Genomic DNA, 216,021 nt, shown 5'->3' on the forward strand with positions numbered 1-216,021 from the left:
TCAAAAAAAACAAGAGTAATGAAGAGGTAACTGTGTTCTACTCTTGAGGCAGGCAGAGAGAGGGAAGACCAACGGATCAAGAGGAGCTCCAAGAAGGCTGAGTCCCTAGAGCCACAGCAGAGGCAAAGGAGAATTCAGATTTAAGGGTAGCCTAAGAGACTGGAACTGGGGCTGAGCCAAGCCCCCTGTGGATCACTGGTGAGCTCCAGGAACTGGAGTTCAGTGAGGAATAGGCCGGGAAGGCCCTTTTGGAATTCTCGGGCACTGGTGAGATCAGTTCAGGGTCTTTCTCCTCTCACTCTCTGTCTCTTCCCTTCTCTTTCAGGGAAACTAGTCAGCTTTAGCATTTTGACATTGAGAAAGAGGGAAGAATTAACCAAGGGGGTAAACCTGAAAACATCAAGGGAGTGTAGAGAAATTAACTAATGTTTATTTGCTGTACCCTAGGGCAATTTACTAGGGCTCTACATGCATTATGTCATTTAATCCTCACAATCTCACGCAGCACTTGCCAGTTCCATTTTATTATTTTGTATTTGTTTGTTTTTAGAGACAGGGTCTCAGTCTGTCACCCAGACTGGAGTGCAGTGACACAATCATAGCTCTCTGCAACCTCAAACACCTAGGCTCAAGTGATCCTCCCACCTCAGCCTAGCGAGTAGCTGGGACTACAGGCATGTGCCACCATGCCCAGCTTTGTGTTTGTGTGTATGGAGATGGGATGTTGCCATGATTGCCTGGGCTCAAGTGATCGTCCTACCTTGGCCTCCCAAAGTGCTAGGAATACAGGCATGAGCCATTATTCTGTACAGCTATACAGGAATGGGAATGCCACCATGCCCAGCCATTCCCATTTTAAAATGAAACTAGGACTGAGAAGTTGGCTCTGTTACATGCTCTTACAGCACTCTGTACTTTATTTTCTGGAGAAAGTATCTTGTTATGTTGCCCAGGGTGGTCTGAAATTCTTGGGCTCAAGCAGTCTTCCTGCCTTATCTCCCTGAGTGACTAGAACTGGAGACAAACACCACCATGCCCAGCAGCACTCTATACTTTTGTATGATTACCTGTTTAAGGTCTATCTCCCTTGCTAGTTACATCAGGGCAGCTTTCTATACTTCATCATTGGCATGTAATCCTATGTCTGGCACCAAGAAGATTTTTCAATAAATATGCATTGAATATTTATGCATATGGGAGATCTCATGTGACTAATCAAAGGCCATACCGTGTTACAACCATCCTGGTCTGTCTGTCTCCAAAACCTGTCTGTGATCTCTATTTTACCCCACCAAGTGCTTTCATGTTATCTCACTACTAAATGTCCAGGTTCAATGTCCTTGTAAGCACACATGCACACCACCTACCAAGAACTCACCCGTTCGGGAAAAGCATTCCTCCTCCTTCAAGAAGCCTTTACAGACAGCTCCACCTGTCCACCTGCTTCCCTTTCCTCTGGCCCTTCCTATGTCTGTGCCACAAAAATGTTTCCAAGTTATCTGGAGTCTGATTGTTCTACAGATATTAGTACTTTATTAAAGCGATTTAACTCTACGGATGTTTAGTGAAGGCAAATGTGTGCTCAGGCCTGCCTCTGCCAGGCCCAGAGGGTGGACACAGTAATGAATCACACACAACCTCAAAGGACTTATAGTCAGTGGGGGAGACAGACGTTAGGCACAGATGCAATTTACTAGAGCACAAAGCATGATGACCTAAATGGTATTAAAGAACTATGAGCAACATGCTGTATGCATAAACCTTAATTATTATTCTGAAGAGTGTATCACAGAAGATCAGAACTCAAAGATATCATCTAGTTCAACCTCTGTTTTCCAGTGGAAGAGTTTGAGACGCAGAGAAGGGTGGGGCATAACCTAAAATCTCAGTCTGTCTGGCTGAGCCAAGACAGACTTCAAGGTCTTTTTTTTTTTTTTAAGACAAAGTCTTGCTCTGTCAACAGGCTGGAGTGCAGTGGCACGATCTTGGCTCACTGTAACCTGTGCCTCCCAGGTTCATGTGATTCTCCTGCCTCAGCCTCCCAAGTAGCTGGGATTACAGGCATCACCACCATACCCAGATAATTCTCGTATTTTTAGTAGAGACAGGGTTTCACTATGTTGGCCAGGATGGTCTCAATCTTCTGACCTCATGATCCACCCACCTCAGCTTCCCAAAGTGCTGGGATTATAGACATGAGCCACCATCCCCGGCCAGACTTCAAGGTCTTCTAAAGCCCAGCCTTGGGCTCTTTCCTTCTCCTCTGATAGCTTCATATGCAAAGCCCTATACTCCATCAGACCATGAGATCCCTGAAGCTGGGTCAATTTCTCCCTAAACCAGGGCTAAGCAAGCCCAAGACACTTAGAGACTCAGGAAATGCAGTCTGATCCCAGGCTGCCAATACAGTCTTTTGATCTGCTGTGCCTAATGTGCTCCCTACTCTTACCACTATGTCCTTGAATTGATTTTCAAATATTTTTTGTAGGAAACTTAAAAAAAACTAAACTCTTTATCCAGAATACCAGTAAATAAATCAGATAAAAGTGAACTTTCTCTGGTTGAAGGGGATGGAGTCCACAGCTCTACTATTTTTCCTGCCCTGAAATCCTGGGAAGGGAATTCTAGGAACACATATCGAAAACATTTGTTCTGGAGCTGGATGTGGTGGTGTGTGCCTGTAGTCCTAGCAACTTGAAAGGCTGAGGTGAGAGGATGGCTTGAGCCCAGGAGTTCCAGGACAGCCTAGACAACATAGTGAGATTCCTATCTAAAAAACAACAACAAACAAACAAAAAAACCTTTTGTTCTGGGACATAATTTTTAATGGCTTCATAGAAGTTGCTTCAGTGTATGGTCTTCCTTTGAATCCTGTCATTTGTGAAGATCACAATCCTTTCTTCATTCATGAAATGCCCAGCACCCCAAAGTCAAGTGGTCCCAATGGAGTATGGATGGAAATGAGATTTTCCCCTTGTCCCTCCTGCTCTCATGTCCTCCACAGAGAGGAGTTTGTCTCAAGGGCTACAAGGGACCAAACCAAGAGGAGGAAAGAGACCCAAACACTGCCTGGGAGGTCAGGGGAGGCTTCTAGAGAAGGATCTTGGAGAAGGAATTCATCCACACAATCATTCACCAGCCCGAATCTATTAAAGCCTCTATTTTCCAGGGTGATACAAGTAGCCACCAGCTACACATGCTATTGACCACTTGAACTGTGTCCAGTCAAATTGAGACATGCCGTAAGTATAAAATATATACCACATTTCAAAGACTTGGTACCAGAAAAGAATGTAAAATATCTAGTTAATTTTTAGTTTTTGTTTTTTTTTTTGAGACAGAGTCTCGCTCTGTCACCCAGGCTGGAGTGCAATGGTGCAGTCTCAGCTCACTGCAACCTCCGCATCCTGGGCTCAAGCGATTCTCCTGCCTCAGCCTCCCGAGTAGCTGGGATTACAGGCACGTGCCACCATGCCAGGCTAATTTTTGTATTTTTAGTAGAGATGAGGTTTCACCATGTTGGTCAGTCTGGTCTTAAACTCCTGACCTTGTGATCCTGCCTATCTCGGCCTCCCAAAGTGCTGGAATTACAGGTGTGAGCCACCACACCCAGTCTCCAGTTAATTTTTATAACCAATAATTTTTATATTGATTACATGCTAAAAGATAGTATTTTGGCTATGTTGAACTAAGCCAAATATAGTTCAAATTAATTTCACTTGTTTCTTTTTACTTTTGAAATGTCATGGCTAGACAGTTTTAAATTACTTATGTGGTTCATATTAAATTCCTTTTTTAAAACATATAAGTAGGCCGGGCACAGTGGCTCATGCCTGTAATCCCAGCACTTTAGAAGGCCGAGGCGGGTGGATCACCTGAGATCAAGAGGACCTGGAAAGCTGAGGTTGCAGTGAGCCGAGATGGCGCCACTGCACTCCAGCCTGGGCAACAGAGCAAGACTCCGTCTCAAAAAAAAAAAAAAAAAAGGCCGGGCGCAGTGCTTCATGCCTGTAATCCCAGCATCTTGGGTCTTCTACACCCGCTCTCATGTTATCTTTACAACTATGGGGTGAAATATAATTATTCTATTTTAACAAAGACAGATTTGAGGCTTAGAAAGGTTAAATTATTTATTCCCGAAATCAATCCTCCTCTTTATTTGAAAAGCTTCTAGAAGACAGGGATCCTGTCTTTTTTTTTTGAGATGGAGTTTTGCTTTTGTTGCCTAGGCTGGAGTGCAACGGCAGGATCTCGGCTTACCGCAACCTCCGCCTCCCAGGCTCAAGCGATTTTCCTGCCTCAGCCTCCTGAGTAGCTGGGATTACAGGCATTCACCACCACGCCCAGCTAATTTTGTATTTTTAGTAGAGATGGGGTTTCTCCATGTTGATCAGGCTGGTCTTGAACTGACCTGAGGTGATCCGCCCACCTCAGTTTCTCAAAGTGCTGGGATTAGGCTTGAGCCACCGCGCCCGGCCTGGGAGCCTTAAACGCTGTTTTTCTTAAGAGCACCTAGCACTGAGCTCTCCACGTGGTAGAGAGCATAGAAAGTTTGTGCTGAAGGAAAGATACGGATTCTCAAGTCAAAGCTCCAAGCGCAAGGCCAAGGAGCTGAAGCACCAGATGGCGCCCACGAGCCCACCCACTCGCGGGTCCCCAGGGCCCAAGCCGGACCTCAGGCCTGGGTGCGGCCTTTTAGCCCCAAGCAGCTGGGCGCCCCAGCAGCACAGGGACGAGGGGGGCCCCCACGTCCTCCGTCCTCCCCGCCCCGCCCCCCCCAGAGCCAGGCCACGCGGAGCTGCCGGGTGCCGAACGACGACTAGACATCCTGTTTTTGGGGCCCGCGGCTCTGCCGGCGCCTCTGCTGATCTTTTCTTTCCCCTGGCTGCTGACGCCAGCTCCTCTTCCCCCGCCCCCGAGTCCCCCCACCCTCCCCAGGGGTCTGGGGCCTTCCCACTGCTGAATCACCACCACCCCGCACTCCCCCGGGGCTCGGGCAGGGGTGGGGACTGCCCCAGCCTCGGCCACCACTCGATCCCTGGGGTTGGCTGAAGGCACCAGGCCCAGGGCGCTTTTCTCAGCATCTTCCCGCGGAGGCTGGTGGGGGCGGAACAGGAGGGAAGAGGACGAACGCTGGAGTAGGGCCTCCGCTGGGGTGGGGTGGCCAGGAGGAGGCGGAGAGACCTGACCTTGGGAGGCCTGACTTGTGGACCATAGGGGTAGTGGGCTGTGTGGGGCAAAGTGGCGAGCCCGGGACTGGGCCGGGGGCGAGGCTGGGGACGGGACAGGGCTTAAAGAAGGGGAGACCGGCCCTCGGACTTCCTGGTCGGGCCCCGCCCCGGCCCGTCCCCGCCCCGCCGGCCCGCCCCCCCAACTTCCTCCGGCCTCCCGCTCTCACTTCCTTCTCGAGCCCGGAGCCGCTGCCGCCGCCCCCAGCTCCCCCGCCTCGGGGAGGGCACCAGGTGAGGCCCGGCTGGGGTTGGCGGTCGGCGGTCAGGGGTCCGGGGGAGGGGAGCCCGGCCGGCCCAGGACTCGGCGCGGGTGCCGGCCCATGAGTTAGTCGGCGGAGGCCGCGGGCGGGAGCTTCTCGGCTCAGTCCAAGTAGGGCGGGCGCGGCCGGGCGGGGCGGGGACGGGGCCACTGCGAGCCGGTTGAGGCTCGGCGAGGGTGGGTTCCCGGCGGTAGTGCCGCCTCTCGGGAGCCGAGAGGAACCCCTGAGGTCGGAGGGTCCCGGGTTCCGAGAGAAGTGTCTCTGAATTGGAAAAGCTCAGAGCTGGGAGATGGAACTCAGGTGGGGTGTCCTCAGAAGTTGGAGGGGTGTTGAGCAGTGCGTGAGGGGAGAGGGCTTCTGGGCTGGAGAAGGCGCGACCTCTGCTCCGGCAGTTGTGGCATTTGTAGGGGTAAGAGGGGGCGGTGTCTGGGGCCTCCGAAGCTCTCTCCGTAAAGATCGATGCTGATCTAGACCCACACTCGGGCTGCAGCCCGAAGGCCCTCTGCATTCAGGAGGACCGGGGTTGGGAAGGGGGGGGGGGCCCGCCGACCCCAGTCGTTCTCTGTATGTCTGTTTTCCTGAGTCCCAGCCTCACCTGGAGCCAAACAGTAGGTATTCAGTGAGCAAACATCTGCTGTTCCTAGCTGACCAGAGCCTGGCCTTGCTTTTTTGGGAGAAACTTGGTCTCCCCCTGTGACTGGAGTTTCGGAAGGACTCTCATTCAGTGGTACTGATAGTCCCTGACAAGTTTTTGTTGTGACTTTTGGGGACGATTGAGAACCATCTCCTAGTTTTCCTCTTCATTCTTAGGCCCTAAATTATATACATGCTCCTATTGTCTTCCTCCACACCTTCTTAGTTTCTACCCACAAATCCGCCATCACTCTCTTCTCATTCCTTTCAGTCTCTTCCTCCAAACATAGTCATACCTAGGCCTTGACCTCTCTTCACCTACCCTGCCCCGTGTTCATCTTGGTCCTCTGCGGCTGGCCCTATCCCATCCCTTCCCTTCCCAGCTCTGGCGCCCACACACATACACCCCCTTGCTTCTTCCATCACCCCTCATTGCTCTTGAACCCTCAGCCTGTCACCCTCTTTCCGTCTCCTTCCCTCCCACCCACTTAGCTCCAGCTTTGGGATCAGGATCTGTTGTAGAAGACTTAGTGAGTTTGAGAGTCTTTTTGAACCTCCCTATCTTTGAGAGGCAGTCTGCAGCCTTCCAGTGATAGAGATGAATTAAAGAGCTGGAAAACCTGTGTGTGTGTGTGTGTGTGTGTGTGTGTCTACATCTTTATCTCTTAGAGACAAAATAACTGCCCTCAGCCTTGAGAGGGCCCAGAGCAAGGGAAGCCAGCATAATGAAGGGAACCTGCAGTGAGTGAGGTTGTGGTTAGGCAGGAGGAAGCAGTCTGTAGCAGTCAGGGTAGGGTGACAGGAGTAAGACTGGTAAGAGAAGCTGTGGGAAATCAAAATCACCCTGACACCTGGTGTTTGACTAAGGGGACAGGCCTGGAACCTGGGAGATAGCCTGAAGTTCCGTGATTGCAGTACCTACTAGTTCCAGCATCACCTGGTGGAAAGAATGGGACCAGCTGGTGTGATGGAAATAAAGGGAGAAGGCAAAGGCAGGATTCTGGGGGGAAGACTATAGCTGGTCTAACTTCAGTCTTAACTGTTTTAGTTTTGAATTAAGCAGGTGAGGCAAAGGTGTCTGCCCCTTCTTTCCTGCTGCCTTCTGGGGCCTGCCCAGGCTGTGTACCCACATGCCCTGGTCTGCATCAAGGCCTTAGTGACCAGGAAGTCCTCTAGAGTTCTACTGACTCCTCTGCCTTCAGGCATCCTTAATATTCCCATCTCACCTAGGACCCTATTCTTTCTCAGGAATTCCTCCCAGATTTAATTTCAGTCCATCCTGGCTATGGAAGCTCTTGTTTCCACTCTAAAGCTCCTTCCTCAAGCTTTTGGGGTGCATGCTGAGGATCTTGCTTCTCTCTACCTCCTCCAGTCATCTGTATTCTTTTCTCTCCACTAGAAAAAAAGAGAAGTAGGCCCGGCACGATGGCTCATGCCTGTAATCCCAGCACTTTGGGAGGCCGTGGCGGGTGGATCACTCGAGGTTGGGAGTTTGAGACCAGCCTGACCAACATGGAGAAATCCTGTCTGTACTAAAAATACAAAATTAGCCGGGCGTGGTGGCACATGCCTGTAATTCCAGCTACTCAGGAGGCTGAGGCAGGAGAATCTCATGAACCTGGGAGGAGGAGGTTGCAGTGAGACGAGATCGCGCCATTTCACTCTAGCCTAGGCAACAAGAGTGAAACTCGATGTCTCAAAAAAAAAAAAAAAAAGGAAAAAAGAGAAGTAGAGGGGAGCAAGTGCTATAGCTAAATTTAAGGGCTCTCCTCGTTCCCCATTCTGTCATCTTCCCATGTCACAGTCGTCCCTCTCCCATGAATTGTTCCTTTTTTCAGTCCTACCCTTCCACCCACCTGTCTTTCCTCCCATTTCTTGAAGGTACAGAAGTTTGGCTTCAGGAAAAAATCCCAGGGACCTACATAAAAAGCCCAGTTCAGGGAAGGAGGTATATACAAGGCACTTTCCCAGCATCACAGCTGGCAAACCAGTACTTATTTTAGTATTCTGCATAACTGAGCAAACCCACAGGGCTCTGATGGTAAATACAAGATGGGTGAGACAGGGATTCTCCCAAGCGAGATCTGGCCCCTTTGGAAGTTTGAGCTAATTGCAGGAAAGGCATCATTGGAAAAAATGTGACCAGGGCAGGAGAGATCTTAATGGGAAAATACTGGAGGGTGAAGGGAGGTGGCAGCTTAAAGCCTAGGAGGCTGCTGCTGAGGTCTTGGCTAAATAAGTATGGTCAAGGTTGTGATGTGAAGAAGGAGGCTCAGGCCCACACTGAAGACTCCTCCCTTTTTTTTTTTTTTTTTTTTGAGACAGAGTCTAGCCCTTTTTCCCAGGCTAGAGTGCAATGGCACGATCTCGGCTCACTGCAACCTCCACCTCCAGGGTTCAAGCAATTCCCCTGCCTCAGCTTCCAAGTAGCTGGGATTACAGGCACGCACCCACCACACCCAGCTAATTTTTGTATTTTTAGTAGAGACGGGGTTTCACCATGTTGGCCAGGATGGTCTCGATCTCCTGACCTCATGATCCACCCACTTTGGCCTCCCAAAGTACTGGGATTATAGGCGTGAGCCACCGCGCCTGGCCAAGACTCCTCCTATATAGTGTAGACCCATTAGCGGTGAGGTCAGTAGGGGTCGGTGAGAAGAGCTAAGGAGGGAAACCAAAGACAAAGCCTGGGCTACCTCCCCAGATCAGACTGGTTTTCCTGTCCAGGGTCCAGCTTCCTCTTTTGTCCTCATCTCATATGGGGGAAGGGCATCTGTCCAGGAGCTAGAGGCCAGAGGAGGAGCTTCTCAGCTAGGGCACTGCCAGAGTGGCTGGTTGTTGAGTAATGTCAGTGCTAAATCATGAATGCACCAGGATAAGCTAGGCATGAGGGCCTGGGAACTTGGAAGCAAAAAAGGCCCAGATATAAGTCAACCGAACCCCTTTGGCTCATTTCCTGAAGGAATAAACTGTGGTAGGGTTGTCCTGAATGAGGTCAAAGATTGGTCCATTCTCAGGCCAGAGTTAGAATCCTCACCTTCTCGAACTTGCATAAAGATGGATGTTAGAAGACCTGGATCCTTGTCCTAGATTTGCTACTAACTCTGTATAATCCTAGTCAGCTTGGTTTCTCTTGGCTCTATTTCAGCATTAAGGAGTTGCATATCAGTACCTCCAAAAGAGACAGTGAACATAATGGCTCTGACTCTTCCTCCTCCAAGAGATTCCTCATAGCAGTGCCCCTCACCCTGGCCCTCGTGTCTTACCAACCTCAATTCGACAGGCCTCAGTAGTCTCTATGTATCTGTCCAGAGATAGAACTGTGGCTCTTTCCCCAAGCAAAAGTATTGTTAGAGGTTGAGAGATAAGAAGTCAGACAGTGTTGGGGATTTTGCCAGGGGTAGTAAGATGGGGGGAGTACCCTGTCTCCTGCTCCAGCTCTGCCTCACTGACAGTGGAAAATAGATGCCGGAGTTTCCTCCCTGATGTTATTTTCCCTTGTGGAAACCCCCTTAGGCCTTGGGCGGGGCCAAAGAGACTGGGCAGCTCTGTGTGTCTCTGGGTATTTTCAGGTGGTGGTGGCAGGATTGGAGGGATGGCACTTCTGTACAACTTCATGTGAAATTTGCAAAGGCAAAGGAAGTGCCACTTCACAGGCCTTTGGTGGGGCCCAGGGACTGCTGAGCTGCTGCTAGGCGTGGAGGAGGAAGCCAGTGTACAGCCTTCCTCTGTGCTGCGTGGTGGGGGAGGGGGCAGCTTCCTTGGCTCCCCCAGCCAGAGCTGTCCTGGTCCTGAGGCTCACCTTTTATGGAACACTTGGGGTGCTGGGACAGTGAGGGAAGAAGGTTGGGAACTAGAACTTAGTGAAAGGGTCCTAGACTGTCCCAGCCTTCCCAGCTACCACTTTCTCATTTCCTAGTGGGTGGCATCAACTCTCCTCTTTCCCTACCTGCTGCAGTGTAGGATCCTCTCCAGAGGCTGAAGGATGGAGAATATTAAGAGGTGGAGAGTCCTTCAGCATGGAGAGATATATATATATATATTTTTAGACAGAGTCTCGCTCTGTTGCCCAGGCTGGAATGCAATGGTGTGATCTCTGCTCACTGCAACCTTTGCCTCCCTGGCCCAAGTGATTCTTTTGCCTCAGCCTCCCAAGTAGCTGGGATTATAGCGCCCACCACCACACCCGGTTAATTTTCGTATTTTTAGTAGAGACGGGGTTTCACTATGTTGACCAGGCTGGTTTTGAACTCCTGATCTCAAGTGATCCTCCCGCCTCGGCCTCCCAAAGTGCTAGGATTACAGGCATTAGCCACCATGCCTGGTGGGTTTTTTTAAAGGCTGGTATCTGGACTCTCTTGGGTTCTTCCCTGCTGATGGGGAGAAAGGGAAGAAAGAGACTCAGCCCTTGGCCTGGTCCCAGCCCCACACTGACCTCATGTCTCCCCCAGCTTCCTTCTCCCAGCCCAGCTGCAACCAGCTGCAGCCCCTTTGAGCCTCTTTATATCACCTCTCCCCTAATCCTCCCTTCAAAAGAAACAAACTTGTAGAGCTTTGGAAGTCTTTCCAACAGTGCCCCTGCCCCTTGCCTTATCTTTGACCAAGGGTCCTTGGATATTCCCAGTCTGTAGCCTGTCAGGACCACTTTTCCTTCCCGTCTTCTTCATGATCTCTGAGCTAGCTCTGCCAGCTTCACCTCTCACCCTTCCAGTTGAAGACAAGACAGTAACGGTATAGCTTATGTGTTTATTACCCCAACTTTGAGGTCTTCAGGGTGAATGAGGAAGAAGTTGGTTACTTTTGTCTTGTGTCTTCTAGTCATAGAGGTTCTTCCTTGTTCCCAGCATCAGAGTCTGTAGCTGATAGGGGAGGAGGGGTATGTCATTCTACAGCTTTTGCTCAGCCCTTCACTGGGCTTCCAGAAATAAACAAGGTCAGACCACCCTCCCCCTGAAGCATCCAATTAGTTCAGCACAATGAACAGTACAGTCAGTGCTGGAAAAGGTAAGGCAGGAGAGGGGGTTGCTGTGATGTCCTGGAGAAGCCGGGTAACAGTACTTGGCCTGAAGGACAGGAAGGATCTGAAGTGGGTGAGTCGCATTCCAGGAAGAAGAACTCCCATATGCAAAGACATGATTGTATCGAGTTCATTCAGATATTTATTGACAGCTACTACATGCTGTGTTCAGCTTAGGGTGCTCAGCAAGGTCCAGTCAACCAGGACCTTGCGCTCTAGACACTCGCAGTCTAATAATGAGATAAGATTCAGATCAGCCTCTCCGTGCCTGAGAGAGAGAGAGAGGGACCAGACTTTGGATAAGATAAGTCACTTCTGACTTGGATAATTTATACTTTCCTGGAGGAGGCAGCATGGTGCATGGCTCCGTATTACTACTTGGTATATTTTAGGGAAGAGAATGTGGAGGCCCCTCTGTAGAGGATCAGGATTGGAATGGCCGGAGATGGATTATAGTTATAATGAGGTTCAGGGAGGGCGGCAGAAAGGAAGTCCCATGTTACGGAGGCAGGTAATAGAAGGCTGCCTCCATGTTAGGGAGGCAGGTTATATAAGTTCCTATCACCTCCACACTTGCATTTTTTTTTTTTTTTTTTTTTTGAGGTGGAGTCTTGCTCTGTTACCCAGGTTGGAGTCCAATGGCGAAATCTCGGCTCACTGCAGCCTCCACTTCCCAGGTTCAAGTGATTCTCCTGCCTAGCCTCCTGAGTAGCTGGGATTACAGGTGTGCGCCATCACGCCCAGCTAATTTTTGTATTTTTAGTAGAGATAGGGTTTCACCATGTTGGTCAGGCTAGTCTTGCACTCCTGACCTTGTGATCCACCTGCCTTGTCCTCCCAAAGTGCTGGGATTACAGGTGTGAGCCACCGTGCTAGGCCTTGCCTATCTCTTAAGAGCCCATTCCTCCCCTCCCCCATTCACAGTTGGGACACTTCCCCTGCTGTAACTGCCACAGAGATCTGGCAATCAGGCTGCTTCCTTTCCCTCCCCTGTTCTGGGCCTGCGTGGGCCACACCCCAAGACCAGACCCCACTGGGTGCAAGTTGGGCTCCAGGGACCCCCTGCCATGAGTTGTACTATAGGCTGTACTCCGTGGCAGAACCAGGTCAAGCTGGTACTGGGAAGAGAGATTTTTGCCTATTCAGGCTTAGCTTTTGCCTGTCATTGCTATCCAATAAGATTCAGCCATGCAGTGTTGTCTGTGAGGGGGTGGGCAGGGAGTGTCTGATACTGGGCTTCAGAGAGGTCTATCCAGATCTCAGTAATGAGGGCCAGTGCAAGCAGACCAAAAGGCCATGGTTGTACAGTCCTGTGTGCCTTGCCTTATACTTAAGAGTTTTTTTGTTATTTAGTCCAGAGAAGCCAAGTCTTCAGTACTGAAGGGGCATCCACAGCTGGGAAACTTACATATGGCTGTTGGAAAAGGAGAATCACACAGAGCCAAAGCAGGGTTAAAAGAGGTGGCCATGGGTGCAGTGGCTCATGCCTGTAATCCCAGCACTTTGGGAGGCCAAGGCAGGTGGATCACTTGAGGCCAGGTGTTTGAGACCAGCCTGGCCAACATGGTGAAACCCTGTCTCTACTAAAAACACAAAAATTAGTTGGGTGTGGTGACACGTGCCTGTAATCCCAGCTACTTGGGAGGCTGAGGCAGAAGAATCACTTGAACCTGGGAGAAGGGAGAGGGAGTGGCAGCAGAGGGAAAAACAAGAGTAAAAGTTCAGAGGCAAGAATGATCCTGGCTTGTTTGCAGAGGACATTGAAAAAATCCCTCTGTAACAGTGAACTGGGAACTCACACTTGTAAAATACCTACATTGTGCACATATTATACATTAATATACTTAGTCCTTGTAGTAACAGTGCTATGTGGTAGGCACCATATGTTGCCGCCGCATTTGAAAGACAAGGAAATTAAAGCTCAGAAAGGCAAATCATCATAAACTCAGGGTCACACAGCTGGTAAGAGGTAGAACTAGGATTCAAACCCAAATCTATATGACTCTGATACCCCTGGCCAGGCACAGTGGCTCATTCCTGTAATCCCAGCACTTTGGGAGGCTGAGGCGGCCAGATCATGAGGTCAAGAGATGGAGACCATCCTGGCCAACATGGTGAAACTGCCACCCCATCTCTACTAACAATACAAAAATTAGCTGGGCATGGTGATGTAGTCCCAGCTACTTGGGAGGCTGAGGCAGGAGAATCACTTGAACCCGGGAGGCAGAGATTGCAATGAGCCAAGATCAGGCCACTGCACTCCAGCCTGGCAACAGATTGAGACTCGCATCTCAAAAAAAAACAAAAAACTCTAAAACCCCTTATCAAATTGTAAAGAACTCTGAATGCCAAGATGAGGGATCAAGCATGATTTGAATTGGGGCTAAAAATCCAGAATAAGTCATTGTAATTTGTCTAATAACATATAGATGTGGCCAGGCATACCGTAATCCCAGCACTTTGGGAAGCCTAGTTGGGAGGATCACTTGAGACCAGGAATTCAAGACCAGCCTGGGCAACATGACAAGAGTCTCTACAAACCAAAAAATAAATTAAAAATACGAAAATTAGCCAGGTGTGGTGGTGCATGCCTGTAGTCCCAGCTACTCAGGAGGCTGAGGTAGGGGGATGCCTTGAGCCTGGGAGGTTGAGGCTCCAGTGAGCTGTGATGGCATCACTGCATTCCAGCCTGGGCAACAGAACAAGACCTTGTCTCCAAGAGAAAAAAACAAAACAGATCTGCAACCATTAATTTACTAAATAACTTTTCTTTTTTTTTTTTTTTTGAGACATGGGGTCTTGCTACGTTGCTCAGGCTGGAGTGCGGTGGCTATTCACAGAGACTACAACCTTGACTAGTGTAGCACACTACAATCCCACATTCCTGGGCTTGGCCTCCCTAGTAGCTGGGGTCGCAGGCGTACCACTGAGCTGGGCTTAATGATTCTTTTGAAAAGCCACCTAGTGAGTAAGTTATTGTTGAACCCCGCTCCAGGTAGGTCACACCTCTGTTTTGGCCTCCTGCAGCACTGATATCCCTTCTTCCTATTTGACACAGTTTAGACTACCTTTAAGCATATACCCTCCTTAAATAGGCTATGGGAACTTATTCAGCCCATTTCAGGCCAAAGGATTTCAGATAGAAGGGTTGTTTTGGGAGAGAGGATAAAGGTCTGAACTAGACCTGAGTAGGGAGAACTGGGCTGATGCCATCACAGACACAGGCATAGTCAGTGCTTCCTGCCTTCTGGGATGAAAGGCTTTGCTCCCGTCACCTCCTATGTGCACAACACTTCAGTTTACAAAGCGTCTTCATTCCCATGGTCAGGATCCTTGATGCTGCCCATGAGGCTGGGAGGGCTGCTATTAATAATTCTACTGTATGGATGAAGAAACGGAGGCTCCAGAAAGAGCAGTAACTTACCTGATCAAGATCACACAGTTAGCTGGTAGGGGGTACCTTGAAGACTGTGATATACTGAGGAAAACACAGGACTTTGGGTCACAAAACTGGGTTTGTGTTCTGGCTCCCATACTAACTAGCTGTGTGAATGCTGTTACTTTAGCTGCTCTGAGTTTGTTTCCTTATCTGTAAAATAGGAATAGTACTAACAGGTTGTTTGTTATAAAGGTCAAATGATATAATGTGATCTGTAAAGGCTTATACCTTATGAGGGCTTTTCTATCAAGGGTCAAGGTCAGCAGATAAACTCAAGACATCAGAGTCAGGTATCCAGTACTTTTGGCCCTATAACACTGCCTTTGCTCTGTTTGTTTCTGGACACTACCATACTCATAATCCTTTTCCGGTGTCAGTCCCTGTTCCCCTGCCAGCCCGGAAGCTACCCTGTCCCTCCCCTCTCCTTTGAGAGCTGATTTACTGATTGCTAGTTGATAACCACCTCCTTAGAAAGCTGTACTTTGTCTCTTGGGCTTTATGACAGCCAGCCAGAGTTCCCTCCTTGCCTTCCTGCCTGGGCCAGCCCTGTGCTGGGCTTTTCAGTCTTACTGTCAACACCCACTCCCCTGTTCTGTGTGTAACTGAAGATTACAGGCCCAGGAGTTCTGCTTTGAATGTCAGGGCTTCCCACGTAACGCATTGGGAACAAATAATGGCACATGGCTCCAAGGACCTTTAAGTCTTAGTTCATCTACCTAGTGCCCTCATAAGAAGCCTTTTAATCTCTCATTCCTGCATAGGAGAACTGAGGCCCATCTAGCGTAAATGCCTCACACTTGGTTGTATTGAGTCAGCAGAGCTGGGGTTAGAATTTAGGTCTCTCAGTTTCCACTCCGAGATCTCCTTTCGACTCTTCACTGGCCTAGAGGGTCCTTATGCCCTTCCCTGACCCACTCTCTGAGGGTCTCTGAGTGTCCTGAGGTTGCATGCACACGTGTGCGTGTGTACACATACACTCTCTTATTCATGCAAATAAGATGGTAATATTTTTTAATGTGAACCAGAGATGCAGCTTCATAGAGTGAAACCATTTCTCTCCCAGCTGATTCCAAGGAAAGGGAGCTGGGACCAAGTCCTGGGTTCTTTGCAGCCCCTATACCCGAGTTTCTTTTTTTTTTTTTTTTTTGAGACGGAGTCTCGCAGTGTCACCCGGGCTGGAGTGCAATGGTGTGATCTTGGCTCACTGCAACCTCCGCCTCCCAGGTTCAAACAGTTCTCCTGCCTCAGCCTCCTAAGTAGCTAGGATTACAGGTGTGTGCCACCACACCCAGCTAATTTTTTGTATTTTTAGTAGAGACGGGGTTTCACTATGTTGGCCAGGCTGGTCTCAAACTTCTGACCTCGTGATCTGCCTGGCTCTGCCTCCCAAAGTGCTGGGATTACAGGTATGAGCCATGGCCCACACCACAGAAGTTTCTTTTCCACTTCCCAGTGGGGATTTTCTCCTCCACTTGTCATTGATTTTTGAGGCTTCTGAACCAGTGGTGAGAGCTCAGACTCGGGGGTAAGGGGTTCCCAGACCAGGGTGCAGCCTTGCAGTATAGCAAGTGAAATGGAGAAAATGGGCTAGTGATAATGGTGCTTGGGTGGAGCCAGGGATAAGAGATACTCAGAGATTTGGTTTAAAACAGAGCTACCCCCTCTAAGGGAACAGGCTCTGGTTGTGAGAGATAGTCAGGGAAAGGAAGTCACATACTGGTAAGAAAGAGTCCCCCATGGCCAAGAGGAAGTAGCTGATGAGAGGAGGACCCTTGCCATAGCAGTGTAAATAATCACAGGGTTTCTGGAAGCTCTGTTCTATTTCAGAACTCAGAAAAGCAGTTCCTCACCCCAAGGCCCTATGACCTACAGTGGTGACCAGGTTGTTCGCTGAAGCTGGGACTCCTTATACTTACCCCACTAATAAATACAGCAGCCCATTTATTGGGCACTTCGTGTGTGCAATACTTCATACTGGACACCTTTTTTTTTTTTCCCCCACATCAAATGGAAAGTGAACTGGACACCTTCTATACATTATTAACTCTTTTTTTTTTTTTTTTGAGACGGAGTTTCACTCGTTACCCAGGCTGGAGTGCAATGGCACAATCTCGGCTCACCACAACCTCCGCCTCCTGGGTTCAGGCAATTCTCCTGCCTCAGCCTCCTGAGTAGCTGGGATTACAGGCACGTACCACCGTGCCCAGTTAATTTTTTGTATTTTTAGTAGAGACGGGGTTTCACCATGTTGACCAGGATGGTCTCAATCTCTTGACCTCGTGATCCACCCGCCTCGGCCTCCCAAAGTGCTGGGATTACAGGCGTGAGCCACCGCGCCCGGCCCTCATTATTAACTCTTACTTGTTTTTTGAGACAGGGTCTTGCTCTGTTGCACAGGCTGGAGTGCAATGGTGCAATCATAGCCCACTGCACCCTTGACCTCCCTGGGATCAGATGATGCTCCCACCTCAGCCTCCAGAGTAGCTGGGACTACAGGCATGTACCACCATCACCTGGTAATTTTTTCATTTTTTGTGGAGTCAGGGTTTTGCCATGTTGCCCAGGCTAGTCTCAAACTCCTGGACTCAAGCGATCCACCTGCCTCGCTCTCCCAAAGTGCTAGGATGACAGGTATGAGCCACTGTGCCTGGCCTTATTTTGTATTCTGAGCAATTTTAATGCAATAGGCAAGATTATCCCCATATTACAGATGAGAAAATTGAGGCTCAGGGAACTTAAATATATTGCCAAGATCACATATAACTAGTTGGTGGAGCTGTGATTAGAATCCCTGCCAGTCTTACTCTAGCATCTGTGTGTTTTTTTTTTTGAGACGGAGTCTCACTCTGTCACCCAGGCTGGAGTGCAATGGCGTGATCTTGGCTCACTGCAACCTCCACCTCCCAGGTTAGTAGCTGGGATTACAGGTGGCCATCACCACACCCGTCTAATTTTTTGCGTTGTTAGTAGAGATGGGGTTTCACCATGTTGGCCAGGCTGGTCTCAAACTCCTGACCTCATAATCCACCCACCTTGGCCTCCCAAAGTGCTGGTTTTACAGGCGTGAGCCACCACACCCGGCCGCATCTATGTTCTTAATGATGGTATTTTCTACCCAAGAGTCTAGAAGCCTCTAAAATCTTTCAGAGGCACATGCCAGGTCTCAGGAAATGGACAGAAGATTGAGGGAAAAGTCAAGTTTTTGTCTTATTCTTCACTTCATCCATCCTAGTTGGGCTTGAAAGATTTGCTCCACGCCACCAAGGACCTTGAGAGAAGATACTAACATCTGGGAGCCTCAGCCTCTACCTCATTCATTATAACATACCCAGATCCTAGTCTAAACTGAATCTCCAGTATTCCCCTGCATTGAATTGGCAACCTGAGTGTGTGTGGCCAGATAGGGTTTTTAGTACTTATATGAATGATGGCATGACCAGCCTGACCAACACGGAGAAACCCCGTCTCTACTAAAAATAATCACGTCTCTACTGGGCCTGGTGGCACATGCGTGTAATCCCAGCTACTCAGGAGACTGAGGCAGGAGAATCACTTAAACCTGGGAGGCGGAGGTTGCAGTGAGCCGAGATTGCACCATTGCACTCCAGCCTGCGAAACAAGAGCAAAACTCCATCTCAAAAAAGAAAAAAAAAAAAAAAAGAATGATGGGATGTCCGGGTATGGAGGCTCACTCCTGTAATCCCAGCACTTTGGGAGGCCGAGGCAGGTGGATAACCTGAGGTCAGGAGTTTGAGATCAGCCTGGCTAACATGGCGAAACTCCATCTCTACTAAAAATATAAAAATTAGTTGGATGCAGTGGCGTGTGTCTGTAGTCCCAGCCACTTGGGAGGCTAAGGCAGAAGAATCACTTGATCCTGAGAGGCAGAGGTTGCAGTGAGCTGAGATCGTGCCACTGCACTCCAGCCTAGGTGACAGAATGAGACTCTGTCTCAAAAAAAAAAAAAATTTTTTTCTGGTGATTTCCCCACTGCCAGAATACCCAGGATTGGGATAGGGCAGCTCTCTAAAGAATTAAGCCCTTACTCAGCACGTTTCTTACTGTGCCTTTTGGTTTGTACTCAGTAGCCAAGATACCAGGTTTGGAGAGGGCAGGGTGGACCCTGAGTTGAGAGAGGTTCTACCCATGGCTGCATTACAGAGTGACCTGGGACAGCTGTCCTGTGTCAGAATCCCTTTTCAGTTTCCTGGTGGGAAGGGTCCATATTTAATAAAGGATCTAGTAGATCCCTAAATTTGTGCGCACTCCTTTTGTGTCTGTATAGCCTGGAAAAAAAATAGCTAATCCTTATGGACGAGGCACTGTTTTAAATGCTTTACATGTATTGTATAATCCTAACAATGACCCAATGAGGTAGATACTATTTTATCCTCATTTTGCTGGTGAGAAAATTTAGGCATAGAGAATTAAGCAATTTGTTCAGGGTTACACAGCTAGGAAATCGCAAAACCAGGATTTGACCTTAGTTTGTCTGGTGCCAGAGCTTATGTGCTTTCTACCACATTATTCTGCATCTTGCTCGGTCTCAGGGCCTTTCATTGTGGGTTTTGTTTGTTTTTTTTGTGAGACGAAGTTTTGCTCGTTACCCAGGCTGGAGTATAATGGCGCGATCTCAGCTCACCACAACCTCTGCCTCCTGGATTTAAGCAGTTCTCCTGCCTCAGCCTCCCGAGTAGCTGATTACAGGCGTGCACCACCACACCTGGCTGATTTTGTATTTGTAGTAGAGATGGGGTTTCTCCATGTTGGTCAGGCTGGTCTCGAACTCCCGACCTCAGGTGATTTCCCCCCCTCCCCATGCCCCGTCTCAGCTTCCCAAAGTGCTGGGATTACAGGTGTGAGCCACCATGCCTGGCTCATTGTGTATCTTTCTGATGACTGTCTTGATGGGACTTTGGGATAGTGTCAGGTTAAGGGAACAGGAGCTGGTTTCCCTTTGTGTGCCCGCATCCTTTCTTCATGATAAGTAGAGCCCCCCCCTAACCAAGACTGTCCCCTTTCATCTGTCTACAGGTCACTGCAGCCAGAGGGGTCCAGAAGAGAGAGGAGGCACTGCCTCCACTACAGCAACTGCACCCACGATGCAGAGTATCAAGTGTGTGGTGGTGGGTGATGGGGCTGTGGGCAAGACATGCCTGCTCATCTGCTACACAACTAATGCTTTCCCCAAAGAGTACATCCCCACCGTGTTCGACAATTATAGTGCTCAGAGCGCAGTTGACGGGCGCACAGTGAACCTGAACCTGTGGGACACTGCGGGCCAGGAGGAGTATGACCGCCTCCGTACGCTCTCCTACCCTCAGACCAATGTCTTCGTCATCTGTTTCTCCATTGCCAGTCCGCCCTCCTATGAGAACGTGCGGCACAAGTGGCATCCAGAGGTGTGCCACCACTGCCCTGATGTGCCCATCCTGCTGGTGGGCACCAAGAAGGACCTGAGAGCCCAGCCTGACACCCTACGGCGCCTCAAGGAGCAGGGCCAGGCGCCCATCACACCGCAGCAGGGCCAGGCACTGGCCAAGCAGATCCACGCCGTGCGCTACCTCGAATGCTCGGCCCTGCAGCAGGATGGTGTCAAGGAAGTGTTTGCTGAGGCTGTCCGGGCTGTGCTCAACCCCACACCGATCAAGCGTGGGCGGTCCTGCGTCCTCTTGTGACCCTGGCACTCGGCTTGGAGGCTGCCCCTGCCCTCCCCCCACCAGTTGTGCCTTGGCGCCTTGTCTGCCCCAGCTGTGCCTTAAGGACTAATTCTGGCACCCCTTTCCAGGGGGCTCACTGAATGCCTTTTTCTCTGAGTGCCTTTCTCTCCTTAAAGAGGCCTGCAGAGAAAGGGGCTTTGGGCTCTGCCCGCCTCTGCTTGGGAATACCGGGTATTCTCACGAGCTCACCCAAGCCAGGGTTGGAGCCCTCCCCAAGAGGCCAACCCAGTGCCCCATCGCCTGTTTTCCGCTACTGACCAGTTCATCCAGCTTTCCACACAGTTGTTGCTGCCTATTGTGGTGCCTCCTCAGGTTAGGGGCTCTCAGCCATCTCTAACCTCTGCCCTCGCTGCTCTTGGAATTCTACCCCCAAGATGCTCTCTGCCTTCTCCGAGGAGGGAGCCACAGAATCCTGAGGTGAATGTGCCCTAACCTGTACCTCTGTGCCCAGGCCTTATGCATTTGCTGACTGACTCAGCCCCTGAGCTTCTGGGGGCCTTTCCTACCCCCATCAGCATCAATAAAACCTCCTGTCTCCAGTGGCCCCGGCTCCTCCCTGTGTGCTGGGCATTAGGGGACAGGCATGGGCTAGGGCTCCCCAGAGACTGGGAGCCTTTTGTTTCTTCTAGTAGACAATAGGCTTTATTGTGCTCCCCTCACCCCCTAATTTCTCTAACAAAGCTCTAGGCTCCCCTCACCCCCCAATTTCCCTAACAAAGCTCTAGACTCCCAGAGGGGCAGCCTTGCTCTGGTGCCTAGTCACAGATGCTGTAGTGGACTTGGACACAAAACTTGAGGAAAGACTTCTTAATCTTAGGGCTCAGAAAGTGAGAGGTTGAGAGCCATTAGCCTAACGGCTGATGCTCTTACAGTCATGCATCTGAGAGCTATATCTCACATCCCCAAGAAGACAGAGCTTTAACAAGAGTTGGGGTTTGAACTCAGGTCTCTGCCTAACTGAAGACTTCCAGGTATCCTAGCTTCCAGGCCTGGAATCATTACAGATAGATAGCTCAGTCACTCCTGGACACCAAAACAGACACTTAGACCAGCCTTAGGAGACTCCAGACCTAAGGGGGTGCTGCTAGGAATCATGCCCTGCTGTGGACTTTCCATCGTTGAGCCTGTTCTCTCTGTTAACTATCAAACAAGATGAGCCCCAAGACTAGCAAGCCTAGGCAACTGTTGGCCAAAAAATAAAATAAAAAATTTATTTTCCTTTAAAATGCACAACCAAAACTTAGGGTTTGGAGCAGTAGGGAAGACAGAAGATACCAGGGAGCCCATTTTAGGGTAAGGATCTGCATCTGACTCCTCTATGCCATACCTTTCAAAGGAGGGAAGGGATCTCTAAGCCAGAACTTTCAGAAGAGAAGAAAATACATGCTGTGCTGGTGCTTTTTCTGTAGCAGGTCATCCTTTAGGTACACACCACCACCTCCACCCAATGACATCAGAACCACAGAGTCGTATTGGAAATCATGCAGCCCACCCATCCCGCATCAGACACATGGACATGCTGATGCTTAGATAGGGAAGGGTACATACCAAATCAAAAAGTGAAGTCAGGACTAGAACACCTGAGCAGCTTTAGCAGGGACTGTGGCCACAGGCCTGGATGTGCACAGATCATGAAATATATTAGTCATGTGAATGACCCAGTGGAGAGAAATGGCTGTGGTTGTCAGGGAGCAGCCACTGCTCAGGGGCTCCTGACCTTAGTGAAAGGTAGCTATGTAAAGGCCAGATACTGGATGGTGGTCATGAACCTCAGGATTTTTTTAGCACCAAATGTTGGAGCTCTCTGCCAGCTCAGCTCAGCTTCTTGGGGCCTCTCAGGTAAAGGTGATGTTGCTTGAGGACCCCTATGCCCATATGAGGGGTGGAGAGAAGCCAGCAGCACTGGGGTGAGCCTTGGCCTATGCCCTTCTTACCCTTCCCTCATCTTCAGTAAGGCCAAGAGAGGATGTGGGGTGGAGAAGGCCAGAATGGTATCTTGTTTCTTGTTTCTGGGCAGTGGGCTGCCTCCCAAGCAGGGCTGAAGGGTTCAGAATCGCTTTTCCTCAGGCTGAGAGGTTATGAGCAGCTCCTTATTTCCGAAGTCCCACCAGGCCGTCATGTGGAATGCCATGTTGGTTAGGACAACAGTGTACTCCAGGATGGCAAAGATGGTGTACACTGTTGTGAGGACACAAGGAACAGGGCATGGTGAACTTTCTGTTACCCCCTCAGGGGCCTCTTGATAAATCACACCACCATTAGTCTGCCACTGGCAACACAATGGCAGCCAGTCACCAAGACCACTGCCCATTATCGAAAACATCACTGCTGCCCCATAGCCAGTCATGACTACTTATGGATTCTATCCTGGCCTCACCTCCAGCCTCACAGTACATGTTGTGCCGAAAGTAGACAGCCAGCGCCGAGAAGAAGGAGATGAAGTTGATGATGAAGAGCCGCTGTTTCCAGCTGTAGGACTTGCGATCCTAGGGAATCGGCTGTTTGATCACTCTGCAGTTTGCTGGGTATGAGGGTGTAGGCTCCCCTCCTAGCCCTAGCTCCTAAGGGCTGGGCCTTATCTCCCTTGGCTCCCACTAGCGGTCATGGAAGGGAGCACAGGCAGGGGCAGCCAGAATGACAAACAAGTTCACGATCCTGCCTCTGGGGCAGTGAAGGGCCAGGGAGCAGTGGTACTTTTGCCCCTCCCACTTCAGGGGGATGAAGTATGAAAGTTACATGGAGTCACCCACCAACCCAACCTCCAAATACTGTGGGGGAAAAGAAACACATGGACATGGGTGGGGTGCTGGAATTATGACAGACCACAGTCCCCAGACACTGTTCCTAACTCACTGCTGCCTAGATGCAACTCCTTATACCCCCATTTGCAGCCTCCATAGCTTCTATTCAGTCTCCCACACTACCCAAACACAGTGCTACAGTCCTAGATTCTGACCAACCACCCTCGGTTTGTCCCCAAGCCCCAGCCCAAACCCCAACACCCCTTTGCCAGGGTTCCCATTAGAACTCAGTTCCCACCTCACCATTACCCGGATCCTGAGGACAGATGTCCTTGATCTTCTTCTGGGCTGCTTGGAGCCCCGCTAGGGATAGACCGTACCTCCTGACTTACTGTGTGCTTCTTGGTCAGCCGCCAGAGAATGCAGGTGAGGAGCATGTGCCCGAGGGATGAGGCGATGAACACAATGAAAGCATTTTCGTGGATGGCTAGAGGGAAAGAGGATTGGGAGCTGCATTGCAGGGAGTGCCCACCCCACTAAGCAGGAAAGTCCCTATCGCAGGAAGTGCCCACACCACTAAGTAGGAAGGTCTGAATGTGGGAGGGGCAGGCCCGTTCCCTCAGGGAACCCTTCCCCACTCCTCCCTCATCCAGGCACCCACTGAAGTCCTCAGAGGAGGAGACGTAAGTGAGCACTAGCAACGCGAGGTTCTCCACGACATTGAGGCCGAAGTTGATGCGGCAGAGTGGGCGGTAGCAGGAACACGGGGAGGCGCAGCTGAGGTAGTGGTTCCAGTAGGCGAAGGCCACCAAGAAGCGAGGTGCTGAGTGCAGGCCGATGCAGAAACGCCACACGTAGCGCTGGGGCACCTCCCCGCCGATGGCTGAGCTCACCGAGGGCAGGTAATTGGGCACCTAGAGAGTTATGACCTGTCTGGGCATCTACCTCTGCCAGCCCCTGCCACGTGGAGAACCTTCTCTCCATCTACAAGATCACTCTGGCCTCAGAAGGCTCTGCTCCAGCCCCTCCCCTTCCAGGAAGTCCTCCTTCAGGTGTCCCCACACCTCTCCCAAGAGACCTCTCTGTCCAGGTCCTGGGCTCAATATGCTTGATTCTCATTCCCCAGCTAGCCTGGGATTTGTGCAGGGGCATGGTGGGACCTTCTCCTTCTCTCCTGCAGACTGGACCCTGTCTGTGTTTGGTCAGTGTGTAGATGGGTTCAGATGCTCCCTACACCCTTAGCTCAGAGCTGTGCCGCCGAGCTAAGACGCTGGGTGAGTTCCAAGACCTCAGATTTAGTCCAGAGGACAGAAATGAGTCACAGAACATCTGAGCTTCCTTACAATAGTGCTGGATTCATTGCTCAGCTGAGATGTTCTTCACTCTGCTCCCAGCGCCACTCATCCCTCTAGGCAGGTGTACCAAGGTGGTAGAATGGCAACCCTGCTCTGATCATGATTAAGAAAGTGGGTGTACCAGGCACGATGGCTCACACCTGTAATCCCAAGACTTCGGGAGGCGAAGGTGGGTGGATCACCTGAGGTCAGGAGTTCAAGACCAACCTGGCCAACATGGTGAAACCCCATCTCTACTACTAAAAAAAAAAAAAACTAGCCAGGCGTGGTGGTCAGCACCTGTCATCCCAGCTATTCAGGAGACTAAGGCAGGAGAATCGCTTGAACCTGGGAGGTGGAGGTTCCAGTAAGCCGAGATCACACCACTGCACTCTAGCCTTGGCAACAGAGCTAACAGAGTGAGACTCCATCTCAAAAAAGAAAAAAAAGAATGAAAAAAGAAAGTAGGTGCTCCTAACCTGGTGTAGTCTAAGGGAATGATCATATTCTTGTGCATCTCCACCATCCATCTTTCTCAATGCCTGGAACTCCTACTGAAGCCTCACTCCTTAAAGCTGAGGAAAAAAGAGGGAGGGTGTGGTGGCTCATGCCTGTAATCCCAGCACTTTGGGAGGCCTAGGTGGGTGGATCACGAGGTCAAGAGATCGAGAGCATCCTGGCCAACATGGTGAAAACCCGTCTTTACTAAAAATACAAAAATTAGTTGGGTGTGGTGGCGTGTGCCTGTAGTCCCAGCTACTCAGGAGGCTGAGGCAGCAGAATTGCTTGAACAGGGACCTGGGAGGTGGAGGTTGCAGTGAGCCAAGATTGTGCCACTGCACTCCTGTCTGGGTGACAGAGCGATTCCATCTCAAAAAAAAAAAAAAAAAGCCAAGGAGAAAGGAAGAGATAATACACAACTGCAAGGACTGATGTCTTGCTTGCATGAGAGGTGAAAGGATGGGGGATGACTGAACAATGGTTTAGACAGGGACAGGAAAGCCAGAGATGAGAAGAGGCTCTTAGACTCCAGGGCCTAGGGCAGTGCTTTATAAACTTTAATTACACATACAACTCACTGGGGAGTTGTATGAAAATACAGAAGGCAGGCCGGGCATGGTGGCTCATGCCTGTAATCCAAGCACTTTGGAGGCCAAGGCAGGCGGATCACCTGAGGTCGGGAGTTCAAGACCAGCCTGACCAACATGGTGAAACCCCGTTTTTTAAAAAAAAAAAAAAAAAGAAAGAAAAAGAAAATACAGAAGGCTTAGAACCTAAGAATGTGCATTTTTAGTTTTTTTTTTTTTTTCAGGTTCTTTTCCCCCTTTTTGAGACAGGGTCTCACTCTGCCATCCAGGCTGGGGTGCAATGGTGTGATCATGACTCACTGCAGCCTTGACCTCCTGGGCTCAGGTGATCCTCCCACCTCAGCCTCCTGAGTAGCAGGCTAATTTTTATATTTTTTGTAGAGACAGGGTTTTGTCATATGTCCCAGGTTGGTCTCGAACTCCTAGGTTTAAACTATCCATCTGCCTTGGCCTCCCAAGTGCTGGACTACAGGTGTGAGCCACCTCACCTGGCTAGAATCTGCATTTTTTTGAGACAGGGTCTCACTTCGGTTGCCCATGCTGAAGTACGGTAGCACGATCTGAGCTCACTTGCAGCCTCTACATCCTGGGCTCAAGTGATTCTCCCACCTCAGCATCCTGAGTAGCCACCACCATGCCTGGCTAATTTTTTGTAATTTTTTTTTTAAGTAGCGATAGGGTTTCACCATGTTGCCCAGGCTGATCTAGAACTCCTGGACTCAAACAATCCCCTACCTTGACCTCTCAAAGTGCTGGGATTACAGGCATGCGCCAAGCCAGAATATGCATTTTTAAGATTCCAAAACTGTAGAAATGGCCAGTCCATTGCCCACACTTTTTGTGCACTTTTGCAGACCTCCAACAAGGGCCAGTGTAGTGCCAGAGCCTAGCAATGACCTTGCTCTAACTACGGAGGGACAGTTTTTGGAAGTGGAGTTCTGAAGGACCATCATTCCTTTCTTTCAGTGGAGATGCTAGACTGCTAAGAAGGTGAGCAATGCTGCAGGCAGCTCACAGGTAGGCCTGGGGCAAGACTAGCCAGGGGGCTTCATAGCCTCCACAAAAAACAAGATGGATTCCCCCTGCGCTATCAGGGGAAGCTAAATGCAGAGCTCTGGGAGAGAAGATGCTGCTCTCAAAGCCATAGCTTGAGATGTCATAGCTTGAGACCAGGCTCAGGTATTTCACTCTGAGTAATGTGAAGGGGCAGCATGGAAGCTCATGAACTACACAAAGCTGGGTCTGCATCCCAGTTCTGCCTTTATTAGCTGGGTGACCTCGAGCATGTCACTTCACCACTCTGAGCTCCAATTTCCTCATTGGTAAAATGGGTATACCACCTACCTTGCAGGGTGTTTATGAATTCCATTTATCTATCTATCTATCTATCTATCTATCTATCTATCTATCTATCTATCTATTTGAGACAGGGTGTTGCTTTGTCACCCAGGCTGGAGTGCAGTGGCGTAATCTCGGCTCACTGCAACCTCTGCTTCTCAAGTTCAAGCAATTTTCATGCCTCAGCCTCCCAAGTAGTCGGGATTGGGGTGCACCCCACTACACCCAGCTAATTTTTGTATTTTTAGTAAAGACAGGGTTCCACCATGTTGGCCAGGCTGGTCTTGAACTTCTGACCTCAAGTGATCCACCTGCCTCGGCCTCCCAAAGTGCTGAGATTACAGGCGTGAGCCAACATGCCCAGCCACATGAATTCTAAATATAAAGTGTGTAAAACATCTGCTCTGGCATGCAGTGGGTACAATAAGTGATGACTTTCAGATAACAAAATTCTCTGTACAGAATGCAAAAAGGCTGTGAGCTACATGGCCATAGAGCATGGGAAGGTCTGCTTATGGGTGAGAGGCAGGAACCATATCTTCAACAGGCACTTTTGAGACCTCCAATTCTCCTTACTTGATTTTTCTGTCTTGCTGTTACTCTGAGTTGGATTAGTGTGAGCGTTGCCTCTGCTTCCTGGAATATTCATTCTGAAAACTCCCCAATCTCCGCTACTTTAAGGAAAACAGGACCAGCAACTAAAGCTTGACTGGGAAAGCCGAAAGGATTCAAGGGCCCTGGATCCTGACCATTGTTGGGAATGGATACTGGGGAAAAATGATACGGAGTTTGCAGAAGGCCTCAAGAGGAAGAGTTAGGGCATTGTGGCTGCTGGTCCTGTCTTCATGAGCTTCTCTCAGATTAGGGATGAGGGTGGGATTCTAAGAGCAAGGACTGTCTCTTCCATCACATACACACACAAGCACACAGACACATACACATAATCAGGTACATGTACTCCTCCCCCCAGCCCCAGACCCAGCACACAAGTTCCCTACACACCCACTACACCAGCAATAAGCAACATCAGGAGCTATGAGAAAACAGGTACACAGTTTACCTCAAACCTCCCTATGCCCAGAGTTAAGAGTACTGAGAGATGGGGAGACAAGCACTTTCTGATGGAACAGTAGATCAGAAGCTCATATGGTATAGATAGGGTTCCCCAACATCCCCTTTCACAGAGCCTCACAGGATATTCATTCCTTTGGCCTCAGGTAAAAGTCCCCCCACATTATAGACGCCTTCTCTAGCTACCCTACTGTCTCCCACCTTGTGCCAACTGCATAAAAACTCCAATTGCTGTCAATCCCATTTTCTACAACTTTCTAGACTCCATCCCTCCTCTCTATCCTCACAGTCAGTCTGCATCTTAGCTCTGGTTCCCCTAGTAGCATGAGCTACTGCACTAGCCTCCTTATACCCTACTCTTACCCCTGCCCTTAAAGCTGTTCTCTACTCTGAAGTCAGAATGGTCTTCTAAAGCACAAATCTCCAGCTGACGCAACATGGCAAAACCACATCTCTACAAAAAATACAAAAATTAGCCGGGCGTGGTGGCATGCACCTGTAGTCCCAGTTAACCGAGGCTAAGGCTGAGAAGAGGAATCACCTGAGCCCAAGAGGTCAAGGCTGCAATGAGCCAAGATCACACCACTGTACTCCAGCCTGGGCGACAGCGTGAGATCCTGTCTCTAAATAAATACATACATACATAAAGCACAAATCTGATCATGTCCCTTTCCTGCCTAAAATCTTTCCAAAGCTCTTGATAAAAATTGCCCTCTGGGCCAGGCGCGGTGGCTCACGCCTGTAATCCCAGCACTTTGGGAGGCCGAGGCGGGTGGATCACAAGGTCAAGAGATCGAGACCATCCTGGTCAACATGGTGAAACCCCGTCTCTACTAAAAATACAAAAAATTAGCTAGGCATGGTGGCGCGTGCCTGTAATCCCAGCTACTCAGGAGGCTGAGGCAGGAGAATTGCCTGAACCCAGGAGGCGGAGGTTGCGGTGAGCCGAGATCGCGCCATTACACTCCAGCCTGGGTAACAAGAGTGAAACTCCGTCTCAAAAAAAAAATTGCCCTCTGGATAAAATCAAAAGTTGTCAGCCTGGCATTCACAAAGAGACTTCTTTACCCCAGAGCAACAATGTCCCCTCCTCCAGGAAGAAAGTGATCCCCAATGTCCAAGCTGGGGGAAGCGCCTCCTCTGAGCCCCACAGTCACTGTACTCTTTTTTATCACAATAGGAATCCCAGATCACCATGTTGTGATAGTCTGTGTCTAAGGACTGATTCTTGTAGCAATGAGATATTAAGGGCAAGTCCATATCTAATTCCATGCCCCTAGCACTGGGCCCTCAGGAAAGGTCTAGTGGACTGATCCAGGTTTCTGGCTGGCAGATCCCTGAGTGGACACAGGTTGTGGGGCCTGGGGCTGCCAGTAGGAAAAACAAAGCTTGAAGATCCAGATCAGAGCTGAGAATGGATCCTCAAATGTCAGTCCCTGAGTCTGGGCCAAAGACACTTGTTACATCTCCTATATTCAGGCTTTATTTTACCTCCTCAGTCCTGGCTTCCTTTTCAATTTGCCTCCTTCCTCTTATGATCTCTCCTGCCCATTCCAATCCCTTCCTTTCCACCATCACCTCCTTCTAACCCCCCACTCCCTTGCACTGTTGTTGGTTTGTTTTTGTTTTTGTTTTTTGACGTGATCTCGGCTCACTCCAACCTCCCTCTCCCAGGTTCAAGCAATTCTCTTGTCTCAGCATCCTGAATAGCTGGGATTACAGGCACATACCACCATGACTGGCTAATTTTTTTGTATTTTTACTAGAGACGGGGTTTCGCCATGTTGGCCAGGCTGGTCTCGAACTTCTGACCTCAGGTGATCCACCTGCCTCGGCCTCCCAAAGTGCTGGGATTATAGGCGTGAGCCATAGTACCCAGCTGTAAAACAGGGTTTTACTCCTGTCACCCAGGCTGGAGTATAATGGCGTGATCTCAGCTCACTGAAATGTCCACCTCCCAGGCTCAAGCAACACTCCTGCCTTAGCCTTCCAAGTAGCTGGGACCACAGGGGCGTGCCACTGCACCCAGCTAATTTGTTTGCATTTTTTTTAGAGACGGGTTTCACCATGTTGCCGAGGCTGGTCTCAAACTGAGCTCAGGTGATCCGCTCGCTTCACCCTCCCAAGGTTCTGGGATTACAGGCGTGAGCCACCCTGCCCAGCCTATCCCTTGCATTTCTATCATCATCTTCTAACTAGGGGAGGACTGTGATTCTATTCTCTCTGAGTCTTCCCCATGAATTCTCCCCAACTCTGACTTACCGACCCTTCCCCCTTTCCCCTTGTCCCTTTACCCCTCTCTGACCCTCCACTTCCTCTCCACTCTCTAATTCTACCCTAACTGCCACCTCCTGACCTGGCCCTGACCCAGGGGCTGGGGAGCTGGCACTCACCCCACAGTCAGTGGCCACCGTGTACTCAAAGTGGAACACCAGGGACCAGATGATGCAGAAGAAGAAGCCGAACACAGGAAAAGTGATGACCCACCAGACCATAGCTGTGAAGCGAAGCCGGAACACGGTCCCATCGGGATCCAAGGGCTGGGAGGCCGCAGAGAACATCCTGTAGGGAGTGACCTAAGCAGCACGAGGGATACAAGTTGGGGCCTGGTGGGATACCTGGGCCTGGGAAAGTGGGGCCTTTTCCAGAGATGACTCCTCAGAGTATAAGGAAGAGCCAGAGCAGAAAGGGTAGAAAAGGTGTAAGGGAAAAAGGAAGACAGTGCAGAGGAGAAGGATCAGAGGGAGATGGGACAGGAGCAGCAGAGACAGGCAGGGTCAGCACTTAGGAATCCCCTTGGCACACTGATACTCCAGGTCCATCTCTTGAAAAGTCTACAGAAGAGAGGCTTCCGGTGGTTTGCACAGGGAGCTCTTTTTGTTAGAGCCCACCTCACTCTCACAACTCTCACAGCCACTCAGAAGAAGGGTCAGAGGTAGAAAGCTTATCATTTCCATTCCACAGAAGGGGAGACTGAAGCCCAGAACTATGCCAGGATCAAACACAGGACTAAGGCCTCTTGCCACCTGACAGTTTCAGGTTCTAAGTCAAGGCTTCTTTCAGGCCAACTAACAAAGGACTGTTGGCTCAGTATGACCAAAGCCCTCCCACTGACCCTATCTGACCACATTTCTGCTCCTTACCCAAGTTCAACTAGGAACAGAGGGAGTGCCCAGAACCTATTTCAATGGGCCACAGGCTGCCAGCCATCCTGCCCCCAGGCTCTGAATGATCCAAGCCTCAGGCCAACAGTACCCTGATCCTCAACATGGACCCACAGTACCAGGGTCCCTGTGGAGGCTCACACCTCCATCTGCTCCCTCTCTGAGGAGACCTCCATCTCCTCCCTCTCTGAGGAGACCAATATCACCCAATCCAAGGTTTAGGGGAATCTGAGGGTCATGGAAACCTTCTCCACTGAGCTTGAGCCTGCTGTCCTGGGCCAGACCCAGGAGGCCTCTGTCTGGGCCAGACCCAGGAGGCCTCTCTCCAGGTCAGACCCAGACACGGGAAACTGAGCTCCTTCCACTCCCTTCTCCTCCTGGCAGACAACTCCCCCCAACAACCCCCACTGCCTGACCACCATGACCCCTCAAGCTGGGCTTCCCTCTGGATCAAGCTGGGGCAGACAGATATGGCTTAATATTAAAAGACCTAGGACCCAATCTCCCCTCAGGACTCATGCTTCCCTCCACTAAGGAGACCCAGGAATGAGGTGGGGGTGGGGGCCTCACTAAGCAACACTCACACTTGGTCCTGAAGAATCCGGGACTTGGGTTGAAGGCTGTAGTCAGACTGGGACTGTTCTAACACTGGAGGGTCCCACCCCCTGCTCCTCAGGGCCTGTCCTCCCGCCCACAGTACCCAGTTCTCCATGCCTGCCCAGGCACACATCCTTCCCAGGATCAACAAGCATGTCATAAATCCTAGAACACTCTGCACAGGTAAGAAGTGATAGTGGTTGAGGTCAGCTGGCAATAGCTTCTTTGGTAGTGATGGGGGCAGGGACCTTTTTAAGAGTTGTGTCCAGGGATATAGGCAGGTTTCTAGGAAGGGAAAGAGAGAAAGCAGAAAAGGATCTGGCCCTTTTTTGTTAGAGCAGGACTGAGAGGACTTGTTGGGCCTCACTGGAGAAATGGCTAAATCCTATGAAATCCTATGATGATAGAATCAGGATCCAAAAGAGACCTAGACAAGCCTGAATATGAGGTCATCAGTGTGCATCCTGTACCTGTACAGAAACAGCTAATGGCAGCTCCAGCTGCATCAACAGAAGTCTAACAGCCAGGAATAGCTTTTGCCTGTACTGCCCAGGCCACCTGGAGTCCTATACCCAAATCAAGGCCCAGCAGACAATAGTGAACAATGGGGCCAAGTTCAAGGGCACATACAGGGTAGTGAAAAGCCTGGAGACCATGTGCTGGGAAGGTTGCCTGAAAAAACTGGAGCTATACTACCTAAGAAGATAGACTGAAGCACCCTCGTTACTGTCTCCTTGTCTCTATAGGGCTGACCTGAAGCCACGAGAAAAGAATAGTTCTATGGTTATCAAAGCAGAGCCAGGGCCAAGGCAGAGATTCACTGGAAAGTAAGTACATACTCACTATAAGAAAAAGCTTTGGGGCCGGGCGCGGTGGCTCAAGCCTGTAATCCCAGCACTTTGGGAGGCCGAGGCGGGTGGATCACGAGGTCAAGAGATCAAGACCATCCTGGTCAACATGGTGAAACCCTGTCTCTACTAATACAAAAAATTAGCTGGGCATGGTGGTGCGTGCCTGTAATCCCAGCTACTCAGGAGGCTGAGGCAGGAGAATTGCCTGAACCCAGGAGGCGGAGGTTGCGGTGAGCCGAGATCGCGCCATTGCACTCCAGCCTGGGTAACAAGAGCGAAACTTCGTCTCAAAAAAAAAAAAAAAAAAAAAAAGAAAAAGCTTTGGCCAGGCGCAGTGGCTCACGCCTGTAATCCCAGCACTTTGGGAGGCTGAGGTGGGCAGATCACAAGGTCAAGAGATCGAGACCATCCTGGCCAACATAGTGAAACTCTGTCTTTACTAAAAATACAAAACTTAGCTGGGCATGGTGGCGCGCACCTGTAGTCCCAGCTACTCGGGATGCTGACGCAGAACTGTTTGAAGCTGGGAGGCAGAGGTTGCAGTGAGTCGAGATCGTGCCACTGCACTCCAGCCTAGCACCTGGAGAAAGAGTGAGACTCTGTCTCAAAAAGAAAAAAAAAAGAGGCCAGGCATGGTGGCTCATGCCAATAATCCCAGCACTTTAGGAGGCCGAGGCAGGTGGATCATGAGGTCAAGATATCGAGACCATCCTGTCCTGGTCAACATGGTGAAACCTCGTCTCTACTAAAAATACAAAAATTAGCTGGGCATGGTGGCGCACGCCTGTAGTCCCAGCTACTCGGGAGGCTGAGGCAGGAGAACTGCTTGAACCCAGGAGGCGGAGGTTGCAGTGAGCCGAGATCGCGCCATTGCACTCCAGCCTGGGTAACAAGAGTGAAACTCCGTCTCAAAAAAAAAAAGAAAAAGAAAAAGCCGGGCACAGTGGCTCAAGCCTGTAATCCCAGCACTTTGGGAGGCCGAGGCGGGTGGATCACGAAGTCAAGAGATCGAGACCATCCTGGTCAACATGGTGAAACCCCGTCTCTACTAAACATATAAAAAATTAGCCAAGCATGGTGGTGCGTGCCTGTAATCCCAGCTACTCGGGAGGCTGAGGCAGGAGAATTGCTTGAACCCAGGAGGCAGAGGTTGCGGTGAGCCAAGATCGCGCCATTGCACTCCAGCCTGGGTAAAGAGCGAAACTCCATCTCAAAAAATAAAATAAAATAAAATAAGAAAAAGCTTCAGGCCTAGTGCAGTGGCTCACGCCTATAATCCCAACACTTTGGGAGGACGAGGAGGATGGATCACAAGGTCAGCCTGGCCAAGGCCCCATCTCTACTAAAAATATAAAAATTAGGCGAGTGCAGTGGCAGGAACCTGTAATCCCAGTTCCTCGGGAGGCCGAGGCAGGAGAATCACTTGAATCCGGGAGACGGAGGTTGCAGTGAGCTGAGACGGCACAACTGCACTCTAGCCTGAGCAACAGAGCAAGATTCCATCTAAAAAAAAAAGAAAGAAAGAAAAAGAAAAAGAAAAAGCTTCAGCCTGGCCAACATAGTGAAACTCCGTCTCTACTATAAAATGAGCCGGGAGTGGTGGCGCAAGCCTGTAATCTCAGCTACTCAGGAAACTGAGGCATGAGAATGGCTTGAACCCAGGAGGCAGAGGTTGCAGTGAGCCAAGATCGTGCCACTGCACTCCAGCCTGGGTGACAGAGCAAAACCCTGTCTCACAAAAAACAAAGAAAGGAAAAGCTTGGGCTAGGCACAGTGGCTCAAGCCTGTAATCCTAGCACTCTGACAGGCTGAAACAGGAGGATCACTTTAGCTCAGGAGTTCAAGACCAGGCTGGGAAACATAGTGACACCCCATCTCTATTTGGAAAAAAAAAAAAAAAAAAAGAGGCTGGGCACAGTGGCTCATGCCTTTAATCCTAGCACTTTGGGAGGCTGAGGCGGGTGGATCACGTGAGGTCAGGAGTTGGAGACCAGCCTGGCCAAGGTGGTGAAACCCCGTCTCTACTAAAAATATAAAAACTAGCCAGGTATGGTGGCTGGTGTCTGTAATCCCAGCTATTCGGGAGGCTGAGGCAGGTGAATTGCTTGAACCCAGGAGGCAGAGGTTACAGTGAGCCGAGATCATGCCATGGCACTCCAGCCTGGGCAATAAGAGTAAAACTCCATCTGAAAAAAAAACAGATTGGGGACGCAGGGATTGGGGACAACATACCCTCATGGTCACAAACCTAGTACTGCTCCAGAGGGACCAAGTACTCCAGCAACTACCTATATCTTAATTCTCTAACTGGTATGCCAAGAACAGATAATAGGTATGCAAGGTATGCAATAACCTAGCTAATAGGTTATTGATCCTGTTAGCCCTCGGCGTCAGCCACAAGGGGCAGAACAAATAGCCTAGTCTGTTTAACTCCATATGCCGTACAAATATTATAATATTGCTTGGACTATGATTGACTTATACCATGCCTTCCTTTCCCCAGAGTATTGGGCTAGGGAGTCCTAATCATTTATTCAACAAACACTTTCTGGCCAGGCATAGTGGCTCACGCCTATAATCCCAGTGCTTTGAGAGGCCGAGGTGGGAGGATCACTTGAGGTCAGGAGTTCAAGACCAGCCTGGGCAACAGTGTGAGACCCTGTCTCCACACATATACACAAAAATTAGCTGGGCATGGTGGTGCAAACCGATAATACTAGCTACTCAGGAGGCTGGGGAAGGAGGATCACTTGTGCCCTGGTGGTTGACGCTGCAGTGAGCTATGATCATGCCACTGTACTCCAGCCTAGGCAACATGGTGAGACCCTGTTTCCACATACAAAAAAATTTTTTAATTAAGCTGGGTGTGTTGGCTGGGCACGGTGGCTCATGCCTGTAATCCCAGCACTTCGGGAGGCCAAGGTGGGCAGATCACAAGGTTAGGAGTTCAAGCTGGGTGTGGTGGCTTACACCTGTAGTCCTAGTTACTCAGGAGGCTGAGGTTAGGAAGACTGATTGATCCCAGGAGTTTGAGACTGCAGTGAGCTGTGATCACACCATTGTACTGTGGCTTGGGCAACAGAATGAGACCCTGCCTCTAATACAAACAAAAAAACCCAAATACTTTCTCACTCAAATGCAGTGTCTCCTCAAGGAGATCCTCATCTGGTGGGAAAGACAGACACAAATATGATGTGACAGAGAGATAACACAGGGAATCTTAAGCACCCAGAGGAGGGAGTGATTAAGTTAGCCCCACGGAGGATAGCAAGACGTTCTGGAGCTAGATGGGCAGGGTTTTGCATGGTGATCAGGAGTGGCTAGGGTAACAGGTACATCTGATGCATTATCTGAGATAAACACTAGGTCAGGAAAGGGTAATCCTCCCCCTCAGATCACCTGGTCACCCCTTTCTTCCGGTTTTGTTATTTCTGATAGCTCCCAGCCCTGGGTCTCATCAGATTTGGTGTCCATACCTCAACGCCCTTGTCTACCCACTGACAAATGAGGAGGAGGGGAAACTTCCAGTCACATGAAGAAAAGAAGTGGGGCTCCACCCTTGGGCCAGGCTCTGTGGCTCACACCTGTAATCCCAATACTTTGGGAGGCTGAGGAAGGCAGATCACGAGTTCAGGAGTTTGAGACCCACCTGATAACATGGTGAAACCCATCTCTACTAAAAGTACAAAAATTAGCCGAGTGTGGTGGTGCGCGCCTATAATCCCAGCTACTCAGGAGGCTGAGGCAGGAGAATTGCTTGAACCCGGGAGGCAGAGGTTGCAGTGAGCCGAGATCACGCCACTGTACTCCAGACTGGGCGACAGAGTGTGACTCCTTCTCAAAAGAAAAAAAAAAAAAGTGGGGCTCCACCCCATATCGCAGCTAGACCCCACTGCTAGTCCTAGCCATTTCTCTGAAGCAGATGCTCTTTATGGGAAGGGAGGATTCAGCTGGCTAGGGGCCCTTCAGAATTCTGAGGGAGCCCAAGGGTCCATGTGCAGAATCTGCCTCTTCTTCACCAAGAGCACCCAGGCTAAGATCATTTCCTGCCTTCCAACCTGACAGTCTCTTCCTCCTCCTCCTCCTTCTGCTCCTCACACTTCATCTTCCCTAAACTACCTTCCCATCCTTCCTCTACCTAGAGCTCTACACTAGCCCTGGGAAGGAGCAGGACAGGAATTATCAACTCTATTTTGTTTTATTTTTTAGAGATGAGGGTCTCACTCTGTCATGAGGCTGGAGTGCAGTGGGACAACTATAGCTTACTGAAGACTCAGACTTCTAGGCTCAAGCGATCCTCCCACCTCAGGCTCCCGAGGAGCTAGGACTACAGATGCACACCACCATGCCCAGCTAATTAATTCTATTTCAGACATGAGGAAACTGAGGCTGAGTCTCTGTGTCTCAGGAAATATATAGTCAGTAAATGAATTAGGAGCACTACAGAGTTTGACACATGTCCCACCCCATTTACTCTGATATCCTAGAGAAAGTAGTCTTACATCTTTCTTCCTGGCCCAGCACCCCGTATCCCTGTCCAGAGGGTACACAGATTATCTATGGAATCTCAGAGGGCATGGGACTCACCCCAGGACATGTACACATGTACACAATCAGACCTCCATACAGACAGGCACAGATATAGCCTCTCTCACACACACACCCCACTCAAAGCCATTATATACTGCCATGCCCCTCACAATCACCCACATGTATACTGAATCACATTCCCACAGAGACAGGCACAAGTGCACAGTGCTACATTAAGAGACCCAAAATACTCTGTAGCCCAATCTTTTTCTCTCTCCACTTCCCAGAAAACCCTGGGGTTCCAGAATCTGCTCTTCTATCAAGTAAGGATTTGGCTCTAGGTCTGCCCACTTCGGTGACTCCAGCCTCCAGAAGGCAGAGGGAGACTAACCCTTGAGATATCGATTTGCAGGCATCCCCCCAGCAGCCCTGTATGTTTGATGGGCCCCAATGGAAAGCTGGCTAATCTTGTTAAAAGAGATTCAAGATCTAAAGAAGATCCAGATCGGCCTGAATATGAGGTATCAGTGTCCCCATGCCCTACCCCACAGTGTGTGGCCGTTGTCTCCTTGAAGTGGAAGAGCAGGGACCAGAGGATGCAGAAGAGGAAGGCGACAAGTGGACAGCAGACCGTGACCAGGGCCACCAGGGTGAAGCGGAGCCGTACCAGGGTCCCATCCCGGTCCAGTGGCAGTGGGACCTGGTACATCTTGTCAGACCTGGGGATGGAGTGGCATGCTGTCAGGGCCCCAGGCAGCAAGGTTGGGACTCAGTGATGAAGTCAGCCCTTGTGCTCAGTCCTAAACTCAGCTGTATGCTATGGGGTGGGGAGTCTGAGGAGGAAGTCACCTAAACTTGGATAGCTCCTGCCCTGGATGAGGAAAACTGACTCAGAATCCCAAGACAACATTCCACCTCAATTTCAGAGGGAAGACAATGAACCAAATCTGTGCTAGGATGAAGCTTGAGTAGATTGGGAGAGCTTCTCTTCACTCCTCTCTACCTAGCTTGACAGGCCTAGGACTACAGGAGCTGCTTTAACTAGTCTCTCCTTATTTCAAGAACCAACCTTAAGACAACATGGTGGCTCACTCCTGTAATCCCAGCACTTTGGGAGGCTGAGGTGGGTGGATCACCTGAGGTCGGGAATTGGAGACCAGCCTGGCCAACATGGTGAAATCCCATCTCTACTAAAAATACAAAAATTAGCTAGATGTGATGGCAGGTGCCTGTAATCTCAGCTACTTGGGAGGCCGAGGCAGGAGAATCGCTTGAACCCAGGACGGGGAGGTTGCAGTAAGCTGAGATCATGCCATTGCACTCCAGCCTGGGCAACAAGAGTGAAACTCTGTCTCAAACAAACAAACAAACAAACAAAACCAACCCTAAAACCTACCAGTGGATGAAATGGCCCATCTCCTCCCCCAGGCCTTTGAGCCTCAGGCCCAGCCTCCAGGCTGCAGGGCCTCTCAACAGCTTTTATTGCTTCCCCACTGGCCCAGGGCCCTCCTGCACCTTCAGTCCCTTCCCAGGCTGTGTGCTCTGGATGCCTACACCACAGTCCACAGCAGCAGGGATTCCATGGAAGCTGACAGAACCCTGAGCTCCCTGCTTGTCCCAGCCTGCTCCCTCACGTGCCCTGAGGGTGAAAGGCTTTGCAGAATCAGGTCTGGTGCTAGCCTGGGCTTGCTGTTTGTTGGAAAGAGCTGCTTAGTCAGCTTCTGGAGGCTTCCCAGTGCCCAGAGGGCTGTCTGCCACCCTCCTGTGAACAGATGAGGGTTCCTGAGGACTGTGATTTCTCCCTTAGATAAGGGTGACTATGGTCAGGAACTATAATAACTAAGTGTATACCAACAATCCTAGCCCAGATCCCCACAGTGTACAAAAGAGAAAGTTGGGGCAGGAATCTGCTCAGGATCACAGAGCAAACAGATACATATGTGACCCAGAAGAGTTACACCCTGCAACTCTGGCTTTCCTTGACCCCTTCCTCTCTGGATCAGAGTTCAAGACAGAAAGGTCAGGTTAGGACTGGAGTGAGAGAAGCAGAAGAGGCACCTGTTCACAGGAGGTAAAAAAAAAAGAAAAAACCAAATTCTACATAGATAAGCCAATTAGTCCTATTCCCATTGTAAAGATAGAGAAATCAAGACACTCAGTGAAAGAAAGGCTCTTCCTCAAAGCCCTATGCTGAGCCAGAGGGAAAGCCATCCTGGAACGTTGGCTTATTGTTGCTAAGCTAGGGCTAGCTCCAGACACATAAAGAACATGCCCTTCTGGGCTCAAAGGCCTTGTCAAATCAAGTCCCAGCTCTTCCTGGCCCCTCCCACAGGACTCTCCCCTTTAGTCCCACCCTCAAAAAGAGCCCTTTTCTCAGTTAGGTTGGCATCCTGGCATTCCAGAACACGCCAGGTGGCTACGCCTCTACATTCTCACCCATTTCCTTCCAGCTGCCAGGCCTGATCAGGCAGCCTACTGCAATTGCTCAAGTTCCTCTCTCCCTTTTTGGGATATCAAGGATCTCCCCAGGGAGCTGGTGACCCTCCCAGAAAAAAAAAAAAAAAAAAAAAAAAAAAAACACCTTCCCTGGATCATCCCTAAATGGACTCTTAAGTCTCTAGATGGGGAACATCTTCCTCACTCAGCCCAAACCCAGACTTTGCAGTTGCAGTAGCACTAGTGTCCCCTCCCAACATCCCATCCTGAAGGCTGCAGCTCTAGATCCCTCAGGAACCACTAGGATTCCCAAACTGAAGACTAGATCTTCAGGGAATGAAGAGGCACTGCCCAAATCAGGGGTTGATGAGGAGGTTCAAAGGACAGTCTGTTCCAATGCTTGGAAGTATGCCTGGCCTCCCATTTAGCTGTGTGACCTTGGGCAAGCCATTTAACCACTCAGGATTTGTTTCCACAGTTCTGCAACATGAGAATCACATGTTCAGATTACTTCTAAGGTCTTTTCAACTTGGTCATTCTACTCCACACCTCAGGGTGGAGCTGAAGGGCAGTTGTTCAGCCTGCAGACAGCTCTACCTTCCTCACAGGTAGTACTTAGCTGAAAATTGCTTTCTTTGGAGCTACCTAAGCTCCAAAGTCCCTAGAGATCTTCTCAGCCTTGAGTCTGAACCCACATTTACTGAGTGCCTACAGAATACTAGGCCCCCTGCCGTGTACTTGATATACATTGTCCCTTTCAATCCTCACCGTAATTCTATGAAGTAGGTGCTACACCCTGTATATTTCCATTTTACAGATGAGGAAACTGAGGCTCGGGGAGGTTCAAAACACTTACTCAAAGCCAAGGCTAATAAATGGCAGAGCTGCCATTCAAAACTAGTCGATGGGGTTCCCACTCCCGGGGTCCCATCTTCCCCACCTAGGACTCCTGATCAGGAGTCTCTGCGGAATAAAGAAAGAGATAAACCCCTGTACACCCGGCCCCAGGCTGGCGAGGGAGAAGGGGGCAAGCTCAGCCAAGTCCAAACAGCAGCAGTTCCCGGGAAACAGCGTGTAAAATAGGAGGGCAGGCACCAGGACTCCCAGAGCATGGGGCCCAGCCCTGCAGAGGCCGGACCGCGCGGCCAAGCTCCCCCGAGTGGGGCTACCCGGCGGCCCAGCACACCCACGCCCATACTCACCGAGGCGGTGGTGGCGAGATTGCCGGCGGAACCCGGGGTCCCGGGAGGGCCGGGGTCGAGGGCTGCCTCCGCGGGCTGGTCGGAGCGCGAACGGCGGGGGCGGGGCCGGCGCTCTCGGGGCGGAACTTAGAGAGGAAACAGCCCAGATCCTCCGCTGGCTCCTCCCCCGCTTCTGGAGACCCCCGACCCCCGGCTCTCCCCCTAAATCTGACGTGTCCTCCAGCCATGCTCTACAGCCTGAGTCTGCCCCCAATAATTTCGGCTGCGTGAGGGCAGCAGGAAAGGCTCTGGACACCTGGGTTTAGCATGTTGGATAGGCCACCTTGTCGCCTTACCTCTCAGCTGCGTTCCATCACCTGTTGAAAGAACACAAAATTAATTCAATAGGGGCCCGATTTCTCTTTCTCATCCGCCCGTTTCTCCCGCCCTGCACCTCCATTCTAACCGAATTATCCAGCTTCGCCCTTCTAAAACATTAAGCCAGTTTCCTCCCAGCCTTGGCGCCCTTCCCCTAGACTTTGCTTGCCAGGACAGTTGGGAACATTTCAGCAACGGGAAAGGCACCTTCGCAGGCAGTGAGACCCGATGAGGCCCATCCCAAAAACTCTGACCTAGTGCTGTTCCCGCCTTTGATCAGGAGAGGGCGCCCTGTCTGTTCCACATAAGGAAGAAAGAGGATCTCCAGCCACCAGCCTTGGGTCTCCCCACAATGAGAGGATCGATCTCCAAAAACCAGCTGCCAGAGTTCCCTCCGTACCCTGACCCTGACTGACCCATAAAACAACTAGAGGGGACCCCTGGTTCCCTTTGCAAAGACAATCCTACCCCAACAGGGAAGGAGGGTGAAGGGACCAAGAATCCCTTCTGCAGGCACACTGTGGGGTTGTCAGAGCACCTGCAGCAGGTGGAGAGCCTCTAAGCTAGCCATAGCTACCATCACACTTTCCCACTTTAATCCTCACAGCAATAACATATTCTTAGCACCCAGTATGTCCCAGGCACTGTTACTTTTCATGTTATCTCATTTATTTCATCCTCATAAAAACCCTGCAAGGTACTTTTATTTATTTATTTATTTATTTATTTATTTATTTATTTATTTATTGAGACGGAGTCTTGCTCTGTCACCCAGGCTGGAGTGCAGTGCTGTGATCTCGGCTCACTGCAACCTCGGCCTCCCGGGTTCAAGCAATTTTCCTGTCTCAGTCTCCTGAATAGCTGGGACTACTGGTGCATGCCACCATGCCCAGATAATTTTTGTATTTGTAGTACAAACAGGGTTTAACCATATTGGTCAGGCTAATCTTGAATTCGGTGATCCACCCACCTCAGCCTCCCAAAGTGCTGGGATTACAGGCATGAGCCACCGCATCCACCAGTAGATACTATTAATATCCTAATTTTACCAATGGAAAACAAGGAAACCAAGTTACCTACTTACACAGATAACAAATGTCAGAACCACGAGTCAAGTCTCATTCCTGAAATAATTCCCATAATCCACTATATGCTGTTAATGCCACTTGGTATTTGTTGATTAATTTGCCAGAGCTCTTTTTCATGCATTCACTTTTGTTCATTCACCCAGCCTAGGCCCTCTCTGTGACAGGCCTCAGGCGAAGTAATGATGGAGGACCCAGAGATACCTCAGTTGCACTCTAAGGGGCTCTGAAGTCTGGAGAGAGTGTGTACTCAGTGTGTGTCTTATTCTAAAAACGATTTTTCACCAGGCGCGGTAGCTCATGCCTGTAATCCCAGCACTTTGGGAGGCCGAGGCGGGTGGATCACGAGGTCAAGAGATCGAGACCATCCTGGTCAACATGGTGAAACCCCGCCTCTACTAAAAATACAAAAAATTAGCTGAGCATCGTGGTGTGTGCCTGTAATCCCAGCTACTCAGGAGGCTGAGGCAGGAGAATTGCCTGAACCCAAGAGGCAGAGGTGGCGGTGAGCCGAGATCGTGCCATTGCACTCCAGCCTGGGTAACAAGAGCGAAACTCTGTCTCAAAAAAAAACACTATTTTTCTTGATTTTGAATTCTCCCCTATCCTGCTCTTTAAGATCCAGGGCAAATGGATCGGTAAAACTTTGCAAAAAGAACCACTTCTCTCTAATTTTGGCAACTAGATTCAGGTTTTCTGCTTTGGGGCTTCATGTCATCCTCTTTGTCTAGCCCCAAACCAGGGGTGTCTGCTCCTGGCCATTGTTTCCTATCTTAACACCCTGTCTGTTCTGTTGGCCTTAAGTACCATTCCCTAAGGCTGGGTCCCCCTCCCTGCCTCTAGACCACCCCCAATGCCCAAATCTTGAGATGCTCTAATTATTTAGACTAATTCTTTAATTCTGTAGTCCCAGCTATTCGGGAGGCTGAGAGAGAGGAATTGCTTGAACCCAGGCAGTAGAGGTTGCAGTGAGCCGAGATTGCACCACTGTACTCCAGCTGGGCGACAGAGCAAGACACCGTCTCAAAAATAGTAATAATAAAATAAAAATACAAAATACAAAAATAAAAAGAAAATATGTGTTGGACTGATTTAATGGAACTAGGTTTTGAAGAATGGGCAGTATTTAGACAGGTAAGCAGAGATTGAGGAATTCCTAGAAAGGGGACAGAGTGAGCATGGCTAGGGTAGGTATAGAGGCAGGGACATAGACTGCTAAAGACATCCAGCTTCAGACCAAACTCTGCCACTGCCTCCTGGGAAGCTTTAGGAAAATCACTGCTTTTCCTGGGTTGAGGAGGAGTTATTCTTATTCTTCTCAAAGATCTTTTTCATGACCAAGACATCCTTCCTGGATGGTTTTAAACCACCCACCCCCAGCTCACTCATCTTGCTCTAGCACCACTCTGACTCAAATAGCAATTAAATCTTCCCCTGTTCATCTGCTTGTTTCTCCATTCATCTAGCCTGGAATGTTCGCTCTTCCTATCTCCATCTCAGAAAACTATTCTTCCTGTAAAGGTATTTATTAGCATGATACTTTGGTAAGTTAAGAATGCATGTGGCTGGCTGGGCACAGTGGCTTATCCTGTAATCCCAGCACTTTGGGAGGTCAAAGTGGGCAGATCACAAGGTCAGGAGTTCGAGATCAGCCTGGTCAACATGGTGAAACCTCGTCTCGACTAAAAAATACAAAAATTAGCTGGGCGTGGTGGTGGGTGCCTGTAGTCTGAGCTGCTAGGGAGGCTGAGGCAGGCGAATCGCTTGAACCCAGGAGATGGAGGTTGCAGTGAGCTGAGATGGCACCACTACACTCCAGTCTGGGCAATAGAGCAAGACTCTGTCTCAAAAAAAGAATAAAAAGAATGCACATGGTAATTGCTAGGGAGATCATTAAAATAATACTAATAGAAAAAGAGAATTTAACTTTCAAACTGGTATAGTAGGAAAAATGAGCCGGGTGAGGTGGCTCACGCCTGTAATCCCAGAACTTCGGGAGGCTGAGGTGGGCGGATCACCTGAGGTCTGGCGTTTGAGACCAGCCTGGCCAACATGATAAAACCTTGTTTCTACTAAATATGCAAAAGTTAGCCAGGTGTGGTGGCACACGTCTGTAGTCCCAGCTACTAGGAAGGCTGAGGCATGAGAATTGCTTGAACCCAGGAGGCGGAGGCTGCAGTGAGTCGAGATTACGCCACTGCACTCTAGCCTGGGCGACAGAGCGAGACTCCATCTCAAAAAAAAAAAAAAAAAAAAAAAAAAATCTGAATATACCAGTAAATTCATTAAATGCATTAGACTAAATGCTCTCATTAAAAGCCAAAGGTATTCTCACAGGAATTCTAAAAATCCAATTAAATGGATTTACAAACCTCACTATTCCTTACCAAGTCATAGGAAAATAAAGGAATCAACATTTACTGAGTGCTTACTATGGGCCAATCCTGTGCCCAGTCCTTTGCAAATTCCATTATCTTTTTGATCTTCACAACCACTTTACGAAATACAAAGTATTGGCTGGAAGTGGTGGCTCACATCTGTAATCCTAGCACTTTAGGAGGCTGAGGCAGACAGATCACTTAATTAATGTCAGGAGTTCAAGACCAGCCCGGCCAACATGGTGAAAACCCGTCTCTACTAAAAACACAAAAATTAGCCAGGCATGGTGGCAGAAACCTGTAATCCCAGCTACTTGGGAGGCTGAGGAAGGAGAATTGCTTGAACTCAAGAGGCAGAGATTGCAGTGAGCCAAGACTGCACCACTGCACTCTAGCCTGGGTGACAGAGTGAGACTCCATCTCAAAAAAACAAAACAAAACAAAATACAAAGTATTGTGCCCATGTCATATACAAGGAATTAGGGCACAGAAAAGTTAAATAACTTAGGCAAGATATAAAAAGTAGCAGATCTGCAACTTGAACTTAGCTCTGACTCCGACTCTGCTGCTCCTCTGGAAGGAAGTCTCATCCTTCCATGATTCTGCAGTCCTTACAGGTCTGTCTCCCCGCTAAGCACCAATCCTTCACAGCTGCATACAGTGAGTTCTCAGGTCATGTGTACAAGACTGGGGCTCCTAGGACAAAGCTGGACTTTCCTTAGCTCTGTCTTTCTTGGCCAGGATAGTGTTGAGCTGTGGACATCTCTGGGCTCATGATGTCCAGGACAAAGCTTGGCTCCAAAAGGGTTTGTAAGCATGCACTGATCTCCTTGACTTTAGAATGGAAGAAGGAAGATGATGATAACCCAAAGGAGTGTCATCAGAATTTAGACAGAGTAGGAGTGGGTGGGAAGGAACTCGGGGCTTCACAAAGATGTCGTTCCCCAGCCAGGAATCCCGGGAATGATGAGCCATGGGCCGCTTGCCTACCAAAGTACCCAACAATACATCTTTAGAAATCACAAAAGTCGCCAGGCGCGGTGGCTCACAAATGTAATCCCAACACTTTGGGAGGCCAAGGCAGGTGGATCACCTGAGCTCAGGAGTTTGAGACCAGCCTGGCCAACACAATGAAACCCCATCTCTACTAAAAATACAAAAAATTAGCTGGGTGTGGTGGCATGCACCTCTAGTCTCAGCTACTCAGGAGGTTGAGGCAGGAGAATTGCCTGAACCTGGTAGGTAGAGGTGGCAATGAGCTGAGATCATGACACTGCGCTCCAGCCTGGGCAACGGAACGAGACTCCATCTCAAAAAAAAAGAAAAAAAAGAAATCACCAAAGTTACAGGAAATTCTTCCCTAGAGCATTCCTCATTCAGTACATATTCCTCCAGTCTTTCCACAAGTATGCACTATTTTCCTGCACACCTACTTGTACTTTGGACTGAATGTACTCACTTGTTCACTCATTCAAGACATTTCTTTCAGAACCATTTTATAGCAAAAAGAAAAGAAATGAAAGAAAAAAAAGACATTTTTGAGTCCTCTTTCAGTGTCAGAATCCATGTCTTAGAATATTCAGAATGGGAAAATGGGAACTCAACATTTTTTATTTTTTATTTTTTTAAGAGACAGGGTCTTGCTATGTTGCGCAGGCTGGAGTGCAGTGGCTATTCACAGGCCACTAACACTAGTAGGTGATCCCACTACTGATCAGCATGGGAGTTTTGACCTGCTCCGTTTCCGACCTGGGCCAGTTCACCCCTCCTTAGGCAACCTGGTGGTCCCCCACTCCTGGGACGTCACCATATTGATGCCGAACTTAGTGAGGACACCAGATCAGCATATCGCAGTACAGCCCAGAACTCCTGGGCTCAAGCAATCCTCCCACCTCAGCCTTCCGAGTAGCTGAGACTACAGCCGCGTCCAGCAACATTTTTATTTTTATTTATTTATTTTGAGACAGAGTCTCCCTCTGTCACCCAGGGTGAGGCTGGAGTGCCGTGGCGCAATCTCGGCTTACTGCAACCTCCGCCTCCTGGGTTCAAGTGAGTCTCCTGCCTCAGCCTCCCTAGTAGCTGGGATTACAGGCGCGTGCCACTATACCTGGCTAATTTTTGTATTTTTCATAGAGATAGGTTTTGCCATGTTGGCCAAGCTGGTCTTGAACTCCTGATCTCTGGTGATCTGCCCATCTCAGCCTCCCAAAATGCTGGGATTACAGGGCTCAGCCACCGTACCTGTCAACATTTTTTTTTTTTTTGAGATAGAGTCTTGCTCTGTTGCCCAGGCTGGAGTGCAGTAGCATGATCTCGGCTCACCGCAACCTCCACCTCCCAGGTTCAAGGGATCCTCCTGCCTCAGCCTCCCAAGTAGCTAGAACTACAGGCACCTGCCACCACACCCAGCTAATTTTTGTATTTTTAGTAGAGATGGGGTTTCACCATATTGGCCAGGCTGGCCTCAAACTCCTGACCTTGTGATCCACCTGCCTCGGCCTCCCAAAGTGCTGGGATTACAGGTGTAAGCCACCGCGCCTGGCCCCTGGCAACATTTTTAAATAATGCAAACAATATCATTTATTGAGGCCTTATGTGTGCCTGGTTCTATGCTAAGTGGTTTACATGTATTCTCTCATTTAATTCTCACTACAACCCTGTGAGGCAAATACGGTTGTTATCTCCATTTAACACAAAAGAAAACTGAGGTTCAGAGGGGTTAGGAAATTTGCCTTTTCTTTTTTTTTTTTTTTTTGAGACAGAGTTTCACTCTTGTTACCTAGGCTGGAGTGCAATGGTGCGATCTCAGCTCACTGCAACCTCCGTCTCCTAGGTTCAAGAGATTCTCCTGCTTCAGCCTCCCAAATAGCTGGGATTACAGGCATGCGCCACCACACCTGGCTAATTTTTTGTATTTTTAGTAGAGACAGTGTTTCACCACGTTGGTCAGGCTGGTTTAGAACTCCTGACCTCAGGTGAGCCAACCGCCTCAATCTCCCAAAATGCTGGGATAGGTGTGGGCCACTGCACCTGGCCAGAAATGTGCCTATATTTCTTAATTAAATTAAATTAATACAATTGAATTAGATTAAATCCGCATCCAGATTTAAACCAGGTGGCTGATTCAAAGTCCAACACTTCTACTATTCTCCAACTGAAGAAAATAATTCACTTATTCATGCACCAAATATCTAATGTGCACCTACTGTGTACCTTGCCTTAGGGACACCAAAATAAGTCAGTCAGTACAGGTGAGTCTTAAAAATAATTGGATTTGAAGATTAAAGGGTAAGAAATCAAAGGTTCTGGAGGGCAGTGATGAAGCTACTGTAACTATCCAGGGTGAGTTAATGATTTTCTAAAGTCCAGCAAAGGCAAGGGAGAGTGGTTGTAAAGGAGGGGTGTTTTGAATGGAGGAGTTGGGGGAAGGTGGCTGCAGTCAGATGTTCAAAGTAACTTTTCTATTTGGCCAACCATATATTGATTTTTTTCTTCCTTCAAGTATCTACTGAGCGCCTACGATGTACCATGTTTCTTACACCCACTATCTTATTCCATCTTTACAACGCCCCCCTTTTTTTCCCCCGACTGGGTCTCCCTCTATTGCCCAGGGGGGAGTGGAATGGCTATAGTCACAGCTCACTGCAGGTTTAATCTCTTGGGCTCAAAGGATCCTCCTACCTCAGCCTCCCAAGTAGCTAGGACTACAGGCGTGTGCCACTGCATTTGGCCTTAGCTAATTTTTTGTATAGGTGGGGACTCACTATGTTGCCCAAGGTCTCAAACTCCTGGGTTCATGCGATCCTCCGACCTTGGACTACCAAGTGCTGGGATTACAGGCATGAGCCACCACTCCCAAACTCCCATTTTTTAAACAAATAAATCAGTTATCTCGAATCCCTTGCCATCTCCTTAAACCCAGAGGGATTTAAACTCATTTACATGTTGGGTAAAGCCCATTTCGATTTTGCATTGATGTTCCACAGAGATGGTGATGGAGGTTGTTGTTGTTTGAGATTGCTCTGGAGTCCAGTGGCAGGATCTCTGCTCACTGCAACCTCCACCTCCTGGGTTCAAGTGATTCTTGTGCCTCAGTACCCGAGTAGCTGGGATTATATGTGCCCACCATCATGCCTGGCTAATTTTTTATTTTTAGTAGAGATGAAATTTCACCCTGTTGGCCGGGCTGGTCTCGAACTCCTGGCCTCAGGTGATTTGCCCTCCTCGGCCTCTCAAAGTGCTGGGATTACAGGTGTGAGCCACCAGCCTAGCCAGTATACACTTTGTTTTCTGAGCACAGCTCCTGCTATGAGGCTCTGTCACTAAAGAGGTCTAGTTTCTAGGAAATACCCACCTACCTTTCACTCTTGTAATATTAGGCTTCTGCTCTGGGCTAGGCCCCAGGAAGACTCCAAGAACCCAAGGCACAGAAAAACCAGAGAGTAAATAATAGGATACAACGTGACAAGGCTGTAACAGAGGCCTGCCCAAGCATTAGTTCAACTCGCTGGGAAAGCTCGGCAGAGGTACAGAGAAGACCCATTCTTTAGGAATACGTGAGTTCGGCTAGGTGCGGTAGCTCATGCCTGAAATCCCAGCACTGTGGGAGGCCGAGGCGGGGAAGTGGGAGGACGATCACCTGAAATCAGGAGTTTGAGACCAGCCTGACCAATATGGTGAAACCCCGTATCTACTAAAAATACAAAAATTAGCTGGGTCCCATCTCAAAAAAAAGAATAGTTCACCGGGCGAGGTGGCTCACGCCTATAATCCCAGCACTTTGGGAGACCGAGGCAGGTGGATCACTTGAGGTCAAGACTTCAAGACCAGCCTGACCAACATGGTGAAATCCAGTCTCTACTAAAAAAACAAAAATTAACTGGGCCTGGCGGGTGCCTGTAATCCCAACTATTCGTGAGGCTGAGGCTGGAGAATTGCCGGAACCCGGGAGGCACAGGTTCCAGTGAGCCTAGATGGCACCACTGCACTCCAGCCTGGGCGACAAAGCGAGACTTCATCTCAAAAGGAAAAAAAAAAAAAAGAAGTAGGGGGTTCTCCCTTGCGCTGGGAAAGACGTTCCAACAATCCTCATTTGTACTAGGCCCTTTGGTGGAGCATTCCCTTTGGGCATCTCTAATGCTCCTAATGTCTGTTCTAGAAATTCGGGGAAGGAAAGAATGTGCTGGGGCAAGCATGGGTGAGGAAAGAATAGGGTCAGGATCTAGGCCCCTGAAGCAGCCTCAGGCAAACTCTTTGGACAGACAGATCTCCCGGGAGGGTCCTCAAACTCTGCACGTGGTCTGGCCAGGAAGTGCGGGCAGAGAGACGAGAAAGCCTTCCCAGCAGCGCCCGCGGACCGGGGCAAGGAAAGGGTCGAATAGTTACCATGCCATTCTGGGGCCGTCCCTCTCATTGGCCCGAGCTCCCGCAGCCCGAGTCTCAGCGCTCCAAGGCAGGGGGCGGAGTCTCTATGTTGCGTCACCACTCTTCCCCACATCCCGCCGGTGCTTCCCAATCTAGCCACTCACAAGCCCACTTAGAGAGGCCCTGTGTGACGTCACGACTCACTCCCGTCAACCGCGGCGGCAAGGGGGCGGGACCCCGCGGCCCTCTTACCTCTCCTCCCCTGTACCTCCCCTAACTCCTTGTGCTCCTCCCCTTCCCTCTCGCCCCTTCCACCCCCGAAGACCGCCCTCACGTTCGGTTTCAAAAGACGCGTTGCCCAATGAATAACAGGGCCGACCCAGAGTGGCGGCCACGTCCACCAATGCGCGGACGGTGAGGGCGGAGCGCCTGCAGCGAGCCTCTGACGCCGGGAGGCGTGTGACGCAGTCGGGCTCTCTGCGCGCTGCGCCGGAAGCGGTGGTCGGTAGCGGTGGCGGTGGCGGCGACGGTTTCGTGGGGGCCGCGCGCTGCTCCGTGAGCGGCGGGTGGCGGACGGGCCTGGGCCCGGATTCCTGACATTTCCCCTCCCTCACAGAACCGCGGTAAGTCGGGAGCCCGAGATGCCGCGGCCGAAACCGGCAGGCTCCTCCTCCTTTCCGGGCGGGCGGACGTGCGGGGCGTCCCAGGGCCTCTCCGCGCCGAAGTCTCGCGCCGCGGCGCACACCTTCTGGCCTGAGAGAGGGGCGGGGCCCAGGACCCTGCGTCTCGGGGGCCCGGCTCTGGAGGCCCTGGGAGGGAATAGACATCGGTGGGATCTAGGCCTGGGGGTCTCCAGTTGCAGCCCACGCGAGTGGGCGTCTGTCTGGTTGTACTCATTCATTCGTTCGGCGGTGTTAGGACCCCTCGGTGGGCTGGACTTTACGGAGTCGGCGCCTTAAGACTCTGAATATGGGCAGCCCCGCACTTCCTTGACCGTCATGTGGGGATGGGCTTTATTTGCTTTGGTTTCTCCTTAAGGGAAATGGGCACCTCGAGGATTAGGGTGAGTCTGAAGTTTGTTAGATTTTTAAGCTAATATCTAAGAATAGGAGTCGGTTCGGAGGAGCAAAAGGTTCTTTTCTGTTTTTCCACATGTTCCGTGTAAACCCAGATGAGGAGAAAAATGGAGTTTCTGGATTACTATAGCCATAAAGAACTTAAAAATTGTTTAAGTCAATCCTCCTACCTTACATCGCGGTTCTGTCGATGGGGAAACCGAGGTCCGGAATAACAGGCAGGATTAGCCAATGCCAGATCTCTGACAGTCTAAAAATTTTCCTACTTGGATGTTTCAGTCTCCCATTATTAAGAATTACCTTTAGAAAGTCGGTGCGGATGAATGTTAGGTAGCTGGACGTAGATGGAATCTTCATAACGTTTTCCATTTAGTTGCTACCAGCTCTGTTTACGGAAGGTGGAAGCTTCGTTAGTAGTATCCTAACCTAGACCTCGACAACTAAACTTAGAGGATGGTTAAAGAATGTCAGTGATGCTATGTATTGGAAATAAATCGATAAAACTACAAGCCATTGTTGGCCTTTCTAAATCTGAATTTTTTTGACTTGTGTCAGCTGCTGAGGACTCGCAGTCAGCGATTTATAACAGTACTGGAATAGAAAGCAGAAAATACTGACAGGAATACTGACAGGACTTAGAATGCTAAGCAGAAGTCCGTTTGTAGTAGTTGTATCTTGGAACTCATGGCTCCGTTCAGGTACAGAATTCATAGTGAAGTATTATAGTAGAATAAGGTGAGAAAACAAAACTCCATTTTGGAGGAAGAAGCTATCAGAAAGAAAGAAAGAGAGAGGAAGGGAGGGACGGAGAAAGGAAGGGCAGAAAGGAAGAGAGCAGTGATCATTCCCTCTGACAGTCTTAGAAATTCAGGAAGAAGCTCTGGTTAGTTAACTGGGTTACAGAATGTTTACCTGGTGGAGGAAGTTAGGGTATTTAAAAACCAAAACTAGAGATTGGACAGGATAAAGGTACTGGGAAGGCCGGGTGCAGTGGCTCATGCCTGTAATCCCATCACGTTGGGAGGCCGAGGTGGTCGGATCACGAGGTCAGGAGTTCCAGACCAGCCTGACCAACATGGTGAAACCCCGTCTCTACTAAAAATACAAAAATTAGCCCAGTGTGGTGGTGCATGCCTGTAATCCTAGCTACTCGGGAGACTGAGGCAGGAGAATCGCTTGAACCTAGGAGGCGGAGGTTGCAGGGACCCAACCAAGATCGCGCTACTGCACTCTAGCCTGGGCGACAGAGCGAGACTCCGTCTCAAAAAAAAAAGGTACTGGGAAATACTTGGGTAAAATGATTGTTTTTGACTTCTCAGATTTGATGAAATTGAATTAGTTGACACTTTCGTCTGTTCACATCATTTGCTCTTGTTTAGATGACAAAGCATAAACTCAAAACCAGTAGTTCAGGGGAGAACTGTAGTCTAAACATTTAGTAAAGCGTGAACAGGGTATGTTTTCTGTGACATTTTCTCAGTTCAAGCATCTTCTGGGAAGCTTTTCTTGGCATTCTCTCCTCTGCAAGCTTCCATGACATCTATTTGATAATTCTATTTATAGCACCTATCATTTGTATTTTAGCTGTTTTTTTTTTTTTTTAGTCTGGTAAAATGTTTTTGTCTTTGTAGTCCAATTGCCTGCCACATAGTAGGCCCTCAATAAGTGTGTTTACTTGAATGAATAGACAAATATGGAGGAGTTATACCTAACAGAAGACAATAGAGAGATCTGTTTATATGTTATGTGATAGTCCTCTGTTTATATGTTATGTGATACTTTGGTACCTGACTTTATTTATTTAATGAGATAGGTTCTCATTCTATCATCCAGGCTGGAGTGCAGTGGTACAGTCTTTCAGTTCACAGCAGCCTTGACCTGCTGGGCTCAAGCAGTCCTCCCACCTCAGCCTCCAAAGTAGCTGGGACCACATGTGTGCACCGCCATCCACAGCTAATTTTTTTTTTTTTTTTTTTTTTTGGGTAGAGACAGGGTTTTGCTATGTTGCCCAGGCTAGTCTTGAACTCCTGGGCTCAAGCCATCCACCCACCTCAGCCTCCCAAAGTGTTGGGATTACAGGCATGAGCTACTGCGACCAGCCGGTACCTGACTTTATGTCTACTACATCTTAGATAAATAAGAGCAAGTAGAATTTTTAGGGAACCAAATTTACAGCTTTGAAAAAATTAGCCATTTTTTTTTTGTAATGTGATTTATGTGGTGGTAGTTAACCTAGAAAGTAAAGGATGATGGTCCTAATGTTTAATTTGCAATAAAGAGATTATATGTAGTTGTGCGATTTGTTGAACAGTTAGGGGACTGAGAAATTCAGAGATTTAATGATAAGTATTGGCCGAGTGTGATGACTCACTCCTGTAATCCCAGCACTTCGGAAGGTTGAGGCAGGTGGATTGCTTGAGCCCAGAAATTCAAGACTAGCCTGGGCAACAAAGGGAAACCCCGTCTCTACAAAAAATACAAACATTAGCCAGGCACGGTGGTGTGCACGTGTACTCCCAGCTACTCGGGAGGATGAGATCAGAAAATCACCAGAGCCTGGGAAATTGAGGCTACAGTGCCATGATTGCACCACTGCATTCCAGCCTGGGCAACTGAGTAAGACCCTGTCTCAAAGAAAAAATGAAACAGTAAGTTTTAGAGGCAAGGTAGGTGAAACATTTCCTGAGAACTTGGTGTATTCTTTGTGTTTGAAATTGACCCTAAGTATTTGGCATGGTATGGCTCTAGAGAAAGGTTTCTCAGCTTTGGTACTTTTGACACTTTGGGCCAGATAATTATTGTGGGGGCTCTGTTGTATATTGTAGGATGTTTAGCAACATCCCCAGTCTCTGTCCATTAGATACCCATAACACTTCCTTTGCAGGTTGTAACAGTCAGGAATGTCTCAAGAAATTGTCATTACTGCCCTTGATTTAGACTACTACTCTAGTGAAAACATATAAAATATATTATTAAAGTCATACTTTGGCTTCATGTTTGTTTGCATTGCATTTTATTTTATTTTATTTTATTTTTTTTGAGACAGAGTCTCGCTCTGTCACCAGGCACCAGGCTGGAGTGCAGTGGTGCAATCTTGGCTCACTGCAATCTCCACCTCCTGGGTTCAAGCAGTTCTTCTGCCTCAGCTTCCTGAGTAGCTGGGACTACAGGCGCGTACCACCATGCCCAGCTAATTTTTGTATTTTTTAGTAGAGACAGAGTTTCACTGTGTTGGCCAGGCTGTTCTCAAACTCATGACCTTGTGATCTACCCGCCGCAGCCTCCCAAAGTGCTGGGATTACAGGTATGAGTCACTGCGCCCGACTGCATTTTTTTTATTTAATTGAGACAGAATCTTGCTCTGTTACCCAGGATGGAGTGCAGTTTCTTGATCTTGGCTTATTGCAACCTCTGTGTCCTGGGCTCAAGCAATCTCCTGCCTCAGCCTCCCAAGTAGCTAAAACTACAGGCTCACGCCACTATACCTGGCTAATTTTTTGTGTGTGTTTTTAGTAGAGATGGGGTTTCACCATATTGGTCAGGCTGGTCTTGAACTCCTTACCTTGTGAGCCACTGTCCCTGGCCTGCATTTTGTTAAAATAAATAATTGGTGAAAAACTTTTAAATTTTTTTTGCGAGGGGAGTTCACCATGTTGGTCAGGCTGGTCTTGAACTCCCAACCTCAGGTGATCCGCCTGCCTTGGCCTCCAAAGTGCTTGGATTACAGGCGTGAGCCACCATGCCCAGCCTGGAGTTTCACTCTTGTTGCCCATGCTGGAATGCAGTGATGTGATCTCAGCTCACTGCAACCTCTGCCTCCTGGGTTCAAGCAATTCTCCTGCCTCAGCCTCCCAAGTTGATGGGATTACAGGCGCATGCCACCACACCCAACTAATTTCGTATTTTTTCTTTTTGAGACGGAGTTTCGCTCTTGTTACCCAGGCCAATGGCGCAGTCTTGGCTCACTGCAACCTCTGCCTCCTGGGTTCAAGCAGTTCTCCTGCCTCAGCCTCCCGAGTAGCTGGGACTACAGGCGCACGCCACCATGCCCAGCTAATTTTTGTATTTTTAGTAGAGACGGGGTTTCACCTTGTTGACCAGGATGGTCTCGATCTCTTGACCTCGTGATCCACCCATCTCGGCCTTCCAAAGTGCTGGGATTATAGGCGTGAGCCACCGTGCCCAGCCTTAATTTTGTATTTTTAGTACAGACAGGGTTTCACCATGTTGGCCAGGCTGTTCTCGAACTCCTAACCTCAAACAATCCACCTGCTTTGGCCTCTCAAAAGTGCTGGGAATATTACAGGCGTGAGCCACCATGTCCAGCCGTAATTGCCGTATTGAAGAGTTTGTATTTAATTCAGTGTAACAGGAAACGCTTGCAGTTTTTTATTTAGTAAGGAAAGAAAAAAAAATTTTTTTTTGAGATGGAGTGTCACTCTGTTGCCACGCTGGAGTGCAGTGGCACGGTCTCACTGCAACCTCTGCCTCCCAGCTTTAAGTGATTCCCCTGCCTCAGCCTCCTGAGTAGCTGGGACTACAAAAAATTATTAATATAGAGGTAGCTCACGCCCGGCTGAGTGACAGAGTTTTAAACACAGATGTCTCACACCAAAGCTAATATATTCTTTTCACTCTAAAATGATTAGGGTGGCTGGACACGGTGGCTCATGTCTGTAATTCCAGCACTTTGGGAGGCCAAGGTGGACAGATCACGAGGTCAGGAGTTTGAGACTAGTCTGACCAACATGGTGAAACCCTGTCTCTACTAAAAATACAAAAATTAGCCGGGTGTGCTGGCAGGCACCTGTAATCCCAGCTACTCAGGAAGCTGAGGCAGGAGAATTGCTTGAACCCCGGAGGCAGAGGTTGCAGTGATCCCAGATTGCACCACCGCACTCCAGCTTGGGCAACAGGCGCGAAACTCCATCTCAAAAAAACAAAAAAATTAATAAAATGATTGGGGTTATGTTAAGGCGATTGGGGTTATGTTAAGGCGATGAGCCACCGCGCCCTGCCAGTAAAGTGTTTTTATATTGATAAGACTCTAAGGGTCTGCGGCAGTCTTGTGAAGCAGATTAGGCTTGAGCAGCAGTTTTTAGAAAGAAAAGGAGATACAATTTTTAGGGAGGATATGATGCTCTAACCAAGGGAGTGGCTTGATCAAAGATCTTTCCTAGGGAGGATACTGTAAAACAGAAGGTTGCAGATAGTTTTGTTGGGATGTGTTATTAGGGAACACTGGGCTGATTAATCTTTTCTTCCTGGAATTCCACCCAGCCTCCTTTCCCAGCTCTCTTTTCTCATTTAGGGCAACAGTTTTCGTTCAGTTTTAACTGTGGGTGATAATCCCTGCCTTTCCTAGTATTTTCGTGAAGATTAGATGAGAGAATGTATGAAAAAATGCCTTGTAAAGTGGGAAGTACTATACTAGTCCATTCATCTAACAAATATTTATTGTTTTTGCTCTTTGTTGACTTTGATACAAAGGAGCTTAATGAAGTGGAAAGGAAAAACTACCATTTGTGTAACTTTCTGGAGTTAGCAGAAAATTGGAAATGTCTTCAGAAGCTTGCATAGTCTTTCAGATAGTCTTAAAGTTGACATTTGCTTGGGGTTGTTTGTTTTCTTTTGACCACGTTTCAGGATGTCCACCACTTTTCTGAGTAGAAGACTAAATTTTTTCATTATACCTAGAGTTCACAAAGATCACAAAAAGTTAGATATCTAAAACAGGACATCAGTTTATAGAGCTTCAGTTTGGACAGTGTGGAAATATATGTCTGTCCATTGATTGGACTATGGTGTATATTATAGGCTACTTCTTGTATCTGAGATACTGAATTATTAGGAGATTTTTGAGCATAGAGTACAGAGTAAAATTAAGGGTAAAATTAAAGGTCTGTTTTTATAGAACATTATTTCATTTTTGTTTTTGCTTTTTAAATATACTAAAAAAACCCAGCAATGGGTATAAGTAAGTCCATTCACAAAAAGAGGAGAAAGGTTAATCTTTGTTGTAAATGTCATCTTTGCCATGGGTATGCGTTATAAATTATCCTTACTTCATAAAAGAGATTATTTCTGGTGACTAGAACTCCCATATTTGCCAGAGAAGTGTCTTTCCCTGATAGTGCTGGATCACTAGTGCCAAATATTGGTTTTGTAGGTTCCCCATGTATAGTGAATGCAAGGCCATTTCCCTTTATTGGCGGTGTTCTTTCTCTAGGAGCTCTAGGCTCTAGACTCCAGAAGCATTGGCTGCTGGAGTCAACAACAGCTTTGTCTTGGACAAATTGATTCTTGTGCCTCAATTTCACCCCTTGTAAAATAGAGAGAAAAATTCCTACCTCATTGGATTCTTGGGAGGTTTTCATGCGATAAGTCATAAACAGCATTTAGAACAGTGTGTGGGACATAGTAAGAACTCAAATATTATCTTGTATTTTTTGGAGTGGGGCTGTGGGAGGGTTGGTTGCAGCTTGGACCAGTTTAACATATTTGAAAGGATAAAGGCTTAAATGTTTGATATGCCTTTAAACTTGAACGGGTTTATTTCTGTCTCTTGGAATCCTTTTTTTTTTTAATGGATTTTACTACATTTTTGGAGTAAAATCCAAATGGATTGGAAAATACAGTTAATGCAAATAATCTGTATTATCTAGATCTTTTGTTATTGTTTGTTGAGGCAGAGTCTCACTCTGCTGCCCAGACTGGAGTGCAATTGCATGATCTCGGCTAACTGAAACCTCCACCTCCTGAGTTTTAGCGATTCTCATGCCTCAGACACTGAGTAGCTGGGATCACAGATGTGCACCACCACTATCAGCTGATTTTTGTATTTTTGGTAGAGATGGGGTTTTGCCATGTTGGCCAGGCTGGGCTCAAACTCCTGGCCTCCCAAAGTGCTGGGATTACAGGCATGAGCCCCCAAGTCCAGCCTTGTTGTTATTGTTAATAGAGGAAGTAAAATGTTACATGTTCTTTCTCTGATTATGTCAGTAGTCACAAATTGAAAACCTACAGGGACCAGGCAGTTGATATAAATGAATAATATTGGGTGGGTATTCTGGCACTTTGGAGAGGGCATGTTCTCACAGAAGAGAGGTCGAGAGAGGGCATTGCTACTAAACTGCAGCCTGTTACTGCCATGAAGTAATTACAGTCATAGTTTGCTTAATTATCAGGTTTTTCATGAGAAGCCAAAAATCTTCCCCCCCGCCCCCATAACCCTGTTTTAAATGTTACCTACTAGGCCAGGCGTAACCTGTAATCCCAGCACTTTGGGAGGCCAAGGCGGGTAGATCGCTTGAGGTCAGGAGTTTGAGATCTGGCCTCATGGTGAAACCGTATCTCTACTGAAAATACAAAAATTAGCCAGGCGTGGTGGTGCATGCCCGTAATCCCAGCTACTGAGGAGGCCCAGGCAGGAGAATCACTTGAACTCGGCGGGTAGAGGTTGCAGTGAGCCAAGATTGCATTACTGCACTCCAGCCTGGGAGACAGAACGAGACCATCTAAAAAAATAAAATAAGAGAAAATAAATGTTGCCAAGTAGTTTAAATGCATATGTGTGTCTGTGTACAATATACCATTTAGTGGACCAAACAAGAAAGTGCCTGCTTGTTGCATCCAGCCATTCTGTGATCTCTTCCTTTTTGCAATCTCTGAATTAGATGATAAATTCCATCAGGAATCTTCTTTTTCATGGCTTCCTTTTGTTGTGAAAATTAATCTAGCATAATTTAGAATTTAACTTGTAAAGCAATTTGATTACTCTGTATAGGAAATCCATGAGCTCCACACATTGGTGAGCAAGGATGTAGGAATCCATGAGCCCTACATTAGGCACCAGAATGTAGGGAGCCAGCCCTGTATCAGCCGTAGGTACCCCGAGTTTGGTGGTGACAAAGGAATGAGGAAAAGACAGATTAAGAGAAAAAGAGGAACTAGGGGGCTATCACTTGATTACTCTGGAGGCGACAGTGAAGGCCCCAAGCTCATCCACACTGTTTATTGATTACAATTACTTTGATCTGCAGGATAGGGGTGGAGTAATGGTGGGGAGAGGGTGATGGTGGAGTGAATCAGTGAGCTGGAAGTGAATCAGTGAACCGGAACTGGTGTGTCATCCTAAGGATTGATAACCGTGGTGGTTTGGGAATTTCACAAAACAAGAACATGTTTAGCTTATTATCTATGTATAGCTGATGGACCGAGGGCCTTACAAGGAGCCTACAAGTCTGGCTACATAGTGCTATGAAGGGGTTTTACGTACTTGAGCACAATGTTTATGGTAACAGAGCCAAAGTCACCCTGCACCAGAACATGAGGCATGAAGAGGCCTTCCTCTTCAGAGGCTTCCTGCGGCCTTCCGCAGTTTGTTGTTCCTTGTTTGTATGTTACTTATAACCAATTTAGGCACTCTGTAAGTCCTTTCTCCTTTGCTGTTTTCCCCAACAATTCTGTTTTAAAAACACATTCGTGGTGATTGTCATTAATTTAGAAAATGAATACATCCATGTTTCAGACCCTGTGATAGGTCCTGGGATAGTAAACAAATAATATTGCCCCTATCATGGTGAAGTTCATTGTGAATTGAGTGAGGGAGAGTGTTGGAGTTCAGAGATTGAGTTCCTTGGGACTGAGTCTGAATTGGAGATGATCTTGCACAACTTTTTATTTTTATCTTTTTGTAGAGATAGGGTCTTGCTATGTTGCCCAGGCCAGTCTCAAATTCCTGGGCTCAAATGATCCTCCCGCCTTGGCCTCCTAAAGTGCTGGAAGTACACGTGTGCTTGAGCCACTGTGCCTGGCCCTGTGTAAGTTTTATTAGGAAATGTTCTTGGGTTCACCACTTGTAGGAGAGAAGGAAAGGAGGAGAACAGGGCTGAGTTGTAATGTTGCCTTGAAGGTGTAGGCCAATCCTGTGGAGAGTATGAAGCTAGGGTCATCTTTTAGACTTACCCTGTATTGGAGCAAAGGGACCTGGCCTTTGGCCATGGATATGGGCTGTCCTAGGAAGGGAGTGTGACCTTGGGTGAGGTTACCCTCTTAAATGGAGTTTTGAAGAGAACTGACAGCTGATGGCTGTCTTTTGCAAACACTTTTCAGCAGCTGGTACAACAAATCCTTCAGTCTTAAAGGAAGGTCTGTGTACTATTCGTAGGTGTTTCACAGTGTTCAGTATTGGGACTCAGGGTCAACATAGATACGTACAAAGAGAGCATAATGTGCAGTACAAGCCCAGAGGAATAACTAATTGCTAGAGAGAATTAGAGAAGTAGAAAAGATGGCATTTGAACTGGGTTGTGAAGAATGAATTAGGAGGTTGTTTGACTAGAGCAAGAGTAGAGAGGGGGTCATTTTTCATTAAGTCAATGACAGTTACAAAGCAGAGTAAGGAAGGTGAATGGTTAATATTTGAAGAGCAAAGGGTTAAATGTGTAATGTATTTTAATTTTTTTTTTTGATACAAGGAGTGCAATGGTGCAATCTCAGCTCACCTCAACCTCCGTCTCCTGGATTCAAGCAGTTCTCCTGCCTCAGCCTCCTGAGTAGCTGGGATTACAGGCATGTGCTACCATGCCCAGCTAGTTTTGTATATTTAGTAGCAATGGGGTTTCTGCATGTTGGTCAGGCTGGTCTCGAACTCCCAACCTCAGGTGATCTGCCCATCTCAGCCTCCCAAAATGCTGGGATTGCCTCTGTGCCTGGTGAGCTATTTTAATTTCTAGCAACTGTGGTAAAAATCATGAGGCTGCTTCTATAATCTTGATTTGATTCATGTTGATAATTTTTGAGAAAACATCCCATTGTGATATGGCTTAGAGACTAAGCCGAACACTTCTTGCCAAAACTAAAAAGACAGGCTGAGTTTTAGTGAGAAGCTTTCTTCCATAAGTCTAAATTGGATTTGCTTCCTGCATTGTCCCTTGTTCTGAGGCCTGGAACAGATGAATTTCCTTGATACTTAAAATACACATTCTTGCTTGTTGCTTACTATAGTCCTAGGATTGAAGGTGTCCTTGGGAAGTTACAAGACAGGTTAAACTAGGACTCCACCAGTATCACTTCTTTGACCTTGGGGACACTTGCCAAATATCTGGTCCATTTTCTCATCTGTTAAATACAGATGTCTTCCAGAATATTGATTACTACCTAAAAAATCTGTTTGTGAAATATGTGTGTGATGCTAGGTTACTGTGTTAGGATAAGATTTTTTTTTTTTTTTTGAGATGGAGTTTCGCTCTTGTTACCCAGGCTGGAGTGCAATGGCGCAGTCTTGGCTCACCACAACCTCCACCTCCTGGGTTCAAGCAATTCTCCTGCCTCAGCCTCCCAAGTAGCTGGGACTACAGGTGTGCGCCACCATGCCCAGCTAATTTTTCTATTTTTAGTAGAGACGGGGTTTCACCATGTTGACCAGGATGGTCTTGATCTCTTGACCTCGTGATCCACCCGTCTCGGCCTCCCAAAGTGCTGGGATTATAGGCGTGAGCCACCGCACCCGGCCTAGGATAAGATTATTAAAAGTCAAAATTTGGGTGCAGTGGCTCATGCTTGTAATTTCAGAGCTTTGGGAGGCCAAGATGGGCGGATCACCAGATCAGGAGAGACCTTCCTGGCCAATATGGTGAAACCCCGTCTCTACTAAAAATATAAAAATTAGCTGGGCGTGGTGGCACTCACCTGTAGTCCCAGCTACTCGGGAGGCTGAGGCAGGAGAATCACTTGAACATGGGAGGTGAAGGTTGCAGTGAGCCGAGATTGTGCCATTGTACCCCAGCCTGGTGACAGAGCGAGTCTCCCATCTCAAAAAAAATAAAATCAAAATTTGGCTGTGCACGGTGGCTCATGCCTAGAATCCCAGCAATTTGGGAGGCCGAGGTGGCTGGGTCACTTGAGGTCACGAGTTTGAGACCAGCATGGCCAATGTGGTGAAACCCTGTCTACTAAAAAATATAAAAAAATTAGCTGGGCGTGGTAGTGCACACACATAAACCCAGCTACTCAGGAGGCTGAGGCAAGATAAATTTTTTTTTTTTTTTTTTTTTTTTTTTTTTTTTTGAGATGGAGTTTCGCTCGTTACCCAGGCTGGAGTGCAGTGGCGCGATCTCGGCTCACCGCGATCTCCGCCTCCTGGGTTCAAGCAATTCTTCTGCCTCAGCCTCCTAAGTGGCTGGGATTGTAGGTGTGCACCACCATGCCCGGCTAGTTTTTATATTCTTGATAGAGACTGGGTTTCACCATGTTGGCCAGACTGGTCTCAAACTCCTGAGCTCAGGTGATCCACCTGCCTCAGCCTCCCAAATTGCTGGGATTACAGGTGTGAGCCACTGTGCCTGGCCAAGGTGAGGTTTTTTTTTTTTGTTTTTGAGGCAGGACCTCACTCACCTTGGCTGGAGTGAAGTGGCATGATCATGGCTCAGTGCAACCTCCACCTCCTGGGCTCAAGTAATCCTCCCATGCCAGCTGACCAAGTAGCTAGGACTACAGTCGCATACCACAATGCCAGGCCAATTTTTTTAAATTTTTTTTGTAGAGACAGGGTTTCACCATGTTGCCCAGGTTAGTGTCAAACTTCTGGGCCTCAAGCAATCCGCCTGCCTCAGCCTCCCAAGCTGCTAGGAATACAGGTGTGAGCCACTGCACCTGGCCAGAGGTGAAGGATTTTCATCAAAGGTTTTCTGTAATCTTAGAAGATAGGTAAATGGGGGACCATAGAGAGTAATCATAGGACATAATCTTGAAGAGAATGTCAGGACACCAGAATCTCTGGGATTTAGAAATAGAAGGCGGGACATGCATAATTTGAAAAACATTTACTTTTACCATGTTTTATATCCCTTGAAGTTAGAGGAAGAAGAAACTTTATAATGCAAACTATGGAAAATAAAGCTTTGGCAGGGTGTGGCAGGTGGGATCACGCCTGTAATCCCAGCACTTTGGGAGGCCCAGGTGGGTGGATCACTTGAGATCAGGAGTTTAAGACCAGCCTGGCCAACATGATGAAACCCTGTCTCTACTAAAAATACAAAAATTAGCTGGGCGTGGTCTTGCATGCCTGTGATCCCAGCAACTCCGGAGGCTGAGGCAGGAGAATCACTTGAACCCGGGAGGTAGAGGTTGCAGTGAGCCAAGATGGCACTACTGTATTCCAGCCTGGGCAACAGAGTGAGACACTGTCTCAAAAGAAAAAGAAAAGAAAACCTGACAAAAATTTTAGCTTTTTAGGTGGTTGGGATAGCAGACTGTGGTCATAATATTTGATGGATATAATTCATAAGCTCCTAGGTGGATCATATAAACATCTGGCCTTGTAGACTTGAAATATTTATTTACTAAAAAGGAAAGGATGGGCGAGGTGGCTCATGCCTGTAATCCCAGCACTTTGGGAGACTGAGGTATATCACGAGGTCAAGATATCGAGACCAGCCTGGCCAACATGGTGAGACCCTGTCTCTACTAAAAATACAAAAATGAGCTGGGTGTGGTGGTGCGCGCCTGTAATTCCTGCTACTCAGGAGGCTGAGGCAGGAAAATTACTTGAATCAGGGAGGCGGAGGTTGCAGTGAGCCAGGATGTTGCCACTGCACTCCAGCCTGGTAACAGAGCAAGACTCTGTCTCAAAAAAAAAAAAAAAAAGAGACTTAGATTTTAAAAAAGATTGAAAACATTTATTTATTTATTTTGAGACGGAGTCTTGCTCTGTCACCCAGGCTGGAGAGCAATGGCGCGATCTCTGCTCACCACAACCCCTGCCTCCTGGGTTCAAGTGATTCTCCTGCCTCAGCCTCCTGAGTAGCTGGGATTACAGGCGTGAACCACCACGCCCAGCTAATTTTTTGTATTTTTAGTAGAGACGGGGTTTCACCATCTTGGCCAGACTGGTCTTGAACTCCTGACCTTGTGATCTGCCCGCTTTGGCCTCCCGAAGTGCTGGGACTATAGGTGTGAGTCACCACGCCCAGCCGAAAACATTGTTTTAAAGGGATGGTTATTGTTGGGATCTGAATTTTAACCTCATATTACAAAGTTTAATCTTACTGTTCACTCAGGAACAGTGTAGATTAAAGATCATTTTACAAGTTTTATACAGAGTTTGAGGATATTGAATGAGAGTATATACTGTAGTTTGAATAGGCCTAAGTTTGTGGAATTGATATATTTTCTAAAACGATACCTTCCATTTTGTGGTCATTAAGAGAGTGATAATGTTTTCTTCTTCCCAGCTTTCTGAAACAAAGACTCATTTTGAAGATGTTTAATAAATCATTTGGAACCCCCTTTGGGGGTGGAACAGGTGGCTTTGGAACAACTTCAACATTTGGACAGAGTAAGTTTTTAAAAATGACAAAAGAGGGGGAACCTTAATTAATCTCTTCTAAGAACAAGTCCACTCTGAGAGCTTTAGGTAGGAATTTTATTTGTACTTCCGTGTTTATAACAAAGTCGTCTTGAAAAAATAACTAGGATAAGATCTCTATAATAGTTTTTAAGAAAATAGAAATAAATTCTAAGTTTTCCTGACTCTCTGATCATCAGTAGAAGAGACTTAAAATATTTGTATTATTTTGGTTAAAAAAGTTTTTTCAGACCAGAAAATAATTATTTTAATGTTGAAGTCTAAAATGCGGTTCTTAAATAACTGCCCTGAAATTTTCTCTGTGAATATGATGTGACATTCAGATGTCACAGAAATGTTAAAATATGGAAGTCCCTAATCCCCACCAACCCTCCTGAGATCTACCTCCCTTCCTACCCAGTATCGTAGATGACGTTAGTTGCCTGTAGCAATCCTTATTCATATTTAAACTTGTTAAGAATTTTTTTTTTTTTTTTTTTTTTTTTTGAGATGGAGTTTCGCTCGTTACCCAGGCTGGAGTGCAATGGCGCGATCTCGGCTCACCGCAACCTCCGCCTCCCGGGTTCAGGCAATTCTCCTGCCTCAGCCTCCTGAGTAGCTGGGATTACAGGCACGCGCCACCATGCCCAGCTAATTTTTTTTTGTATTAGTAGAGACGAGGTTTCACCATGTTGACCAGGTTGGTCTCGATCTCTTGACCTCATGATCCACCCGCCTCGGCCTCCCAAAGTGCTGGGATTACAGGCTTGAGCCACTGCGCCGGCCTAAGAATTTTTTTTTTGAGGTTGTTTTTTTTTTACCGGAACCACCCCGCCTTCGGCAAAAAAAAATTTGTTTCTGGGGAAAAACCAGAAAGCCTGCTAGACAAATTCTAAAAGAGCTGTCACACTTTGTTAAACTTTTTATACTCATCTAAGACTAGAAAGAATGGTATAGTGCACTTTCATGTACTTATGTCTCAACTTTAACAACCAGCATTTTCCCAGTCTTGTTTTTATCTCTTTGTTTCTGGGGGAGGAGAGCATCTTAGCAGATAATTTAATGTAAATCCCAGAACCTTTTCTCTAATTGATGGAAAAAAATTTTTTTTGAGATAAGATCTTGCTCTGTTGCCCAGGCTGGAGTACATTGGCTCTATCATGGTTCACTACAGTCTGAACCTCCCAGACCCAAGCATCTCCCATAGCTCAGCCTCCTCAGTAGCTAGGACCGCAGTTGCACACCACCATGCCTGGCTTATTTTTCTCAACTCACTGTAACCTCTGCCTCCTGGGTTCAAGCAATTATCCTGCCTTAGCCTCCTGAGTAGCTGGGATTATAGGTACATGCCACCATGCCCGGCTGATTTTTATATTTTTGGTAGAGATGGGGTTTCACCATGTTGGCCAGGCTGGTCTTGAACTCCTGACCTCAAGCAATCTGCCTGCCCTGGCCTCCCAAATTGCCGGGATTACAGAGGTGAGCCACTGCTCCTGACCTCCTGGCTCATTAAAAAATTTTTTTTGGGCCGGGCGCGGTGGCTCAAGCCTGTAATCCCAGCACTTCGGGAGGCCGAGGCGGGTGGATCACGAGGTCAAGAGATCAAGACCATCCTGGTCAACATGGTGAAACCCCGTCTCTACTAATACAAAAAAAAAAAAATTAGCTGGGCACGGTGGCGCGTGCCTGTAATCCCAGCTACTCAGGAGGCTGAGGCAGGAGAATTGCCTGAACCCAGGAGGCGGAGGTTGCGGTGAGCCGAGATCGCGCCATTGCACTCCAGCCTGGGTATCAAGAGCGAAACTCCGTCTCAAAAAAAAAAAAAAAATTTTTTTTGTAGAGGTGGGATATCTCCATGTTGCTCAGGCTGGTCTCCCATCTTCTGAGCTCAAGCAGTCCTTCCGCCTAAGCCTCCCAAAGCACTGGGATTACAAGCATAAGCCACTGCACTGGGCTAAGGATTTTTTAAGAAGCATAACTAACAAACCTCTATCATACCTAATAAAATTAGAGGAAGTTTTCTTAAGTGGCTTCTGACCTCCTTTTTAGAGAATTCTGCATCTATGTCTGTGGTTTTTAAACAAAAGTGCCCATCACGGTCACATTTGGAAGTTTTATTCAAAATACATATTTTCCTTCAAAAACTGTAGACTTGGAATCTGGAGTTGAAACCTGAACATGTATATTTTGGAAAAGCTTCCCATATCATTCCGATGTGTTCCCCTAATGAAAGACCATTTATCTCAGTGAGCATGAAGTGCAACAATAGTAGAGATAATCTTAACACTTTAATTTAATTTAATTTAATTTAATTTTATTTTATTTTATTTTATTTTTTGAGATGGAGTTTCGCTCTTGTTACCCAGGCTGGAGTGCAATGGCGCGATCTCGACTCACTGCAACCTCCGCCTCCTGGGTTCAAGCAGTTCTCCTGCCTCAGCCTCCCGAGTAGCTGGAACTACAGGCGTGCGCCACCATGCCCAGCTAATTTTTGTATTTTTGGTAGAGATGGGGTTTCACCTTGTTGACCAGGATGGTCTCGATCTCTTGACCTCGTGATCCACCCATCTCGGCCTCCCAAAGTGCTGGGATTATAGGCGCGAGCCACCGCGCCCGGCTAATTTTATTTTTATCTGTAGCTCATAGTCACTAGTTAACTTGGCACCTTTTTTGGGACCAAGTCCTGCTCTGGAGTGCAGTGTCATGATCTTGGCTCACTGCAACCTTTGTCTCCCAGGTTCAAGCAATTCTCCTGCCTCAGCCTCCTGAGTAGCTGGGACTACAGGCATGTGCCACCACGCCCAGCTAATTCTTTTGTTTTTTTTAGTAGACATGGGGTTTCACCATGTTGGTCAGGCTGATCTTGAACTCCTGACCTCAAATGATTCGCCCTCCTCGGCCTCCCAAAGTGCTGGGGTTACAGGTGTGAGCTACCGTGCCTGGCCAGCACTTTTTTCTTTCTTTAACCTGTCAACATCTGTAACTTTTATCAAAAAGTCACTTTTTTTAACTTCAAGTTTTCATACTTCCCTTGGGAATAATGAATAAAATGTCTGTGGCTTTGTTTTTACTCTGTAATTAATACTCTGATGGGATTTTGAAAAAATGTTTTCAATTAGAGTAGTGGTTCAAATGCAGAATTTTAAGAAATATTGGGGCCTGGCGCAGTGGCTCACGCCTGTAATCCCAGCACTTTGGGAGGCCAAGGTGGGTGGATCACGAGGTCAAGAGATCGAGACCATCCTGGTCAACATGGTGAAACCCCATCTCTATTAAAAATACAAAAAATTAGCTGGGCATGGTGGTGCGTGCCTGTAATCCCAGCTACTCAGGAGGCTGAGGCAGGAGAATTGCCTGAACCCAGGAGGTGGAGGTTGCAGTGAGCCGAGATCGCGCCATTGCACTCCAGCCTGCGTAACAAGAGTGAAACTCTGTCTCAAAAAAAAAAGAAAAATATTAAAATGCCTTTTCATTTGGTCATCTTATATAGATTTTATTCTAAATTCTAATTTACTCTGGATCTTGCTTTTTCAGATACTGGCTTTGGTACTACTAGTGGAGGGGCATTTGGAACATCTGCATTTGGTTCTAGCAACAATACTGGAGGCCTGTTTGGAAATTCACAGACTAAACCAGGTAGGTGCTTTATTTGTAATATAACCGGTTTGTTTGTAGCTGATTTTGGAATTGACTTAGTGGCTCTGATCTACTTAACTTTTTCCCTCCTTCTCCGTCTCCTCAGGAGGATTATTTGGAACCAATTCATTTAGCCAGCCAGCTACCTCCACAAGCACTGGCTTTGGGTTTGGTACATCAACAGGAACATCAAATAGCTTGTTTGGAACTGCAAGCACAGGGACCAGTCTTTTCTCATCCCAAAACAATGCCTTTGCACAAAATAAACCAACTGGCTTTGGGAGTAAGTAGGACATCACTGGAGTTATGCATCTAACAATTTGGTTTGTTTATTGAATGTGTTTTCTTTTCTCCTTTTTTCTATGTTAATCTACCTCCTTTTCCCATCAAATGGCAAAAATATGGGAAGAGGACAACTTCAATTTGTATTGACAAGGTTAATAGGCTGTAAAGGAAGAGAGTATGTACATCTCTATAAGGATAGAAATTTGAAGCACTGTTATTTAAGGAATATGAAGAGGAAGAGCTTCCTGATGTAGAATGGCTATAACAAAATATAATGCAGTCTAAAGTACTCATTCAAAAGAAATGTGCTTCTTTGCTTTAAACTACGTATTAAGACATGTTTTAGAAAGAAATAATAGTTTGCCAGTGAGAAATCACAGTACTCTTAACCTGGTAATTAGGATGTTACTAATTCTAAATATTGGCAGATAAATTTCTATTGCTTAGTGACATTTCTGGCACCATATGTGTTACTTCTTCAGAAGTAATGTCTCTCGGCTGGGCACGGTGGCTCACCCCTGTCTCTACTAAAAATACAAAAATTAGCCTGGTGTGGTGGCGCGTGCCTGTAGTCCCAGCTACTCGAGAGGCTAAGGCAGGAGAATCGCTTGAACCCAGGAGGCGGAGGGTTTCAGTGATCCGAGATCACGCCACTGCCCTTCAGACTGGTGACAGAGCAAGACTGCTTCTCAAAAAAAAAAAAAAGTAGTGTCTCATACTTTCAGCAGTATATTCCTTAGCAACAGTTAAATTCATTTATATGTAATTTTTTTTCAAACTCAGCTTTTTGAAAAAGTAAAGTAATCCAAGGATTTGCTATTTCTTTATTGATATCTATAAAGTAATTTGACAGTGGCCACTAATTTTTCTGAAATTTTTGGCAGTGAAACTTTACATTAACCTATATTTAATTTTTTTAAGAGGACCACTTGTATGTTCTAAAGTTTTTGTTTATCTGTGGGTACATGTCATAATGTATGTAAATAAAATGTACTGTGACTGCTGTTGAAGTTTGTTGTGACAGGATGTTTTCAGAAAGACAAATTGATTCAGCATCTAGTTATAGGAGAAAAGGAGAAATGAGATAAAATTTATGATGAAGCAAAGTATTTCTTTTTTTTTTTGGAGGGGGAGATGGAGTCTTTGGCCAGGCTGGAGTGCAGTGGCACAATCTTGGCTCACTGCAACCTCCGTCTCCCAGATTCAAGCGATTTTCCTGCCTCAGCCTCCTGAGTAGCTGGGACTACAGGCGTGCACCACCATACTCGGCTAACTTTTTGTATTTTAATAGATATGGGGTTTCACCATGGCCAGAATGGTCTTGATCTCCTGACCTCGTGATCCGCCCGCCTTGGCTTCCCAAAGTGCTTGGGATTACAGACTTGAGCCACTGTGCCCAGGCACAAAGTATTTCTTTTAAGTTGTCTTCCCAGTGTGCCCTTAGGGCTTTATGGACACTTTGCTGACTAAAGGATTCAGACTTTGTTTCCCATGAAAGTTGTAAGCCTAGAAGTACGTATTTTTGTGTATGAAATTTCTATTTGAATATATTTGCTTGGGATACTTGAAAGGTAAAAAATTTGAGGATGTGAGACTGGGTGCAGTACCTTATACTTGTAATCATAGCACTTTAGGAGGCTAAGGTGGGAGGATTGCTTGAGCCCAGGAGTTTGAGACCAGCCTGAGCAACATGGCAAGACTCAGTCTCTACAAAAACTGAAAAAAAAAAAAAAAAAAAAAAAAATTAGGTTGGTGTAATGGCACATGCCTGTGGTCCTAGCTACTCAGGAGACTGAGGCAGGAATATTGCTTGAGCCTATGAGGTCAAGACTGCAGTGAGTTGTGATTGCGCCACTGCACTCCAGCCTAGGAGACAGCAAGACCCTGTCTCAAAACAAAACAAAACGTTGAGGATGTGAAAGTACTGTTGGCGCTAGTGCCATAGCTCAGTTCCAGGGCATCTTGTAGATTCTTAAATTTGTTATTGTTATCTCATTTTTCTTTCTTATTGATAGATTTTGGAACCAGTACTAGCAGTGGAGGACTCTTTGGAACTACAAATACCACCTCTAATCCTTTTGGCAGCACATCTGGCTCCCTCTTTGGGCCAAGTAGTTTTACAGCTGCTCCTACTGGGACTACTATTAAATTTAACGTATGTATTTTCTTCCAATCTTTGTGAAATGTTTTTCGCACATGTATTTTTTTTGCAGGATGAATTGTAAAATTGCTTCTCTTTCCAGCTTAGTTCGACACTTCCTGAACAGTGTGTTAAAAACAAATCTATAAATAGTTGTATAGTAGATAGGAAATCTTGAGACTATGATGTATATTTGAATTATGCTCATCCCAATCAAATTTGTATTTATAAGGCTTTATTATAATAAGCTGGTATAAGGTAGAATTTGAATTTACTATGTTAATTTTTTTTGAGACGGAGTTTCGCTCATTACCCAGGCTGGAGTGCAATGGTGCAATCTCGGCTCACCGCAACCTCTGCCTCCTGGGTTCAGGCAATTCTCCTGCCTCAGCCTCCTGAGTAGCTGGGATTACAGGTACGTGCCACCATGCCCAGCTAATTTTTTGTATTAGTAGAGACGGGGTTTCACCATGTTGACCAGGATGGTCTCGATCTCTTGACCTCGTGATCCACCCACCTCGGCCTCCCAAAGTGCTGGGATTACAGGCTTGAGCCACCGTGCCCAGCCTACTATGTTAAATTTACTGTGCTTCTGAATGGTCAGCTATTCTTTTTTTTTTTTGAGGGGGATGGAATTTCGCTCTTGTTGCCTAGGTTGGAGTACAATGGCATGATCTCAGCTTACTGCAACCTCCACCTCCTGGGTTCAAGCGATTCTCCTGCCTCAGCCTCTCTAGTAGTTGGGATTGCAGGCATGCACCACCACGCCCGGCTAATTTTGTATTTTTAGTAGAGACGGGGTTTCTCCATGTTGGTCAGGCTGGTCTCAAACTCCTGACCTCAGGTGACCTCCTCGGCCTCCCAGAGTGTTGGGATTACGGGTGTAAGCCACCACACCTGGTTGATCACCTATTCTTTATAGGAATGAAGAATAGGGGGCAGATTGTAGAAAAATAATTGAAAAGAGTAACTCATCAACATTCTGTACCAGTTGAAAAATACAGGTTTTGTTGATGAAATGACTAAATGGGGCCGTAAAGTTTTTTGTGTATGTGTTCTTTCTTTTTTTGAGAGGGGTTGGGTGGAGGGCTAGAATGGAAGATTTTGTTTACAGAAACATATGGAATACCACTTGATGTAAGTGATTGGGGGATTCTTAGGATATGCTGGAGGTGCAGTTAGCCTAGTGGAAATCTCTGGCAGAAATAAAACTTCTTGTTAAAATAAACTCCAGAGGCCGGGCGCGGTGGCTCACGCCTGTAATCCCAGCACTGGGAGGCCAAGGCGGGTGGATCACAAGGTCAAGAGATCGAGACCATCCTGGTCAACATGGTGAAACCTCGTCTCTATTAAAAATACAAAAAATTAGCTGGGCATGGTGGCGCGTGCCTGTAATCCCAGCTACTCAGGGGGCTGAGGCAGGAGAATTGCCTGAACCCCGGAGGCGGAGGTTGCGGTGAGCCGAGATCGCGCCATTGCACTCCAACCTGGGTAACAAGAGTGAAACTCTGTCTCAAAAAAAAAAATAAATAAATAAATAAACTCCAGAAAATGAAGAATTTCTCAGGTAAATTGGTAACCCTGAATTTAAAGTTAAAATATAAATGATGGTGAAGAATACTGTGTGATGTCCCTTGGAAAGTACAGTAGTTGAGAAAACTGGCAGTACAAGCAAGAATCTTTGGTTTTACTTATTGTGCCTTTTTTCTCATGAGGTTATAGGGGAAAAAACAGGTTTCCCTTTTTTTTGGAGACAGAGTCAGCTAGGCTGGAGTCCAGCGGTGCAATCTTGGCTCACTGCAACCTCCGCTTCCCAGGTTCAAGCGATTCTTCTGCCTCAGCCTCCCAAGTAGCTGGCATTACAGGCGTGTGCCACCACGCCCAACTAATTTTTGTATTTTTAGTAGAGGTGGGGTTTCACCATGTTGGCTAGGCTGGTCTTGTACTCCTGACCTTAAGTGATTTGCCCTCCTTGGCCTCCCAAAGTGCTAGGATTACAAAAATGAGCCACTGCGCCCAGCTGGTTTTCATATTTTTTTAATGCAACATTAAAGGGCAGAACAGAAAGGAGAATTTAGGTATAGAGGTTTAAATGTATATATTGAGTAAAGCTTTTCGTATACATAATATTACATGTATTTTAGCATATAGTTGGATGGTTTGAGTTATGGGATTAATTCCTGGGTTTGCAATTACTTTGTTACTAAGATTGATTTCTTCAGATAACCTTGATGTAGGGAGACATCAGAAATGCAGTATATTTAATCAAGCACCCTTGAAACTATCTCAGTATAAAAGACCTAGGGGGGCTAGTTTTACAGTTCAGTGGTTGAGAAATTGTATATGTGATAAAACTTGGACTTACATATTTGCCTTTATTTAACTTTGCAGCCTCCAACTGGTACAGATACTATGGTCAAAGCTGGAGTTAGCACTAACATAAGTACCAAGCACCAGTGTATTACTGCTATGAAAGAATATGAAAGCAAGTCACTAGAGGTCAGTAAAATACAATACAGAATGTCAGTCTAACCTTTTGATTCTGTTGGAATCAAAAGAATCCAATAGAATCTTGGATTCTTTTAATCCAAAAGATTTTAAAAATGGTTTTGATTATCTTTAGCGTAGAGTGGTTCAGTTTGGGTTTATGTAAAAAATTAACATTAACCAAATTGTTTTTAAAAATCAAGTATTATATTTGTAGCTATCTACTTTTTTAGCCAGAGATAATATTCGGGTGTATGTTAAGGTCTAGCATCCCTAATGGTCTTTTTTTTTTTTTGAGATGATCTCTTTTACCCAAGCTGGAATGCAGTGACACAATCACAGCTCACTGCAGTGTCCGCTTTCCAGGCTCCACATCCTCCTCTTCCCAAGTACCTGGGTCTACTAGCACGTGCCACCACACCCAGCTAACTTTAAAAATTTTTTTGTAGAAGTGAGGTCTCACTATGTTGCCCAGGCCAGTCTCAAACTCTTAGAGCTCAAGTGATCCTCTTCCTCGGCCTCCCAGTGTGCTGGGATAAAAGGCATGAGCCACTGATCCCAGTCTAATCATCTGTTCTCATCTAGATGTTGGTTCTAGTACACTGGGTAATGTATGTGCGTGCATATGAAGATGTTCTTAATTAAATTATGCAAAGTCGTATAGCTTAATAAAAGGTTTTTTTTTGTTTGTTTTTTTGTTTTTTGTTTTTTTTTAAGACAGTGTCTCACTCCATCACCTAGGCTGGCGTACAATGGCGCATCTTGGCTCACTACAAACTCTGCCTCCCAGGTTCCAGCAATTCTTACACATCAGCCTCCCTAGTAGCTTGGATTACAGGTGTGCGCCACCATGCCCAGCTATTTTTTTTTTTTTGAGATGGAGTCTTGATCTGTTGCCTAGGCTGGAGGGCAGTGGTGCGATCTCAGCTCACTACAACTTCCGCCTCCCGGGTAGCAATTCTCCTGCCTTAACCTCCCGAGTAGTTGGGATTATAGCCGCACGCCAACATGCTTGACTAATTTTTGTATTTTTAGTAGAGATGGGATTTCACTGTGTTGGCCAGGTTGTTCTCAAACACCTGGCCTCATGATCCACCCACTTAGGCCTCCCAAAGTTCTGGAATTACAGGCATGAGCTGCAGCGCCTAGCCACGTTATGTACTTTTTAATGGCTGTCTTTCAACATCGAGGTATTCATCCATGTTGTTACATGAAGTTAGTTTGTTCATTCTTACTGCTTATGTAGCAGGTTGTACATTTTGATAGTCATTCCTGATTGTAGTGATTGCTTCTTTTGACATACCAAACTATGCTTACTTTATTGGGCTGTGCCAGGAACATCCTGACTTTAGGCAAAATTGATAAACTTTACTCTTTTTCTAAATTTTTTGCCCCACAGAATCTGCATCTTTTAATTATTATTTTTATTTTTATATTGTAGGGCTAGGGAGATTTAGGGTTACTTTATGGCATTTTACCAAAAGAAGAGTGTATTGTTTGTAAAAGAAAATTGAGATTATGGTTGACCCTTTGGCTTGTAGTTCTACAATAATTATGGTATGGATTTTAGTGTCTATTGGAAATCTTTTCTTTTTTTTTTTTTTTTTTTTTTTTGAGACGGAGTCTCGCTCTTGTTACCCAGGCTGGAGTGCAATGGCGCGATCTCGGCTCACCGCAACCTCCACCTCCTGGGTTCAGGCAATTCTCCTGCCTCAGCCTCCTGAGTAGCTGGGATTACAGGCACGCGCCACCGTGCCCAGCTAATTTTTTTGTATTAGTAGAGACGGGGTTTCACAATGTTGACCAGGATGGTCTCGATCTCTCGACCTCGTGATCCACCCGCCTCGGCCTCCCAAAGTGCTGGGATTACAGGCTTGAGCCACCGCGCCCGGCCGGAAATCTTTTCTTTAACGATATAAGGTCATTCCTTAGTTTTCTCTTTTTTACTCATGATTCCTATGCGAACATAGAACTTGCATACAAAATTCAAGTCTTTAGTCTCCTAAGTAATTATTTTAAGCTGCATATTAAGATTAGAAATATGTTTTCCCTCCCTTCAGGAACTTCGCTTAGAGGATTATCAGGCTAACAGGAAAGGCCCACAGAACCAGGTGGGAGCAGGTACCACAACTGGCTTGTTTGGGTCTTCTCCAGCCACTTCCAGTGCAACAGGACTCTTCAGCTCCTCCACCACTAATTCAGGCTTTGCATATGGTCAGAACAAAACTGCCTTTGGAACTAGTAAGCACTTGATATCGTATTAGATTATATTGAGGAGAGACAGATAACTAAAACTAAAACATAATTGCCATTTTGGGATAAGGGCTATGGATAAAAATAATTTAGGGATACCATAGGAATAGGGAGGAGTGCCTGGATGTATGTGGGGAAAGGGAGAAATACAGTTTAAAATGAAGATGACTAAGGAGTGCTTCACATGAGAAGGTGATGTTTGAGCAGTGATGTATCTGAAGAAGATAAAGGAGCAAGTTGTACAGATTTCCTGGGGAAGAACATTCCAGCTAGTGGAAACTGAGTCTAAAAACTCTTGAGTTTTTGCCATTTGAAGAAGGGGCAAGGGAAAGTACTGGGGGATATAAGGGACATATTTTATATGACTTTGTAGACTGGTATCAAGAATTGAATTTTTATTTGATTTGGGAAGTCCTGAGAGTTGTTTTGAAAGACAAGTCATGTGATTGTGAGTGAAAGATGATTCTGAAGTCTATATTAAGAGTAGATTGTAAGAGTAGAAACAAATTACTTAAAAGCTATTGCTCCATCAACATGAGAAGTGTTAGTGGCTTGGACAAGGATGGAAAAGAGGCCAAGCGTGGTGGCTCTCGCCTCTAATCCCAGCACTTTGGGAGGCCGAGGCAGGGGGGTCACTTGAGGTCAGGAGTTCAAGACCAGCTTGGCCAACATGGTAAAACCCAGTGTCTACTAAAAATAAAAAAATTAGCCAGGTGTAATGGTAAGCACCTGTAATCCCAGCTACTTGGGAAGCTAAGGCAGGAGAATCAGTTGAACCTGGGAGGTGGAGGTTGCAGTGGTCCAAGATTACACCATTGCATTCCAGCCTGGGTGACAGAGTGAGACTCCATTTCAAAAAAAGAAAAAGAAAAGAAAAAAGATGAGTTTCTGAACCCAGTTTGATTATATAAGTGATGGGATTTGCTGATGGATTGATTTAATGTGGGATGTGAGAGAGGAATTCAAGATGATGACTGATTTACTTTACAAAAATACTACTTTTGCAAAAGTAATACACATATATGGTACAAAGTTCATAAAATACGAAAAACTAACCAGAGGTTATATACTTTCCTTAAACCCTACCAGTTTGCCTCTGTAGAGAAAAGCAAAAATTACAGCTTTTCATAGCCTTCTAAAGAGACGTACATACACACACAAAAATACATATTTAAGTAATGTTTGGCCTTTGTTTTGTTTGTTTGTTTGTTTTGAGGCAGCGTCTTAGAGTCTTACTCCTGTTCCCAAGACTGGAATGCAGTGGTGCGATCACGGCTCACTGCATCTCTGACTTCCTGGGCTCAGGTGATTCTTCTACCGCAACCACCCTACAGGCACCCGCCACCATGCCTCGCTAATTTTTTTTTTTTTTTTTTTTTTTTTTTAGACAGAGTCTCGCTCTGTTGCCCAGGCTGGAGTGCAGTTCAACTTCCACCTCCTGGGTTCAAGCGATTCTCCTGCCCCAGCCTCCCAAGGAGCTGGGATTACAGGTGCCCCCCACCATCCCTGGCTGATTTTTTGTACTTTTAGTAGAGTAGGGATTTCACCATGTTGGCCAAGCTGGTCTCAAACTCATGACCTCTTGTGATCCGCCCACCTTGGCCTCCCAGAGTGCTAGGATTATAGGTGTGAGCCACTGCACCCAGCATCGGCTGAGTTTTGTATTTTTAGTAGAGACAGAGTTTTGCCATGTTGGCTAGGCTGATCTTGAACTCCTGGCCTCAAGCAGTCTGCCTGCTTCGGCCTCCCAAAGTACTGAGATTGCAGGTTTGAACCACCATGTCCAGCCTAATGATTGCTTTTCAATCTTGGTATTCCATGATTTGATTTAGCATGCATTCTTTTTTTTTTCCTTAATATTTATTTATTTTTGAGACAGCGCCCCACTCTCTTGAATAGGCTGGAGTGCAGTGGAGCCATCGCAGCTTACTGCAGCCTTAAACGCTTGGGCCCGCGTGATATTTCCGCCATTCTGCCTGGCTTATGTTTCATAGTTTTGTTTTGTTTGTTTGGTGGGGGTTGGAGGACACTGTCTAGCTCTGTCACCCACGCTTTCGTGCAGTGGCTTGATCACAGCTCCCCACAGCCTCAAACTCCCACGGTCAAGCCATACTCCCATCTCAGCCTCCCAAGTAGCTAAGACTGTAGGCACAGGCCATTATGCCTGGCTAATTTTTAAAACTTTTTTGTTGAGTTAGGGTCCCACTGTATTGTCCAGGCTGTCAGGAATTCCTGGCCTCAAGTGATCCTCCTGCCTTGGTCTCTCAAAATGTTACTACAGATGTGAGCCACTGTGCCTGGTCCATATTCTTTATTGAATATTACATATCAGACTCTGGGCTGGATATATTCATATAAAGAAGAAACTTTTGTTCTCAATAACTTAGAATAGCAAGGTTAAAATACACATGCTGACTTTTAATATAGTATTTATATAATCTTTAGTATATTCCCAGTAAACTAGAAGGAAGCTGTGAGCTTATAAGGGAAGATCATTTAGCCTCGTTAGGCTTCTTGGGGTTATTACAGAAACTAAAGTTTAAATCTAGTTAGACGAAGGATGGAAAATGAAAAGGTTATCGAGAAGTGAATGAAAGATAGTAGATAACATAAGACTATTGCAATAACTGGATGATGTGAGCTTTTGTATTTTAGAGTGTTTAGATTTTTTTAATTATTACTTATTTTTTTCCTAAAAGGTACAACTGGATTTGGAACAAATCCAGGTGGTCTCTTTGGCCAGCAGAATCAGCAGACTACCAGTCTCTTCAGCAAACCATTTGGCCAGGCCACTACCACCCAGAACACTGGCTTTTCCTTTGGTAATACCAGCACCCTAGGACAGCCAAGCACCAACACCATGGTAAGAACACAGACCCTTATTTACCTCCTGGTCTTATTTGTAAAGTTAAGTAATGAGGCTTCTAATCATGTCAAACTGCCAAATTCTCCCTCTACTGCAGGTCTTAAGAGTTGAGGGTACTTAATGAAGGGAAGAGAACAAAGTCTTAGTATAATTAAGACCTAGATTCTAGCCTAGGCTCTACTCTACTCGTTGAGATGCTGTTGAGGCCTAGGAACTACCTAGTGGGCTGAACTTGGCCCTCTTGAAGCTCTACCTTGGAAAATTGACTGCAGCCATTCTGTAGGGTGTAGAAGAAAATACTCATTACTGGCTGTATTTTAGAATATAGCTAACAATGGGAAATAAGGGAACTTTCAGCTAATTCTGTTATGTAGAGTCATACAAAGAAATCTTGTTTTTGTTTTTTTCAAAGGTAGACCTAAAACTTAGAGCCATACTGTGTCCAAAGAGAAGGTCCTCATGGTTGTTACTAGGTTATTTCTAGGGACCTTTTTTAGGGAAGTGTAAAAATTAAAGGATGAAGTGATATATGAGTAATTGATCAGAACTTGGAATTTACCTAGTCTTAAAATTAGAGATACCTTTACTGATTAAAAAACAAGTAGGGGCTCGGCACGGTAGCTTGAGCCTGTAATCCCAGCACTTTGGGAGACCAAGGTGGGCAGATCACTTGAGGTCAGAAGTTCAAGACCAGCCTGGCCAACATGGTGAAACCCCATCTTTGCTAAAAATACAAAACTTAGGCAGTCACAGTAGTGAGTTCCTGTAATCCCAGCTACCTGGGAGGTTGAGGCAGAAGAATAACTCGAACCCCTGGGGAGGTGGAGGTTGCAGTAAGCCGAGATCGCTCCACTGCACTCCAACCTGGGCGACAGAGTGAGACTTCATCTCAAAAAATAAAAAAGTATAATTGTACCCAAAAATCTTCAAAATACTAAAAGACTGATTTCAGCAGCATATAAAATGTATTGGCCAAGTGCAGTGGCTCTTGCCTGTAATCCCAGCACTTTGGGAGGCTGAGATGGGCAGATCACTTGAGGTCAGGAGTTTAAGACCAGCCTGGCCAACATGGTGAAACATCGTCTCTACTAAAAATTGCTATTGGGTCTGAGATTTCTTTTGGGGGTGTTAAAAATTTAGATAGTGGGGATGGTTACACAACTCTGAACACGCAAAACATCATTGAATAGTGCACTGTAAATGAGTGAATATTATGGTGTGTGAATTATGTCTCAATAAAACTTTTAAAAATAGCACAGTGAATTCCCTATTCAGCAAGTCTATTAGCACAATATTTTTTCTTTATTAATAAGTAAAATATATTGTTAAACATTGGATGATACAGACTGCTCATTGGAAATGAGTATAGTTTCTCATTTAGAATTAAGGCTTTTGGCCGGGTGCCGTGGCTTATACCTGTAATCCCAGCATTTTAGGAGGCCGAGGTGGGTGGATCACCTGAGGTCAGGAGTTTGAGAACAACCTGGGCACATGGTGAAACCTCATTTCTACTAAAAATGCAAAATTCAGCTGGGCGTGGTGGCGTGCCCCTGTAATCCCAGCCACTTGGGAGGCTGAGGCAGAAGAGTCCTTTGAACCTGGGAGGCAAATGCTATTGTAAGCCGAGATTGTGCCCTGTACTTCAGCCTGGATGACAGAACTAAACTCTGTCTCAAAAAAAAATTAAAAAAGGAATTAAGGCATTTTAACATAACACTTCTACCTCTGTCCCTGTTGATTTATTTTCAGCTGATTATTTTTGGTTACTTGATTCTAAGTTCACTCCACAGCTTGATACTGATTAGTTTTTTTTCACCTAAATCTTTGAAAATGAAGCACCCAGTTTTACCATTTTGCTTTCAGTGTTGCAACCCTGACATCTCTTAGAGCACAGGAGTTAAAGTCTTATTATTTAATAGATACCTAAGACCTTAGAGTTCATCATCCTGGGAAGAACAGGGACTTAAATATAGGTTTGAATTTCTGGTCCTGCTACTCAGGAGCTATGGCATCTTGGGTAAGTTTTAAAATGCTCTGAGCTTTACATTCTTTCAGAAAATATACTCCCTGCTTTTCAGGGTTATTTTGAAGGAAATCATCTATATAAATTATTAGTGTCTGTCATATAAGCTTGAAAAAAAGGTAACTTTTTTATTAATCTGAGACTCTTTAAGGAAACTATCATAGAATATCTTTTAATTTGTATAATCTTTTTTGCAGGGTTTATTTGGAGTAACCCAAGCCTCACAGCCTGGAGGTCTTTTTGGGACAGCTACAAACACCAGCACTGGGACAGCATTTGGAACAGGAACAGGTCTCTTTGGGCAGACAAATACTGGATTTGGTGCTGTTGGTTCGGTAGGTTTTTACAGTTGACTGTAATTTGAAGATGAGTGTAAATTTGTTAAAGGAATTTCTTTTAAGGATTTGCCTATCTTGCAAGTATTTTTATTGGGTGTATTATTGTACCAGCCTAATATATGATTTTGAGAACAACTAAAAGCTATTTGATATAAAATGAAATTTCAGGTTAACTTCAGGTTTGTTTTCAGTTAGTAAATTCTTTACTTTTTGTGAGAGAGAGTCTTGCTTTTGTCGCCCAGGCTGGAGTGCAGTGGCTTGATCTCAGCTCACCGCAACCTTCATCTCCTGGGTTCAAGCGGTTCTCCTGCCTCAGCCTCCTGTGTAGCTGGGATTACAGGCGTGCACCACCATGCCCAGCTAATTTTTGTATTTTTAGTAGAAACAGGGTTTCTCCATGTTGGTCAAGCTGGTCTCGAGCTCCCAACCTCAGGTGATCCATCTGCCTCGGCCTCCCAAAGTGCTGGGATTACAGGCATGAGCCACTGCGCCCAGCCAGTTCTTTCCTTTTTAAAATTTCTTTGCCTCAGTGCTTATGTACATCATACTTCTGATAGCAGTTGGTTAAATTGTTGGATCTAAATTCAAATTTTTTTGCTTTGTTTGAATCAGATAATTTTTAACTCCTAGTTCTTCCCTCTGTTGTAGGTGATAGATTGGCATGCTATTTGGGAATTAAATGTTTTTAGGGTTGATCAAGTTGTTTAAATTGTTGAGGTACCCATGGTATTGTAAGAGCTTTGAACGTAAAAGGTTAAAAAGTAAAAAGGCCCGGGCATAGTGGATCACGCCTGTAATCCGAGCACTTTGGGAGACCGAGGCGGGTGGATCACTTAAGGTCAGGTGTTCGAGACCAGCCTGGCCAACATGGTGAACCCCTGTCTCTACTAAAAATACAAAAGAAAATTAGCCAGGCGTGGTAGTGGGCACCTGTAATACCAGCTACTTGAGATACTGAGGCAAGAGAACTGCTTGAACCCAGGAGGTGAAGGTTGCAGTGAGCCAAGATCGCGCCATTGCACTCTATCCTAAGCAACCAGAGCAAAACTTTGTTTCCAAAAAAAAAAAAAGGAACACAAAGTCCCTAAAACATACAGTCCTTTTTCATGGAGTTGAAATTTCTCTCTTCTTTTTTTAAACTTTGGATGGATATTTGAGGTGAGAAGTTGAGAAAATTGTATAATGCTTCAAGACAGTCTAGTACTTTTTTGTTATTTTTGAGACCAAGTGTCGTTCTGTTGCTCAGACTGTACTGCAGTGACACAGTCTTGGCTCACTGCAACTTCTGCCTCCCAGGCTCAAGCAATTCTCGTGCCTCAGCCTCCCAAGTAGCTGGGATTACAGGTGTGTGCCACCATATCCGGCTAATTTTTGTATTTTTAGTAGAGGTGGGATTTTTGCCATGTTGACCAGCTTGTTAACTCCTGGCCTCAAATGATTTTCCCTCCTCAGCCTCCCAAAGTGCTGGGATTACAGGAGTGAGTTTCTGTGTCTAGCTTCTAGTACTTTTTAGTGACAGATTTATTGATGTGTAGTCCACATGCCATACAATTTATCTCTTTAACGTGTACAGTAGTTTTTAGTATATTGACAAAATGTGCAGCTATCACCGTATTTAATTTTAGAACATACTCATTATGCCAAAAAGAAACACCATACTCATTGGCAGTTACTCCTGATTTTCCTGTAATCATCTTAAGCCTACTTTTTCTCTACGGATTTAGCTATTTTGAACACTTCATGTAAATGGAATCATAATATGTGGTCTTTTGTGACTGGTGTCTTTTATTTAGCATACTGCTTTCATAGTTCATCCATGTTGTAGCTTTTTCTTGTAATGATTTCTTCTGGCAAAGTAAATATTTGCTACATTTCTCTTAACAGGTAAAAAGATATTTGATGGCCTTGTTATTTTTTTCTTTGCCTCACTGAAATCCTGTTTCATTGGATTCATTGTGTTTCAGTGGTAATCCTGAGAGGTTACCATTAACTTTTCAGGGTAGGAGCAGTCTGTGTTTATAAAGTTAATCTTGCTCAGATTATTTTTTTGATAGCCTTTATTCACCTTTCTTCTACCTTTTTAATAAAAGTTAAGACATCTATCTCCTACCCCTTACCCAATCCAGTATACCTGAGGTAACCTGTATTTAGTTTGATGTGTATCTTAATATTATTTAAAATTTTCCTGTATTTTATTCTTTTTAGACCCTGTTTGGCAATAACAAGCTTACTACATTTGGAAGCAGCACAACCAGTGCACCTTCATTTGGTACAACCAGTGGCGGGCTCTTTGGTAACAAACCAACCCTGACTTTAGGAACCAATACAAACACTTCTAATTTTGGTACATATAAAAAGCAGGTTTGGCTCTCTTAAAGTTACACTGACCATACCACACATTATTCTCCTGATTCATATGATTGGAAATATTTAAAAATTCTCAGGTAAGCGGTGGCTTGATGTGAGGTACCAGAGGGAAAGATTTAAAGTCGTGGATATGGCTTGAGATAATTAGTAGGCATGTAAATTGCCTTTCATTTACTTTGAATTACCTCAGCAATAGCTGAGAAACCATAAAGGAAACACATTTGGTTAAGTAACACATTGCATGAGGCCAAGTTTCAAACACGTGGTGGTATACAGGAGAGATTTGGGTATTCTTATTTTTTTTTGTTGTGTTCTGTGTTTTTTGGTAGAGACAGGGTCTTTATATCATCTCAACCTCCCAGAGTGCTGAGATTACAGGTGTGAGCCCTTGCGCCTGGTGTGGTTATTCTTATTGAAAGTTGAAATGTGCCACACATCGTGGTGAGCACCTGTAGTCCCAGCTATTATTATGGAGGTTAAGTCAGGAGGATCACTTAGGAGTTCAAGGCTCTGCAATGTACTGTGATCACAGTCGTGAATTGCCACTGCATTCCAGCCTAGCACCATAGTGAAAGCAGGTCTCTAAAAAAATAATAAAATAAGAAAAATAATAGAAGAAAGTTGAAACCTTTCTGATTTAGGGGACTATTCAGTAGTTTCTTTTTGGCCGTTTCAAACATTTTGAGTGCATGTTCATTGTATGCATATTCGTTGTTAAAAATCTGGAAAATACAGAAAAGATTGAACAATAATTTTAAAAATCTTAACCTGTCTTAGAGATATGCTAGAAAAATTTAAACGAGTTTTATGGAACATGAAATAATTAATATTTTCCCTTCCCCTTCCCTCTTTTCATTTTTTGAGATGGAGTCTCTCTCTGTCATCTAGGCTGGAGTGCAGTGGCACGATCTCAGCTCACTGCAACCTCCGCCTCCTGGGTTCAAGCGATTCTCCTGCCTCAGTCTCTCGAGTAGCTGGGATTACAGGCATGCACCACTGGGCCCAGCTGATTTTTGTATTTGTAGTAGTGATGGGGTTTCCCCATGTTGGCCAGGCTGGTCTTGAATTCCTGAGCTCAAGTGATTTGCTTAGAGGTTTTTTTGGTTTGTGAATACAGTCACGTTCAGTGATACAAAAATAAAAGATGTCATCTTTATCTGAGTTTCTTCACTAACTTGTGTGCTGAATTTGAATTGTCTTTTTAATTTTAATTTGTAAAATTGAATTTTACAAGTTGATAAACTTATCAGTTAGAATCTGAGGAAATGTGTGGTATAAACAGTGTACGTTGGGATTTATTTCCCTCCTGTGGGTTTGAGGTAGTTCACAAGTATCTTGTTTTCTGCTGCTTATTGGGCTGTAAGATCTCTTTTCATTAAATTTTTATTCAGAAAGAAAAAGAATATCTCAAAGTATATTTTCTATTTTTTCATTAAGGAAAGTTGACAGTGCTTAACTAGGCAGCACTCCATTTTTGTGGCATAGTTATTAAAACAATTCAAGAAGAGGTTAAATAAATGTCTAAGTCAAATATATTGCAGTTAAGTCAGGTTACTTGCTTGGATTTTAAAATGACATGAAATATGATTGTTTTTAAACTTTTATATTCTTCAGCTTTTTCTTGACCTTTTTTATTGAGATAATAATCCAAATACTGGCATGGCATTCTATGATATTCTTAGTGATACTATCATCTGTTCCAAAATACTCTTATCTTTTGGACTGGTTTCCCTCTATGATTTTTTTGAGACGAATTTTTGCTCCATTGCCCAGGTTGGAGTACAGTGGTGTGGTCTTGGCTCACTGCAACCTATGCCTCCTGGGTTCAAGTGATCTTCCTGCCTCAGCCTCCCAAGTAATTGGGATTACAAGTGTGTACCACCACGGCTGGCTAATTTTTTTTTTTTTTTTTTTTTTGTAGAGAAGAGGTTTCACATGTTGGCAAGGTTAGTCTTTTATTTTTTTTTAAAGATGGGCTTTCACCATGATGGCCAGGCTGGTCTTGAACTCCTGAGCTCAGGTGATCCACCCACCTCGGCCTCCCAAAGTGCTAGGATTACAGGCGTGAGCCACCGCGCCCAGCCAAGGCTAGAAACTCCTGACCTCAAGTGATCCAACCGACTCTGCCTCCCAGTGTTGGGATTACAGGCATGAGCCACTGTGCCTGGTGCTCCATGATTTTTAAATGACTTCCTATGTTTTACAAACAGGGTTTTCTGGCTAACAGTTGATTTTTTTTTTTCTCTTATAAGAGATAAATGACATATTCATTAATTGTTTTGTTGATATTTAGCTCCAGAAGGAATAATGAAACTTTGTGAACATATGTGAACAAAAGAAAAGTAATGGCAGCAGTACAGAATAGGATCTTTGTTTGATACTTAGGGAATTTTTTTTTTTTTTTTTGAGATGGAGTCTCGCTGTGTTGCCTAGGCTGGAGTGCGGCGGTGTGATCTTGGCTCACTGCAGCCTCTGCCTCCTGGTTCAAGCGATTATTCTGCTTCAGCCTCCCTAGTAGTTGGGATTCTGTGTGTGTACCACCACGCCTGGCTAATTTTTGTATTTTTAGTATAGATGGGGTTTATCCATGTTGGACATGCTTGCCTTGAACTCGTGACCTCCAGTGATCTGCCCACCTTGGCCTCCCAAAGTGCTGGGATTACAGTTGTGAGCCACTGTACCTGGCTGATACCTGTGGATTTTAAAGGGGAATCATAGGACTTTGTCTAAATGGTGGATCATAGTGAAGGAAACTTCTCATGTACAGTCAGCCACACGTTACTATCCATGCCAGGTCCATCTATTCAAAATAAAAGCTACTATAGAGAGTTTTGTAGCAAATTTTTTTCTTAGCAGGGACCTTTGGGTTCAGTTGAAGTATCTTTATTGATTATTTTATTTTTATTTTTTAAACATTCTCACTCTGTTGCTCAGGCTGGAGTGCAGTGGCACGATCTTGGCTCACTGCAACCTCCATCTCCCAGGTTCAAGTGATTCTCCTGCCTCAACCTCCCAAGTAGCTGGGATTGCAGGCGTGCGTCACCACAGCTGGCTAATTTTGTATTTTTAGTAGAGATGGGGTTTTACCATGTTGGCCAGGCTGGTCTCAAACTCCTGACCTGGGGTGATCCACCTGCCTCGGCTTCCCAAAGTGCTGGGATTACAGGCATAAGCCACCACACCCAGCCAATTGTTTTATTTTTAGTGCAAGTTGGGGGGAATGAATTTTTCTTCTAAATAAACATGAAACATCCATGGAACACTTTGGGCCTTACAAAGGAAATGTTCCCAAAGCTCAAGCACATTCACTTTGCTTGGCTATTGATATTATCCTGTATTGAATTGATAGTTTTTAATTTTATTTATTTATTTTTGTTTTTGAGACAGAGTCTTGCTCTGTTGCCCAAGCTGGAGTGCAATGGCTTGATCTAGGCTTACTGCAACCTCTGCCTCCCAGGTTCAAGCCATTCTCCCACCTCAGCCTCCCGAGTAGCTGGGATTACAGGCTAATTTTTTTTTGTATTTTTGTAGAGATGGCGTTTCACCATGTTGGCTAGGCTGATCTTGTACTCCTGACCTCAGGTGATGCTGCCTCGGCCTGCCAAAGTGTTGGGATTCCAGGCATGAGCCACCACACCCAGCCTTTGAATTGATATATTAAGGCTGAAATATAATTAAGTAAATATGAAGACTTGTTTGCAGGGATGAAATTGTTTTTTAAAAAGTTAAATTAACCTACAAGTTAGGAGTCCTAAATATTAACTGAAAGGTTCACAACTTAGAGTCAGACTGCTTTATGTTAAACTCCCTTATAGAGGAAATTGAGAGTTATATTAAAAGTACAATCCACTCATTCTTTTGTCTTCCTAGGTTTTGGCACAAATACCAGTGGAAATAGTATTTTTGGAAGTAAACCAGCACCTGGTACTCTTGGAACTGGGCTTGGTGCAGGATTTGGAACAGGTAAGAAGCTGCTACCATGAGATGTAGACAGTGACACAACTTGACTTTCTAGTTGCTGGAACTTGAGAGATCTGTTTGATCATATTACTGGAATTAAGAATTCTAGCTTTTCATTTTTACAATTGTATTTGTGAAACATTCCTAGCAGTTATGGCTTTAACAGGCTTTAAAACGTTGGCACGTTTGTCTTAGAAGCTGTATGTTCCCTTTTCTACAAAATGTCCTCTAATAGTCCTGGTTTGTTTGGGATTTTTACTGTTTAATGTGAGAATTGTCATGAGGACATTAACTTTCAGTTTCCCCGTGTTACTTTTGTAACAGGGATTTAAGATCTTAAACTGTTTATCAAGTAAGCCCTAACAGAAGAGCAGAGCAATAAGAGCACATGCTGCTGAGATTAATAAATTATCATTTGCAAGGTCTTTGCATGACTATAAGTGTATTAGCATGTACAGTTAAAACAAGGTTGTTTAATTAAACATACAGTTTTGCCTACTTTTTCCAATTCATTTGATTGCAGTCGTGGTCATTTAGTTGTAGATCATTTCCATAGTCTCTGCTTCCACTGTCCAGTTATCTATTTTGTTTTTGTTTTGATTTTGCTTCTATCATCTGAGCATTCATCTGTCATATCCTTCTTTTTTTTTTTTGAGATGGAGTCTTACTCTGTTGCCCAGGCTGAAATGCATTGGTGCAATCTTGTCGGCTCACTGCAATGTCCGCCTTCCGGGTTGAAGCGCTTCTCCTGCCTCAGCCTCTCGAGTAGCTGGGATTACAGGCATGCACCACCATGCCCAGCTGGTTTTTGTATTTTTAGTAGAGACCAGGTTTCACCATATTGGTCAGGCTGGTTTCAAGTAGCTGGGATTACAGGCGTGAGCCACCGCACCTAGCTGTCATTTCCTTCTTAATGGAACCTCATTTTGTACTATGAAGAGTGTGTGTGTGTGTGTGTGTGTGTGTGTGTGTGTGTGTGTGTGTAGACTTGCCGTGTGTTTGTGTGTGTGTGTTTGTGTGTGTCTGTGTGTGTGTGTGTGTATGTGTGTATGTTGAGACAGTCTTGCTTTGTCCCCCAGGCTGGGGTGCAGTGGTGTGATCTTGGATCACAGCAGCCTCCACCTCCAAAGTTCAAGTGATTCTCCTGCCTCAGCCTCCTGATCTTGGCTCACAGCAGCCTCAGCCTCCAAAATAGCTGGGACTACAGGTGTGTGCCACCAGGCCCAGCTAATTTTTGTATTTTCAGTAGAGACAGGGTTTCACTATGTCGGCCAGGCGTCTTGAATTCATGCCTTGTGATCCCCCAACCTCGACCTCCCAAAGTGCTGGATTACAGGAGTGATTCACCACGCCTGGCCTTTAATTATCTTTTTAAGATTAAAAAATGGTTTTTTTTGTTTTGTTATGAGTCAGGATCTTGCTCTGTTGCCCAGGCTGGAGTGCAATGGTGCAATCTTGGCTCACCGTAGTCTCTGCCTCCTGGGTTCAAGCGATTCTCCTGCCTCAATCTCCCGAGTAGCTGGGATTACAGGCGCGCACTACCACGCCCAGCTAGTTTTGTGTTTTTAGTAGAGACAAGGTTTCTCCATATTGGTTACGCTGGTCTTGAACTCTCGATCTCAGATGATCTGCCCAGTTTGGCCTCCCAAAGTGCTGGGACTACAGGCGTGGGCCACTGCTCCTGGCCTAGGATTATATTTTTAAATGGAAACTATACCCTGTATGAGTGACTTTTAATCCAAAGGCTGAGGTGCATTAGTTGATGATAATATTAATGTAGTTGCCTGCAATCAGCATTTTAAGAAAATGAAGTAGAATTAAAAATCAGTAGGCTGGGCCTAGTGGCTTATGCCAGTAATCGCGGCACTTTGGGAGGCCTAGGCAGGAGGATTGCTTGAGGTCAGGAGTTTAACATCCTGAGCAACATAGTAAGACACTATCAGAAAAAAAGAAAAGAAAAAATAGATGTGCAGGGTGGCATGTGCCTATAGTCCTAGCTACTCAAGCAGCTCAGTGAGATGTGCTGTGGGAAGATCACTTGAGCCTGGGAGATAGATGCTGCAGTGGGTTATGATTGTACCACTGCATTCCAACCTGGGCAACAGAGTGAGACTCTGTCTTTTAAAAAATCGTTTTTAATATTAAGGTTAATATCCTTTTATGAAACTTTGTTTTAGTTGTGTTTATGTGTTTTGAGTCTCAGTGCTTTTATAGCATGTGCTGTAGCAAAAATGTTTGAAAGCACTATCTTACATAGTGTTCTGTAACTTGTATTTTCATTTCACATAATATTACCAGTTTTTTTTTATTTTGATCAGCACCTACAGATCGATCTCATTTTTAAAAACAAGGCAGATCAGGATAAAAATACCTATTTTTCCATTGATAGATTGCAACAATCTGTAGTCAAGTCATTTTATGATAATCCCTTTACAAACAGTCTGAACCTCACAGTGCCTTTTTTTTTAATTATTCTGTGGATTATTAAAATACAGTACAGTGATTTTAGACTGATCCATGGGTCATCATCCAGGGATGTTGTAAAGGTGAGGGCAATACATATTCAGAACAGAATTTTTCACCTATTTTATATATTTGAGTTTAACAAGTTTTTGTTTGGAGGCAAGGAGGTATTAGCCTACCAGAAAATAAAAAATTCTGTAATTTGTGCTGTAAACTATTTCCTCTGAGGAAGTAATACAATTTTAGTATTTCTTAGAGCTTGTATTACTAATAGTTTCGAACTTTAAAAGTATTATTCCTTGTCCCAAAGCTGTACTTTTTGAGGTAAAAATACTTTTATTGCTACATTGATGCCTTATTTTTAATGAAGTTGGACAGTCAGAGTAATTTCTGTTCAATAGTCATCCTTACTGATTTATATTTTGTAGATTGTCTTGGTATATAAACTTACTGTTCTTTTTTGATTGTGATTTCAAAGCAGTTCCCATACAGTACTTTTGACCTGCAAGTATTATATCTTTGAAGTGGTTTTGCTGATAAACGGTATTTGTTTCAAGATGCAGTTGATATGTTAAAAAGAATTTCAGAAGCCCTGCAAAGTGATGCATGCCTGTAGTCCCAGCTAAGGTGGGAAGATTACTTGCGCCCAGGACTTAGCCTGGGCGACATAATGAGACCCTGTCTCTCTCTCTCTCTCTTTTTTTTTCTTTTTTTTTTTTTTTTTTTTGGAGACAGAGTCTTGCTTTGTCGCCACGTGCCAGGCTGGAGTGCAGTGGCGCGATCTTGGCTCACTGCAACCTACCCCTCCCGGGTTCAGGCAATTCTCCTGCCTCAGCCTCCTGAGTAGCTGGGACTACGGGCACGCACCACCACGTCCAGCTAATTTTTGTATTTTTAGCAGAGACAGGGTTTCACCATGTTGGCCAGGGTGGTCTCGATCTCTTGACCTCATGATACGCCTGCCTTGGCCTCCCAAAGTTCCAGGATTACAGGCTTGAGCCACTGTGCCCAGCCTTCTCTCTTTTTTTTTTTTTAATAGGAACTTTAGATCTTAATAAATTGCCAGTAATTTGGGAGAAATATGGTGGGAAATGGAATAGATTTTTTTTAAAATAATGCCAATAACTTGTATTTACCATATTCTCCCCCATTTTACATTTCTAAAATCACTGCCAACAACAAGGTCCCTGAGCAAAATTCAACTATACAGGTTTCTGCAATGGATTTCTCCCTGGTGAAAACAAGTTCTTAGTCCAACCACTCTGGTTCATACTGAAATTTGAGTCTGTTTAGTAACCTCACCAGAAGACGTTGAGCTTTTTGTAAAACAAGTTTGTCTAGATAAAGTAGTTTTCATGAGATGGTATAATTGAAACTATTGTGTTAGTGAAAGAAGATATGTTGGATTTAGTTTTCTATAGTTTAGCCTGTATGTCAGTCAGAAAGATGACATGATTGTGTTAGTTGAGTATTTTGATTTACAAATATTGAATTTTAAGAATAATTAACTTTTAAAAATTGTTTGGAAATTGTTTGTACTACAGAGTAGCAGCTAAGAGCCCTGGTTGTCAAATACACCTACATTTGAACCCCATTTCTATCATTTATAACATTGTGATATCATGCTAATTTTCTAAAGCCTAAGTTTTCTCTTCTGTTAAATGGGAATAATAGTTTCTACATCAGACATAATAGCTAATTTTGATGAGCTTATAGTATGTACCTATCTCTTCTAAATGCTTTATATTTTTTATTCATTTTATTCTTAGGATAAATGTCTAAGCAGTATATTATGTCATATTATAGTTGAGGAAACTGAAGCACATAGAGATTTAAGTGTTTTACCTATGATGTGTATAATGTACTGAGCCCAACGCTTGACCTATAGTAGTATTTACCATATTCACCCCTTTGTTGAAACGAGTGGTCATTATGAAGTTTCCAAATGTATTATATTTTTAAGTAACTGACCTCTGGCACAACATTGAAAGGATCTTCTTTGGTGCTTTTTCTTTCCTCTTGTCTCCATAGCTCTTGGTGCCGGACAGGCATCTTTGTTTGGGAACAGCCAACCTAAGATTGGAGGGCCTCTTGGTACAGGAGCCTTTGGGGCCCCTGGATTTAATACTACGACAGCCACTTTGGGCTTTGGAGCCCCCCAGGTCCCAGTAGGTAAGTGTCAATCACTTTAAAAGGCTTTACTTAATTTTTTGCTAATACTTGCTGACCTGATTTTTCATCCCACCCCTGTTCCATTCCTGCCAAGGCATTGCATGCATGCATGTCATTAAACAGTTGTGTTGTAAAGAAGGGCTTATTAAGAGATCCTGACCTACTCTGGTTTCCCTGCTCCCAGGCCTTCTCTCTCAAACCACTTTTGATACTGTTTTTAATTCATCTGATATATAATGTTGTTCATATTAAATAATGTGCTTATATTGCTGTGTTTTGGTTTATTAAATCTAAGTAAATTTAACCTGTTATGGTAGATAAGAATTGAGCTCGGACTTCTTCCAATATAATTATGTTTACTAAATATACTATATTTCCTAAATTTAGTTTATCTATTGAAGTGTTTTTCATACTTCATTCATTTGAATATTCCTTCCCAGTTTTGGCAGTGTCCACCTACCACTTTTTTTATTATTTATTTTGAACCTAAGGAAATTAACTTTTTAATTTAAATAGCTTTTTAAAGAAAATTATGTTTCATGGGAAGTGAAAAACTGATTATCACCTGACATAAATAGAGTAACTGAGATAAATAGAATAGATAGATAGATAGATGGATAATATTTCTGTATCGCTAAATTAATCTCCCATATCATCATGATATATGTGTCACATTTTGAGAAATTTTGCAAATTTGAGCTACATGCTTACATATTTTTCTTATTCTGTCAAACTAGGTGATAGTGTTTCTTGAGTCTTCTTTGTTAAATGAGGATATTAGTACCCTTTCCTATGCTTCTATTAACCTTATTTCTTTTCCCACCTTTTTTCTTTCTTCCTTTTTTTTTGAGACGGAGTTTCGCTCTTGTTACCCAGGCTGGAGTGCAATGGTGCGATCTCGGCTACCGCAACCTCTGCCTCCTGGGTTCAGGCAATTCTCCTGCCTCAGCCTCCTGAGTAGCTGGGACTGCAGGCGTGCACCACCATGCCCAGCTAATTTTTGTATTTTTTAGTAGAGATGGGGTTTCACCTTGTTGACCAGGATGGTCTCGATCTCTTGACCTCGTGATCCACCCATCTCGGCCTCCCAAAGTGCTGGGATTATAGGCGTGAGCTACCGCGCTCGGCCCTTTTTTCTTTTTTTGTAGAGTTTTGCTCTGTTCCCTAGCCTAGAGTGCAGTGACTCGATCTCTGCTCACTGCAGCCTCTGCCTCCCAGGTTTAAGTAATTCTCATGCCTCAGCCTCCTAAGAAGGTGGAATTACAGGCATCTGCCACTGCACCCATTGAATTTTTGTAATTTTAGTAAAGATGGGGTTTTGCCATGTTGGCCTGGCTGACGTTGAATTCCTGACTTCAGGTGATCCATCCACCTCAGCCTCCCAAAGTGTTGGGATTACAGGTATGAGCCACTGCTCCCAGTCAGTTCTCATCTTTCTTCCTTTCTTTTTTTGTTTCCTTTTTCCTTTTGTCCCTTCCCCCTCCCCTATCCCTCTTCCCTCCTCCCTCCTCCCTCCTCCCTCCTCCCTCCTCCCTTCTCCCTTCTCCCTCCTCCCTCCTCCCTCCTCCCTTTTCCCTCCTCCCTCCTCCCTCCTCCCTTCCCCTTCCCTCCCTTCCTCCAGACTGGAGTGTAATGGTGTGATCTCAGTGTCAGCTCACTGCAACCCTCACCTCCCAGGTTCAAGTAATTCTCGTTTCTTAGCCTCCTGAGTAGCTGGGATTACAGACCCATGTCACTGTGCCTGGCTAATTTTTGTACTTTTAGTAGAGATAAGGTTTCACCATATTGGCCAGGCTGGTCTAGAACTCCTGACCTCAAGCAATCCTCCTCCTTGACCTCCCAAAGTGCTGGGATTACAGGCATGAACCACTGCACTTGGCTTAGACTTCCATTAATTCTTTCTTCTTTCTGTTTTCAATTCTACTTCAAACCTGGTATTCCCAAGTCCCTAGACTTTTGGAATCCTCCAAGGTAGATATGCTTCATTTGATCATACTAGTTGACCCTTGAACAACATGGGTGTTATGGGTGCTGACCCCCACACAGTAGTAGAAAATTTGCAAATAGTCTTTGATTCCCGAGCTTTATCGATAACACAGTCAGTTAACACACATTATGTATATTATATGTAGAACCTACTATATTCTTGCTATAAAGTAAACTGAAGAAAAGAAAATATTATTAAGAAAATAATGAGGCAGGCCGGGTACTGTGGCTCACACTGGTAATCCCAGCGCTTTGGGAGGCCTAGGTGGGCAGATCACCTGAGGTCAGGAGTTCGAGACCAGCCTGACCAACAAGGAGAAACCCTGTCTCTACTAAAAATATAAAATTAGTTGGGCATGGTGGTGCATGCCTGTAATCCCAACTACTTGGGAGGCTGAGGCAGGAGAATCGCTTGAACCCAGGAGGTGGGGGTTGCTGTAAACCGAAATTGAGTTGTTGCACTCCAGCCTAGGCAACAAGAACAAAACTCCGTCTTAAAAAAGAAAAAGAAAAAGAAAAGAATATCATGAGGAGGTTGAAGGGGTTGGTCTTGCTCTCTCTCGGGTGGCAGAGGAGGAAATTCACACATCAGTGGATCCACACAGTTCAAACTTGTGTTCAAGGGTCAGATGTAATTGCTGTTGAGTGTACTCCAAGCTGTTGTTTCCTCTATCCTGCTTGATCACTCCTCTGTTCACATCTTTCCCCTAGAAATTTGTCATATTTTCTCGTCTATTCATTTACTACCTTCCATTCTTTGTCATCGTGGGTTTATATAGATAAATTTTAATGTTTTTTAGCCATAGATTTTAATAAGGTCTTTGGAGAGAGAGGGGGTGAATTCATTCATCTCTGTGCAAACTTTATACTCAGCTTTATCATTAAAAATAGGCCAGGCAGGTGGCTAACACTTGTAATCCCAGCACTTTGGTAGGCCTAGGCGGGCAGATCACCTGAAGACAGGAGTTTGACCAGCCTTGCCAACAAAAAATAGCTGGACATAGTAGCAGGCACCTGTAATCCCAGGTGAGGCAGTAGAATTGCTTGACCCGGGGAGGTGGAGGTTGCAGTGAGTTGAAATCGAGCCACTGCACTCCAGCCTGAGCCATAGAGTGTGACTCTGTCTCAAAAAAAAAAAAAAAAAAAAAAAAATTTTTTTTTCTCATTTTTATTAACTTGGTTTTAGTAGAAGGAGGTAGCATAAATTACCATAATGTGCCATTTTTACTTGTATAGACTGCTTTTTAATAATCCATCTCTTTCTCCAAAGCGAATTAACAGTTCCTGACACAAGAATTTAGTTAATATTAAAGTTGCTTGCCTTAACGTTACTGCCCATTTAAAGGTAATTGTATTTACTAGAATGTACATCTTTGTATTATAGAATCTTAGTTTAAGGTACTTTAGAACTATGTGAGTCTACCTTGTGTTAAAAAACTTCAGTCATGGTGGCTTCTTTACAGGCAGCACAGTCTATTGTTCTGTCCTGATTGTTTACAAACCAAATCCTGCCTCCATAGAATTTCCACCCAGTGTTTCTACTTTTATCTCCTAAAGCTAAGCAAAACCAGTCTAGTATAATTTCTTTTTCTTTTTTTGAGAAGAGTCTCATTTTGTCACTCAGGCTGGAGTTCAGTGGCACAATCTTGGCTCACTGCAGCCTCCACCTCAGGCGATTCTCCTGCGTCAGTCTCCCAAGTAGCTGGGACTACAGATATATGCCACCATGTCTGGCTAATTATTATATTTCTAGTAGAGATGGGGGTTTACCATGCTGGCCAGGCTGGTCTTAAACTCCTGACCTGAAGTGAAGTGATCTGCCTGCTTCAGCCTTTCAAAGTGCTGAGATTACAGGTTTGAGCCACCATGCCTCACACTAGTAAAATTTATTTGTGGTAACCCACTGGCTTTCTTCTGGATAAAGTATCATTAGATTCTTCTGTTTCATCAGCAGACTTAGTGTTTATACTTTTCCCTATCCCTTTAATCATTTGGTCATGATTTAGTTCTTTGGAATCTTTTCTTGTGAAATTTTCTTGGGATTTAGTTCTTTGGAAAGTTTTCAAATTATTTTGACCAAGATTAAATGTAATACCAGTAGTTGCTTAAGTAGTACTTGCTTGTTTTCTTGTTTTTACTAACCTATCAAGATACTCTCTTATCTTTGTCTTTAAATACTAGATTTAACACAAAATTTATATTTATTCATACAAAAATAAAATTATGCTCATACACTTTCTTAATTGTGTTTGGATTTGTTACAGTAAGTTTTTGGGTTTTTTGAGCACACCCAGGTAGAGTGATGGGATCAACTAATACAGGTCAATTTTTTAAATGAGTCATTGCCTGTCCAGTAACAAAATGACCAGTGAAGTTTGAAATTCTAAAATTTTTCTTGAATCTCCTTCCTTGCATAGTCCCCAAAATAACAGTATGTTGTTAATCTGTAGTACTGTGTACCAAAAAAAACCTGTAGTACTGGGTGATTTTGTGTATTTTTTGCTCTTAAATTGGGTTTAGGACCTTTCTGAATGTAGATGATTTACTGTATGCTCTTTAAATTGATGTCTCTTGGTTTGAAATCCTGAGCAAATGTGTCCTGTCTGATTAAATATCAACATCAATATACGATGTTTTAGGGTTTATTGAATACATCAGTTTTAAGAAACCTTTGACTAAGGTAGCTCTACTTCTTTTTCATTAATTTAGCTATAGCAGCCTGTTCTGGTTTTTTTGTTATTACTGCTTTTGTTCTCCATACCGCCTGTCCCCCTCCACCCCCTCCCCACAACATTGTAAGAATTTTCAGAATGTTTTATGTCACGCCTTTATTGTGGATTATTATATTTTGGCTGTAACTTTATTTATAAATGTTTATAAGGGAAAAAGGTAGTATTTTTGTCTGTAAAATGACTTTAGTATGATTTGAGTTTTGATCAGTATTTTTGGAAAGAGATTTTATCTTGCAAAGAGGTTTCTTCATCAGTCAGGGTATACTGTAGTTGTTTTGCTTTTTTCTTATTTCTTACTTGGTATAATGGAAGATGGTGAATAGTTTTCATTGTTGCTTATGTCTGTTCCCTAAATTCTCTGCAGTTGACAACAAATATTCTTACACTTTGAGAGAAAATTACACTGACTTGAGTTTTTTTTCTTTCACTTTATATTATTTGAATGTTAAATGTAAATAATAAACTTATAAGGATAACCATTTTCTTCAGGAAGACACCTGGGTTTGGGGAGAAAAAAAACACCGCCTCATTTTTGTTTGTATGCTGCCTTCCTCTGTAGCCTTAGTGTACACATACTTTTATTCTGGAAATTTCATTTAATGAATCAAAAATAATTAATGAAACAAATTTATTATTATTATTTTGTTTTGTTTTGAGATAGAGTCTTGCTCTGTTGCCCAGGCTGGAGTGCAGTGGCATGATATTGGCTCACTGCAACCTCTGCCTCCTGGGTTCAAACGATTCGTTTGCCTCAGCCTCCCGAATATCTGGGACTACAGGTGCTCACCTCCACGCCCAGCTAATTTTTTTGTATTTTTAATAGATACAGGGTTTTGCCATGTTGCCCAAGCTAGTCTCCAACTCCTGAGCGTAGGCAATTTGCCTGCCTCAACCTCCCAAAGTGCTAGGATTGCAGGCATGAGCCACTGAGGCCAGCCTATAATTTTTAATAACTACATAACCGACTATGTTGATATGTCATATTTTTACAGTTTTTTTTTTTTTTTTGAGACAGAGTCTCACTCTTTTACTCAGGCTGGAGTATAGTGGCGTGATCTTGGCTCACTACAACCTCCACCTCCTGGGTTCCAGCCATTCTTCTGCCTTAGCCTTCCAAGTAGCTGGGATTATAGGTATGTTCTTCCACACCCAGCTAATTTTTTGTATTTTTAGTAGAGGTGGGATTTTACCATGTTGGCCAGGCTGGTTTTTAACTCCTGACCTCAAGTGATCCACTTGCCACAGCCTCCCAAAGTGCTGGGATTACAGGCGTGAGCCACCACTCTGGCCTACAACTGTTAACTTAATATTGGACACGTAGGTTGTTTCCGTGTATTGACTATTGTATATAATGTGTAGTGAACACTTAGGAATATTTTTTCATTTTCTTTCTAGTTTAATTAAGTCCTTGAGTTAAATTTTCATGATTAAAATTATTAGATTAAAAAATATAGGTCAATTGTGGTGGCTGACTCCTGTAATCTCAGCAGTTTGGGAGGCCAAGGTGGGCAGATAGCTCAGGCTCAGGAGTTCACGACCAACCTGGGCAACATGGCGAAACCTCATCTCTACAAAAAAAAACACACAAGAAGTCAGCCGTTGCAAGTGTGGTGGCTCGCCCTTGTAGTCCCAGCTATTTGGGAGGCTGAGGTTGGAGGATCACTTGAGCCCGGACGCAGAGGTTGCAGCAAGCCAAGATTGTGCCGCTACACTCCAGCCTGGGTGGGGGTGTGTGTGTGTGTGTATACATGCATATATGTGTGTATGTGTATATATATATTTATGCGCACGCACGCGCACACACACAAACACACACAGAGTACTTGCCCTGTATACTGTCATATTATTTCCTTTAGACAAATTAAACCAGTCTATAATGTTTTCAGAAGTCAAAGACTATGGCTTTTATGCAGCTATTGCAGTGATAGGTATGCATAAAATATTTGATCAGTGTTGTTTACATTTGCCATTCTTTGATTAGTAGTGACAGTCAACACTGTGTAAATGAATTTATGTGGGTATTGTCTCTTACAAAATGCCTCTTCCTAAGTTTGACCTATTAGCTTATTTGATTCTTAATTTTCTTCACAGTTTGCTCTATACACACCCTGCCTCAATGATACTCTTGATATGAACATTTTGAAGACCACTTCTTCAAAAGGAATACTGAGCTCTGTGCTATAAATACATCGTATCCTTGCATTTATATATATTTTTTCTTCTCTTTTTTTAAAAAAGCTTTGACAGATCCAAATGCTTCTGCTGCCCAGCAGGCTGTTCTCCAACAGCACATCAACAGTCTAACATACTCACCTTTTGGAGACTCTCCTCTCTTCCGGAATCCCATGTCAGACCCTAAGAAGAAGGAAGAGGTAAATTTAAGGATATTTCTGTAAAATATCATATCAGAGAAAGAGAAACTGAATGTGCAGAATGTATTTTTTTTTTTGTCTGTATATGTTAAGGGATTAAGTAAATCTAGGTGTAATTCATTTTTGAAGACATTATTTGACTAAGCCAAGGGGTAAATTATTTTTGCTGTGTCTGGAAGGTGTTGTGACAGTGAAATGAGTGCTAGACTGAAGATCAAGGCTGAGGGTTTTCAACAGCCCTGAAATAAGGCAGATATTAATATTCTCAGTTTTAATTTAAAAAATTTCTTTTTAAGTTTGTTTTTTATTTCTTTTTTTGAGACAAGGTCATGCTAGTAACGAACTTCTGGAAGCGATCCTCCCGCCTTGGTTTCCCAAAGTGCTGGGATTACAGGTGGAAGCCACCATGCCAGCCCTGTTCTCAGTTTTCTCAAACTTATTCTCAAACTAAGGCTTAGAGAGGCTGACTTTCCTCAAATCATAATGCTCTTAAGTGACATAACCAAAATCTTAACCTCTTGATTTTTACATAGCTCTGTCTTTAATTTTTTATAACTCTAGTGACAAAAACGTGATCTTTGGTTCACATGGTATTAAAATTATAGTCTTTGGTCCGTTTTATCCTTATTTTACCACTTATAATCTATAAGACATTAGAAAATGAGAAAGTCATTTTGCATCCCTAAATTTCTTCATCTGTAAAATGGGCATAGTAATACTGTTCAATTTTGAGGGGTAAATGAAATGATGCATACCAGGATCATAGTAAATTGCTCAGTGTACAGAAATTATTATTCAGTCAATTATGTCATCACATATATGCCTCAGCTTTTTATTTATTTTTATTTATTTTTTTCCTTCCACCTGGCAACTTTCATTTAAAGCTTTTTATTTTTTATCTCTTTTTTTTTTAAGAAATGGGATCTTACTATGTTCTTAAATTTAACTGTGTAAGCTATATATGAGAAGCAAAGTATGAGTATGAAAGTACCTTTGAAAGTGATGCGTAAATGATTAGATGAAAATTATGTTATTTATGCATCCTGATTTTAGGTGGCTATGTGCTAGGCATTGTGTTGTTAAGTGCTTAGGATACAAAATGAGAAAAAACAAGAATTTATTAAGATTGCTATCCGGTGACAGATCAGACATATGAGCACTTAAATTTATACTGGCTTGGTAGAGTGTGTACTAATAGAACAGTGTCTATCTATGACGAATAGATAAACAAAATGTTGTATATGTATGACTAAATGGAATATTATTCAGCTATAAATAGGAGTAAAGTACTGATACATGCTATAATGTGGATGAACCTTGAAAACATAAGTGAAGGCCGGGCATGGTGGCTCACGCCTGTAATCCCAACACTTTGGGAGGCTGAGGTGGGCAGATCACCTGAGGTCAGGAATTCAAGACCAGCCTAACCAACATGGTGAAACCCTATCTCTACTAAAAAAAAAATACAAAATTAGCTGGGCATGGTGGCTCATGCCTGTAATCCCAGCTACTCGGGAGGCCGAAGCAGGAGAATAGCTTGAACCTGGTCGCTGGAGGTTGCAGTGAGCTGAGTTTTCACCATTGTATTCCAGACGGGGCAACAAGAGTGAAACTGTCTCAACAAAAAAAAGAAAACAGAAGTGAAAGGAGCCAGACACAAAAAGTCACATGATTTCATTTATATGACATATCCAGAATAGGCAAATTCATAGAGAAAAAAAGCAGATTCATAGTTGCAGAGGGAAGAAATTGAGAGGAACTGAGTTTCTTTTTGAAATAATCGAAGTTTTTAGGAATTAGATAGTGGTAATGGTTGCACAACCTTGTAAATATACTAAAAACTATTGAAGTAAATGAGTTAAAATGGTGAATTCTATGTCATGTGAGTTTTATCTTAATATAAAATTTAAAATATAGTAGTGAAAAGATCATAGCTGATTGGATGAATTTGATAAGGCTTAGTTTTCGGAAGAGAAACATTAAAATTTTTTGTATCGTTATGTAGGTATTGGCAAGTCTACTGCAAGTATTCCAACCAAAAACTGAATTGTGAAAGATCACAACAATCTGGGAATAACAAAGATTCATTGTTACTAAAGTGTAAACTGGGAAGAGAAGAATAAATTGTGACAGACTCGATATGCTAGACATTTTTATTTGAAGTGGTTATATAATCTCATTTATGCTTTTAGGAAAAAACAAATGTAGAACATCCTCAGGATGCTGTAGGATGTTATAGAGGTGCCATCTGAAGCACCCTGAAATTTAGTTGTGTGTCCTCCACTAACTTGTAGTTTCCTCAGTAATCAGGGGAAGTAACTTTATTCCTAGTTCCCAGAGTTTGACTTATGGTAAGTATTAATATTTACTAAAAGGTGGATAAATGTAAGCTAATATCTGTCCTTTTTTTTCCCAGAGCAATTTTCATTGCATAGAAGTTGAATATTAATTCATGGCAGAGTCTCAGTGTTTCTTGAAATACAAGATTTTTGGTTTAATTTAAAAGCAATGCCTATGGCTTAGGATTTTTTTGGTATCGTGTTTTCATCAAATGAACATAAATACTGTTTTTCAAAGCAAAATGATTGCAAGCTAAACTCTCTTTCATAGGATGAAGAGAATTAACAAGATGTATTAATGTGTTGTGTTAGTACATTTTAATTTACAAAACTTTTTTTCAGATGTATTATCTGGTTTTTTTGGAGACAAAGTCTCACTCTGTCACCCAGGGTGGAGTGTGGTGGTGAGATCTCTGCTCACTGCAACCTCCACCGCCTGGGTTCAAGCAGTTCCTATGCCTCAGCCTCCCTAGTAACTGGGATTACAGGTGCACACCACCATTGTCCAGCTAACAGCTTCATTATCTTAATTACATTTTTTTTTTTTTTTTGAGATGGAGTTTCGCTCTTGTTACCCAGGCTGGAGTGCAATGGCGCAATCTCGGCTCACCGCAACCTCCGCCTCCTGGGTTCAGGCAATTCTCCTGCCTCAGCCTCCTGAGTACAGGCACGCGCCACCATGCCCAGCTAATTTTTTGTATTTTTAGTAGAGACGGGGTTTCACCATGTTGACCAGGATGATCTCGATCTCTTGACCTCGTGATCCACCCACCTTGGACTCCCAAAGTGCTGGGATTACAGGCGTGAGCCACCGCGCCCGACTCTTAATTACATTTTAAAAGATGTCAGACAAATCATTTTAAATGGGGGCTGGAAAAATGAGTAAAAATCAGTTTTAGAGCAATAAAGACAGTTCTGTTAGTATTCACACATACTTACATATAGAGCACCCCAAATCCAAAAATTGAAATCCAAAATGCTCCCAAATCCAAAACTTTGAGCACTGATGTGCCATTCAAAGGAAATGCTCTTTGGGACATATTGGATTTTGGATTTTCACATTTGGGGTACTCAACTGGCAAGTATAATAAAATATTTCAAAATAGAAAAATATACTTCTGGTCCCAAGCATTTTGGATCAGAAATACTCAACATGTACAAAGTTCGGTGTTAATATCCTTGTTTTATGGGAGCAGAGACTTGAACATATATCTAGCAGGGAGGATTGAAATCTGGACTTGTGATTTTTAAGGCCAGTGCCATACATTTAAAGTGATCTGAAATATTCCTTGATGCTTTTATTTTTCAGCGATTGAAACCAACAAATCCAGCAGCCCAGAAGGCTCTTACTACACCTACTCATTATAAACTGACACCCCGCCCTGCCACTAGAGTCCGGCCAAAGGCTTTACAAACAACGGGCACAGCCAAGTCACATCTCTTTGATGGGCTAGATGACGATGAACCATCCCCAGCTAATGGAGCATTCATGCCCAAGTGAGTTTATTTTTGTCAACAGAAATTAAGTATGAAATACTGATATAAATTAAATATAAAATAACATACAGTTATTTATTTAAATATATTACAGATGTAATACAGTCCACTTTTTTGTTTGTTTCTGAGGCAGTCTTACTCTGTCTCCCAGGCCCAGGCTGAAGTGCAATGGCATGATCTTGGCTTACTCCAGCCTCTGCCTCCCAGGTTCAAGTGATTCTCCTGCTTCAGCCTACTGAGTAGCTGGGATTACAGGCGTGTGCTACCATGCCTGGCTTATTTTGTATTTTTAGTAGAAGCGGGGTTTCACCATGTTGGTCAGGCTGGTCTTGAATCCCTGACCTCAAGTGATCTGCCGGCTGGCCTTCCAAAGTGCTGGGATTACAGGTGTGAGCCACTGCACCTGGCCAGTCCACTTTTTTTTTTTGAGACAGAGTCTCGCTCTGTTGCCAGTCTGGCATGCAGTGGCACGATCTCTGTTCACTGCAAACTCCACCTCCTGGGTTCAAGCGATTCTCCTGCCTCAGCCTCTCAAGTAGCTGGGACTACAGGTGCGTGCCACCATGGCCAGCTAATCTTTTGTATTTTTAGTAGAGATGCGGTTTTACCATGTTAGCCAGGATGGTCTAGATCTCCTGATCTCTGATCCACCCACCTTGGCCTCCCAAAGTGCTGAGGTTATAGGTATGAGCCACCATGCCTGGCCCACTTACTTTGTTGTTGTTGTTGTTGTTGTTGTTGAGACGGAGTCTAACTCTGTCACCCAGGCTGGAGTGTGCAATGGCAAGATCTCAGGCTCACTCCAACCTCCGCCTCCGGGGTTCAAGTGATTCTTATGCCTCAGCCTCCCGAAAAGCTGGAATTATAGGTGCCTGCCACCATGCCCAGCTAATTTTTGTATTTTTTGTAGAGATGGGATCTCCCTATGTTGCTCAGTCTGGTGTTGAACTCCTGGGCTCAAGTGATTCAACTGTCTCAGCCTACCAAAACTGCTAGAAATTAGAGGCATGAGCTACCACATCTGTCTGTGTTGTTTACTTAAGAGACAGGGTCTGTCTCTCATGCCCAGGCTGAAGTGAAGTGGTGTGATCATAGTTTGCTGTGATCTTGAGCTCCTGGGCTCCAGCAGCGCTCCCACATGAGCCTCCCAAGTAGCTAGGACTATAGGTATGTGCCACCATGCCTGGCTACTTAAAATTTTTTTTTTTTTTTTGAGACAGAGTTTCGCTCTTGTTACCTAGGCTGGAGTGCAATGGTGCGATCTCGGCTCACCGCAACCTCCGCCTCCTGGATTCAGGCAATTCTCCTGCCTCAGCATCCTGAGTAGCTGGGATTACAGGCACGCGCCACCATGCCCAGCTAATTTTTTGTATTTTTAGTAGAAACGGGGTTTCACCATGTTGACCAGGATGGTCTCGATCTCTTGACCTCGTGATCCGCCCACCTCGGCCTCCCAAAGTGCTGGGATTACAGGCGTGAGCCACTGCGCCTGGCCCAAAAAAAAATCTTTTGTAGAGATGGTGTCTTGCTGTGTTGCCCAGGCTGCTCTCAAACTGGCATCAAGCGATCCTCCCACCTTGACCTCCCAGAGTGCTGCGATTACAGGTGTGAGCCACTGTGCTTAGCCTACTTTTTTTTTTCTTAAAACTCAAAATAGTCAAATAGATTAAGAAGATTCTGTTTATTTTGCTTTGTTTTGTTTTTTTTGAGATGGAGTTTCATTCTTGTTGCCCAGCTGGAGTGCAGTGGCGTGATTTGCAACTTCCGACTTCCAGGTTTAAGTGATTCATCTGCCTCAGCCTCCCAAGTAGCTGGGATTACAGGCATGCATCACCACACCTGGCTAATTTTTTTTTGTATTTTTAGTAGAAACGGAGTTTTTCCGTGTTGGTCAGGTTGGTCTCAAACTCCCGACCTCAGGTGATCTGCCTACCTCAGCCTCCCAAATTACAGGTGTGAGCTACCATGCCCAGCCTATTTTTTAAAAATACATTATAATTTTATACAAATATAGAACCAAAAATAAAATAATTACACAGAAAAGAAAATACAGGAAAGTATGTGGAAAAGTTGTTAATAAGCATAGAATACTACACTGAAATGATGCTTTAGAGCAAATAAAACCCAGAGTGTTGATATATGCATGGAACAAAAACCTGAGAAAAATTAAACACCAAACTGTTAACATTGTTTAACTTCAGGAAAGGGAATGTTAACGGCATTTTATTTCTTGGTTGTTTATTTTTCTAGATATGTGTCTTGATGGCTAGACACACAAACACACAGGCTTTTTCAACAAGTACTTTTCTAGTCAGAAGAAAAGAGTGGTGTTTTGGGGGGGAATCTTTTGTAAGTGTTGGAGAACAAACAAATTTTATCACTCCTAATTCTTTCTCTATGAGTATTAATAAGTTAAAAACATCACATGCAACTTTCTTTCCTTAAAAATACAGTAATCTACATCACAAAAGATGGAAAGTCTAATTTTGCATGTTTCTTAGAATATCAGTAAATTATTTTGAAGCCAGGGACTGTGTATTATTTGTGTCTGTCCTAGCATTTTATTTTATTTATTTTATTTTATTTTTTGAGACAGAATCTTGCTCTGTCGCCAAGCTGGAGTGCAGTGGTGTGATCTTGGCTCACTGCAATCTCTGCCTCATGCGTTCAAGCGATTCCCCTGCCTCAGCCTCCAGAGTAGCTGGGATTACAGGCGGGCGCCACCACACCTGGCTAATTTTTTGTATTTTAGTAGTGACAGGTTTTCACCACATTGACCAGGATGATCTCGATCTCCTGAATGCGTGATGTGCCCGCCTGGACCTCCCAAACAAGGGTGAGCCACCGTGCCCGGCCCTAGCATTTTGTTTATGTGTTCGTTTATTTAAGGCAGAGTCTTGCTCTGTCACCAAGGCTGGAGTGCAGTGGCGCGATCTTGGCTCACTGCAACCTCCGCCTCCTGGGTTCAAGCGATTCTCCTGCGTTCAAGCGATTCTCCTGCCTCAGCCTCCTTCATAGCTGTGACTACAGGTGCGTGCCACCACACCCGGCTAATTTTTGTGTAAAGACAAGGTTTCACCATGTTGGCCAGGCTGGTCTCAAACTCCTGACCTCAGGTAATCCACCCTCCTCAGCATCCCAAAGTGCTATGATTACAGGCATGAGCCACCATGCCCGGCCTTGTCCTGGCATTTTATACACTGCTTTTGAATAGAGAAGGTAAAAGGGTTTGCACTGGTCCAATCATCAGGTCAGTAGCTCAGAGGTCAGTTTCACCAGGGCTTAGGATTTTCAAATATACAAATAGAAAGGATTAAGGTGGGAAGGCATATATTTTGCTGTTAATACCATCTGACCTCATTGGATTCACTTCTGTGATGTTGCTGTCAAATGTCGTTTTTTTTGTTACAACAGTCTCATGCCATTGCTCAGGCTGGAGTGCAGTGATGCAATCATACCTCACTGCAGCTTTGACCTCTGGGCTCAAGCGATCCTCCCACCTCAGCCTTCCAAGTAGCTGAGACCACAGGCCAACACCAACATGCTCCGTTAATTTTTTTTTTCCTTAGTTTTTGTAGCTATGAGTTCTTTCTGTGTTGCCCAGGCTCGTCTCAAAACTCCTAGGCTCAACCCTCAACCTCCCAAAGTGTTATTAGGATTACAGGCATGAGCTACCGTGCCCAGCCACCTATCAACAGTCTTAATATACCAGAAGCATTTTACATAGTTGATCTTGTCCCTCCTCCTTGATTCACTTTAATAATTGTCTTCCAGGACCCCACAATTTCCTGGTTTTCTTCCTGCCTCACTGGTTGCTGCTTCTTAGTCCCCTTTACTTGTTCCTCTTCATTCAGTCTTCTGTAAATTAGAGTGCCCTTGGCTCAGTTATTGATCACATTTTATGTATGCTTAATTTCCAAAGTGCTTCAATTTATTCTTATGGCTTTAAATGTCATCTATAGTCTGATGATTCCCAAATTTTTATCTCCAGCCCAGACCTCTCTCCCATACTCAGGATTCTTATATATATTCTTATATCTCTATGTCTTCACTTCAATGTCTGAAAGACATTTATTTGAAAAATCAACATGTCCATTACTGTAGTCTTGCTCTTTTTTCTCAAACCTGTTCCACCCAAAACCTATCTCAGATGATTGCATTTCTGTCATTCTGGTTGCTCAGGTTAGAAATTTCGGAATTTTCCTTGACTTTGTCTCACATTTCTCATCTAAGATATCAGCAAATGATCTTGATTCTACCATGTATATTAGAATCTAAATAGTTATCACTGCATTCATTGCTATTAGCCTGATACAAGCCACCACTATCTCTTGCCTGAATTACCACAATACACTGTTTGTTACCGTGTTCCATGTGTACTTGAAAAGAACGTGTACTCTGTAGCGAATGAGTACAGTGCTCTTACATTAGGTTAAGTTAGAACAGCCTGGGCAACCTGGCGAAAAACCTTGTTTCTTTCGCTTTGGACAAACCAAAGAAAGAAAGAAAACACTTTTTTTTTTTGAGATGGAGTCTCGCTCTCTCGCCCAGGCAGGAGTGCAGTGGTGGCAATCTCAGCGATTCTCCTGCCTCATCCTCCTGAGGAGCTGGAATGACAGGCACACACCACCATGCCCGGCTCCTGACCTCGTGATCCGCCTGCCTCAGCCTCCCAAAGTGCTGGGATTACGGGATTGAACCACTGCACCTGGCTGAAAAAGAACTTTTTAGTCAGCAAATGTCTACCTTTTTCGTTTAAGACAGCACAATGAACTCTGTGGTGAAACAGCCATATATTCATACTGCCAAAAGAGAGAGAAAGCATTTAGAGAGATGATGTGTATACTGATGATTGAAATACAAACATAATGTGATGAGTGAACAAAGTGTCTGGATAAAGTGCTCAGGGGGTTGGGAGGAGGATAGTTTGAAGGGGATATTCCCCTTTGACTTGAAGGTGATATTCCCCTTTGACTTGAAGGTGTTTAGCTTTATTCTTATAAACACTGGAGTGCAATGTATTTGATGCCTTGTGTTTTGGCTATACGGTCCTAGGAAGCGTTTTTGAAATTTGTTAGGTTATTATTAAGTGTACAAGAGTTGAGCAAACATGCATCGTTGGACTCCAGTTTTTAAGATAATGTCTGGGACATAGCTGTATGCCTGAGTAATTTTTTCTTTTTTTCTTTGGTTCCTTGTTTATAGGAAGAGCATTAAGAAGTTGGTTTTGAAGAACCTTAATAATAGCAGTCTCTTTTCTCCTGTTAATCGAGATTCAGAAAATCTAGCTTCACCATCTGAATATCCAGAAAATGGAGAGAGGTACACTGAATTCTGTTTTGAGTTATTCTGAATAGAGTCATAGTCTCATTTTGAAAACATTCTTAGGAATTTATGAAAATTTAGTAAGTTTGGTGAATGTTGCATAGAAGTATTACAGCTTATGAGCACTAATGAGAAATTAAATTCATTTAACCTTAAAATTATTGGAGTTCTGATTTGGTGTTTCAGAACATTTTGTTGTTTTTGTATCTTGTTTTGGACAGGGTTAGCATGCATTTGACACCCCTTAGCCCTTTAAAATAAGGGATATTTTGTCTGTGACGATTTTCTTTTTTTTTCTTTGAGACGGAGTCTGGCGCTGTTGCCTAGGCTGGAGAGCAGTGGCATTAGCCAGGATCGCCTCTCGTGCTCAGGCGATTCTTCTGCCTCAGCCTCCTGCCTGCCACCAGGCCTGGTTAATTTTTTTTTCTTTCACTGGGGATTACATTTCAAATTTTTGTATTTTTAGTAGAGACGGAGTTTCACCATTTTAGCTAAGGATGGTCTCCTGACCTCAAGTGATCCGCCTGTCTCAGCCTCCCAAAGTGCTTATATTCTTTCATTTTAGAAATTTCTTTTTTTTTTTTCTTTCTTTTTTTGAGACAGAGTTTTGCTCTTGTTGCTCAGGCTGGAGTGCGATGGCAAGATCTCAGCTCACTTCAACCTCTTCTCCTGGGTTCAAGCGATTCTTCTGCCTCAGCCTCCTGAGTAGCTGGGACTACAGGCATGCACCACTACACCTGGCTAATTTTTGTATTTTTAGTAGAAATGGGGTTTTGCCATGTTAGTCAGGCTGGTCTCGAACTCCTGACCTCAGGTGATCGGCCCACCTTGGCCTCCCAAAGTTCTGGGATTTCAAGTGTAAGCTACCACACCCAGCCAAAATTTATTTATGAATATGTTTTATAATATAAACATTATGCATGAATGATATATTCTGTAACCTGCTTATTTCCATTTATTTTGTTAGAAATGCCTTTCCATTGTCTGTATGAATATATTTGTCTCTTCTTTTTTAATGATTACGTAAGTCATTACTGTGAATGTAAGATAACGACTAGTTCTTTGTTAGCGGAGATTTAGATTATCTGGTATTCCTCTACTCAAAACAGTCCTTCAGTAAAAATCCTTATGTAGTTGTACATGTTCTGAGGGCCTCCTGAGGGCTATATCAGGAAAAAGAAGAAAAAAAAAGAAACCCCTTGTATAGACACCTTTGCACTCCTGTTTTTTTCTTTTGGACAAAACTCTAGTGTGATTTTTCTTTTTTTTTATTTAACAAAGTGTTTTTCTAACATTTTGTTGATTGTAATCTTAAAAATTAACTTTTTTTCAGTTTTTTATCTTAAAATTAACCACCAATTATTTGATCTCACATAGGAGCGTATACAATAGAGACAGTAATTATCTGTTTTACAGTACTGCTGTAAGTATTAACTGAATTTTTAATACATGTAACTATCTAGAACATTGCCAGGCACCCCTTAGTAAAAGCTCAGTATGAGTTACTTATTATCATTGTTATTACTACTACAGGAGGCTAAGGTATTACTTCTTTTTTTCCTTTTCAGATTTAGTTTCCTGAGCAAACCTGTTGATGAGAATCACCAGCAGGATGGAGATGAAGATTCCCTTGTGTCACGTTTTTATACTAACCCTATTGCCAAACCTATTCCTCAAACCCCAGAAAGTGCTGGAAATAAACACAACAGCAGCAGTGTGGATGATACCATTGTTGCATTAAACATGCGTGCTGCTTTGCGAAATGGGCTGGAAGGAAGCAGTGAAGAAACGTCTTTTCATGATGAGTCACTTCAGGATGACCGAGAAGAAATAGAAAATAATTCTTACCATATGCATCCGGCAGGTCAGGTTCAGATTGGTACATATTTAATCTCTTACCAGTCATTTAAGATGACTTGCTTGTTGCAAGTATTCAACATATGGAAGTCAGCTGTTTGACATTTTAAGTATTATTTTATATGATCTCACATAGGAGAGTTTAATATTTAAACAATTTTAACTCATGCTTTAGTTGATTCCAAGTTTCCATATTCTTTGGACCTTTAGAGTATTAAAATTATACATCTTTAATTGTCCTGGTATAGTCTGAAGAACCCAAATTTTATAGCCAGAGTCTATCCTGATATTTTCCCTAGCTTTGTAAACTAGGGTAGATTGCTTATTGTTGTTGGTTTTTTGTTTTTTGTTTTTGCAATAGAGTCTCACTCTGTTGCCCAGGCTGGAGTGCAGTGGCACAATCTTGGTTCACTGCAACGTCAACCTCCAGGGATTAGGTAATCCTCTCACCTCAGCCACGCAAGTACCTGGGACTATAGGCATGTAATATCACACCCAGTTAATTTTTGCATCTTTTTTTTTTTTCCGCCTTGTTGCCCAGGCTGATCTCAAATTCCTGGGTTCAAGCAATCCTCCTACCTTGGCCCCCCAAAGTGCTAGGATTACAGGTATGAGCCACCATGCCAAGCCCATTTTGGGTGTTTTACAGTATTCTTGAAGTGTTGGCAAAATTTATATTTAGTTTTCTTATTGCCTTCACGTATATATTTGGTCACTTGGTATCCTAAGGAAAGAACTTTGTACTTTGACATTAAGAATCCCAGGTAGCCTGGGTATGGTGGTTCAGCATTCTGGAAGGCTGAGGTGGGAGGATTGTTTGAATCCAGAAGTTTGAAACCAGTATGGGCAACATAGCAAGACCTGATCTCTACAAAAAACTTAAAAATAAAAGTAATTAGCCAGGTGTGGTGGCACGTACCTGTTGTCAAGCTACTACAGAAGCTGAGGTGGGAGGATCACTTGAGCTCAGGAATTCAAGGTTGCAGTGAGCTATCATCATGCCACTGCACTCTAGCCTGGGTAACAGAGCAAGATCCTGTCTCCTAAAAAATTAAAAAGAATTCCAGGTGTTTAATCTGTATTTTTGTATGTATAGCTACATGAATTTATCATGCTACTAAATATCTTTTTAATAGGAAGTATTATATTATTTCTAATTTACCTTGTTTGCTGCCACCCAATTTAGAGTTCCCTTCCCAAGAAGCAAGTATACAAGTGGGTGTTTGCTGGAGGCTGGAGTTTGATTTGATGTGGGCCTGAAATACTTTTCTCTTAGAGAGCAAGTTAGCCTTATATCTAACTACAAATGGGACAAGGAGTGAATAGAATAAGCAAGCATACCAGTGTTCTACTACTTCCCTCGAGTTTTTCACCTCTCTTCTTTTTTTATTTTGGTCTTTTTTTTTCTATTTTAATAATTTTTTTTTGTTGTTTGTTTGTTTGGTTGGTTTTGTTTGAGGCAGAGTTTCACTCTGTTGCCCAGGCTGGAGTGCAGTGGTGCAATCTCGGCTCACTTCAACCTCCATCTCCCTGGTTCAAGAAATTCTCCTGTCTCAGCCTCCTGAGTAGCTGGAATTACAGGCACCCACCACCATGCCTGGCTAAGTTTTCTATTTTTATTACAGATGGGGTTTCACCATATTGGCCAGGCTGGTCTCAGACTTACCTCAGGTGATCTGCCCGTCTCGGCCTCCCAAAGTGCTGGGATTACAGACATGAGCCACTGTGCCTGGCCTAGTATTTCTTGTCCTTTGGCCATCAAATATCAGTTACTTTTTTGAGACAGAGTCTTGCTCTGTTGCTCAGTCTTTAGTGCAGTGGCGCAATCTCAGTTCACTGCAACCTCTGCCTCCTCTGTTTAGCAATTTTTGTGCCTCAGTCTCCTGAGTAGCTGGGGGACTACAGCCATGTGCCACCACACCCAGCTAATTTTTGTATATTTGATAGATAATGAAGTTTTGCCATGTTGGCCAGGCTGGTCTTGAACTCCTGGCCTCAAGTGATCTGTTCACCTTGGCCTCCCAAAGTGGTCAGGTTACAAGTGTGAACCACCTTGCCTGGCCTGATTTTTTATCTTCCTTTTAGCTCTATTTGGGGGTGTAAATTTGAAAGATGCAAGAGGTGTATGGGAAACAAGCTATAAAACAAGAAGTATTGGGTTTGGAGTTTTATATCTACTTTGGGTTTTGGTATCCTTGTAGGTAAAATAAAAGGAAAAGCTGATTAAGCCTTTCTCAGATTATTTTATGGGATGCCTTTTATAGTCCAGGATGTTAATGGGTGTTCTTTGAAAAGAATGTTCTGTGGTTAAGTCTGGAAAAACACGAGGTTAAGCAGAGTTTAATAGATAGACTGCTTATTGCAAGTTTTTAGCGTCTCTGATATATCATATGTATGTTCTTCAAACCTATTTGACCATGAAGCTTTTTTAAAACAAATACACACCTCATTTGACCATGAAGCTTTTTTTTTTTTTCTGAGACTGAGTCTTGCTCTGTTGCCAGGCTAGAGTATAGTAGCATGATCATGGCTCACTGCAACCTCTGTCTGGGTTCAAGCAATTCTCCTGCTTCAATCTCCAGAGTAGCTGGGACTACAGGCGCATGCCACCACGCCCAGCTAATTTTTGTATTTTTAGTAGAGATGGAATTTCACCATGTTGGCCAGGATGGTCTCAATCTCTTGACCTAATGATCCCCCAACCTTGGCCTCCGAAGTGCTGGGGTTACAGACATGAGCCACTGCACTCGGCCCCATGAAGCTTTTTGTAACACACACACACACACACAAACACACACACACGGCTTCTCCTAGGAATCGTGCTGGGATTACAGGCATGAACCACTGCACCCAGCCCCATGAAGCTTTTTGTAACACACACACGCGCACACACACACACACACACACACACACACACACACACAGCTTCTCCTAGGAATCATGTGCTGGGATTACAGGCATCAGCCACTGCACCAGGCCCCATGAAGCTTTTTGTAACACACACACACGCACATACACACAGCTTCTCCTAGGAATCATGTTTGGTAGAAAAGCAGTTTGGAAAAATTCTTCATTCCTATATATTTTCTCTTTATATGATGATTTAGTTGCTGATTATTTCAGGGTTTTTTTTTTCTGTGTTTTTTTCTTTGCTTGTTTGTTTTTGGTTACAGGTATTGTTCTCACTAAGGTTGGTTACTATACTATTCCATCTATGGATGACCTTGCTAAAATTACCAATGAAAAAGGAGAGTGCATTGTCTCTGACTTCACTATTGGTCGGAAAGGTAAGTGTGAGTTTAGCACTTAGTGATTAAACCCGAGAGCTGCACCTTGTTTTTGTAATTCGGGGAAGCTCTCGATAGCTGCATCTGTGGTTTTTCTACATTTCGGCCCACTTTGGCCTGAATCTTAGATACTTTGATAAGTAATAAAACAAGAAAGACTGCAACTGTGTAGATTTTTTTTTTTTTTGTCTGTTGAGACGGAGTCTTGCTACGTTGCCTGGCAGGTCTCAACTCCTGGGCTCAAACATTCCTCCTGCCTCAGCCTCTTGAGAAGCACAGAACCACATAATATTATCTGGGCTTAGGTATACCTGTTTGGTGCTAGTAACTATTTGGGTCATTTTAATTTTTTGTAATTAAATAAAATACTGGAAATAGCAAGAACTACTGAGAAAATTGAATAATAGCCAAGAGATGTGTAACACTTAGCATCAACTTCATGTTACTAAGTTATTACTGATAGTTTTCTTGTGGAGAATGTTACCATGTTATATTATATTAAAAAGAGCTCAGGCATTTTAACCCATACAACAGGCCAAGTGCTAAAGTTTGTTTATATAGCAGCCTTGTAGATAAATGGGAAGAGATTTAAGAACGTTGTTTTGAAGCTAATGGAATTTTTGTAAAAATGCAGATGTTAGGCCTGTCACAATGGCTTACGCCTGTAATCCTAGTGCTTTCGGAGGCCAAAGTGAGAGGATCACTTGAGCTCAGGAGTTCGAGACTAGCTTTGGCAACCTAGTAAGACCTCATCTCTACCAAAAAGTAGAGAAAATTAGCCAGGTATGGTGATGCGTACTTGGGAGGCTGAGGTGGAAAGATTCCTTCAGCCTAGGAGGTTGAGGCTGCAGTCAGCCAGGACCACTGCACTCCAGTCTGGTCAGCAAAGCAACACATTACCAAAAAAAAAAAAAGAAAAAGAAAAATACAGATGTTAAATCAGATAACAATGTAATTGATGTTACTCCCTAAGTCCCCATTCTTAGCAGTCTAGGAATTCCTGAATGGTTTAAATTACTAATATTTAAAACTGCTTTCTCCTTGTGATTGTTGAATCACTATAGTTGTAAAGCAGGTATTTGCCTTCATACAGAATGAATTTTTAACTATTTGCTCTGATTTATAGGTTATGGTTCAATCTATTTTGAAGGAGATGTGAATTTGACAAATCTAAATTTGGATGATATTGTGCATATCCGAAGGAAAGAAGTAGTTGTCTACGTAGATGATAACCAAAAACCACCTGTGGGTGAAGGGCTAAATAGGTAAGAGTTTATATACATACAGAAAATAATCACCTAAATCACAGTTGTTTTTCTGTAAACATAAATGTGTTCAGATATATGCCTCTGTAGCTTGTTTTCCTGACTTACTGTAGAGTACATTTTTTGTTTCTCTACTTTGATTTAAAAGTGTAAATGGCAAAGAAATGCTGCACTAGGATTTTGAACTCCTTTTCCCTGATTTTATTATTTATTGAATTTTTTAAAATATTCCTTAGATTCTATTTTATTTTGTTTTATTATTTTATTTTTGAGACAGAGTTTTGCTCTTGTTGCTCAGGCTGGAGTGCAGTGGCGCGATCTCAGTTTACCGCAACCTCTGCCTCCCAGCTTCAAGTGATTCTCCTGCCTTAGCCTCCCAAGTAACTGGGATTGCAGGCGTCTGCCACCATGCCCGGCCAATTTTTGTATTTTTAATAGAGACAGGGTTTCACCATGTTGACCAGGCTGGTGTTGAACTCCTGACCTCAAGTAATCCACCCACCTCTGCCTCCCAAAGTGCTGGGATTACAGGTGTGAGCCACCATGCCCCGCCAATAATTAGTAAGGAGATTGACTCAGTAATCACAAACTTGTCAAAAAAGAAAAACCTAGAATCATATGGCCTCATTGGTGAATTCTAAACATTTAAAGAAGAATTAACACCAGTCCTTCTCAAACTCTTCCAAAAAATTAAAGAGAAGGAAATAGTTTCAGACTCATTCTGTGAGGCAAGCATTACCCTATTCAATAGCCAAAGAAAAAACTGCAAGGAAAGAAAACTACAGATGACTTGATGAATATATTGATGAAAAAGTCATCAACAGAGCCCTAGGAAGCAGAATTTAACAGCATATTGAAAGAATTACACATCACAACCAAATGTGATTTATTCTGGAATGCAAGGATGGCTCAACCTGTGAAAATCAGTGAAACGTACCACTTTAACAAGATAAAGGAGTACCACCACATCATCATCTTCATAATACAGAAAAAGTATTTAACAAAATTCAACACCCTTTCATAATAAAGGCACTCAACAACAACAACTACAAAAAAGCACTCAACAAAATAGGGACAGAAAGAAACTACCTCAACATTAATAAAAGCTATATATGAAAAACCCACAGCTGATATCATAACTTTGAAATACAGAAAGCTTTTTCTCTGAGACAAGGCAACACAAGGATGCCTGCTTTTGCCACTTTTCTCAAACATACTACTGCAAGTCCTAGTCAGAGCAATTAGGCAGGAAGAAGAAATAAAAGTTAATAGTTTTGAAAAGAAGCAAAATTATCTCTGTTCTTTGATGACATATTCTTATGTAGAAATCCCTAATGATGCCACACAAAAAAACTTACTAGTTATAAACAAATTCAGTAAAATTACAGGATACAGAATCAAAATGCAAAAATCAGTTACACTGCTGTACTTTAGCAATGAACAAAAAGAAATGTAGAAAACATTTCACGTATGTAGTAGTAGCAAAAAGAATAAAATACATACAAATAAACTTAACCAAGGAGGTAAGTGACTTGTTTATAGAAAACTACAAAAGATTGTTCAAAGAAAGTAAACCAGACACAGATAAAAGGAAGACAGACCATACTCATGAGTTAGAAAACTTCATATTGTTCTGCTCGGTGCGGTGGCTCACACCTGTAATCCCAGCACTTTGGGAGGCCAAGATGGTCTGATCACTTGAGGTCAGGAGTTTGAGATGAGCCTGGCCAACATGGTGAAACCCCACATCTACTAAAAATAGAAAAATTCACCAGACGTGGTGGCACATACCTGTAATCCCAGCTACTCGGGAGGCTGAGGCTGGAGAATGGCTTGAACCTGGGAGGTGGAGGTTGCAGATTGCGCCCATTGCATTCCAGCCTTGGCAACAGAGTTAAACTCCAAAGAAAAAACTTAATATTGTTATAATGTCAATACTACCCACAATGATGCACAGATTTAATGCAGTCCCTATCAAAATCCCAGTGGCATGATTTGTAAAAATAGAAAAATTCATACAGAATTTCAAGAAACCTTGAATACCCAGACACTCTCAAAAAAGAACAATTTGGAGGTCTCACATGTCCCAATTTCAAAACTTATTATAAATCTACAATAATCAAAACAATATGGTAGTGGCATAAAGATAGACATAAATACCAATGGAATATAATAAGAGAGCTCAGAAATAAAACTTCATCTATATAGTCAAATGATTTTTGAGACAGAGTCTTGCTCTGTCACCCAGGCTGGAGTGCAGTGGCATGATCATGACTCTGTGCAACCTTTGACTCCCAGGTTCAAGTGATTCTCCTGACTCAGCCTCCTGTGTAGCTGGGACCACAGGCATGCACCACCACACCCAGCTAATTTTTGTACTTTTTGTAGAGATGAGGTTTTGCCTTGTTGCCTGCCCAGGCTGAGCTCAAACTCCTGAGCTGAAAGCTTTTGGCCTGCCTTGACCTCCCAAAGTGTTGAGATTACAGGTGTAAGCCAACACATCCAGCCTCAAATGGTGTTCATTAAGGTATAAAAATTATTTGGGTGTAGGGTGGAAGGGCGCATACATTTAAAAAGTAAAAAAAAAATTATTTGATGGGGAGAAGACAGTCTCTTCAACAAAGGATGTTGGCAAACTGGATATCCACATGCAAAACTGTGAAGTTACACCATATACAAAGATTAACTCAAAATGGATAAAATACCTAAATGTAAGATTAAAAAATGTACAACTCTTAGAAGAAAACACAGAGGAAAAGCTTCATAACATTTATTTTCGCAATGATTTCTCAGATATATCATCAAAAAGTATAAGCAACCAAAGCAAAAATAGACAAATGACACTATATCAGACTGAAAACCTGCGCAGCAAAAGACAAAAAGTAAAAGTAAAAAGGCAACCTAAATAGGAGAAAATATATGCCAATCATATTTGATAAGGAGTTAATAACCAGCATATAAAGAATGCTGCAATTCAACAGCAATAACAAAAATGGTAACCCATTTCAGAAGTGAGCAAAGAGGATGGGTGCAGTGGCTTATGCCTATAATTCCAGCACTTTGGGAGGCAGAGAAGTGAGGATTGCCTGAGGCCAGGAATTCAAGAAAATGGCAACACCCTGTATCAGCAAAAAAGGTTTTTTAAGTAATTGAGCATGGTTGCACAAACCTATAGGCCTAGCTGCTCAGGAGGCTGAGGCAGGAGGTTCAGCTGAACTCAGGAGTTAGGATTACAGTGAGCTGTGATCATGCCACTTCATTCCTGCCTGGGCAGGAGAGGGAGACCCCGTCTCTAAAAAAAGAAAATATTGGCAAAGGACTTGACATTTCTCCAAAGATCATATACAAATGACCAAGAAGTACATGAAAAGATGCCCAACATTACTAATTATTAGAGAAATGCAAAGCAAAACCACAATGATATGTCATACCCATTAGGATGGTTACTAGAAGAAAAAAATTGACTGGGCGCAGTGGCTAACGCCTATAACCCCAGCACTTTGGGAGACTGACATGGGCGGACCGCTTGAGCCTAGGAGTTCAAGACCATCCTGGCCAACATGGCAAAACTCCATCTCTACTAAAAGTATAAAAATTAGCTGGGTATGGTGGCACACACTCAGCTACTTGGGAGGCTGAGGTACAAGACTCGCTTGAACTTGGGATGTGAAGGTTGCAGTGAGCTAAGATTGCACCACTGCACTCCAGCCTGGGTGACAGAGTGAGACTTAGTCTAATAAGAAACAAATTAGCATGTGTCTGCCAATGTGGAGAAATTGGAACCTTTGTGCACCATTGGTGGGAATGTATAGCAGTGCAGCTACTATGGAAGACAGTATGGTGGTTCTCGGAAAAGTTAAAAATAGAATTAATTGTCTGATCCAGGAGCTCCACTTCTGGGTATATTTACAAAAAAATTGAAAGCAGGATCTTTGTATACCTATGTTCATAGTAACACTTTCCACAACAGCTAGTAGGTAAAAGTCACCCAAATGTTTATTGATAAGTGAATGGGTAAACAAAATGTGGTATATACATGTAGTAAAGTATTATTCAGCCTACAGAGGAGATTAGCATGGGCCCTGCACAAGGATGACACACAAATTCATGAAGTGTTCCATATTTTTTATTTTTTATTTTTATTTTTATTTTTTTTTTTGAGACGGAATTTCACTTTATTGCCCAGGCTGGAATGCAGTGGCGTTATCTCGGCCCACTGCAACCTCTACTCCCGATTCAAGCAATTCTACTGCCTTGGCCTCCCGAGTAACTGGGACTACAGGCACGTGCCACCATGCCGGGCTAATTTTTCTATTTTTAGTAGAGACGGGATTTCACCATATTGGCCAGGCTGGTCTCAAACGCCTGACCTCGTGATCTGCCCACCTCAGCCTCCCAAAGTACTGGGATTAGGCGTGAGCCACTGCGCCTGGCCATATTTTTTATTTTAAAAATTAAAAAATACATATTATTCAGCCTCAGGAACAAATTTCTGACATACAGTACAACATGGACAAACCTTGAGGGCATGCTAAATGAAGTAAGCCAGTCACGATTCCACTTGTGAGGTATCTAGAAGTCAAATTTAGAAAAACAAAGTAGAGTGGTATTTGCCAGGGGCTGGGGGAAGCAGGAAATGGAAAGCAGCATCTGCGTGTTACATCCTAGTAGTCACTGTGTTCAGGTGTAAGGCATACAAAATGAATAGGATATAGCACTTGAATCTGGTATTAATATCAGAAGTGGTATACTACCAGTCTTGTAGTGATCTTCACACTGATATTCTTGATACTTCATTTTCCAAGCGTTTGTTTTTAGTAAATGGGTAGTAGCTGTTTTTTATTATTTAGTACAGAAGACTTGGGTCATACCACTCGACTGTGACTTAAATAACTTAGTGATCCCTAGCTTAAATGTTATGAAAATTAGATTGGAAATAATTGATGTACCGTGGTAATTTGAAATAAATGCACTGTGATTCTAGAACCAGATACTCCTGTGTTCGTGTAGGAGTGACTCCTTGCTCTTAAGCTTATGGGGCAAAACTCAAGTTTATGTCACATGCAGAATAATTCCAAGGCAACATAGTTATCATTATTCACTATTTATGTGTTAGGTGGCTTTTTGGTCTTATATGAAGCATTTTTACTTCAATTGGTTATGTTTTACAGGAAGGCTGAAGTTACATTGGATGGAGTTTGGCCAACAGATAAAACATCTCGTTGTTTAATAAAGAGCCCAGATCGCCTTGCTGATATGAACTATGAAGGAAGATTGGAAGCAGTTTCAAGGAAACAGGGAGCTCAGTTTAAAGAATATCGGCCTGAAACTGGTTCTTGGGTGTTTAAGGTATAGTCATTTAACCCAGTTCAAACCTTTATAAACTAACTATATTTGCAGTCACAAAATGTTGATATTGGAAGGGATCCTTTCCTAAATTCATTCTGTCTGTCTGTCTGTCTGTCTGTCTGTCTGTCTGTCTGTCTGTCTGTGTATTTATTTATTTAGAGATGAGGGTCTTGCTCTGTTGCTCAGGCTGGGGTGCATTGGTGGGATCATAGCTCCCTGTAGCCTCAAACTTCTGGGCTCAAGCAATCTTTCTGCCTCAGCCTCCCAAGTACCTGGGACTACAGGCGTACACTACCATGCCTGGCTACTTTTTAAAATTTTTGTAAAGATGGGATTTCTTAATGTTGACCAGGCTGGTCTCCAACTCCCCGGATCAAGCAGTCTTCCTTCTTGGCCTTCCAAAGTACTGATTATAGGTGTAAGCCACTGCCCCGGGCCATATTCTCTTTATTTTTATAAATTCGGAAAGAGATGTAGATACATTATGATTTGCTCCAAACTACACACCTAGTTAAAGTGCAGCAGTAATGAGCTATTATAAACTCTTTGGGCACATGATTCAAGTCCTCTACCCACCTCCTATGAGCATTTATTAATACATTTCTAAGGTGTAGTAGTATTTCTTTTTTTTATTTTATTTTATTTATTTATTTTTTTAAAGACAGGGTTTCACCATGTTGGTCAGGCTGGTCTTGAACTCCCAACCTCAGGCGATCCACCCGCCTTGGCCTCCAAAGTGCTTGGATTACAGGTGTGAGCCACCACGCCCGGCCAAGTGTAGTAGTATTTCTAATGTTTATAATCATTAGGGACTTCAGTAATTCAACAGGCAGTGGTCTATTGGATCAACTCTTTCTGTGTAATTGTCATTTTTACTTTTAAAGATTTTTGGAGAAGAAAAGATTGATTGTCCTTAATAGTTTAACCCAATCGTTTCCTCTCATTCTAGGCTGGTTGGATTACTTAACATGTTAAGGGCCCTGTGTAGATAGAGGGTAACAGGCAATATATGTCTGTGAAAATAATAAGTCTTTGGATTAAGTTTCATACATTAATAGCATTTTAAATGACATTTTAATGTATATTATGTAATCTTTATACTAGTATGAGCAACTAGTACATACATCACACATCTTCTAAATCTTAGAAAAAGAAAAGTGTGATAGTTGACATTTTGCTTTAAATACTTTGACTCCCTTTTTTCTTTTTTTCTCAAAGTAATGCTACAAGACTGCAAAGGCAGGTATCGTGAAAGCATAATGTTTAAATTGATTTTGTGGGGTTCTTCTCTTCCTTAGGTCTCCCATTTTTCTAAGTATGGCCTTCAGGATTCTGATGAGGAGGAGGAGGAGCATCCATCTAAAACTAGTACAAAGAAGTTGAAGACTGCTCCTTTGCCTCCTGCAGGGCAGACTACCCCTTTCCAGATGGCTCTTAATGGCAAACCTGCACCTCCACCTCAGGTAGAGAAAGGACAGTGAATTTGAATGGAATCCATGATACAGAAGTTGAAAGCAAGTCACTCAGCTAATACAAAGCTGTTTTATGACCCTTGGAACTTTGAAGAGTACAAACATTGGCAGTCACGTTGAAACAAGTACAAGGGAGGGCGTGAGGTCATGCAGGCATCTGTCTTTTTATTTGAGAAATTTAAAGAATTATCTTGCTGTTTGGATCATTTCTTTACAGATTGTCATTCTTAAACCCTTTCTTCTCCAGTGATTAAGATTTGCTCATGTGGGTTCATGCACAGTAAATTCTATGTGCAGTTTAATCTTTTTCTTTACCTCCATGGTTTTTTATAAGTTAAATTAGCTTTCTGGAAGGTTTTTTAATCTCCATTTTTTCAAGTTGTTTGTTTATACTTCAGGTAACCTTGATATTTGTATTTTAATACATAATCTTTATGAAAATAGACAGTTTTGAAATGTAAATGAATTATTTGGCTTGGGGAGATTAGGGCCTGTATTGTTTATTGCAATTATTTGTATCATTGATACGGGATTTCTTTGTAAAGTATCCTCTACCTCTCTGCTGCTGAAAGCTAGACCTTTGGAATTTTCCATGCTATAATTATTATGGCTGCTGAAATGTGTGGTTTTTATGATTTATTAAATAATCTCCTAGGAGGCATTTCTGGAGAATGTGTGTATGTACATGTTTGCGCGTACAGGGGGAGAGGGAGGGCATGATAAATGAGGGAAAATGGAAATATATTGACTTTTATGTTTCTAATCTTTGTAGCAGTTAGAATACCCCTAAGAAATCTCCATTGACAAAATGAAATGCTATTATAAATAGATGTGGTTTTCCAGTTATCCATATTCATTTTGTCTGTCATATGCTTTGTATCATCTCCTTCTTTCCTAATTTTTTATAATCTTACATCATATACATATATTTATCATAAACATATATATATTTCTTAGGACAAAAGTCAGATGGCCTTATTTTCTATAACAAAGTAATATGTAGGATCTCAAAGTTACATCTTTCTAGTTGGCCCAGCTGAAAAAGAAAAGCTTCATTTATGGCCACACAGGAAAATGTAATATTGACAATCAGTAGTTTCCATTTTCTTTAATTGCAGAATACAAATACTAGAAAAATAACTATAAGCTCCTATATTGACACTTGTGTATGTGAGATGCTTTGAAAAATTGAGCACCCAAAAAAGAAGAAGGTTCTAGCAAAAAGAGATACCAAGTAACTTTTTTTTTTCTTTTATTTTTTTCTTGAGAAAGAGTCTCACTGTGTTGCCCAGGCTGGAGTGCACTGGTGCAGTCTCGGTTCACTGCAGTCTTCACCTCCCAGGTTCAAGCAGTCTTGTTCCTCAGCCCCCTAAGCAGCTGGGACTACAGGTGCACACCACCACGCTCATCTGTTTTTTTTTGTATTTTTAGTAGAGATGGGGTTTTGCCATGTTGGCCATACTGGTCTCGAACTCCTGGCCTCAGGTGATCCTCCTACCTTGGCCTACCAAAGTGCTGGTGACTCCAGGTGTGAGTCACTGTGCCTGGCCTAAAATGGGCAAGTAGCTTTGACTGAGGAAGTGGAAATGGTCTTTGACCTTTTGGTTGGGAAGAGCAGAAATGAGAGAAATGGATAGAGGTATTTAGATGTCTAGACTTTAGGTTTTGTTTACTTGCATTATTTTTGAAGGCCTTGAGCTTGGTATGTTGGAACAGAAATGTGAGACTTTAGAGAATTTTTTAATATTTATTACTCAGTGACTCAAGTGAGGTGGATGGGAAATGCCAGTAGTTTGTTATTGGCACCAAAGACCCTACATTTTACTTGGCATGGGGAAACTACTTGAGCCATTTGAGTAAACTGGAAACAGACAGCAGTCTTATCTCTGTGTCAAGGTGACTGCATACTATCACCTGGCCCCTTAAAGAGGTTGATTATACAACTTCAACTTTTTTTCTTGGGGAAGGCAGGCCTGTTTCTTTAGGTATTTAGGTAGATGTGTGTTTTTTTGTTAAATGGTCACATTTGTTCCACTACCTTTTGTATGATATCCTCAGTCCCCTTCTTTCCAGTTGGTTCTTAAGCCTTGCTTTTGCTCTTAAAAAAAAGCAAGTAAGGCCAGGCATAGTGGCTCACACCTGTAATCCCAGCACTTTGGGAGGCCGAGGCAGGAGGATCACAAGGTTAGGAGTTCGAGACCAGCCTGACCAATATGGTGAAATCCCATCTCTACTAAAAATACAAAAATTAGCTGGGCATAGTGGTGCATGCCTCTAATCCCAGCTACTTGGGAGGCTGAGGCAAGAGAATTGCCTGAACCTGGGAGGTGGAGGTTGCAGTGAGCAGAGATCATGCCACTGCACTCCAGCCTGGGTGACAGAGTAAGACTTCGTCACACACACACAAAAAAAAGCAAGTCTAAGCAACCAGGAAACATAAAGGTAACTAAATTTTCATGTGATCTTCTCTCCTAAACCTTTTAGGTTAGAGAAAATGTTGGCAGATAAACCTTAGTCACACAGATGTATTAAGGTAGTTGCAGAAATATTTTGTTCTGTGGTTAGAACATTAGTTTCAAAATCCTGGTCTGGAATTCAGTTTCCAGCTGGCTGCATCAATGCCCCGGTAAGCTTGACTTAGATTCCACAGATTTGGCATGGGGCTCAGGCATATTTATAGTCTAATGCTTCTCCTCAGGTGGTTGAAATGTGCAATCAGGTTTCAAAACTGTGTTTAAAGATCTGAGGCTTTTCAGGCTTTTGACAGTCAGGTAGAGATACACGTAGGTTTTTACCTTAGCCTTATAACTGAAGAGTAACTTGTGTTCAGTAGCATCAAGGCAGGCTAATTGGCCTGCTCAGAAACTTAGCATTGTTCACTCAGTGAATCCATTCAAATAAGTCATAATTTTTTTATTTTTATTTTTTCTGAGATTTTCCTATGTTCCTCAGGCTGGTTGAACTCTTGGGATCAAGCAATCCTTCTCACCTCAGCCTTCCAAGTAGCTGGAACTGCAGGTGCATGCCATCATGCCAGCTAATTTAATTAATTAATTTATTTATTTATTTAGAGAGAGACAAGATCTTGCTCTGTTGCCCAGGCTGGTCTCAGATTCTTGGCCAAATGAGTATCCTGCCTTGGCCTCCCAAAGTGCTGGGCTTACAGGCCAAGGAGCCACAGCACCCTGCCTAAATAAGTTAAAAACTTTTTTGAAGAATAAAAGGGATCAGGGTTTAGAAGAAAATTTTGTTTCATATTACTTTAATTTGAAATAAAATGGCAGCTCTCTAAATTGATCCAATGAATCCATATGCTTTTAATGTATTTTATTTTTATTTTTTGTGAAGAAGAGGGTCTCAGTATGTTGCCCAGGCTGGTCTCGAACTCCTAGGCTCAAGTGATTTGCCTCTGCCTCCCAAAGTGCTGGGATTACAAGCATAAGCCACCACGCCCAGCCTCAAACATTCTTTACAGTTAGAAAACTAGTTCTTGGCCGGGCGCGGTGGCTCAAGCCTGTAATCCCAGCACTTTGGGAGGCCGCGGCGGGTGGATCACGAGGTCAAGAGATCGAGACCATCCTGGTCAACATTGTGAAACCCCGTCTCTACTAATACAAAAAAATTAGCTGGGCATGGTGGCGCGTGCCTGTAATCCCAGCTACTCAGGAAGCTGAGGCAGGAGAATTGCCTGAACCCAGGAGGCGGAGGTTGCGGTGAGCCGAGATCGCGCCATTGCACTCCAGCCTGGGTAACAAGAGCGAAACTCCGTCTCAAAAAAAAAAAAAAAAAAAGAAAACTAGTTCTTTTTCAGGCAGGCCACAATAGTAGTTATATTGAATCAAATTATTTGTCTGAGAGAATAGCGTGAATTATTTAAATATCTGTTTGACCTTGGATTTGCTATTCACTCTGTTGAATAAGGGTGTCTTGATATATCTTACTTTTCCTACTGAATTAAGCGATGCTGTATCTTTAGGTATTGACAGCCCTATTATGAGGAATAGTCTTTTGAGATATCTCAGGTCATTGAAGGTTTCACAACAAAAGTTGTGAAACCTCACCCTCCATATATTTAGACAATCATTTTACAGATATGATCTGTGTAGTTAGTATTTGTAAGGGGTCGTGCCGTTAGAAACAAATATGATCCTGTCTTCAAGAGATTATATTGTAGGAAAGGGAGAGTTAAAATGGTGTCTTAGTTGGCTACTGCTTCTTATACATGCCTTTCTTTTCCATAGACAGTAGGCTTTCTCTTCCCTTTGCTCAATTACTTCTGAGCCATCTTTTTTTTTAAGTATGCTTTTCTTTCCAAGACTGGCTTTAAAAGGATACCTGATCTGCCAAGGTATCCAGAAGAATAAGTACACAGACAGCTTTGGGGAGTTTATTGCAATTACTTCTACTTTAACAAAATTTATATATAGGGTGTTCTAGCCACTTAACCATAGTTTCATAGTAATTCCCTTTTCCTTTGACCACTTAGTTGCTATCTTGTAGCTTTGAAATCTGTTTGTGTGAGTAGAGTAAATAAAAACTTAACTTTAGCATTCTTCATAAACATATCATGAATCCTTTAGGTCTCTAATCTAGTTATTTGATGAAATCCTCTCATTTTGTCTGAAAGAGTGTTCAAGGTAAGCATCTCTTGGTATTAGCAGTATTACTTTGTTGAGTAGTATAGTAAATTGGAACCACTCTCCCCCTCCCCATTTTTTCTTTCCTCCCACTCACTCTCACTCCTTTTTATCTTTTTATAGTTTACTGCTTTCTCTACCATGTGCCAAGCACTGCATTAGGTAGTAGAAATAACTAAGTGAATGTTCAATAAATGTTGAACTTAATGATGTGCTACATACAGAAAACAGTAAGCCATAAACCATTTTACCAAGCCTTTACAATCTGTTGAGCCAAATATATATATATATGTATATTCAAGAAATTATAATAATTTATAATGCACAGTATAAAGTAGATATAAATGGGATATTTTGGGAACCTAACAGGGTGTCGTACTGACCAGATTGACAGACGATGGGAAATAACAGGCCTTTTCTTTAAGATGAATTATTCGATGAAAAGTTAACATAGTAGGGAACTTATGAAGTAGGAGTTTTCCCACAGTTCTTAAAATTTATTTATTTATTTTTATTTATTTTTTGAGATGGAGTCTCTCTTTTGCCCAGGCTGTAGTGCAGTGGCATGATCTCTGCTCACTGCAGCCTCTACCTCCTGGGTTCAAGTGATTCTCCTGCCTCAGCCTTCCAATTAGCTGGGAGTACAGGTGCATGCCATGACACCCGGCTAATTTTTGTATTTTTAGTAGAGATGGACTTTCACCATATTGGCCAGGCTGGTCCCATATGGACCTCCCAAAGTGCTAGGGTTACAGGCATGAGCCACCACGTCCAGCCTAGAGGTTTTTTTTGGTTTGAAAATATTTCAGAAATTGGTTTAGTTGTTTGCTAACATTTTAGGACGTAGGTAATTGAATTTATACTGTAATAATTGACTTACAATGTGTTTCAGCTTTATGAGTGTTTACCCTTTTAAATCATACAGTGTTAGTCATAGTTGCCTTTAAAACTGCTTAATAGGCTGGGCACTGTGGCTTCACGCCTGTAATCCCAACACTCTTGGAGGCTGAGGTGGGTGGATCACCTGAGGTCAGGATTTTGAGACCAGCCTGGACAACATGGTGAAGCTCCATCTCCACTAAAAATGCAAAAATTAGCCAGGTGTGGTGTGGAGAAGGAGGTTGCAGTGAGCCGAGATCGTGCCATTGCACTCCCTGGGAGACCAGAGCAAAACTCTGTCTAAAAAAAAAAAACCAAAACTGCTTAATAAATGTAAATATAACTCTTGACATTTTTAAACATAAAGGGATTCTTCCCAGATTAAAACTGTTCCTAATATTATTACTTTGTTTTTTGGAAGAGTAGGTAGTCCTCATATCTTACATGGTACTGCACAAGTAGAGCCCAGCTAACCTTAGGATTCAATAACCTAAAAGTTAAATTCTAGACCCAAGATTGTGTTGACTAGAAATTTATTTCTAAATTTTTAAGAAAAAGCAAAGTAACCAGAAATTTTTATATTTGTACCTTTTTTCTCTTTTTCCAGTGTCTTCTGGCTATAAGACAGTATTAGGAGAAACAGTGACCCTGTATAAACCAGAAAATGTAGTTGCTAGCTAGATCAAGTAAAGCATAATCTTTGACTCTGAAGACCACCTTTTGTTCACTGTGGGTGCTGGCTTAGGTCCCAGATACCAGGTCATAATATTAGAATGGGATGATTCCATGAATCCTTATTTGGATCCAAGTACTTTTATAAGGGTTATCTTGGGGTAATTGATTTTAAATCACTCTAGCAAATCTGCTACCTTACTTCATCATATAATGGGCCAAATCCAATAATTGCTGTATCATATTCTGAATAAAGTAAATCTGATTTAGAATCTTTGTGTCTGTTTGGTGTAATTTAATGCTGCTTTCCTGATCTTTCTGCTGTCTACAGAGCCAGAGCCCAGAGGTGGAGCAGTTAGGGAGGGTTGTGGAACTGGACAGTGACATGGTAGATATCACCCAGGAGCCAGTTTTGGATACCATGTTAGAAGAGAGCATGCCCGAGGATCAGGAACCTGTATCTGCCTCAACACATATTGCATCTTCACTGGGAATTAATCCACATGTCTTACAGGTGAAGTCCTAAACCATCTTTTTTACGACAGAAAACCAAACTGATGTTTTATCTCTGTTGCCTAGGATCGAGTCTCTTTCTTGGTTATTAAGACCATTGAGTGCTCACTGTAATGGAAGAAAAAATACAAGAATTTGGCCAATGTCTGGGCCTCATTTTCTTATTCAGGGAGAGAAGGCTATATTGAGAACTAGTAAATAGAGCTTCTGGTTTAACTGCATTAGAATCCAGAGACCTAGTTCCAGTCCCAGTTCTGTTGTGTTTTCATTTTTGAGATGGAGTTTTGCTGTGTTGCCTAGGCTGGAGTGCAATGGTGCGATCTCAGCTCACTGCAACTTCCGCCTCCCTGGTTTAAGCAATTCTCCTGCCCCAACCTCCAGAGTAGCTGATATTACAGGCATGTGCCACCACACCTGGCTAATTTTTTTTTTTTCTTTTTGTATTTTGAGTAGAGATGGGGGTTTCACCATGTTGGCCAGTCTGGTCTTGAACTCCTGACCTCAGGTGATTTGCCTGCCTCAGCCTCCCAAAGTGCTGGGATTACAGGCATGAGCCACTGCTTCCAGCCCCAATCCCAATTTTGTAACTTTATTACTTTGTAACTTCAGGCAAGTCATTTAACATCCATACTAAGTGAGTACTGATTTTTCTCTACAAAATATTACTTTGTCTACATCACAGGGTACTTTTAAGTGCGCCACAAAATTTAAAAATTTTAAAACCTGGTAGCACAGGTTTCTTTAAGCTATGTCTTTACTTCCGTTTATCCCAGTGCCTTTTGGCATGTTATGTGTTTAACCTGATTTATGTTTGACTTTAAAATTATTTTATCAGCAAACATAGCAACTCCTGTGTGCCAGGCTCTGGCAAGACACTGTACAAAGAAGAGGAGTATTATATGACTTCTGCCTTTCAAGCACATACAGTGTAATGAGATCCATCCATCACACAAATATACTAGCTCTGTATACAGCCTTGAGGAGGAGCAATATTTTTGGTTGTTGTAAACTGCATTTTTTTTTTGGTATGGCCTTTTCATTCTGGGAAGCACATTTATTCTATAGATATTGCCTTTTTAGATCATGAAAGCATCATTGCTTACTGAGGAAGAAGATGTAGATATGGCACTGGATCAACACTTCAATCGCCTTCCTTCCAAAGCAGATACTTCTCAAGAAATTTGTTCTCCCAGACTCCCCATTTCAGCATCCCACTCATCGAAAACGCGTTCACTAGGTACAGTATAAAATATGCTATTTTACAAGAAAGCTATATGGAGTCATCAAGTCCTGCTTTTCACCTTCATCTTCTAACCCAAGTGGACTTCTCTAGCAAGTATCTGCCAGACAACTAGACCTGTGACATAAGGATGCTAAGAGAAATTTTACTCATAAGTATTCATTAAGAGTAGCCAGGTTTTTGTTTTTGTTTTTAGAGACAGAGTTTTCTTCTGTTGCACAGACTAGAGTGCAGTTATGCAATCAAGCTCACTACAGCCTTGAACTCTTGGGCTCCAGCAGTCCTCCTGTCTCAGCCTCCTAAGTAGCTAGGAGTGCAGGCATATACCACCACTGTCAACTAACTATTTTTTTAAATGTTTGTAGAGATGGATCTTGCTATCTTACCCAGGCTGTTCTTGAACTTCTGGCCTCAAGTGATCATCCTGCCTCAGCCTCCCAAAGTGCTGAGATTACAGGTATACGTCACTGTACCTGGCAGGAGGGGCCAGTTTTTAAGAACTATAATTACACCTTACATGTTTTTCACATGTACCCCAAAACCTAAAATGCAATTAAAAAAAAAATAGAAATAAGAAAACTAATGGCAATAAAAATACCATACCTAAAGAGAAAAAAATTTTAAACTTTTCTAATTTATTAATAGATCTGTAACTAGATCTCCTTATTAAAACTTTAATTTTCTTTCTATTAAAAAAAAAAGAACTATAATTACCTCTGTTTGTGCAGATGCAGAAGTATATGGAGAAAAAAAGCATTTGTGCTTTGTTTAGGTTGATATTTTTGTTTGCTTATGAATGTGGATTAGTTAGTAAGCTCTGACTTCCTAATTTTTATATGTGTTAGAGAGTTCAGCAAGTTGTCCTGCATTGTACTTTTTTGGTGCAGTCCTATAACAACACTGCCTTGTCTTCTAGGGACAAGTATTGTTTCTCATAATGCACAGAGCACATCACATTTCTGCTTTTCTCTAAACCTTTTAAAATTCCCAGGGAAATCATTACATATTTGATTTTAAAGTTTTCCCTTTTCTAGTGGTCTTGTTAACTACGTGAGATTGGAAGTAAAGTTTTATTATCAGCAAAGAACTTTAGCAGATGTAGTTTCAAATATTTTGAAAGCCAGAGGAGGTGGCAGAGAGACATTTGTTCATATTGCCTTAAAAACTAAATATTTGTTTTTCAGTTCTTTTGAATTCCCTTATTATCAACTTTGCTTTTTAAAAATATTTTAAATTTCCCTTTGATGTAGAGAAAATAAAGAAAAAAATATTTTAACCAATAAAGTATCAGTTAAACATTCTTAATAACCTTTTCCATAATGGATACTGCATGAAAATCTCATACTTTAATAACTCTTAACTCCATGCTTTAGACAAAAGTCATATAAAATTGGGCAGCAGGCACTAGTAATAAGAACTGTCCTTCAGCTGGGCACAGTGGCTCATGCCTGTAATCCTAGCACTTTAGGAGGTTGAGAAAGGAGGATGGCTTGAGGCTAGGAGCTGGAGAGCAGCCTGGGCAACATAGCTAGACTCCATCCCTATAATAGCTAGCTAGCTAGATTAAAAATTTAAATGTTAAAAAAATTTTTTTTAGTAACAGTTTTTTAGAAAGTCACATGTGCAATTTTAAGATACCTGGTGTGTTTTGATTTCATTGACTGTAGCATTGTTTAGAGTAGAACAGAAATTTGAGTTTTGATCTTACTTTTATACGTCCTGAGAAATGGTTACCTTTAGGATTCTGACAAGGTCATCAGCAGTGGTGCCAGACTTACCTGGGCTTATCTCCTAGTCCTGTCACTTAGTAGCTTTGTGGATTTGGACAAATCACTTATCTGTGCTCAGTTTTCTCACATAAACATTGGAGAATGATAATAATGCTAATCATTTAAAAGTTTTTGTAGAGTGAAATGAAATAACATACACAAATGGCTCATACTGAGTCAGCTGCATATGCATGCTAGATCATTTTTTAAATCGTGGTAATAGTGTTGTTGCTTTTATCATTGTTGTTGATATCATCATCATTAGAATTCTTGTCCTGATTTCCTAGTTCAAAGAGTAATTTCTGCAAAATCTGACTTAGCCTGCTTCTGGTCATCATCCACATCTGATATAAGTAGTTTGATAAAACATTGAATGATTTCAGCCTTACTGATTTTTGTTATTGTTCAAGAAACAATAGCTTGTGTTTTGTAATAGTCTTTTCCCCTCTTATTCCTTCTTCATTTCAGTTGGTGGGTTACTACAATCAAAATTTACAAGTGGAGCTTTTCTTTCACCAAGTGCCTCTGTGCAAGAATGTCGTACTCCCAGAACAGCATCTTTAATTAATATCCCATCTACATCCTCTTGGTCTGTCCCTCCACCCCTGGCTTCTGTATTCACAATGCCCAGCCCAGCCCCTGAGGTTCTGTTGAAAACAGTGGGTACACGTAGGCAACTAGGCCTAGTCCCTCTTGAAAAGTCTGTCACCTATGGCAAGGGAAAACTCTTGATGGACATGGCCCTATTCATGGGACGCTCATTTCGTGTTGGTTGGGGCCCCAACTGGACTCTTGCTCACAGTGGAGAACAGCTGAATGGCTCTCATGAACTAGAAAATCATCAGATTGCTGATTCTATGGAGTATGGATTCCTGCCCAATCCAGTAGCTGTTAAATCGTAAGTCACATTTCTTGATGTTTTTGGAGAAAGGCAACATGATAGGTGAAAGAAACTATTCATTATCAGGAGGTTAGGGCCCTGCTTTGTGATCTTTCTAGATATATTCTGCGTACGTGCATGCATGCATACGTGTGTTTTGAGACGGAGTCTCGCTCTGTTGCCCAGGGTGGGATGCAGTGGGCATGATCTCAGCTGACTGCCACCTCCGCCTCCTGGGTTCAAGCTCTTCTCCTGCCTCAGCCTCCTGATTAGCTGGGATTATAGACGTGTGCAACCACACCCAGCTAATTTTTGTATTTTTAGTAGAGATGGAGTTTCGCCATATTGGCCAAGCTGGCCTTGAACTCCTGATCTCAGGTGATCCACCCACCTCTGCCTCCCAAAATGCTGGGATTACAGGTAGGAGCCACTGCACCCAGTCCAATTTTAAATGGAATATATTTGTGTAATTATAAACAAATGATTAATAAGGTGACTGTTTGTATCATGAAATTATGAAGAGTATATAATATTTGCCTAATGTTTAACTTTGGTTGGAAAAGTAAGAGACGCAAGGCTAATGCTGCAACATTCCTTTGCTTTTCAGCCTTTTTATTGAATTAGCTATTTTTTTAAAATTTATTGCTTAACTATTTGTGATTTCTTCACATATAAATGATATTCTCAACTAAGCACATTCCCTGTGTCTTTTCATAAAGTAGTTGTATGAACTGTGGAGAATCCATATATAAGTATTTGGATATTCTTTAAATATGTATGTATGTTATAGTCTATTCATATATAGTTACAACTATTCATATATAGTTACATTCTATACCATCCCCACTATTAACAAGTACGTATATGTGGGTATAGTACTGCCTATACTTTATATGTATAATAAATATATATGCTTTATGATAATGTATAAATTTTTTTATTTTTTATTTTATTTTTTTGAGACAATTTCATGCTTGTTGCCCAGGCTGGAGTGCAATGGCACGATCTCAGCTTACTGCAACCTCAGCCTCCAGGGTTCAAGTGACTCTCCTGCCTCAGCCTCCCAAGCAACTGGGATTACTGGCATACACCACCACACCCGGCTAATTTTGTATTTTTAGTAGAGACAGGGTTTCTTCTTGTTGGTCAGGCTGGTCTCAAACTCCCGACCTCAGGTGATTCCCTCACCTCAGCCTCCCAGAGTGCTGGGATTACAGGTGTGAGCCACCTCGTCTGACCTTAATTACGTATTTTTGAGCAGTGTCTCACTTTGTCATCCAGACTGGTGTGCAGTGGCACAGGCCTCCACCTCCTGGGTTTAAGTGATCTTCATATCTCAGCCCCCCAAGTAGCTGGGACTACAGGTACACACCACCATACTTGGCCAATTTTTTGTAGGGATGGGCTTTTCACCAGGTTGTCCTGAGCCCAAGTGATTCCCCAGCCTTGCCCTCCTAACTTGCTGGGATTATAGGAGTGAGCCACCCTGCCCAGCCTATCCTTCATTTTTAAAATGACTTTGAAAAAATGAAAAACAACAATGTCTCTTGAACCTCACAATTAAGAATAGTGATCCTAAGTTTAGCTATTAATTCTAGGTTAAGTATTATCTTGTGAATTTTGAAGGTTATTAATATCAATCTTAAAAATTGGATCAAGGGGCCAGATGCAGTGACTCACTCATGCCTGTAATCCCAGCACTTTGGAAGCCCAAGGCAGGCGGATCACTTGAGGTCAGGAGTTCGAGACCAGCCTCGCCAACATGGTGAAACCCCATTTCTGCTAAAATTACAAAAATTAGCCGGGCATGGTGGTGCATGCCTGTAATCCCAGCTACTTGGGAGGCTGAGGCAGGAGAATCACTTGAACCCAGGAGGAGGCAGAGGTAGCAGTGAGCCAAGACCACGCCACTGCATTCCAGCCTGGGCAACAGAGTAGACTCCATCTCAAAAAAAAAAAAAATTTTGGATCAAGGCCAGCTTAGCTATATGCTCATTGTAATTTAGAATCAGTTCTTTAGTATCTATAAGCTTAACCTCATGACTTTTGATATCCAAGTATAATTTGCAAAACAGGTATCCCACAATAACTTTTGGCGCTTGAGTTTTAGCCAGTTCTAAATCTGTTATGATTCTCATACTTGTTATAACCTGGCCTAAGAAGCTTTTTGTGTTCTGAATGCATTGGTCAGATAATTTTTATTTCCGGTATATAGCAGATAAGTTCGGTATAGTTTAATAAGCAAAATTTCTTTCAAAGCACAGTGGAATGTTTTGCATTCTGTTTGTAATCATAAAAAGAAACTGGTTTGGTTGAAGTGAAATCCTAGCTTCTGTTTTATGTTCATTTTCTATTCTATTCCTCGTTTGCTCTTGTAGCTTAACTGAGTCCCCATTCAGAGTTCACTTAGAAAAACTCAGTTTGCGACAAAGGAAGCCAGATGAAGACATGAAATTATACCAGACACCTCTGGAGCTCAAATTAAAACACAGCACTGTCCATGTGGATGAACTGTGTCCTCTCATTGTCCCCAATCCGGGAGTTGCTGTCATTCATGACTATGCAGAGTGGGTTACAGAAGCATCAGGAGACTTACCAGAAGCACAAAGTGAGTATGCACTATGTTTCTGATCTTTGATGTCCCAGTCATAGGGGTATTAGCATATGTTCACGGGGGTGGGGGGTGAATTTCCTGACACCAATCTAGTAGGTTAATGTCTGTGCTTGTCATTTTCTGAGGTTGAGTTTAAGCAGATTCCCAAGCAAGAAAAAATTGTCACTATGTTCTTGTCACTTTGTTCTTATACCTGTTAGTGTACAAATTGTTCCACAAAAAATTATAGCCAGTCAAATCTTTGGATTTATAAAATTGCATTTCTTACCCAACCCAGAAAACATAGGGAGAGAGATGCATTCCTTCTTGCTTTTCTAAATCCTATCCATTCGTCCATGTCCAGCTCAAGTACTATTGGTCTTCTCAACAACTTTGTTGTAATTCTTCTTCCTTGCTTCTCTGTTACCCTTCTCTGTCTATTGTGACCATGTTTTTCTGAATTAAAACTTTGATAAAGGGGTTTTCTACCTTGTTAGTATTTCGAACAGTGTTTAGCAAATCACCTTTATTGAAAAATGGGTTGTTTTAGAATGTCTTATGCCACACATTTTGGGGTTTATGTTCATTCAGTTCTTTGTATTTACTTAACCATCTCATTATCTTTTCAAATGTGTAAGTTATTTTACCAGTGCATACTTGTAAGTGGCTTAAATGATAAAGTACTTTTTTAGATTGAATTTTGTAGACAGAATTTGATCAAATTAGATATCATCTGAGATGACATTAGTCATAATTAGGCTTGGGGAACCTGTTTAACAGTTACATTTGTTATATAAGTACCACATACATGTGTGAGCAAGCATTTATGTATACCATGTACTTCGGGAAATTGTAAGACAAAGCTGAGTGAGGTAGAGACAGATTGAGGTTAATTGACTTGAGTGGTTGTTTGAGATGTCTATTAATTAATGTATTTGTAACATCACAATTAGATGCCTTCTGTGAAGCTGTTGTAAGACTTTGCCTCATAGCAGTTTTTCTGTTCCTGCCTTAGTTGTGAAGCACTGGAGCCTGACATGGACATTATGTGAAGCGTTATGGGGCCACCTGAAGGAGCTTGACAGCCAGCTAGATGAACCCAATAAATACATTCAAATTCTAGAGCGTCGAAGAGCTTTCTCCCGCTGGCTATCCCATACTGCCACACCGCAGATTGAAGAGGAAGTCTCCTTAACCCAGAAAAACAGCCCTGTGGAGGCTGTATTCAGCTACCTCACAGGCAAAAGGATCAGTGAAGCCTGCTCTCTGGCCCAGCAGTCAGGTAGGGAAAGAATATGGTCCTTCTCTGCACCCCTTCCCCCTTCCTACTGAGTGCCTCCTATCCCTCCTCCCTAATTGTGGATTTCTCTTTGACTTCTAGCCTGTGAGTGTTAATTGTGGAGTTCCCAGGAAGATTGCTGGTTCCTGTAGAGTAGGAACTATTACTTTTTTTTTTTTGGAGACAGAGTTTTGCTCTTGTTGCCCAGGCTGGAATGCAATGGTATGATCTTGGCCCACTGCAACCTTGTTCTCCCGGGTTCAAGCAATTCTCCCGCCTCAGCCTCCCAAGTAGCTGAGATTACAGGCACCTGCTACCATGCCTGGCTAATTTTTGTATTTTAGTAGAGACAGGATTTCACCATGTTGGTCAGGCTGGTCTCAAACTCCTGACCTTAGGTGATTCACCTGCCTCTGCCTCCCAAAGTGCAGGAATTACAGGCATGAACCAATGCACCCAGCCAAACTATGTCTTCTAATTCTCTTTTTAAGAATTTTTTTTTTTTTTTTTTTTGAGACAGAGTTTTGCTCTTGTTACCCAGGCTGGAGTGCAATGGCGTGATCTCGGCTCACCGCAACCTCCACCTCCTGGGTTCAGGCAATTCTCCTGCCTCAGCCTCCTGAGTAGCTGGGACTACAGGCACGCACCACCATGCCCAGCTAATTTTTTGTATTTTTAGTAGAGACGGGGTTTCACCATGTTGACCAGGATGGTCTCGATCTCTTGACCTCGTGATCCACCCACCTCGGCCTCCCAAAGTGCTGGGATTACAGGCATGAGCCACTGCTCCCGGCCCTCTTTTTAAGACTTTAAACGTTGTTTACTTTCTTAAAATTTAAATTTTATATTATATTACATTTTTAATAAAACTAGAAAACATAAATAAGCTATGTCAAAATCACCCAAATCCTATGACTACTACTCACTACAAGCATTTTAATGTGCAATTTGTACTTTGTCTTTACTGCATTGTATACAAATTTGTGCACAGTGTGACATATACATGTAAACTTTTCAAAGATGATATCCTGCTATGTATTCTGTTCTTTTCATGTGGCACATTACAAATGCCCTATAATACAGATAATTATCAAGTGCTTCTTAGCATTCTTTTATGTATAAATGGCCCATATTAACAAATTTATTCCTTCACATTGAGACTTTTTTTTTAAACTATAAGCAATACTCTGAATTGCTACAAAATCTATATCAATTCACTTCATCCAAGTAAATATTTAGAAATTGAATTTCTGAGTTGAGGTATTCACTGGCAAAAAGGACTTTGTATGCATATGTTTACTTTTTTAAGTTTCTTTTCACTGATGGGGCAATTCAGCAAGCGCTTAATGACTGCCTAGATATAAATTTTTCTTTTTTTGGACAGAGTCTGTCACCCAGGGTGTTAAAGTGCAGTGGAACAATTTTAGCTCACTGCAGCCTCTACCTCCTTGGTTCAAGTGATTCTCTTGCCTCAGCCTCCCAAGTAGCTGGGATTACAGGCATCTATCACCATGCCCAGCTAATTTTTTTTGTATTTTTAGTAGAGACAGGGTCTCACCATGTTGACCAGGTTGGTCTCAAACTCCTGACTTCCTGTAATCCACCCAGCTTGGCCTCCCAAGTGCTGGGATTATAGGCATGAGCCACTGTGCCTGGCCAGAAATCTTGATTAGACTACAGGATGTCATAGTTCAGCTTAATTTAATATGATTAGATCCTTGGTCAATCCTTGATTGTTGGAACCTAATTTATCCAAAGCCAACTAATTGGAGCCATCAACTGGATTTATTTTGAATGAAGAGTTTGGCTACTTTTGAGATTATAAGGAACAAATCACAGGAAAAGCTAGAATCAGTAAGATATATAAAGGGCCTGTTGCATTCCACTATCACTACACATTTAGCCTGGTACTATCTTTTTTTATTTTTTATTTTTTAAATGCAGATGGGGTGTCTATGTTGGCCAGACTGGTCTCAAACTCTTGGCCTCAAGCAGCCCTCATTTTTCAGCCTCCCAAAAATACTGGGATTAGTGGCATGAGCCACCACACCCAGCCTCAGCTTGGTACTCTTTATGGTCTTCTTACATTTGTACAGTGAGAGTTTATGTTTGGGTTTGATCTTGTTTGAACTCAGAATGATTATGAATCATTTAAAAAAGGTTATGCTCAGCAAGACACCAACATGTAGTGGGAGAGGCTCTTAAGGTGTGCCAGAAGTCAGATTTGTAGGTCTCTTCATTCATAAGCTCCACTTTCATCCTTTTTCTTCTGACTCCAAGGCTAAAGCTTTGGTAGGGTACTGCCTTTTAGGTTACTAAAAGCTTTTGCTTTACTACTCCCACTTTTTCTTTTTTCTCTTTTTTTTATTTTTTTTTTATTATTTTTCGAGACGGAGTCTTTCTCTGTCCCCCAGGCTGGAGTGCAGTGGCATAATCTTGGCTCACTACAACCTTCGCCTCCCGGGTTCAAGCGATCCTCCTGCCTCAGCCTCCCGAGTAGCTGGGATTACAGGTACGCGCTGCCACACCCGGCTAATTTTTGTGTTTTTAGTAGAGATGTTGTTTTGTCATGTTGGCCAGGCTGGTCTCGAACTCCTGACCTCAGGTGATCTGCCTGCCTCAGTCTCCCAACATGCTGGATTACAGGCATGAGCCACCGGCCTCTGTCCATTTTTTTTTTTTTTGAGACAGAGTCTTGGTCTGTCACCCAGGCTGGAGTGCAATGGCGCAGTCTCTGCTCACTGCAGCTTCTGCCTTCTGGGTTCAAGTGATTCTCATGTCTCAGCCTCCTGAGTAGCCAGGATTCCAGGTACGTGCCACCACGCCAGGCTAATTTTTGTTTGTTTTTTTATTTGTTTGTTTTTTTGAGACTGTTCAGTGGCACAATCTCGGCTCACTGAAACCTTCACCTCCCGGGTTCAAGCAATTCTCCTGTCTCAGCTTCCTCAGTAGCTGGGATTACAGGTGCCTGACTAATTTTTGTATTTTTAGTAGAGACGGGGTTTCACCATCTTGGCCAGGCTGGTCTGGAGCTCCTGACCTTGTGATCCACCCGCCTAGGCCTCCCGAAGTGCTGGGGTTACAGGCATGATCCTCCGTGCCCAGCCAATTTTTTTATTTTTCATAGAGACAACATTTCACCACGTTGGCCAGGCTAGTCTCAAACTCCTGACCCCAAGTGATCTGCCCGCCTTGGCCTCTCAAAGTGCTGGGATTACTGGTACGAGCTACCGTGCCCAGCATTTTCCTCCATTTGTCCTTTTTTTTTTTTTGAGACAGAGTCTCGCTCTTGTTGCCCAGGCTGGAGTGCAATGGTGCCATCTCAGCTCACTGCAACCTCTGCTTCATGGGTTTAAGCAGTTCTCCTGCCTTAGCCTTCCCAGTAGCTGCAATTACAGGCATGAGCCACCATGTCTGGCTAATTTTGTATTTTTAGTAGAGATGAGGTTTTATCATATTGGTCAGGCTGATCCTGAACTCCTGACCTCAAGTGAGACACCAAACTGGGCTGTTTTCTTCCACACAGAAGTAGTGGTAGATCTGTTATTGATTTCTATATGCTATTCAGTCTGTATTTAATTTAGCTTAAACTACTTTGCAAAGTTTGTTTTGAAACGGAATCTTGCTCTGTCACCTAGGCTGGAGTGCCGTGGCATGATCTTGGCTCACTGCAACCTCTGCCTCCTGGGTTCAAGTGATTCTTCTGTCTCAGCCTCCAGAACAGCTGGGACTACAAGGCTCACACCAATACACCCAGCTAATTTTTGTATTTTTGGTAGAGACAGGGTTTCATCATATTGTCCAGGCTGGTCTCAAACTCCTGACCTTGTAATCTGCCCACCTCAGTCTCCCAAGGTGCTAGGATTACAGGCGTGAGCCACAGTGCCCAGCCGCAAATTTCTATCCAAGCAGAAAATACGTTTTGATCAATATTTTAGCACTACTGCAGAAAGCAGTCACCAGTGCTAAGTCCTCCCTCCTGAAGGCTAGAAGAAATAAAAATAATGCCCCTAAGTATTTGACCAAGTTCATAAACCCTTAGTAATAACCAAAAAAACTTCTGTTTCTCTTATAGGTGATCATCGTCTTGCTCTTCTTTTGTCTCAGTTTGTGGGAAGCCAGTCCATCCGGGAGCTGCTCACCATGCAGTTGGTGGATTGGCATCAGCTCCAAGCAGACTGCTTCATCCAGGATGAGAGACTGCGCATCTTTGCTTTGTTAGCTGGAAAACCGGTATCTTCCACTTTTACCATAATCTCACATCAGTGTTTTCATAAATTGAAGCTGGTTTGAGGTTTAGGTAGGGAATGATCTTTGTAAATTGTGCACAATTACACAAAATATGTTACACATTTGCCAATATGTTTTTACTTTTTGGTGGAAATGTTTTCAAATTATAAAGACAGACATGCACACTGTTTTAAAAATCTAGTTATATCGAAATTAAAATGTTAAAATTTATCATATCCCGTATCATATAGCAGTAAACAATATAACTAACTTATCTTTCCAGAAAGAATCTATTTTATTTAATTAATTTTTTTGAGACGGAATGGCTAGGTTGACTAGGCAGGAGTGCAGTGGGCAATTTTGGCCCCATGATCTTTTCCATTTAAAAAAGAATTTAGCCAGGTGCAGTGATGCGTACCTATAGTCCCAGCTACTCAGGAGACTGAGGTGGGAGGATCGCTTGAGCTCAGGAGTTCTGGGCTGTAGTGTGCTATGTCAATCTGGTGTCCGCACTAAGTTCAACATCAATATGGTGACCTCCTGGGAGCGGGGAACCACCAGGTTGCCTAAGGAGGGGTGAACCGGAGCAGGTCAAAACTCCCGTGCTGATCAGTAGTGGGATCGCACCTGTGAATAGCCACTGCACTCCAACCTGGGCAACATAGTGAGACCTCATCTCTTAAAAAAAAAAAAAAAAAAGAATACAGGCATGCATGGTGGCTCACGCCTATAATCCCAGCACTTTGAGAGGCCAAGGTGGGTGGATCAAGAGGTCGGGAGATCAAGACCATCCTGGCTAACATTGTGAAACCTCATCCCTACTAAAAACAAAATAAGATAAAATAAAAAATTAGCCAGGCATGGTTGTGTGAGCCTGTAGTCCTAGCTACTTAGGAGACTAAGGCAGGAGAATTGCTTGAACCCAGGAGGCGGAGGATGCAATGAGCCGAGATCACACCACTGCACTCCTGCCTGGGCGACAGAATGAGACTCCATCTCAAAAAAAAGTTGTTTTTTTTTAATAAATAATTTATAGCGATAGGGTTTCACTATGTTGCCTAGGCTGGTCTGGAACTCCTGGCCTCAAGGGATCCTCCCACCTGGTTCTCTCAAAGTGTTGAGATTACAAGCATGAACCACCACACCAGCCCTGTAGCTTTTTTAAAAAACCTACTGTATATGAATATTTTTCCATGTCATGAAGCATTATTATTATTATTATTATTATTGAGATGGAGTTTCCTTCTTGTTGCCCAGGCAAGAGTGCAGTGGTGCAATCTTGGCTCACTGCAACCTCCCTCTCCTGGGTTCAAGCGATTTTCCTGCCTCAGCCAACCAAGTAGCTAGGATTATAGGTGCCCGCCCCACCACATCCAGCTAATTTTTTTTATTTTTAATTTTATTTTTTTAGACAGAGTTTTGTTGCCCAGGCTGGAGTGCAGTGGCGTGATCGCAGCTCACCTCAACCTCCGCCTTTCAGATTCAAGCAATTCTCCTGCCTTAGCCTCCTTAGTTGCTGGGATTACAGGCATGTGCCAACATACCTGGCTAATTTTTTGTATTTTTAGTAGAGACAGCGTTTCTCCATGCTGGTCAGGCTGATCGCAAACTCACGAACTCAGGTAATCCACCTGCTTTGGCCTCCTAAAGTGCTGGGTTTACAGGCATGATCCACCGCACCCGGCCTTTTTTTGTATTTTTGGTAGAAATGGTGTTTCACCATGTTGACCAGGCTGGTCTGGAACTCCTGACCTCAGGTAATCCTCCCACCTCGGCCTCCTAAAGGACTGGGATTGCAAGTGTGAGCCGCAGTGCCCAGCCAGCATTATTCTTTTTTATAGCCACTTCTCTTCCATTTTATGGCTGTTGGGTTATAATTATTTTAAGCCATTTCTCTTAACACTGCCTACCTCTTCTTGATTATCATCTTAAAGTATTATAAATTACTTTATAAATTATAAGTTTCAGAAATAAAAATGTAGCTGGTCAGAATTTATGCTCACTTTAGAGTTTTATACATTGACAATCATAAACAGTGAGAAGACCTCCTCTCTGCTCTCAGTGGCTCTCATCTCATTTGAGTACTGATTGTTTATTTGTCTAAATCCTGGGACCAGGCTCGGCGGCTGATTCCTGTAATCTCAATGTTTTGGGAGGCTGAGGAGGAAGGATTGCTTGAAACCAGGAGTTCAAGACCAGTCTGGATCACGTAGTGCAACTCTGTCTCAATCGATTGATCAGTTGGTCCATAAAAATAAGTAAATAATCAATATACCCTCTCACTTGCTGTGAGATTTTATTACATTTGTATATTTTATATCTGAATCATTAACACTGGCATCCCAGTCATTTAATATATTACTTGAATAACAAGGTAGAATATAGCCACAGTGATAATTTTGTCTCCTACAGGTGTGGCAGCTCTCAGAACAGAAGCAAATCAACGTGTGTTCTCAGTTGGATTGGAAACGCTCCCTGGCTATCCATCTTTGGTATTTGCTTCCACCAACAGCCTCCATTTCTAGGGCTCTCAACATGTATGAAGAAGCATTTCAGGTATATGTGGCCAGTAGAGCCAAGCAAGAATCTTGTTGGATGTTACGTTTTTGTCAGGGAAATTCTGCAGCAGAAAAAAACCTTATCAAATTCTATTTAATAAATAACTGCCTTTTTTTTTAAACAGTATTGTAAAATTGAAATGGAGCCAGGAAATCTCATGAGAAACTGTCCTTTACTCCTTCCTCTGGACAAGGCTACTTCTCCAAGTGTCTGTTTTTATTGTATTTAATATCATGAGTTTCCACAGTTGACTGCAAATCAGAGGGTTCTTCTTCATTGCTAATGCTGTCTTATTTCTTTGGGAATTCCCTTTTATACAGCCTGACCTCAGCTTTGGTTTATTTTCCAACTTAGTTCTGAAATTTGCCTCTAAATGTAATATTTTATACTCCTTATCAGTTTTGAAGTTCAAGTATTGTTACTTTTAATGCCATCAATTCTTGAATTATCTTACTGTTCATATTTTATACTTGTCTTTCATATTGTTCTCTCAGAATTGTTTGTCAGGAGTAAGAGAACACTAAAGAAACTTGAGTATGTTAAGAATTGTGGCAAGATAAGTATGGGGGTTTAGTGATGGCTACTTTAAATCTTTACCAGTCCATTGAAGATAGATGAAATACATTATTGAACAAAAACATTTTAAAATACCTGATAGATCCTTTGGGTTGTGTAATCACTTTTTTTTTTTTCTTTAATTGAGACTTGGTCTCGCTCTGTCACCCAAACTTGAGTTCAGTGAGGCAATTGCAGCTCACTGCAGCTCTGACCTCTTGGGCTCAGGTGACCCTCCTGACTCAGTCTCCTGAGTAGCTGGGCCCACAGGTGCATAACACCATGCCTGGCTTATTTTTTTTTTTTTCTTATTTATTTATCTTTTTATGTCAGACTGGTAATGTGCCAATGTCATCACAAGGTTCGAGGGTGGCACATCTCACACAAGCATGCATGAACACACAATCATTGTGCTCATGAACTACAAAGAAATCCAATTTTATTTTTTTATTTGTAGAGATGAGGTCTTGGCTGTGTTGCCCTGGCAGGTCTTGAACTACTTGGCTCCAGCAGTTTTCCCACTTCCAAAGTGCTAGGATTATAGGCTAAAGCCACTGCACATGGCTATTTATTCTTAATACAAGTGTAAGTATTTGACACATGATGGCATCTAGGCCAGGTACAGTCATTCACACCTGTAATCACAGCACTTTGGCAGGCCAAGGCAGGTGGATCACCTGAGGTCAGGAGTTCGAGACCAGCCTGGGCAACATGGCAAAACACTGTCTCTACTAAAAATACAAAAATAAGCTAGGTGTGGTGGTGCACAGCTATAATCCCTGCTACTGGGGAGGCTGAGGCAGGAGAATTGCTTGAACCTGGAAGGCACAGGTTGCAGTGAGCCGAGATTGCACCACTGCACTCCAGCCTGGGTGACAGAGCAAGACTCCATCTCAAAAACAAAAGAAACATGATGGCATTTAGTAAAACTGATTAAGAGCTAATGTATTGTTTTACCAAATTCTTCCTTCAGAATACCTCTGACAATGACAGATATGCCTGCTCCCCACTTCCTTCGTATCTGGAGGGTTCTGGCTCTGTGATAGCGGAGGAGCAAAACTCGCAGACACCACTTCGAGATGTCTGCTTTCACCTTCTAAAACTCTACAGTGACAGGTAAACCAGAGCTAGGCATTATAGTCACTTGAGTGGTCCATGAACCCCAAGGGGGTCTTTCCTGCATCTTTTCCCTTTTATTTGCCCCCAAATTGCCAAGTCCATGTAAACTACCATATATAACTTATAGTAGTTGAATGGAAAGAAGATTAGAACTAGAAGTCTAAACATTATTTTCAACTTTAATGAGTATAATTTACATATAATAAAGTATGCAGTGTGATAAGTTTTATGGTACTTACTGCATTGTACCTACCATGACAATGTACCTACCATGACAACTAAGCTGATATTTTCACTACCCTTGAAAAATTCCCGTGTGCCCCTTTGCAGTCAATCTTCACCTCAGATACCTATTGACTAGGTTTTTGTTGTTGTTGTTTTACACTATAAATTAGTTTTGCACTTCAAGAATTTTATGGGAGATCATACTGTATGTTCCCTGTGCCTGGCTTTTTTGATTCTGCATAATGATTTTGAGGTTTTTTTCATGTAATGTATCAAAAGTCAGTTTGGGGTTTTTTTTGTGGGGGTGCCTGATTTATGTATCTGTTCATTTGTTGATGGACAGTTAGGTTTTCTTATTTTTGGCTTTTGATAAATCTGCTATGAACATATATACCCAAAAGTGATTATATCATTTTATATTCCTACCAATAATGTGTAATATCTCTAGTTGCTCCAAATCCTCTTTAAAATTTGTTATTTTAAAGAGGATTTTAAAGAGATAGCAGTTTTTAAAATTTTACCATTTTATTGGGCATGCAGTGTCTTGCTTTCTGTGTGTGTGTATCTGTGTGTACATGTTATTTAAAAAATGCAGGCAGCCGGGCACAGTGGCTCACACCTGTAATCCCAGCACTTTGAGAGGCTGAGGCGGGTGGATCAGGGTGTTTGAGACCAGCCTGGCCAACATGGTGAAACCCAATCTCTACTAAAAATACAAAAATTATCTGGGCATTATGATGGGTGCCTATAATCCCAGCCATCTGGGAGGCTGAGGCAGGAGAATTGCTTGAATCTAGGAGGTGGAAATTACAGTGAGCCAAGATTGCACCACTGCAGTCCAGCATGGGTGATGGAATGAGACTCCATCTCCAAAAAAAAAAATGCAGGCCAGGCATGGTGGCTCACGCCTGTACTCCTAACACTTCGGAAGGCCAAGGCAAGCAGATCATTTGAGCCCAGGAGTTCGAGGCCAGCCTGGGCAATATGGCAAAACCCTGTTTCCACTAAAAATAAAAAAAGAATTAGTCATGTATGGTGCTCTGTAGTCGTGGCTACTCGGGAGGCTGAGGTGGGAAGATCACCTGAGCCTGGGAAGTCAAGGCTGCAGTGAGACATGATTGCATCACTGTACTCCAGCCTGGGCAACATGAGTGAGACCTCTCTCCAAAAAAGAAAGAAATGCACAGTGGTTTATGTGTCCAACAATAATATATTAGCACATGCTATTATTATTTCTAACCATGTAATTGGAACTAGCTCAGAGTTGGTGTTTTGTTTCGCTTTTTAAGACAGGGTTTTGCAGCTGGGGACGAAGGCTCACACCTGTTATCCTAGCACTTTGGGAGGCTGAGGTGGGCAGATCACAAGATCAGGAGATCGAGACTATCCTGGCTAACACAGTGAAACTCTGTGTCTACTAAAAATACGAAAAATTAGCCAGGTGTGGCGGTGGCATGTGCCTGTAGTCCCAGCTACTCAGGAGGCTGAGGCAGGAGAATCGTTTGAACCTGGGAGGCAGAGGTTGCGGTGAGCCAACACCGCATCACTGCACTCTAGCCTGGGCAACAGAGTGAAACTCCATCTCAAAAAAAAAAGGACAAGGTTTTACTCTGTCACCCAGGCTGGTATGCAAGTGGCATGATCATGGCTCACTGCAGCCGCAACCACCCAGGCTCACACAGTCCTCTCAACTCAGTCTCCCAAGTAGCTGGGACTACAGGAGTGCATCTCAGCTTATTCTCATATTTTTTGTAGAGACAGGATTTTGCCACATTGCCCAGGCTGGTCTAAACTCCTGGGCTCAAGTGATCTAACTGCCCTGGCCTCCTGAAGTACTGGGATTACAGTTGTCAGCCACTGCACGCAGCAGAGGTCTTCTAACATTATATTAGAAATACTTAAGGTTTTCTTTTTTTTCTCCAGTCACACTAATAGTTCACATCTCATTTCAAATCTTCAAGGTGATTTCTTTTAAACATAGGGTATTTAAATATATATGTCATTTTTTTTTTCTGACACCCAGTCTCACTCTCCCAGTCTGGAGTACAGTGGCGCGATCTTGGCTCACTGCAGCCTCTGCCTACCTGGTTCTAGCAATTCCCTGCCTCAGCTTCCGGAGTAGCTGGGGTTACAGGCATGCACCACAACACCTGGCTAATTTTTGTATTTTTAGTAGAGATACAGTTTTGCTATGTAGGCCAGCTGGTCTCAAACTCCTGACCTCAAGTGATCCTCCCACCTCAGCCTCCCAAACTGCTAAGATGACAGGTGTGAGTCACTCTGCCCAGCCAGTATTTAACTATATTAATTATATAGAATTAATATAGCTCTTTATTGTAGTAAAATGTAACTAAAATTTACTATTTTTACCATTTTAAGCACAATGTTCAGTGGCATTAAGTACATTCACATTATTATACAATTATCACCACTCTCTCCAGAACTTTTTCATCTTCCCATACTGGAAATTCTCATTGTGGTTTCATTTCCATTTCCCTAATGCCTAATGATGTTGAGCACTGTCATGTGCTTATTTACCATCTGTACATCTTTGCTAAAATGTCTATTCAAGTCTTTTGTCTATTTCTTCAAAAGGTTGACTTACTATATTGTAATAATTATGTATTCTAGATATACTTACTATATATTATAAATTTTATATTTTATGATATAAATTTTTATATTCTCCACCATGTGGACATGGTTTTTCATTTCCTTAAAGCTTACACTGTACAATTTGTTTAAAAGATTTAGCCTGATGAGATTTTTTTATTTTTGTTTTTTTTTTTTGAGACAGAGTCTTGCCCTATCACCCAGGCTGAAGTGCAGTGATGCGATCTTGGCTCACTGCAACCTCCTCCTCCTCCCAGGTTCAAGCAATTCTCCAGCGTCAGCCTCCTGAGAAGCTGGGATTACAGGCACACACCACAACGCTTGGCTAATTTTTGTATTTTTAGTAGAGACAGGGTTTCACCATGTTGGCCAGGCTGATCATGAACTCCTGACCTCAAGTGATCCACCTGCCTTGGCCTCCCAAAGTGCTGGGATTATAGGCGTGAGCCACCTCACACAGCCAATTTATTGCTTTTAAGGAATGTATTTCACCAAAGTCACAAAATTTATTAGCATAAATTTATTAACATTTCCTTGTTAACCATTTTAAATATCTGTAGGGTCTTTAACAACATCTCTTTCCTTTTGATATTGGTAATTTGTGTTCAATAATTGTGTCCTCTTTTTTTATTGGTTGGTCTACCTAGAGTTTAGCAATTATATTGACCTTTTCAAAGAACCAGCTTCTGGTTTTATTGGTTATCTTTATTATTTATCCAACTCATAATGGTTTATCAACGTAAATTTCAACGTAAATATAAACCTTCTAGAAGAAAACAAAGCAGAAAATTTTTGCAACTGTACGTTAGGCAAAAAGTTTCTTAGGTAGACACTAAATGCACAATTCATAAGGGAAAAAATGGTAAATTGGAGTTCAACAAAATTTCAAAACTACTTCTCATTGAAAGACAATTAAAAGAATGAAAAGATAAACCATAGACTGGGAGAAAATATTTGCAATTCATAGATCTGATAGAGAATGTGTATCCAAGAACACATCAGAACTCCGAAAATTCAGTAATTAGAAAACAGGCCAGGTATGGTGCCTCACGCCTATAATCCCAGCAGTTTGGGAGAAGTGGGACAATCACTTGATCCCAGGAGTTCAAGATCAGCCTGGGCAACATAGTGAGATCCCATCTCTATGAAGAAGAATTCTTAAATTGGGTGGGCATGGTAGCATGCACCTGTAGTCCCAGCTACTTAAGAGGCTAAAGTGAGAGGATTGCTTGAGCTTAGGAGGTTGAGGCTACAATTGAGTCTTTTTTTTTTTTTTTTTTTTTTTAAGACAGTCTTGCTCTGTGAGTCCAGTGGTGTGATCTTCTCAGCTCACTGCAACCTCCACTTCCCGGGTTCAAGAAATTCTTGCGCCTCAGCCTTCTAAGTAGCTGGGAATACATGCCTGTACTACCACACCTGGCTAATTTTTGGATTTTTGGTAGAGACAGTGTTTTACCATATTGGCCAGGCTGGTGTTGAACTCCTGACCTCAAGTGATCTGCCCTCCTCAACCTTCCAATGTGCTGGGATTACAGGTGTGAGCCACTACACCCAGCTCTGTTTATTTTCTTGATCATGATGGTGATTTTACAGATGTCTATGTATGTTAAACCATAGTGTACCATAGATATGTACAGTTGTAAATATGTCAAAGAAAGAAAGAAAAGGATACCTCAAAGTACCAGAAATGAAGAGAGAAACCAAAGCCAGAATGGGATAGTAAATGTAGCCTTGTTCTTTTGAAATGTATAATTAGTATGACTAAAACCTTTAGCTAAAATCCATACCTTCTTGCTTAAAAATGGTCCAGAATTTCTGGATTTGGTCAAAAAGGTCATGCTGTTGGTGATATTCCTGAAGTCTGCTTTTTATTTTTTTTTTTTTTGAGACCGAGTTTCGCTCTTGTTACCCAGGCTGGAGTGCAATGGCGCGATCTCGGCTCACTGCAACCTCTGCCTCCTGGGTTCAGGCAATTCTCCTGCCTCAGCCTCCTGAGTAGCTAGGATTACAGGCACGTGCCACCATGCCCAGCTAATTTTTTGTATTTTACTAGAGACGGGGTTTCACCATGTTGACCAGGATGGTCTCGATCTCTTGACCTCGTGATCCACCCGCCTTGGGCTCCCAAAGTCCTGGGATTACAGGCGTGAGCCACCGCGCCTGGCCTGAAGTCTGCTTTAAGGTTGTCAAAGTAGCCAGTGCCTCTCTTTTGGCCCTATACAAAGGCAAGAAGGAAAGACCAAGATCATAAAATTTAATGATGAAAACACTGTAGTAATAAATTTTCATATGCCAAAAAAAAGGTCCAGAATTACATTATCCAGGAGAATAGCCACTATTCATATGTGACTATTTAAATTAATTTAATTTCCTTTTTTTTGAGACAGTTTTGCTCTTGTTGCCCAGGCTAGAGGGTAGTGGTGCTATCTCAGCTCACTGCAACCTCCGCCTCCCAGATTCAAATGATTCTCCTGCCTCAGCCTCCCAAGTAGATGAGATTAGAGGCACACGCCACCGTGCCTGGCTAATTTTTCTTTTTGTTTTGCTTTGAGATGGAGCCTCACTCTGTTGCCTAGGCTGGAGTGCAATCTCAGCTCACTACAACCTTTGCCTCCCGGGTTCAAGTAATTGTCCTACCTCAAGCCTTCTGAGTAGCTGGGACTACAGGCATGCACCACCACATCCCCCTAATTTTTGTATTTTTAGTAGAGACGGGGTTTTGCCACGTTGACCAGGATGGTCTCAATCTGTTGACCTCGTGATCCTCCCGCCTCAGCCTCCCAAAGTGCTGGGATTACAGGCATGAGCTGCTGCACCTGGCCTAATTTTTGTATTTTTAGTGGAGACAGGGTTTTACCATGTTGACCAGGCTGGTCTTGAACTCCTGACCTCAGGTGATCCACTGCCTTGGCCTCCCAAAGAGCTGAGATTACAGGCATGAGCCACCACACTCAGCCAATTAATTTTTTTTTTTTTTTAACTTTTTTTTGAGATGGAGTCTTGCCTTGTCACCCAGGCTAGAGTGCAGTGGCATGATTCAGGGCTCACCACAACCTCTGCCTCCCAGGTTCAAACTATTCTTCTGCCTCAGCCTTCTGAGTAGCTGGGATTACAGGCACCCGCCACTACGCCCAGCTAATTTTTGTATTTTCAGTAGAGACAGGGTTTCCCCGTGTTGGCCAGACTGGTCTTGAACTCCTGACCTCAGGTGATCCGCCAGCCTTGGCCTCCCAAAGTGCTGGGAATACAGGCCTGAGCTACTGCCCCTGGCTTTTTTTCTTTTTGAGACAGAGCTTTGCTCTTGTCATCCAGGTTGGCATACAATGGCATGATCTCGGTTCACTGCAACCTCCGCCTCCTGGGTTCAAGCGATTCTTCTGCCTCAGCCTCCATAGTAGCTGGGATTACAGGCACCTGCCATCACACCTGGCTAATTTTTGTATTATTAGTAGAGGTGGGGTTTCAACATGTAGGCCAGGCTGGTCTCGAACTCCTGACCTTAGGTGATCTGCCCACCTTGGCCTCCCAAAGCGCTGGGTTTATAGGCATGAGCCACTGCACCCGGTCCTATAGCTACATTTTAAATATTTACTAGCCTCAGATAGCTAGTGGCTTTCAAATTGGTTGATGCACAATGTTTTGTTCAATAGCACTGGTATGGAAAACCTTTACTCATTACATAAGGAGGTGTAAGGAAGTTGTAAGATGTCTGAGATCTTAGTTGAAAAGGAAAAATTATTGTTTGGTAATCTAATCCTCACATCTGTAAAACTTGCAGGTGTGGGATCTTAGTTATACTACTCGTATGTATGTGAATTGCAAGCTAAGAACTTGTTATATAAACTGGTTTGGGACCATTAAAATCCCTGGGCTCCCAGCAAAAGAAAAAGAAAAAATTATCTGCAGGGGCTGGGGCACGGTGGCTCACGCCTATAATCCCAGCACTTTGGGAGCCGAGGTGGGCGGATCACAAGGTCAGGATATCAAGACCAGTCTGATCAACATGGTAAAACCCCGTTTCAACTAAAAATATAAAAATTAGCTGGGCATGGTGGTGCACACCTGTAATCCCAGCTACTTAGGAGGCTGAGGCATGAGAATCGCTTGAACCCAGGAGGCAGAAGTTGCAGTCAGTCGAGATCGTGCCACTGCACTCCAGCCTGGGTGACAGAGTGAGACCCTGTCTCAAATAAATAAACAAACAGCAGGGACGCTTTCAAAACTCAGGGCACCTGGATTTCTACGTAAAGAATGATATCTACTGAAGACAAAAAAAAAAGAGGTAAAAATTACTAGCCTAGAAGGAAATAATCATTATGAAGACTAATTAGCTGTTCAAACAGGAGAATTAGCACCCAATAACTTCAGATTATAGAGCAATCTGAAAGATAGTAAGGTAACTAAATTTTTTACATGGTTAAGTGATAGACATTATAATGAAGGAATGCAAGGGTGAGAATTTATCAGGATGGTAAAATACATACACCAAACCATTACCAGCAAACCTGTTAGATCATACAGCCTCAGAAGAGAAGGTGCCTTGTTTCTTTATAGAATCTAAAGTCTGGCTGAACCCAGAGATAAAATAGTCTGATGAAGCATAGTCTCAGAGGGAGAGAAGGCCTATAATGCTTTTACCCTCAGGTTCTTTGATTGTCTTAGACATAACCAGAACAGTTGACGTATCAGTACAGGCTGTCTCCTGGTTGCATATGGTGACTCTCAACACATTCTCTGCAGATACTATGATCTCAACCAGCTGCTGGAGCCTCGAAGCATAACAGCAGATCCTTTGGACTACCGCCTAAGTTGGCACTTGTGGGAAGTGCTGAGGGCTCTTAACTACACCCATCTCTCAGAGCAGTGTGAAGGTGTGCTACAGGCCAGTTATGCTGGCCAGCTGGAAAGTGAGGGTCTCTGGGAGTGGGCCATCTTTGTCCTCCTGCACATTGACAACTCATGGTGAGTGAGAAGCCATTGAATGCACTGGGTGTATCTAGCACTACAGGGCAATTCCAAAGGAATCACAGTCTTTTAGGGTTCAGTTCAGCAAGTAATTGTGTAGAATGTGTGTTAGAGTCAACTTTTTGATAAACCTCAAGATAGTTAAACCCTTAGCCCCAGACTGTTTGTGTATTCATGTAAACCAGTTAAAAATGAAACTGCCTTTGATTAAGTGCCAAATTGTAATATTTATCACAAAGTGCCTCAGCAGTCTGAAGAAAAAAGAGATCTCTGTGAACTGCATTGATTAGAAAAATTCTTTCCAGAGGTAAGAGTCAAAGAACCTATAACATTGGAATAGGAAATAATGAAGTGAAAATGAGAGGATATGCCCAGATGGGACAACAGCATAATGCTTGGGCCAAAGAACTAGTCACTTAATTTCAAATCAAAACTATCCTCCTCATTGTGGGCTCTTCTCAATCCCAGATTCAGGTGAATGTGGCATTTTTAGGAATTACACAGAAAATAGTGCTGGCTGAGCTGCCTCAGTCACTCCATGGCAGTAGGTTAGCAAAAAACCCTCTGCTTTTTCTCTGACTTGCTTTTTCTTTGGTCATCCTTTCACCGACCCAACCCTTACCTCAGTCACTCCATGGCAGTAGGTTAGCAAAAAGCCCTCTACTTTTTCTCTGACTTGCTTTTTCTTTGGTCATCCTTTCACTGACCCAACCCTTAAGTTTGATAGTATTGTATTTATTAACACAACCTTTGCTTAGGCATATATGTTTTGGTTCTCTGTCCTGAAAGAGAACTGGAGAAATGCCTTTTCACTACAGCTTGAACAAGGTAAAGGCTGGAGATTTTTGTTAATGGTAGCAGTATGATGTTACAATAATTACCAAAAAATGAACATTTATGTAGTACTTTAAGTGCTTTTATGCATGTTTATACTCTACACCATATATATTAACTGTTTTATGTTCATTATGACCTACAAGATAGACACTCTTATTATCTCTGTTTTACAGATGAGTAACCCAAGACACAGAGCTTAACTTTTGTCCAAGGTCACACAGCTAGTAAATGGCAGAGTGAGGTTCCAACTTTTGTCCAGAGTCTGTGCTCTTATCACTGTGCTGCACTGTTGTGTTGTATGGTGTGGAAGGAAATTAGGTCTAAATTCTAGATCTATCATGTACTCACTTTGACCTAGGATAAAGCTTACTTTTGACTTTGGGTAAAGATACTCTCCAAGCCTCTTTTTTTTTTTTTTTTTTGGCCTGTAAAAAGCATAACATTAGTTCCTGTTCAAAGTTGATTGTGAAATTAAAAAGTAAAAGTATAAACCACCTAGCACAGTCTTCTCATTAAGCAATTTCTCTTTCTTCTTCCCCTTAACAGGGAATGAAATGACTCCAGGCTATTTTTTTAAGTATATTTAAAAACAGACATAAGGGATTTCACGTTAAAAGACTGGCTGATAGGATGACTATGTTTCAGAGTTGACTGTGGAGAAGATCCTGTTTCCTGAAAAAAAGGAGGCATTGTGATGACAGTGGGGGGGTCATTAAAAAGCCTAGGATTCAGAGAAGGCGCCACAATGAGAATAGTTTTGATCTAAAATTAAATTACTAGTTCTTTGGCCAAGACATAAAAGGACTCTCCTTAAAGAGGCTTTGATCTAGAGGTGGAGAGAGAATGAATTAGGAAAGTTGAGGGCTTTAGAGAAGAAACAAAGACCTGGAAGAGACATTACCTTTTAAAGCTATTTTGTTTACTTGTATTGACCATGTGGGAGAAAGGGAAAAGAGAAGGTTGGAAACTAACTTAAGAGGATTGCTCTGTGGAACAGAATTCTCCCATCCTAGTCCTTGATCTTCTAGGTGGTGGCAAGGAAATGTTACTGGATAGGAAATAAGGAAGAAATCCTAGCTGGGGTAAGCATTTTCTGGGGAGTGGGAAGCCATTCCTAGATTCTGATTTTTTTTTTTTTGGTTACCTAGGCTGGAGTGCAGTGGCACAATCATGGCTCACTGCATCCTTGAACTCCTAGGCTCAAGCAATCCTCCCACATCAGCCTCCGAGTAGCTGAGACCACAGGCACATGCCACCATGCCTGGCGAATTTTTAAAACTTTTAGTAGAGACAGGGTATCACTGTGTTCTCTAGGCTGGTCTCAAACTCCTGGGCTCACATGATCCTTTCTCTTTGGCCTCCCAGAGTGCTCTGGGATTGCAGACTTGAGCCACCATGCCCAGCCCCAACTTTTTGAACATGAAAATACTTTATTTTATTTTTGAAAATTAATGCTCTGTTATTTTAAAAAATTGATACTGTTGTGATTGCCTTTGATTTTTTAGTGAAGCTTAAAGTGATCAAGACCCATAGTTTAGGTTGGGTGCTGTGGCTCACACCTTTAATCCTAGCACTTTGGGAGGCTGAGGCGGGTGGATCACCTGAGGTCAAGAGTTCGCGACCAGCCTGGCCAACATGGTGAAACCCCATCTTTACTAAAATTACAAAAATTAGACAGGCATGGTGGCGGGTGCCTATAATCCTAGCTACTTGGGAAGCTAAGGCAGGAGAATCCCTTGAACCCAGGAGACAGAGGTTGCAGTGAGTTGTGATTGTACTACTGCACTCCAGCCTGGATGACAGACTGTCTCAAAAAAAAAAAAAAAAATTGATGTCTGGCTCCCACTCCTAGACGTTTAATTAGCAGGGAATGCAACCTAAGGTAAGATCGTGCCATTGCACTCCATCCTGGGCAACAGAGCAAAAACTCCATCTTAAAAAAAAAAAAAAGACCTGTAGTTTAAGAGAATGCCCCAAGAGCCACTCTAAGCTGCCTAGGGCAGCCTTCTCCATGAATAAGGATGGGATTTATTCTAGATTATCTCTCCCTATAGCATACGTGAGAAGGCTGTTCGAGAGCTGCTTACCCGACACTGCCAGCTTTTGGAGACCCCCGAATCTTGGGCTAAGGAGACTTTCCTTACCCAGAAGCTCTGTGTGCCTGCTGAATGGATTCACGAGGCCAAAGCTGTGCGAGCGCACATGGAATCTGACAAGCACTTAGAGGCCCTCTATTTATTTAAGGCTGGGCACTGGAACCGCTGCCACAAGCTCATCATCCGGCACTTAGCTTCTGGTGAGTGCTGGGGCCCACATCTCCTGGAATCACCCAAAATTCTTCCAACCTCTGAACTTCCGTGATGGAGTCAGACTAGAGATAAGACAATGTGGGACGTGGCCAATTTGAATCAAATCACACTGTGCAAAAACTCTCTGCAGAAGAAGCTTAGCCAGAATAAGGAGGTAGAGGAGCAGGAGTACATAGCAATATTGTTATCATTTCCCAGAAATATCCTTGATGGATGCTCATTATTAAATTCTGTGTTTACTTATGGGAATTTTGTCCAACACCAGAAATAATCTCCTTAGGGACCTGAAACTAGAAATTCTTCACATTTTCCATTGGAGAATTTCAGAATACAGGCATATCTCATTTTGCTGTACTTTGCAGATACTACATTTTTTTTACAAATTAATGGTTTGGAAAACTCTGCACAGAGCAAGTATATTAGCAGCATTTTTCCAACATGTGCTTACTTCATGTCTGTCTCTGTTTCACATTTTGTTGGTTCTCACAATATTTTAGACTTCTTCATTATTTTATCTGTTATGGTGATCTGTAATTAGTAATCTTTGATGTTGCTATTTTAATTGTTTCAGGGTGCCACAAACTGCACCCATATAAGATGGTGAATTGATAAATGCTTCTTCAACTTGCCATTCCCATCTCTTTCCCTCTCTTCAGGCCTTCCTATTTCCTAAGACCCAATAGTAGTGAAATTAGGCCAGTTAATAACCCTACAGTGGCCTCTAAATGTTCAAGTGAAAGGAAGAGTAGCACAACTCTAACTTTAAACAAAAGCTTCAAGTGATTAGGTGTAGCGAGATAAGCATGTTGAAAGCCAAGATAGGCCAAAAGATGAGCCTCTGCCAAACAGCCAAGTTGTGTTAAAGGAAAGTTCTTGAAGGAAATTAAAAGTGCTACTGCAGTAAACACACAAATGATAGGAAAGTGAAACAGCCTTATGGCTGATGTGGAGAAAGTTTTTGTGGTCTGGATAGATGAAACCAGCCACAACATTTCCTTAAGCAAAAGCCTAATCCAAAGCAAGGCCTTAACCTCCCTTCAGTTCTGTGAAGGCTAAGAGAGGTGAGGAAACTGCAGAAGAGAAGTCTGAAGCTAGCAGCGGTTGGTTCATGAAGCTGTCTTTCCGTAACATTAAAGTGCAAGGTGAAGCAGCAAGTGCTGATGGAGAAGCTACAGCAAATTATCCAGAAGATCTCACTAAGATCACTGATGAAGGTGTCTGCACTAAACAACAGATTTTCAGTGTAGATGAAACTGCCTTCTATTGAAAGAAGATGCCACCTAGGACTTTCATAGCTAGAGAAGAAAAGTCAATGCCTGGCTTCAAAGCTTCAGAGAACAAGCTGACTCTCTGATTCAGGCTAATGCAGCTGGTGACTTTAAGTTGAAGCCAATGCTCACTTACCATTCTAAAAATCATAGGGCCCTTAAGAATTATGCTGAATCTACTCTGCCCGTGTTCTGTAAATGGAACAAAGCCTGGATGACAGCACTTCTGCTTATAGCTCAGTTTACTGAATACTTTAAGCCTGCTGTTGAAACCTGCTCAGAAAAATATCTTTCAAAATATTACTGTTCGTCGATGAATACACCTAGTCAGTCAAGAGCTCTGATGGAGATATACAAGGAGATTAATGCTGTTTTCATGCCTGCTAACACATCCACCCTGTAGCCCATGGGTCAAGGAGTAATTCAGCTTTTAAACCTTATTATTTAAGAAATACATTTCATAAGACTATAGCTGCCATAGGTAGCAATTTCTCTGATGGATCTGGGAAAGTAAATGAAAACCTTTTGGAAAGGATTCACCATTGTAGGTGTATTTGTGGGCAGTGTACAGTGGCTTATACCTGTAATCCCAGCACTTTGGGAGGCCAAGGCAGGCAGATTGCTAGAGCCCCAGGAGTTCACGACCAGCCTGGGCAACATGGTGAAGGCCAGTCTCTACAGAAAATACAAATACTAGCTGAGCGTGGTGGCACATGCCTGTATTCTCAGCTATTTATGAGGCTGAGATTAGAGGATCACCTGAGCCTGGGGAGGTTGAGGCTGTGGTGAGCCATGATCATGCCAGTGCATTCCTGCCTGGGCAACACAGTGAGATGCTGTCTGGGTGGATTGAGGGAGAGGAACATTAGTGATTGGCCAGGCATGGTGGTTTGTGCCTGTAATTTCAGCTACTCAGTAGGATGAGGCGGGAGTATTGCTTGAGCCCAGGAGGTCGAGGCTGCAGTGAGCCATAATCATACCACTGCACTCCAACCTGGGTAACAGAGGGAGACTCTGTCTTAAAAGAAAAAATAAAAAGAACATTTGGGGCCAGGCATGGTGGCTCACGCCTATAATCCCAGCACTTTGGGAGGCCAAGATGAGCGGATCACTTGAACTCAGTAGTTTGAGACCAGGTTGGGCAACATGGTGAAATCCCATCTCTACCAAAGATACAAAAAATTAGCCTGGCATGGTGGCACACACCTGTGGTCCCAGCTATTGGCGGGAGGCTGAGGTGGGAGGGAGGATCACTTGAGCCTGAGAGGCAGAGGTTGCATTGGGCTGAGATGGCACCACTGCACTCCAGCCTGAGTGAGAGTGAGACTCCAACTAAAAAACACAGAAAGCATTTGTGATTCATGGAAGGAGGTCAGAGTATCAACATTAAATAACAGGAGTATGGAAGACGTTGAATCCAGCCCTCATGGATGACTTTGAAAGCTTCAAGACTTTAATGGGAGGAATATCTGCAGATATGATGGAAACAGCAAGATAACTAGAAGTGGAGCCTGAAGATGTGACTGAACTGGTGTCGCTCATGAAGAGTTGCTTTATATAGACAAGCAAAGAAAGTGGTTTCTTGAGGTGGAATTTGTTCCTGGTGAAGATGCTGTGAACATTGTTGAAATGCCAGCAAAGGATTTGGAATGTTACTTAAGCTTAGTTGATAAAGCAGCAGCTGGGTTTGAGAGAACTGACTTCCGTTTCTAAAGAAGTTTCACTGTAGGTAAAATGCTATCAAACAGCATGCCGTGCTACAGGGAAATCTTTCATAAAAGGAAGAGTCAATTGATATGGCAAACTTCACTGTTATCTTATTTTAAGAAATTAGTATAGCCATCCCATCCTTCGGCAACCAACACCCTGATGAGTCAGCAGCCATCAGCATCAAGGCAAGACCCTCCACCAGCAAAAAGATGACATGCTGAAGGCTCAAGTGATTATTAACATTTTTAGCAATAAAATATTTTTTAATTAAGGTATGTATGTTGGTTTTTACACATAATGCTATTATTGCATACTTAGTAGACAACAGAAGTATACTATAAATATAACCAAACAACCAAAAAATTTATGTGACTTTATTACGATACTTGCTTTATTGTGGTGTTCTGAAATGGAACCCACAGTATCTCTGAGGTATGACTGTATGTGCTTTTAATTCTGAAGTCCAACATTATTTCTCCTTGCTTTCTGTCTTCCTGCCATGTCTTCTGTACTTTTAGAAACCATGCACTTGTGCAGACATTGTTCTCAATATTTTGTTTCTTCAGATGCCATCATTAACGAGAAATATGACTACCTGAAGGGGTTCTTGGAAGACTTGGCACCTCCAGAGCGCAGCAGCCTAATTCAGGATTGGGAAACATCTGGACTTGTTTACCTGGACTACATTAGAGTCATTGAAATGCTCCACCATATACAGCAGGTACCTGAGATCCTGAAATTGCTGCCTGATTTTCCTTTTCTCAGGCCCTTACATCTTTAGAGCCCTCACAAGGCCTTAGTATATACTTGAGAACCCATTGGCAGAGATAGTACTGTAAAAGCAAGCAGGACATCTTGCTGAGGCTTATTTGATATAACCATTTTGACAGCTGTATTGAAACTTAAAAACGCTTTTTTTTTTTTTTTTTTTAATATATAAGATGGGGTTTCACTATATTGGTCAGGCTGGTCTCTAACTCCCAACCTCAGGTGATCTGCCCACCTCAGCCTCCCAGAGTGCTGGGATTACAGGTGTGAGCCACCGCACCAGGCCCTAAAAACACTTTTTTATGTTTATTACCAACTTGTGTGTGCATTCCTGAGGCTTGTCCATAGACAGTCCCTTTCCCTTGTTCAGCCCTAGTTTGATTGAAAAACTCAAAGATGAGAGATTAAGAATGGAGATTTGATGAGGATCATTGTTTCACACATCATTTGGCATGTTTTGAAATTGCAAAATGGTTAATTTGGCAGGTTTTAAAGTTGCAAAATGGTTAAGTCTTTATTAAAATGTCTTGGGTCAGTCTTTTTTTTTTTTTTTTTAATTGAAACAGTCTTGCTCTGTCACCCAGGCTTAAGTGATTCTTACACCTCAGCCTCCCAAGTAGCTGGGACTATAGTGGTATGCCATCACACCCAGCTAATTTTTGTATTTTTAGTAGAGACAGTGTTTCACCACATTGGCCAGGCTGGTCTTGAACTCCTGGCCTCAAGTCATCAGCCCGCCTTGGCCTCCCAAAGTGCTGGGATTACAGGCATGAGCTACTGCACCCAGCCTTAAGGTCAGTCTTTGTAGTCATAATATGGGTCTCCACTGCTTGCTTATGGTGCAAAAACTAAACTCATTATAATAAATATAGGATTTAAGTCCTTTTAGAGGCTTTTACCTTTCCAGCCTTACTCCTACCACTCATTTCACGTTCCAGCCTTGCTGGCCTGCTGTACTCACACTAAATTACTTCTGGTGTTTCTAACAAACCGTATTATGTTCCACACTTTACCGAGCACACCTAAACCCATCCTTTAACATCTAGGTTGCTGTTAGCCCTACTTCTCCCTCCTTTTCCCCCAGAGATAATTAATTGCACTTTCTTACTACCAAGATACTTAGTGCATTTTTCTACTAGTGTACCTGTCAGACCATGTTGTAGTTACTTATTCACATTTCCAGGTTGCCATAAGCCCCTTGTGGAGAAATCTTTTAAGATTAGAGGCACTGGAGTATAGAGGTTAACAGCTCAAGTTCTGGAATTAGACTCATCATTTCAATTCATGGCTTCCAAATTCACTGGCTGTGTAATCTTGTGCAAGTTAACCACCTCCTTTGTCTCTCGTCTGAAAGAAAAAAGTGGGTTGGGTAGACAGTGGTACAGATTATAGCTCATATCTGACAGATTTTCACAAAGGTTAAACAAAATAAATATGTTTATATATTTATTTTGTTTAAAATAAACAAAATACTATGTTTAACATAGTACCTTTCATATACTAAATACTTTTTTTTTTTTGAGGCAGAGTTTTGCTCTGTCACCCAGGTTGGAGTGCAGTGGCACAATCTCAGCTCACTGCATCTTCCATTTTCCATCTCCCAGCTTCAAACAATCCTCCTGCCTCAGCCTCCCCAGTAGCTGGGATTACAGGTGTGTGCCGCCACACCCAACTAATTTTTATTTTTAGTAGAGATGGGGTTTCACCATGTTGGCCAGGCTGGTCTCAAACTAGACCTCAAATGATCTACCCACCTTGGCCTCTACTAAATGCTTGATAATTGTTATCTATTATTATCCTCATCAAAGTTTCAACTCCTAGTATAGTGCCTGGCACATAATGGGCATAATTCAATGTTTGCTGTACTTTTAGTATGAATTAAGAGCATCATTTCTGAATAATCACTTGAAGAAACCACTTTCTCATTGAATATTGAGTAATTCATTCACACAACCTATTATTGAGAACCCACTGTTTGCCAGGCACTCTAGTGGGTTTGGGGAATATAAAGGTAAACAGTATGTGTTCTGCCCTTACCAAAGTGAAGATTTGGTGGGGGAGTTACATACAAGTAAAGCAGCAATTACTGTAGCATGATAAGTATAGGGATTAAACAAAGAGTACTGTCAGTATGTCAGCGCATAGCTGAATGTGGTGGTGCATGCCTGTAATCCTAGCACTTTGGGAGGCTGAGGTAGGAGGATTGCTTGAGACCAGCCTACACAGCATAGTGAGACCTCCCTTCTCCAAAAAATAAAAAAAAAGATCTCTTGTTATATAAAACCTTTCTAGTATTATCTTGTTCTACTTCTCCTCCTTAGCCCACATGTTACCATGTAAATCTCCTTGAATTCCCACCTTTTGGGGTTTTAGCTGTTCTCTTTGCTTGGAAAGCTGAACCCTCTCCTTGTTACTCAGGTCTCAACTTAAATATGACCTCCTTAAAGAAACATCTCTTATCCTCCAGTCTCAAGTAGCCGTCCAGTTTATCTCTGCCACATCCACCTGTTTAAATTATCTGCATGGCTTGTGATTTTTCAGGATTTATTACTGTTCCATGTTTTATTGTTTATTTTCTTTTTTTTTTTTTTTGAGACAGAGTTTCACTCTTCTTGCCCAGGCTGGAGTGCAGTGGCGTGATCTTGGCTCACTTCAACCTCCACCTCCTGGGTTCAACTGATTCTCCTGCCTCAGCATCCCAAGTGGCTGAGATCACAGGCATACGCCACCACACCCAGCTAATTTTGTATTTTTAGTAGAGACAAGGTTTCTCCATGTTGGTCAGGCTGGTCTAGAACTCCCAACCTCAGGTGATCCACCTGCCTCAGCCTCCCAGAGTGCTTTGGGATTACGGGCATGAACCACTGCACCCAGCCTTATTGTTTATTTTCTATCAGTTTCCTGAGAGCAAATAACTTGTCTTGCTCTTGATCCTCACCCCCACACCCAGCCTTTTTGGTGTTTGGGAAAGGGCTATAAACTTGGAGTCAGAGAACCTAAATTAAATATTGGTTTGGGCTGCATTTTTTACTTCCTGTGTGCTCTTAAGAAGTCATACCATCTCTCTGAACCCAATTTATCTTGATTTTTGGTGCTGTGTTAAAGCTTGCTGCATGGTTCAGGACCTCAAGACTTTCCTAGTCCAAAGCTGTGTACACTGTGTTACCTTCCTCTTGTGTATTGCTGCACATGTATTGCTACATAATTAATGCCTTGTCCTCCCCTAGATGGTGGTGGCTTGGCCCTGTGTCATCTTCTTGGGTCTTCCCCTCCTTCATCTCACTGTTGTTTCAAGATTTTGTATAGAGTCTATAGGTGGGATTGGAGTGATAGGAACTCCTCTTGTATTAATTGGCTTCTCTGCTTCTTTGTAGGTGGATTGCTCAGGTTATGACCTGGAACAGTTACACATCAAAGTGACTTCACTGTGCAGTCGGATAGAGCAGATTCAGTGTTACAATGCTAAGGATCGCCTAGCTCAGTCTGGTAAGCCTCTAGCCTCCCCACTCTTTCTGCCTTCTTGCTTCCTGTTTTTATGATTAGTACACCCCACCCTCAGTACCTACCACCTGTCTCCAGACCCATTCTCAGTGCTTACTCTACTTTTTCTCTCTAGACATGGCCAAACGTGTGGCCAACCTGCTGCGGGTGGTGCTGAGTCTGCATCATGCTCCTGATACAACCTCTGACTCGACACCAGACCCTCAGCGAGTCCCTTTGCGCCTCTTGGCTCCCCACATTGGCCGGCTCCCCATGCCTGAGGACTATGCCATGGACGAACTGCGCAGCCTTACCCAGTCCTATCTGCGAGAACTGGCTGTTGGGAGCCTGTGAGCCCCGGGCTCTTTCCATCACACTCACATGCCCATTCACACTCACCACACAGAGGTTCCCTGCCTTGTTTAGATTGGCACTGTTTACCATTCTCTGTGTTGGCTATAGTATCTACCCTCCCTCCCTGCTGCCACAAGCAGCATCCTCCACTTGTTCAGGGCTTTTCTTAATACTGAACATAGCATAAGGGCTTCTGGAACCCAGAAGAGGAGTCTCCTTTTACCATGCTCAAGACCATTCAATGTTTTTCCTTTTAAAAAATGGTCAATAAAGCTCTTTTGGCAGAATCCCACAAAGAACCAGGGAATCCTTTTTCACCCCTAGCCATTCGGATCTTATGACCCTCCATGCCAGCTACCCTATTCCTACCCTGGCCCTTTTATACTAGGACTCCTTAGGGGGAGTGAGACAGATGATAATGGATTCTTAACAGATGAACTATCCACAGAAGGAAGAGGGATTCCCTCTCTTAAGTAATTGGTTAGTTAACACTGAATTTTGGAGTCAAAGGAGGATTGGCCTGAGTTAGGAAACAGAACGGGATCTTTCTGGCACACTTAGGGCAGAAGTGAATGCCTGCCATGGAGGAGTTGATCTTCAAGGCTGGTTTTGTTTCTGCCTTTAATGTTCCATGAACACCATACCTTTGCTACTACCATGTGCAGGAGCCCTTGGTCACATGTGACATGTCTCTGGGAAGCTCCCAGAATTTGGTTTGGTCCCTGGTTTTCAGTCATCTTGCTGAGACTGTCTGGATTTGCTTGAAGAGTTTGGATAAAAAATGGCAGGTTGGGTAACCCTCCCTGTTCATCCCATGTTAGCTCCAGAGCATTTTCCACTCTCAGTCCACCCTTCCAGAAGCAACAACAAACCATGACTGAGGCAGGCATGGAGTTGGGTGTTAGGGGCAGGCAGAAAGCCTTTGCTACACTGCTGACAGCTATAGGGAGCCCCAGGTAATGGCATGAGATAGCCAGTGTTAGGGCTCTCAGGCAATATGGCCATACCTGGGTCTTTATGCATGAAAATTATGTAAAGGTTTTTATTAAAATATATATATATATATAAATGATCTAGATTATTTTCCTCGTTTTCTGAAGCTACTTTCTTAAAAAAATAAATAAATAAAAATGTTTATAGCATTCCTGGTATTGGCTTTCCCTTTGTATTTTTGAGCCTTCTTGCCCTGAGGATCTTTATGGTGGCTTTGTTTTATTTAGCCTGTTTTTGAATTTGCCTTTAAATGGAAATAGGCCATGGGTTGAAGAGAGAACAATTTGGTGCTAAACTGAGATACAGATTAGCCCGATGGCTAGATTTATATAAGGGCAGATTTAGGTGTAAGGGAGTTGATTATTGATTAATACTGATTCCTGTACGATTATTTATGCATGTAGATTCCCAGATCTCAAATTGCCCAATAGAATATACCATTCAAAGCCTCCTTGCTCTTCTACTCTAGTGGTTTTTGTTTTTAAACCTTGAGTGACATTTCACCTTTCTAAATCTAGATTCCCTTTTGTAAAGGGGATAATGATCCCTGATGTTACTTCACACAGGGCTGTTTTCAAGAGGAATCAATTGAGTAGCATAAATACTATTCCAAATCTTATTTTGATTTGTCAAGCTAGAGATGTGAGCAAATTCCAATTAAGATTAGACCAAAGACATCTGAGACTTTGAGGAATTCAGGGATGAGAAAGCAGAGTGGGTCAGCTCTGTGGCTGGAACTTCCATTTAACTTAGATGCATCAGGACAAGAGTTACTCAGCTGGAATCCCCTTCACTACTGACTCATAATGTAAACCTAAGTGAGTGACAGAGCATTATAGGACTCTTCCAACAAAGAACTCCTGACCTGGTCTCCTTTCTAGAGGAATGTTTCAAAAAGTGAGTATGCTATAGAAATGGTTAGCTCTTAGTGATGTTAAGAACTGTGGGCCAGCAGCAGTGGCTCACACCTCTTTTCCCAGCACTTTGGGAGACCAAGGTGGGAGGAGGTTTGAGGCCAGGAGTTCAAGACCATCCCAGGCAACATGACAAGACTCCGTCTCTAAAAAGAATAGTTGGGCATGGTGGTGTGTGCCCATAGTCCCAGCTACTCAAGAGTCTAAGGCAAGAGGATCGCTTGAGCCCAGGAGTTGAAGGCTGCAGTGAGCCATGATCGTGCCACCGCACTCCAGCCTGGGCAACAGAGCAAGAAAAAAGGGTTCTAAATCAGATATTTATCATAGAAGCCATGTAGCATAATAGAGAATATCAACTTCCAGTTCAAGTTAAGGGTGATGAACAATCTCTTCTACATTCCAAAATTCCTTTGAAATAGTAAAAAATGTTTTCATTTCTAAAAAAATGCTCAAAAACATAAAACAGGAGCCAGTTACCTCAAGATTTGATAGATCTGTGGAATCTACAACATCCAGATAATTTATTTTCTCAGCAGAACCCTGAAATAATTCCAAAATGAATGTTAACAGGTCTGGAGAATTAAATGTTAGAATAGCTGAGCAAAGGCCTGCAGAGTAGCTGCTCTTTTTAGATGTTTCATCTTTAGCTCAGTTTTGTTCATTCATATTTCCAGAAAATTGTCTCGGATTTTTTGTTATTCAAATAACCAGTTCTTAGACTTACTAATCAATTTTACTGGGGTTCTGTATGGTAATTATTAATTTCTGCTTTAAATGTTCATTTCTTAGGCTTTGCTGAGGGTTTGTTTAAACCTTGTATTGGTTGGGCACGATGGCTCACGCCTGTAATCCCAGCACCTGGGGAGGCCAAGGAGGGAGGATCCCTTGAGCCCAGGAGTTTAAGACCAGCCTGGGCAACATAGGGAGACCTCATCATCTCTTCAAAAAAAATGAACAAAATATAGCTGGGTGGTATGCACCTCTAGTCCCAGCTACTCAGGAGGCTGAGGTGGGATAATGGCCTGAGGCCAGGAGGCAGAGGTTGCAGTGAGCTGTGATTGTGGCACTGCACTCCAGCCTGGGCAACAAAACCAGACCTTCATATGTTTTTGCAGAGACAGGCTGGTCTCCAACTCCTGGGCTCAAGCAGTTCTCCCTCCTTGGCCTCCCAAAGTGCTGGGATTACAGATCTGAGCCACTGTGCCTGGCCTGTTTCCTAATCTCTTATTTTCTTTATTTTTGTCTCCTTGGGTTGTATTCTAGGTAATTTCTTCAGATCTATCTTGGAATTCATTGATTATCTCTCTTCAGCTATGTCTAATCTGCTATTTTAATATTTATATTATTTTCATAAGTTATATAGTATTAAATCATATTACACATACATCTATTTTTATTTTCTTTTTGAGACAAGGCCTTGCTTGGTCACTCAGGCTGGAGTGCAGTTGGATGATCACTATTTTGTTTTTAAAAGATGCAATGTAATTTAGAAAGGAATGTCTCCTTACCCCAATTATCTATGTTCAAATGCCAGGTCCACTGTTCTGTGCTATGGAATTTTAGGTAAATTATTCCTGTGTCTCAGTCACCACATTTGTAAAATAGAAACAATAATATCTTCCTTAAAGGGTGTTGTTTGAATCATGAATTAACTGTTAACATGCCCAGTGCCTGTGATCTCTTTCTTATTTCTGCGATTGTTTTCTTTTTTCAGCTAACTCTTATGAACTTTTGTTAACAGGTTTATTGAGGTATAATTCACTATCATACATTTACCCATTTAATGTATACAATTATTTTTACTATATTCTCAGAGTTGTGCAACAATCACAGTTGGTTTTAGAACATTTTCATCATTATCCCAGAAAATCCCTGAAGCCTTTAGCCATTATCCCTAAATCTTCCCAGCCCTAGATAATCACTAATCTACTTCTTGTCTCTATAGATAATTTGCCAATTCTGGACATTTCATATAAAAGGAATCATACAATATGTGCTTCTTTAACTTAGCATAATATTTCAAGATTCATTCATGTAGCTTGTATCAGTATTGTGTTACTTTAAATGGCCAAGTAATATTCCATTTTATGGTTATATGACTTATGACTTTTTTTTTTTTCTTTTAGAGATGGGATACTGGCATGTTGCCCAGGATGGAGTACAGTGGCTATAGGGCACTGTAGCCTCAAACTCTTGGGTTCAAGCAATCTTCCTGTCTCAGCCTCCTAATTCCTGGGACTACAGGTGCACACCACTCCACCTGGCTCAACTTTTTTTTATATACATTCATCAGTTGAATGACATTTGTACTGTTTCCATTTTGTGTCTACTATGAATAATGCTGGTATGAACATTCATATACAAGTTTTTGTGTAGAGACATGTTTTCATTTATCTTGAGTATACACCTAGAAGTGAAATTGCTGGAAGATATGATCCATTTTGAGTCAATTTTTGTGAAAATATAAATCTATGTATAGTTTCAATTTCCTTTTTGTTTTTTTGTTGTTTTTTGGGGTTTTTTGTTTTATTTTGTTGTTTGTTTTTTTGCTTATGGATATCTAGTTGTTCCAACACCATTTGTTGAAAAGACCATCCTTTCTCTATTGAATTGCCTTTGGTCCTTCGTCAAAGATCAGTTGACTATATTTGTGTTGATCTGTTTCCAAACTCTCGGTTCTATTCCATTGATCCATGTCTTAATTCTTTTGCCAATATCTCACTGTCTTGATTACTGTAGCTTTATAGTAATTTTTCATGTTTGGTAGTGTAGTGTCAGTTCTCCAATTTTTCTTCAAAGTTAGTATTCTGGGTCTTTTCCTTTTCCTTGTAAACTTTAGTTTGTTGATAACCACAAAATAACTTGCTATGATTTTGATTAAGATTGCATAGAATGTGGCCGGGCGCGGTGGCTCAAGCCTGTAATCCCAGCACTTTGGGAGGCCGAGGCGGGTGGATCACGAGGTCAAGAGATCGAGACCGTCCTGGTCAACATGGTGAAACCCCGTCTCTACTAATACAAAAAAAATTAGCTGGGCACGGTGGCGCGTGCCTGTAATCCCAGCTACTCAGGAGGCTGAGGCAGGAGAATTGCCTGAACCCAGGAGGCGGAGATTGCCGTGAGCCGAGATCGCGCCATTGCGCTCCAGCCTGGGTATCAAGAGCGAAACTCCGTCTCAAAAAAAAAAAAAAAAAAAAAAAAAAAGATTGCATAGAATGTATATATCAAGGTGGAAAGAACTGGCATCTTACAATATTGAGTCTTCCTACCCATGAATGTTACATCCCTCTCTACTCACGTAGCTGTTTTTAAACATTATCTTTCATCAGAATCGTGTAGTTCTCTTTATATAGATCTTGTACACTTTTTGTTATATGTATTCTTTTTTTATTTTTTATTTTTTGCACACCTGCAGCTGTCTTGATCAAGTTATATATTCATTCTTAAGTATTTTTTTGGTGCTAATTAAAATGGCAGTGTTTTTTATTTTTGTTTTTTTGAGACAGAGTCTCACTCTGTTGCCCAAGTTGGAGTGCATTGGCATTGAAGCAGGAACGGCAGGGAACAAACCTCTAGAGAACGAACTGAAGAAGGAAGTGGCTTTTTATTCGGCCAGGAGCTGCGGGGGGCTGCAGTCTCATTCACCGAGCTTCCCGAGCTGCAGCTTCTCTCCCCTTTTATAGGCTTATGCTAAAGGGGAAACTGGGGCGGAACTATGTCATTGTCCATTTGCTGGACTTCTGACCTTACAATCTTTTGACTTCATTGATTTGCTAATTCATACGCAGCTCGAAGGGGACAGCAAGGGAAGGGGCTTACAGAGACCAGACAAAAGCAGCAAGCTGTTTGTTGGCAGAGGTGTTTCCAGGAGGGAGCCTGGTCCCTGGAGATGTGGGGGCATGACCCAGTGCCTGGCTCCAGCTGGCAGAGGTAACATTCATTTGCAGCTCTTTCAAGATTAACAGATAGCAGAGATGCTGGGAACTAAAAAGGGAGTCATTTTCCCGGCTCATTGATACTTTATTTCATTTTTTTTCCTTCTTCACCCTCCTTCCCTTCTGGAAAGGGGGAGGGAGGAGGTGAAATTGAAGAAGGTGAAGGAGTCTCCCCTCTCAGTGTGGTCTTGGCTAACTGCAACCACCACCTCCCAGGTTCAAGCAATTCTCCTGCCTCAGCCTCCCATGTAGCTGGGACTACAGATGCACGCCACCACGCCCAGCTGATTTTTGTATTTTTGGTAGAGACGGACGGGGTTTCACCATATTTGCCATGGTGGTCTCGCTCCTGATCTCAAGTGATCCATCCACTTCAGCCTCTCAAAATGCTGGGATTATAGGCATGAGCCACTGCCCCTGGCCAGCAATGTGTTTTTAGTGTGGAATTCTAATTGTTCATCGCTGGTATATAAGAAAACAGTTGGGCTGGGTGCGGTGGCTCATGCTTGTAATCCCAGCACTTTGGTAGGCTGAGGCAAGTGGATCACCTGAGGTCAGGAGTTGGAGACAGGCCTGGCCAACATGGAGAAACTCCATCTCTACTAAAAATAAAAAATTTAGGGGGGCGTGGTGGCAGGCACCTGTAGTCCCAGCTACTCGGGAGGCTGAGGCAGTAGAAGTGCCTGAACCAGGAAGCAGAGGTTGTAGTGAGCTGAGATCGCGCCACGGCACTCCAGCCTGGGTGACGAGCAAAATTCTGTTGAAAGAAAGGAAGGAAGGAAAGAAAAAAGGAAGGAAGGGAAAGAAAAGAGAGGGAGGGAGGAAGGAAGGAAGCGGGGAGGGAGGGAAGGAAGGAAAAAGAAAACAGTTGGCTGGTGTTGAAACCCCGTCTCCTAAAAATACAAAAATAATCCCAGCTACTTGGGAGGCTGAGGCAGGAAAATGGCTTAAACCTGGGAGGTGGAGGTTGCAGTGAGCCGAGATCATGCCACTGCACTCCAGCCTGGTGACAGAGCAACACTCCATCTCAAAAAAAAGTTAACAAAGATAGTTTTACTTCTTCCTTCCCAACCTTTTATCTTCTTTTCTTGTCTTATTGAACTAATTAGGGCTTCAATATGATGTTGAATAGGAATGGTGAGAGGGGAACATCTTTATTCTAATTTTAGGGAGAAAACTTCTAGTTTCTCACCATTAAGTATACCCTAGCGGTAGGGTTTTTTGGTAATTGTTCTTTAACAAGTTAAGGACAGTTCCCCTCTACTAGTTTGAATGAGTGAATGTTGGATTTCTGAGGCTTCAGTTTGAAATGATGTGAATGCTTGTGTGACATCCAGAGGGGAATGTTAGGAAGATGGTTGGAGATAAGCATAGTATCTAGGAGAGGGAACTGAGTCAAGAAAGAGCAGGGAATCACTGGCATATCCATGATGCCCAAAGTCATGGCTATTGGCGTGATTGCCAGGGAAGTATGTGCTGCTTCTGTTGATCAGGCAGCTGGTCAGCTTGACCAAAAATAATCAAAACTCTGTGCACAATAAATACCTGTGACTCTAAATGTGTGTTCCTGAGGATAGCCTGACTACCTCACTGGGACCACAGTGTAAAGACTGTTGATGACTTGCTGTACCTTAGGCACTCTGCTAGACAGTGCCTCGCACTATCAGGTTATCTCACTTGATCCTTGCAATGTTCAGGATGAGCACTGTTAATCCCATTACCCAGACTGAGAAAACTGAAACCCAGAGAGTTTCAATATCTTACCCCGGTGAGAGTGCTCATAAAACAGGGATGAAAGTGACTCTGAAGCCTGTGTTTGCCCTGCCACACTGCCCACAGTGTTTGGGCAAGGTGAAAAAACTGAGGCTCAGATGGGAATGACTGCAGGGAGTCTGAGGAGAGGATGTGGGCTCCATCTTCTGCTCCATTGAGTGACCTGGAGTGACCTGAGGCTCAACACCACTCCCACCAGGAGGGAAGGGCTTGCTTGGCCCAAAGCACCTAGCCTGTAGTGTCTAGTCCTGCACTGCGAGAAGAGTTGCAGGTCTAAGGAGAACCTCCACCTCCAGAATTCAGGCAATGGTGGCTAAGATGGGAGGACAGTTACCCATCCACTGACCGTGGCCCCTCACACTCTGAAGCCCTGGTCTTCCACATGCCCTGACCCAGCATACCTGTATTCTCCATCCCCGGAGGGTGGGCCTGAGCTGAGTTTGAGTCTGTGTGCTGCTTTACAGTGTTTGAATAATTCAAGCCCCAGAGGCCTGAGGTGTCAGTTTTCATTGCTCTGTTGTCATGGGCACAGGTGTCTCAACAACTGTGTAATGCATGTGTGTAATTAAGCTAATGAAAGGACAGAGAGGGAGGGGCTGCTGTCTTGTGCGTTGGACTCTAGGCTGATCAAGGGAAGTCCCTAGTCCCTGTTCTGCTGAGAGAGCAGCAGGCTCATCTAGAGTCCAGGTGTGGGGAATGGAAGAAAGAAGGAAGGGTGAAACAGAAGTAGGAGAAAGGGAGAGAGAGTGGAAAGAGGTGGACAGGGGACAATCAGAGTCAGGGAGGCAGAGAGACCAAGAAAATTACAGAGGGAAAGACAAGGAAGCAGAGACAGAACAAAAGGCAAAGCGGGTGGGAAGCATAGGAAAGAGCAGAGGCAGAGGCCAGAAGCAGCAAGGCCCAGTAGAGAAGAAGAAGGACCAAGCACTCAAGTCCAGGGGCAAGCTCCAGTTGCAGGATCAGAAGACTGGAGGGGCTGCAGGTCACCTTAGAGGGTGGCTGGACCCACCAGAGATCTCAGTCTTACTTCTGACTTCCAGGTACTGTCCATACCATCCTTGCCAGCTGGACCTAATTTTGCCCTAGGTCTGGCCAGGAGGCCTCACACTCAGAGACCTGCCCCACTTCCTACTGTGGCAGGGCCATGGGGCTCTGGAGCCACCACCTCAGCCTGGGTCTTCTGTTGCTGTTTCTACTCCCTCCAGGTATGAAGCTCAGTACCCCAGCTCTGGCCTCTCCCGGCAGTGCTGCTACCGTCCTCCCCAAATCCCTTTCCATGTGGTCTCTTGTCTTTCTCCTCAGTACCTGTTCTGGGAGCAAGCTCTCTATTCGGGGAGTATAGAGGAGAAGGGTGCTGAAGAGGATGAGAGGAGACTTGCTTGGCTGGGGTGGGAGCAGTGAGCAGGGAGACTCCAGAGACGGGGCTGGGAAAATCAGAGGGGCCAGATGTTGAAGAGCCTGCCGGCCAGGCCAGGACTTTCCCTTGCAGACAATAGGGAGCACTGAGAGGTTTCAGCAGCATACTGGCCTGGTCAGATGTGCATGCTTAAAAGCATGGTCTATGGGCATGGAACAGGGAGGGAAAGGTGAGCCTCAAGGAGGGGATGGCAGTAAGGGGAGGGGCCTGGCCTGGAGGGGAGAGGATGGACTCAAGACAATGTTTAGCGAAATCTGGAGGATTGGAAGGATCTGACAGGATCTGGAGATTGACTGGATTCTCCAAGGAGGAGGTGGGAGAGGGAGGAGGGAGGGATAATTCCCGCATTTCCAACTGAGGTCACTAGTCCAGCTGAGGGCATGCTATTTGCTAATTCAGGGAACATGGGATAAGAAGCAGTTTTCGGCCAGGTGCAGTGGCTCACGCCTGTAATCCCAGCACTTTGGGAGGCCGAGGTGGGCAGATCATGAGGTCAAGAGATCGAGGCCATTCTGGCCAACATAGTGAAACCCTGTCTCTACTAAAATACAAAAATTAGCTAGGTGTGGTGGCGCACACCTGTAGTCCCAGCTACTTGGGAGGCTGAGGCAGGAGAATTGCTTGAAGCCAGGAGGCGGAGGTTGCAGTGAGCAGTGAGCTGAGATCGGCCACTGCACTCCAGCCTGGCGCCTGGCGAAACAGCGAGACTCTGTCTCAAAAAAGAAGCAAGTTTCAGAGCATAGAGGGAAGAACTGAGTTCATATTTTGTTCCCTCAGAGTTTAGGGTGCCTGTGGGAAACCCAGGCATAGACTGTACTCTAATTGGGTCTGGAGCTCAAGAGAAAAATCTGGGATGAAGAAAAAGAAGGGAGCCAAGGACAGGATTCTCAGGAACAATCTTTAGTTCTGGGATTGAGGACAATGTGTGTCAGGAAAGCCTAGGGAAGTGTGTTTTCAGAAAGAGGGAATGTTCCATCATATCAGAAGTTTTGAAGAAACCAGCTTACGATGGAGAAGTGGAAACTGTAAGATTATTCGAAAGAAAGGAGAGATAGACCCAGGGTCAGGTTTAGCAAGTTTATTTAACCTGCCAGGCTCTCTCACCACAGTCAGTGAAGGCAACCGCCTGGCTTACAGACTATGGGGGTTATATAGGGGGTTGCAGGCGGTCGGGTGCTATCTAAGAAAAACTGTATTCTGGTTCTTAGGGCTGACATCCTGTTCACTGGGGTCAACATCTTGGGTTTGAGAGCCACGTGCAACCACATCCCAAAATCTAGGTGCCCTGTTTACAAGGCCTGAGGCTGTTTCTGTTATAAGCTTGGCTTAACAGGGGAGAATGGAGGGGGTGGGCTATGGGCCCTTCTTGTTATAACCCTAACAGAAACAGGTTTGAGAGAGACTGGAGGGGGCAGGGCAGTGGGGTTCAGAATCCCTGGGTGAAAGTCTATACTCTTGGGGCTTATTTGGGTTGCTCTGGCATTTGTGGAGAGGCAGGCAGACTTCAGGTCCTTGGAAAGGGAAGGGTGGAGGAGAAATTTGTCAGCCTGGTGCCAGAAGATAGGACCAGTTCACTCCACGGCCTTTACCTCGTGTCCCTGCAGGCAGGCCAGGGAGAAGCTAGAGCCACAGCTAGAGCAAGAGAGGGCAGACACCAGGAGGGCATTCATAAGGACAGGGCCCTAGCCCTGGCAGTGGAGGGTGGAGCAGAGGCCCCGGGACCAGGGCCTGGGATGGACAACCCTCCTTACTGCCCCTCCAGAGTGCCTGGGAGCTGAGGGCCGGCTGGCTCTCAAGCTGTTCCGTGACCTCTTCACCAACTACACAAGTGCCCTGAGACCTGTGGCAGACACAGACCAGACTCTGAATGTGACCCTGGAGGTGACACTGTCCCAGATCATCGACATGGTGCGTTGTGGTGGTGATACAGCTGTGGAATTTTAGCTGTCTCAGTGTCAAGAAATGAAGGGGTGAGAGACTGGGATTCTTCTCCATGGAATCTCTTTTCTGTAAATATTAATATTAACAACAACGGTAACGGTTACTAACTGTGGGGTACTGACTGTTGGGTGCCTACCTTGTACCCAACATTTTACACACTTGAACTTACTGAGTCCTTGCTAAGCAGGGATTCTTACCCCATATAACTGCTGAGGAAACTGAGGCCCAGAAAAAAGAAGAGCCCACTAAGGTCACATGGCAAGGTCAGGCCTGGGTGGGAACTGGACAGTATGGACAAGTTGGGTTTGTGGGTACTGACCAGAGCCCTGCAGGTGAGTGTGCACAGAAAGGGCAAGATATACATATACATGTCCACGTCTCTGCCACTCCTTGCCCTCACTAGGACGAACGGAACCAGGTACTGACTCTGTACCTGTGGATACGGCAGGAGTGGACAGATGCCTACCTTCGATGGGACCCCAATGCCTATGGTGGCCTGGATGCCATCCGCATCCCCAGCAGTCTTGTGTGGCGGCCAGACATCGTACTCTATAACAAGTACTGCCTATCTGGGCCCCTCCCCTCTCCTACCCCTCTCTAGACTTGCCCTTAGCCCTGGGTGTGCACTGATGCCCTTTCCCTACCACCTAACCCAGTTGCCATGCTGCCCTGGAAGCTTTCCCCCAGGACCCTTCTAAGCTGCCCGGCACTCACAGCCCCTCCACGGCACCCCCACTTTAGGCTGTCCCAGACCAGCCCAGGCTGAACGAACGTCTCCTGGGAACCTACTGTGTGGTCCAGGGCAGATGTCTGAATCACAGGGGCCTCTCTAGGGCACACTTTTAGCTCCAGGTCTCTCAGGGCTCTCTCAAGAGCCTGTCTAAGGGTCTCTTTCCTCCAGGACATAGCCCTCTGGAACACTGCTTTATTGTCTCCTTGACCAGTTTCGTGTCTCTCAGCCAAAATATAGCTCTGCATATTTAATCTGGGAACCCCTCTACAAGTTTTGCAGATGGCCCCCAAGGGAAGTCACTGTATGGCCCAGAGGTACTTCTGGGTTCTGCAGAGGCTTTTTTTTTTTTTTTTTTTTAAGACAGAGTCTTGCTGTATCGCCAGGCTGGAGTGCAGTGGCGCAATCCCGGCTCACTGCAACTTCCGTTTTCCAGTTTCAAGCAATTCTCCTGCCACAGCCTCCCGAGTAGCTGGGACTGTAGGCATGCACAACCATGCCTGGTTAATTTTTTTGTATTTTTAGTAGAGACGGGGGTTTCACCATGTTGGTCAGGATGGTCTCGATCTCTTGACCTTGTGATCCGCCCGCCTCAGCCTCCCAAAGTGCTGGGATTACAGGCGTGAGCCACCGGGCCCGGCCTGCAGAGGCCTTTTTATACATCCTCTAGCTAGTCTGTGTCCCTTCTGGGCCCTTCAGGCACCACCCCTTCTAGGCCTTGAAAGGCAGTGGGTCTCTCTAGGTGCACTTCACCCTCTATGTGGCTTTGTTCCGAAAACAAAAATAAAATTAACGAAAGAAAAGCAGAAGTTTATTAACCTGCTGTACCCCTCACAGGAGAGGCCTTAGTTCAAAAGTATTTTTCTCTGAAGGCAGCGGCTTAGGGGCCTTATTTAGAGATTCAAGAAAGAGCCAATAAGTTGTAAATAGTGGCAAGACAAAGGAGACGGCAGTTCCAGTCTTTAAAAGGCAGGAAAACGTGGGAAGAGGGTGAAATCTGTTCCCAGATTCCTCCGGTGCCTGCTGGTGCATTTTGGATAAGCAAGTGCTGTCTCCAGCACGGAAGGACTGATGACCTGCCATCAGGCCAGCAGAGGCTGGGGCCGGGTGCTCCCCTGCGTCGTGAGTGTCTCGAACTTAACCAGCCTCAATATTCTGGGGAGAAGTTTTGGTTTCCGTCAGCCCCTGGGGGTCTGCCGTGGGCTCCCGGCCGGCTGCTCCTCCGGCAGAACAGCCTGGGTGAGCCCCGCCCCGCCTGTCTACAGGGCGGATGCGCAGCCGCCAGGCTCCGCCAGCACCAACGTGGTCCTGCGCCACGACGGCGCCGTGCGCTGGGACGCGCCGGCCATCACGCGCAGCTCGTGCCGCGTGGACGTGGCGGCCTTCCCGTTCGACGCCCAGCGCTGCGGCCTGACGTTCGGCTCCTGGACCCACGGCGGGCACCAACTGGATGTGCGGCCGCGCGGCACCGCCGCCAGCTTGGCGGACTTCGTGGAGAACGTGGAGTGGCGCGTGCTGGGCATGCCGGCGCGACGGCGCGTGCTCACCTACGGCTGCTGCTCCGAGCCGTACCCCGACGTCACCTTCACGCTGCTGCTGCGCCGCCGCGCCGCCGCCTATGTGTGCAACCTGCTGCTGCCCTGCGTGCTCATCTCGCTGCTCGCGCCGCTCGCCTTCCACCTGCCCGCCGACTCGGGGGAGAAAGTGTCGCTGGGCGTCACCGTGCTGCTGGCGCTGACCGTCTTCCAGCTGCTGCTGGCTGAGAGCATGCCGCCGGCCGAGAGTGTGCCGCTCATTGGTGAGCAGCTGGGGCTCAGGGCGGGTGGGGGGATGACGATGCACGGGAGGTTCACCCAGGGTGGGCCCTCGACTGGGCCTGGGTCTGCGGAATGGCCTCGCTTCAGAGCGTGAGAGAGGGGCGTCCTGGGAACATGTCCTGACTTTCAGACTGAGAAGAAAGGATTAGCCCCTTCTGAGGAGAACACCCGTCACAACTGGGCCTTGATGGTGGAACAAGGCCTACTTGTTGGTGGAACATCAGAGCCTACTAATAGGCAAAATCTATTGAGTGCTCGCTGTGTGCCAGGCACTCCCCTAAGCACTTAACCTTTATTAACTCAGGTAAGCATCACCGCAAACCTAGGAAGTAGGTCCTCTGGTTATCTCCATTTGTACAGAAAGGATGTGTATCTTGTCCCAGCTCATGCCCATCGTTGTTTGAGAGCAGGACGCTTCTGGATTGTGTATGAGTACAGCCTGCAGCAGTGAGGGGAGCAATTAGGGAGCAGTAGCTTCTGATGACCCACATGTAGGAATGGAGGTTGGGAAGAACTAGGCCCCTACCTCCTTCCTCCTTCCATCCATGGGGCTTGGAGGGTCAGGAGAACCTCATGCTGGGCTTATTTCCATTTGTGCAGAGGAGGCTTTTGCAGAGGAGGCTCAGGATCCACAGGCTTTTGTTTTGAGTCTCAATTGGCTCTCTCTCTTGCAGGGAAGTACTACATGGCCACTATGACCATGGTCACATTCTCAACAGCACTCACCATCCTTATCATGAACCTGCATTATTGTGGTCCCAGTGCCCGCCCAGTGCCAGCCTGGGCTAGGGCCCTCCTGCTGGGACACCTGGCACGGGGTCTGTGTGTGCGGGAAAGAGGGGAGCCCTGTGGGCAGTCCAGGCCACCTGAGTCATCCCCTAGCCCTGAGCCTCCTGAGGGAGAGGCTGGCCACCCAGTGGGCCCTTGCCATGAGCCACGGTGTCTGTGCCACCAGGAAGCCCTGCTGCGCCATGTAGCCACCATTGCCAATACCTTCCACAGCCACCGAGCTGCCCAGCACTGCCATGAAGACTGGAAGCGCCTGGCCCGTGTGATGGACCGCTTCTTCCTGGGCATCTTCTTCTCCATGGCCCTGGTCATGAGCCTCCTGGTGCTGGTGCAGGCCCTGTGAGGACCGGGACTAAGTCACAGGGATCTGCTGCAGCCACAGCTCCTCCAGAAAGGGCCAGCCAAGGCCAAGTGGCTGCTGGTCTTTAGGCCAGCCAGTCTCTCCCCACTACTCCTAAGACCCTGGGACACTTGACTTCACAATCCACGAGGGAGCACTCATTGTCTACACACCCTAACTAAAGGAAGTCCAGAGACCTAATTCCAAAAAAAGAGGAACTCTACAAAGGCAGTGTCACAGAGTACAGTCTTGGAGACATAGAATTGTTGGTGCTGGGTTTTAGAGCTGTCCATGGTGAGCATGCTGGTTATTTTGAGAAACAGAACTGCCACATTTCCTGTCTTCCTTCCTAGGTGGCTGCTTTGCAGGGCCTTGGCTCTTACCTTTCCCTGCCTAGGGGCGTAGGGAAAAGGATTGGGGATTCTCAGTCTAGTTTCCAGACAGGAGGCCCTATGGACATTTGGCCCCAAATTCCCAATTCAATAAAGTAAGCGTGTACCTAGCACCTCCTCGATATCCTGTATTACCCTTGAGGTCTGTGGTGGTGGAAGCTGGGGGTCCAGGTCTATCTGTAGTTCAGGTCTGTCTCATGGCTGCTGGTGCAAGTCCTGGAATTCAAAGCCTGAGAACCTGAAGTTCTGATGTCCAATGGTAAGAGAAGGATGTCCCAGCTCTAGCAAAGAGCATGAATTTGCCTTTCTCCTGCCTTTTTGTCCTCTCCATGCCCTCCCACATTGAGACTGGAACTTGCCCACTCAGTCCACCAACTCACATGCCAATCTCCTGTTGAAAACCCTCACCGACACATCCAGAAATAATGCTTCCCCAGCTGTCTGGGTATTAGTGGTGTCTATGGTGGTGGGTTATCATAACTTATTAATGCCATTGTCACTAAAGTTGGTATATAACCCCCCACTGATAAATTGGACTAGCTTAAAAAGAAAAAATAATTAGGCAACCTGGGCAAAATAGGGAGATCCTGTCTCTACAAAAAATACAAAAATTATGTCTGGGCGCGGTGGCTCACGCCTGTAATCCCAGCACTTTGAGGGGCCAAGGCGGGCGATCACAAGGTCAGGAGTTCGAGACCAGCCTAGCCAATATAGTGAAACCCTGTCTCCACTAAAAATACAAAAAATTAGCCAGGTGTGGTGGTGGGCACCTGTAATTCCAGCTACTCAGGAGGCTGAGGCAAGAGAATCGCTTGAACCTGAGAGGCGGAGGTTGCAGTGAACCGAGATCACAACACTGTACTCCAGCCTGGGCAACAAGAGTGAAAATCCATCTCAAAAAAAAAAAAACAAAGCCAGTACTTTGGGAGGTCAAGGCAGTGGATTACCTATTACCTGAGTTTGGGACCAACCTGACCAACATGGAAAAATACATGTCTACTAAAAATACAAAATTAGCTAGGTATGGTGGCGGGTGCCTGTAATTCCAACTACTCGGAACGCTGAGACAGGAGAACTGCTTGAACCCAGGAGGTGGAGGTTGCAGTGAGCCGAGATTGCACCATTGTACTCTAGCTTGGGCAACAAGAGTGAAACTCTGTCTAAAAAAAAAAAAAAATAGGCCTGGTGGCACGCATCTGTAGTCCCAGCTACTTGGGAGGCCGAGGTGGTAGGATCACTTGAGCCCAGGAGTTCAAGACTACCGTGAGCCATGATGCAAGGAGCCTCAGAAATCATGATTACAGCAGAAATTACATCTGTGCTGGCAAAAATAATGACTGGGATTTGACTGCGGTGCTGTCAGAGGACGAGAGCTCTCTTTTCCGTCTCTCCTGCTCTCGGTGTGCTGGAGTTAGGCACCGTCCACCCCATTCCCACACACGGACATTGAGAGCTTGACAGTGTCCAAGGCAGGGGCAGTGCAGGGACCAGCCACTCATAGGCATTTTTTTCTTTCTGAGATTCACACATTTCCTGATACCACCTCTGTGCCTCAGACCCAGTCCCTTCCCCCAGGAAGCTTACACTCTGACATGGTAGACAGACATGACACGTGGTATAGAGAAGCATCCAGGGCTCTGTATGGGAGCGTAGAGGCAGGGTACCTACCCCAGCCCAGTGGGAGAGGTCAGAGAAGCCTTTCTGGAGGAGTGAACGGGAGCTTTGCAGATGGACATATGAGGCATCTGAATAACACCAGCAGGTATCATGGCCAAGTGCTTTCCTCTCCAGTCACCCCCAAATCAGCAAAAGTCCTTTCTATCTCCAAGTGAGTTGCTGCCTGTCTTGAAGTCCCCCCCAATCCCCCTACTGGCCCCAACCCATTATTCAGAGTCTCACTCCTAGACCCCTGGGTGAGTTCAGTCCCCAGATTGTCTCCTGTTTCTCCCCCAGCAGGTCTGACAGCTACCAGAGAAGGTCCTGGAGTTCCTTGCAGATGGGGTTGTCAGGAATCTTGGTTACACTGAAAGCACACACGGCCAACATCCTCAGGCTGGGCAGAGGTTGTGGGCAAGGCTGTCCGGTGTCTCATGCATCAAAGGAAGCCTGGACCGTCTGGAAAGGGCCTCACCATGAGGAACCAGAGCAGTAGCAGCAGAGCCCAGACTGCAGAGAAGGGGCTCTGCCCCATGGCTGCAGAGAAAACGGGCAGAGGGGTTGGTGGGGAGAGAGAGAGGAATTTAGGGGCACAGGAGCAAAGTGGGGACATACAGATACAAGGTGGAGAGATTGGCAGAGTGAGCTGGACAGACTGACTTAAAATTGCCACGGGCAAAGGAGAAGATCAAGTTTAGGGAGGGGTGGTCCAATGGTAGTGGGTTTTCAGAACTTCCTAACACCAGCGTCACTCAAGCTGATGTACAGTCTCCCCACTGCTACATTTGACCGGCTTAAAAAAATTGTAGGCAACCTGAGCAACATAGCGAGATCCCTTCTCTATAAAAAATACAAAAATTAGCCTGGCGTGGTGACATGTATCTGTAGTCCAAGCTACTTGGGAGGCTGAAGGTGGGAGGATCACTTGAGCCCAAGAGTTTGAGGCTACAGTGAGTTGTGGTAGCACCACTGCACTCCAACCTGGGTGACAGAGTGAGACCATGTCTCAAAAAAAATTTTTTTTAAATAATTTAGGAAGGTAGACAGATGAGGAGACCAATTTAAGTCTCACTTTCTCTTCCAGAGGTCATTGGGTCTAACTTTCTGCCTTCTATTGGCATAAATAAGGCGCTGCAGAGTGGGCTGAAACATGGATTCAAGATCGAAGTGGGATCTGCTGTGGCTGAACTTGGGTCCTCTGCCCAAACCCTGGTAGGAGAGGTGCGGGGTGGACTTGGAGGAGAAATCTTAAACTTTCCAGTGCCTAGAATTAGGTAATCAGAACTCAGAGATGCCTGGGTTGGAGGCTGAAAACCTGGCTTCTGGTCCTGGCTCTGCCACTAACTCACTGTCATCTTGAGCAAGTAACTTCTCTCTCTGGGTCTCACTTGACCATATAAGGAGGGTAATGCTTCCTGTTCTGCCTCCTTCCCGTAGATTATTGTGCAGTAAAGATGAGACGAAGGCCAGGTGCTGTGGCTCATGCCTGTAATTCTAGCACTTTGGGAGGCTGAGGCGAGAGGATCACCTGAGGTCAGGAGTTCGAGACCAGACTGGCCAACCTGTCGAAACCCTATCTCTACTACAAAAATTAGCCGGGCATGGTGGCCCACTCCTGTAATCCCAGCTACTCGAGAGGCTCAGGAAGGAATCACTTGAACCTGGGAAGTGGAGGTTGCAGTAAGCTGAGATTGCACCACTGCACTCCAGCCTGCACCACAAGAGCAAGACTCAAAAAAAAAAAAAAAAGAGATGATGTCTGGGGAGGTACAGGGACCATCCTAGTGTGGTGGTTCAGAGTTTGGCTCTAGAGCTAGGCTCCCTAGCCTCCAGTTCTTAGTAGGTGGGTGGTACGAGTCGGTTGCTGTCTCCTCTTTGCACCTTTGTGCCTTGGTTCTGTCATCTGCAGAACAGAGGTGATGACAGTACCATTGGGGTGTGGTGAGGATGAATGGCATGATGTACCTGGAGTGGATCCGAGGAAGCTGGGGGGGTCCTTCCTGCCCACTCACAGAGTTCTGAAGGACAGAGGGAGCACCCAAGGCTTGGGGAGGAGCTACTGTTTCTTCCCTGGAAATGGCCCATTCCCATCTAGAGACACCAAGTGTCCAAGGGAAGAGAAGAGTCACAGCTGGGGATCATCTGGTCCAATTTGCTATTTATACACATGGAGAAACTGAGGCACAGAGAAAGAATGGGCTGGTCATAGACAAAGAGCAGAGCCTGGACCACAGCCCAGGCCTCCAGCACCCAAAGCTTGGCCTCGTGACCTTCCAAGGTGGGTTTGAGGGAGCCCTGAGGGCAGTTACAGAGACATTGGGTTCTGTACTGGGAGGCAGAGAAGGACCCAAGGAGGACTTTGTGGGGAGCAGCCCTTCCGTCCCTCAGCTCAGTGCAGCCTGAATCTCTCAGGGGCCTGATGACTGGCTTTTTCCTGCAAGGGACAGGCAGACTCAGGCTGGAGAGCAGGTATCTCTGCTCCCCCAACCATCTGCTCTCCCACACACACATCCCCTGGCTGAGGCTGGCAACCCCCAAGATGCCACTTCAGAGAGTGCACTTTTTTTTTTCAGTTTATGAGGTTGTTTTCTTATAAAAAGATCCAGGTGGGCCAGGCACAGTGGCTCATGCCTGTAATCCCAGCACTTTGGGAGGCTGAGACGGGTGAGGTCAGGAGTTCAAGACCAGCCTGATCAACATGGTGAAACTCTGTCTCTACTAAAAATACAAAAAATTAGCTGGACGTGGTGGCATGTGCCTGTAATCCCAAGTACTTGGGAGGCTGAGGCAGGAGAATCACTTGAACCCAGGAGGCAGAGGTTGCGGTGAGCCGAGATCACGCCATTGTGAAATAAAAAGATCCAGGTGATGGGGCCAACCCCAGGGCAGTCTGCTCATCCCTGAACTGAGTGCCACAGGTGCCTACAGGCCTTACCTGAATTATCCAGACGGCAAGGCCCAGACTTGCACTTCTTGTCTATAGAAAAGAAACAGTAAAGAATGAAAGGCTCAGGAGCTCTCAGGATGGAAAGGGACTCCCAAACCCTGGTGGTCCATCCCTGACTTGTTCTAGGAGAAGTTGGTGCATTTCCCCCTAATTCTGCTCTTACGTGGTGGAATCTCCCTTGACTAGGTTTGCCTCAACCCCTGAGCAGCAGGGCCAGAAGGGAGTGGGCCATCAAAGCCAGGGTCCACTCTGGGGCACTCCTGCTCCCTTGGCCTGTAACTTTGCCTCCCTGCCGCACTCATCGCTCCTTCTTCCATGCCTCGCTGCAGCCTGCTTTGTGTTCTTCACATGCCTTCATCACCTTCTGTCAACTCATGCACACTCCTGATGCTGTCCAAAATAGGAAGTGAAGCCCACAGCCCTTCAGAAATTAAGAACCTGGGCCCATCCTCATGGTTCCTCTTCTGGCCTGTGCTGGGGGCATGGACAGGAGGAGCGTCCACCACTTCCTGATCACAGCCTGAACTGGACCTTAGGGGCACAGCACCCGACTGCTGTCTTCCTGGCCCTACCACCCCACCCAGCACACCCTGCAGCACAGAATCCCTCTTCCATCTCATAAATGCACTTTTCTCAGAAGCTGAGGTTGGGGATCCTACTCAATTCTGGCAACAGCAGTCTAGGTGTCAATAATCTGGCTGGCAAATAATTCCCTTCCAGCCTCCAACCAGGAGAAAAGCCCGACCAGGTCAGCTCGCCCACTCAAATGGCCAGAGACCCCTGCCTTGGCCAGGATACCCTCTTCAGCCTCCCAGCAGGCAAGTGGCCAGCTGTGGCTTAGATCCCTCCAGGGGCAGGAAGTGCACCCCTCAGAAGGTTATGTCTCCCCTTAGATGGAAGGGGTTGTGAGCTGGTGGATATGACTGGCTGTATTTATGTATCCCTGGGACACAGGAGATAGGGGCTTGGGTTTGCCAAAGTCCCTGGTGGATGGGGAAGGCCCACCTTCCGCACAGGTGCTGACCAGCGCTTGCCCTCCTACCTTTGATGTACTCGCAGTTGTAGGTGCTGTGCTTGCCCAGGGCCCGGAGGTAGATGCGGGCAGGCCCCTGGGCCGGTCTGCTGGCATTGATCACTTGGAAGGTCTCAAAGGGGGGGATCAGCACCTCTTCCTCTCCAGGGAAGAAGGAGTAGCCCTTGATAGGGGCCCCAAGGCAGGTCCAGATGCCAAAGAAGGTGTCCTCACCAAACTTCTGGGCTGCAACATTCTTCAGGGAAGCGGAGGCAAAGCCCCCCAGCCTCACGGTGGCCCTAGGCCCTGCTGGTTGGAAGCGCAGGCCGTTCACGCCTCGGAACACCTGGTGGCACCGGGGTGGACGCTGCCTCCTTCCCAGCAGCTGCAGGGCCTCAGTCAGCAGGAAATGCAGTGTCTTGAAGGAGAAGTGTTGAAGGTAATGGGCCCGGGAGCGGCCTGCCTCACGTACCGCTGCGTTGAACTCCTTGTGCAGGGGGCTGTTGGCTGTGTAGGCCAGGAGGGCCACCCCATGCTCATCGCGGAAGCCTGGAGGTGGCGGGGGTGAACGGGTAGGGCTGAGGCTCCACTCTGGACCCCAGGCCTGGCGCTCCTGCCATTGGCTGCTTGCCAGTGCCCAGCCGTCTGCATATACCTTGTTGACCTGGAACTCCGTGTGGTTGAGATCCGGGAGAGCAGCTGTCATGGCGGTGGCACAGCCAGCATACTGGTCATCAAAGGAGGTCAGGGCCATGTCCAGCGGCATCTCTTGAGAGAAGAGGTCTCGGCGTGTGATGGGGTGACTCTGGGCCTGAGGGGGCAGGAGCAGCAGGGACTGAGAGGATAGGCCCCTGGGAGAATGAGTCCCCTGCCATCCAGCTCTGCCCTCCACTGAGAAAGGCACCAAGGGCCCCAAACACACCTGGAGGGGAAGGGGATTGGGAACCTCTGGCTATAATTTCCCTAAGACTAGCATCTGGGGCTGTCCCCTTAGGATGAGTGATCCCCAAGGGAAGTATCAGGCATTCTTTCCTCTCTCTCTTTCTCCATCCAGGGTTCAGAAGAAGCTGATGGCTCAGTTCCCTGCTGGGATGGGGACAGTGGGGGATGCCCGTACCTGAAGTACTTCCATGAGGCCCACAGACACAAGAAGCAGAGACATCATGGCAGGCATCTGCATGCTGGTGACCCTGGGCCAGTTGCTGTCTCTCTTTGGGTCTCAGTTTCCTCATCTGGAAAATTGCACTGTTAATCTGTATAGTTTAATAAACATGAATCAACACTTAGTCTGTGCCACTCCTAGTGCTTGGCACTGTCATAAGATAGATGTGGAGGTTCAGAAGAGAGAGGACCGTCCTTGCTGGAAGGAACATGGGTGACTTACTGGGGGAGGTGACGTGAACAGGGTCTTGCAGGATAAATAGGAGACTAAGATGTCAGCAAGTGGAGACTGGGAGAGAAAAGACTGGCATTTCGGATGGGAAAGGGCTTCTGTGCAGCAGGAATGGGAAAAGCAAAGATATTGGAGGTGGGAACTCTGAGGATGTGAAGAGGGAAAGACATGTCATCTAGGCTGGCAGAGCTTGCAGGGTGGGAACATTGGGAAGACTGGGGCCACTCATGAAGGGACTCGACTGCCATGGTGAGAAGCCTGGGTATCACCTCACAGGGGTTGTGGGGTTGGGACAGGGGCAGATCAAGGAGTGTTAAAAGCTGATATGGCCTTAGCAGGACTCCAGGTCCAGGGGTCGCCCCCTTTCCCTGCAGTCCTCTTGTGGAATGAGTCTTCGGTGCTTCCAGGGAGGGACAGATGTAAACCCTGGGTGCTAGGGGAATAGGGGATCATAAGAGCAGGAGAGGACAGAGTGTACTGGCTTCGCCAAGGAAAGTGGTGGGAACCACAAGCCTTCTGCACCCTCCCTGTTGGGGGACAGGTGGAGTGCCCCAAGTGGCTCCAGGCATCGGGTCTCGAATGGAACAGGCAGTTTCCCCCCTCCCCTCCCCTCCCCTCTTCTCCCCTCCCCTCCCCTCCCCTCCTCTCCCCTCCCCCTTCCCTTTCTGACTGAGTCTCAGTTTGTTGCCCGGGCTGGAGTGCAGTGGTGGGATCTCAGCTCACTGCAACCGCTGCCTCCTGAGTTCAAGCGATTCTCCTGCCTCAGCCTCCTGAGTTGCTGGGACTACAGGCACCTGCCATCATGCCCAGCTAATTTTTGTATTCTTAGTAGAGACGGGGTTTCACCATGCTGGCCAGGCTGGTCTCGAACTCCTGACCTCAAGGGATCTGCCCACCTTGGCCTCCCAAAGTGTTGGGATTACAGGTGTGAGCCACAGCTCCCAGACTCTGTTTTCTTTCTGAACACAAATGTTAATATAGTGAATGATTCTTTATCTTTTGGAATCTGATAAAAGCTGAAACCCCCCTTCAGAAAATGATTATATGTGCCTTCACACAAATGTTACATAAATATCAGGGTGGTTATGCCTCTGTCCCCAGTCTCATTTAGGTTAAATGCTTTATCCTCCCCTCTGGCTCTGGGAGACCTAAGTTTGTATAACTCAGTGACTCTAAGACCCTGAGATCCTATGTGTCTATAAGTTTATGAATCTCTAAACCTAAGATTCTATAATTGCTAATATACAATTTAAATTTGAGGTATGAGCGTCTCTGGGCAATGGGGTTAGCCATAGTTTTTACTAAATTCCACATGTCCAAAATGGAGCTTATTATCTTCTCCCCCTCAAAAGCTGCTTACTCATTTACTCAACAATTATTATTATTTTAGCATCTGTAGCATGTCAGGCACTAAGGATATAATTATGAACAACTACAGCCAGACATGGTGGCTCCAGCCTGTAATCCCAGCACTTTGGGAGACTGAGGCTGAAGGATTAATTGAGCCCAGGAGTTTGAAACTAGCCTGGGCAATATGTGTGTGGTGGTGCATACCTGTAGTCCCAACAACTCTGCAGGCTGAAAGTAGGAAGACTGCTTGAGACCAGGAGGTTGAGGCTGCAGTGAGCTATGAAAACCCACTTCCCTGAGCAGGGTGCGGTGGCTCACGCCTATAATCCCAGTACTTTGAGAGGCTGAGGCAGGTGGATCATGAGGTCAGGAGTTCAAGACCAGCCTGGCCAACATGGTGAAACTGTCTCTACTAAAATGAGGGCCAGACGTCAGACTTCCTGGCCCTTAGAGGGTCCCCAGTGGGACTAGTTTATCACAGTGGTAACAGGCTTTTTATTGGCTGCTTTTCTCTTCTCTGACTTTGCCACTCTTTTTCTCTTCTCTGTCTGACTTTTGCCACTACTAAAAATAGAAAAATTAGTTGGGTGTAGTGGCAGATGCCTGTAATCCCAGCTATTTGGGAGGCTGAGGCAGAGAATTGCTTGAACCTGGGAGGCAGAGGTTGCAGTGAGCTGAGATTGTGCCACTGCACTCCAGCCTTGGTGACACAATGAGATTCCATCTCAAAAAAAAAAAAAAAAAAAAAAGAAGTATAATTTCAAGTAGTATGTGATGCATGTATGCATGTTACAAAAGAAACAAAAGGAGCCGAACTAAAACAAATTGGTAGCAGGAGTGCTATTTAAATGAGGAGCTAACCAGTGGAAGCACACAGTATATAAAAAAACAGCATCAGCTGGGCATGGTGGTGTATGCCTGTAATCTCAGCTACTTGGGAGGTTGAGGCAGGATGATCACTTGAGCCCAGGAGTTTGAGATCAGCTTGTCTCATTAGTCTCATTAAAAAAATAAAAATAGTCTGAGCATGGGGGCTCACGTCTGTAATCCAGCACTTTTGGAAGCCGAGGCAGTAGATCATCTGAGGTCAGGAGTTTGAGACCAGCCTGGCTAAAATGGTGAAACGCTGTCTCTACTAAAAATACAAAAAATGCGCTGGGCGTGGTGGCACTCACCTGTAATCCCAGCTACTTGGGAGGCTAAGGCAGGAAAATCAGTTGAACCTGGGAGGCGGAGGTTGCAGTGAGCTGAGATTGGGCTATGCCACTCCAGCCTGGGTGATGGAGCGAGACTCCATCTCAGAGAAGCAGGAGCAGGAGCAGGAACAGAAGAAGAAAGAAGAAGAAGAAGAAAATGGCATCACAGTGGGATGTAAAGCACGAGAGACCTTACCCATTCCAGGATGGAAGGCTATTGGGCAGAGTATGTGGCAGAAAAAAAAAAATGACTGGAGGCTGGGCGTAGTGGCTCACACCTGTAATCCCAGCACTTTGGGAGGCTGAAGCAGGCAGATCACTTGAGGTCAGGAGTTCGAGACCAACCTGGCCAACATGGTGAAACCCTGTCTCTACTACAAATACAAAAAAATTAGCCAGGTGTGGTAGTGCTCACCTGTAATCCCAGCTTCTCCAGAGGCTGAGGTAGGAGAATTGCTTGAACCCGGGAGGCAGAGGTGGCAGTGAGCTGATATTGTGCCATTGCACTCCAGCCTAGGTGACAGAGCAAGATTAAAAAAAAAAAAAAAAACAACAACCAAAAACAAAACCTTGAGCTTTTGTCTGTGGTCTCTTGAAGTCCACCAAGGAGGCTTGAGCTACTGTACTAGTTCCTCACTTTCCTGTGTAGACTCCAGTCATGGGCTCAGCTGGGGCTTTTCTCATTCTATGCACTCCAAGAGGGGAACACATGCAACACATGCCCCAGAACTGGTGCCCTAAGGCCTTGACCATGGTGATTGGTTCATGGATGGACACAGGACCCAAGAAGGCCAATCAGAGTCTTCCTGAGAGTTGATCTATGGATGCAAAGAGAGTGTACCTGACACTGTGGATTCCTCAGCCCATATCCCCGGAGCCCATCTTCAAGTCCACATGCAGGTGCAGTGGATAGTTCTCATCCGGGTTGTCAGCCTCCCACTTCTAGGGCTCACATTTTTCTTTGTCTGAGGCATTCTCCATCGCCCTGGGAGCCTGTTTTTTGCAAGCACAGGGAAGGCCAAAAGTGTAGGGAATTTAATGTTCCCAAGGACAGCCTTCAACCAATGAGGGCTGGAAGTCAGACTTCCTGTCCCTTAGGGTTGCCAGTGGGACTAGTTGATCACAGTGGTAACAGGCTTTTTATTGGCTGCTTTTCTCTTCTCTGTCTGACTTTACCACTCCCTCACTTGTATCTCTTGGGATCACTTTACAATGAAGCTCACTGCACCCATGGACTTGTCTATGGGTCTGCTTTTGGGGGAAGGAAACTGAGAGCGTTTTCTTTGGAAGATTCTTCTTTAGTCTGGACCCCCAGAATGAACAGGTGAGGAACAGACCTGAGCCCAGCCCAGAGCAAGGAAGAGCCCCCCTGAGCCAGGCGGGCAGCCTGAGCAGAGCTGCCTGAGCAAGTCCAGTTTAGACGAGCCAATCAACATCAACCCGAAGACCATGGGCATAGGAGTAAATGTGTGTTTGCCACTGAGATTTTTGTGGCACATGGCAAAATGATTATGCAGCAAAAGCTCACGGGGCCAGCTGTATCTCTCATTGTGTCTCCACAGCTCTGTTTCTGTCTGTATCTGCTCTACAGGAAACGAGACAGACCAGAGGCCTGGGGTCGGGGAGAGGCATGAAGGCAGACGGAGGACATGGAATCAGAGGACCTGACTAAGAGAATGGCAGTGAGGATAGACACAGAGTTAGGAGGTAGAATTTACAAGACTTGATGTCTGACGGGTTATAGGGGATGTGAGAGAGGGAAAAATCAAGGATGACAACCAGGTTTCCATCCTTTAAACTGGAAATGCAGAGGAGAAGTGGAGTAGACTTAAAAAAATGAAGCTGCTCTTTTATTGCACATCTTCTTTCGCCATTCTTATGTGACTACAGAGTGTCTTGCTCCAACACAGCCCTGTGCAACTTTTTTTGTTTCAGCCTCATTGAAGTATAATTAGTATACAAAAAAACTGCACAAAATTGATATATACAATTTGGTGAGTTTGGAAATAAGCTACATTCATGTTACCATTACCACAATCAAGGTAATAAACAGCTTTGACACCTCCAAGTGTCCGTGTATCCCTTTGTTTTCATTATTTATTTATTTATTATTTTGAGACAGGGTCTCACTCTGTCGCCCAGGCTGGAGTGCAGTGAATCTCTGCCTCCCAGGTTCAAGGGATTCTCCCACCTCGGCCTCCTGACTAGCTGGTACTACAGGTGCCCACCACCATACCCAACTGTATCTCTCATTGCATCTCCACAGCCTTGTTTCTGTCTGCATCTGCTCTACAGTAAAGGAGATAAATCAGAGGCTTGGGGTCGGGAGAGGCATGAAGACAGACTGAGGACATGAGATCAGAGGACCTGATTTTGCATTTGTATTTAGTTGCGAAGGGTTTTCGCCATGTTGACCAGGCTGGTCTCAAACTCCTGACCTCAGGTGATCCACCTGCCTAGGCCTTTCAAAGTGCTGGGATTACAGGTGTGAGCCACTGCACCTAGCCTTGTTTTTTTTTTGTTTGTTTGTTTTTTGAGATGGAGTTTCACTCTTGTTGCCCAAGCTGGAGTGCAATGGTGTGATCTCAGCTCACTGCAACCTCCGTCTCCCGGGTTCAAGAGATTCTCCTGCTTCAGCCTCCCAAATAGCTGGGATTACAGGCATGCGCCACTATGCCTGGCTAATTTTGTATTTTTAGTAGAGACAGGGTTTCTCCATGTTGGTCAGGCTGGTCTCAAACTCCTGACCTCAGGTGACTGGCCCGCCTCGGCCTCCCAAACTACTGAGATTACAGGTGTAAGCCACCGTACCCAGCCTCTTGTTTTTATTTTTATTTTGTTTTGTTTTGTTTTTGATTTTCATGTAGCAAGAACACTTAATGTGAGATCTACCCTCTTCACTCATGTTTAAGTGCACGGTAACTTTTTGTTACTATAGGCACGATGTTATACCAGAATAGACTTGAAAATCCCATCTTGCTCATTATCGTAGTCCCAGTTAAAAATGTATTGAATGAATGATTGGGTTTGGGGGGAAATGGTGAGTTCACTTTGGGAAATGTGAACTCCCTAGAGCAAATGTCCAAGAGGTAGTAGAATGGATAATCAAGGAGACATCTGAGTCACAGGTGATTGAAATCAGGGAAGAGATGAGGTCCCCAGAGCAAGAGGAAAGAGAAGGCTGAAAGGCAGAGGGCAAGCTGCTTGATGGATGAAGCCAGAGGTCAGGTGGAGCCACATTCCTCCTTGGCTTTCTAAAGGCTCTTTGCATCTGACCCTTGGGTTTCATGAGACACTCTGGTATCCTTGTGAAAAATCCTCTTTAGTAAGTTTACCTCAGGGTGGCTCCTGTTAATTTGCCATGGCAAGTCTCACGTGATAAACCATCCCTGTTATTCACCCAGTCACCCATGGTGGTCACCTGGGTGTCCATTCAGTCAGTCATTCATCAAACATTCACATAGTTGCCATCTAATGCTGGGTGAGATGGAGTCCATCCTAGCTTCTCCTTCCCCTCAACATTCCCACCCCCCGCCCTGGCTCAGGTTTGTCCCTGGCTCCTTGCTGACCTCCCCACCTCCAAAGTTAGCCCTGCTAACCTGCCTGCCCAGGAAGAGCGATGTTTTTAAAGGGCAACTCTGGTCATGTTCATTACCTGCTTAAAAGCCCTCTGTTCCAAAACTGACTAGAAGAAATATCTCAAAATACAGAGTAAAAATGCAGAGATGAAAATTATGAGGGAAGAGATAAGAAGACATCTAAGGGCCAGGCGAGGTGGCTCACACCTGTAATCTCAGCACTTTGGGAGGCCGAATTAGGTGGATCATGAAGTCAAGAGATTGAGACCATTCTGGCCAACATGGTGAAACCCCATCTTTACTAAAAATACAAAAAAATTAGCCGGGTGTGGTGGCACGCGCCTGTGGGCCCAGCTACTCGGGAGGCTGAGGCAGAAGAATCGCTTGAACCCAGGAGGTGGCAGTTGCAGTGAGCCAAGATTGCACCACTGCACTCCAGCTTGGCGACAGAGCAAGACTCCATCTCAAAAAAAAAAAAAAAAAAAAAAAAGAATACATCTAGGAAAAAAAAGCAAATAAACAAAACATCCCTCCATACCCTCAGGACAGAGGCCAGCATCCTTATCCTGGCCCTCTATGCCCTCTGCAGCCCCGCACCCACCATTCCTGCTTGGCTTCTGTAGTGCAGAACAAAGTCCCAGGTGGGGCTCCGCGGTTCCCCTCCCTGTGGCTCTGCACACATCGCCCCTCTCCTTGGGACCTTTCTCCTGGCTACCCACTCTTCAAGACTTAGCCTGGGGGTCACCTCCTCCAGGAAGCCCCCTGACTTCTCTGAGCTCCCATATCACCCTGTGCTGTCCTCTGTCACTGTCCTTATCACACTGTGCTGCCCTTATGTGTGCCTGGCTCCTCTCCTGGCCTGTGAGTTCCTTGATGGCAAGGACCATGTATGCCAAGGCCAGGCACAGGGGATGCTCCCAGTATGTTTGTTGAGAGTCTGAGGAGCTTTCTTAGCACAGCTAACAGTGTAGACCACCTCAGAGCAGGTGGGTGGCTGGCCTTGGTGACCAGTGTCAGGGGAGATGTGGCAGGAGCCGGCGGGATGGGGTGGGCATGGGCTCAAGGAGCCAGGGACGCTGAGCAATTGCTTTTCTAGCCCAAGGGAGCTGGCTTTCTGTCCTCCTCCTCATCCCACTCAAGGAGATTCTTTTGTCAGTTTCTCATCAAGGCCCTTGCTGAACATCCTTTCCTGGGAATGTGACCTCAAATCTCTCCCCAGGAATCCCACACTTCCCATGGCCCCCAATCTTCCTAAGTATCCCAAACTTCTTCATCAAAGTTTCCTGGAAACTTTCTCACGACTCCTAAAATTCCACCATTCATCTCCCAAACTTCACCTCAAAACCACGTTTCCTGCCCTGCACCCAGGAGGAGAATGGTGTGCTCCTTACCTAAGCCTTGTCCTGGGTGGGGAAGCTGCTGCTGGTCTCCACCATGGCCACCAGGAGAGGAGAGGACAAGTTTTTTTTTTTATGTTGTCAATCCCCACCCCTTGCACCTCCCCCACACAGCTGCTCAGAAAGGCGACACTCCCCCATCTATTTCTGGATGTCTCCTCACTCAGGACTCAGGAACACCAGCCTCTTCCCAGTCTGACCTGCCCAGTGTTCTGCCCACAAAAAAAAAAAAAAAAAAAAAAAGGGAATCCCAGAGAGGAGGTGGACTGAAGCACTGGGGATCCAGGCTGGGACAACTGCCTCCTCACTGGCTGTGGTCCTGCACTCTGGTCAGCCAGGGAGGAGGAAGACAGGAGGAAGCTTCAGAGCCCCGGCCTCAGAGAGCATCTCCTTAGATTTTGTTCCTTTCATGTGAACACTGAGACTTAACTAAGGTGCCAGGAGCGATTGGGACCAAGGAGGCTTGGTTCTGGGTCCCAGCTCCAGTCCTGACTTGCCAGGTGATCTTGGAGAACTTTCTGCCAACACCTAGGATCCCTGCCCAATGACTAGACTTGAGTCCATCTCTTGGGACCTTATTTTGGGTTCTGGCATGGGAGAAGGAATTCCTCAAAGCCAGAGGGTGGAGAGGGACAAAGCAGTGATCCCCGTAGATCTGGTCTCGGGAGATCAGGTAGGGGCTGTCCTGGGAGGCCACTAACTCCAGGTGGTATCTTCTCTTGAAGCAACTGCAAACACTCAGCTTCCTCCTGAGAGATGAAGGATACGCAGGCAGGATACGCAGGCAAATGCTGTTTTTCACCATGTCGGTAAACAGTAGGGTGATTCCTGATTTTAGAATCTGGGAGGGCTTTGGGATGGCTAGACTCAAAGAAGGGGGCAAAAGAACTTGTCCTGGAGCCGTTTTCTAACAAGCACTCAGGAGCACCTCCCTTCCCACCCTCCTCCAAGCCTGGACCAACAGTTTGTCTTTCTGTTTGTCTACAGAAGGGATTTTGGGAGACAGCAGGATTCTAGGTGGAAGAAACTTTTTATTTGGCTGACAATCTGAGGGGACGAGGGTACAGGGATGGGGGAAACTAATGAGCCAGACCAGGATGGAGTCCTTTGGGTAACTCTAGCATCTCTCAAGTCCTCAAGTCCTCAAGTCCTCAAGTCCTCTGGCCGCTGACAGGAGGAGGGGTGACATCCCCGCTCCTCCTGGCTCAGGCTGCTAGGAAACTCTTCCCTGAGCAACCAGTTCCTCTGCTGGCCCCTTCTCCCATGACCTCTGACGGGGCATCCAACTTTCAGAGCCAGGTTATTTATAGATAAGCCCAGAGGAGGTGGGGGAAAGGCCAGTGTTTACAAACACGGGTCACCTCTCAGCGCTCTGGGGGAGGGGCGAGCCTGGACCCGGTGGATCAGCGACCAAGGGTTCTGAATGCTCCTGAAGGCGAAGGGGGAGAGGGCGCAGAGCAGGGAGGGAGTGGGCGCTGCTCAGATGCTGGAGCACTTGGCCCAGGGTGTGGGCCATATGCAAACTGTGTGCAAATACGAGTGCTCGAAGGGTGACCTCTCAACTGGCGGGATCCCCGCGGGGCCCCCTGGCCTGGTGGTCTAGGGGCCAGGGGATGGCCCGGTAGGGCCCACCTGAGGGAGAGGCCCAGTCTCACAAGTTCGCTCCCGCTCGCTCACAGCCAGAGGGTCCCGCAGAAAGACCCCGCCGTCCTTGGGAAGGGGAGTTGGCCTCAGCCCCCGCCCCGCCCCGCCGCGCCCGCTCCCGCCCCCGCGTGCGGCGCTGGGAACGGGGTGTTGGGTTACCGCGCGGGGGTATAGTTAGCCCCGGGAACCTCGCTTTCAGCCGGACTCCGGGACTGCGCAGCGCCCGCCCGAGCCCTTGGGGCTCCCTCCGGCTCGCGGCCTCCGCAACCCGCAGGTGGGTCCTCGGCCCCCGGCCCTCCCCTCTCGGGCGGAGACAAACTGCGGCTCCGCCTTTACCGTCTCAGAAAGGTCCCCGGACGGGAGGCTCTGAGGAGGGGCTTCGCGAGTTGGGAGCGAAGACTCGGGGCGGGGGAACCGTAAACTCCAAGACCCCACCCACGCCCCGCCGGGGCCCCAATCCTGGACCCAGGACCCCGCGCGCCTGGAGCCCCTCGAAGCCAGGACTCCAGCGCCGGTGGTCCCGCCCTCACTCGGACCTGGGACCTGGCCCTCACGTCTCCCCCAGGGATGGCGCTGGCGGGTCTGCTGATCGCCCTGGGCTGCCTCGGCCTCCACGCCTTCTGGCAGGTAACTCCAGGAACCATTTCCTGCCCCCATGGGGGACATAGCGGGGCAGACCTTGAGGAAGTGGACTGGGGGCTGACTCTTCACAACCCTCTCCCAGGGACTCTTCCCTAGGATTCCACTCTTAACTCTCTGTCTCTCAGAAACCTCCATCCGTGCAGGGAGCTCCAGGTTCCCATTCTGTCTCCTAGAACCCCCACCTCCATCCCTCCCTGGATGCCTCCAACATTCTCCTCCCCACCTCTCATCTGCCAGCGCAGACACAGCCCGGGCAAGCCTCCTTGGGCTACCTGTGTGTTTCAGTCCTGGCAGCTTCTCCTGACCAAGGCTTGGCCTCCCCACCTTCCCTACCCCAAATGTGGGTATAGAGCAGGGGAAGACTCAGGTGTCTCAGAGCTGACAGCGATTTGGTGTAGTGGCTGAGCACCTGCCAGCGCCTCCTTCAGGGTGAGCGGGAAAGAGAGCCTGAGGAGAATGCGGCTGAGGGTTAGGTAGCTGGACACTGGCTGTGTGTAATATTTGCAGATCGCCTGCGTGCCAGATCTTACAACCAGAAACGTACTTGGCAGTCATCTAGTCCCACCTCCCACCTCCCACCAACTGCAGGAACCTTTCTAATGACAGGATGACCCCTTTTAGGTTGTACAGAAGTGAGCTCTTTATGCTTTCTTCATAATAACTGTGAGGCTGGAAGTATCCTCAAGTTCAGAAAAGTTATAACACTTGGCCAAGACCTCACAGCGAATAGGTGGTAAAGTCAAGATTTCAGGCTAGGCCCAGTGGTTCACGTCTGTAATCCCAGCACTTTGGGAGGCTGAGGTGGGAGGATCACTTGAGGTCAGGAGTTTGAGACCAGCCTGGCCAAAATGGTGAAACACCATTTCTACTAAAAATACAAAAATTAGGCTGGCACAGTGGCTCATGCCTGTAATCCCAGTTCTTTAGGAGGCTGAGGTTGGTGGATCACTTGAGGTCAGAAGTTCAAGACTAATCTGGCCAACATGTGAAACCCTGTCTCTACTAAATATACAGAAAAGTAGCCAGGTGTGGTAGCACACGCCTGTAATCCCAGCTACTTGGGAGGCTGAGACAGGAGAATCACTTGAACCCAGGAAGCGGAGGTTGCAGTGAGCTGAGATCGTGCCATTGCACTCCAGCCTGGGCAACAGACTGAGACTTCATCTCAAAAAAAAAAAAAAATTAGCCAGGCATGGTGGTATGCACAGGTAATCCCAGTTACTTGGAAGGCTGAGGCGGGAGAATAAGTCCAACATGGGAGGCTGAGGCTGGAGTGAGCAGAGATCTCACCACTGCATTCCAGCCTTGGCGACAGAGCAAGACTCTCTCAAAAAAAAGATTTTAGCCAGTGTCTGTCTGACTTCAGCGCCTGTGTTATTTAAGCCTTTTTTGGGCCCTTGCCAAATTGCATACACTGATATTTGGGGATAGAAATGAGATTCTGTGTTTCTGGATGGGTCTGTCACCAGGACCCCTGTCCAGTGCTCTGAACTCATGCTTTTTTCTGTGGCACCTCTCTTCCTTCCTACACAGGCCCAGGCTGTTCCCATCCTGCCCCTGGGCCTGGCTCCAGACACCTTTGACGATGCCTATGTGGGTTGTGCAGAGGAGATGGAGAAGAAGGCAGCCCCCTTGCTGAAGGAGGAAATGGCCCACCATGCCCTGCTGCGGGAATCCTGGGAGGCAGCCCAGGCGGCCTGGGAGCACAGGCAACAAGGGCTCACTTTGCCTCCCGGCTTCAAAGCCCATCATGGAATAGCCATTATGGTCTACACCAACTCATCTAACACCTTGTACTGGGAGTTGAATCAGGCCGTGCGGACGGGCGGAGGCTCCCGGGAGCTCTACATGAGGCACTTTCCCTTCAAGGCCCTGCATTTCTACCTGATCCAGGCCCTGCAGCTGCTTCAAGGCGATGGGGGCTGCAGCAGGGGGCCTGGGGACGTGGTGTTCCGAGGAGTGGGCAGCCTTCGCTTTGAACCCAAGAAGCTGGGGGACTCTGTCCGCTTAGGCCAGTTTGCCTCCAGCTCCCTGGATAAGGCAGTGGCCCACAGATTCGGTAATGCCACCCTCTTCTCTCTAATGACTTGCTTTGGGGCCCCTATCCAGGCCTTGTCTGTCTTTCCCAAGGAACGTGAGGTGTTGATTCCCCCCCATGAAGTCTTCTTGGTCACCAGATTCTCCCAGGATGGAGCCCAGAGCCTGGTGACTCTCTGGAGCTATAATCAGACCTGTAGCCACTTTAACTGCGCCTATCTGGGTGGTGAGCTGTGCATGGGGGAAGCAGACTGGCAGGGTGGGTGAAATAAGCCAGGACGTCCCTTCACAATAATCCCTGGGGCCTTTGGGAGACCCACTTGGTGAAAGGGGAATTGAGGGCTGGAAGTCAGCTGGAGTTACTGTCCTCTGTGACGCAAGTTTTTTGGGTCCTATAAATGTTTTCCAGATTTGTGAATAGTCTCAGATGATTCTATATGTTCTCAAAAGGGTCCATCTGCTACAGTCTAATAGACCAAAAGAACCTGGTTAAGGAGATTAGCAAGCAGCAGAAAGAGCCAGGGGACTGCTTCAGATCTCAGAAGGCCCTGGGCTTGATGGGGCTGACAGGGTCTTACGTGCCATTCCCAAGTGCTGAGGCAGGGACATACAGAGGAGTGGCTGGGTCTTGGGTGGGAAGAGGGATGGAAAGTCAATCTGGAAAGACTTTCTGGAGGAAGGAGGAGGAAGGGAAGTCACAAGTTTACCTTTAGGTGAAGGGAAAGATAGATTGAGAGGGGAAATGGCCCTGCAAGGGCCTGGTGGGCCAGGTAGTTTGGTTGTGAGTCTGTCGGCACAGAGGCCTCACCCTGCTGTCTGTTGCAGGGGAGAAGAGGCAGGGCTGTGTGTCTGCACCAGGTGAGTTGTTCTTCCATCCTCCCTCAGCTGCTTTGACTCCTCCTCACCCTGCTGACCCCTTCCTCTTCTCCCTCCAGCAGGGGTGCAGCCAGAGTCACAATCTGAGGGGGCCTTCTCTCTGCCTCCCTGGAAGACCCTGCCCTTGGCCCCTGGGGAGTTCCAGCTCTCAGGGGTTGGGCCCTGAAAGTCCAAAACCTGCCACTTAGGAGCCCTGGGAACGAGTGACCTTCATATGAAGAAGAGGCGCCTCCAGCAGCCTCGAGAAGCAAGAATAGGTTCCGGACCCAGTCCTAGCAGCCTTCTCCCCAACCAGGATGTGGGGCTGGGGAGGCCACGGCAGGGCTGAGGGAACTCTGCTATGTGGTGGGGACTTGCTGGGATAAGCAAGAGAAGTACTGAGGCAGCCACTTGATTAAGCGGTGTTGCAGTGTGGAGACATGGAGTTTTATGAGGCAGCCACTTGATTAAACAGTATTGCAGTGTGGAGACATGGGATTTTATGATTGGCGTCTTCTATGAGACTGCTTCACTCTGGCCTTGCTAGGCTGAGGGACTGACTGAGGGACTAAAAAAACTCACTTGTTGGTCACTTGTAGACACAGTCTCCTGTGCAGACCCATGTCACACACTCTAACTTGCAAATCCAGAAGCTTAAACAGCTAGAGGGTCCTCACAACAACCACGAAAGCAGGAAAGCAGGCAGGTGATTTCTCAGCCCCACTTGTCAGGTGAGGAATGCACAGCCAAGGAAGGAAGCAAGTGGTCAGAGGGTTCCCATCGAACCCCGTCCTCCTGCCTCCCCGGCCTCCCGCCTCCCCAGCCTCCCGCCTCCCCAGCCTCCTGCCTCCTGGTCCAGAACTCTCTCCATGAAAGATCTGAGGAAGCTCAAAGTAGGATCCTAAGCCCAAGAGCACATTTCTCTGCCCTATTCCCACAAGGGTCCATTTCAGGGGAAAGAAGCAGGAGGACCTCAAAACATCAAGAGACAGAGATTCTCACACAGCCCAGAGGCCTCACACATCCAGAACAGAAACTTTATTGAAGCAAGGAAAGCAGCACAGGCTCCTCCCAAGGGGCCCCCACCCTCACCCTCCTAGGCTACTGTGCTCAGCAACAGAAGGGACCCTTCCGCTGTATCAGATCCTCCCCTCCGTCCCCGAATCCTCCCCGTGGGGCAGGTCCTCAGCACCCTCTGTTTCCTGCTGCCTGTGCACTAGCACATGAGCTGGGGAGCTGGGGCCAGACTCTCCACAAGCCAGAGTCCTCACCTCTCCAGTGTCCTGAAGCCTGGTTCCTGATGATTCCTGGGTCCCCACAATCCTGGGCCCTGTCAGCTCTGGGGTCTCAGGAATGGGGGGCCCCAGGTTTTGGAAACTGTTGCGCACTCGGGTGATATAGCGACTGAGGACACTGGCACCGTCGGGAGGCTGGGGTGTCCCTCCCTCTGCCAGAGTCTGCCGCACACCGGCTACCTCGCTTTGTAGTCGAGATACGGTCTTCGTCAGCTCTGTGAGTCTGTTGCCCAGGTCTGGAGGAGGTGGAGTACCAAGGGGCCTTTCAGAGGATGAGCCTGCCCTGTACCCCTTTTACCCCTTACAGAACCCCAGGAGTTCCCTATCTGAGGTTTCTGAGGGAGAACTGGAAGAAGTGAAGATCAGGCTTGTGGGCTAGGGGTCAGGTAGGTGGGTGAAGCTGGGGCAGGTGAATCCTAGCAGGGGTGGGAGGGAGGGAGGAGCTGGAAAGAAGGAAAGTCTGGGGGCCAGAGAAGGGTGACGAGCCATGGGGAAAGCTGTTACTGGGTAGAGACTCATGTGTCCACCTGCCTGCCCTCTCCCCAGTCATGGCCAGCCAGCTCACACCCAGCCTTCGGGGCCCCATTCAGATCCCAGCCGCTTTATCCATTCTGCTATTCTCTCCTTCTGCCTCTCAAAATGACAAGCTCCTTCTTCCTTTGGGTGCCCGTAGCAATTCGCATCTCTCTTAGCTGCACTTCATGCCCAGTGTGACGGTTTCTCTTCCTCACTAGACGGAAAGCTTCCCATGTGTCCCTGCTCTACAGTGCCCTCTCTGTCCCTCCAAGACAGGGCCTGGAACGAAGGAGGCCACAGCAATGAATGTTGGTGGAATAAGTCAGTAAATGAGTGAGTGAATGAAGGAGGTGAATGAGTGACTGGGTAAGGGACTGAATGGGAGAATAACTGAACACACACGAAGGCAGGAAGGAGCACTTAAATGAAATGAGTGGAATCAATGCCAAATGGGTCAGAGTGTAATGGAGTGCCAGGGGCCACGTTGTGCAGGCTGCCCTTCCAAGGGCACGGCAGGATGGGGCCACATATTATGCAAGCTGAATGGGGACCTGACTCTGGTATGGGGCCTTTATCCCAGCTGAGGAAGGAACAGGAAGGGGAGAGCTTAGAGGAGGGTGACGCACCTTTCCGCCGGGTCTCTTCAAACTCGCGCCGGGCAGTCTCTATGTAGCGTTGTACCAGGGCCTTGATGACGCAAAGGCGGTAGGATCCACGCTCTCCCTCCCCAGGCATGGCCCCTGCCCCGGGATTGGCCTGGAATGGGAAGACAGGAGGGTGAGAGAGATTCTCTCCAGCCTTCTTTTGATCACTGTCCATGCCTCTCCAGCTCTGGGCAAAAAAGGCCCAGGGCAAAGTCTTCTGTGTAGACTTTTCTGTCCCTGACCCACCTAGTCCCTGGCCTTCATCTCACAGTGCGCACCTGGAAGGTAGAAGGACAGGGGCCAGAAGCTGGGGAAGGGATGGGTGAGGGCTGGGAGGCCGATGGTGAGGAGGGGAGAACCCCCTACAGACCTGCAGTGCCTGAATTAGGAAGGCACCCTCATGCCAGGCCAGACTGGGCTGGAGAGTAGACCTCAAGGGGCAAGTGAGCTCCTTGGATGTCCGGCCTCCTGGCCTCCTCTCTCAGGCCACTGTCAGCTGTCTAACTGCTCAGTTTGTGGGACATTTACCTTTGGCTTCTTAACATGTGTTTTTGAAAAATGTTCAACTATGTCTTGGAGCAGTTTAGGACAAAAAAGGTCTGTCTGGAGCTTAGTGGGTATTTCTAGCTTGGGAGGAGGGTGGCAAGGACTTCTGTTTAGGCTGCATGACACAGGGTTGGAAATTTAGGAAATGGCCAGAGCCAGGAAGAGGGAAAGGGAAGCCATGTGCGAGAGTAGGAATTGGGACAGGCTTTCTGGAGAACATACCTGGAAAGATAGAGCCTGGGGTATGCAGACAAATTGATGGTATAGACATAGAGTTGAAGGCCTGATGCCAGGGTGACCAGCAACAGGCTGAGGAGGTACTCACAAAGGTAGGGATGGGGGGATTGTCTGGCTTCTTGGTGTTGCAGCAAGAACAGCAACAGCAAATGAACTGGCAAATTCTCCTGAGAGATTTCAATGGTGGGAAGAGGTCGGTTAGAGGACAGGACCTAGGGAAATGGGGGCAGGGCCTGGGGACTTGGGGGTGGGAGTGGGAGCTCTGAGGTCAGCACCTGAGAAGGTAGAAGACAGCCTTCGGGGAGGGCAGGAGGTTGAAAGGCACAGGCAGCGTCAGGCCCTCTCGGAAGTAGGACAGATAGAGCTTGGAGCGCGCGAACTTCCACTCCACATCAGCATCATCCTGGGGGCCGGGCAGCAGGGGGCGGTGCAAGGACCCCTTTGGCACATGACCCTCCTGCCCACTCAAACTGCCTCTCTTTTCTCCAGTCCTCACAGTTTGGATTCTCCAGTGTAGTGTGCCAGGGTCTTTCTTCTCCCCAGTCTTATCTCTGACCTCCCCTATCACCCGCATTTCTCCTGCCTGTCCCCTGCTTCCTCTCTCCCTACCACTGTCTTTCATCTTTCTGACATCCAGTTCCTGCCCAGCTTGTTCTCCAGCCTGCAGACCCTAACCCATCGTCTCCCTCTCATGTTCTCATTTACTTTTCTACAACACCACTCCTCTGCCCAACCCTAAAAGGGAATGAGCACTAGACTTGGTGTCTGGAGATACTAACAGCATCACTAAGACCCTCATTTTACAGAGGAACACTTGTCTAAAGCCACAAACAAGACAACAGTGGAGGCAGAGCATGACACCAATGTCTTGCCTCTTTGCACCCTATTCCTCTCCATTCCTTTCTCCCTTCTTCTCCCTGGCCTAAATTGGCCTCTGTTTACGCACCTCAATCTTCTGGAAGGAGTTGGTGATCATAGCAATGAGCATGTTGAGCAGCACAATGACCATGACGATGGTGAAGATGCCATAGAGGGCCCGCCCCACAAATTCGGGCACCAGAAACTGAGGCATGTCCACCACGCTGTGCTCCTCCATGCCGAACATGGTCCAGAACAGAAACTGGAACGTCTCATTGAAACTGGCATATTGGGCCAAGTAAGGAACAGGAAATGAGGAGTGGGAGAAGAGCCTGAGCTCACCCAGACACATTGCCCTCTAGCCCCCAGGACCTGGCCAAGAGCACCCACTTCTATGCAGCCCTTTGGACCACCTCAGCTGGTGTAGACACTTGCTGTTTCTGAGCTCCAAATGTTATTCTTTGCACTAGTATTTACTGAGTGCACAGTAGTGTCACAGGTGCTAAGGATACATCAGTGGGCAAGACAAGCACGTTCCTGTCTTCATGGCCTTATGTTCTGGGGTGGGGCCAGGATGGGATGGACACTACTTATACCCACAATTTTAAATTGTGGTGGGGTGTGGTGGCTCACACCTGTAATCCTAGCATTTTGGGAGGCTGAGGTGGGCAGATTGCTTGAGCCCAAGAGTTGGAGACCAATCTAGGCATTTTGGTTGTTATATATTTTTTTCTTTTGAGACAGAGTTTCACTCTTGTTACCCAGGCTGGAGTGCAATGGCGCGATCTCAGCTCACCGCAACCTCCACCTCCTGGGTTCAGGCAATTCTCCTGCCTCAGCCTCCTGAGTAGCTGGGATTACAGGCACGCGCCACCATGCCCAGCTAATTTTTTGTATTTTTAGTAGAGACGGGGTTTCACCATGTTGATCAGGATGGTCTCGATCTCTTGACCTCATGATCCACCTGCCTCGGCCTCCCAAAGTGCTGGGATTACAGGCGTGAGCCACCAGGGTGTTACATTTTTTGAGAGTGATAATGCTTTTGTGGTTATGTTCTTAGGAGACATCCTGAACATTCATTTAGGGATGAAGTGTCATGATAGTCACAACTTCCTTTTAAGTGTTTCAGGAAAAAAAGAATAAAGGGAGCAATAGATCAAGCAAGTGTGGTAAAAGGTTAACAATTGGTGAAGCTAGGTGAAGGGTGTAGGGGCATCTACTTTTCATAGAATTGACATTTTGCAAAATAAAAAGTTTGAGAAAATGAGAAAATTAATGAATGTATAAATGAACAAATGAATGAGTGACAGTGAATTAAAGAGGGAATGAGCAAACAAGAGAATTCATTGAGTGAATAAATGAGGGAGGGAGGGACAAAGGAGAGATCACTAGGGCTCCAAGCTGCAAGGTCCCAGGCTCTCCACCTCCCATCCTGCCTCTGCCCCTGCATACTTGCCCAGCCGCTCTGTCTCCTGGTAGGGCACGTAGATGTTGTTGAGGCCACAGAGGAAGGCAGTCAGGATGATCATGAGGATGAACATAAACCTGGCAGGGGGTGGGATGTGAAAGGATCAGAGAAGGTCTCTACCTTGAGAGAAATCAGCCTCCAGGAAAAGGGATGAAGGCCTTCTGGCTTTCTGCTCAACAAGTATTCAATTTGGTTATTTATTTTTATGTTTATTTTAATTTTTTGAGACGGAGTCTTACTCTGTCGCCCAGGCTGGAGTGCAGTGGCATGATCTCAGCTCACCTAACCTCTGCCTCCCAGGTTAAAGTGATTCTCCTGTTTCAGCCTCCCGAGTAGCTGGGATTACAGGTGCACACCACCACACCCCGCTAATTTTTTGTATTTTGGTAGAGATAGGGTTTCACCATGTTGCCCATGCTGTTCTTGAATATCTGAACTCAGGAAATCCACCTGCCTTGGCCTCTCAAAGTGCTAGGATTACAGGTGTGAGCCGCTGTGCCAGGCCTGGTTATTTATTTATTTTTGAGATGGAGTCTCATTTTGTCACCCAGGCTAGAGTACTGTGGCGCCATCTTGGCTCACTGCAACCTCCTCATCTCACTTTCAAGCGATTCTCCTGCCTCAGCCTCTCAAGTAGCTGGGACTACAGGCATGTATGACCACACCTGGCTAATTTTTGTACTTTTAGTAGAGTTGGGGGTTTCACCATGTTGGCCAGGCTGGTCTAGAACTCCTGACCTCAAGTGATCCCCCAACCTTGGCCTCTCGAAGTGCTAGAATTACAGGCATAAGCCACCTCATCCAGCCCAATTTGGTTATTATTAAGAATAGATAAATTAGGGGGTGGAAAATGAGAGGGATTTTTTTGTGTGTTTATTTGAGATGGAGACTGGCTCTGTCACCCAGGCTGGAGTGCAGTGGTGTGATCTCAGCTCACTGCAGCCTCCACCTCCCAGGTTCAAGCAATTCTACTGCCTCAGCCTCTCGAGTAGCTGAGATTATAGGCATATGCCACCACGTCCAGCTAATTTTTGTATTTTTAGTAGAGACGGGGTTTCACCATGTTGGTCAGGCTGGTCTCGAACTCCTGACTTTGTGATCCACCTGCCTCAGCCTCCCAAAGTGCTGGGATTACAGGCGTGAGCCACTGCACCCAGCCAAGAGGGATTTAAAGTGAGTGCTGGGCTGGGTGCAGTGGCTCATGACTGTAATCCCAGTACTTTGGGAGGCCAAAGTGGGCAAATCACTTGAGCCCAGGAGTTCAAGACCAGGTTATTTATTTTCTGGTTATTTATTTGGTTTCAACAAAATTGAATAGTTGTTGAGCAAGTATTCAACATGGTGAAACTCTGTCTCTCCAAAAAAATATGAAAATTTGTATTTTTGTGTGGTGCATGCCTGTGGTCCCAGCTACTCAAAAAGCTGAGGTGCTACAATCCCAGCACTTTGGGAGGCCAAACCCTGTCTCTACAAAAAAATTAACCAGGTATGGTGGCACACACCTGTAGTCCCAGCTACCCAGGAAGCTGAGGTGAGAGGATTGCTTGAGCCCAGGAGGTCGAGGCTGCAGTGAGCTGAGATGGCACCACTGCACTTCAGCCTGGATGACAGAATGAGACCTTGTCTCAAATATATATATATATATATATATAAATATATATATATATATATAAAATATATATATATATATATAAAAGTGAGTGCCAAGTGGAGACTCTCCTTTTAAGAATAATGGGTACTGAGTCCAAGCAGTCAAAGCTGAGGATGGAGTGGTCTCCCACGGAGGGAATGAGATGCTGAGATTATACAGGAATGGCACAGGGACAGCTGAGAGTCAGAATTCCACTGAAAAGGAGTTATCACCAGAAGAAGCAGAGCCACATGTGAGAATGAGTTAGCCTGCCACAGGGAAGCTAGAAGAATCCTGGGGTGGGGCTGGAGGTTCTCCCCCAAGCTAAGCTGAGCTGAAGCTGTTAATACTAATAGATGTAGCTAAGCTTTTTCCCACTGATGACACTCACTGTAGTCCTACCTCAGGCTGGGGATTCCCAGGGAGGTGGGCATTAACTATGGCCCCTGATTAGGTGAGAGGCCAGGTTTGGCTGCCCATGATTAGGTGATGAGCACCAAGAAGACCAGATAAGATCAGGGATTGAAAGAGCAGCTGCAGAGTGGAAAGGATCCAAAGGGACCCCTGAGTCCAGTGCCTTTGCTTTTTCCTTAATGATGGGAAAACTGAGGCCTGCAGGGGGTCATGGAGACGGACAGAACTGGGATTGGAACTCCCAACTGAGGGCTCTTTCTGCTATCCGTGGTTCGTAATCTTTTCTGGGATCATGGGCCTCTTTGAGAATTAGATGAAAGTTGTAGACCCTCTCTGCAGAGAAATACACATTTATCCTCAAATTTTGCCTGTGGTTTCACGGGGTCAGAGGTCTCTGGAGCCCATGCCTCTGGAGGAATGCAGGTCAAGGACTCCTGTGTTACCCAAGAGCTGAGGAGTTTTGCAAGGAGGTCAAGGGGAGTCTGCAGAGAGGAGCGAGCTCGGAGCAGGGCCGGTACACACCGGATCATGTCATCGATCATCTTGCCAATGGAAATCTGCAGAGTGCCCAGCGACTCGTGGGCCGGCAGAATGTAGGCCAGGCGGGTGAAGCTGAGCATGCTTGTAACAGCGAACAGCACCTCAGCCAAGAACTGGGGATCCTCGGTGCGCCACTCGCTGCGTTCTGTGTGGGGTGGAATGGGGGCTGTGGCTGGGAGCCAAGAGCCAAGAAAGAAGAGGAACTGGGGAATTCAGGGCTGAGTCAGGGGACACTCACCAGCCATGGTGAAATAGTGGCAGGCAGCCCCCTGGGAGTCCTGGCAGTGCATGTGAGCAAGCCCAGCCAGGAGGAGGCGCAGTGCGAAGGCTGCCAGGTACAGGGACAGGATGACCATATCCAGGAAGTTCCACCAGTCCAGGAGGTAACTGCGCAGGCCCTCAATCCACACTTCCTTGCACTCAAACCACAGGAAGCCTGAAGGGGGTAGCAGGGAGCCAGGACAGGATGGGACAGAACTCTTCCTCCTATGTCAGAGCTAGATTATGAGGCAGGGGGATCCTATGAATGGCAGTGGGGAGCTAAAACATTATGGGGTGAAGTCAATGACGTGTAAACATGTAATCTACTCAGGAACAATTGATCTTCTGTGAACACAACAAAGACTCCTCCCTGATGTAGACGCTGCTGGTGTGACCTGCACCATGAGCTCAGTCAGTGGACGCTCAGAAAGTGAGTATCGCCGGGGGCAGGCTGTTTATTAGGAGGGAATGACTGAAATTTGTTTCTTCGTGCCCTCTACCAAGTAAATACTGGACAAACAAAGAATATTGATTTGAGGCTGGGTGCAGTGGCTCAGACCTGTAATCCCAGCACTTTGGGAGGCCGAAGCAGAAAGACAGCTTGAGCCCAGGAGTTTAATACCTGCCTGGGCAACGTGGTGAAACCCCATCTCTATTAACTTATTTTTTTAAATTTTTTTTAAAAAAATAAAAAATACAGAATATCGACTTGAAGGGGCTCCAAATTCTCAAGCTGCTCAGGGTGCCTGTGTTTCAATGAGGCCCAGAACCAGACCTGGAGCTGGGGTCTTGGGAGCTGGCCCCCATTAGCCAGGTGGCCCTGCCACATTACACCCTTCTCATTCCCTGGATACAGTCATGTGCTTTTCCACTCACTGTTCCCTCTGCCTAGAATGCCCTTCCACACCTCTGGAAGCCCAGCTCACCTTTGTGGCCTAGGTCACGTGTTATCTCCTCCAAGTAGCCTTTCCTAAGCAGGTGGAGTGAATTTCTCGGGGTTCTGTGTTCTCATAGCTCATATCTCTGTGATGCCATCGCTACAGGACACTGCAGGATATCTCTCCACAGGTTCTGTCTCTACCCTGCCTCCCCCTGAAATTGGAGCCCCTCAAGGGCAGGGACCATGTCCACTCATCTCTGTCCCTAGTGTCCAGAACCAGGCTGGAGTGCAGTGGCACAATCTCAGCTCACTGCAGCCTCCGCCTCACAGGTTCAAGGAATTCTGCTGCCTCAGCCTCCTGAGTAGTGGAGACTACAGGCGCGCACCGCCACTCCCGGCTAATTTTCGTATTTTTAGTAGAGACAGGGTTTCACTGTGTTAGCCAGGATGGTCTCCATCTCCTGACCTTGTGATACGCCTGCCTCGGCCTCCCAAAGTGCTGGAATTACAGGGGTGAGCCACTGCACCTGCCTGTTTCATATGTTTCTAAGTCCCATGGGTAGGAATTGTACTGGTTTCCTCTCCACTCAGCCCAGGTCAGTAAATCCTTAGTAAATAATAGGATGAGAAACTTTCCCTCTCAGGCTGCTCTTATTTTCTTTCCCTAAAGTTTCTGGGTCAGATTTCCTTTCTAACATCACTGACTGACCTGGTAGAGGGTGGAGGAGTAGACTCGGTAAACTGTGGCTCTGGAGTTTACTAACCAAGGCAGAGCTAAACGAGAGGAGGACAGCTGAGGAGGGCGCCACCAATTCCGCCCCTGCTAAGCTGATGGCCCGAGGCTGGCCAAAGCTCTGGGGAGTCTTGTAAATTGCATTTGCTAAATTGTTTGAGAATACTCAATTCTGGTGTAGAAGAAAAGAAAACCAATGGAATGGATGAAACTTACGTGTTAAGAATAGGTTAGTTACTTTGGTGACATGTTGAACAAATAGTAGAGCATGTGTGTGTGAACATACATAGAAAGAGAAGGACAGACTACATATTCATGATACACTGAATATGCATGAAGCACATGAGGCCCTCAGTATTCAGGAGATCTTAAATCAGCTACCCACTGGCACCAGCCATTCTGTTTCCACATTTCCTCTGCCGAAATAATGCATATAAAATTTATAGCTGCTCATCAGGATAACTGGCAAGCTATAGCTGTGGCCAAACATACTTGTCACTGTGCTTTTCCCATAGATCAAGTCTTGGGCCAAGGTATCTTCTTTTATTATTATTTTATTTTATTTTATTTTTTTTTGGAGACGGAGTCTTGCTCTGTCACCCAGGCTGGAGTGCAGTGGTGTGATCTTGGCTCACTGCAACCTCCACCTCCCAGGTTCAAGCAATTCTCCTGCCTCAACCTCCTGAGTAGCTGGGATTACAGACGCACGCCACCATGCCCAGCTAATTTTTTGTATTTTAGTAGAGACGGGGTTTCACCGTGTTGCCCAGACTGGTCTTGAACTCCTGAGCTCGGGTAATCCACCTGCCTCAGCCTCCCAAAGTGCTAGGATTACAGGCGTGAGCCACCACGCCCGGCCAATCTTATTTTATTTTTAAGGGATGGAGTCTCTCTTTGTTGTCCAGGCTGGTCTTGAACTTCTGGCCTCAAGCAATCCTCCCATCTTAGCCTCTTGAGTAGCTGAGATTACAGGCATGAGCCACCATGCCTGGCTCCAAGCACCTTCTGTTCATTGTACCACACCCCAACCCCAGACACTCAAACCTCACCTCTGGCCCTCATAACAACACCATCATAACTATAGCACTTATGGATTTAATTCGCTATATGATTTGAGTCCTTTCATTTGGTCTGTAAACCTTTCTGCTCCAGTGACCTCCAGGAGAGCCTATCTTGCAGTACTTGCAGGCTGCCATGACACCAAGGTAGTTTTCCACCTCACTGTGGACCAGGGTCTTATTTGTGTGAGGACAGGAACGTCCAGGGCGGGTAGTGGCTGATGCCAGGGAAGGGGAAGAAGGAGTCCTTGCTCAGGGAGTCTACCACAGGGTTAGGTCCCCGACCAGGGCTGAAGGGAAAGGGCCCTGCAGCCCAGAAGGGTCTGGCCATATGTTCAGAGGTCATCTACAAAGCAGGATCCCCCTGGTGGGGTGCTTATTGTGAAGGGCAGTAAGGGGGGCCCTAAGGGAGATGGCCACAAATAAAGGATACTGCACATATACCTGTGACCCAAATCATGTGTAGTGAGGTCTCCCAGACACTCTGGCTGCGGCCACGGAAGGTGCTCAGCTGTGTCTCCATGACCAGGGACTCTCCCAGCAGGAAGATGAGGAACCACAGATAGGAGGCGGAGTGCAGCAGGAACTTCAGTACTGGGATCTTTAGAAGGCGGCCCAGCTTCCAGGGGAAGGAGGGAGAGTAGGGCTCTCAGTCCTGGGTGTCTCTCCCTCCTGCAAGCCCTTCTAGACTGCTCAGCCCACATGTGACTCCCCTTGCTCAGATTCAGTCATGCATTATTCAGACATATCTTGAGAATGTGCCACATATCAGGCCCTAGACTCATATCTATTGTCTCCTTCCCAACCTTATGAGGTAGGCATTATTATTCCCATTTTTTTCTTTTTTGAGACGGAGTCTTGCACTGTCACCTGGGCTGGAGGCAGTGGCGTGATCTCGGCTCACTGCAACATTCGCCTCCTGGGTTCAAACAATTCTCTCGCCACAGCCTTCCAAGTAGCTGGGATTACAGGTACATGCCACCACGCCCAGCTAATTTTTTTTGGCATTTTTAGTAGAGAACCGGGTTTCCCCATGTTGACCAGGCTGGTCTCTAACTCCTGATCTGGTGATTTGCCCACCTTGGCCTCCCAAAGTGCTGGGTTTACAGGCATGAGCCACCATGCCTGATCTTTTTTTTTGTTTTTCAAGAACTGAGGATCACAGAGGTAAAGTAACTTTCCCTTGGAGGCCCCGCAGACTCTTCAGACTCAACCACATTAAAAAACAAATGCTTCTATCCCATCTTGCTCCTCCTCTCCTGTGTCCCCACCTCATGAAATGACCGGTCACCCAGGCCAGGAATATGAGGCAGCTCTACGTGCTTGTCCTCTCACACACTCAGTCTCCCTAACTCCTGTCCCCATGCTGCCATCCCACCTTTCATACCCCTAGCAGAGGGCACTTTCTGAAACACATGACTGATGGGGGACACACCTCAGTAATCCTACAATGGCTTCCACCCTCCGTGGCTTATAAGGCTCTGTGTGATCTGGCCCCTGTGCATGTCTATACCATTCTTCTCTAATTCCTTTCAGGTTCTCTAACACTTTGGGTTCTCCCTCCGCCAGGCCTCTACGTGTACTGCTCCTGCTTCCTGGAACACCCCCTCCCCATTCCTCACCTGCTCAGCAGGAACAGGACTTTTCTTCATGATAGCCCCAGTGCCAGGCACCATGCTTGGCTCATAGTTGAGTCTCAAGGACCTGTTGGTTGGATAAAGGGCTCCCAAAGAATTTGTAGTTGGAGTGGAACTCTCTTTAGGAGAGGATAGGGCTCTTAATAGGATTAGGGTTTTGGAGGCAGAGAGACTTTGGTTTAAATCCTGACTCCGCTATTTCCTCTGTACTTTGGACAAAAAGAGCATTGCCTTTCCTGTGCCTCAGGTTGCTCCCCTGCACCACTGAAACAGAATGTCTGCCTTCCTCAGGGCCACACTTCCAGCTACTTAATGAAAACATTCACAAAGTTATATTCACCAGGTGTCCAGCCCAGGGCCTCATAAAGCAAGTGCTCAATAAGTAACAGTTATTCATCTTATACTTAGTACCCGGGACTTTGGTGCTAGCCAGTAGCCAAGGCAGAGAAAGGGCATGGTGAGGAAGATGAGGAAGGCAACAAAGAGCTTCCAGATGGTGGTGCTTCCACGCCAGCCAGCCAGGTTCCCACACCAGATGGAGGACAGGACTTGTTGGCAGATGGGGTGTGCTACAAACTAAGCAGAGATGGGGCATAAGCAGAGGGGGAGGCCACCGGGAAAGGAGGAGGATGGGGGAGCCAGTTAGGAACACAGCCCTTCCTTCCCTGCCACAGAGATCGAACCATCCTTTTCTCCCCACACCAGCCAACTCACTTGTCATGTGACCATTGACAGACCCATCCCTCTCTAGCCCTTGGTCTGTGGAGGGGAAACTGAAATCAAAGATAGTCCTGAACTCTCTGGACCCACATTCTTGAGTCTAAGTTAGACAGTGGTGGGTAGAAATGGGGACCCAAGACCCAGAACCCCCAGGGTCCCCTGCCTTCTTAGAGATGTGGGACATCAGCCTGGATGGTCTTGAGGAGGGCAGAAGAGGGAAACTGGGGTTTGCGGTATTGGGGGACAGGGCCAGGGGAGCCATTATGAAGGAAAGTTTTTGGTTAAGTTCCTGGTAGACTAGGATGTCTGAGGGTGGATGAGAGTGAGGACCAAGGGGCTTGGGGAGGCTAGAAAAGGAGCCTGTCTTTAGCTTAGAGGGGAGGATGTCTGAGGAGACAGGAAATAATAGAGACTTCTGGAGATATTTAAGGTCTGAGAGATCTAGTCTTATCTTGCTTTATAGAGTGATGTACTGAAGTGGAACAACAGAAAAAGACTAGATTGAGGTCACTCAGCAGGTCAGAGGCAAAGCTGTCTAAGACCAGATGTCCTAGTCGGAAGGTGAGGTCTTGGTGGGTAATGGGTCTTCCAAGGGCTGGGGAGAGATTAGGGGCTTAGACTGAAGTTAAGAAGGGAGGGGACCCACAGGGTCAAGGGCCTGGAGAGAAGGGTGCTAAGGACCAAGGCCTGAGAGGGTCTTGAGGGCAGGTAAAGGAGTTGCTTAGGGCTGGGTCAGGGAGACCTAGAGGTAGCAGGGCAAGAGAAAAGGACAGGGAGGGGATATAGGAAGGCCCAGCTGACCCGCTTCTGGTTGTAGTTGATGGCCAGTCGCAGCCTCGCCAGGTTGGGGATGCCTTCCTCAAAGGTCAGGCTCGGGCCGTCAGTCTCAGGCTCAGTCTCGCTGTCCTCACCCAGGTCATTGAGCACTGCAGTGACCTCGATCTGGTTCCGGCACATGCCCAGCAGCTCAAAGCCATAGTCCTGGCTCAGTGACTCCAGGGCAATGTACTCAGGCTGTAGGGAAGCAGGTCTGTGTGTGCCTACCACCCTGCAGACTCAACCCCATTAAATCAGCCCACTCCTCCCTGCTCCACACGCCCACAGATAGTGGGCCTGGGCCACCTGTGTCCTGCCCCTGCACCATCACTTCCTACATCAGGTGTCACTGGGGCATTGATTTTTCTTCTTTGCCACCTCACTCATCCTTCTTGCTCTAATGAGGTACCTCCTGGGTCACTTTGCTTATCTAGTGCTATCTCTACCTCATCACTAAGTCACTTCAACCCAAACCCCTCTGTCATTTTCTGTCTCTTGTTCTTCCTTTTCTAATCTCTGTTTCTTGTCCCACTTTTACTCCTATTCCTTACACCCTTCATGTACTCATTTAATTAATTTATTGGAACACTTACCTTGTATGAGAACCTGTGTTGGCAATTTTAGGAGATGCAGTAATAAATAAGATAAATAGGCAGGTTTTTTTTTTGAGACAGAATTTGGCTTTTGTTGCCCAGGCTGGAGTGCAACGGTGCAATCTTGGTTCCTGCAACCTCTGCCTCCCGGGTTCAAGTGATTTTCCTGCCTCAGCCTCCCGAGCAGCTGGGATTACAGGCATGTGCCACCATGCCTGGCTAATTTTTGTATATTTAGTAGAGGTGGGGTTTCACCATGTTGGCCAGGCTGGTCTTGAACTCCTGACCTCGTGATCTGCCTGCCTTGGCCTCCCAAAGTGCTGGGACCACAGGCGTGATCCACCATGTCCGGCCCCAAGGCAGTTATTATTTATTTATTATTTTTAAAAAGTAACTGGGTTCTGTGGCTCACTCCTGTAATCCCAGCACTTTGGGAGGCTGAGGCAGGCAGATCACCTGGAGTCAGGAGTTCAAGACCAGCCTGGCCAACATGATGAAACCCTGTCTCTACTAATAATACAAAAATTAGCCGGGCATGGTGGCAGTCACCTGTAATCGCAGCTACTCTGGAGGCTGAGGCAGAAAAATTGTTTGAACCTGGGAGGTGGAGATTGCAGTGAGTCAAGATGGCACCACTGTACTCCAGTCTGGGTGACAAGAGTGAAACTGTCTCCAAAACATTAAAAAAAAAAAAAAGGCCCGGCGTGGAGGCTCATGCCTATAATCCCAGCACTTTGGGAGGCTGAGGTGGGTGGATCATGAGGTCAGGAGTTTGAGACCAGTATGACCAATCTGGTGAAACCCCTTCTCTACTAAAAATACAAAAATTAGCGAGTGTGGTGGTGCGTGTCTGTAGTTCCAGCTACTTAGGAGGCTGAGGCAGAAGAATCGCTTGAACCAGGGAGGCGGAGGTTGCAGTGAGCCAAGATTGCGCCCCTGCACTTGAGCCTGAGTGACAGAGCAAGACTCCGTTTCAAAAAAAAAAAAAAAAATAGAGGTGAGATCTTACTATGTTGCCCAGGCTGGTTTCGAACTCCTGGCCTCCTCATCCTCCTGTCTCAGCCTCCTAAACTGCTGGGGTCAGAGGTATGAGCCACTGTGCCTGGCCTAAGGCAACCCTTGGCTCCCCTTTATCCCTCCTATCCTGGGTTTTACTTGGGTCCCTTACCCTAGAGAGCATCCAGGGATGGCTTTCAGGAGGCGAGGCCTTAGTCCCAGCACTGTCCTCAGGTGGCATCACATTGGGCAAGGTACTTCCCCTTCCCAGGCCTGAGCTTCCCTGCTGTTAGTGGGGACAATACTTCCTGCTATGCCTCTCTCTTAGGCTGCTGTGAGAATGGAGGGAAAGTCCTTTGGAAAGGACTACCCTTTCCTGCTAGCTGTGCAGTGGGGGCTTTTCATTCTCCTATCCTTCGACCTCCCCGGTCACAACCTCCTTAGCCCTCTATTTTAACATCTGTGTTAGTTTCCCCACCTAATGGTCATCTTGGGGATGGGGATCGAGTCTAGCTTGACACACAGGAACCCTTAAGGGGTGAGAGATGGACAAACTGGACAGGCGGCATTCCAGGACCCTCACTAGTCCCTGCCTCCAGGCTCCGCTTCGCTTAGTGCATTCTTAGTCCTTCCTGTGCATATACTTCATTACCTGAGAGCCTTTGCGTGGACTGCAGCCCTACCTGAAATACCCTCCCTGCTCCTCTTCACATGTATGAAATCACCCTTTTTGGTAGCACAGCTTAATGCTACTTCTTCTAAGGAGTCCTCCCTGAACACAACAGCTGTAGCTTTCCTGACCTCTGTTTTCTGGGCTTTGGAAGCCCTGTTAGCACCATTCGCAGTGGCACTGAATGAAGATGAGTGTCCTGGGAGTGCCTTGTCCCCCTCTCTCTGCCTTCTCGCTGCTGCGATCATAAGCTTGAGAGCCGCAACAGTGCTCTGGGTGGGAGCACCTAGTAGATATTCAGACGTGATGTATTCTACTGAACGTCATCTCCGAGTCTGTCCAGCTGCTTTTCTAGTTGTCTCTGTTCTCTCTCTTCCCTCAGACAGACCCAGGGCTCCCCTGGGGTGGGGGTTATACCTCTCCCGTAAGACTAGGCCCCTCTGAAGTGACTGTTCTCTGCCATTAGAATGAAATCCCCTCAAGGGGATTCTGTGACTCCCTATCAAACTAGATGTTCCAAGAGAATAGAGACCAGGCCCCATCCCTCTTTCTACGGCTTCCAGCTTCCCAGAACACCCACTATAGGCCCACCCATGCTCCGGTGGAAGAACAGACATGGGGCACCAGGGGCAGAGGGTAGTATGAGAAACCAACCTTAAATTCAGGCTCCTTGTGTGCTAGGCGCCTGAGCTCACGGCTCAGCTGGAAGGCAGCCAGCATGGCGTCCTCACTGGCCAGTGAGAGGTGGGCCCTGCTGGCGATGCCACGGTAGGTGTTGATGCGGGACAGCGAGAACTTCAGCAGGTCGTAGCGGCGGGCGTTGCTGCACTCGAGGCAGGCACAGGAGACTGGGTGGGGCCGGGCAATGGTGTGACCCTGGTCCATGAGCAGCTGCGCTATCTCATACAAGTCCTTCTGGCAGGCCAGGGTGAGGGGAGTGACACCAGGTGCAAAGCGGGAGCCATCGATTGATGAGTCAAAGAAAGCCAGTGAGAAAGATCTGGTGTCTACTTTGCGACCCTTCTCCCGTTCCAGCCGGGCCAGCAGGTGACGCACCACTGCTGGCTGGTTTGTGTCCACTGCCACTAGCAGGGCCTCATGGATCTGGCGGAAGTCAAACTTGACACTGGCCAACAGCACATTGGTGATGGCCTCGTGGCCCAGGCGGATGGCCAGGTTGAGTGCTTCCCTCCAGGAACGGTCCTCGGCCTCTTCCACATTCCGCAGGGACCCGCCTGGCCCACTGCTTGTGGCCTCAACCCCTGACTCCAGCAGCTGCTGCACAAGGCCCAGTCGGCCCTCCTGGATGGCACCCAGGAGTGGAGGTGGGAACCTGAGCTTCCTGTTCACGATCTCAGTCCAGTTAGGCTGTTGACAGATGAAGGAGTGGAGACGCTGGGACCCTGAGTTCCAACTCCCTTTGTTTTGGGGCCTTTTTCACCCTCCCATGTTCTAGCTCTTAACCCTCTATATGTAGCCACCATTATATTCTTCCTTGTCCCAAACACATACTGGCAAATATTATCTTATTTATCATTTTATTGTGTAGCTTCTCAGGTTAGGAAAATCTACATTGTGTGCAGCGGGGCTTTTAATTCTCCCCCACTGGGGACAGACTACGGGCCACTTTCTCAGCTCGACTTCCACCCTCACAGGAACCCCCCCATAGCAGGGCTACCTCTGGGTACCTTGAGCAAGGGTAGGTTAAAGCAGGGGTGGGCAGCTCTGGGAGCCTAACCCCACATACAGGCGCATGGGATCTGTTTGGACTCAGCTCCCCTCTTGTTGACTTCATCTCCCAGCTGCTCTTCCCTCTCAAAGTCCCAGAGCCTCTCCCAAGGGCAGGCCCAGACATGTCCACACAGGAGGGTCTTTGTACTGGGCTTTTGCCAAGCCCCTCAGCTCTGACCGGGGCCCCAGCAGAATCCCAATATGCTCTTTCTTCACCAATCCTCCTGCTTTGCCCTCCCCTGCTTTGGGGGGGCATCTCTCCCCCTTGGCACTGCCTTGTCCCTCTCTTCTACCAGCCCCGGCCCCGTCCTCATTGCTCTTCTCTTCTGGGCCCAGGCTCAGGGTTCCAGGGACTCTTCTCTCACCCACATAGTGATGTCCTCCACCTGCCTGGCAGTTAGGATGCCCCTGCAGCACCTCTGGGCCAATCTTTTGTTTCATTCATGGGTAGAAATGAGACCAGGATGGGAGAAAGTAGGAGAGCAGGCTTCTTACCGTGATGGGGTCCATGGCTGTGCCCACCTATGCTGGCACCTGTGCTGGCAGGGCCCGAAGGACTGAACTCCTGCTCAGTCTTCTCCCTGACTGTGCCTAGCACCCTCTTTCCTATCCATTCAGAACCCCGCCCTGGGTCCTCCCTTTGCAGGACCAGCTGCTCCCCCTCTGCCCTGTACCCTGGGGAACCGGTGTTAGTGCCACACAGCGAAATCTTCTGGGAAAGGGGAGAGAAGACATATTTGCTCAAAGAAGGTGGGAGCAGAATTTGGAATATCACAGCTTGAAGGAATCTTCATCACCCTCTGGTCCAACCACCTCCTTGTGTAGATGAGGAATGGGATCTGCCC

The 216,021-nt window shown here is 45.4% G+C and overlaps 7 protein-coding genes, 2 non-coding genes and 1 pseudogene across 40 annotated transcripts in view; 5 read left to right on the forward strand and 5 right to left on the reverse strand.

The window, feature by feature from the left end:
• The first annotated feature begins 5,396 nt into the window (after positions 1-5,396).
• On the forward strand, positions 5,397-20,842 carry RHOG (ras homolog family member G). Of its 3 annotated transcripts, none has more exons than XM_012456847.2 (2): positions 5,397-5,462; positions 19,615-20,842. In XM_012456847.2, exon 2 carries the CDS (start codon positions 19,683-19,685, stop codon positions 20,256-20,258), a length of 576 nt encoding a protein of 191 aa, XP_012312270.1. In that variant the 5' UTR covers positions 5,397-5,462; positions 19,615-19,682; the 3' UTR covers positions 20,259-20,842. The 3 variants fall into 3 exon arrangements, with proteins under 3 accessions (XP_012312270.1, XP_021530778.1, XP_012312271.1); XM_021675103.2 differs by lacking the exon at positions 5,397-5,462 and adding an exon at positions 5,557-5,601; XM_012456848.3 differs by lacking the exon at positions 5,397-5,462 and adding an exon at positions 5,697-5,791.
• A 643-nt stretch (positions 20,843-21,485) lies between these two features.
• Positions 21,486-50,108, reverse strand: PGAP2 (post-GPI attachment to proteins 2). 9 transcript variants are annotated; one of them, XM_012456842.3, is made up of 7 exons: positions 50,089-50,108; positions 40,988-41,008; positions 37,559-37,733; positions 23,703-23,955; positions 23,422-23,528; positions 22,678-22,786; positions 21,486-22,478 (listed from the first exon to the last, which is right to left on the reverse strand). In XM_012456842.3, exons 3-7 carry the CDS (start codon positions 37,721-37,723, stop codon positions 22,348-22,350), a joined length of 765 nt encoding a protein of 254 aa, XP_012312265.1. In that variant the 5' UTR covers positions 37,724-37,733; positions 40,988-41,008; positions 50,089-50,108; the 3' UTR covers positions 21,486-22,347. The 9 variants fall into 9 exon arrangements, with proteins under 9 accessions (XP_012312265.1, XP_064221314.1, XP_064221311.1 ...); XM_064365244.1 differs by lacking the exon at positions 50,089-50,108 and adding an exon at positions 49,858-49,936 and having other exon boundaries at positions 23,434-23,528; positions 40,653-41,008; XM_064365241.1 differs by lacking the exon at positions 50,089-50,108 and adding an exon at positions 49,858-49,936 and having other exon boundaries at positions 40,653-41,008.
• Positions 50,109-50,300: 192 nt separating this feature from the next.
• Positions 50,301-165,011, forward strand: NUP98 (nucleoporin 98 and 96 precursor). 3 transcript variants are annotated; one of them, XM_064365245.1, is made up of 33 exons: positions 50,301-50,459; positions 64,148-64,251; positions 67,795-67,896; positions 68,003-68,179; positions 70,197-70,336; positions 72,713-72,820; positions 74,869-75,049; positions 77,761-77,924; positions 80,148-80,285; positions 82,494-82,632; positions 86,526-86,618; positions 91,110-91,250; positions 98,207-98,340; positions 101,989-102,176; positions 107,382-107,498; positions 109,070-109,365; positions 112,532-112,645; positions 113,772-113,910; positions 119,082-119,259; positions 120,558-120,722; positions 127,251-127,433; positions 128,513-128,669; positions 130,910-131,339; positions 133,700-133,929; positions 134,930-135,196; positions 139,269-139,426; positions 141,836-141,979; positions 143,511-143,653; positions 151,235-151,456; positions 154,351-154,592; positions 158,150-158,304; positions 161,726-161,837; positions 161,968-165,011. In XM_064365245.1, exons 2-33 carry the CDS (start codon positions 64,176-64,178, stop codon positions 162,183-162,185), a joined length of 5,451 nt encoding a protein of 1,816 aa, XP_064221315.1. In that variant the 5' UTR covers positions 50,301-50,459; positions 64,148-64,175; the 3' UTR covers positions 162,186-165,011. The 3 variants fall into 3 exon arrangements, with proteins under 3 accessions (XP_064221315.1, XP_064221316.1, XP_012312272.2); XM_064365246.1 differs by having other exon boundaries at positions 82,494-82,557; XM_012456849.3 differs by having other exon boundaries at positions 82,494-82,581; positions 161,968-165,010.
• Positions 65,112-65,172, reverse strand: LOC135270293 (U7 small nuclear RNA). Its single transcript, XR_010338454.1, has one exon. It is a non-coding gene; the product is annotated as a U7 small nuclear RNA (small nuclear RNA).
• LOC135270279 (U6 spliceosomal RNA) lies at positions 117,925-118,037 on the forward strand (annotated as a pseudogene).
• LOC135270338 (small nucleolar RNA U13) lies at positions 142,865-142,970 on the reverse strand. The gene has a single exon (XR_010338497.1). It is a non-coding gene; the product is annotated as a small nucleolar RNA U13 (small nucleolar RNA).
• A 1,986-nt stretch (positions 165,012-166,997) lies between the features above and the next one.
• On the forward strand, positions 166,998-177,634 carry CHRNA10 (cholinergic receptor nicotinic alpha 10 subunit). Its single transcript, XM_012456850.3, has 6 exons — positions 166,998-168,022; positions 170,841-171,005; positions 172,980-173,125; positions 173,562-173,716; positions 175,154-175,686; positions 176,380-177,634. Exons 2-6 carry the CDS (start codon positions 170,945-170,947, stop codon positions 176,835-176,837), a joined length of 1,353 nt encoding a protein of 450 aa, XP_012312273.2. The 5' UTR covers positions 166,998-168,022; positions 170,841-170,944; the 3' UTR covers positions 176,838-177,634.
• Positions 177,635-178,842: 1,208 nt separating this feature from the next.
• Positions 178,843-191,836, reverse strand: ART1 (ADP-ribosyltransferase 1). Of its 10 annotated transcripts, none has more exons than XM_064365251.1 (7): positions 191,750-191,793; positions 187,622-187,773; positions 186,760-186,807; positions 183,959-184,073; positions 182,872-183,652; positions 181,818-181,859; positions 178,843-179,419 (listed from the first exon to the last, which is right to left on the reverse strand). In XM_064365251.1, exons 4-7 carry the CDS (start codon positions 184,019-184,021, stop codon positions 179,322-179,324), a joined length of 984 nt encoding a protein of 327 aa, XP_064221321.1. In that variant the 5' UTR covers positions 184,022-184,073; positions 186,760-186,807; positions 187,622-187,773; positions 191,750-191,793; the 3' UTR covers positions 178,843-179,321. The 10 variants fall into 10 exon arrangements, with proteins under 10 accessions (XP_064221321.1, XP_064221319.1, XP_064221317.1 ...); XM_064365249.1 differs by having other exon boundaries at positions 186,760-186,881; XM_064365247.1 differs by having other exon boundaries at positions 183,959-184,094; positions 186,760-186,881.
• A 2,018-nt stretch (positions 191,837-193,854) lies between these two features.
• The window catches only part of ART5 (ADP-ribosyltransferase 5), a 44,511-nt gene continuing 22,344 nt past the window's right edge, over positions 193,855-216,021 (forward strand). Inside the window, exons 1-5 of one of the 11 annotated variants that reach the window (XR_001108132.2) lie at positions 193,945-194,026; positions 195,575-196,304; positions 196,904-196,936; positions 205,674-205,772; positions 210,834-210,946. Coding sequence is in view for 8 of the 11 variants with exons in the window: in XM_012456860.2 (XP_012312283.1) it covers positions 193,967-194,026; positions 195,575-196,304; positions 196,904-196,936; positions 197,143-197,282 (963 nt within the window). In the remaining 3 variants the exon portion in view is untranslated. Of the gene's footprint in view, positions 194,027-195,574; positions 196,305-196,903; positions 196,937-197,013; positions 197,423-205,673; positions 205,831-210,833; positions 210,947-216,021 lie in introns of those variants that run through there. The other 10 variants (XM_012456860.2, XM_012456864.2, XR_010338363.1 and 7 more) reach the window with 10 other exon arrangements.
• TRPC2 (short transient receptor potential channel 2) lies at positions 197,931-215,686 on the reverse strand. The gene is given in 13 exon segments (NM_001374475.1): positions 197,931-198,464; positions 199,371-199,500; positions 200,260-200,338; positions 200,447-200,574; positions 201,118-201,310; positions 202,482-202,574; positions 205,064-205,226; positions 205,320-205,517; positions 208,458-208,632; positions 210,062-210,226; positions 211,172-211,384; positions 214,100-214,840; positions 215,672-215,686. Coding segments are annotated over 13 exon segments (2,685 nt in total). The 3' UTR covers positions 197,931-198,072.

This window comes from Aotus nancymaae, unplaced genomic scaffold (genome assembly GCF_030222135.1).
Source record: "Aotus nancymaae isolate 86718 unplaced genomic scaffold, 86718_ANA_hifiasm-v0.15.2.pri h1tg000059l, whole genome shotgun sequence".
In the NCBI taxonomy this organism is placed as follows: Eukaryota; Metazoa; Chordata; class Mammalia; order Primates; family Aotidae; genus Aotus; species Aotus nancymaae.

Coding starts and splice junctions, on each gene's coding strand:
- RHOG (XM_012456847.2), top strand. CDS start 19,683: ATGCAGAGTATCAAGTGTGTGGTGGTGGGTGATGGGGCTGTGGGCAAG.
- PGAP2 (XM_064365241.1), bottom strand. CDS start 40,879: ATGGCTGGAGGACACGTCAGATTTAGGGGGAGAGCCGGGGGTCGGGGG. Junction 23,956..37,558: donor CAACGGCCACACACTGTGGG/GTAGGGCATGGG, acceptor ATAACTCTCTAG/GTGCCCAATTACCTGCCCTC. Junction 22,479..22,677: donor CATGTACTGTGAGGCTGGAG/GTGAGGCCAGGA, acceptor TCCTCACAACAG/TGTACACCATCTTTGCCATC.
- ART1 (XM_012456852.3), bottom strand. CDS start 184,021: ATGCAGATGCCTGCCATGATGTCTCTGCTTCTTGTGTCTGTGGGCCTC. Junction 181,860..182,871: donor CAACTGCGAGTACATCAAAG/GTAGGAGGGCAA, acceptor TCTTTTCTATAG/ACAAGAAGTGCAAGTCTGGG. Junction 179,420..181,817: donor TTGCCGTCTGGATAATTCAG/GTAAGGCCTGTA, acceptor TTTTCTCTGCAG/CCATGGGGCAGAGCCCCTTC.
- NUP98 (XM_064365245.1), top strand. CDS start 64,176: ATGTTTAATAAATCATTTGGAACCCCCTTTGGGGGTGGAACAGGTGGC. Junction 107,499..109,069: donor TATCCAGAAAATGGAGAGAG/GTACACTGAATT, acceptor TTTCCTTTTCAG/ATTTAGTTTCCTGAGCAAAC. Junction 127,434..128,512: donor TTAATCCACATGTCTTACAG/GTGAAGTCCTAA, acceptor TTGCCTTTTTAG/ATCATGAAAGCATCATTGCT.
- CHRNA10 (XM_012456850.3), top strand. CDS start 170,945: ATGGGGCTCTGGAGCCACCACCTCAGCCTGGGTCTTCTGTTGCTGTTT. Junction 173,126..173,561: donor TGTCCCAGATCATCGACATG/GTGCGTTGTGGT, acceptor TGCCCTCACTAG/GACGAACGGAACCAGGTACT. Junction 175,687..176,379: donor CGAGAGTGTGCCGCTCATTG/GTGAGCAGCTGG, acceptor TCTCTCTTGCAG/GGAAGTACTACATGGCCACT.